General features: G+C 36.3%; 1 protein-coding gene across 1 annotated transcript; it reads right to left on the bottom strand.

Moving 5' to 3' along the window:
• Positions 1 to 3880: 3880 nt before the first annotated feature.
• Positions 3881 to 122626, bottom strand: LOC133516083 (lachesin-like). The gene is made up of 9 exons (XM_061848795.1): positions 122390 to 122626; positions 93808 to 94112; positions 85633 to 85760; positions 79395 to 79580; positions 33419 to 33608; positions 22198 to 22329; positions 20772 to 20900; positions 19341 to 19511; positions 3881 to 4405 (listed from the first exon to the last, which is right to left on the bottom strand). The coding sequence occupies exons 2-9, from the start codon at positions 93929 to 93931 to the stop codon at positions 4059 to 4061; spliced, it is 1407 nt and encodes a 468-aa protein (XP_061704779.1). The 5' UTR covers positions 93932 to 94112; positions 122390 to 122626; the 3' UTR covers positions 3881 to 4058.
• Between the last annotated feature and the right edge of the window lie 96116 nt (positions 122627 to 218742).

The following is a 218742-nucleotide window of genomic DNA, read 5'->3' as shown; positions in this document are numbered from 1 at the left end:
AGGGTCGGCAACCCGTATATAACTCCTCTGGAATTGCAGGCGTACATAGGTTACGGAGACTGCTTAAAAAGTACCAGGAACTGTAAAACTATGGTGCATGCTACTTCAAAAACAACGCGCTCTGCTAGATTTTGATGTGCTAATATGCAGACATTATGTTAAAGATATGGAACCCATATTTTACTTCAGTCGTAATACTTTCAAAACTTAGAATCGAATATCGACTCGTACCAATCATTTATTCAGAACGTATGTACGAAATATTATTAACTTACTTTTAGTTAAGCGTTTGGTACATATTACCATTTGGTTATGGAAATTACTGCATTACCTCAGTGCATGGACACATTAAGAGTGAAATCCATTCATAAAGTGGCCATGCACTTTTGTGACTCTGGATACATCTGTGAAAAAAAACATCGTTGTATTTGAAGTCCATAATTCACAACTGTCTAGCGTGTGAATCCCTCTTGTCTACAATGGAAATGTATACTGCGCCCAGTCGATGATGAAACGCGGGTAGAAATACTTGTATGCAGTGGAATTAAATTCAGTTGCAATAAAATTTCGTATAACTTGAATAACCACAAAACAACCACTAATTAATCTTTCGAAGTTCAAAATAGTCAAGATACAATGTTGTGAGTCTCACAAGAGAGATAAATTGGTTACTACCACCAGCCACTGTACAAATTGGCAAGGTAGACAGTTTGACAAGGTAGGCGAATAGCCAATATAGCCAGGTATTTAGATAACTATCGGGGTTGTTAACTCTAACCAGCAATTTACCTGGTATTTGGCATATCGACTCCTTAATCCAACGCACTTACAACCCCTCTGATGTTGCAGGTGTCCATGGGCGGCGGAAATCGATTACCAGCAGGCGATTTATCTGCTCGTTTGCCTCCTATATAATAAAAGTGGCGCTTCAATAAAAACCTATTTCTTTGACGTTTTTCAACTATCGTTTAATTTTACGTAACAACTAACGTTATAAAGTAGTCCAAAGACCACAGGACACGTCAGAGGAGTTAAAAAGGGTTCATTTTTACCTAAATATTTAAGGCCAGTAAATTAGAACGGAACAAAAGATATAGCGCGCCGCGCGAAGCTTGCGATGGAAGATTTGACAGTCACGCGGTTTTTAATGTTTTACGTCAATAACTCTGTTTGAAATTTTGCTTGTCTAATCCCTCAGATTTATACTACAGTTATACTACGGTATGGTATGGTATATGTATAGAACTGAGAATAAAAAAAATAAGTAAAAAAACTTTTAAAATAACTCGTTTTCGTGATTTTTCCTATCAAGCTAACTTTAATCTTTGAAGGTTAAAGTTAAAGTCTAGGTTCTGTATGAATTTTTTCGTGGAATTTGCTCTCGGAAAATGGGTAAAAATTTAATATAAGAACTTCAATTTTTCCCCTCTTAAGTTAACGTTTGTAGTAGGCCGTTGCTGCCGGTTTCGGGTAACTGCTTGTGAATAACTTGTTTCAGTTATTTATTTTTTACAAGTTATCAATGAACACTCATCGATTAGGAATATTTTTATTTTAAAAGATCATAAAATGATATCAACATCTTAAAGTTAACACTGATAAATAGATTCGCATTCTTAATGTCATTGGTATAACATGATATTTGTATATTAGTTAGTTACGAGTACAATAATGATTGTCCAACTTTATTGTCATTATAATAAAATCAAACGGTAATTGTCATTATGACTACTTTACAAGCGAAACATGTTTTATTGTTTATTATTATAGCTTATTGTATTAAATAGAATGTATAGTAAATTATTAATGTCATAAAGTTGTTTAATTTATTAATTTCATCATACATTTTGCAAGATATGCATTTGATATTAAGTTTGATGAGACAAGTAAGTCCTAAAGTAGTGTTTTTTACCATGAGTAGCAATATTTCTTGCATACAATGAGAGATTAACAACGTTAAATTAAATTTAACCTGATGAATAATATAAGTAGGTCACCCTTTTGAATTGTAAGAACGATACACGTAACACAACATTTTTGGTTTTTATCGGATCTTAAAGTACATTTATTGTTTTCCACTTAACTTTTCATAAATTAGGCTCTAATATTGAACTAACGAAACTTATTATACTAATGATAAAAACAACTGAAAGTGCAGCATTTTCATAGTTCTCGCGTCGAATGATATAGTCCCTAATAAAATAAAATAAAATGACAGTCCGCGTAACCAATATGCCAATCGTTAACGCTCCGTAGCGTAGCGTAGTCATCTCTCTGTAGACATTTTTTTAAAGTTTAGCGCATAAATAGAAAACGGTAAGTACATTTTTTTTTTTTAGCCCAACCACAAGAGACTTAAAGAAACTGTCATAGGGACCATTATTCGACGCGAGACACACACAAGTTGCTCAAAAATATGTCCCACTATGGGACATAAGAGCTATGGGATCCCCTTAACTCTTGGGACATAAGGACTATGGGATTCCCATAGCTCTTATGTCGGCGAATTAAGAGCTATGGGATACATCACATTTATGAGTAAGTTGCGTGGACCCATATTTTTACACTTGACTTTGCCTATCGTAAATTCTTAAAGGTAAGCCATTCTCGACAAGATACTATTTGTAAAGGTTATTGCAACAAGAAAAGTTCACCAGTGGTTAGTTGGTTGGTGATGTTCCTAGGTTCCTACTCGTATTAGTAATCAAAACCATTAAACATTCAGTGTAGAATACAATGTTGGAAGATTCTTTTTTAATTTCGTCATTCGATGACTGTGTCCAAAATTATGCCTCTGTAGTTAGATAATTTAGACGCAAAGTCATCATAGTCATTTTATTACACTGTGAATATACATATACATTATATACTTACGTACTTTCGATTTGTGGTAAATATCGATGTTACGCTTATTTAGTTTAACCATATCAAAAGTGCATATACACGCCTTCTATTTCTACAATAAATTCATCCTCATTATTAATTTCTACATAATTTAGGAAGTCCAAAAGGAACTCCTCTTACTACGATTATTAAACTTAGATATACAAATTTGAATGAGCCGAATTTATATTTTAAATACACTATTCGGAAGACGTAAATTTATTATAATATTATTTTCAGATACTTTAGCTAACCTTTATTACTGCTTAAAAAGTAACACAAATATTAAGAATTCTATTATCATTAGTCATAATAAAATACGCTTAACAAAAATGTATAACTAATGTTAATAAAACTTTATTAAGATCTACATGTAAGGGGAAGAACCAATCCTTGAATAAATTTATTTTTGTCCTATAATTTTATACTTAGGTTTACCTAACAATAAATGTTGTACACATTCTACGTCATATTACAAAAAATACTCCAAGTGGTTCGATATCGATCCGTTAGTCCATTTAGCCATACATAACCCAAATATCAACTACATATATTGTATTTAGTGACTACATTATAATATTATATATACATGCATGTTACGTTCGTTTAAACAAGTAAGTTGGTCTCTATACATCCTTATTCTACACCTATTGTCTTTATAATCGTATTGTCATGTTATGAAAATAGCACTAATTATTATCATATTAACGGTTGACTTATAATATTACAACATGAGTACTCGTAATGTAACATTCAGCTCTTGTAGTCATTTCCAAATAAGATTAAAAAAAAACATTAGACAAATTTATAATGTCGATTTACTAAATTATCACTTTCTTTTATGTTAAAACATTAACTACCTACTACTCAAAATATAATGTCAAACATGTATAAAACCTAACGTTTGACTGATATGATGTCTTAAATGATATATACACCTGCGAACATTATCATCAAAATCCAGTATTAAGGAAATAGTATAAAGGTAAAACAAAAATTCGACCTCGCATTATTTATTGTCTTCATTTACAATCAAGGCATTTAACATTAAGCCTGACCGATAACGTCTAAATAACGATGTTAATGGGCAAACATTCTAACAACCTCAAAATATGTCATACAAAATTCAACAGCCATATTTTATCACTATGCTGCTAAGGTAAAATTAGTTATTTTTATACAAATAGTTTGATAAGTAGCGCAAGCGCGAGTGAGGGCTTCAAACGCGTGGTTTCGCTGTTGTACAGAACGTATGGAGGACCGGAGGGACGAGCTTTCTTCCTCTCTGTCCTCTGCGCGTGTTCGTTGTGCGAGTTGTTGGGTGGGGCGTACGCGTTGGTGTTGTATAAATTGATAGCGTTGCCGAGATCCGCGTGGCGCATATCGTCGACGATGACGTTTTGGTTCTTGTGATGGCGTTTGGGCTGCCTAGTAGTGGTACTCGCCGTTGTTGTTGGCGCCGGTGTTGTCGTTGTAGTAGTAGTTGTTGTCGTAGTTGTTGTAGTCGTACGCTGCGGCGTTTCTGTTGAAAATAGAAAGGTAATGGTAAATATCGGTTCGTAAAATGATCAGCTTAAAATGTAAAATGAAGGGCAAGGAAAATGATTTTCAAATAACTGCAGTCTTACCATGAGCTTGTTACTGACATAACAAGCTGACCTATTCGCTAGCGTGTGCGTAACTTACTTTCAGTGCATCTTGCTCGTACTGATGTATTAGTGCGAGCGATATGTATAGAAAGTAAGATTCGCAGATGTTAGCGAATATGTCAGTGACAAGCTTGTGGTAGTTTTGCAGGCCTATCAAACGACACCCAACATTATAGGTTCTTAGGGGCAACAAGATTTCATCTCTATATCTTTTCTCCCCTATTTGAAGTGTACGTGAGGTACCGTAATTTATTTTCGGCCTGTTTCTCAGCGCGATTGGTAAATATGCAGTGCTAAATATAAATTTTTGTAATACATTTAGCCACCTAAGCTAAGCTTTAGTTAAATGAACAGACAGGCTATAGCTTAGCTGACTATTATTTCTAAAATCCTTTAAAAATATTTCTTTTTATACGTCAACATATTCTGAACCGTGCCTTTAAGAATCTGGGTTTCGTGTTTCGCGTTTGTGGTGAATTTGAGCATGTCGGGTGCATCAAATTAGTATACTATACTTATGTCCGAAGCGTCCTTGAATACGCTAGCTGCGTTTGGTCTCCCCAGTAAGTATATAATTCATAAAGAAAAAATAGAAAAAAATCAACGCTCCTTCATGCGCCACCTGGGCTTCCGTTATAGACAATGGGATACCGACTACGAGTCCAGGTGTATTCGTCACCGCTTATTGAGTCTCCAGAATAGAAGAGCTTTATTAGACATCTCTGTACTGTATGATATACTCTGAGGGCGCATGGACAGTTCTTTTTTTGTTATCGGAGATAAAATTCTCAGTGCCATCAATTAAAACGCGTAATTCTGAGCGTTGCTTGTTTAGTCTACCCAGAGAGTTCATACCAACTATGCTCAAAATTCGCCCATAAATCGTATTCTAAAACTTTATAATAAACAATTTAGTAGTATCGTCTTGTTCGACTGCACGAAATCAACTTTAAAAGATCGTGTTCGATCACTGTTACTGCAATCCAAAAAACGCGACAGTTGACAAAATCTAAAGCTAGGTAAATAAATTATAGGTAAAAAACTTAAGTAAGTCACCTGTTGTATGTAGTTGTAACGTGTTCGAATAGACATTTGTTTTGTTTGTGTGTGTCTTTTAAACATGTATTGTCTTTTCGAACACGTCACAACTACATACAACGGGTGACTTACTTAGGTTTTTTACCTATACACATCTTATCCGTCTCAAGCTATACATTCAATTACAGTCACATGCACACAAACACACACACACACACACACGCACTTAAACAAAATACACCCTTTTAACTCTTTTTTTTGTAATCTCTTGTTTCCACTTACTTAGTTATTGCCTGTTAGTTGTACTTTTGTGGGCATCTGTTATTGGCTATGTTTTCTGTTCACTATGCTATGTATTACTTTTTGTATTGCTGTTGATGCCCCAAATAAAAAAATAAAAAGTGCTAAAATCTATGCATTTATTTATTTAGATATTTTAAATGTAATGATTCCGCATGTCAAAAAGTGTAATTTAAATCCGAAAACAATGCATAAACTACACATTGTTGGACTAAGAACGAGGCCCCTAATGTTTATATTACTCGTACCACGAATCAGCTAGGAACCAATAGGCCAACATTTAGTATGGCCCTGATACGAATTTGAATAAAACCGGCCAAGAGCATGTCGGGCCATGCTCAGTGTAGGGTTCCGTAGTTACTCTTCCGTCACAATAAGCTATACTGGAGCTTAAAGTATAGTAAATTGTTAACCAAGGGATGAAACGGTACCTTTCACCCGATTTAAACAAATAGGCAAATTTCCATAATCAGTACCTAATTAAAGTAAGTCTTTTTACTATGAAGGGAAAACTTTTTGCGATAACTCAAAAACAGCTAAACTTATCATGTCCGCTATAGTTTTCATTTAATGTCTTTCTTAAGCTCTACTTCCACGATTTTTTTCATATTTTTTGGACCTATGGTTCAAAAGTTAGAGGGGGGGGACACATTTTTTTTTTCTTTCGGTGCGATTATCTCCGAATATATTCACTTTATCAAAAAATGTTTCCTAGTTGACTACAGAACCCTAAAAAAGAACGTGAAAATGTCAGTTGTAAGTTCGCCGATACTCGAGCACTACGGTCACTCCGATGTTAATCCAATGACTGAATTTCAGAATTTGATTTATTCAGCTCATATTTGCATAACAGTAAGGCTAGGTTCACACGGCGGCATTTCATTCGATATTTTCTCGCATACGGTTTTATATTATACAAGACGAACGTTCATACGGTGCGAGATCCATTCGGTTTTTTCACGTACCTCTACGGTATTTCGTCTTCCTCACACGTGCAACTGCCTACGCCCGCGCGTAAGCACAAGCGCCACTGGGCATCACATTCGATAAAATGGTTTCGAGAATCTCGCATCGTCGGGGGCAAAACCTCGAACACGAGTACATGTCATGTATAAATTTAAGAAGCATTAGGTTTTTCGATAAAAATATTCTATTTCGATTTGACTAAAATATATATTCAGATGTTCTCGTTCTTTTTTTCGTTTTTTAGGGTTCCGTAACCAAACGGCAAAAAACGGAACCCTTATAGATTCGTCATGTCCGTCTGTCTGTCCGATTATGTCACCGCCACTTTTTTCCGAAACTATAAATAAATATTATAGGACATTATTACACAAATTGACTAAGCGCCACAGTAAGCTCAATAAGGCTTGTGTTGAGGGTACTTAGACAACGATATATATAATATATAAATATTTATAAATACTACGTATACATGTGATTATAGTTAAGAGCCCTTAATCCTTGGAGCGTTCTCCGATTTCACGAAATAACGCTCGATAGATGGCGTTGGCGCTCGGTACGCGAGCGCCGGCAACGCGACGCGCGTTTCAATGCAGACTAGAATAATCTTGATAGTTTTCAATATAATTTCAAGCAACATTAATTTTAGTGTCATATGATATCATATGGGCACTCTTTATTTTATTGTATATGCACAGTAGTTTTTTTTTTTTATGTACACTACTACTAAGTGTACAGACTACAGAGTGTACTATAACCCTTGCTCTTTATTCTGTCTCTTTCACACCAATGGAAAATGAAGAAGTTACTAAATGACTGCAGGTATAAATAAAGTATATTAGTGCGATAGAGAGACAGATAGTGTTTCGTTGTCGTATCGTAAACGATTGGCATGTTGGCCACACACTTGCTTAGTGCCTAGCCAAAATACCAATCGTTTGCGTATAGGTATTAGTGCGATAGAGAGAGAGTAGTGTTTCGTTGTCGTATCGTAAACGATTGGCATGTTGGCTACGCACCCATGATACCTAGCCAAGAAGCCAATCGATTGCGCATATTAGTGCGATAGAGAGACAGATAGTGTTTCCTTGTCGTATCGTAAACGTTTGGCATGTTGGCTACGCACCCATGCTGCCCAGCCAAGATGCCAATCGTTTGTGCATATTAGTACGAGAGAGAGACAGATAGTGTTTCGTTGTCGTATCGATTGGCATGGTGGCTACGCACCCATGCTGCGTAGTCAAGATGCCAATCGTTTGCGCACATTAGTGCTATAGAGTTTCAGTGTTATTTGAAATCACGTTAGGGTTTGTATTATTATTTTTGACCCGAATGAAGTCCATCCAGGTTCTTATGATGAAGTCAGGAGTTGGTCACCAGAACTCCTAATCTACTCATTATAATTCCATCGTGCTTGGGCTCAAAAGATTTGCCCTGACGAACACCATCGATCTAGATGAGGTCCAGGGTCTCATGACGGAGTCAGGAGTTGGTCACCAGAACTCCCCAGAACTCCTAATCTACTCATCATAACTCCATCGAGTTTGGGCTCAATAGATTTACCCTGATGAGCACCATCAATCTAGATGAAGTCCAGGGTCTCATGATGGAGTCAGGAGTAGGTCACTAGAACTCCTAATCTACTCATTATAATTCCATCGTATTCGAGCTCAATAGATTTGCCCTGACGAGTACCATCGATCTAAATGAAGTCCAGGGTCTCATGATGGAGTCAGGAGTTGGTCACCAGAACTCCTAATCTACTCATTATAATTCCATCGTGTTTGGGCTCAAAAGATTTGCCCTGACGAGTACCATCGATCTAGATGAAGTCCAGGGTCTCATGATGGAGTCAGGAGTTGGTCACCATAAGTCCTAATCTACTCATCATAACTCCATCGTGTTTGGGCTCAATAGATTTGCCCTCACGAGCACCCTCAATCTAGATGATGTTCAGGGTCTCATGATGGAGTCAGGAGTTGGTCACTAGAACTCCTAATCTACTCATTATAATTCCATCGTGTTTGGGCTCAAAAGATTTGCCCTGACGAGTACCATCGATCTAGATGAAGTCCAGGGTCTCATGATGGAGTCAGGAGTTGGTCACCAGAACTCCTAATCTACTCATTATAATTCCATCGTGTTTGGGCTCAAAAGATTTGCCCTGACGAGTACCATCGATCTAGATGAAGTCCAGGGTCTCATGATGGAGTCAGGAGTTGGTCACCATAATTCCTAATCTACTCATCATAACTCCATCGTGTTTGGGCTCAATAGATTTGCCCTCACGAGCACCATCAATCTAGATGATGTTCAGGGTCTCATGATGGAGTCAGGAGTTGGTCACTAGAACTCCTAATCTACTCATTATAATTCCATCGTGTTTGGGCTCAAAAGATTTACCCTGACGAGTACCATCGATCTAGATGAAGTCCAGGGTCTCATGACGGAGTCAGGAGTTGGTCACCAGAACTCGTAATCTATTTATCATAACTCCATCGTGTTTGGGCTCAATAGATTTACTCCGACAAGCACCATCAAATTACCATTATGATGAATAGATTAGGAGTTCTGGTGACCAACTACTGAGTCCATCATGAGACCCTCGACTTAATCTAGATCGATGGTACTCGTCAGGGCAAATCTTTTGAGCCCAAACACGATGGAGTTATGATGAATAGACTAGGAGTTCTGGTGATCAACTCCTGAGTCCATCATGAGACCCTGGACCTGATCTAGATTGATGGTGCTCGTCAGGGCAACTCTATTGAGCCCATACACGATGGAGTTATGATGAGTAGATTAGGAGTTCTGGTGACCAACTCCTGACTCCATCATGAGACCCTGGACCTCATCTAGATCGATGGTGCTCGTCAGGGCAAATCTTTTAAGCCCAAACACGTTGGAATTATAATGAGTAGATTAGGAGTTCTAGTGACCAACTCCTGACTCCATCATGAGACCCTGGACTTTATCTAGATTGATGATGCTCGTCAGGGCAAATCTATTGAGCCCAAACACGATGAGGTTATGATGAGTAGTTTAGGAGTTCTGGTGACCAACTCCTGACTCCATCATGAGACCCTGGACCTCATCTAGATCGATGGTGTTCATCAGGGCAAATCTATTGAGCCCAAACACGATGGAGTTATGATGAGTAGATTAGGAGTTCTGGTGACCAACTCCTGACTCCAACATGAGACCCTGGACCTCATCTAGATCGATGGTGCTCATCAGGGCAAATCTTTTCAGCCCAAACACGTTGGAATTATAATGAGTAGATTAGGAGTTCTAGTGACCAACTCCTGACCCCATCATGAGACCCTGGACTTTATCTAGATTGATGATGCTCGTCAGGGCAAATCTATTGAGCCCGAACACGATGAGGTTATGATGAGTAGATTAGGAGTTCTGGTGACCAACTCCTGACTCCATCATGAGACCCTGGGCCTCATCTAGATCGATGGTGTTCATCAGGGCAAATCTATTGAGCCCAAACACGATGGAGTTATGATGAGTAGATTAGGAGTTCTGGTAACCAGCTCCTGACTCCATCATGAGACCCTGGACCTCATCTAGATTGATGGTGCTCGTCAGGGTAACTCTATTGAACCCAAACACGATGGAGTTATGATGAGTAGATTAGGAGTTCTGGTGACCAGCTCCTGACTCCATCATGAGACCCTGGACCTCATCTAGATTGAAGGTGCTCGTCAGGGCAACTCTATTGAGCCCAAACACGATGGAGTTATGATGAGTAGAGTAGGAGTTCTGGTGACCAACTCCTGACTCCATCATGAGACCCTGGACCTCATCTAGATCGATGGTGCTCATCAGGGCAAATCTTTTGAGCCCAAACACGTTGGAATTATAATGAGTAGATTAGGAGTTCTAGTGACCAACTCCTGACTCCATCATGAGACCCTGGACTTTATCTAGATTGATGATGCTCGTCAGGGCAAATCTATTGAGCCCGAACACGATGAGGTTATGATGAGTAGTTTAGGAGTTCTGGTGACCAACTCCTGACTCCATCATGAGACCCTGGGCCTCATCTAGATCGATGGTGTTCATCAGGGCAAATCTATTGAGCCCAAACACGATGGAGTTATGATGAGTAGATTAGGAGTTCTGGTGACCAGCTCCTGACTCCATCATGAGACCCTGGACCTCATCTAGATTGAAGGTGCTCATCAGGGCAACTCTGTTGAGCCCAAACACGATGGAATTATAATGAGTAGATTAGGAGTTCTAGTGACCATCTCCTGACTCCATCATGAGACCCTGGACCTCATCTAGATCGATGGTGTTCGTCAGGGCAAATCTTTTGAGCCCAATCACGATGGGATTATAATTAGTAGATTAGGAGTTCTGGTGACCAACTCCTGACTCCATCATGAGAACTTGGACTTCATCCGGGTCAAAAATAATAATGCAAACCCTAACGTAATTTCAAGTGAAAATGCGTTTTTCAGAAAATCGCAGCCAAATAACACTAGACCTTACTCATAGTGTTGTGTTCCTGCCGGTGAGTAAGGTTGCCAGAGCTCAACGAGGGGCGGGAGGGGGTTAGGGTCGGCAACGCGCATGTAACTCCTCTGGAGTTGCAGGCGTACATATGCGGGCCGTATGCTTGTTTGCCACCGACTTAGTATTAAAAAAAAAGTAACACTGAAAATCCATCAATAAGCGAGTCTGTTAGGCATACTGTAAAAAATGAACTTTTATTAAGATTTTCTAATCGCAGTATATAGCACTTCTCGGAACTCCGTAGCTGATTACGATCGCAACGAATGCCTGACAATCGAGCACAGGTCCGTCCTCTAAGCGCGCTCCGCGCGGACTGAGAGCGGGGCGTCGCTACTGCGTGATTTATACGTGTTTTAAAAAAATATAAATTTACGGCAATGTAGGTCCCATAGTTACGATTTTTTTTTTTATAGGTTAACATAAAGTTACAGTTTGCTATAATATTATTTTTAAAGCAAAATATGCGTATAATTTGCGGAAATAAAATATAATAAAACCCTGTTTTCGCCAAAAAAATGAAGAAAACTCGGAAGGTATTTTATCAGTTTTTTCAAATGAATCTTCGATTGTTAATCATTCCAGCCCCTCGTACGAGATATGTTGAATCAAATTGTAGTCATTCATGTACCAAATGATTCTTGTTTATAGCAAAATTGAGAACCGAAACGCCACATCTCACTGCAAAATTTGGAAAAGACTCCCAAAAAACCTCATTAAAAAGAGGTTTAAAAGAGAAAATGAAAATTTGAACTGTTGGAGCCCCTAGTTTAGGAAACGATTATTTAAGTACGTTATCAGTTTTTGAATAAATACTAATAGTTACGTCGTAATCTTGAATGAAAAAGGAAGCATTTTACAAAATACGCTCGTCTGTAGGAATAAGGACTCTTAAATTAAAGGTTTTCTGAAATCTTGTTTGGTGTGCATAATTTGTGACTATTTTTGTTCCGAAGTTTATGTAAAAATTATGGTTACCCTGTTTTTAATTCCTTAGGCGGTCGTTTTTAAAGCGTCTTAAATAGCCCCCGTCACGTTTAAAACAATACAAGCTTCAAATTTCGTTCAAAACCAGAGCGAAACCCATCGATGTCCATCTGATTCCGACAAATGGGGTGCGCCGTGTGATTTTTAATTTGAATAAAAAAATTGAGAAGTATCTTTATGTTCGCCGGAAAGATAAGCCACCACCATTTATTTTGTTTTTAACTTTTAATTTCAGAGCAGTGTCCATTCGAAGGAAAAAATCGGGTCAAATTCCTGCTTGTACATAATGTGCTCTAACTTTTGATGTAGAATAGGTAACCAAATAGGTCTTTCTCTATTTGATTAGACGTGAAACGAGTATTTTATATAGTATGACAAAAGTTAGCTAAACTACAAACAAAATGGTGGCCATCTAAAATGTTCACGCTTTCGGTCCATTCTTATGATTTTCAACTATTTTCTGTGGCAACCCTATTACACATCAAGAGTTACTTTTTTATATATAATTTCCTTGCCCTTCTTATACTGGTGAATTAATTTCATCATCGTCACTGCTAGGAATATAAAAGAAAAAAATAAACGGTGGTGGTCTAACACTTCTGGTATCATAAAAATTGTCCTCATTTTTTTTTCAATTAAATTAAAATTAATGCGGCACACTTATTATTTCAAATTTGTCGAAATCAGATAGAATGGCCGTAAAGCCCCAATTACGAAGTGTTTAGGAACACCTTAGAAAATAATTACTCATTCTGTGTCAACATGTCGATTGGGCATGTTTATTAAATATGGATGTTGAGGAATCGGTTTCTTATTTTTATTCTGTTTTAAAAAGACTTATTTTAAGTTATATTCCTCATAAATGTGTTAACTCGAATAATGGGTACCCGCCTTGGTTTTCTTGTGCACTTATCAAGCTTCGTAAACAAAAATTATCAGTACATAAACGGTGGAAAAGGTATAGAAATCCCCTTGATAGGGCGGAGTTCGTACTCTTAAGATCCAGGGAGCATAAGATGGCTACTGAGTGTTATAAAACATATATTTCACTAACTGAAGATAAAATATATAGTAATCCATCATATTTTTGGTCTTTTATGAAATCTAAATTTCCAACTAATCATGTACCCGATCAAATGTCATACCTAAACGATACATCCAACGATGGTCTTACTATAAGTAATTACTTCAATGACTTTTTCAACTCGGTTTTTGTGCCTGATCTTTCTGTCGCTCCTGACTGTCTACCTGTACCTGAGGACTCACTTATAGATCTTAGTTGCATTGATGTTACAGAGGATTGTGTTTATGGATTTTTGAAGAGAGTAAACGCTGGGAAGGGTAGTGGTACCGACATGATCCATCCTTATTTCATTATTATGTGTGCCCAAGAGTTAGCTGCACCCCTAACTCTAATTTATAAAAAATCATTGTCAGGTGGTTATTTCCCTGTGGTATGGAAAAGAGCCCTGATTACGCCTATTTATAAGAGCGGGGATGCTCACCTGGTTACAAACTATAGGCCAATTAGTAAATTAAATATTTTCGCAAAAATTTTAGAAAAAATAGTTTATAACAAAATTACAGCTGCTTTTTGTCATCATATCGCGCCCAGTCAACATGGTTTTTGCCAAGGTAGAAGTGTTGACACGAATCTACTTACCTTTTCTGATTTTATTATTAATAGGTTAGCCTCTGGGGGCCAGGTGGATGCCGTGTATACCGATTTTTCGAAGTGTTTCGATAAAATTAACCATAATAATTTGATCAAGAAACTTCTCGACCTCGGTATACACGGTGACCTCCTGAGGTGGATTAAATCTTACCTCTCTAATCGTAGTCAAGCTGTGGCCTTGAAAGGGTACACATCTCGTTTTCTCCCCATCCCCTCTGGAGTACCTCAGGGGTCACACCTTGGTCCTTTATTTTTTATCCTGTATATAAATGATATGGCGGCTTGCTTCCGTAGCTCTGAACACCTTAAATATGCTGATGACACAAAGATTTATAAAGCCGTGTCTTCGGAGGCAGACTGCCTATTATTGCAAAAAGATTTAGATAATTTTGTCCTATATTGCTCTAATAATCATTTGTTTTTAAACACAGAAAAATGTTTTGTTATCAGCTTTAATCGGAAACACAACCCGATAATTTATAATTATAATTTGTCTGGTAATAACATAGCACGAGTATCTTCCATTAAGGACTTAGGTATCACTATGGACTCGCAACTAAACTATAATGAGCATATTGATAATTTATGTAAACGTGCATATAAAAGGTTAGGAATGATTCTTCGTGTAGGACAGCCCTTCAAACGGCCAAATACTTATAAATTATTATTTTATTCTTTAGTTAGGAGTATCCTCGAATTCGGGAGTGTAATTTGGACACCACAATACCAAGTCCATATTGACCGTTTGGAGAGAATTCAAAACATTTTCTTAAAATCTCTAAGTTATAGAACAGGTACTTATTTTGTAAATTCAACGTTGGCGGCGAAACATTTTGGTGTACCTTCTCTTTTTAACCGTAGGATATACTTAGACGTTATGTTTTTGTTTAAAATTCTAAAAAATATTATTAATTGTCCTAATCTACTAAGATTAGTTACTTTCAGTTGTCCGCATCACCCCTTACGCCCTCGATCGCTGTTTCATATTAGTTTTTCGGTCAAAAACTATTCCAGGCATACCTTTTTCAGACGAGTTCCTAGTTACTATAATCAAAATCTATTCGAAGTAGATTGTTTTCAAAATTCGTTGGCTAGTCTAAAAGATATAGTTAAAAGTAAGTTGTTTTAATATATAAGTACAGATATCAGTTATTTTTTCTATCAGATTCAAAAATTTGCATTAAGTAGCTATATAATAGGGCTCGCGGTCGTGTCCGTGATTCGTGAACCCGTAGCCGTGCGCCCGGTTTCGTGTTTCACGGCAACGGTTTTATGGTCCGTTCCGCACGTGACATTCGGCTACGTGAAATTAGGGTACGTGAATCCGTGTAAATCCGTGTAGGCGTGATCACGGCTTCACGTATCTTAAGAACACGCCGGTTCGGTCCGCCCGCGACGTTGAGTGAAGATACGATGCGGTCTCTAAGAGCTACGAATAAAAATGTATCGTGAGTTTTTTATTCAAAGCTCTAATTCCGTTTCATTACTTTTGAATTAAAATTTATTTCCATTAGTAAGGCCTTTTAAATATTAATGAGTAATAAATGAAAAGAACCAAACATTGATTACAATGAATAGCTACTTTAATAAACGGGTTGCTAAAATACGACAATAATACGACAGGAAAACTCATTATTTGTGCGATCATTGCACAAGGTACATAAAGCTGTATCTCCGACTCTCGTGTAGGGTTGCCAGATGGTCGGGATTTGGCGGGATTCTCCCGATTTTTAGCATGTGTTCCCGATTCCCGACGAAGTGAAGACTGTCCCGAAAAACAGCTTCACGTTATAATAAAACAATAATTTCAAGTTCCGAACTGTCGCCGAGCGAACGAGCGAGCGACCCGCGTCAAGGGCGTCTGACTGCGCGCGCGCGGGGCGCGCGTGGCGAGCTGGCGTGAGATTGTTATACTTATACTACGTCGGTGGCAAACAAGCATACGGCCTGCCTGATGGTAAGCAGTCTCCGTAGCCTATGTACACCTGCAACTCCAGAGGAGTTACATGCGCGTTGCCGACCCTAACCCCACCCCCCTCGTTGAGTATTGTGCGGTGAGGGGTGCGGTGCGGGGCGGGAGCGCGTTTGCCTTACCTCTACACAAAAGAAAGGAATAGAATGGGAATGGATCTAATTAAAGCCGAATTAATGATTCGACTCAACTTTGACGAAAACTGCATGACTTTCAAGTCTAGCTTAAATAGCGAAAAAGGCCAAGAAAAGGTAAAATCGGTCAAAAGTAATATAAAATACATGTGGCAAGCTAAGAAATAAATTATTTCCATAAATTTGGTTGATTATTGATACCTAATAAGTATAAGTATGATAGTATAGGTAGATAATGAGAAGACATTTTTTTTTTATTTGTTCAAGATCTCAAAGAATTTATATTATTTTTATATAAAAACGTCTATGGGCAGAGCAGCTGACGTAGTGCCAATAATGTAAATTATCGTTGTTATTAATACAATTACTATAATTTGAACGTTTTTTTTCCCGACTTCAGTCCCAAAATCCCGAAAAATTGATATCTTTTCCCGATAATAGCGCCTTTCGATCTGGCAACCCTACTCTGGTGGCATATCTCCACACCCAACTTCTCTTCATTGTTAATAGTTTAAACACACCATTAGAGTAACACTAATCATACACTAACAATAACAAAAAAAATAATTACGAAACAACAACAAAAATAACTTTAAAATCACGGCTAAATTAAAACTTGAAGACCAACTGTGATGTCAGGAGTAACTAATGACAATGAATGCGGTTCAAAATTCTAAACTGCCCCCTCCAGATTAAATAAAAAATACCACGAATTTGTAAAACAAAACATCGCGGTCACTTCTTTCAACTTCACGAACAAAAGGTAAAGCCCACAGCTACTTATGTATATGGTTTGTTTCATTTTAATAAGTCGCTCGCAAATCTTATTATCTTTGTCTGCACGTGCAACTGCACTTATTATCTACAAAAAAACCCGGTATGTTGGCTTAGCTTGTTAGTCATACAATAAAACACTCTAACAATAATATGTCATTATTACCTTCAATCTAGAAACAAAACAGTACTCTTTAATGTGCCGAAAGTCCGAAACTGATAAGTACTGCAGCTGCGTACTTTTTTTTCCGTGGCCCCGTACATGTGTTTTTGTTGAATTTGTTTACCTGTATTATCTTTATCATACCTACCAAAGATTTGCAGAAATTTACCCTTTTGTTTCTTTGGATTAGGATTGTCTTGTTTATATTTAGGCTACGTTATATTCTTTGACTTTGACAACCAGTAGCACAGCGTTGCTTAAGTTCATAATTATATAATGATACTTACTAGGGAGTTTAACACCTTACATTTATATTAGTGCAATGCAACGAGCAGGTCACTAGTTTTGACTAAAATCAATAGCTGGTTATACAAAAAACAGAATAACCCCATAAATTATTTAGATATAACCATTATATTCAAATCGATGCAAAAATACAATTTAAGTTTAATTCACACGTAAATGTTTGTCCGATGTACGTCCCGTATTCAATATACTAAGTGGTAACTCAATTCAATAATACCTAGTCCTTATTTATTTTTCTCCCGGGCGTGTCGAACCTACGAGACGTGCGATAAGTGCCTATCCAACGGAACCGAGCCCGAAGCTCCGCGCACGAACGCAGGTACGGGCTACGTATCATGGCGTGTCACGGTCACGGCGTGTCACGTGAATCCGCACGCGAACGCAGGTACGAGGTACGTACCTTGCCGTGTTCGTGAAATTCGTGATCTTAGTACCGCCGGGCTTAAGAACCCGTAGCTACGGATCGGCGTGTATCACGGATATCAGGAGCCCTACTATATAACTATATTTATATCAGTTAACATAATTTATAATTTATGAACCTCCAGGTCTTTTTGTTGTATTTTCCTTTTGTTGTGGTACATCGTTTGTATTGCATTGTTGATATGTTTATACGACTGTTTGGTTTCTAAATAAATTAAAAAAAAAAAAAAAAAAAAAAAAAAACAGTTCAAACATGTGTAGGTAATACATACAATGATGAAGTAAGATGCGTTTTATCCATTAAATGAATAAATAATTGAATAATAAATAAATATTATAGGACATTATTACACAAATTGACTAAGTCCCGCAGTAAGCTCAATAAGACTTGTGTTGAGGGTACTTAGACAACGATATATATAATATATAAATATTTATAAATACTTAAATACATAGAAAACACCCATGACTCAGGAACAAATATCCATGCTCATCACACGAATAAATGCCCTTACCAGGATTTGAACCCGGGACCATCAGCTTCGTAGGTAGGGTCACTACCCACTAGGCCAAACCGGTCGTCAAATCCATTAAAAATATAAAACGTTTATTATTGATATAAAATATGCAGTTATTTATTTTTTACTCCAAAAATGGTTCACGGTAGGTATGTAGTTTTGACAATGGTCCCATTTTTGTCCAAATACGGTTCTGATTATGAGATTCATGAAGCATTGAGGAAACTCCCTAAATCTTACATGGAAAGATATATCGATTTCGATAATTCAAAATTAGGCCTATGTTGATTTATGTAAATATCTACGTGATTAAAATCTGTCGGCCCATCTTAAACTATACTGAACTATGTCACAGATTAACATTGAAATCTTGCTCCGGCGGTGTATAACAAATGTATCTCTAGGTTACGCTCGTAGCATTTCACCGTAGGTAGTCCGTAAATGGCCCGTAACATATTGTCTCCTTAGAATTTTGACGTCAATTCTCGTGGCTAATTCTAAATAGACGAAATAAGAAGACTGGATGCCGAATCTGATTTAACAATTTGTAAAGGTTTTCATCGGGGACCAGAACCGGCTACCAACAAAGGGGTATTGGATAGGGTATTTGATAGAAATATTTTTACAGATCTTATCTATATAGTTCAGAAACTATATCATTAACTTACCCACTAGAAAGAGTTACCAAATAAATATAATTAATTTTGAGTAAACGTTTACCATGTCAAAAACACTTAATAGGGAAACTAACTTTTTAAATCTGGATCAAATTATATTGAACTCTGTGGCCATTGCGTCATATTATATTTGCTTCCCTATTGATCAGCCAACCAAATGATAACTCTTATCATCTATCTATATCGTAAAGATAAAATAATAATATCGGAAGGATTAATGAAATGTATCCGGTCCATGGTTTTCATCTCGTTTTGATACAACCTTAAGTAAGCGAGTGAGATGCCTGATGAGACGACTCTGATTGCATTTCGGGAGCACCAATTAATCTGAGCGTCTGTCTCGTGGCTTACCTTTGAGAGTGATGACTCCCTCAGCACGCCCAAACGCGTTAGCAGCAACGCACGAGTATTCGCCGAAGTCGCCCTTTTTGAGCCGCGTAACCGTCAGGTTCATTCGCAGCGCGTACTCGTTTATGATCTCCTCCGATATTATATACTTCGAACTGTTCATTAGCTTGCCACCTTTAAAGAAAAAATAAAAGATTTAAAATATTTTTGGATAGAAAATAAAAACTGTATATAATATACTATGCTAGGTAGGTTGAAAACATTTTTGCAATTTTTTTTAATGAAAGTACGTAACATTGAATAAAGCGAGAAATCTCACGAGTATTGTAACTTTATGCCGTAACAAGAAGCATTAAAACGTATAAACTTTGCTAAAATCCCAGCAGCAAACATTGGAAAGATACTTGTTTGAATAAAGTTTTGTGCTTCAATTTAGAGACGCAACCAGTTTTCCTATACGTTTACTGAAGTGTTCTGTGTTGGCAGATATATAATTCAAAAACTGAATTTATATTGTAGTGCCCATGTATTTGATTAAAAAAAAATATTTTAACTAATGGCAAAATTTAATAAAACATACTTTTACATGTATTATTTGTTTGTCTTTACCCATCACGGAACAATAGTGTTCCGGACATTCCGGAGAGGCGTACGAAGAGCCGAAGCCAACGTAGAGGCACTTTTGAAAATTTAACGAGATGTAAGGGTTTACACCGAGCGGGTGCTGCGATTGCCCGTGCCATGAGACGCACGCAGAGACAGCGACCGCCAAGGTGCTCTGTAGTGTAAGGACTATTGAAAGCTGATGGAATCTAAAATGAATTAGGCTATTGGGTGAAAGCGATGGACTACAATCATACTGGGCTATGGGATAAAAAACCGGACGTCTACCTAATAAAACTTTATGCAATTTTATTTCCGGCAGATGGTGAGTCTACATCAAATAAAAGAAAAACCAACAACTATGATGGCTCAAGGGCAACACCGGTATAAGAGCTAAGGGTAGAGAGGTGTCACTGGGCTTTAAACATATAGGCAACTCGACACTTACGATTCCACATCTGCCCACGAGAACGCAGCTCTTGCGACTCCACTCTGGACAGCGAGCTAATGCAACCCAGAGGCAGAGGATCATGTGCCACTCACCCACCTTTCGGGTGATAGAACTATAGGTGAGCTAATAACAGTGAGTTGGCATGAGATAGGTATTTGAAGTCCCCTTGAATTTGAAGTGAAGATCCTGTGTCGATGATGACACGACAAAAAACACGCGCTTACTACACCGAACGAATAGGCACTGTCGGTACTTACAATCAGTTGTCGATAATTACAATCAGGTTAAGTGAGAATGACATGCGAGTTGAACGTGTTTCTAATATGCAGCCAGTATGAGTTATGATTTTTTACTTAAGAACTGGTTAAATAAGTACTTACCGATTGGTGAGTTGTCCCGCTGCCAAGTGTTGAGCGACTTGGGCGAGGCCTCGACGAGGCACTGCAGCGTCACTTGTTTGTCGGCAGCGCGCATCACAACTGGATGTTCCACTTCCACGCTCGGCTTAACTATCATCAATAAGGAAATAATAAAAATAAACTCAGCAATTACAATCATATACTAGAAATATTTATTTCTAATTGGAAATAACATGTTATTTTCATTTAAAAATAGCACAAATTCACAAAAAAATCGTCAATTGTATACCAAATAATAATAATAAGAAGCAACAAATAAAAAACAAGATAGCCATAAAATTACGTCGAGTTGCATACACTATTTTATCTACATATTGTTAACTTTCTATAATAAATTTATTAAACACAATTACAGCCAACATGGGAGAATCGTTGCTCTCTTGGCGGAACTCGCGGATATGTGGCGGCGTCGCCGAAATATCTTTATCGCTAATTTTAAACGAAATTTTTGCTATAGTTACTTTAAAAACAATAAAACATATTCATTTTATACTTAAAACTAATTAAAAGATAAACTGTACGTCAAATGGCGGTAAGTAAATTAAAACTTTCACGATTGTCACACATTCGTATTTTTTTTATTCAGAGACAAATTAGAGTCGGGGGCGGCGCCTAGTTCCGTCTCGTTGGATACAAACTAACATGCGAAATTTGTCAAAATTGTATGCAATTGACATTTCATTTCGAATAAAAAGGCATCTCGACTGCTTTGGTCTCGGACCGTCTAGAACGCAAAATTACTAGTGTAGTAATACTCGTATTTTGCCTATATCCCTTTTAGTCTACATCGCAAACGATCTAGAACAAAAAATGACCACTTATAGGTAGGTTAGGTTAGTTAGTTATCTTTTAATAGCGCTACCGCGGGGCTCCGTCGACATCGCTAACGTAAAGGTAAATCGACGATACGTAGATAAATAAAGGTCTAAATAATTGTAGTCATTTTGTGTTCTAGACCGTTTGCGATGTAGACTAAAAGGGACAGTCGGAGACCAACCCTCTCGACTGATATTAGAATAGAGTTCAAATCGAATTGCTTTTTTTCAGAGATTTTCGAAATTTGAATGTCATTACCAAATCGATTTTGACGTAGTAATGAATCGGTTACAACATTTTCACAGATAAGAAATCTGTTGTAACAAAACAGGTTATCGTAATGTTGGACATTATTTACGGATTTTGAAGGCATCATAGAAGGTTTATGATGTGTGTAGATAAAGATATTTGTGAACTCGACTGTGCACACACCTAACCTATTGGTTGCGTAATTTTGGTTACGAGGGCTGGTACATATACTGGTTGGGTAACGATATGGGTGACTATTAAGTACATACGTTTAACGTTACCCTCATAACATTCTGAGATTCGATCTAAAATGTTTACTTACAATGCACAGAGACCTCGTAGCGACGACTCTTCGTGGGCGGGACGGAGTTGGCCGCGATGCATAGATATGTGCCTATATCGCTGCGCTGCAGCCCCTTCAGCGTCAGCGTGGACCCCTTGAAGACCTCCATTACTGCACACAACACATTTTTACTTAGACACATTCATTTCTGTTTGGATTTTTGTCACCTTTTTCATACAACGTCGGCGGCATACAAGTACAAGGCCGCTTGATGGTAAGCACTGGCAACTGGATAATGGAACTAATAAATAACAATAAAAATTGTTCATTTCGGACCATAATCCATAGAAATTGGTTAGTAATTTAGCTTCTTGAAAAATCTATGTTAGTCTTATGAACACACACGTCTTATCTACAGGAAATTTAACCTAGCAGGTTGGTATTGAGAGCGATAAATAGTCTTACCCTATTTGTCCCTCCCAATAACCACATCAATCCAGTATTTAGTGAGCGGGCAGTCGAGGCGATCGGCCAACGTCCTTAGCATGCTGTTGCTGCTTCCACGCACTCTCCCAAGCAGTGAGGCAATTCTTTTTTGCCTTATGGCAAAGATGTCGTCTGTTTGCAAAGCCTCGGCGAACATGCCCGATGCGCTGCAGTGTTTAGGCCTCCTCAACAGCATTCTAAGGACGTTGTTGTATTGCACACGCAGTGTATTATAAGCCTTCTGTGTAAATCTCACCCACAGGCTGCACGTGTAAAACGTCTGGCAATAAGCCTTAAAAAGTGTCCGTTTTACTTCCTCGTTACAGCGTGCAAACCTGCGGGCGAGCATATTACCTCGTACTGCCAAAGCTCTCCTCTCTCTTTCCACATCCATATCATCAGTGAGCTCCCTCGTAATCATGATTGATGTAATGTATCCCTCATTAGGGACATAGGGCTCGCAGAAGAATTTTCCATTTGGCGCGATCCTGGGCGGCTATTTCCATAATCATATGCTCGTAATCTTATGCCCTAAATATTTAAATTTATCAACTATTTTGAGAGCCACTCCCCCCAGCATGATCTCAGGCAGGGTCTTACTGTTATACTTACGAGCCTTACATATGACGACCTCGCTTTTGCTCGCGTTGTACCTAAGACCATGCTGTTGCGCGTAGCACTGACACAGTCTAACAAGATGTTTGACAGCACTGATTGACGGTCTCAGCACGACCATGTCGTCCGCGTAACTTATATTGTTGAAACACGTTTCGCCTATGTGACATCATCTCAATCTGTTCGTTAACATAGAGGTTAAACAGCATTGGGGATGATATTCCCCCCTGTCTAACCCCACACTGCAGTCTATACTCGTCCGAGTCAACCCCCGCCCATCTCACCCTATTGACCTGGTTGCTGTACCAATGTTTTCGCAGCGCAATGTACTCTCTGGGTAAACTGGACCTTTCCCGCTTACTCCATAGCTTATAATAAACAACCAGGTCAAAAGCTTTGGACAGGTCCAGAAAGCATGCGTATATCGGCGTTTCTCTGTCCAAGTAGTACTACTTGGGCAGAGACTTGACTTGACAGCCTGCTTAAGGCACAAAATTGCACTCTCTGTCGACAAACCTGACCTAAATCCAAATTGTGCATCTTGCAGACTACTATGTTTGCCTATAATTACCGATGTCCGAGAGGTTACCCGTTTTGTTTTTTGCTAGCGGAATCACTGCCGCCCTCGTAAGCTGTGAAGGAAAATAGGCATGACCTAGGCGCAGCGAAAAGAACATGGCAAGAACACGCGGTAGATGTATACCCGCATGCTTGAGGTGCGCAATGCTGAGACCATCATGGCCTAGCGATTTACTCCTGTTCATGGAATTTATTACATATTTTACTTCCTTAGCTGTAAATTTCAGTGAACTCACGTCCATGTCAGTCTCAACATTGCTCACCTCCTCCCCCGGGCCCGACTTGAGAAGTGGACTTACCGAAAACACCCTACTAAAGTTGTCGGCTATTGTTTTCCTGTCACACTCTCCCGCCACACTCACAGGGACACCCGATTAATAGGCAAAGGATGTCTATTAGTGCTCACAACGCTAGGGGTAATAATTTCTTAGACAATCTTTTACTACAGTAAGGACAGGACAGAGGAATCCTCGATAGGTTGTTCCAGATCGTGAATCCAGACCGTGTCATGAGAATAGGGAATACCTTTTAATACCACACATACCTAGTGCACGAGCATTTAGGCAGCATTTAAGATTGAACGCTTTGCCAATGAAAAGCGATGCGATGAAATTGCCCATCATGGCCTATATAATTATTTTCACCTCAGCAGCTCGAACAAGGGTGATTTGCTGCTTAAAAATAGTGAGAAAAATCGCATTATGCTTACATTACATATCTTACAAAGTATCTTAAAAAAATACAAAAAAAGTTGTCGATTGAACTGTCAAATGATTGCCAGTTTTTCCGTATTATTTTATTGCTACTTTCGTTTTGTTTTATTGCGGTAATTAAACTTAATTGTTAGACTACCTTAATAAAACATAAGTAATGAAGGATTTTTCAAGTTGTATTTTTACCTTCCAAATATGTTCTCACTGCTGATGTGAAAAGTTTTGTATACTACGAGAGATCAAAGTTAGTTGATCTCGTGCGCTTTTGAGTCCCTTACTTCGCTTAAGATTATAAATTAGGTTCACTCGTTACGCTCGTGAATCTATTATAGAATCTTTTACTTGTACGGGACTCAAAAAAAGCACTCGAAGAAATATCATACTTTGCTCTTTTGTTGTACAAATAACTATTTCAATACACATTCTCAGCGCCGATAAAGATACTAAGTAGGTATAAATACTCTAGAAATATTTAATCTTTATATATACGCCATAGCAAACAATACGCTTACCAGTTCACCATTTAATATCAGCTGTCAAATTAAGTTAAATGGAAATAATTTATAACTTTATTACTTAAGGCTTACGACCCCCGCCCCTAAATCTTGAACGTAAACATAAAATACTGCGACTACATAACGCGTACAGTATCAAAAGCGGGCATTGTATGAAATTATGTTTTATTAAGGGGTTATAAAGTCGGGCTGCGACATGTCGTTGGCAACTTGTTACTCCAGTTGGCTGCGATTTACCAAATTACGGGTTATACTGCGCAAACTAATTGTTTTCCGATTGTATCGGAGCGGAATTTTCTGCGTTTAAATACATCAGAAGTTGGCCGGCGCGGGCAGACGACAAAGGCAACCTTTTGAACAAGCCAGCTACCTAATGAACTGCGCCTGTGAGTGGCGGATGATTGAATGAATCGGTGGAAAGTGATAATAAGTTCCAAATGGTACAAGAGAGATCATTTGTCTTTAGAATGTGGTATTATTTTTCTGCCTAGATTTTCATATAGTTTGTTGTTAAGCTCCAAATATTTCGCTCTAAATGTTACATATTTATGTATCAAAATGGTTTTAAAATAAACTATAAAATTCAAATTCAATAAAATACAATTTACTATTTATTTGTAGAACACTTAATCTTCCAACAAGACACTTAGTGTATAAGGGCATGAATATCATACCCTCATAAGACTCTTCAATAGATATCTACATCGCAACCAGCTATAGTAAGTAGATAACTAAAATAAACTAACGCCCTCCCTGAAACTGTCTTAAGATTTGAGTAACGGGTTTAATAATCTACTTGTTACGTTTTATAACTGGCCCGTGCTTTAATTAAGTCGACTTCAGCCTTCAGCGCGTGGTCTCGCCAGAAGCGAAGACACGTAATTAACTAATCACACTAGCTACAACTACACGGCATTAATTACTAACATGTGTGAGGAAAATATTTTCTGACTCGCAACATAAAATTATAGAAATCAAATAAAATGGAACTACAGACGAAAAATAGTGGCATCACCAGTTGACTTGTCACAACAGTGTCATTGTTATCAGATTTTAGTAAATATGATTTTTATTTTATATTTTAAAATAAATACAATAAAATATCGAAGAAAAGAAATACTTAGTATGATCATAAGTTTGGGGAATACGAGTAATGCAAAGTCAAATATTTCAATTACTGAAATGTTATACGATTACAAATTAATATTTTTACCTACAAACATATTTTAAACCCCGAAATCCGCTGTTTTGTTACAACAAACTTCTTATCTGTGAAAATGCTGTTATTGCGTTATTACAATATCGATATCGATTTTGTAATAACATTGAAATTCAGAACTTATCTTTCTAGAGCAGAGCCCAACTGGGGAAGTACCTCCACCTTACAGAAAACCGCAGCCAAATAACACTAGACCCTACTCATAGTGTTGTGTTCCTGCCGGTGAGTAAGGTTGCCAAAGCTCAACAAGGGGCGGGAGGGGGTTAGGGTCGGCAACGCGCATGTAACTCCTCTGGAGTTGCAGGCGTACATAGGCTACGGATACTGCTTACCATCAGGCGGGCCGTATGCTTGTTTGCCACCGACGTAGTATAAAAAAAAAAAAAAATCTCAGAAAAAAAGCAATTTGATTAGACCTCTATTCTAATATCAGTCGAGACGATATTTTATAAGAAATGAAATGTCAGTTGCAAACAATTTTGACAAACTGTAGTATCGAACGATATGACAATCGGCCCCCAACTCTAGTTTGTCTCTGAATTTAAAAAAAATACGGATGCATGACATGCGTGAAAAAAGTTTTTCATTTGCCGCCATTTGACGTACAGTTTAACTTTAACCTAGATTGTTAGTATAAAATTAATTAGTTTTTTCTTTTTACTTAACTATACCTAGCAAAACATTAGTGTAAAATGAGCGATAAATGTATTCGGAGACGCCACCTGATATCCGCGATTTCCGCCAAAGAACCTGTAACCAAAGGCTGTAACCTTTTTCCTTCACCGAAAAGCGACTGGTAAGTATCAAATGATGATGAACGAGAACCTATGACAAAAATACTCTTTTATCGAAAACCTAGAAATCAACTACTTACATTTACTTTTATAAGTTATGGGCACTGAACAAAAGTAATAATAATAATATAAAGCAGTTCGATAGTTATTTATTTGATTTTCGTTAATTTCATGATTTTGTCGTCGTTTTACGCATACGAGGTAGTAGGCATCAAAATTTATAAAATAAAACGTACCTAGCTAACTCGCAAGATAACATAAAACGTGTTTTAAAGGTGATTAGCCAACATTTCAAGATGGCGGATTGTGATCTGATTTAAAGATGTTACGTATCTATGGTTACATGACAAGTCGTTATATATGCCAACGGCAAACGTCAAATGACAAGCAACAAAAGTAAAGGACGCACTTATACGGCAGAAGAAGGTGAATGTGTGGATATTTGCATCAGTACAGTATGTAGTAGCACTGTATCTACACACTACACGGTAATGATTAGTATTTATAGTGAAATAAATATCCTACTCGGTATTATTTTATTCCAAGTACCCTAAGTAAACCATAAGTCCAAGTAAACCATACCCTACATATTTGAGTATCACTAAGATTAATCCAGATTTATATCTAATCTAGAATTAAATAAAACCGGCCATACTCAGTGTAGGGTTCCGCAGTTACCCTTCCGTCACAATAAGCTAAACTGGAGCTATTAGTATAGTAGATTGTTATCCAAGGGATGAAATGGTACCTTTCATCCGAGTTCAACAAATATGCAATTTTGCGTAATCAGTACCTAATTAAAGTAATACACGTATAGCCATGTTTTTTTTCTTTGAACTTACTTGCAACCGGAGACTTTGCATGTCTAAAGATAAATATCTCATAGCGAAAAACAATTAGATTGCTTTTAAACAAACTGCAGTAATTTTAAAATGATTTTTCTCATTATGCATTAAAAGTAAAGTATAGCAATAAGTGCTATACTAGAATATAAAATTAGCGAGATTGCCTCTTACTTTTTAATTTTTTACTCTTTCATTCTAAAACTGCCAATAGGTATTACTCATACAGCGAATTGAGCCAATGCAACTGTTATAGAGAAAGTAAAAATAGAATGAGTAAAATAAGCAATATTTATCTTTAATTTTAGTTTATTTACATGAATAATGCCAAATAACTTTAACAACCCTTTTAATGTCGTAATAACGTTTAACTGTGGATGCTTACGTCTTTTTACTATACTAGAGACTTTTTTCGATAACTCAAAAATAGCGAATTTTTGGACCTAAGGTTCAAAAGTTAGAGAGTTAGAGGGGGTTAAAAAGGGGATGAAAGTTCGTATGGGGTTCAAGTTTTATTTTCAACTAGGAAATTGAAACTTTGTGAAAAAATAAATTATTAAAATACAAGAAGACAGATTTCAGCGTTTTTTCAAATTCATCCCCTAAGATGGTGAAAAAGGGATTGAAAGTTTGTATGGAGATCAAAAAATTTTTTGAGTGCGGGACTTGAAACTCTGTACATGGGCATATTGTTAAAACACAAGAAAAGTAATTTCAGCATTTTTAAAAATTCATCCCCTAAGAGACTTAAAAGGGGTTGAAAGGTCGAATACATTACAAATTCTTTGAAACTTCTTATAAAGGCATAATATAAGATAACAAAATAAGATTATTTGAACGTTATTAAAAATATAACCCCTAAGGGGGTTAAAATAAATATAAATTCATTTATTTACTATCAACTTGGATCAATTTGTATTAGTGACAGTTTTTTCTTAAGGCTAATGTTAGTGCATGCATAATTTTTTACTACCTAGCTAAGAATTGTATATGTGGCATGATAGTTGTGGAGAGAGGCCATCACGGGCTGCGTTGCCAAAGGTGCGCCGTTCGTTTCCCTAGACACCACTCTTTAAATGAAATTGTGCGGCGGGCAATGGTGTCGGCCAATATCCCGTGCGTAATGGAACCACCAGGCTTGTCACGGTCGGACGGTAAAAGACCCGACGGGCTCACCTTAGTCCCCTGGCGGAGGGGGTGGTGTCTTTTATGGGATGCGATATGTGTTAGTACATTTGCTGCATCCCATCTAAGACACACGGTTAAGGCAGCGGGTTCAGCAGCAGAAATTGCCGCCAAAATAAGCGCGCCAAATACTCCGGGTTACATTTTGTGCCCATTTCTGTCGAAACAGCCGGACCCTGGTGCAGCGAGGCGTCCGAATTGTTCAGGGAACTAGGTCGGCGGCTGAGGAAGAGGGGGAACGATACCCGTTCTGGGTCTTGGCTTGTCCAACAGGTCTCCCATCGCCATACAGCGTGGCAACGCTGCGAGTGTGATGGGGACTTTTAGACAAAGCATGTCACAGGACGGGCTTTAGGTTAGTTAAATCATTTTTAGTTTGTTTGTATAGTGGTGCTTGTTGTTTTTTTTTTTTCTTGTAATAGTAGTGATTTATTTAAGTTTTTTTTTGTAATTATTTTTATTTATTATGTGTGTATAAATATATATTATGAAAATTTGTATAATAACCTAGCTCACTATATACAATTATTGTTTCTAAATACATAAAAAGCTGGTTTTCTTAAAGAAAACCAACTGAAACAGAATCCGCCTATCTACTTATTCCTGCGCACATGGATTATGCTGCAGTTATTTATAGACAGGCCACCAACCCTGTCCGCAATCATGGTCAGGATGCTATTGAAGCTGGCCCGTACTCTGTGCACATTTTTTTTTACTTTCGGAGCGATTATCTTCGAACATATACACTTTCTCAAAAAATATTTGTTGAAGACCGCATTTAGTTTTGAAATACCTTTCCAACAATACTCCACACTGTATAGGGCGGAAGCAAAAAAAATTACCCCCACTTGACGTGTACCCTAAAAAAAAATATTTCTAGATTTTATTGTACAACTTTGTCGGCTTTATTGATTTATACCTATATCCATGCCAAATTGCAGCTTTCTAGCACTAACGACCACGGAGCAAAGCTTCAGACAGACAGGCAGACAGACAGACAGTCAGACGGACATGGCGAAGCTATAAGGGTTTCTAGTCAAGTATGGAACCCTAAAAAATTTGTAACGTCTATATCTAGGTGTTCTGGTATTCGCTTACTTAATCCATTATTCAATGACAAATACTTAATAAAAGCGCTACAAGAAACAAAGCAAAAACTTAGCAAAAGCTTCCGTAATACAGCTTTAGAACAAAAGAAATGAGAGTCCCAAAGAAAAGAAAGAAAAACAATAAGAGCCTCTGTTTAACCAAATCGGCAATATTTACTTAGCCGAGCGTGTATAACATGTCCAATTAATACAAGGTACAGCCTCCACCACTCTGTTAACTATTACAACCGCCCTCTGTTTACCGAGCCCTGGCTGTCTTTTGTTTACGCTTAATGGCTTAAATAAAACGGGTCAAATTCGCAGTACTACGCCTACAAAAGGTTTTAAATACCCCTCTAAGGGTTCCCAACTTTGTATCTAGCGCTTCTAATTTTAGAGTATAAATTATACTGAAAGATTATTTGCGATTAAAAGGACAACGGCGTGTGTATGTGTTGAAATGAGTAGTCCTATAATTGCTTTAAACTCTGTCTTTTCACCTACCGCGTCGGATGGATCGTAAGGGTGTATCATTATAACTATAAGAGATAACAACCTTTTGTCAAGCCAACTCTAACTAATCCGTTCATTTAATTTCCTGGCGGGGACCCGAATAGCAACATTATTTTGTTTAAGTAGTAATTGAGTTCTTTGAACAAGGTTTTTCCACGGAAATTAATTTTATCACGACGACGACCTCGAGTGCCACTTTTGAAATGCGTTAAAAGGTCGGCCAATCTCTTAGAAATATTTTAGGAGACAAAAGAAAATAATACGTAAAATTGCCGTAAATTTGACGCAGTTCATGCCTGGCTATGTAGTCACACATCACGTGTAAGTACACATTTATATAAAATTGTTTCCAATCGCTAAGAGTGATATCTTAATAAATCCCATAAAACTCCAATGTTTTAACCATGGCGGCACCTGCGCCCGCTCGAGGCGGGCTTTGAATGCAAAATAAGTCTTGTTTCTTTTTTACCACTTAGTTGGATCTCGCCGATGCGAATAAAATTTAAAGGAAAATTGACGTTTTATGTCTTTCTTTCTTTTATATGCTTTTAAGGCGGACGTCGATTATTGTTATTAATTTGACGCAGGTGTTCTGTCTGCTGTAAGCGTATAGTGCATTAATCACTCCATAGCCGAAGCATTATTATACATTATATTTTACGTTATTTCTGAAACGGTAAGAAAAATAAAGTTTAATTTATCTTTATTGAATAAATGATTTACGTACTACATAAAAACTTTAATACAACCAGCATTCGCTTTTTTGTTCGTGTCACATTGTCTGCAATCTGCGCGTTCAAGCCAAACTATTTTTTGAATTCATCTTGAAGACTCTAGAACAATTTTGCTTCTTTCAGATAGCAAATGACATTTTCATGCGGCGCCACGATATGTTGCTTATTCCAACACATTTTATAGAAATACGTGAACGGCCGCCGCGTCGGGAGCTTTTCACTTCTTCAATCGATATTTTATCGAGATCCCATCAAATCTATATCGTTATGCTTGCGTAAGTGATACAGCAACCAATGAACTTTGATTTTTTTATACTACGGCGATAGCAAGTCCGCCTGATACTAAGCGGCCACCGCAGCCTATGAGCGCTTGCTACTTTAGCGGAATGGTGCGTTGCTGACCTTTCATGCAAACAAGGATTGCAATCTTTTATTTCTGAGTAAAATTTTATAGAATATGAGATCCATTAAAGCAAGAAAACATTTTCAATTTTTAACTTTAATCCCTAATCGGCTATGTCCCATGCGTTCTGGAGCCACCGGGTTTGTCACACACGGATGGCAAGAGACCGGACGGTTTAACGTTGGTTCCTTGGCGGAAGGGGTGTTGTCTCTTGTGGGATGCAACATGTGTAAGTACATATGCTGCATCTCATTTGAGACACACTTGGAAGTTGGCGGGATCGGCGGCAGAAACGGATGCAAGGCTCAAACACGCCAAGTACTCCCCCTTAGAAGTGGCGTACAATTTTGTACCGGTCGCCGTGGAGACTGCTGGACCCTGGGGTAATGAGGCTCTGGAGTTTTTTAGGGAGTTGGGCAGGCGTTTGCGGGAGAAGGGTAATGATCCCCGCTCTGGGTCTTGGCTGGTCCAACAGGTTTCCATCGCCATACAGGGGGAATGCTGCCGGCATAATGGGAACTTTTGGGCCGGGCTTGTTGCAGAGTGGGGATGGGCGTTAGATTATAGGTATGTTTGACGAAGCTTGTTGCGGAAGTTTGTGACGATGCTTATGCGGATTACATTTGTGTTTTGACGAAGCATGTGGCGGATTGCATTTGTATTTGCATGTTAGTATAAATTGATCAATTAAATTGTTTTGTTATACTATTTTTAACTTTTGGAAACAGAAAACAGAGGAAACTAAATGTGTGTATGATCCTGATGACTGGTCTGGCCTAGTGGGTAGTGACCCTGCCTATGAAGCCGATGGTCCTGGGTTCGAATCCCGTGTATTTATGTGATGAGCACAGGTATCTGTTCCTAAGTCATGGATGTTCTCTATGTATTTGTACATTATATATATATCGTTGTTTGACTACCCACAACACAAGCCTTCTTGAGCTTACCGTGGGACTTAGTCAATCTATGTAAGAATGTCCCTATAATATTTCTTTATTTATCATTAAATGAAAGCGAGTGGTTCATTTTGCATACAATATGAAGCAGTGTGTCCATGCAAGTCATCAATCTGTAAGTAATCATGTCAGCTCTAACTTCTCACTTACTAACTTAAAAAAAAAACAACTGCAGGCGTATTTCATTGTAGATGGTTTTAACCACGTGATAAAAATAAGTGTCATATTTTCACACCATGTGACTATCATTATCTCGCTGTCACGAAGATAAATACAAATATCATATCCATGCTGATTTACTTAGAGTTCGTAAGAGCTAGTAATTAAATTCGCCTCCGCCACATGGTGCCGAAGAAAATGTAGACCATTTATGGTTAGTACTCATAATCTCAACCCTAGCCTTTTAGTATTTTTATGTATATGAAAGTATACGCAGTAATCATGCACATGTCATATACATTAAGGTAATATTCGACCTTAACTTTCGACAACTAACCTATAAACGTATATATCTATTATACCTATGCTTTTTGCCTGAAAACGTCACATCTTAGCTGCACCGTATCGGCGTCGCTTCAGTTTAGCATTTTAAAATTGTTAAAAGGTGTTAAAAGTTACCTTTGATCTGCTTTCCATTGTCGTCCCTAAACACAATGTTACGCCCTCCCGTCCGCTTCCACGATATGGTCGGCTCCGGCACCCCGGTGGCCGTGCAGCGCAGCTCCACCGCGCCGCCTTCCAACGCGCTCGCCTCGGAGCCGCCGTCGTCCGTGATGTCCGGGGGAATCACCACAGACAAGTGACCCATCTAAAACAACCAATTGAAAAAGCCGATTGAGCTTTAAATACATGCTGCATATTAATATATGCTCACCTAATGTGGTGGGCCCGATAACAGAAGCAAAGATAAAACAAATGACTATTCTATCTCCTGTTATCTTTTCATGCTCCCAAGTTATTGTTTCGATTTCTTCAACGCCAATGCCACTTAAATTTACGGTCTACAAATACTCTTCAAGTTGATCTTTATGTGTTTCTAAGCCGTAGCGCGTTAGTGTATCATTAGGACGAAAATCACAGCAAATGATTAAATGTTTTTTAGGAACCCGGCTTCTAAGGATGATGGTAAACGGAACCCTAGTACTAATCCTAAGTATCATAATTCATAATTCATTTATTGATTGCTTTTGTGGGTATAAAATAGGTCTTATAACTAGACCACGTTTTGGTGGTGGTAGTACGTTTACCACAAACCCTGTCAGTGCACTGCATTATTATGTACTTAAAAATTAAAAAAGTAGCATGCAATATCTACAACATCTATCATGCAGAAAGTTTACATATGTATAGGCTCTTAAAATTATTTAGACTCATTAAAGTTATAGTATTCATTAATATCATAAAAACAATTGGTAACAAGGAAATATTTAAGCTTTTTTAAAAACAAAGTGTCTGTTTCTATTTTTTATATGTTCTGGTAGCTTATTGTAAATGTTTACACACGTATGATGTGTGCTTGCACTAACAATTGGAATCTAGTGAACGAGCTTACTAGCCTATCTCTATTTCTCAGGTTTTGAGACAAACTACAATTGTCTTTTGCTTGCCTAAATAGCTGTTGATTATTCCTTGCAAATTTACAAAGCTCAAAAATATAAATTGAAGCTAATTTTTAATTCACAAAGTGCAAATGTAAACCTAGCCAGTTTTCCCGATACTTTTTCTAAGTATGCGGGCTTTCCAGTTTTATCCAGAGTCGATCTCAACTCCTAATAGAGAGCATGAGCTAACCGTTGCTATTTGATTATTATTGTAGACATACTCAATGTTTAAAGGTTTTTTTTTTGACGAGGTATAATCTGGATCAACTTTGTCTTAGAAATGTTCAGCATAAGATTATGATCACTAAGCCAATTTGTTATCTGGTCAAAAAATAGTTGTAACTGTATCTCTAAATCTTCCCTATTGCTACACTTAATAAAGGCAGTTATGTCGTCTGCGTAGAGGATGCACTTATGATACAAAACATTAGGTTAGTCATTTATGTATAACAAAAATAAGAAACATCCTAACACGCTACCTTGTGGTATAGAATTATTTGTTATTTGGTCACTAGATCTAACAACACTAGTCATATTCTTTTCGAAATCGTGATACTCAACTTCTACACTTTGCTTACGATTTTTCAAATATGATGAAAACCAATCATGAGCTTGGCCACGAACTCCTAATTGATGTAATTGATTGTTTAAAAGAATTTGGTGTGACACTCTGTCGTATGCCTTGCTCATGTCAAGTAAAACGGCTATCGCGTACTTCTTTTCATTTATTATATTTAATATTTCATTTTGGAATTGGTATAAAGTAAATACAGTCGATCTTTTGTTTCGAAAACCGTTTTGGCTGTCGTGATAGATTATTGAATTTGTCGCAAACATCTGTAAGCCTCTTAGCCATGGCAGACTCAAAAAAGTTTGAGAAAGTTGAAAGTAAATGTATGTTAGGTTACAGAAAAATATGTAAGCCATTTAAGCCTTTCACTTAAATATAATTATTATTTAGCTCTCAATCTGCAATCAAAATTATTATGATGTAGCTTTTCGTTACGTTTTAAGTTCGTCTTATATTAACATTAATAAACCTATTTGCAAAAACTAACCTAACCGGCCACCACCAGCGCAGCATTTTTATCAAAACGTAAATCAGAAGAGTTACAAAGTCGTGATCTCCCGCTACCTTCATAATACCCAATATAACGTTGATAATGTAACGTAATACCGAGAGTCGGGCTCACCTGACTGACCCAACCCTGTTTACGGGACTGTATAGCCGCACGTTGTTTTCTGCTCCTTCCCACATTATTAGGGGTGGTAGGGTAACGCTTTACTACGGTTATGTTATTTTATTTTGATTCAGTCTCGTATTATAAGAAAATTATGGTTTAACTTAACTTTGGGTTTCACAAATATTAGCTGCATAGGTACATATGTACAGTCGGCATTAAAGGTAATGAATCTTGTCTTCAAATACCGGTATAGTTTTTACCCGACTGCCAAAGGGAGGAGGGTAATGTTTTTTCGAGTGTATGTATGTATTTATGTCTGTTTCTTTGTGGCCTCCTGTAGCCTAAACGGGTTGATGGATTTTGATGAATGAGGTATCGTTAGATTCGTCTTGATCACGGGAGTGTCCGAGGATGTTTTTTTTTTTAGGATTCCCTTCCCTCGTTTTTGTTAGGATCGTCAGGTATAAACTGCAAGGAACCACCATGAATCTGGACTTGGTCGTAGAACTTTCAAATGGTATACTTACATAATAAGCTACAAAATTTTCGTTAAATAAAAACAACTAAAAAGTTATAAATAAATAAAAATACTATAAAAAAACGACTGCACACTAAAAAGAGGAAAACAAGCTCCACAAGAATATTGTTGTGGGGCTTGTTTTCCTCTTTTTAGTGTGTAGTCGGGTTTTTTTTTATTTTATTTTTCATTGAAAGTCTTTATTAAGCTTTACTTTCATGGATTGTTCATATTTTTTTGGACCCATGGTTCAAAAGTTACAAGGAATACACTTTTTTCGGAGCGACTTTTTTCTGAAAACTATTCTTGTTTTTATTTTACGACTTTTTCGGATTGATTTATAAATATATATCCAAGCCAAATACCAGCTTTCTAACACTAACGACGACGGAGCAACGCCTCGGACAGACAGACAGACGGACATGGCGAGCGAAACTATAAGGAAACCCTAAAAATAGGCTCATAAAGCTATTTATACATTACAACTATGTATTTGACGTAACACTGCTATACTAAAATATCCACACTAATTAACACTATGGTCTCACAATCACATCTCATCAAATTCAGTCAAAACATTCATTAAATTAAAACACGCCAAAGAAAGTCCTGAGTATTTTAAAAACCCAATATTAATAAATATCGTTGTAGAAATGCAGCGCGGAAACTAAGGCGCTCGCCAAAGTTCACCAAAGCAAATTGTTACAAATTGTAACCATAACTTGGCTTCCACTCAATTAGATACCGGCTGCAAAATACCATAAAGGCATGTAACCAAGCGTATTAGAAGTCGAACGCGACTCGAATACAATATTAATTGAGAACATTAACGAGATAGTTGCGCGGCAATGCGGACAAAGGAAAACATCGTTACAGTGCGCCCGCGGGAAACAACTAACTTAACATTTAATGTCGCCCCGGGTTAACTGAACCAGAATCGCTTCTAAAACCTGTTTTCTCTATATAATGATACTGTCTAAGGCATATAGGTAAAAACAGAACAAAGCGTGTCTCGTACAGAGCCACATTTCGTTTAATAACGCCAGATATACTCGTACCCATAACAACTTATTTTAAGCAAGTAATGGCAGCATTTTCAGCAATAAGTAATATTTTCTTGGATTTGATAATCTTTAAGCGTTTAGCTATGTATTTGCATGTACTCGTACTTACCCTAACTACTCCGTATACGAAAATGGTAGGTAGGTATTTTTGCCAATAGGTACGTGGCAGGAATCCTATAGTTTATAAGACGGTTGTCCCTCTGGCTAATAATGTACGGGCAGGGGTCCGTGAATGTTGCATGAAGACATATTGTTCACATTCCAGGGTGCGCGGCGGACTGACTTTGACAAAATTCCAGGGGCGCGCGGAGCGACAAGCCGGCCGGCCCAAGTATTTGTCAGGCGCAGGTAAACTCGCCATTTGATTTTTACAATGATTTAAATTATACCGTACCGATGTAAACTTAAACATTGCGTCAAACAAATGTGTTTAATACGCATTGTTGTCTCATATTAACCAATAACCGCATAATCAATAAACGTATTAAATTTCGTGTTAAATCATTGCATTTATAGATTACATTTAGTTGGTTTAGAAACAATACAAGCATTGCGTTTGAAATCTCACGATATAAAATTTAAATTAAACTAAGCATCTACGATTTAAAATTAACGTATTAATACAGTTAAGACAATACAGCAGTCACACCTAGTGGTAAATCCACAAAAATCGCTTCAATTATTACATTGATTACTGTAGAAGCACCACTCCAATAATATTACATTATTGTAGAGGCCGGGAAAGGGCAATTCGTCGATGATTTTCGATCGACAAAGAAGACGAATCCACGAATTGCTGTTCCTGCCGAGGCATATACAGGCATATATTATTTCCTCAAAAAATGCGAGGACATAAGATAAAATAATCTTAATTTAAGCATCAACCAGCACTCAAATCGAACCTTCACGTCAAAAACATAAAAAAAACAATTTCCCTCTTTAATAATAATTATTTTAAAAGTTAAAGGCACAACTATTCTGCCATTCAATACCATTCAATATAATTGTGCAATATAAACAGCATTTGCACGCATGAGATCCTTAAAAAAATATATAAGCCCGCGGTTATATTATCTAGCTGTTTGCGTTTTTCTTAGTGGATACATGTTTTAAAAAAGCGGCCAAGTGCGAGTCGGACTCGCGCATGAAGGGTTCCGTACCAAACCTCAATATCATTTTTGAAGACCTATCCGTAGATACCCCACACGTATGGGTTTGATGAAAAAAAAAATATTTTATTTTATGACGTATTAAAAAAAACTACTCGCTAGATCTCGTTCAAACCAATTTTCGGTGGAAGTTTGCATGGTAATGTATATCATATTTTTTTTTTTAGATTTTTCATTCTGTTATTTTAGAAGTTACAGGGGGGGGGGGGACACATTTTTTCACTTTAGAAGTGTCTCTCGCGCAAACTATTCAGTTTAGAAAAAAATTATATTAGGAACCTAAATATCACTTTTAAAGACCTATCCATAGATACCCCTCACGTATGGGTTTGATGAAAAAAATTTTTTTTAAAATATTTTATGACGTATGTATTAAAAAAAAAACTACTTACTAGATCTCGTTCAAACCAATTTTCGGTGGAAGTTTGTATGACAATGTATATCATATATTTTTTTTAGTTTTTTCATTCTCTTATTTTAGAAGTTACGGGGGGGGGGGGCACACATTTTACAACTTTGGAAGTGTCTCTCGCGCAAACTATTCATTTTTAGAAAAAAATGATATTAGAAACCTCAATATCATTTTTGAAGACCTATAGATACCCCACACGTATGGGTTTGATGAAAAAAGATTTTTTGAGTTTCAGTTCTAAGTATGGAGAACCCCCAAAATTTATTGTTTTTTTTCTATTTTTGTGTGAACATCTTAATGCGGTTCATAGAATACATCCACTTACTAAGTTTGAACAGTATAGCTCTTATAGTTTCGGAAAAAAGTGGCTGTGACATAATCGGACAGACAGACGGACATGACAAATCTATAAGGGTTCCGTTTTTTGCAATTTGGCTACGGAACCCTAAAAAGTAGAAATCAATACAGTAATAACTTCCCGTCCGCCAAAACACGACAATAATGGTTTGAATTTTTTAAATTTGAATTAGACTGTAATGAAGAACTTGCCGTACTATTTTTGCTACAATAAGGTGAACATTTCCGAGCATATTGGAGTAACATTTTTTGAAGTGAAAACTTCTTTAGCGGCGCTGTGCACTTTTTGTGATGGGGAAAACATGTTAAACTCGCGTCAGGGGTCACGTGACCGTCACATTGAAAATCGTCAGATGTAATTGGATGTAATATAATCCAGCCAAATAAAATATATAATTGTTAGTGTTATTTCAGAGTAGGTGTCAATACGTAACAACTTTACATAGTCGTATCACATTAGTTGAAATATTTCGCAGAATTTCAGCGATCATCGTGCCGATTTTTAATTATATATATTGTTTATATTCCTGAAAGATTGTTGAAAAACGTGCTGAGTTTTTATTTGTAATGGTTTGAAGTTCCTTGTGTAATAATGTATTGTGTGATCGAGAGCTGTAAGTCATATACGGGAAGAAAAGAAAATACGCAAGAACCGGTAACCTTTCATCGGTGAGTTTCATTCAATTTTGATGATATTAATTTATAGGACCTAACCTTAACATAAAAATCAATATTAGTAGTTTATTTAACTATCCCCGAATTCAATTCTGGATATATTTTTCATGTATTTTCGAAATTTTCTGCGAACTATGAAAGGTTATGTTTTTTCGCATAGTGATGTTGTATTTTTATCGACTTCAGAATAATGACCTAACGATATTCATAGCTTTATTTAGTAGAAAACTATGAAAGACATGAATGATCATTGGTGACCTTTTCTTAGTTAGTTATTTTAACCAGAAGACTCGTACTTTGATTTATTTTTGACAAGGGGAGTCAACAAAACGAGAACGTATAACGAAGAGACTATCAAGATTCCCAACTTCACAAAGATATCACGGCAAGGTATCCATTGGGAAGGCGCATAATGGTTCGGTTCGCTCTTTTTTGTATAACCAGAGCTCTATTCATGTCTTGCTTGAGCTGTTTACCCAAAATATGATACAAAATAAGATAAACCTTTTAAAAAAATAAAAGAATGTTTTCTTTAAATAAAATGAGCTAGCTTAAGGTTTTAAGGCACTTTCCCTCGAGGGCCCATATTTTTTTTCCATCCTCTATATTTTCTAACTCCGGTTTCCAGTTCAGCCCTGCATCAATTCGAATACCAAGCAACTTAACAACATCTATTACGTCTATCGATACTCCGTTTAAGACGACTTCAAGCTTATTGGCTTTTTAACCGACTTCATAAAAGATTTCTTCATTATCAATTCGAACATATATACCTGACGTAACAAATATAAAAAAAAGTTAGGTTAGTTAGGTATAGTTTGCTTCCTCAGAACTCCCTTATTTCTGAACCGATTTGTTTTTTTTTTTTTGTTTGAATGTATACAGTTCCTAGTTGTTCCGTTTTTGTCAAAACCCATTTCTTATGATGGAATCTATGAGGAATCGGCCCATGCGAGCGGCCGTTTCCGGAGGCCCATATTGTATGTTGGCGAGTCACCGCCTGCCCATTATTTTGTGTTTTTTCATATGATCAGGGCAGGTGCCATACTCAATTCCATAGTCCTGGTTAGTATTTTTCTTGCAATCATCGTATTCGGACCGGGGCTTATCCTTGGGTGCACTACTATAGTGTATACAGGCATAATCGTCAGTTGTAATAGTCACATCACACTTAGAGTAAATTGTCTTGACATTTTTTTTTTCAACCATCGTAATATGCATAAATGATGCATATCAAACCATGGTTTACCACAAAATTGTCCGTATTAGTTCAAACACCTTGTTTGAGAGCCTCTGGCCCAATTTGTGTGGTATATTTATTGGCATAAGTATATATTAACATCTAAAACGAGAAAGGTCCAAAAAATTCGATAAGTACGCATCATCAGAACTACTTTGATAAAAGTCCAGCCGAGCGCATGTATAAATAAATAGGACAAATATTTTCTGCCCGGCACATGATATCACATCGAGAATATTGCTTCCGCATTATTTTATATATCTTTATACAAGCCTACTACTTCTGTGCAGTCAAGTACCGGTTCCACACTGGAAGTCGCGCTAGATGTATGGAGACGCGCGCGAGCACGCAAGTCATGCTAGCCAATTAGATTCATTTTAATACAACGCTACATGAACACTAGAAATTACTTAAATAAAATAGAACAAAAAGCGAAACATATTGGCAGCACCAGTTGACATGTCAGATATATTTCGGGGATCTCGGAAAGGACTCCAACGATTTCGATGAAATTTGCTATATGGGGGGGTTTTCGGGGGGCTAAAAAACGATCTAGCTAGGTCTTATCTCTAGGAAAACGCGCATTTTTGCGTTTTTATATGTTTTCCGAGCAAATCTCGGTCTCCCAGATATTCGCATTTGTATGAGATTTTTGTAAACATAATCTTTGTTTTAAAATGCTTCTCTATTAAACTAGTTATTTTTCTATGATCATCAAAATTAGTAAAAAAACGTCAAACTCAGAAGATAACATAAAACGTGCTTTAAGGCGGTTAGCCTAAATGTCTAGTTGGCGGATTGTGATCTGATTTAGTGATGTTAATTGATCTACTGAAAAAACCGGTATCTTTTAATATGTACATAACTTTACATGACATATATCTATATGTAGAATTATCTACTGGTGAAATACTTTTGGTCTAATTTATCTGTTGGTAACAACAGATAAATGGTTGGTTTGAGGTTACATGGAATATCCGTTATATACGTCAACGGCAAACGTCAAATGTCAAACACCAAAATTAAAGGACGCACTTATAAGGCAGAAGGAGATGAATATAAGGATGTTTGTTCACGTGTTACCTGTTGAAGCTCAGTGGCGCCCTAAATAATAAATAAATTTCCAGAATTTCTTGTCGGTCTGTACAACAATGACATGTCTAGTCGCATGTCAAACCCGATGCTGAGTTCCTATTAGGTGCGAGAACTAAATAGGCTATGGATAATACATACAACATCAAAATTTGCTACTGTTGTAAAAATCTATTAAAAATATATGCGAGTAACAAAATATACCACCGATGGTTTTTTGATTTCGAGGTATACGACCAACAAACGGTTAATTCTTGGGATTAGTTGCCAAGCGGACCCCAGACTCCCATGGACCGTGACAACGCGAGGAGGAGGAGGATGATCATAAGTCATAGGTACCTACATATTTTTACATTTCCTTAGAGTGTAAATTCTTTTGCAGGGTACTTGATGATGATGTCACATGAATTTTACAAAGTCCTTTTGCATACTGCAAACCACAAGGATACTTATATGAGATTTACATCAAAACAGCGGAGCACGCTAGCGTTATAACAGATAGTATAAACACAGTGAGTACTTACATATAAATTCAAAGGATTGATGAAGCACTATGTTTGATGTCAGAGAATATAATATATTGCTGATTAGGCTGGAAGATGTGATTGTAAATGGAAAACAAAATACATTTTTTGTATTATTATGAGCCAGGCCACATGTTCACGACGCGGCACCGTCACCGTGAAAAGACGCGACGGCGCAAAAAATTTGGGAATCTTTGAATGCACCATTAAAATCATATTCAGATTAATCCAGATTTAACAAAAATAGAACGTCGTAGTAATAGTACTTGAGACGTAGCTCCTGATCTTTGGAGACCAGAACTATAATACCCAAAAAACCTCAAGCGCCAAAGTATCAAGGCATGATTAATACCAAATAAAATCTATCTATCTATCTACTACTAAGCTAATTGCACCATTGCATTGACTTTACAGCACACTAATTTTTTTTCTTAGATCTTCTTTGGTTAAGTATAAGCACGTTTAATATGGACAGCATAAAATCTTATAATAAATACTGGTTTTATATGGGGGCCCGTTTTCACTCGAGAAAATTATATAAAGTGACTAAGCTACCATATGTTGATCATATGGCTGTTGTTGTTGTTTTTATTGTAATCTAAACAGTGCAGTTAATTGACCAATTGTACACCTTATTATATTGACTTAGGGACTGTAGTTGGCCATGTAACTGTACTGTACTATATCTACTTGCTAAGTTAATTAATAACTATATCTATGTAAACAAAAACGTAAGCAAATATTGTCCTTTATTACTGAATAAAGATATTTATTATTATATTATTATTATATATATAAGCCAAAGGCACTGAACTAAACTGTGAAATTTAGTAAACGGTTCAGCCGTAACATCGAACATATTTATTGTAGGAGTACCTATATTTTTGTCACTTTTTGAGCAAAACACAACAAAATCGATTCCTAAAAATGTACAGTCTTTGTACCCCAGTCTTTAAGCTTATGATATATTATCAACCCTGATTGAACCAACGAACTGACTATTTTGTCAGAAAATGTATGCAACTGACAGATCAAAATAATATCAATCTTTATATAAATGTCCAACCAATTTTTTTATCGTTAACATTCCGTTCACGGCTCCGGTGTCAGGTTTGATTAAAGTAAGTAATCACGGAGCGTTTGCAAGTCACGTTTCTTTTCCTCGTCCACGCCGCGCACCGCGGTCGGCCGTATTGCCGTGTAGGCATCAACAGGTAAGCGAGTCATTTGTTATCCTACAAAAATATTTCACTTGAGTTAGGTCAACACGAAAGACGCAGGGAACTTAACAAGATGGAAAGCAACTCGGACGTGCAAAAATGCTTGCCTATTTGTCTGTTTATTTCAGTCCAGCTTCCAGCTTTGTGTACCATTTTTTTGTATATAATACGTCGGTGGCAAACAAGCATACGGCCCGCCTGATGGTAAGCAGTCTCCGTAGCATATACACACCTGCATCACCAGAGGAGTTACATGCGCGTTGCCGATCCTTACACTCTGCACCCTCGTTGAACTCTGGCAACCTTACTCACAGGCAGGAACACAACACTATGAGTAGGGTCTAGTGTTATTTGGCTGCGGTTTTCTGTAAGGTGGAGGTAATTCCTCAGTTGGGCTCTGCTCTAGATCTGGAATGTCATCCGCCTGCACTGTGTCCTACCACACAGAGCGAGATGATATTCACAATGCCCATACCTCTCTTTTGGACGTAGTTTAAGGACATACGGATTCCAAATTCTGTGCTAACAAACAAAGATTCTCGATTAGAAAACTTTACCCACTGGTTTCATGAAATGTATTTTGTTCGTATGTATGTAGAAGCGGTGGTGGCCGAGTGGATATGACGTCCGACTTGCGGGTTCAAATCCTGGCTTGTACCAATGAGTTTTTCGGAACTTATGTACGAAATATCATTTGATATTTACCACTAGCTTTTCGGTGAAGGAAAACATCGTGAGGAAACCTGCATACATCTGCGAAGAAATTCAAAGGTGTATGTGAAGTCCCCAATCCGAATCTGGTGGGGACTATAGCCTAAGCCCTCTCGCGCATGAGAGGCCTCTCATGCCTCTCAAATATCATAAATTCTATGAGATTACATGAAATACACCTTATTCAAATAAAAGGTCAAATTTTGAAATCGGTTCACATGATAGAGAATTATCCTCGAAAAACCAACATACGTGCATTACATCGCGCAAATTAGTTAGACAATTTGCCGATAGATGGCGCTGTACACAATTATACTTAATATAAGTACTTCTGTTCAAAAGTCTTTCGCCTTTATAGCTACACGATACGTATAATTCAAAGTTTGTACGGAACCCTCGGTGCGCGAGTAAAACGAATTCGCTCTTGACCGGTTTTTTTGCAATATAAACAGATAATATGTGTGTGTGCCCACCTATTACGAATCATTAGCTAGAGCACCTTAGAAAAATCGTATCCATTACAGTACTTATGGGGCTTAAAATCATAACATATAAGGAACCAGCAAGAAAGACCTAACACGTCCCTTACAACTTTATACAATACGAGGGAGCCCCTAACGCAAATGACCTTCGGTCTGAACCCCTTAGTTTTCTAATGTTTTTTTGTAGCTTATCATATTAACAGCAACGGCTATAAGCAATATAGTATACCATATTTACTTCAAAGTTCACTGTCTTCGATATATTAGGCATCAAAGTTGAAGAATTTTAGGCCAAAAAACTGGTTTACTTGGCATAACTTTTGTGTTAATTAGTTTAAAATTAAATCTCTGACCAGTTTTTAGTGACGTCAAAGACGAACCCAAACGTGTAGATTTCGAACAAAGATCAAAGTAACGAAAAAAGTGTTCGTTTAGACAATGTTTAAAAAAAAAATAAGTGTTCATTTCTTTCAAAATCCGGCTGACCAGACTGGAGATAAAATATTGAAGAATCGATAACCGTTTGCCTTATAATATAATTCTATTTATAGTGCAAATGTAGGAGTAACGACTCAAAACTAGTTAAAAATCGATGAAAACCACGGGGAGGCAATTGATTGCTTGTATCTTTTAAATCCAGCAGGCCATCCATACACATTGATCTGGCTGGGACTCAAAACCCCTGTAACTACTCTAACGGATTCGTTTTAGAAAAAAGTTGAAAAAGGCTTTTAAAAAATGACAAAAATAACAACAATTAACAAAAGTACATCTCATCTCTGTCGTAGGGAAAACGCTACTGCTTGCCATTTAAAGCGTTAGTCGATGTGTAAACGATGTTACGTAGGTATGACGCCGCATTACTCACCAAAGCGCTGGGGTTGTTTTTCCTGGTAATGGCGATACGTTTCCGAAGCGCGATGCGTCTAATTATTTTCAGGCTTGCAGTGCTCGTCCCCGACCGACGGAAAGATAAATGATTGAAAAATAACTTTTTATATTTACAAATTCACCTATACTTATTTCATTTCAACATGGCGTTCAGATTAACTTAGATTGTGCATGCTTTTGATTTCATGTTAATATTTTCCTCTATTTGGCGTTCAAGATTCAAGTTTGGCTCACCATAAAAGTCTATTTAAACAAACGTTTGACAAAATTTGATTGCTTTGTGTCAGCAAATCCCAGAAATTGTATTAATGTATTTGCGGTATCATTCGACGTTCTAATATAAACTATATTATGAATGACCAACGAAATCTATAAGAAAGGTAGTAGGTATTAATAAATAATTCTTGAAAGTTAACTTCTATGTAAATTTCTGAAGATTTTAACTAAATATAAATATCAAAGAATATCCTTATAAATAAGATTATCAATAAGTAATATTAAATAATATGTTTTTTTGTTGTTATATTAACTGAATAATAATCTAAGCTAGTAATTATCTAAGCAGTGCAATCGTGCTAAGTGAACTATGATTTAGACACCTGTCTAGAACGAAATAATAAATAAATAAATATTATTATACACAATACAAGCTTAAGCATAATCCTTTGAGTATAATAAATCCCGTTGGTACGGAGCTAAACCTTGCCACAATATTTAGGAAGCGGCTCTGGGTTTTAGGCGGCCGCTTTAAAGCCATGGTTTGGCTTTATGTTATTAAAGTAAAGGCCAGATATTTATGTTAGAGGTACGGTGGGTGCAGTGGGGTAACATTTTACAGCTCCGAGCTGGATTCCTTCGAGCAGTCTGACAAATTCCTCGAGCGCCCGAGTAAAGTGTTTGTTACGGCGGCGTTAGTTGCAACATCAGGAGGCAACTATGTGTCGAAGAATGTGTTTACGGTGCCAAGAATGGAGCTCCTTAGCGTAGGGGATTCATATCGTAGGGGCTGCCTGTTAGCTACTTAGCGGAGAAATGGCTTCATTACACAATTCCAATAATTATTCCAAAAATATAATTATGAATAACTTAATTCTTGCACTCAAACGATCATCAAACATGACTCCGATGTTATTTAATGATATGAGTCCAATATTACAAACTAAATTAGCTACCTATACATACAGAAAGACTTACTACGAATAATCTGTTTAACGGCAAAATGGGTATCGTATTCAAATCAGGAATAAGTACGGAAACGCATTTTTCGTCGTAAAAAAATATAGTTGGTCTACCTTAGTTTAATAAACTCTACAATTTTTTTATTATAAACATGTTGTGCACATTACGCCACTCAACGTTAAAATTAGTTACAATGTTTGTCGCAATTTTATTAAATAAAATTAAATTTATCTAAGAGTGGGTAATTTATTAACAAAATTTGGTGGTTCGGCCACATTTGTCGCAGGCCAGCTGACTACGTAGGAAACATATGCCTTCACCTAGCCCTTGACGGCCCCCGACCCCACGGCAGACCAAAAACGCGATGGCTTCATGTCCTGAAAGCGGATATGAGCGTAAACGGGCTCACACGAGAGGACGCCCAGGATTGCGCAAAGTGGAGGAAAGCAAGCAGGAAAGCGGACCCTGGCAAAGGCCGGGATATCGCTAGGTAGATGAAGAAGAGTAATTCGGCCCGAACTGAAACTCGCGTTTCGCTATACAGGTTGTTCGGTATTTAACGGCCAACCTTCTAACTACCGACAGGGTACTCGTACCTTAGGCTGCTCCAGAAAATGGACTAGTAAAAGTTTCGTGGTTTTCGAGATAATCGAATTGTTCTTTCTTGCTAGCACCTTAATTCTGTCCTATCGGCGGTTAGAAGGTTGTCCATTAATTACCAGACATCCTGTATAAAGTGGAATCGTAGACATTTATTTAACTTTCGTCGCGATTGAATAAAAAAAAATCAAGATGGCTGTCGTTTTTTACAATTTCAACCTTTATCTTTTAAAGGGCTTTTCGGATCCTCATAACAATTTTCATCACAATCAGCCCTAAAATGAAGAAGTTCAAGATGGTAGCCGTTTTGTTCACATCAAATAAATATGTCGATATTTCAGTTGGCAAAGTTTCACTTGACAGGTTGAAGTAATTTTCCTTTCGGCCGTGTATGTAACCGAGTTTTGTAACCAGGTACAAAATAAGAAAATTTACTCTTTTCTCATAACCAGTAACAAAATTTACACACTGTACTGTGTGTATGTTTTTAGGGTTCCGTACTCAAAGGGTCAAACGGGACCCTATTACTGAGACTCCGCTGTCCGTCCGTCCGTCCGTCCGTCCGTCCGTCCGTCTGTCACCAGGCTGTATCTCATGAACCGTGCTAGTTAGCCAGTTGAAATTTCTACAGATTATGTATTTCTGTTGCCGCTATAACAACAAATACTAAAAACAGAATAAAATAAATGTTTCTTTCCAATCTCGAGGTTCTCATCCAATCACCGAAGTTAAGCAGCGTCGGGCGCTAGTACTTGGATGGGTGACCGTTTTTATAGATAATGGTACGGAACCCTTACTGTGCGAGTCCGACTCGCACTTGGCCGATTTTTTTTATATACTGTATCGATGCAAATAAATAATTTCTGATTTCTGATTTCACGCCACTGTTCGGAAATGTAGCAATAGATTGTCTAAAACCAAGCTGGAAAGTAGGCAATAGCTGTAGCACCTGAACCACCACTACTACAATGTTTCATTGTTATCATCATCTGTCATTGATGATCATTGTTATCATCATCTGTCATTGGTGATGGTAAAGGATCACTCGTGCGTCTGTATGTCCGTCTGTCACAGCCTATTTAGCAATAACGCTTCTAAGTTTAGAGTCGGTTTGAAGCAAACAACAGAAAAACGCCTCTTAAAAGTGATAAAAAAAAGTAAAAAAGGCGGGATCGGAAAATACTTAGGTACTGACTTGGATAGTGTAAATTGTGTTTAAATAAAAAATACGAGAAACACGTATCTACGCTATAAAAATTAGTACTTTTAGTGAAGAAAATGTAAATGTTCCTGGCAAAAATATATCACTTTCTTTTACCAATTGTCCTCATGCCAATATAAATATTAATGTCTATTAAAGTACTTATTTTTGTTTCCTCGCAGTAGTCGTGAAAAGCACAATGTAATGCCTCGGCCGGAAATGCTAAAGATGGACTCATATTATTTGAGACTGAGAGACTCAAATTCACTCATCCATCTTTGAGCGGTAACTGGTAACGAGAAAAGATAAAACTTTCTTCTTTTCTAACCTCACAGCGGTTACAAAACATAGTTACCAAAACAGCCGAGAATGTTTGAGTTTGTAACTGGTTATGAAAAATAAGTAAACTTTCTTATTTTGTATCTGGTTACGTCGTACGCGGCCGAAAGGGTAACTTTTATCGAAGTTGTGATAGGTAACCCTACGGATTCATATTAAATGGCCTTTCAGATCAGACCAATTACGAAGAAATTCAAGATGGCGAACTATGTTCATTATTGACCCCCAATTTGTATTAAAAATCCTTTCGTACATCCTCAGATCTCGATTTCCACTTCACTCAAACCAGTGATTTGATTACTAATGTTTGAGATGCCCCCTAAACAGCCTTAGTTTCCCGAGTAATCACCACCATTGACCAGACTACGACATGGACCACTTACCCTATGTACCTACGCTATGGACACGCATACTTTCCTGCAATAAAGTTGACGAGAACAATATGAGCCCTCAACAAATAGTTTTTGGGCCTTCTACGATTTTTTATAACTGTAACTTTTACCGTGTGCATCATGAATTGGACCTAACTCAGTGCTGGTCTTCCATAAGACTTTGTTATACTACTTGCGGACCTAATTTTTCCGTATCACAATACAACAGCTTCCTTTGATTGCCATTTGTACTAAGCAAAAATCCACCCATGTACTTTCAAGATTTTTTTTACAGCGCAATAAGTTAATAATTCAATAATTTACCGAAGAATCCTCAAAGAACTCTGTTGTTTAACAGTTTCGTTTTCAAAGAGGTCGTTCAAAGAATGTTAGCGATTTAAAATTTGCAGTTGTTTAAAAGTCCGGGAGAAAGCGCGAAGCTGAAAAATATAGATAATAAGTGAAATATTCACAAGTATCTTCATGAACGGCTAGCGGCTTCGAGTTCTGCGATGTAAACATTTCGCAAACGGGACTTTAATCCCGGTCATAAAAGTAATCTGCCCATAAAGCTACGCGACGATGGACGACATAAGGGTAGGGATTTACTCTCGAAAAGATCCTGAAGTAATTAAGATAAAATATCAAGAGTTTTTGATTGTAACCGCCGGGAGCAATTCGACTGCTCGCTCGTTTTTCATTCGGTGCTCATATAGAGTTAATCCCCGAGCATGCAATAAAGCTCTTAAATTATTTGTGTTCCCGGCAAAATTACCCATATTGAAAATACCCTCTGGTGCCAACAGATCCGTTACATACTTATGAATAAAGCGTTAAATTTTGTGAGCCTTTGCGAATCTATAAATAATTCTTGTTCAGCCTGATGGGCTTAAGAACTGTTCGCGGTATTGATTAGCAATTACTCTACCGAAATAGTTTTGTTTAAATAATGGACAGGATTTTATCTAACTAACGAGCGAAGCGAAACGAAGTTCTTACATTCAACTATGTTAGAAATTGGCTTTGATAATTTGTTCCGTGATAACTTTGGTATATTTGTTTCAATATCAATAAAATTAGGAAAAAGCGTGGATTAGTTAGTCTAGATATTATATATTTTTAGTTCTAACACGATCAAGTGGTTATCGAGCCTAGATAGCAAGCCCAAACGCGATTTATTGAGGGGTCTTGCTATACTAGGTAGGGTAGGTGGACCGGTTTGCGTGTACGCGATAAATTGGGCGTATTAAATGGCATTGCATCACATCTTGAATTTCTTCATAGCTGATAATATCACGACGAAAATGTATAAGTGCGGACTCAAAAGGCCGCTTACAGAAATCTACAACGTACAAGTTTGCCTGTCAAATATCAAAAGTGCGACCAAAATCGCAATGATGACAAATTTCATTGGACATAGTGCATGCAGAAATAATATGTGATTACGTAAATTATTTTCTGACATAATATTTTGATTACGTATATTATTTTTAATAACCAAATAATAATATAAGGTTCAACAGTAAAGGGACTGATTACCAGTTTGGTAGACGGTATATCGGCCTGCCAGTTATTCGCGATTGGTAGCTTTTACGAATAACTGGCAGGCTGATATATCGTCCGGTGAACTGATAATCAACGGGCCCCTTAAGGCTTCGGATAAAGAACCCTAAAAATCTATTAGTAACGCCACTCGCGTTTTTAAATAAAATGCAGTTTTAGCAATTTGTTAGTTTTACTGCTGAATTCATCGCGATTATTAAAACAGTATTTAAAAAGTTACGAGGTACCTAATGGTTTTGGTTTGTGCATAATTTCAACATGTCGGCGCGTCAACTCGGGGTCGGGAAAAGGGTTAGAATGAAAAAATAAGCTCGTCCATCACCGCCTCTGTCAACAGGGCTCGCCATCAATGCCGCAAAAACAATTAGTAGGTCAATATTTATTTAATCGCCCCAACCGGTCGCCATGAAAGATTACCCCGACATCTGCACAGATAATACTCGCATAACTGGTGAGAAACTGCCCTACCCTTAACTAAAATAGTATTTCTAAGAAATTAGTTAAACTTTTTATTCGGATTAATATATATTACTTATATACAAAAAGTGCTGCGATGAGTAATATTGACCTAGAGCCTTGATACTGACATTTAAAGATGTAGGTATTTATGTAAAAATTGATCGAACTTAAATGACTCAAAATTGTAATTACTACACATCAAAATTTGGTTTTTGAACAGTTGTAAAATCTGACACTAATTCAATTCAATTCAATTCAAAATGTTTTATTTGCAAATATAAGTACGAGTAGTACATACAGTGATGATTATCTTACAATGAGTAGTGTCGCTATATTTGACCAACAGGCATGCAAAAACCATATGTACAAATATGTAGGAACGATTTTAATTTTAAACGTATTATATGTTTAAGATTAAAATCATTCCAAGATATAGGTAGTCTTACATCTAAATTAAATTAATGTATAGAGATATGAATATAAATCAAAATCAAAGAATTAATGACATTTACTATTAAAAAATATATTTTTTTATTTTTCTTATTTATTACTAATAATAATAATAATTAAATTAATAATTAAAAATTAGGACATTATAACATAATACATATAAAACTTAAAATCTAAATCTAAAAATAAATAAAACTAATCTTAAAATAAATAATTAAAAACTATCCCCCTGCGGCATGGTGCCGTAGATGCTGGCAGCATTTCCTCGTTGTATCGCAATACTTATTCTTTGTGCGAGGAAGCTGCCAGATCTTATTTATTACTATTAAAAAGGGAAGGAGATTTACTATTAAAAAGACTATTTTCATTATATTAAGACCTGGCTGTCAAAAAAAATATTTTTTTAAAAGTAAATGAGAATACATAAATCGCAATGTAAAAGTCATATAAAGAAAATAAATAAAACCAAAATTTAAATTAAATTTTCAAATAATCCGAGAGACAATAGTAGCATTTATCAGCTAAGAATGCCATCAATGCTCGTTTAAATTCAATTGTATCCTTATTCCTAATTGTGTCGGGCAGTTTATTATAAATTTTGCTTCCCAAACAAATCACACTCTTTAGTTTAAAGGCAGTATTAGCTAATTCTGTATGAAAGTCGATTTTTACTACTCTTTTACTTCGTGAATGCGTTGCTTTTTTAAAAAGTGTGGGATTTGTTTTAACTAAGACAGCAATTTCATAAATAAAGAGTGAAGGTAGAGTAAGGACTTTTAGACTTTTGAAATGTGGAACGCAGCTACCGAGTGTTTTTAAGCCACATATTGCTCTTATACATCTTTTTTGGGCTTTAAAGACTAATTCTCCATTTGTAGAGTTGCCCCAAAAGATAATTCCATACCTCAAAGTAGACACAACATAACCATGATACGCAGCCATAACTGCATCCCTACTGGCTATCATTGCAAGTCTAGATAGCGCATATGAAAATATATTTAGTTTTCTACAGACTTCTTCTGTATGCGGCTTCCAGGTTAATCGAATGTCTATTTTAATACCTAAGAATTTGGTTGAGTTTACAGTCTCTATTTCAGTTCCTAGGTTGATTGGAAAAGGAATTTTCCGTTGATACAAGTGCATAATTTTTGTTTTGTTGATATTGATTAATAAATTATTATAAGCAAGCCATTCAATAATATTGCATAATGTCATACTAATTTCAGATTCATAATTACTCTCATTATCACATTCAATAATTACAGTGCTATCATCAGCGAATAAGACCATTGAATATTTTATATGGTTAGGGAGATCATTAATGTAAATTAAAAACAAAAGGGGCCCTAGAACACTCCCTTGAGAGACTCCGTAGACTATTTTGCGTGTGTTGGACATATACGATCTTTCTTCTTTAGTTTTAGGACATATTTGGACAAGTTCAATTACCTGGAGGTCACTAAGGTATGATTTAAGCAGATCAAGAACATTGCCACGTATACCGTAAGAGACCAATTTCTTTGCTAGTAATTGATGGTTAACATGGTCAAACGCCTTTGTCATATCCATATAAATTGCACAAATACTTTTTCGCTTGTCCATAGATTCGATTACAGGCTTTATTAAATCAAAGATGGCGATGTTAATTGTCTTTTGCTTTCGGAATCACTGCCATTAATTATATGGCTAAGGGGATGAGCAATAGTGTAACAAACATATTTGATCACTTTGGTGCAAATATCATCGCATCCAATACTGTTTTTATTTTTAAGTGATTTTATTATATTAATTACATCTAGGGCGACGGTTGGTCGCATAAACATAGAATGTGGACAATTTACTTTTGTATCAAATGTTTGTGTAGATGTTTGGTTGTTTCTTTGTATTTGGTCTATAAAATAGCCATTAAATGAATTCGCTATATCGTTTGGGTCACTAATAATTTGTTTATTTAATTTAAGTTTTCTTATTGGTTCCTTAGGGAAGTCTTGTTTAACACTGTTGATTATTTCCCAAGTGGCTTTGGATTCATTAGTTGAGGATTTAATATGATGATTATTTTGTGACCGTCGGGTAAGCGTTATAATTGTTTTTATATCTGGCATTGTAATTCAGATATATGTTTTTATTATTAATATTAGGGTTCAATCTTTACTCCCAAAGAAGTTGTCTCCTCTTTTTGCTACAAAGTTTTATGCCACGAGATATCCATTTTGCTTTTTTGTTAGTTTTTAATTTAATGGTATTCATCGGGAAACACAAATCATAAAAGCATTTAAAGGTTTCTAAAAAAGCGTTATAAGCCTCATTCGCGTTGTAGGTATTATATACTTCTGAAAAGGATAAACTATCGAGGCACTTCTTAAAGAGAATTAGATTTTCAGTGCTGTAGTCGCGGCGTTTTATTTTCCGGGATTTTATTGCGCAAGTTTTTTTCACGGGACACTGTAATAATTGAGCCGTGTGGTCTGATAGTCCTAGATCAATAATGGTGCTCTTACAGCCTTTGATATTATGGGCAAAGTTATCAATGCACGTATTACTTATTATTCTAGTCGGTTCCTTAATCTCTAGAAGGAGGTTATGACTCTGTAATAGGTTTTCAAATTCTAGTGAGTTGTTGTTTCTATTTAATAAGTTGATATTAAAATCTCCGCATACGATGATTTTCTTTCGTTAGTGATTACAAACTTTATATAACAAGTCATCTAATTTAGCGAAAAATATTTTAAGATTAGATTACGGAGTTCTGTAAATACAAATGATAATTATATGATGATGTAACAGTTCAATAGCGCAGCATTCAATAGAGCATTTGATAGAAAATTGCTTAACAATATCCAATTCCTTAAATTCGTGCTGATTTCTCACTAAGATACAGGTACCTCCTCTTCGTTTGTCCCGCGAGAAGCTAGCTGCCAGGGTGAAGTTCGGTATTGTGACTAAGTCTTCCAGTCCTTCCGGGATAAAGTGCTCGGTGATGCAAAAAACATCGATTGGGGTGCGGTGCCCGGCTAGTTCATTCAACTGGACCGTTAAGGCATCTGCTTTATTTAGTAGCCCCGCTATGTTTTGGTGTAAAACGCGGATGGACTTGTACGAAAAAAAGCCGCATCATTATCATTTCCTCTTTGTGGGCTGTTTGTGCACTCTGATAATTTGGAATTATTTGCTTCATCGTTAAGTTCATAAAACTCGGTTTGGTATTTTATAGTTGCGACCAGTTTACTAATATTGTCGTGCATATTTCTTATCCCTCGTTTAATAATTTTTCCTGTGCGCTGTGAAAACATATCTAGAGTAAGGTCCATGTTGGAATCATAAAAGTATGCGTATTTATTTGTGTAGTTATCGAGATTGAGCATACTATTAAATAGCTCGACACGGCAGTTGTAGATTGGTGCTCCACAAATATATGCAGGTACACAAATGATTATATTTGTGTGCGTAATTTTCATTAAAGTATCCCTTATAGATAGTACCAGCTCTGTGTATTTTTTTGTTGTTTCAAAGTCATTTTCACCTATGACGATGACACAAAAGTCATTTAATGTGAAATCAAGCACCTTTTGGTCTAGATTTTGGAGCATTAGCTGAATTCCGCAACCTAGGGTGCGATAATGACAGCAGTTAAATTCGGTATAATATGTGTGCATAATGCTAGCCATATTGAATTTCTCATCAGTACTTAAAATTATGAGCTTATTTCTTATGTCTACTGTTTTCTTATATAATATTTTGTACATCAGCCGTCAGCTGCGAATCTTTTGGTATTATTGGCAATTGGGAAATAGCAGGCTCTGTGACCTGATAAGGTGTGTCTGAATTTTGAGTGGAGTCCAAGGTAGATTCATCCAGGGGTCTGACTTTTCCCATTTTTCCTTTTGGACTCAAACTCCTACGGCGTGAAGCCTTAGTTTTTGTTGTGACTAGCTATTCTAAGGGAGTCGATTTAAAGGGTTAACCCTCCGTAAGTATTTTTTTGTAAGCTTTGGTTTTCTTTTGTTGACTTTGTACGATTTTTTTTAAGGTCTTGCACTTCCATATTCAAATTAGCTATTTCATTATGAGCAGTTGTAAGTTGAGTGGTAAGGTTAATTATTTCCTGTCTAAGCTCTTTTATTTCCGAGCTCTCTAAGGTAGAGATGTTTGGTAGACTTCTAGGTGTGTGACCCCCAAAAGTAGAGTCAAGGTGGTCTGAATTATTGTTCACATTGGACAGATCCTCTAGTAAGCTTTGCTGACTAGGGGATCTTAGCTGCTCCCTAGGTGTGGCAATATGTTGCTGGCTGGGCGTTATAGAAGATGATATTCCTGTTATATTGTCAATTTTGTCTAAGATACGGCATACCTCCAGCGTGTCTTCCAAGCATGGGCTACTAGATGCATTGCATTTTAAGATCGGATCAGCTGTGGATCCATCGTTTGCGTTATTATGGTGATCATTAATAATATCATGCGTAGCTGACTCAGGGCAGGTTTGTTTTTTTCTGCGAGTAATAATATTTCGCTTTGTGGATAGAATCGGGGGGGGGGGGGGGGGGGGGGGGGGTTCTTCACAATATGATCCGCATATTTTTCACATTGTTTTCCGCCCCGACAAGTGTTACATTTCCAATTTTTCTTTTCTTCTGGAGTGATTGGCAGTAATATTGTCTTTGCTCCAGAACTTACACATCCTGTATCATATATTTTTTTACACATGCTGCATAAGTTTTGTACACAAGCAACATTTTTGTTTGGTTGCCATTTCAAATAGTGTTCTTATACGATTTAAGATATTTAATAACTAGTGACACGCAAAACAGCGCCACATGCATATGTGCAGTTAAAAAATAAAAATAATAATAGAAAAAATCAAAAATAATAAAAACTAAAAAAGAAAAAAGAGAAAAATATGCAAAAAGTTATTCAGTTCATAGGAATCGAACTCGGTCACACTGCGTCATACTCTCAACAGGTACCGCACAGCCATCAATGCATAGATGCATTTGACAAATTTAAGGATCGTTAGATGTTATTGTCATAAGACACATTTATAAGTAAGATCCGATGGCGGTCAAAGTTCAAGTCAATTTAAACGTAGAAACGGTCACTTTTATATTTACAATGTTCATATTTCTATTCACTGCGCAGCTTTTATTATTTATGTCACTGTAATTATGTATTTTAGGACGGTTAGTTCTCACTTAAAGCGTTGTTTTGTTAGATTTCAGTCTAAAAGTAAACATTAGCAAGTCTGTAGTTTTTTGTATATTTATAACACTTTTTGGTCATACTGCACTTAGATAACACTTCCACACATTTCACGTTTTGTTATTAACACGTCAGTCTTATTTTTATTTAATTTTGGCATTATTTTCTATTTTTAACAATAAAAGATCGCGGAGCACTTGTTTACATGAGAGCTAGCGCCATCTCTCACTAAATCATACCTATTCGATTTTTTAGGTGTTAAACCTTGCTCCAAATTAAATCTTGCGTTGAGAAATGGGAAATTATTTATTTATATTCAATCGTACATTAATTATTGTGTCTAACTACCTCTACCTAATCATCATCTGTAAAAGATTACCAACTGCATAGCCACTCAGTTTATTTTTAAATTCACTACTTATATTATATCCGTTTGGAGAGGTGCAGCTGAAAGCCGTTTTATAGACTTAGAACGAGCGCAAAGGACATTGGTTAAAGTCATGTATTTTAAAAAGATTAGATTTCCAACTGACCTACTGTACCAAATTGGTGTACTTTTGTCAGTTCGGAAATTATATATCCTACAAACAACCTTAAAAAAGCACAAGATTCTGCCATTAAACCCGAACTATAAAAGAAAAAGAGTAATACCAAACATAGCTATGCTACCTAAAAGTATGAGTACCAAATATTTTTAGTTCTAACACGATCAAGTGGTTATCGAGCCTAGATAGCAAGCCCAAACGCGATTTATTGAGGGGTCTTGCTATACTAGGTAGGGTAGGTGGACCGGTTTGCGTGTACGCGATAAATTGGGCGTATTAAATGGCATTGCATCACATCTTGAATTTCTTCATAGCTGATAATATCACGACGAAAATGTATAAGTGCGGACTCAAAAGGCCGCTTACAGAAATCTACAACGTACAAGTTTGCCTGTCAAATATCAAAAGTGCGACCAAAATCGCAATGATGACAAATTTCATTGGACATAGTGCATGCAGAAATAATATGTGATTACGTAAATTATTTTCTGACATAATATTTTGATTACGTATATTATTTTTAATAACCAAATAATAATATAAGGTTCAACAGTAAAGGGACTGATTACCAGTTTGGTAGACGGTATATCGGCCTGCCAGTTATTCGCGATTGGTAGCTTTTACGAATAACTGGCAGGCTGATATATCGTCCGGTGAACTGATAATCAACGGGCCCCTTAAGGCTTCGGATAAAGAACCCTAAAAATCTATTAGTAACGCCACTCGCGTTTTTAAATAAAATGCAGTTTTAGCAATTTGTTAGTTTTACTGCTGAATTCATCGCGATTATTAAAACAGTATTTAAAAAGTTACGAGGTACCTAATGGTTTTGGTTTGTGCATAATTTCAACATGTCGGCGCGTCAACTCGGGGTCGGGAAAAGGGTTAGAATGAAAAAATAAGCTCGTCCATCACCGCCTCTGTCAACAGGGCTCGCCATCAATGCCGCAAAAACAATTAGTAGGTCAATATTTATTTAATCGCCCCAACCGGTCGCCATGAAAGATTACCCCGACATCTGCACAGATAATACTCGCATAACTGGTGAGAAACTGCCCTACCCTTAACTAAAATAGTATTTCTAAGAAATTAGTTAAACTTTTTATTCGGATTAATATATATTACTTATATACAAAAAGTGCTGCGATGAGTAATATTGACCTAGAGCCTTGATACTGACATTTAAAGATGTAGGTATTTATGTAAAAATTGATCGAACTTAAATGACTCAAAATTGTAATTACTACACATCAAAATTTGGTTTTTGAACAGTTGTAAAATCTGACACTAATTCAATTCAATTCAATTCAAAATGTTTTATTTGCAAATATAAGTACGAGTAGTACATACAGTGATGATTATCTTACAATGAGTAGTGTCGCTATATTTGACCAACAGGCATGCAAAAACCATATGTACAAATATGTAGGAACGATTTTAATTTTAAACGTATTATATGTTTAAGATTAAAATCATTCCAAGATATAGGTAGTCTTACATCTAAATTAAATTAATGTATAGAGATATGAATATAAATCAAAATCAAAGAATTAATGACATTTACTATTAAAAAATATATTTTTTTATTTTTCTTATTTATTACTAATAATAATAATAATTAAATTAATAATTAAAAATTAGGACATTATAACATAATACATATAAAACTTAAAATCTAAATCTAAAAATAAATAAAACTAATCTTAAAATAAATAATTAAAAACTATCCCCCTGCGGCATGGTGCCGTAGATGCTGGCAGCATTTCCTCGTTGTATCGCAATACTTATTCTTTGTGCGAGGAAGCTGCCAGATCTTATTTATTACTATTAAAAAGGGAAGGAGATTTACTATTAAAAAGACTATTTTCATTATATTAAGACCTGGCTGTCAAAAAAAATATTTTTTTAAAAGTAAATGAGAATACATAAATCGCAATGTAAAAGTCATATAAAGAAAATAAATAAAACCAAAATTTAAATTAAATTTTCAAATAATCCGAGAGACAATAGTAGCATTTATCAGCTAAGAATGCCATCAATGCTCGTTTAAATTCAATTGTATCCTTATTCCTAATTGTGTCGGGCAGTTTATTATAAATTTTGCTTCCCAAACAAATCACACTCTTTAGTTTAAAGGCAGTATTAGCTAATTCTGTATGAAAGTCGATTTTTACTACTCTTTTACTTCGTGAATGCGTTGCTTTTTTAAAAAGTGTGGGATTTGTTTTAACTAAGACAGCAATTTCATAAATAAAGAGTGAAGGTAGAGTAAGGACTTTTAGACTTTTGAAATGTGGAACGCAGCTACCGAGTGTTTTTAAGCCACATATTGCTCTTATACATCTTTTTTGGGCTTTAAAGACTAATTCTCCATTTGTAGAGTTGCCCCAAAAGATAATTCCATACCTCAAAGTAGACACAACATAACCATGATACGCAGCCATAACTGCATCCCTACTGGCTATCATTGCAAGTCTAGATAGCGCATATGAAAATATATTTAGTTTTCTACAGACTTCTTCTGTATGCGGCTTCCAGGTTAATCGAATGTCTATTTTAATACCTAAGAATTTGGTTGAGTTTACAGTCTCTATTTCAGTTCCTAGGTTGATTGGAAAAGGAATTTTCCGTTGATACAAGTGCATAATTTTTGTTTTGTTGATATTGATTAATAAATTATTATAAGCAAGCCATTCAATAATATTGCATAATGTCATACTAATTTCAGATTCATAATTACTCTCATTATCACATTCAATAATTACAGTGCTATCATCAGCGAATAAGACCATTGAATATTTTATATGGTTAGGGAGATCATTAATGTAAATTAAAAACAAAAGGGGCCCTAGAACACTCCCTTGAGAGACTCCGTAGACTATTTTGCGTGTGTTGGACATATACGATCTTTCTTCTTTAGTTTTAGGACATATTTGGACAAGTTCAATTACCTGGAGGTCACTAAGGTATGATTTAAGCAGATCAAGAACATTGCCACGTATACCGTAAGAGACCAATTTCTTTGCTAGTAATTGATGGTTAACATGGTCAAACGCCTTTGTCATATCCATATAAATTGCACAAATACTTTTTCGCTTGTCCATAGATTCGATTACAGGCTTTATTAAATCAAAGATGGCGATGTTAATTGTCTTTTGCTTTCGGAATCACTGCCATTAATTATATGGCTAAGGGGATGAGCAATAGTGTAACAAACATATTTGATCACTTTGGTGCAAATATCATCGCATCCAATACTGTTTTTATTTTTAAGTGATTTTATTATATTAATTACATCTAGGGCGACGGTTGGTCGCATAAACATAGAATGTGGACAATTTACTTTTGTATCAAATGTTTGTGTAGATGTTTGGTTGTTTCTTTGTATTTGGTCTATAAAATAGCCATTAAATGAATTCGCTATATCGTTTGGGTCACTAATAATTTGTTTATTTAATTTAAGTTTTCTTATTGGTTCCTTAGGGAAGTCTTGTTTAACACTGTTGATTATTTCCCAAGTGGCTTTGGATTCATTAGTTGAGGATTTAATATGATGATTATTTTGTGACCGTCGGGTAAGCGTTATAATTGTTTTTATATCTGGCATTGTAATTCAGATATATGTTTTTATTATTAATATTAGGGTTCAATCTTTACTCCCAAAGAAGTTGTCTCCTCTTTTTGCTACAAAGTTTTATGCCACGAGATATCCATTTTGCTTTTTTGTTAGTTTTTAATTTAATGGTATTCATCGGGAAACACAAATCATAAAAGCATTTAAAGGTTTCTAAAAAAGCGTTATAAGCCTCATTCGCGTTGTAGGTATTATATACTTCTGAAAAGGATAAACTATCGAGGCACTTCTTAAAGAGAATTAGATTTTCAGTGCTGTAGTCGCGGCGTTTTATTTTCCGGGATTTTATTGCGCAAGTTTTTTTCACGGGACACTGTAATAATTGAGCCGTGTGGTCTGATAGTCCTAGATCAATAATGGTGCTCTTACAGCCTTTGATATTATGGGCAAAGTTATCAATGCACGTATTACTTATTATTCTAGTCGGTTCCTTAATCTCTAGAAGGAGGTTATGACTCTGTAATAGGTTTTCAAATTCTAGTGAGTTGTTGTTTCTATTTAATAAGTTGATATTAAAATCTCCGCATACGATGATTTTCTTTCGTTAGTGATTACAAACTTTATATAACAAGTCATCTAATTTAGCGAAAAATATTTTAAGATTAGATTACGGAGTTCTGTAAATACAAATGATAATTATATGATGATGTAACAGTTCAATAGCGCAGCATTCAATAGAGCATTTGATAGAAAATTGCTTAACAATATCCAATTCCTTAAATTCGTGCTGATTTCTCACTAAGATACAGGTACCTCCTCTTCGTTTGTCCCGCGAGAAGCTAGCTGCCAGGGTGAAGTTCGGTATTGTGACTAAGTCTTCCAGTCCTTCCGGGATAAAGTGCTCGGTGATGCAAAAAACATCGATTGGGGTGCGGTGCCCGGCTAGTTCATTCAACTGGACCGTTAAGGCATCTGCTTTATTTAGTAGCCCCGCTATGTTTTGGTGTAAAACGCGGATGGACTTGTACGAAAAAAAGCCGCATCATTATCATTTCCTCTTTGTGGGCTGTTTGTGCACTCTGATAATTTGGAATTATTTGCTTCATCGTTAAGTTCATAAAACTCGGTTTGGTATTTTATAGTTGCGACCAGTTTACTAATATTGTCGTGCATATTTCTTATCCCTCGTTTAATAATTTTTCCTGTGCGCTGTGAAAACATATCTAGAGTAAGGTCCATGTTGGAATCATAAAAGTATGCGTATTTATTTGTGTAGTTATCGAGATTGAGCATACTATTAAATAGCTCGACACGGCAGTTGTAGATTGGTGCTCCACAAATATATGCAGGTACACAAATGATTATATTTGTGTGCGTAATTTTCATTAAAGTATCCCTTATAGATAGTACCAGCTCTGTGTATTTTTTTGTTGTTTCAAAGTCATTTTCACCTATGACGATGACACAAAAGTCATTTAATGTGAAATCAAGCACCTTTTGGTCTAGATTTTGGAGCATTAGCTGAATTCCGCAACCTAGGGTGCGATAATGACAGCAGTTAAATTCGGTATAATATGTGTGCATAATGCTAGCCATATTGAATTTCTCATCAGTACTTAAAATTATGAGCTTATTTCTTATGTCTACTGTTTTCTTATATAATATTTTGTACATCAGCCGTCAGCTGCGAATCTTTTGGTATTATTGGCAATTGGGAAATAGCAGGCTCTGTGACCTGATAAGGTGTGTCTGAATTTTGAGTGGAGTCCAAGGTAGATTCATCCAGGGGTCTGACTTTTCCCATTTTTCCTTTTGGACTCAAACTCCTACGGCGTGAAGCCTTAGTTTTTGTTGTGACTAGCTATTCTAAGGGAGTCGATTTAAAGGGTTAACCCTCCGTAAGTATTTTTTTGTAAGCTTTGGTTTTCTTTTGTTGACTTTGTACGATTTTTTTTAAGGTCTTGCACTTCCATATTCAAATTAGCTATTTCATTATGAGCAGTTGTAAGTTGAGTGGTAAGGTTAATTATTTCCTGTCTAAGCTCTTTTATTTCCGAGCTCTCTAAGGTAGAGATGTTTGGTAGACTTCTAGGTGTGTGACCCCCAAAAGTAGAGTCAAGGTGGTCTGAATTATTGTTCACATTGGACAGATCCTCTAGTAAGCTTTGCTGACTAGGGGATCTTAGCTGCTCCCTAGGTGTGGCAATATGTTGCTGGCTGGGCGTTATAGAAGATGATATTCCTGTTATATTGTCAATTTTGTCTAAGATACGGCATACCTCCAGCGTGTCTTCCAAGCATGGGCTACTAGATGCATTGCATTTTAAGATCGGATCAGCTGTGGATCCATCGTTTGCGTTATTATGGTGATCATTAATAATATCATGCGTAGCTGACTCAGGGCAGGTTTGTTTTTTTCTGCGAGTAATAATATTTCGCTTTGTGGATAGAATCGGGGGGGGGGGGGGGGGGGGGGTTCTTCACAATATGATCCGCATATTTTTCACATTGTTTTCCGCCCCGACAAGTGTTACATTTCCAATTTTTCTTTTCTTCTGGAGTGATTGGCAGTAATATTGTCTTTGCTCCAGAACTTACACATCCTGTATCATATATTTTTTTACACATGCTGCATAAGTTTTGTACACAAGCAACATTTTTGTTTGGTTGCCATTTCAAATAGTGTTCTTATACGATTTAAGATATTTAATAACTAGTGACACGCAAAACAGCGCCACATGCATATGTGCAGTTAAAAAATAAAAATAATAATAGAAAAAATCAAAAATAATAAAAACTAAAAAAGAAAAAAGAGAAAAATATGCAAAAAGTTATTCAGTTCATAGGAATCGAACTCGGTCACACTGCGTCATACTCTCAACAGGTACCGCACAGCCATCAATGCATAGATGCATTTGACAAATTTAAGGATCGTTAGATGTTATTGTCATAAGACACATTTATAAGTAAGATCCGATGGCGGTCAAAGTTCAAGTCAATTTAAACGTAGAAACGGTCACTTTTATATTTACAATGTTCATATTTCTATTCACTGCGCAGCTTTTATTATTTATGTCACTGTAATTATGTATTTTAGGACGGTTAGTTCTCACTTAAAGCGTTGTTTTGTTAGATTTCAGTCTAAAAGTAAACATTAGCAAGTCTGTAGTTTTTTGTATATTTATAACACTTTTTGGTCATACTGCACTTAGATAACACTTCCACACATTTCACGTTTTGTTATTAACACGTCAGTCTTATTTTTATTTAATTTTGGCATTATTTTCTATTTTTAACAATAAAAGATCGCGGAGCACTTGTTTACATGAGAGCTAGCGCCATCTCTCACTAAATCATACCTATTCGATTTTTTAGGTGTTAAACCTTGCTCCAAATTAAATCTTGCGTTGAGAAATGGGAAATTATTTATTTATATTCAATCGTACATTAATTATTGTGTCTAACTACCTCTACCTAATCATCATCTGTAAAAGATTACCAACTGCATAGCCACTCAGTTTATTTTTAAATTCACTACTTATATTATATCCGTTTGGAGAGGTGCAGCTGAAAGCCGTTTTATAGACTTAGAACGAGCGCAAAGGACATTGGTTAAAGTCATGTATTTTAAAAAGATTAGATTTCCAACTGACCTACTGTACCAAATTGGTGTACTTTTGTCAGTTCGGAAATTATATATCCTACAAACAACCTTAAAAAAGCACAAGATTCTGCCATTAAACCCGAACTATAAAAGAAAAAGAGTAATACCAAACATAGCTATGCTACCTAAAAGTATGAGTACCAAATTTGCTAGCTCACAATACCAAATACAAGCCTCACATCTCTATGATAAAATAAATATACTATTATACATTCACACAAAACCACATCATGAGTGTAAAAATCTCATAATAAACTGGCTAAAAACATAAACATATGATGAGACAGAGAATGTAATTCGATAATCCTTCACAAACACACACACGCACGCACGCACGCACGCACGCACGCACGAACGAACGCACGCACGCACGCACGCAGAAAATGTATTATCGCTTACTTTAGTTACTTAAGTTTAGTTAATAATTCTGTTTATATTGCTTATATGGTTATAATTATCTTAAGATATTTATACTTAAAAATTATCTCATAATTACCTCAACTTACCAAAGGAAGAGAGGTGTCTCCCAACACAAGCATTTATTTTGCTTATATACAGAGAGGCTCCATCCCTTTGATTATAATTTACGTGTTTTTCGTGAATAAAGAAATATTTGTATTTTTTTTTTGTACTATTACCTATATTGTGACGTAGTCTCACAGTACTGTACAAAGTTTTCTGATAGATTCCTAAAATTTGTCTTCTTACTTTAGAAATGTAACACTCGGTACGCAAATAGAAAAAACCGGCCAAGAGCATGTCGGGCTATGCTCAGAGTAGGGTTCCGTAGTTACTCTTCCGTCACAATAAGCTAAACTGGAGCTTAAAGTATGGTAGATTGATAACCAAGGGATGAACTGTGGGTGTACGTCTTTTTACTATGAAGGGGAAACTTTTTGCGATAACTCAAAAACAGCTAAACTGATCATATCCGCTATAGTTTTCATTTAATGTCTTTCTTAAGCTCTACTTCCAAGATTTTTTTCATATTTTTTGGACGTATGGTTCAAAAGTTAGAGGGGGGGACCCATTTTTTTTCCTTTCGGAGCAATTATCTCCAAATATATTCACTTTATCAAGAAATGTTTGTAGAAGACCCCTATTAGTTTTGAAAGACCTTTCCAACGATACCCCACACTGTATGGTTAAACCAAAAAAAAATGTTCACCCCCACTTTACGTGTAGGGGAGGTACCCTAAAAAAAATTCAATTTTTAGTTTTTATTGTACGACTTTGTCGGCTTTATTGATTTATATATCCATGCCAAATTTCAGCTTTCTAACACTAATGACCACGGAGCAAAGCCTCGGACAGACAGACAGACAGACGGACATGGCGAAACTATAAGGGTTCCTAGTTGACTACGGAACCCTAAAAAGGCTTATTACTCCTCGCTGTAATATCCAACCTAAGTCAACACACAGTCTCGACAAGGGAAGGTGAGCAATTTACTAGTTATAGCCTACACTTATTATATTATATTATATTATATTATATTATATTATATTGGGAGCGTGCACGACAATTCACTCCATCTTATAAAACTACTCCAAAACTAAAAACTACTGAACGGATTTTCATACGACTTTCATCTATCAATAGAGTGATTCTTGAGGAAGGCTTAAGTATATAACTTGTTAAGGTTTTGTGTAAATTGTTTGAAATATAACGATGTTGTCGGAAAAAATCACGCTGGCTAGGAGCTTTGATCGAAAACGCTGCCTAATCCGTTTGAGCTATAACAACACAATGTATGGTGGGGTTGTTTCTCATTCATAGGTCTTCAAAAAAGTCCGCGATGTTAAATGTCTATCTTTTAAGGATAACTTACTATACATATTCGTAACTTCTAGAAAAAGATCACGTAATATGTGACATTTGCAAAGCTATTTACATGGATACATTATTAACAATTATCAAAATAAATACGTTAGTTATATTAAGCATTTCATACAGCTTACAATGGTCCCTTACACCATACATTTTAAATGAATATTTCAGGAGTAATCGTAAATCAAAGTTTCATTTCGAGCCATATAATTGTACGAAATGTTAAAGACGCTATCCGCAGTTAGTTCAAATTTTTACCGCCTTATGCGCTGGGATCGCTTTACTTACCCCCACCATGCACTTCGCACGGTCCCAATAGATTCTGTCATTCACGAAGACGCGTGCTGTAACTCGTATTGTTACGTTTTTAAAGGTTAGATTTGACAAATCTGCGCGCCATCGTGGATGACACGCACTATAGTAATACTGAAATAAATTAATTACCGCGCGCTTGTATTGCAAGTAGCATTTTAAGAAGCCACTTTCGTCCTGAATTATTTATATATGTGAAGTGTAAGTATGAAATATTTTGCTTGAGCTGTATATAATGGCTTAAAAGGAATTTAAATGTTTTGTAATTAGTAGGATTCTACGAATATCATGTAAATGAGCGTTTAATTTAACATATAACAATGTTACCCTTGGAATTCTACCAAAACAATAGCAAATTTTCGCAGGCATAGCGGAGAGTATTCGAGCACGTTACAGTTGTCACCGAGGGCATTTGGAAAGTTGTCGCTGTCGCATGAAGATGTCGCGGTGGCATTCCAGCCGCCCCTCTTTGGCAAGCGCGTGCATAGCTCGAATTGACGAAATTCCGGGCCGACCCGTGAACAGCACAACTATTCTATATGGCCCTCAAAGCAATATCCTATAATTCGTTTTTTTAGCTAATGCTAGAGTTTCTAGAAATTTACGACAGAAGTATAAAAACGGGTAGGGCGACAACTTTTATCTATTTTCTATGGCCACAATAATGTACTCGTACATATTTTAAATATCTTTTCACGTCAGCAGCTCGAACAAGGGTAATTTGCTGCTTAAAAACAGTGAGCAAAATCGCATTTTGCCCACCGAGTGAGACAAAATAACATTCAAGTGACCTTTAGATTCGAATGTCATTTCCACGTGCGGTGCGGGGCCTAATACAAGTTCGAAATATTTGGATTCTATTGTCTTTATCCCTTTCACGTCATTAGCAAAAAGAAAGAGACAAAAAAAGTTCATACGTAATTGAACGGTATATTGACGGTTTATAATAGACCCTCGAAATAAGTCAGACTACATCGTTCCAAAACACCCTACGAGTCCTCATTCGTAATAATTAATTAATGAAATAAAAGTTTAAAAATTTAATAAAAACACCATATTTTACGTATTTTATTATACAATTCAAAACAATGAACTTATACAAATTTACGCAATTGTTACGCAGTAAATAATTCTACGTAACTACTTTTAACGATCTCTACTATAGTTGACAAATAGTAGTATCCGCAATTCGGACTGGATCTTACAAAGTTTTTTTTTACAAAAAAAAAGTTGTCGATTGAACTGTCAATTGATGTTCGTTAATTCATTATTTTCGTATTATTTTATTGAAATTTCTTTCGTTTTGTTTTATTGCGGTAATTATAGTTAATTGTTAGAATACCTTCAGAAAACATGAGTGAAATAGTGATCCGTCCGTCTGGATAACATTTTTTTAGGTTGTATTTTTTGATGGCTGACTGACGTGAAAAATTTTGTGTACTACACGAGATCAAAGTTATTTACATCTCGTGCGCTTTTGAGTCCCTTACTACGCTCAAGATTCTAAATTAGAAGAATTATTATAGAATCTTTCGCTTGCACGGGACTCAAAACAAGCACTCGAAGAAATATCAAACTTTGCTCTCTTGTTGTACAAATAACTATTTCGTTAACGAACACTAGTTTGACATAGCCCGTTTCTATCTTAATATTGAGGATAAAATATAATTTCTGTAATATGCGAATTGGATTTTAGACGATTTTATTTATTATGAAACCCTATTCCCGTGCCTCGTTTTCTAGGCACGGAAATTTGAAATTTTCATTTAATATACTATGGGATGTTATATGTCTTTCAGCGTTATTTAGGTCATATAACGTGAATCAATTACAACTGGGCAATATGCTAGTATCTCTGTGAGCTGTAGACCTCGCGAACATAGCTTAAAAGTGAATAAATGTTTAGTCTACTGTTTAGAAGAATTTATAAAACACTTAATTGACAAAAATACATAATTATCGAATTAGATGGTCCAACTTTCATGAAGAAAAAAAGTGTAATAGATTTTATCTTCACAAGGCTCCCTTTATTATATTATGGAATTAAATCAATGTGCCAAATTTGAACTCATTTGCAAATGATTTAGTGGTTGCTGTCCTCGCTTTGGTTTTGTGATTTGCTCTATCATCATTTAATTTCATCATCCTCCTAGCGTTTGTCCCGTACTGTGACGGGGTCCGCTTTCCTACTTTTCTCCTTCCACTTCGCTCTATCCTGGACGTCGTTTTCCGATAACCCACAGGCGTTTAAATCTTTGGCGATGACATTGCGCCAACGCTGCCTTGGTTTGCCCCTCCTGTTTGGGCCTGGTAAGGCAAAACTAAGAGCTTTGTTGCCTACGTATTCTGGCGGCCTTCTTTTGACATGCCCAAACCACCTCAGCCGACTTTCTTGGAGCTTATCGGCGACGTCTCTCACCCCTAGGCTACCACGGATGTGTTCGGTTCGAACCCTATCAATCCTGGAGACGCCTGACATCCACCTCAGCATCTTCATTTCTGCCATATGGATGGCTTGGACATGTCGCTGGGTCACTGGCCATATTTCGCGGCCATAAGTAAGGACCGGTCTTATGATGGTCTTGTACATGAGGCCTTTCATTTTTATCGGCATTTTACTGTCGCAGATCACACCAGTTACCTCTCTCCACTTTAACCAGGTGGCCGCAATCCTGTGTTGAATGTTGATCTCCAGTAATCCGGAATCGTGCACAATGCTCCTAAGATATTTGTATTGGTTGCATTTCTGTACTTCCTGTCCGTCAACCAATATTGGCTCGCAGTCTGAGTCCCCGACATTGCACTCCATGAACTGCGTTTTTTGGACACTCAACATAAGACCGCGTCTCTGCAACTGATGCTTCCACGACAGTAATAATCTTTGTAGCTCTTCTCGGCTCTCGGTACATACTGCCACGTCATCCGCATATATAAATGTTCACCGTGCCTCGTTCTGAGCACTCTCCATGAGAGTATCATCATTCAAATTAAAAAATGCAAAGTAACCTAAAAGAAAAAAAAATCAACCGCCATATTTTAACATACTTATAACTAATAAATAAAACGTATAAAAAGTCCTTAAAGACATTTCCAAGGCAGAATTATTGATGGGTCAATTTATTTTCATACAATTTTGTATGGCAGTATATATATATATATATATATATATATATATATATATATATATATAGCGACCTCTAAATGATATTTAATTGCTCAAAACAGGCCAATTCGAACGTACACTGATGTCATTATCATCTAAAAGATGTCATTCTGTTATCATGCATTTCGCTCGTACTCCGTAAGTACATGTATTGGCGCAAGCGAGACGCATGATAACTAAATAAAATGATTCATATTCGTGCATTCTGCAAACAGCAAACTGTTCAACTGATCTGGGTTTATACAAATATGCGGCCCCTGACTGGTAATTCACCTGCTGGTGACTAACAGCAAAGAGAATTTGAAATAGAGGTGTATTGTCAAAGAAAACTTTGTAGCCACGTAAATATACTGCTATCTTTTGAGACATGACTAAAACTTTAAGAACGCTATTTGACTTTGATCCTTATTCTTTCACTAATATGTGTTCAATTTAGCGCTGTTTATCCTAAAGTACAGGTTATACCTATTTAGAAAGCAGAGTTTCTAATTTAAGGAAATCTATGTAATTTGATGTTTATGATGTTTATGAAATTTGTTAAATATAAAAAACCGGCGCCATTTTACCAAGCACAACCTAAAGGTTATGGCGCCATCGCTCGAAACGATGTCGCTATACCTTTGGCCTTTGATCTATTAGATGGCGCCACTTTTTGATATTTAACAAATTTAACATATATCAGTGAAATAATTAGGATCAAAGTCAATAGCGTTCTAAAAGTTTTAATCATGTTTCGAAAGATAGTAAGAAGTAAATTTATTGTGGCTACAAATTTTTCTTTGACAATCCACCTCTGTTTCAAATTATCTTTACTAGAATGGAAGAGAAAATACTCCCCTTCCAATTTCCTAACCCCCACGGTCAGTTGGTCATACCCTGAATGGTAAAAATATAACCACCTCCATCTTCGGCGGCAATAGGAGGGCCATTTAGAGCTTCACTATGTTTTATCTCTATAGGATTTGGTAATTTAATCCGCTAAACCACATTTTTCTATATCGAATACCTTTCCAAAATATCAACAGGAGATTTATAAATAAGTGTACCTGTAAATTCGTGCCCTGCATTTTGTAGACATGATCTAAAGCAGACATCGCCGACTGCTAAGGCTTGTTCACGTAATAAAGTAGCCACCTAGAACTAAGTCTTCACAGGAATATAGAAACTTTTTGCAATGCTGGTACGTGACATTCCAAAAAATATATAATCAAGTTTAAAAAAGTATAAAATAGATGTCATTGAGTAAATAGAATCAAAATGCCGAGAATAAATGAAAATATTCGTAAATTAATTATTGTCGCCTATTGCAGCGAAAAGGGTGTCTCGATACGACAATTAGCAAAACGATATAAAATATCTAAGGATGGTGTGCGAAAAGTGATCAATAAATTTGGGCAATTTCATATTCTACATGATCTACCAGGTCGCGGTCGAAAAAAAGGCTGCGTGAAGCCTAAATTGGATGCCGCAATAGCTTCCTCGTTCCGCCATAATCCATCGGCCTCTGTTCGAGATATCGCCAAAAAGGTAAAGACATCGGTTGGAAATGTACAAAACGCTAAGAAGAGAAATAATCTTGTGACCAGAAAGAAACAAAAAATCCCGAAAAAAACCCCTGCTCAGATCGAAAGAGCAAAATGTCGTGCCAAAATTTTGAGCAAGTTTCTCAATCAAAATCGCGACCGATGCATTTTAATGGATGACGAAACATATGTAAAAAAAGACATGAGAACTTTACCGGGGCCTCAATTTTATACGTGTGTGGCTGGCCAGGATGTATCGGAAGAGCATAAGTCCATCGCTTTTGAAAAATTCGCCCCCAAAATCCTGGTATGGCAAGCTATTTGCTCATGCGGGCTGAAGAGTTCGAGCTTTTTTACTACTGGCACAATCAACGGAGATGTCTACCGACAGGAGTGTATTCTGAAGCGAATTTTGCCCTTATATAGGAAACATGAACGTCCCCCTATATTTTGGCCTGATTTAGCTTCAGCTCATTACGCTCAAACAACCTTAAATTTGCTCGATAATCAGAATGTTATTTATGTGGCGAAAAACATGAACCCGCCAAATTGCCCAGAACTTCGCCCGATAGAAAGGTATTGGGCGAACATCAAGCGATACCTGCTCAAGAAAGGTGCAGTAGCGGACAGTGATGCTGACTTCAAAAGAATATGGAGCGCAGCCGCTCGTCAGTTCACTAACACGTCAATAACTACACTAATGGCAGGCGTTCGAAAGAAAGTAAAAAAATTCGCCAGTTCTTAAGGATTCCGCAAAAAAATGCATTGTATTTAATTTTTTAAATGTTTTCTTATATAATTACCTGTTTTTGTTATCTGTAGCGTTTGAAGTAAACGATTAATTTACATTTGCATATGGCTACTTTATTACGTGAACAAGCCTTAGTAGTTAATCTATATACCAAAATTATCTAAAATAATGCCACGAGCCGTAACGTAACTTTCTGCCGCGACAGCTATCTTGAAACATTGCTGCCGGGGCTGGGGAAAAATGCTAAAAAACTATTTCCCTCTTTTAGCTATGATATTCATTGTGGTAATTAAAGCAATACATTTACGTTTAAACTTCTGTTCCTAAAATAATATCAATATTCCGATCTACAACTATATAAAAGCCAAAGTTATTTAATTATATAAAATCCAAAGTTATTTAATTAAAGTGCAAGAACTGCTCCAAAAAATTCTGGACATGGACCCCCACACATCGCACTCGTTTTCACCTGTGCAACTGTCCATCTCCTTGAACTTTAACGGCTGAAACGAATGCGCTTAGCTCGCGCGCTCGCTTGATCAAATACGAATATAAAAAATATATACAAAAAATTACAATTCAGGGGATAGATCCAGGGACCACTCTCTCCCTACTTAGCTTAGTCAATCGAAAATTCAAGTGCAAAAAACAACAAAAAAGAATTCATTGCTCGGGGATGGAACCCGTAACCTCGCCATTTCAAAGCTAGCGTATTTCAACTGAGCCACGAATGGATATATGTGACATCGTGAAATTAGGCTACTTATTCTCCAGTAAAACCTAAATATCTAAAAACCAGTGTTCTAAAATATCTGAATTTTTCGCACAAGGAAGAAACTCTTATGATATCGATACGGCTATTTGTTTAGGCGCGACGTACCATGAATCCGCCATTTTCAAAAAATTCCAAAAAATGGATCGACAATTTTTTTTTATCTAATCATAGGATATGCTCACAAAATTTCACGCTAATCAGTTGAGAATTGCGACCTGTAGAGGAGAACATCCGAACATACGAAAGCAGATTGCCCGAGTCAAAACGTAGACCTACGTTACGCTTCGGTCAATTATACGAATTTTAATGAATATATATAGTAAATGTCACATTTTTATTAGTCTGCTGCAAATCTATAAATGCTAACTAATTCTATCGTTAAAGCTTACGATTCGAATATTTAGACTCATTAAAATACCAAAACAATAAAAATTATTCATACATTTATCTGTAAAGTACCACTTTTAAACAAACCTACATGAAGGCTATCCAAATGTTCATACGATATTCCATTATATAACATTAAAATCAACTACTACGATGTTTCTTAAAGTCAGATGATGGCTATTAAACATTAATAACAATCAAACTAAAAAAATATATTTGTTCTTATTTAAATCAGAAAGATCCTTAACTTCATTAGTTACGTTTTTGAATCATCAGTTTTATTTGTATGATGCTTTAAAAACATGTAAATAGGTTCTTAATAATCCTATAAGTTTATTATTTATCTATTGATTAATGATAAAACATAGTTTAAATAGGAATCATTCTTAGAAAACCCAATTCCCGTGCTAGCGAAATCCAATTCCCATGGACAAATAAAGTGCCCGAATCGAATATTCAAACTGAAATATATTTCAAAATTTCATATATATTATATTTGAATACGTGCATCCTGAAAGTAATATTGGCTTTATTTTATATTTCTACAAATTATCACATTACATTTTATTATACTAAATCAATATTTCAAAATTCCATGGAAATTAGATAAAATGCTGGTTTGGTGAAATTGACCCATAATAAACACGGTTGTGACAAAGTGTCTCTCAGTCGTGACATTTCAGCATTTTGGCGGCCAATTTCACTATTTTGATTTATATAATAATTTAAATCTAGCCTAAGTCACTCCCACGACTACGACAAATCTAATGATAGCTCATACGTTGAAATCCGTCAATCTATAAATGCTGTAGAGCGTGACAAAGAACGGGATACACATCATACATACATATAGGCGAAAAACATTTTTAAAGTACATATGGTGCTACTTTCCCGCACGTGTGCGGGAATGAGCACTTTTCGTGCATATGTCGAAACTAAAGAGCCATATGTATTGTAAAACGTTGTACGATACATGTGCGAATAGGTAATTCGCAACTTGTGTCGATTTAAAACACTCCCTTCCGTCGTGTTTTAATTTATCACCACTCGTTGCGAATTTCCTATTTTCTGCACTTGTATCGTAAATAATTATTCCACTACACAACTTTTATATTTTCTTAACGATCTCAGGTGTGTAAAAATACCGTGCGTGATAATGATAAGCTTATATTGCACAATTAGTTTTTTTAATATTGTACAATTATTTTAAATAGACAAGGCAGTATGAGTTGTGCCTTATTTTTTTTTATAATATAGAACGGAAATTGTTTATGAAGTTTTTGATGTGTAGGTCCTTGTGTCCTAGATGTTGATGTGTCGATTCGAGTAAAATGATTTGATTGTTTTACCATAATTCTTGCATGTTTGGGGAAAACCACTATACATGCCTCGGCAAGAATAGCGATTCGTGGAAAAATTTCGGGACAACGCGAGGAAGAAGACTGTAAATGTTGTGTTCTGTAAACTTCTCACTCGTAATATTTCCTCTATTAAAGCAAACGTCCTTTGCATACCTACGAATGTAACTACCACCAGTTCGGCACTGACATAACCGCTATCGATAACGTAACTTACTTTCTATGCATCTCGCTCGTACTCACATATAAGTGCGAGCGAGATGTATAAAAATTAAATTACGTTCTCAATAGTGTCTATGTCAGTTTTGACATTGTCAGTGATTCGTGTTACGGGTAAAGGTTTGCCTAGGTGAGCTGCCGCCAGTTAGATACCGCCGACCGTCGGAAAAGTAATTTTTTATATTGTTGGGTTCACGCAGTATCCGAGCAGTATGAACTTATTTTAATAAATAACTAATAACTGATTATTGCTAACCAATAAAACTTTCGCAAAATAAATAAAAATCAAGAATAGTGAAGTAAAAAATAAACACCAAACGAAGCTCCGGCGACTAGCGACGTGACATCGTTTTGGCGCAGCGCAGTCCAAAATGCAAGCCGGCGACCAGATCGATTGCATAAATTTTAATATTAGCCATGGCATGGCTCGCCAGCATCCTGCTCGCGTACTGGATTGGAAACTGATTATAATTACCATTCATCTGATAAGCTATTCGACGCTCTAATAATCAAATGGGACTGACGCATTACCTTCCGGTATTGTTATCAAACGAGCGAGCGAAACTATTTAATTTTAAAAAAACTTCGAGACTAGGGGCACCTCCCTGAATAAGGTTGTTTCCATCTACAAATCTTAGAGCAGAATTGTATCCCAATAAATTCTTTTGGATTATAAGAACATGTTAAACTACTTTTAGGGGACCTGTAATGACCATATTTTTGTAAATATTGAATTTAAAATATCTTTTGGCACACGTCACGTGACCAAACTCGAAACGTCATTGAAGATTCTGATGACGTCACAACTTTCGGATTGACACTGTTGACAGTTAGGCGATAAATAACAAATGACAAATGTCAGTTGACAGTTCGTATCTTCTACGTGTGATGTGTCAAACCGTAAACTGTGACGTCACACAATTTTCAAAGAGCGTTTTGGGCGCGAAACCGTCTGTCAAAATATATTTTGTTAATTTAACATATTTAAAGCCGTTTTTAGTATAAAAGTTAATAAAGGGGTTAAAAGTATGTATCAGGTACGAATATTTATATGAGTGAGGGACTTGAAACGTCTTTGAAAAATATAATATTAGGGAAAAAATTAAAGTCATGCTTCGTTTTTTAAAACTCATCCTAAGGGAGATGAGAGGCTGTTAAAAGTCTCTAACGAGAAAAAATACCTACTTCTTTAAGGCTGTCTTAAGGACTATTTCCACCAAACGGCCCGCATCGCAACGGAACGGAAAGAATTTTACGGTTTATAAACGATACTGAATCATATTCGCACTGTTTTTAAGTCTTTATTACCAAGCTACGCACAACAACCTCTCCGCGGGCGTCTTCCGCGGCATGTGATCGTCACCGAAAGTATCCTGCGACACGCTATCGGCACCGTTTGCTTGCCGTCGTGTCCGTTCGGAACCTTTCGGCTGTCGTCGCGTACGATCGAGGTCGTGGCCTGGCGAGCCCACCAGTCATCACTCATTCTCGAAAGTGCACGCGCTGCATAGATAATTATGCATCATGGATTTAGAGGAAAAATTGATTTGTTTGGTGCAAAAGCACACGTGTCTTTAAGACATTAATTCCCGTTACTATAGTGATAAAATAAGCAGGCAAAATGCGTGGGAGATTATCAGTAAAGAAATCGGAATTTCAGGTAAGAAATTTTGTTCTTTTCCTGTTTTGTGTTTTCTGTTGATGTTCTTCTTCTTCTTCTAATGCAATAGCCAGTAATGCTACGTCAACTTCAACCATTTTCAAAAATTATAACACGTCAACGTGGTAGGAATGACACTAATTGACTGAGCGCGGATACGCTTGCAAGCAACGGACGTACGGTGCCGATCGTATGCGTCGACATCCTGCCGGCCGCGATCGGCTGTTACCGCCCGACCGTATACGTCGACAAACTGCCGGACACGTTCGGTTGTCGCCGCATCCGTTCGTATTCTTTCCGTTCCGTTGCGATGCGGGCCGTTTGGTGGAAATAGGCCTTTAGTGTCACGCGGACCGTCGGCGCGGAGCGCTAGCTCCGCGCCGAAGTGAACCGCGCAGATTCGTCCGCGCAAGTCGTTTTAGTATCGCGCTGACCGCTTCGGAGTACAGACGCGAACAATGCATTCAATTTGGAGAGTGTTACTAATTATTGCCCTGTATTACACAAGGAAAAAATAATGCGTAAAAGGAGACTACATGTTCACAAAAAATTACCACTATCTAAATTTAAAAAAACCCTGACTGCACTATTAATTGAAAAATATTATTATAAAATAAGTGATTATTTAGATGAAAATTAAATGTTTAAATTTTATTTCTTAAGTATAATTATGTTCCATTTTTTGTGACTATGTTTTAAATGATTATGTAATATTTAATTTACAAATTGTAAATTTTAATATGCTGCATGTTTTACCCTTAAGTATAGTTAGTATTTGTACGCCACTTTTGGCAGAGCATGGTGAGACTACGAAACCTATGTAAGATCGATCATTGTACCTGTGTTTTCACAAATAAATAATCTCTCTCTCTCACCCTTTAATCGAGCAGAGAGCCGTCGCGGGAGAATTTGTTACATTATACGGCGATTTGCGTCTCTGTTTTTGTACAGGGGGTCAGAGGCATCCCACAAACATTTCCTTACACGAGCTTCATCAATTACTCGCCCCGTGTCCACATCGCGAGTCGCCATGATTGTACTATTTTGTACTGCGCGGACGCGTGCGTTCCGCGCGAAACTAAAACGCTCACTGTAGTGCGAGGCGTGCGAGCAGCCATCCGCGCGGACGCCTCCGCGCCATACTAAAACGCTCCTAGCTTTTAATACATATTGCTCAGCGCGGAGCGATCCGCGCCGACGGTCCGCGTGACACTAAAACCAGCCTAAGTGAAAGAAATTTCGTAAAAATACATTGTGCTAGACAAATTTCACTTATTTTCAAATTATGAACCCAAGTTCTGCTATTTTTTAAAACAAACAATATCCACGCGAACAAAATCGAGGGCAAAAGCAAGTATGAAATATATGTATAAGTACTATAGGTATTTTAATTTACTGTGAAACTTAAGTATGTTGTAACTACTCTTAACTAATATAGATATACAGTAAACACGAGTAAAATATGTTTTACCTAACTTGTTTGGTTTAACACGATCTGAAAGATGATTTAGGAATTAAAAAAAAAAATATATGCGACTATCAACAATAACTAGTAGATAAATAAAATAAATATTATAGGACATTATTACACAAATTGACTAAGTCCCACAGTAACAAATATCCATGCTCATCACACGAATAAATGCCCTTACCAGGATTTGAACCCGGGACCCACTAGGCCAAACCAGTCGTCACAGATATAATGTTACATTCGATTGAGACTTTGAGACTGCGCCAGCGTTATTACGGTGTAACATTGCTGCTGACTGCATTACCGCACGATGTGTCACTTTCACTTCTCCAGGCTCAATGTCAAAATCAACACCTATTTTGTCATTTTCTGCATTATACAGCAACGCGACGGTGCATCAGTAATGCTGCTGGTGCTATCAATCCGAATGTAGCCTTGTAATGTATAGCTTACAGAGGCAATATCATCAAGATATTAATATTAAATTTGACGTTCCCTACAGCAATGCTGCAAAGCAACGCTGCAGCAATAATGTTGCTGCAGTCGGAATCCCGAATGTTACCGTTAGAGATCAGTGCTTGAACGTGGTCTATTGTCATAATTATGACAAAATCAATCAAAATATCATAATTTATTAATTAAGATAGTTTTAGATTAGAAATAAACGAAACATTCGCCGTCTTAAGTCAGACTCCACCTGTTCACGACTTCAGAATACCAGCCCGCCAGTCTACCAACTGAGCCATACCGAGACTTGGGTAGCCACTGACAGCGAACATTTCAACCATATCTTTTACATTGTTTATGGAGGTTTATTGTCGACTGGAGTTTGGATAAGACATGAAAATATTAAATTGTCACTTACCTGACTCATCATAGGGTCCGTATTAACTTGACACATGTAGGTGCCAGAGTCCTCCGGATCCACGTTGCTGATGTACAGCTTCCAGGTGTTGTGACCGTTATGGGTGACGGATAACCGTGGGTTCAGCGTCACCATGTGTGTATGTATCGCTAAGATCGTCTTTGTGTCTGACTTTATCCACGCCACCTAAAAAAGTATGATTTAAAGTACAACAGTATTTAAAAAAAAACTAAAGATACTACAATGTTACACCGTACAGTAGGAGACAATATAAACACTTTATGTTTAACCGCCTGTAACTATTTTATTTAGTTTTATATATGATGTGTTTCAAAGGCCATCGCCCATGGTTTCGTAATGATAGGGAATTAAATAGAATGTGAAAGAGTGGTGCAATTGACTCCATAGGTCTGTTAACGTGTGAAACACCAAAAGCTTGTTTCAATTGTAACAATGTTTCAATCATAACCATAACAAATACTATAGTAAGCAAATAAAATATACCATTATTTTAGTCGGTTACATGTGGGGACGATTGAAACGCTCTCCGCGTAATAACTTGTTTGTAATGTTCCCACATTACAAGTTTTACTTCAAGGTCAAATATTATTTGCAAATAACACTCCATCGCTGTTTATTTGCAGATAAAATATTCTATTATTCCCATCCAAAACCCCAAAAGAGTTCAAGTACTTAAAATACACGCGTAAACAAAATTAAACAAAAAACTGTGCACAGGTACTTTACTTTATACTGCAAAATTTTTGAGCGACTTCTCAACACTGCCGTGTCGCTCGCGAGCACTCGAGTGCTATTGATAGAGGACTCAAAAATGGCTGGCCACGTGGGTTTAGTTTTGCGTCATATGCGTAGTTATTGTAGTTTTCGAGAAATTGGACTTGTTTCAATTGTCTACTTCTACCCTACAATACGTAGCTATGGGTTTCATATCAATACAGTACTGTGTAAGTGTGTACCTAGGTGTGTGGCCTCCCTCCAAGGTAAGAAAAAATGTCAAAAATTAGTAAACGGTAACATTTATGTATGTATGAATGTCACTTTATTGCACATAAACAGGTTAACATAAAACAGACAAAAGAAAACGAAAAAAAATGTTATGTACCAAGGCGAACTTATCCCTAAAAGGGATCTCTTCCAGCTAACCTTTGAGAAAATGCGAACGGATCAAACACTAACAGGTGAAAGACAAATCAATATTTACAGTAGCAATATGAGAATTTTGGATACACATAAAAGTAGCACGAGAGCAATCAATAATAATAAAATAAAATAAAAAGTAGACAACCCGTAGTATGAATACGCATACAATAACATATACATAAATCTATATATAAAGATACATATTATAAATAAATATATGCATACATAAACATATTATATATATATAAAGTACTCAGTTCTAATATCAGGAGTCTAATAACCACAACTTTTTCAACTTCTCCTTGAGTGACGCAACAGATTGCGATTTCCTTACATCCACTGGTAGATCGCTCCACAGCTTAACTGCGTAGGCAGTGAAAGATCTAGAGTACACACGCGACTTTTTCGGCATTTAGGTTTACCTTTAACGGTACAGCCTTGGGCTCCGCACGGAGTACCGAGAGTTGTCCTTTAAAGATTTGTAATTTTATCCTGAGAACCGCCTTGACACGTTTTGTATTCAGAAAGTTACTTTAGTTTGAGATAAAACGTATACGTGTGCAGCACGCTTTCAACACAGAAATGGTAGAAAACTTTCAGTCGAGTTTGTTTTGAAGTTTCTGAATATATATTCAATATATATTCGTTTAGTATATTTATACATGGAATCAAGACAATTCTAAATAATTTGAAACGTAATAAATATAAGAGCCCTGGTAGAGAGTACCATTTTGTCGTTGAGTCATTGTGTCCCAGCGCACACAAGTTTTTTGTAGAAATCGCGAAGCACTTGGTTGACGTAACTGGTAACCGAAGAGATATCTCTTCGGTTATATTCGGTACTATATTCACAATAAGCTTGCAATAGTTATTTACGTTACAAGTGCAGAAAATAGGAAATTTGCAACGCGTGGTGATAAATTAAAACACGACCGAAGGGAGTGTTTTAAATCGACACGAGTTGCGAATTACCACGTGTATCGTTCAACCTTTTACATTACATATGGCTCTTTAAAGTTTCGATATATGCACGGAAAGTGCTCATTCCTGCACGAATGCGGGAAAGTAGCACCATATGTACAATAAAAAAAATATATAACAAACACTTACACATTTTTGTCGTTTTATTCGTGGAAACGAGTATTAAGTACTAAATTATACATAGTTTTGTGACAATGCAAAATATTTCATATATGTTTTTAAATTTATAACGTTTGAATCAAATAAATTTATTCTAACTTTCGTACCTTAAATATAACGTTATATCTCTTTTTTATCGAAAATGATGAAACGCAAAACCTCAACAGTTTATAAATAAATACCTACAATTATTGCAATTATCTAAGATTTTCAAAAATACCTATAAAGAATAAAATTATAGCGTTAAAAAATTGTGTATTTTTTTCGTTTTTGGTCATTATTTCGTAGGACATTTAAACTGTACAAATACGATAACGCGGTAATCACAATTATCATACGCCGACGCACATAGGAATAAAATGGTTGGTTGTAGAAATACGAAGAACATAATGTAATTTGAGAGCTATATTGATATTAGTTTCTAATTGAGAGTCAAAGTTGTTGAGCATACAACGTTATTTGCGTTGTCAATCATCGAAAATATTCTAGCATTTATTTCAAACATTGAATAATTAAAAGTTCTATTTTCATAGTAAGTGTATAGTATAAAGTATAAACCATATATGTCATTTAAGGCCCTTAAAACTATAGTGGACGAACGCTTCTCCATACAATCGTAGTCCCCATTTTCCACCCCGGGGATTGACATTCAAGAAAATATTTATGCACAATTTAAATTTCTTCTTCTTTTCCCGACATTTTGCCACGGCTCAAGGGAGGGTCCGTTTGGCGACTAATCCTGAAAATTGGCGTAGACACTAGTTTTTACGAAAGCGACTGCCATCTGACCTTGCAACCCAGAGGGTAAACTAGGCCTTATTGGGATTATTCCGGTTTCCTCACGATGTTTTCCTTCACCGAAAAGCGACTGGTGAATATTAAATGATATTTCGTACATAAGTCCATATTGACCGTTTGGAGAGAATCCACTGGCTAACTCCAACAAACTCATACCTACTTAGATGGGTACCCCGACATTAAAGGAAACGAAGAAGCGGACGAACTTGCTAGAAAGGGCGCAGACACACCCCTGGTCGACCCAGAACCGTTCTGTGGATTCACAAAACAGGATGCATATTCTCTGCTCAGCAACTTAGAAAAACAAGAGCAATTTTGGATTAACACCGCCGTAGATGGTCCGAAGCCCGGTTTGAGAAAGGAGGGAGGTAGACAGAGAAGTGTATGACTGCCATAAGTACACCAACGTCGAGCAACAGGCGGCGGTCAATTAACCTGTCCCTAGGCAATGGCAACCTTGAGGAATTAAAAAGGCTCTAAAATGCTCTCTAAGACGTCTGGCCCACGCGGAGAGGCTATGGCTATTACCTACATGGAAAGTACAAACAAACCAAAGCCTCGAGTTCCCAGGGTCTGCACGTCTGCAAGCGAAACTGGAAGAGTTAGAAGAAGATCTGACTGGCATAAAGTGGGATGTCATAGGTCTAAGCGAAGTCAGGCGTGAAGGGGAGGATACCATAAAACTAAATTCCGGGAATATCCTCTTCCATACAGGTTCTACGACTTCAGCGGTAGGTAGTGTGGGCTTCTTAATAAACAAGAAACTAACCAACAACGTAACGGCACTTGGAAGTGAGGTAAGTGATACAAAAAAATCGGCCAAATGCGAGTCGGACTCGTTATTACGTTACTCGAAATGTTATAGCGGCAACAGAAATACATAATCTGTAGAAATTTCAACTGGCTAACTATCACAGTTCATGAGACACAGCCTGGAGACCGACGGATGGACGGACGGACGGACAGCGGAGTCTCAGTAATAGGGTCCCGTTTGACCCTTTGGGTATGGAACCCTAAAAATCACTTGAGTACAACCTACCGCCGCTATACCTTGCCTTCGTGGCAGTTTTTGATTCCTTAAAGCGTTGCTGAATAGACTACAGATACATCCAGCTGTTGAAAAACTTTTACCGCTCAGCGTCAATGACATTGCAAATACAGGAAAGGGAGTGCGTCAAGGTGACGTAATATCTCTAAAGCTTTTCACAAATGCACTAGAAGACGTATTTAAACACTGCAACTGGGACGGTATAGGTATCAAAATCGATGGAAAGTACTTAAACCACCTACGCTTTGCTGACGACATCGTCCTACTCGCAGATACACCTGAAGATCTCGAACAAATGCTGAACGATCTAAGCCAGGCATCGATGCAAGTTGGTCAAAAAATGAATATGGAGAAAACAAAGTGGATGAGCACTGCTGAAAAGGCAACCATTTCATTGGAAGGCAAAACGATGGAGAGAGTAAGCGATTATGTATATTTGGGTCAGAAAAATAACGCTAGACGGTAACTCCTTGGATGCTGAAATTAGTAGGCGCATTCAATTGGGATGTGGCGCATTTGGCAAGCTGGACGATGTTTTCAGGTCCAAAATCCTGCAGTCACTGAAAATCAGGGTTAACAACCAATGCGTCCTCCCAGTAATGACCTACGTATGCGAGACATGGACGTTGAATGTCGGAAGGGTCCGCCAGTTAAAAGTGGCACAGAGAGCTATGGAGCGCGTGATGCTCGGGATATCCCTGCGAGACAGAATTCGGAATGTGGACATTCGCCAACGCACAAAAGTTACCGACATCGCCAAAAGAATTGCGCAGCTGGAGAGGGAATGGGCCGGCCATATATGTCGCAGGGATGATGACCGATGGGGCCTGCGAGTACTGTTCTGGAGACCTCGTCTGGGAAGCCGAGGTGACGGAACTCCACGAGCCAGATGGTCGGACGATATCAGAAAGACGGCAGGGCCGACCTGGCATAGAAACGCCGCATGCAGAACAACATGGAAATCCATGAAAGAGGCATATGTTCAGCAGTGGACGCATATTTGCTGAGAAGAAGAAGAAGAATTGATTGCTGGAAGTTCGTCAAAGGACAAAAACACACGAAAGCTCTAATCAAAGAGTTGAACAGCAAAACTGCTAAGAAGCTTCTAGGGCTCAAAAGACACAAAGCCTGCGCGGTGACCAGAATATTGACTGGACACTGTAAGTTGAACAAACACATGTTTCAAATTGGAAAGAAACAAGATGCAACATGCAGTTTCTGCCATGAGTCAGAGGAGACTGCAATGCACATTCTCTGTTCCTGTGGACCACTAATGTCAAAAAGAAGTACCCACTTAGGGCAGCACGTATTGCAACCCTATGAGGTACAGAACATTACGCCCCAAAGAATCTGGAATTTCCTGATTGCAAGTCGCACGCTCTTACCGCTTATGGGACTACGTCCGATATTTTTCGAGACTCAATTTAATTATTACAAGAATTAGCTTTTATGGAATTTGTTTTTTGCCTAAATATAACCTAACCCTCATAATAATCAAAAACCCGAAAGAATTCAAACGAGGGGGCATAGCTATAGTTCATACACATCTAATTATATAATAATATTTTCCATAATGTATATATGCAGAGAGAAAAATGGGACTACGTCCGATATTTTTCGAGACTCAATTTAATTATTACAAGAATTAGCTTTTATGGAATTTGTTTTTTGCTTAAACATAACCTAACCCTCATAATAATCAAAAACCCGAAAGAATTCAAACGAAGGGGCATAGCTATAGTTCATACACATCTAATTATATAATAATATTTTCCATAATGTATATATGCAGAGAGAAAAATGGGACTACGTTTGTATGGAGAATCGGGCAACCCCTTTCCTCTGAATACGAGTACATTTAGAATTTAGTCTAACCAGAGTGATAGACTTTATTTCAAGATCGTTTCGGACCTAATAGCATGTATACTTACCCCCTTATTCATAAAAAAACATAATCGTTTGTCCCTTTCCATCATACCAATACGTCGGAAAGGGACAAACGATTATTAGCGGCTTGTTAACTTTAGTAGACGTTTATGAATAAGGGGGTTATTATTTAGCGTGTTGTTTGTCAAAATGATCGAAACTTACTTTATACTTGCCCAGCCTGTTGACAGTACACGTGAAGTATACCTCCCTGCCCTGTGCTACCGTTAAATTTTCCAAGGGTGACAGGAACTCCGGCTCCTTTTCATTATACCCCGATACTTGCAGCTGGCCTGTGAAAAATGAATTTTATTCCGTTATTATTGAAAAGTTTAAAGTGAAAGCCTGAGCTTGAACTTTTGTGATAAGTACCAGTTTTTAGCTCAAAGTACAGTCCTAATTCCTATCCAAAAGATTTCACGGATGTCCGAGTAGCTTACGTAGGTACAAAACATAGTAGTGTAAAAACTCGTCAAGTATCCAGTATTATCTGTTATTATTAGAAAATGGTTGAAGTTAGGATACAACTGTCATCGTATCGTATACCTACACTATTCATAAAATTTTCTATAGGTCTACGGTCTAAGATACACTTCTAACGGCCGTATTCGAAGAATGAAATACGGAAAAGATAAGATAACGATAAGGTCTGGTTTACATAAGTTCTCAATTAGATATCGTTTGTATGTCGTATAATTGACAGAAGCAGCACGATTCGGGCCACCAATGTCACTTTGACGTTAGAAATATCGTAAATAGATCTTACTGAGATCACAGCAGAATCGAAATAAACGTCAATTTTGATATATCGTTTACTTATCGATCTTTTCAATCTCTTTCCAAGATCTTAAGCATCTCTTAATCATTCTTCGAATCGGGCCCTAAGTTTTACTTACATAAGTAGGGACAAAGCTATTTGTTAGGATGAGATAATGTTATTCATCTCTAATTATGTAGTATAGCTGTGTCCCTACTGACGTAAGTAAAACTTACAAGTGTATCTTAGGCCACTTATATCTCAGACGTATGGAAAAAAAAATTGCGCAATGATTTTATAGTAGAAGGTAGCTGATACTTTGATTGAAAACTAGCTTATGTATACCTTTTTTAGGGTTCCGTAGTCAACTACTTATAGTTTCGCCATGTCCGTCTGTCTGTCTGTCTGTCTGTCTGTCCGAGGCTTTGCTCCGTGGTCGTTAGTGATAGAAAGCTGAAATTTGGCATGTATATATAAATCAATAAAACCGACAAAGTCGTACAATAAAATCTAAAAATATAATTTTTTTAGGGTACTTCCCCTACACGTAAAGTGGGGGTGACATTTTTTTTTCGCTTTAACCCTAGAGTGTGGGGTATCGTTGGAAAGGTCTTTCAAAACTAATAGGGGTTTTCAAGAAACATATTTTGATAATGTGAATATATTCGGAGATAATCGCTCCGAAAGAAAAAAAAATTGTGTCCCCCCCCCTCTAACTTTTGAACCATAGGTCCAAAAAATATGAAAAAAATCGTGGAAGTAGAGCTTAAGAAAGACATTAAATGAAAACTATAGCGGACATGATCAGTTTAGCTGTTTTTGAGTTATCGCAAAAAGTTTTCCCTTAATAGTAAAAAGACTTACTTTAATTAGGTACTGATTATGCAAATTTGCCTATTTGTTTAACTCGGGTGAAAGGTACCGTTTCATCCCTTGGTTAACAATTTACTATACTTTAAGCTCCAGTTTAGCTTATTGTGACGGAAGAGTAACTACGGAACCCTACACTGAGCGTGGCCCGACATGCTCTTGGCCGGTTTTTATTTACTTAATATAACACATATTGATATCATGCAACCAAGCATTCAACCAGTCTGTAGCTGACCATGATAAATTCTTACCGACCGCCTTAATTAAATGATAGACCCTTACAGTAGTTGTCTTGGAAGTATGTTTGGTTTGGCAGTTCTGTTCTAACTTCACCTGTTTTTTTTAAAGAAAAATTTAGGTTAAGGTTAGTTTTGTGTATGTTCTCGATTTCTTAAGCACGGCAGGACCCATTTTATTTACTTTATAACTTCATAATTATTCCAATTCGTGCCAAATCTGAAGAAATTAAAGGAGCTCTTTGATTATTTCAGGCACACATATAGTAATTTCGGTATTTTTGTATTAACTCGTGCATTTGCTTTCAGAATGCATCAGTTAGTATAGTGGTAAAATAATGACACTTTAAACTGTGAAATCGGTTATTTTTGTTAACAGTTATTACATTCGTGCTAATTTATAATTCAAATTAAAATTGTTGTATAAACCTACACTAATTTAAAAAGCCATGAAGGTACCTAGTACATTTGGTTCATTTTAAAGCGAAGCGAAAACAGTAAAATCAGCCATATTTTCAGTGTAAAGCAAATACAAACAAGAATCGCAGGTCAGATTGGCCTTTCAGATTGGTTTAAATTGGGTCAGTCTAGCACAAACAGCGTGAGGATATTGCTGACGATACAGGAATGGATATCAATCGATCTAACATTGTTGGATAGGGAACTGGAACCCGAATGTATATACGCCGCTGTAAACTGTAGCGAACTATTGACCTGTGTCGGCTGCTTGCACTTAAAAACATTTGGCCGCTAAATTAAATATTTTTGGCCTCTTTCTGTACTTTAAGATCAAGTTAAGCGCAAATTTATAATCTGTTTTGTTATGACCATCACATCGAGTGCCTTTTGAAACATATTGGAAAGCATCTATAAAGAAACCAATCACGTTAAGGTCAAAAACACTGAAGAATTTCATCGTCTCGGTTATATTTTAATCCGTTCACTCCTACACGACACATTCGACACTTTTAACTAACGGGTCTGGGCCCCGGCGTCCTACACTTCGTTTTCTATAACTAGAAAGCATCACGGGATCACCGAGGCTTTCTATACTAAACGAACCTAAATTCCATCGTAATTTCTTGCGCATGTAGCAACGCAAAAAGTAGCAAGTAGTGTAACAACGCGCCTACCCTATATTCCAATATGATTATTATTCCACAACCGGTTAGTATTGAGGGTACATATAACTCATGTGCAACCAGTTGGGGTGCTACTTGACGTTATAAAAGGCAAGGGTCCAGCTCGGAACGAACAGTTCGTGTTTAACTTTGGACTTGTACAGTTGAATTTAAAAAAGTATTGTTTGATATTGAAGTGAATAAAATAAGTGGTTTTGTACCAAAGTGTATCATTGTCATTTCCTCGGATTTGTCTATTGGAAGGTTACAGTAGGTAAATTAATTACGTATGTATGTAATTATAGTCACCAGTAAGTAGGTAGAAAAGAAGGCGAGGTGTAAACGAATGCTGATCATTTGGAACATCTGACTGCTGGTGCTGGTCACGGTATGCACTTATACTGCCTTGCGAGGCTTTTGGAATTTACATAAATTATTGTCATAATTAATTTTAATGACTATTTACTTTTAGCACTGCTCCACAAAACAAAGAAATCTAAAATAAGTTACCGTTACTACACAGTATTTAATGTTAATTAATATTTAAACTCCGTTGCTTGCACGGTACGCTTTTCCAATAAGCTTTCGACATAGCAGGACGCAGGCTTTAGCGTCTGCCGATGCCGGCTAAGCCCTATGATATACCACCCCCGATTCCGTTTCGGCGTTTGGCATTCCAACGATTAGAAACATACTGAAACCGAGAAAGGTTGGTTAAAAAGGGTCACACTAAATGTCCCATACTGCGACATCAAAACGATTAATGGCACCATGGGGGAATCTGAGGATTTTAGAACACGTAATATTTTCGTTCAATTTAGCTAATGCGTAGGTCAGTTGGAAATTAACGTTTCACTTAAAGCCGAGAGCCACGCGACAGACAAATAAAATTGACGTCGTATTGACTTTCTAATAGGTCGTATCTATACCTAGCTGACATAAAACTAAATTATTGTAAACAATAACTTATGTGTCAGCGGTTATTGAATGTCCCCTTAGTAGCCTAGCTCGGTATTTTAAACTGTTACAATTATCACACTAATATGGAAGTAGGTATGTAGTATTAGTAATATAGGGATATTACTAATCTCGTGGCTACGGCTTAGATCAGCTAAGTATGATCCAAAGAACAATCGCAGCCAAGCGGCGTCGCGTTAGACAAGTGTTTTCCCAGTACGCACTACTCCAATTACATCCGCCACTAATAAATCATTTCATATTTACCTATATACGAAGTAGTAAGCAGTTAGAATTTTACGTATGCTATTTTCGTATATTTCACGGTAATTTTTGACGGATGAATATTTCGCCGTTAAACGCAAGTTTGGCGAACCTAACACAAGTTTAAAATGTACCATACTATTTGTGATAGTAAATAAATCCAAAAATAATAATAATAATAATAGCCACATATTTTTCATTTGTGTAACACGAAACATGTGAGCCACATTTTTCTGAACAACTGTATAATAAAGGGTAGGCAGGTGTATAAATTTAATTACATTTTGCTTTTCGCGTCGCATCAATATCAAATTGAGCTGCGGTCGACAGAGTGTCATTATCCTGCCCGCATTTATTAATTCCCATTTGGGGGTACCCAGCCGCTTGGCCGGCTTGATTTCATTGAAAAATTACCCAAACAGCCACTAAAGGTTTGAATCAGTCAAACGTAAAACCGTAGCGATGAGATATTACCACAACAATATTTCCATTTAATACTCATATCGGCCTCTTTGTACTTATTACACACGCTTCTATCGAAGCATTGCGATTACTTTATGCGTCTCTTTTCGAGCTTTAGCGGCTTATATTTTATAAGTTTTTAGTTTGGACTCGTACATCGCAATAAATAAAAAATCGGACAGGAGCGAGTCGAAATCGCCCACCGAGGGTTCCGTGCTATTTAATACTTGTAACAGAAATACATCATCTGTGAAAATTTCAACTGTCTAGGTTAAAATTTTCACAGATGATCACGGTTCATGAGATACAGCCCTTTTTACCCTTTGGGTACGGAACCCTAAAAATGAAATCAATAAGGCTAACAAGTAAGTTTAAGATTTATTTCTTGTATATCAGTATCTTTACTTTTAAATAGGTATTTCAAATTAGAAATACCGATATGACTAATAATCTAGAGTATATATCTTGATACGTAAGATTTAATAAAATTCATAAGTTCAATAACTTTCGTAACTTTGCCGCAAGAACCTTGATACCTACCTGTCGCTGTTATTTGAAGTGACAGAATTTAATTAGTGTGTTATTTAGCCTAGTGGATTTTCAATCATGGATGATATAATTGGAATAATTGTTTATTATTATTAGGTAGGATTAACTAAATTAAGGAAACCATAAATACATATAATTATATGTCTTTATATTCTTCCTTTTCATACACAGTTTAACACATTAAAAACTATTTAGAAGTTAATTTGTGTTGCAAGGTTGCAGCTGCATTACTTATATCAGTTAGTACAGTCAGCATCAAAAGTAGCGGATCACACAACGCTTCAAAAGTATCTACCATTCTGTAACAGCTTAACAAAAAGGGATGGTTCTATATGTAGAACAATTAAGACTGAAAAAGATATAGTTTTGAACGTGAATTTTAGAGATTTATCTGTATTTGGAAAAGTTATCCGTAATATCAGATACTTTTGACGCGTTGTTTCATCCGCTACTTTTGATGCTGACTGTACTAGACTACTTTTCAAGTGGGCCCTGGTAATCGATTTATTTTTATTATGTTACCATCGTAATAGTAGAAGTAGAATATAACAGATTAAATAAGGATTTATCGCTATGCGCTCTTAAATATTTACTACTGCATACATCCACGATATCCATTGATGTTAATAATTACATTCTGATAGAATCGCATTAAATTCATCACATGATCGAATGCGATCCCTCCAATTAATCCTTTGATTAGCTCAATGTAATCCAATGCGGATTCCACAAACGCGAATTGCTGTGAATTTACTGCGTTTACGAATAGGTTGATTGTCTCAACATTTAGCTTTGTATTTACTTATCTTTTCTTTATTTATGTATTAAGTATACTCATTAGTTACAAGCAATAATCAAATTGTTCGAGGGTCACAATAAAAGCTATGGCGTTTAAATAAACGATTGGTGAGCAAGACGGTGAATTATCACGAGGAGAAAGGAACGGGAGACATCCTTGCCAATAAACCCTATTGAACACATAATATTTACAGTTAGGTATTTAAAAATCTAAGAAAAACTGACATACCTAATAACAACTGAAAACACTATTAAACCGCGTGGCATACCATCCTACAGCTTACCTGATTGTAAGCGGCTTGCAACTCCTGGGGTGTCAATGGTAGTGAGCATATAGCAGTAGGGGTACACTATACAATTTCAAAGTCTTGAGCTACAATCTGCGCTACATTCAAACAAAAACTTCACAAGAAAACTTGAACAAGGGAGAACTGTAAGTTAAACTTTAAATCCCGTATATGAAAAGCTTTAAATGCTTAGACAAGAATAAACTCTGTTAATGAAATTAAAAAGAAAAGGCTTTTGTGTTTTTAGTTTAACTTATATCAGACGTGCTCCACGTCAGAGCTGATGCGCGTCGGAATCTGGAGCAGCAACTTGCATAGAAATAGAAGGCTGTAAGTGAACTTAGTCTATGATTGTTGTAATGCCTTTTGTTTCATACCAGTGCACTGCAGACGTAAGCTTCTTCTCATCGCTAAAGTGCAACAATTTTCTCGGCTCAATACACGTGTGCGGTCGGATTTATCCCCTGGAAACTAGTTACCTACATCAATATTGCAGACTTCTATTTTATTAGGGTCAAAGCAGATCCTTTGATCAAACCTCTGCAGAGTTAAATAAAATATTTTAGCTAGGGAAATTGTAACAGGCTGCATAGATTTCTACATACCTACGACGAATTCTAGTCTACATTAATGTTATTTGTATTAGTTTACTTAGAAGCAGGAAAAGCGAATTAATTAAGCCCTTCAAAGAAAGGAAATGGCCGCACACGGGATATTATGCTTTCCTTCGGATGCGCAATTAGCGCCGAGACATATTTAGTTTGAGGCACTCTCGTCACACATAGGTCGTTAGTATTTCCTATTTGCCGGACCGAACCTCAGAATCATGTCTTATAAATACATTATTATTATTTTGCAATACCTACCTACATTTTTAAGTGATTGTGTATCTTATTTTAGAGTTTTTTCTTCGGAGAAATATATGGTTGAAGGAATAGATAGACCGCTTCTCAGCGATAAGGACGCTTATTGTCATTGTTTAGTTTTAAAGTTTTTATGTTGTTTTTATTTTATTTTGGATAATTCAGTGTCTAGTACCTGGGCGACCGAGCTTTGCTCGGTTATAACTATTTATTGTAATATGGTGGTGATAATCTTAACTACATTTTTTTACTGAATTAAACTTGTCTAAAACAATAAAAATTAAAAAATTATATATATAATATTAAACTTGAACATATAAAAAAAAACAAAAGTTAGTCACCGGGCGAGATTCGAACCCGCAACACTCGTTTAGCCGTCCGCGTCTTAACCCGCTGAACCAGACGGACAGTGGCCGGCGACACGAAATTAGCGACCATATTCTGCGTCGAAAGAAAAACGCATGAAAACTCGAAAACACGCGTTTTCCCAAACATAAGACTAATCTAGATCGATTGTATACCCCCAAAAACCCCCATATACCAAATTTCAGCGACATCGTTAGAGCCGTTTTCGAGATCCCAGAAATATATATATATATATATATATATATATATATATATATATATATATATATATATATATATATATATATATATACAAGAATTGCTCGTTTAAAGGTATAAGATATTGCACTAATTGTAATAAACAAATTTAGAAACGGTTAACTAAGGCAGTTATTTCCTAATTCTTATTCAATCATATTCCTGTTCCCTTGATATTTTATTGATTTGCGTCAGTTTGTTTGTATTTGTAACTTTAGTTAGATCAAAGGTTAGGTCGAGGTATAGGTAATCAAACTTTTTTTTAAATCTGGTCAAATTTCACAATTGTTGTTCAAATAGAAAAATATAAAAATATATAAATATAAACAAATAAGGTTTCATAAATATCTACCATTCTGTAACAGCTTAACAAAAAGTGATGTCTTTAATATAGAGCAACAAAAACTGTAAAAGATATACTTTTGAGCGTGAATTTAAAAAAAATTATCTATATTTGGAAAAGTTATCCGAAATATCAGATACTTTTGGCGCGTTGTTTCATCCGTTACTTTTGATGCTGACTGTACCTATATTAGGTATTTCTTAACATAAAGAGATTCAAATTATACTCACCTGCGACGATGGTCAACAAGGCAAAGGTGGAAACCAGCGGCAGGCTCCCGGTTTCCATGGTGACGGATCTCGCTCGAGCGGAGCACCCCGCCATCATGTCAATAATCCTCACAAAACATTTCATATAAAAACCTACTTCAACTATTCTTCACATCTCGTTATTGTCAGAACAATCTTTGTCTTAAAGATTAATAATATTATATTATCTCTAACGTATCTCAAATATGAGCATGATATATTGTTAACAGTTTATATTCTTTATCACTTATTTATGTCATTTGTCCTGCTTCTGTTTATTATGTATTCTGAAACAAAGAAAGTTTAACATGTTAAAAACATAATGAATTTATGATAAGTATCCAACTAGGTATTCTACTAACTAAATGAATAAAACCATATCATTTTGAGGTCCATTCTAATATTATAAATGAAAAAGTGTGCCTGTCTGTCTGACTATCGGGCGTGAAGACGTAATAGTCTTCACGCTTAAACCTCTGAACCGATTTTGTTAAAATTTGGTATAGAGATAGTTCGAATCCATCCATCAAATAAGTGAAAGAAAGTCCCTGAAATCATCCCTTAGGAGGGTGAAAAGTCGGTCGGAAGTGAGATAATTGGCTACTTGACAGTTTTTTTCAAATAATGTCAAACGATCTTGATTTTCCTGAGGATCAAATGTCTATATGAGACTCATGGCATTTAAGCAACCGAAAGGTCAGAAATGAGAGGTAAAGTCTCGCACTCGACGATTGAAACGCCTCTAACAAAAAGAATAACATGATATGACGTCACATTATATAAGTCTGTCCTAAAAGTATGGAATATCAAGGAAATTGCCATTTTGACCCTTAAATATTGCGTTTATGTGTATAGTTGTTATACAATTTATTTTTCAATGAAATGTACGGAATCGAATGGTACCATTTTTTTTTTGTCAATTTGTAAAGGACAAAAAAATTTTTTTTTAGATTTTGGAGCCTTGTATTTTTTTATAATCTCAGTATTATATTTTAAATTCCACTTTTTTATAATGGATGGCTCATTTTCTATCCATTTAACTAAATTTTGTTATAATATTCAACATGTGTCAAGTACCCAATTGATGCATCATCGCCTGATAATTGATGTAAGCATAATGTTCAAATTAAATGATTGCCACTTACATTTTATCTTGGAATTATAGTTGTCTCTCAAATAAAGAGGTTTGTATGGGGAATCAATAAAAAGTGGATTGGATAAAAATAAGTTACCCAAATTAGTAATTCCACGCAGACGAAATCGCGGGCAAGTGTTGATAGGTACAACCTCACTAATCCGACACTAATGCTGACACAATAGAGACGCATTACTAGGAAATTCGGATTACTGGAAGTTAGAGCGAATCTGCACATTATATTGATGTTTTTTAGTATTTCGTACAAATACATTTTACTAAAATACTAAATTAAAAAAATCGCAACTGTTATCTGGAACTTAATAATTTATAAAGAGAAATAAGTGCGGCAAATTAAGCGTACATATAGTAAATCGAAGTAACGGATTATTGAGATTTCACTGTATTCATATATTAGAGTAAGTAGTAGCTTTTGCGCGCAACTCTATCTGCGTGGAATAATTATGATGATTGATAAAATTAATCCTATATCCTTCTTTTGGCCTTAAACTACTTATATCCATACCAATTTGCATCTAAATCGGTTCAGCTTAAATAGCCAACAGACAGAGAGGCAGAGTTAAATACTTTCGCATTTATAATCTTATACATATGTAGTAGGGATGTTATTATGATTGTACGTATGTTGTTTACGCATTGTCTTTTTAAAATCTTTTTTATATGCAATATTGGGCAAGTAATTTACTCGTACTTAGGTCAAATTCTGATTGTCGAAATTGACGGTTGTTGACTCATGAAGTCGAGCTAATGAAGATTGACCTAGAGCGGCATTCGGATTTAAAAAAATCCAGCTTAATTTTGTTATTGATATGACGACACTGATGGTACTTACACCTGAGGTGCACTGGGAGTAGGAGTCGCAGTCGTGTCGTGTCAAGTATTATAATAATAACAAAGTAAGTTGAAATTTTTAAACTCCAAAAAGACCTCCTATATCCATAGAAAGTGATTCATAGTTATTCGAAATGGTTTTTAAACGACCATAAGTTCATAATCCGACGGATACGTGAACTGTGTTGTAGCATTTCCCATGGGAAGTGGCGAAGCTCGTCATCTAAATGATACTACAGTACAGGTGTGGCCGTCACATGTTTATGGGTAGGTTAAGTACATATACGCATGCAAACACATTGTATGTAGTTTTTTATTGCAGCAGTTTCCGCGGCGCAGCGTGGGCGAACTGAGATAAAACACGAATGATTGCTGCTCTGTCACGATATAACTCCAAGAATTTTGCCGCATTCAGTGAACTCTTTTTGGTGCTTTGCCTCGGCTACGAACCTGTTTCACTTTAGCAAAACAAGAACTATACTTTCCGATTTGTTGTGGTATCAGTATAGTTCTGCTGCATGACTATACGTATCATTAATAAGAAAAAGGCTCAACGGCATGTAAACGAATGAGTTTGAATACTTTGAATGTAATATTTATGCAGATGAAATATACCTATAAAAACATTTCATTGAAACTAATCAATTTTACTAAACGTTGAGCTCTTTTTCTCATTTCATTTCATTCGGATGGAAAGGATTTTATGTTTATTTCCTATTGGCATTGCTTGCGTCGAGTAAAGAGATAAATAATCGACTCAACTTATGCGAGTAAGCACCGTGAAGGCGACGTCTATTGAATACGATGTAAAGCTCCGACGGGAAAAGGTAAAGGAGACGTTAAGTGAGGATAAGTATCGTTCGTGGGCAAGGATATAATAGTTGCGCGGTAGGACTGTTCAATTCCATTGAAACATGCTGCCGTGACTGCAACGGCGTCTTTGGCGTACGAACGACCGCCGCGACAATAAACAATACAAACAACCCTGGCCTGCGTTTGACACCAGCCCGTTCGAAGTGGATTTGAGCGCTCTACAGGGAGTTCGGCAGCATTTAGGGAACGTAATAGCCTTCCGCCGTGACCTGTTTTAGTTGCGACAAATAGAGATTTACGGGATTGCCACCGGGGATTTTCAAAAGGGAGAGTATTCGACGTAATAAAATTGAATGGTGTTTACTTTGTGGCCAATGTGTTTTCCAACATATAGTTGTTTGTGTTTTTTTTTCTACTAACATTACAGCTGTAAGGTAAGTAACAAGGCAAATCGATTAAATGTGGAACTAAATCACATAGGCCTAAATACGAACTTTCGCAGCCACATTCAAGGAACAACAGGAACTAACCGCAAACATATAAGATGCGATAAATTGGCTGTAAAATGACAAAAATATACTATATGTATATATATGTATGATCCCAGATGGTCGAAATAAATGATAATTTAATTTAATTTATATATAATAGAATTTATAATTCAGTTTTCATTTATTCTGCAAGAAGATACCATGAAGGGGATGAGAAGGATGTGATCTTCTATAATGAAATACTCAAGTAGACTTGAGTATTTGATATAAATTCCAGCTTAATACCTCCACGCGTTCCTGAGGAAAAGGGTCTTAATAGACAGACAGACGGACGGACGGACAACAAAGTGATCCTATAAGGGTTCCGTTTTCTCCTTTCGAGGTACGGAACACTAAAAATAATGAATAGTGAATACATTTTTCTCCTTACGCCCATGTGACGGAAGCGGAACGGTCAAGCCATATATTTTGACTAAGGTGAAGAGTTTGTGAAGTTAGGGCTTGTAGAGTTATGATTTTGCTCCTCTTGGCGGAGGTACTGCAGTGCTCCCAGATTTACAGAAGGTAAGCGAACATCTTTCAGTGTACAAAGACGCGTTCAAATAATGTTTTCGCATTAGAATTAATTTGTGATTATACCGATGAGCAAATTGAGCAACCGCTTAACAACAGACGTCTAGAACTCTTGATACCACCGGCACCGGATCAACATTCCGCTGCTTAGTTAATTTTACATCCGTTCACAAAGACGTCATTGCGTTATCTCGCCGGTGGCACTCTGCCGATATGAGTTCCAACCAGCCCTCTCATTGTCATATTTACATTGTCTGTGTTCATTCCCTAATTCCATTTAGTGCGAAGCTAAAGTGGTCACATTCAATAAACGTAATTCATTGCTGATAAAATATACATCTTATTATTTGAGCTTTGAAGGGACAGTACGTATTACCGCATTTGGTAAGGCTCAAAAAGCTGGCCAAGAGTATTTCGGGCTATGCTTACAGTGGGGTTAGCCGTAGCGCTTCTAATTACAGTAAACATCTAAAAACTACAAGAATTAGACGTTGAAATGTTGAAGAGCTAAAAAGAAATTATGTTTAAAAGCTTTTCCAGATTAATAAAATGAAATGTCCAACGCAGCAGCAGCCTACAAGGGAAAGACAAATGATTAGTCTAATGATTCCAAATTGGTTCACTTCTTGAGGATAACATTAGGATTCAGACTGCATCAGCAGTATTGCTGCGGCATTGCAGCAAATGTCGAAATCAATGTCGACAAAATCAGTTAGTAAGTAATGTTGCACACCAAACACCAACCCCAAAGAGCAGTAACGAAACCAAAACCAGACGATACCAGCAGTGGCCTCATGGCGATTATCACCGGACTCTTAAATCTTGCTTCCAAGTACATAGAAACTGCGGAGGTTTCGATGATTTGGGCTTCCACGCTCACTTTCTTTTTATCCCATTGAAAAAAGTTCTTGGATATTGTGATATCACAACGGTTTTAGCATACTTACTTCTGTTTTTTTAAACAAAGACAATACTGTAGAGAAGATTTTGTCAAATATTTTACCTGTTTAATACAACTAGGGTATCATTTACACATACATAAAAGCTTACGGCTTCTCTAAAATAAATAGTGTTTATTAAAACTGTTTAAGTAACGTCGATTTAAAGGTTATTTGGCTATGGACAAGGGTTTTTTAGGGGTCCGTAGTCAACTAGTTAGGAGCAATATAACCAACTAGGTGCCCTTACGTATAGTTTTTCGATGTCCATCTGTCGGTCCGCTAATGCTAGAAAGCTGCAATTTGGTATAGGTACATAAATCTGTCATGCCGAAAACGCAACGTGGCAAAATAGAAACTAGAAAAAACATTTTTTATGGTACCTCCCCTACACGTAAAGTGGGAATGATTGTTTTTTCGCTTCCTGTCTGTCCGTGGTGTGAGGTGTCGTTGGATAGGTTCTTCAAAAATAATAAATGTCTTCAAGAACCATTTTTGGTAAAATGAAAATATTTGGAAATGATCGACCCGAGAGGAAACAAACTTATGTACTTCCCTCTCACTTTTGAATAAAGGCAAAAAAATAGCTTAGTAAAGATTTTATAAAAACTTGCGAGTTTTCGCAAAAGTCTTCCCTTCTTAGTAAAGAAACGTGCAAGTGCTACAAAGGAAGTCCCTTTTATGTAAGTACATGATAGGTACCTACACCTACTACCTACTAGTTAACTAATAACTTCCGTGCAAAGCAGGAATCCTACTTGTTCACTGGGCAAGTAGGCATGGCCCGAAATGCTCTTGGCCAGCCTTTATTCTTCTTCTTCCTCGCGTTGTTCTGGCATTTTGCCACGGCTCATGGGCTTAGGGTCCGCTTGGCAACTAATCCCGAGAATTGGTGTAGGCACTTGTTTTTACGACAGCAACTGCCATCTGACCTTCCAACCCAGAGTGTTCGCGCCCTTTTTCATTCATTATCATTCATATTCATCCATCTCGCTCGCTTTTCTTTCATACTATCTACTCTATTCAACCTCATTTTTATTCTCATATCACCCGCCTTTTTGCCGACCTACTTAAACGCAAAATAAAGAAGCTAAAAATTTAAATACTTGTCAATTGTTGGACAACGTCAATGAAGTGAAAAATCAATATACTTTTTTCCTGATAATATGAATTAAATAATACGATGAAATAATTATAATAAACGAGAGTGATAAACGTGAGTGTGAAGGAGTAAGGAGAGAGAAGAACGAACCAAAAATTAAATACGGCGGCCGCCGTTAACAAATCGGAATCTATACCCAGGTACGGTCGGCCTCATAATTAACATCCTTTTAATTTTATTCTCATTTTTAGTTTTCTCATAGCCATAGTCCCTCTGTATTTCTTGGACTGCGCTTTTCCTCTGGTCCTTCGGCATTCCTCGCGTTAACACAGAGGGTAAACTAGGCCTTATTGTGATTAGTCCGGTTTCCTCACGATATTTTCCTTCACCGAAAAGCGACTGGTAAATATCAAATAATATTTCGTACATAAGTTCCGAAAAATTCATTAGTATTACGAGCCGGGGTTTGAACCTGCGACCTCCAGATTGCAAGTCGCACGCTCTTACCGCTAGGCCAAACTCCAAACAACAAAACACATGATCAAATGTTCCCTGTGCTCAACGATGTGCACTGAGGAAGATCTCCTGAGGGCTACACCCAGAGGGCTAGAAGTGGCAAAGCATTGGCAGACAAGAATTTAATTTAAAAAGTTTGACCCCTTTACACGAATAAGAAGAAGACCGCTAGGCCACCAGCGCTTTTTTTATCGAGCTAAGTTAATATACTTACTTATCAACCCTTCACTTCATCTAAAGTTAAATAATATACAACTTAAGTAGGAAGGTGCACTACTTTGACCGACTGACTGAGCGGCTAACGCGGTCTTGTTTATGTTTGGTAGTCCCAAGTTTCTATATGGATTCAAGTCAGAAAAGTTCCTCGTCGAAACAGGTAACTTTCCGAGGGACACCGAAAGAAATGGGCCGGGATTAAATTGTGCCTGCTGCGCTCGATTTATTCCACAAGTATCAGTTAGCTTTCCGAATATTTATGACTATTTATTTCATCTTATTTGTAATGTTTTCAATTCTAATGGTGTGTAATTGCGTATGCTTACTTGTGGCTTACTAATTCAAAATATTAGTCTTTGGCGATTATTTTAGGTATTTTTTGTTGAAACTCGCACGATCTTACGCTAAACCAATGCCAAGCAAGGTATTGAAAATAAGCCAAAAATATAAGTAGACGGTTGAGAATGTACATAGGTCTTTTTACTCGATTTGTTAATGTTTTGAAGTATTATTTAGCCCGCGTTATTATATAGATGATGCATTTTAAATGTATGTATACATAACCCATACTATTATTTGAAAGTGAAAGTAAAATTCCTAATTTGTCAAAAACTACCACCGGTTCTTACCCTATTTGTATTTAAACCCCAATCCCGAGAAGATACTGGCGTGGCGCAAGAAACTCGGTGGGTTTCTGTATTGCCCTATGGTTGGGTGGTAAGTCCGTCTTTTCATTTATATTTTTATTGTGCAATAAACTATTTTATAAATTAATTGATTAATAGCATCACACAATGGAGATTATAAGTAGGTATTTATTGATATAATAATAAATCTGTTTAGAATTACTGTTGATAAATTGTACTTATACTTTTTACCATCTGCTAATATTTTTAATTTTAAGTCTATATGTATATGTTTAGTCATTTTTAAACGAAGTATAGGTATAGACTACGTATAAATATTAAAAGAACTTAATTTTCATGCGTATTTAAAACCTGGATATAATTTTACTTTGCATTGTTGTAGTCAAATTAATGTAACTATTATAATATTACAGTCGAGTTCATAAATATATGAGCAAATCGAAGGCTTCAAAAATAAATGAGCATAGAAAGGTACATATGCATCTGAGCAGATAAACCAATCAAAAATATGTACAGTACACATATCACCTGTCATATTAATCTGAGCAAGTATCACAATAATATGTAAGCAACTGAAATATGATAAATATGTGTACAAATGTTTTTCAAAATTATTTAATCAAGTTAAAGTACACAAATACCTACGCAAAAGTTTTTACAAATATTTATAAGCATGTAGTGGCACAAAAATATCTGTACTAACGTTTTATAATTTTATGTGAACACGTAGACATTTATAAATATCGGATTAAAACTGAATAAGTAAATCACGTGACTCTCACGGCCTACTTATCAAAATATAAGTATGGCTAGGCTTAAGCTAGTCTCAAGTTAAGAGATTATCAGTTACTCTGTTATTATTTTATTATATTGTATTTGAAGCGCTGGTGGCTTAGCGGTAACAGCATGCGACTTGCAATCCGGAGGTCGCGGGTTCAAACCCCGGCTCGTACCAATGAGTTATATAATTTGATATTTACCAGTCGCTTTTCGGCGAAGGAAAACGGACTAATCCCAACAAGGCCTAGTTTACCCTCTGGGTTGGAAGGTCAGATGGCAGTCGCTTTCGTAAAAACTAGTTCCTACGCCAAATCTTGGGATTAGTTGTCAAGCGGACCCCAGGCTCCCATGAACTGTGGCAAAATTCCCGGTCTAGGCGAGGAAGAAGATTGTATTTTGACATGACGTGTTTGAAATGCTCGGAAATTCTGTACATTTTGTTATGGTATATATATGATCGACAGCTGAAGATTAACATCAAGAACAACTTAACATTTTTAAAATTGTAAGTGGCCAGTTATTAAAGTTGATAACAACCTCTTTTAAGTCGATCATAAATCGAAAGCAGCAAAAATGGGTAAGAAGCCGCAAGCAAATACTTATGACACTCTATGACTTGACACTTAAAATGAAAGAGACAAATATATGATTTGACAGTACGGTGCTCTTTTGGATGATTGTCAAATTGTTAAGTCTTATGTTTGTTAAGATGATGGTAGTTTAGATATTTACGAACTTATGTGTTCACATAAAATAGTAAAACGTTGGTTCAGATATTTTTGTGCCACTACATGCTTATAAATATTTGAAAAATCTTTTGCGTAGGTATTTGTGTACTTTCACCTGGTTAAGTAATTTTGAAAAATATTAATACTTACAGACATTTATCAGTTTTCAGTTGCTTACATATTATTGTGATACTTGCTCAGATTAATATGACAGATGATATGTGTACATATTTTTGATTGGTTAATCTGTTCAGATGCATATGTACTTTTCTATGCTCATTTATTTTTGAAGCCTTGGATTTGCTCATATATTTATGAACTCGACTGTACACAATTATAATATTATACATTCCTCAATACTTACGCTCCGTTGTACATAGTCTCACAAAACTTAACGGATATACTAAGCAAAAAATGGCAATAAAATCTACAGACCGCGTTCAACCATAACACTCCCCAGTTTCTAAATTCGCAATTAAAAAGTTAAATTGTCCGGTTAATTGGGGCCATTGTGGTGGACGACGTTTACTCATTATTCACAATTGCCCTCTTAAATTTAGGTATAAAATTTGCTAAGAACCAGTTTGTAAATCACAATAAGTAATTAGCTTATCTGTCTGCGTCACGCGAAGCCCTGGCCCTGGGGGGAGAGCGGGGAGAAGTCACATCTTACGTTAAGCTCCCGGTGTTAATCTACCCCCTGCTTAATAAACGAACAACTTGGATTAAATAAATTACACTAGTCGAAATCGCGGTTAACTTTCTTTCTGAGGTTTGAGTTCATATGGCGCCTTTAAATCTTTTTTTAAAGAATAAGAATAATAATTATTTATTGCCACACACATACAAGAATACAAAGAAGGTAAAAGAAAAACAATGTTGAATAGGAGAAGTTAAATTAACATAATTTCTTAAGTCTATCTATATTATTTTTGCTGTGTTACAGACTTACTGTCAGAGCGCTGGTTTTCAGTTCACCCGTGACTGTAAGTAATGTGTTAAAAGTTAAAATATAAAACACGTGTTTTGTAAAATTTATTGATAACTTAATCTAAGTTAACTTAGCAAGGGTAAGGCATGAGTAAAAAACTACTAGCTAGGGCAATACATGAAAATAAAGGTACTGGTTATTAGGTGTTTCAGGGGTGCTTAAGTATTCTTCAGAGTAAAATAATTAACATAATTTCTTAAGTCTATCTATATTATATTTGCTGTGTTACAGACTTACTGTCAGAGCGCTGGTTTTCAGTTCACCCGTGACTGTAAGTAATGTGTTAAAAGTTAAAATATAAAACACGTGTTTGTAAAATTTATTGATAACTTAATCTAAGTTAACTTAGCAAGGGTAAGGCATGAGTAAAAAACTACTAGCTAGGGCAATACATGAAAATAAAGGTACTGGTTATTAGGTGTTTCAGGGGTGCTTAAGTATTCTTCAGAGTAAAATAGATGTCAGTTTAGTTTTAAAAGTATTTTGGGATACATGATTTCTTAGAGGTGGAGGCAGATTGTTCCAGATTTTAACTGCTGAGAATTTAACGATCCCAGTGTACCCAACAGTTTTGTGGTGCGATAAGGATAATTTGTTTTGTATTTTACTGCAGTGCTATTTTTGTATTGTACAGTATTCAGATGGTGCTCATCCTTTAAGCAGTTATTTTTTTTTATAAAGGTAGTCGGGTTTCTTGGCTGTTACAGTTTTTTTTTTATATAGGACAGGCTAAGTGCAATACTCTTCGTCCCGCCATTTTAAGTATATACCTAGTTCTCATTAAGATATGGTGATACGAGTATGTGGGCTCTTGTTTAGGGTTCCGTAGTCAACTAGGAACCCTTATAGTTTCGCCATGTTCGTCTGTCTGTCTGTCCGAGGCTTTGCTCCGTGGTTGTTAGTGCTAGAAAGCTGAAATTTGGCATGGATATATAAATCAATAAAGCCGACAAAGTCGTAGAATAAAATCAATTTTTTTTTTAGTGTACCTCTCCTACGTACGTAAAGTGGGGGTGAACATTGTTTTTTGCTTTAACCCTACAGTGTGGGGTTCAAAACTAATAGGGGTCTTCAACAAACATTTCTTGATAAAGTGAATATATTCGGAGATAATTGCTCCGAAAAAAAAATGTGTCCCCCCCCCCTCTAACTTTTGAATCATACATCCAAAAAATATGAAAAAAATCTTGGAAGTAGAGCTTAAGAAAGACATTAAATGAAAACTATAGTGGATATGATCAGTTTATCTGTTTTTGAGTTATCGCAAAAAGTTTCCCCTTCATAGTAAAAAGACGTACACCCACAGTTCATCCCTTGGTTAACAATCTACCATACTTTAAGCTCCAGTTTAGCTTATTGTGACGGAAGAGTAACTACGGAACCCTACTCTGAATATGGCTCGACATGCTCTTGGCCGGTTTTTTTTCTAGGTAAACTGTGTGGAGATTTACTATTATTACAATTCACCTTCTTCGTTGTTTTGCGAAGACGAATTTGCATTTTCAAAAGACAAGACTCAAAAACCGTACTGGACCAGATATTTGTGTTCATCACACAAATAAATGCCCTTACCAGGATTCGAACCCGGGACCATCGGCTTCATAGGCAGGGTCAGTAGGTCACTACCCACTATGCCAGATAGGTCGTCTATGGAAAAATACTTATTTTCATGAAAAATACAAAAGTCCTAGGAACAGAACGACGAAGTTCAATATTTCTCAGCGTAATTATTGGCTAATTATGTTGTAAATATAGTTGTGTTTTTTATATACATTCTTAAGTTTATATTAAATCATGATATACCTAAATGGTCATTTAATCAAATTTATTTTAAGTAAATCTAGCCTACATTTTAATCTTAGGTATTAAGTAACATATAGTAAAGGCCTATATATAATATTTACATAAAAGAGACAACCATAATGATGGTAATATAAATTATAATCATGTTACAGGTTTTACGCTAAAGAACCGGTAAAGGTACTTCAAAAATCGTGTCTACCAAAATTAAATTCAAATACTTTTTACAGAAATAAATTCAGTATTGCAACCTATAAATTGAAGAAGTTAGGATTTCTTTTGAAAATTACATTCATTGAGGCTAGGAACTTTGCTCGTTACCGGCGAATCCTTTACGAATTTAATTATTAAATCTCTTTGTCGCTTTTTGAAAAGAAAGATTGGTCTGTCACTACCAAAGAAAAATTAAAAGAAGGTGAACAAGGGCTTTACGAAAAATAGGAGAGCTCTTTTATAAATAATGTGAAGGGAAAGTCGTGACAGGTATTTTTTTTTAATACTTTTTTTTATGTGGGATTTAAAACAAAATTGTGTACTGTAGCAGTAAAGAAAACCAGGCGGCATAGCCAACGTGCCAATCGTTAACGCTTCATAGCGTATCGTAGTCATCTCTCTGTATCCCTCTTCCATATTAGTGCGACAGTGACAGTTGCGTTTCGTTCGTTACGGAGCGTTAACGATTGGCACGTCGTTGGTACTACGCGGGCAGAGGTTCAATAACACACAATTTCATCGAAAAATATAAACTACACAAAACTATCGATTGCCCGAATCCCGTTCCGCGACAGTGTAAATGTAAATAAGTAAGTAAATATTCTTCATTGCACCACATAAAAAACAAATTCAAACCAGATTTACAATAGTATAAATAAAGGTAGCAACAGGCGGTCTTATCACTGTAAGCGATTTCTAATGTAGTACCGCGACAGTATAGTTTGTGTGTTTGATGCTTATTTAAACCATAATCAGACCGATGACCAGAAAACCCTTCATTTGATTGATCTTTTCGATGAAGTAACCCTATCAAATGTACTATCGATATGGAAGAAAGCTGTACATGGTTAGATAGCTTTAATATTTACCACTTACTGTTTTAAGGTGTTACCCTTTTCCCGTCTCTTTTTCGCGCAATGACTTGGAGTTTACCATAGATTGATCACGTTCTAAAACACTTGATACGGTTAGCTTTTAAAGGTTTTTGATATGGCAAGCTCTTACCCAAAAAATATTTTACTGATTTGATTACCCTTTCGTTCGGATAAGTTAATGATATTGTTTCCGAACAGTACCCCTAGTGTAAATAAATTCGATTTTGAAACGTGACGTACGCGTTTGCGTTTAGTCTCATTTTGTATTGGATTTAGAAAGAGCGCGCCAAGCGGGACGTTTTGGAAACTCAAAATCCTTGGAAACGCAAACGCGTTCGTCACGTTATGATGTCGATAAAATTTACACTAGGGGTACTGATGAATCTAGTATTATTAGAATGTTTAGAATAATAAGTAAATGTTTGTGTATACGTGTCGCATATCATCAAGCCTTAGTGGTCAGGGTTGTCGCACGGAGGCAAAAACCACGTCCGAGGTTTAGGTTTACTTAAATAAAAATACTAGACGTAATATTTAAAATGGTAAAGCCCGTATTTAAGCAAAACAATAGTAGTTTATGTGATCGCGACATAATGCCTAATTATGTATAGTTATGTACTATGATACTTATGATATGGATATAGATAAAGCAGTGTAGGTACACCGCTTTATCTACATCCATATCATAAGCTACCACAAAACAAACTAATTTTATACAAGTCACAAAACTAATCAAAAGATAAACAAAATGTCAAATAGCGGTAAATGAAAACTTTTTTCACGCATGTCACGCGTTCGTAGTTATTTTTAAATTCAGAGACAAACTAGAATCAAGGGCCGACTGCCATATCGTTCCATATCAAGTAACATGCGAGATTCGTCAAAATTGTTCGCAACTGACATTTCATTTCGAATAAAATGTCATCTCGACTGATATTAGAATAGAGGTCAAATCAAACTCCTTTGTTTCTCAGAGATATTCTAAATTTAAATTTCATCAAAATATCAGCTATCGATAAAGTAAAGTAAAAATTACGATTCAACTATACGATGAAGGTTTGTTAATATAGGCCAGTAGCTTATCTTATGATGTTATGATATGGAAGTAGGTAGATAAAACATTTTATGTCGTCCGTTATTTAATTAATAACTAGCTACTCTGAATAAGTGACCCAAATAGAATCTTGGCCTACGACCCAAGGGAACGCATTTTCGCGTTCTATATACGGTTGAACACAACTATTATATTATGTGTAGTTGTATCTCATCTTCCTCGCGTTGTTTCATGTTTGCCACGGCTCATGGGGTTCGCTTGACAACTAATCCCTAGAACGGCGTAGGCACTAGTTTTTACGAAAGCAATTGCCATCTGACCTTCCAACCCAGAGGGTAAACTAGGCCATATTGGGATGTTTTTCTTCACCGAAAAGCGACTGGTAAATATCAAATAATATATCGTACATACATTCCGAAATGAAGTGCTGGTGACCTAGCGGTAAGAGCGTGCGACTTGCAATCCGGCGATCGCGGGTTCAACGATGTTTTTCTTCACCGAAAAGCGACTAGTAAATAGCAAATAATATTTCGTACATACATTCCGAAAAACTGAATGTTTGTACGAGCCGGGTTTTGAAGTGTTTGAACCCGCGACCTCCGGATTGCAAGTTCTTCATGTGTAGTTGTTGTATCTATCCACAAATAACTGTAATTTTTATATGCCTTTTTTATTAGGGTTCCGTAGCCAAATGGCAAAAAACGGAACCCTTATAGATTCGTCATGTCCGTCTGTCTGTCCGATTATGTCACAGCCACTTTTTTCCGAAACTATAAGAGCTATACTGTTCAAACTTAGTAAGTGGATGTATTCTATGAACCGCATTAAGATGTTCACACAAAAATAGAAAAAAAACAATAAATTTTGGGGGTTCCCCATACTTAGAACTGGAAAATCTTTTTTCATCAAACCCATACGTGTGGGGTATCTATGGATAGGTCTTAAAAATGATATTGAGGTTTCTAATATCATTTTTTTTCTAAAATGAATAGTTTGCGTGAGAGACACTTCCAAAGTGGTAAAATGTGCCCCCCCCCCCCTCCCTGTAACTTCTAAAATAACAGAATGAAAAATCTAAAAAAAATATATGATATACATTACCATGCAAACTTCCACCGAAAATTGGTTTGAACGAGATCTAGTGAGTAGTTTTTTTTAATACGTCATAAAATTATTATTTTTTTTTTTATCAAACCCATACGTGTGGGGTATCTATGGATAGGTCTTCAAAAATGATATTTAGGTTCCTAATATCATTTTTTTCTAAACTGAATAGTTTGCGCGAGAGACACTTCTAAAGTGAGAAATGTGTCCCCCTCCCCCCTGTAACTTCTAAAATAACAGAATGAAAAATCTAAAAAAAATATATGATATACATTACCATGCAAACTTCCACCAAAAATTGGTTTGAACGAGATCTAGTGAGTAGTTTTTTTTTTTAATACGTCATAAAATTTAAAGAAAAATATTCATCAAACCCATACGTGTGGGGTATCTATGGATAGGTCTTCAAAAATGATATTTAGGTTCCTAATATCATTTTTTTCTAAACTGAAGAGTTTGCGCGAGAGACACTTCTAAAGTGAAAAATGTGTCCCCCCCCCCCCTGTAACTTCTAAAATAACAGAATGAAAAATCTAAAAAAAAATATATGATATACATTACCATGCAAACTTCCACCAAAAATTGGTTTGAACGAGATCTAGTGAGTAGTTTTTTTTTTTATTAATACGTCATAAAATTTAAAGAAAAAAAATTCATCAAACCCATACGTGTGGGGTATCTATGGATAGGTCTTCAAAAATGATATTTAGGTTCCTAATATCATTTTTTTCTAAACTGAATAGTTTGCGCGAGAGACACTTCCAAAGTGGTAAAATGTGTAAGTGGTAAAATATTGAACAAGATCTAGCAAGTAGATTTTTTTTAATACGTCTTAAATGGTACGGAACCCTTCATGCGCGAGTCCGACTCGCACTTGGCCGCTTTTTTCGTGTATACCTGTTTCTTTCATACTAAACATCTGAAAACGACTAGACAATTAATTAAATTGAGATTTTCGGATTGAAATACTTTTTCAGCACACCACCTCGTAAAGGCTCTCTTTTTTCTTCAAAAATTGATGAGAAAGTTGCATTTTATCCCCAAGAGTGGCAAAGTAATTTGGTTTTTTCCTCATGTTGACTGCTAGAAGTGACATTTAGAATGATTTTGAATGATAAATATTTATTAGCATGCATTTGGATTTAATTTGTAATGTATTTGAGTTAGTATTTTCCTCACGTTGGCGTGGCGAAAAATGTTGTGTTTTTAAACCTTGAAACCCTAGCAACGCTCAAGATTTATCTTTAAATTTTAGAATCATTCGCTTGCTCGGGTATTTTTATTAGCACGAGAGGTTAAACAACAGCTTTGCCCTTTCTTAAAACAAAAGGTTTTTACCATACAGCATACCTAATGCCAAAGAGGAAAACAGAATGAAGTAATTACACTGATTTAAACGTTCACAATTTTTGTTAATCATTATTTTTAACAAAACAGGACTGTATCGCGGAAGTATAAGTTTTTTAATTTACCTCCGACGTTTCGAGGGCTGCGTTGTCCCCGTACCTTCTACCCACACGAGTTATTCGAACTATCCGCACTTGGTCTTGTTTATCAACTTGAACATTTTGCTCACTAGGGATGTTACTCGATCGACGAGCTCAGAGGTCAGCTCAGGTTAAAAGGTCCTTTTTTTTAGTTTTTCGTAAATAACTCGTAAACGGGCCACCGTTACTTATAGCAAAAAATGTTCTTTATACGCAAATAATCTATATAAAATTGCCTACACGAAAGATTCCGTACACTTTTTCTTTTATTAAAAGGGAAATATAATTAAAATCAATTTTATCGTCCATGTTTCGTTATTTTCGTAAATAACTCGTAAATGGCGGCCAGTAGTAAAAAACATTGTTTAAACAAAAAAATGATATAGCAAAAAACATCAATACATAAATAATTTACGTTAAATTTACTAACAAGCAGAACGCTTTTCGCTAGGATTCATATTTAAAAAGATATTAAACCGAAAAAGTAAATTATTGTCTATTTTAAAGTTCCTTCTTAGTTTTTCGTAAATAATTCGTAAACGGTAGCCCATAGCAAAACACGTTCTTACATATCAATAATTTACAAAAAATCTACAAATACCATTTAAATACTGCTCTCTAAAATCAATATTTAAAACAATATTAAAAGGGGAAAGTTAATTACAATCAATTCATAGGTTTTTTTTAGTTTTTCGTAAATAACCCGTAAACGGCGGCAAAAAAAAATGTTACACGTAAATAATTAAACAAAAATAATCCTGATCGATTTCAACGTCATAATGTAGTAACTTTAATTATTGGTATTCTATTACATAATTTTTTAGATTAGTAGAGATATCATCCACAGCGCAGGCTTCGTCAAAAGCATAGATACAAAACAGAATCCGCAACAAACTTCGTCCAATCTACATAAGTAAAAATCCGCCACAGGCTTCGTCATTAATGTAGGTACAACATAAAATCCGCAACAAGCTTTGTCCAAAAACCTAAAACTACCTACGATTCCCCGTTAATCCCCGAGACGACACGTACCCGGCGCAAAAGTTCCAAAAATACTGGCCGCATTACCGCGCTGTACTGTAATGATATTTGCTGGACCAGGTATGAGCCAGAACGGGGACCCAAACCTCGCTCTCTTAACCGCCGCCCCAGATTTTTAATAAAGGTTTTCGCCTCAGAACACCAGGGTCCACCAGTTTCCACCGCAACCGGGACAAAGTCGTAAACTGGTTCCAAGTTCGAGTATTTGGAATGCTTGAGCTTTGCTGCACCCTCCGCCGCAGCCCCTGCTCTCCGCACCGTGTGACTAAGATGCGACGGAGCGAAAGTCCTGACGCACGTCGCATCCCAAATGAGACTACGCCCCTTCGCCCAAGGAACCAGCGTTAACCCATCCGGTCGTTTGCCGTCTGTCCTACTCAAACCCTGAGGCTCTAAAACACAAGGCAGTTGGGCGGATATCAACGCCCGACGAACGATATCATTTATGGAATGATGCCTCGAAAACCTACCAGCACATCTTGCACAACTTAGGCCATGGTGGCCGTTCGCCTCAACCATGGCTCCGCAGATGCACTGGTAGGGGTGGTGGTGTGGATGGTGGTTAAACTAAAATTTTGTACAAAAAAGGTTATTTACTTACAGTTTTTTTGCTAGGATCAATATTGAATAGTAGTCATATTACGCAACTCCTATTATTTTGTATTATGAAGTATATTTTAATATTTACTTTTTTTGAAATTATTTTTTAAATAAACCTACCAAAAAAGGAGGAACTTGTCAATAATAAATACATATTCAATCCACCTAAGTACATTTAGTTTCATTAATGATTAGAGTTACATTATACATTCATATATATTCTTATTAATCATTTATTATAGGTATTTGATGTGTTAGGGTCCACGGGTTGGTCATTTGCAGAAACTCTGAGACAGTGTAACACGCCAGGTCCATTACCATTTGCAGTGAATCAAAGGCATTGCGTGCCCTCCCGCACTCCATACTCATACACTCCGTTTCGTCACCAGATAATGAGTCATACCAGGCCGCAACCTCTTCGCCGCCTGTTCCGGTATTGCGTGCCCTCCCGCACTCCATACTTATACATTCCGACTCGACACCGCATGACATTCGACCAACTTGTGAAGCTAGTAACCAAACACATGGAACCCACGGGATGCGAGAAGGAAGAGGTTGACCTGGCTCATACACTCGAGGCCGCGGGGAGGCACGCGGAGGTGAGCGGCGTTTTCACCCACAACTTAACGAATTTAACCCAAAAAACACATAAAAAATTTAAATTTCGTCGCCAATGCAGTGAATCGAAGGCCGGTTGACAGCTGACTGAATAGCATTTATTATTTAGTTCTACATACAACTTCATAGGTGGCCTGCTTGGTGCGCTAGCTCCCGCGTCACGACATCGCGCGCCGCGTCCGCTGTCGAGCGCCCGGGTTGGTAGGCATATTGCTGCCGGTTTAATAGGTTATTATAGCTGTAATATGATTCATTATCCTATTGCTCATCATTTGCTCGAATATTTTGGAAATAACTGGTATCAGTAATATCGGACGGAAATGTTTAGGTATGTGCATTTCGCCTTTGCCTTTATAAGCCGGCTGTACTTTAATTATCTTTAGGCAATCAGGATACTGTGAATGCACTTATTGAATAAAAACAGGAATAATGAGATTACAACCGGCGGAAAGCAGTCAATCATTTCAGTAGACATGTCATTATTGTCTTTGGATTTTTTGCGTTAAATTTTTTTACATGCGATTACTATTTCATTCAACATGAAAGATTCAAACATATAGGGTGCAAGCGATGAATCTCCTAGGTATTTTTTAGCTTGCATTTGTTATTGTTAATCAATGAAATATTAAAATATATAAGTAAAAACTATATTTTAAGATATATTTATTGCAATGTATATGATATAATTCTTAATAGAATTATGATACTATTAGTAATGGGTACTATAACATCATCTTATTTTATCCTGTAATTAAATTTGCCTTCAACACAAAATAGTTACCGCAGATATTTCAATATTGGTAATGAATACTCGAAACAATTTTAGAAAATAATGGGTTAATTTGAGTGGGGTCACGGCGGAATGTTGGGAATTCGGCAAAGGGATTGAAATCCCTAACTGTAAGCAGTCAGCAAACGAGACAGATTCCTCTATACGCGAAAAGTTTGGGCAAGTACATAAAACTTATAAGATTGTCACAGCTGTGTTTCAAATCACAGGATAATGTTTACTCGGTTTTGTGAATTTATTCTATTTTTAAGCTAAAAATCGAGGAAGCGATAGCAGCTGCATATGAAGCATATGAAGATGTGGAAATTATTTGCTAGAAAATTAACGCGGGCCAATATGGTCACTTCTCTAACTGCTGATTTGAAGGCAAAAAGCGAAACCACTAGTAAGCTGGTTAACTAAACGTCAACTAATTAAACTTGAACATAAAACATCCCTGGTACTCGAAATATTTACAGGAAATAGCTGTGAAATTATTACATCTTAGTGTCTTGTTTCATAAACTGAAATATAACAGTAAATATTTCAGACGACATTGAAAAAGATTGGAAAATGTCTAAAAATAATATTTTACTTTTACCCGATTTTTGAATTATCGTTGTATATACTACTGGAAAACCCATTTCAATTGAAAACGCGACTTCCCTAGTTAAATAGTTTTCCGAAACGCCTTGGTGAAAACTCGTTTTTCACTAGTTAGTTTACCGAAACGCTTTGACGAACACTTTTCATTAAAAACAGGTTTCTACGTTTCATATACAAGTTCCCTACAGAGGAACAAGTGTATTTAATAGTTAAGTACTTACTTTTGTTAATTGAGAAAAACTGTAGGAACAGTAATGTACTTTGTGTTCCGTGATTCAATGGGCCATCACCATCAGCCAAAGTATACATAAGAGATTATAATTTTAAAACAAAGCTCTTAGCGCCAGCATCAAAGTAAAATGAAATCTCCACCTCTAGTTAAACGAGTATATTAATAAAGCTTCATATTTAAACTGTTAGGTATTCGAGATGCTCTGTGTGCTGAAGTATAAATAGATGGTTCGAGCTGATAAGTGTCGCGGGCGAGTGCCACAGGCGGAGCCATCGAAGCTGGCGCGGAGGCAACAGAGGCCAGAGTCGTCTCGATCCCCGGTACTGTTATTGGGACACGTATTGAAAATCTTTATGTTATTATTACGCGACGAGGAATTTTGCGGCGCTAATACCCGTCGCGTTGTACATTTATTGAACTTTTTATTGGAAAATACCGCCCCCTACATGCGGTGTCGCTCGTGAAGGAATTTGACTTATTCGTATTTTATGTCTCGTCTATTTTTTGTTCTACATGAAAAAACTCATTAAAATACCTCGTTCTCAATGTTTAGCTTGGGGATTGAATTAAATAATTCTATTGGAATCCTGACAGTCCGCTTCAGGAATGTTGATTCTTCTTGACTTTCTCAGTTATAAAAACTTCTTTAATTACGAGACAGTTAAGTACGTTACTGCTGGGTAGTGAGTAAATACCGAGTAAATGCTCAGTATTAACTCAATATACCCGTATTTACTCGTGGTATGGTGCATCTAGCTTGAAAGAGTAGTTATATTTGCACTTGCATGAATTTTTCAAAACCTATTATATTAGGTAGGTACATATGTATTTATTGTCAACCATAAAACAGTCACAATTCTTTTTTATTTAAAAAGAGAGTGAGAGTTTAGAGGTTTTTTCTCCATCACATCTCTGCATTGACGCCGGGACATCCAGGAGGAAACCCCTCCCCCCCCCCCCCCCTTTCAAACCGTCAACCATTGCAGTGTCAGAGTGTCACAGTTTGTTAGTGACATTCGGCCCGATTCTCTCTGTCAATATCTTAACTCTATAATCTATGATTGTAATATGATAAGATTCATATACTAGCCGTGTCTTATCCAACCTCGGCATTGGCAGAATCATCAACACCTTGATGGAGCCATAGCACGAAAAATTGATTGATTGATTAACTCTATAATCCTGATGAGAATAATTTACGTAAACGTTTAGATTTTAGAAATATGATTATAATACTAGACGCATGCATAAATAAATAAATAAATAAATATAAATAAAGACTTTATAATACCTTGCTTCCTTATGCTCTTTTGCCTTCCCGGCTGTTCGGTTGTGGAATGCTTTGCTAGTGAATTGAGATCAGCTATGTGTCTCCCCATTTTCAAAAATCAGCTGAAACTATACTTACTTTCTATCTCTGCCTTAAGTTGCCATTTGATATATTGTTTATATGTATATTATAGTATAAGTATATTATATGTTTATATAAAGTTTTGAATGATTCACGGTTAGTTTCACATGAACCGAACAAGATGCATGTAACTGCGTCGAAATATCAGGAGCTCATAAATAATATAAAAGGTAATCACGGTTCATATCTCGTTCGATTTAAGTCTATGTATGTAAAATGTATAATTAATGGTGCAATAAAAATATTTGCTTACAAAAAAAACTGTAAACTTCAAATGAAAAAAACTGATGCGATTGAGAATAAAGTAAGGTTTTTAGAATAATGGCCTAGAATTAAGTAACACACATTTTCTGTTAATTTAGCGAATTTACCTTCGTACGAAAAACTGAACTTTCTACGATGAAAGTTCGTTGCATTTTAGCCGCATATCTACCCTAGTTTTGACGATAACTATGACAGGGATGCTTCGTTTTCGTAAATACTATTAGCAATCTTTGTGATGGGTACAGGGTCACTTGTTCCTAGAGATCTGCTGCTTCGAGGCCACCTCTCTTCAGGCCTCTGTTCAAGAGACAACATACTAAATTAGTTATTTATTATGCATTTCACGAAACTTCGAGGTAATTTTAAGTGTTTCGAAATCAGGCATGTAGGATGTTGCAAATTTTCTTGCTATTTGGAAAAGACCAATTTTCAGTGATCTCTTCTATTTACCGGTGTAAAGTCGAACAGCGTAAAACCAGAATTATTTATTTTCCAATATATGTATAATATATTTTATTTGTTTGTACAGAAAGTACATTTATTGTAAACTATGTGAGGTGTGGAATAAAAAGTATTGTATTGTAATATAATAAGACTTTTTATTGCAGCTTTACATTTCTACCTACTTTGAAAATTGTAACCGTCTTTTCAAAATAACACTTTTACCGTCTAGGCTATCAGAATCGCTGCCAACTTAGCTTGGTCTAACTCTAACTCCCTTACACGTAGCTGACGTACAATCTTTCTTTCGCTCCAACCCTATGGTGTAGGGATAGGTCTTTCAAAAGTATGAAGGATTTTTGACAAACATTTTTTGATAGAATAAATATTTTCGGAAACAGTCGCTCTGAAAGAAAAAGATTTGTCCTTCTGACTTTTAAACTATTACTTGTTGTGTCCCATCAGTCGCAAAAGTACATGGCGACTTAATCAATGAATTTATTCATAATTTTTCCATGCAATTTCGCAGCTCACTGCACCTGATACCTACCTACTTAGCCCCCGTTCAAGGCCGCCTATTGTGACAAACGGGCAACTACGTAAACGGAACCTACACGAGCATGGCCCGACATGCTTTTGGCTGGTTTTTAATAACAAATTCGGATGATTCAAACGGTCTATCCACAAAAAAGTCGAGATCTAAATGCCTACTTAGTCAAATGGTTTAGACTAAGAAAAACGTTTTGCATTGTAGGTAATACAATTTATTAAGGTAACATTAAAACAAAAAAAACGAAGTTTTGTTTCAAAAAGTATTATTTAAATACCGTTTCCAAAGGTATCTTGTATCTGATATCTCAGATACTTCACTATTTCGTATTATAGATACTTTTTACATCTCTGATCTCATCTGATCTCATCATGACATATCTTGTACATCTCTGTTACTTACTCATCTCGCACCGAAAACGATTTTAAAATTAATAAAACAGATTCAATAAGCGTCCAAGAGCATTGTTCTGAGTACTTTAGCAGAGGGGAATAGAATATGAAATACGAAAGCCGTCTCCTATTTAAACGCTCTAAGGGCTCCTTTTGGATTTGTAGTCGAGTAAATAACGTTATTCACGCATCGCGCATTTATTTTGTTGGTTATCATTTTTCATTATCACATCACACATAAACTTCAATCGGCTGACTGGAATAAAAATATTAAATATAAAACTCAAATTTCCACTATGCTTAATCCTCATTAATTGCATCATCTACATATATTATTTGTAATTGTGGGTTCTCATTTTATGCATCCGAATGCTTTTAAATCTTACTTTATTATCGTTTATAGCTTCGCTATCAACAGTTTGCAGAACGCGGGCGGCGGCAAAGGAAATTGTGCTTCGTTGTATCAAACTGCTTCCGACGAACGCACGATACTGGCAATATTTGCATCTGCGCTTCGCCACAACACCGCTTACATCTGAACGTACTTAATGCATACCATAAAGCTTACCTATGTATAGCTTTGCTACGGGTAAATGGAAATGTAATGTAGGTATAGGCAAAGAGCTATTTGTCTATGGTATAGGTAAGCGGTACATCTTCGTAGATGACGTTGCGTATCGTTTGTCTAAAATGGGTACGAGTAATAGACGCTGTTTTATTGCGAAATTAAGTGTAAGTTTCGATCGGGCACCAGAGTAACTAGATGCAAAATAAAGAAACTGATTAGTTTGTTCAAACCACGACAGAAATGTGTCAGAAGATAATTCGAAAACTCGTTTACCTACCATAATTTTGCTAATAGCATATTGTATTGGTACTATTTAACCCCAAAAGACGATAACAGTTCGGGCTTAGTTCTTTACGTTTTTGATTTTATTATTGTCTAACGTGCCCTAGGGCAAAACGGGTAACTACCTACTTATTCTGCTATGATACAGCTGCTATGATATAGCTAAGAAAATGTAAAAGTGAAAAATACCTAGTTTGTTGAGTCGTTATCACAATGAACTCACAATGGTCTTAAGCGCCATCTTAGACGCCATTGGCGCTTACGTCCTGTATGCCAATTTCCGCATTTTGAAAAAATTCCAAAAACTGGATCAACACAAAAATCTATTTATAGCAGCGTGGGTAGGGTTTGCACGACGGATCTGAACTGTACGAGTAATATGGGAAGATCCGCGGATCCAGGATCTAAGCGTGGATCTGTGGAGAATGTACCGCTGGGGCGTTACTGTAATGGTGTTGATGCAGGTGATGTAAATGAGTGACGGATTGAAAGTTCTAATCACTGCAGTAATGCGGCAACAAACGTCACTCCTATTGTCAAGGAGGTTATCAGTTTACCCTCGTACTGCCCACCATACTCAGTGTACACCATTGAAATATAAACTATGTTTAAAAAAAGGGTTGATGCTCCTTTGTTTCACATATTAAGTAAAAAAAAAAAAAAAATTAATACTGTTGCTCAAAAAGTGCTACTTTACGTAGCTGTTTAGCGTGCGGAAAGTTGGATTTCGCGAACTAGTATTAGCTTTTTACTTTTCCACTTGTTCCAATTCATGACTACTTATTGATGAGTGTTAATGTTAGTTTCCTTTAAACGTCGTAATCAACATAAAAACCTATTGTTAATGTAAAAATAATAAATATATGCATATTTCATATTTTATTACTTACCTCTTCATCATTATAACACGATTATTTTTTAATATTGAAAAACCGTTCTTAATAAGTTGCCTGAATGGAACGGAATAGCTGCCGAAACGCCTGTCAGAGCAGAGGCGTTTTTTCTTACTGCAACAATGTTTTAAGTTTCCAAAGGTAACATTCGATATTGTTTTCATACAATTTAAATATACGATGCACAAATTATCGTAAATAACGATACTTAGGTAATAATAGTATAATATTTTATATTTACAATTGTTTCTGTCTTATAAGAACATGCATAAATCGGCTACCTTTTAATGTGAACAAGTGTAAGGTGATAACTTTCTCACGCAAACGTTCGCCACTCCTAACTCAATATAGTTTAGCCGATGCCACCTTGGAAAGAGTTAGTGAAATCCGCGACTTGGCCTTAGTTCTTGTTGATAGATTTGACTTTCACACACATGTCATTAATATTAGTAAGCAGGCGAGTAAAACATTAGGGTTTGTTATGCGGATATGTAAACAGTTTCATGTTGGAGTGGCTAAAGTTTTATATAACGCATATGTGCGCAGTAAATTAGAGTATGGTGCCATTGTTTGGGATCCTTATGAGGACAAGTACTCTCTAATGTTGGAGAGAATACAACGCAAATTTGCTCGTTGGTTATATAAAAAAGCCTATGGGTACTATCCGTATCTCTATCCCTCCATCTTTGTCTCGGGGATGGTCGGGCTGGAGACACTTGAACTAAGGAGGAAGTTCTTACTCCTAGTTCACTATCTCTCGATCGTTCACCATCGAGTCGACAGTCCCGAGGTGTTGGAGAAGATGGGATTGATAGTTCCTAAGAGGATACCCCAGGATGTGGACGGGGCAGTAACACCACGCCGCCGGCCATGCCTGTTGCAGCGGCCTTCTGCTCGCACATGCTACGCGAGGCACGCTCCTACCTCACGCGCTCTATCGAGCCTGCATTCAATGCTCGCTCAGTACGCAGATGCCGACATGTTTGCCAATAGTTTAGCGTACCTATGTAATATTGCTAGACACTTTTTGAATTTGAATTATTGTAATTAATTGGCTGAATTTGTAAATTTGATCTTCCTCGACATTTTATATATGCTAAATATTGTAATTAATTGACTGACTATGTAACTTTTCTTGACATGTTATCTGTTTGTATGTTTTTATTTTCCTGACATCTATTTTTCTAGTGTGTAAGCGAATTGGTGTAGTACTGTAAGCTTGCACTGTGTTAAATAAATAAAATAAAATAAAAAAAAATAAAAAAAGGACTTGTTTTTCTTATTTTTTCGCAACTGTATTAAAAAACGTCGTTCGATACACGTGCGGAAATGTCGAAATGTACTATTTCAGTAAAAACTGAATATGTCCTTTATAAATCACATTGGGCAGGACGAGGAGGTGACATTCGGATGGCGACTGCAGTTGCATTACTGTCAGCGCCCGCGTTAACGCCACAGCAGTAATGCCGCAACAGTAATGCATATCGGCAGCCGAATGTAACGTTGACACCGCCCGCATCAACGGTGCAGCAGCATTTCCACACCGATGCTGCTGCGCTAGCCATCAGAATTTCACATGCATAGGTACATTAGGTACTTTATCAAACGTCATCCAAGCTAATAATTGGGTTATTACGGTGGGTTATTAGGGTCAGGACACATCCTTGATAGATGCGGCAAGAAATGCCGATCGGCCATTGGTCTATACAGTCATCGCATTCGATGTAACCTACTTCCTCTGAATACCTCCTGTGAATGCTGTGACCAAAACAAACAAAAAAATAGACTACAACAGTTTTACTAGTATGCGGCGCGACATTACTTCTGACTGTATTATTGCCACAAATTTTATAAATCCGGGCATCAACATCGATTTAGATATTTGCAGCGCAAACGTCAAAAATGACATTTTATCAGACATTTATATTAAAATTGACATTTTTTGCAGCAATGTCGCGCTGCAATACTGCAGCAGTATCTCTGGTGTAGTCTGAATTTGATACTTTTATAGAACCTTCTAAAACTAAAATTAATATAACTCTTTTCATTAAATTTAAACCAATAAACATTCGTTAAATCACAACATACTGAAATACATTACACTGACTTTGTCGTCTGTCAAATAATATTCGATATATTTTATAGTTTCCAAATGTTATCTTACAATCTTTGTGCTTATAAAGCGTTGCTTTATTTGCGGGAAACAAATAAACTGAAAACTGCGATATGTGGTCCGATCGAATAGGGGAGCTCCCAACAACTAGTTTTAATAGTTGTACATGGGTTTTTAGTTATAATGCATGGTATGTTTTATTACATCTACACATAAAAAAATATAAGAATGCGTAATTAATAAACAAAATCTTCCACTCGCAACTGCTCACCATCGGCATCGTTGAATAAAAGATTATATAGTAAAAGGCACTGAAAAATATTACACTTTCAATACCATTTAAATTGCTGTTAATACGTTTCTGATGTAAGTGTTGAGGATTTTATTTACAGAAAATGTGATCAATTCAATGATGTCATCGCACTCGTAACTGTATAGTTACTTAAATATAATTATTTTACAGTTAATGTATTTATTATCTACTAATTCAATTTAATTTAAAAAGATATACGTTAAGCGTCAGTAAATAGAGAGGCAATTTTTAATCTAAAACGACAGTAGTACGTGTACGAAGATACATTTGGCACCAAAAAAGCGCTCCATTTGTTTTCTGCGGCGAGAACAATTTTATCCATCGACAGCTTATTCATCGCGGCTACAACATTGACAGATCCATTGTTATCTTGAACAAAGGGACACCAGGACGAAATTGAAATGAGTAACTCCCAAAAATCTCAAAATATAGCTTACTTATTCAAGGGATTCATGTTAACGAATCCCTTGAATTCACACATGACCGTATTTACCCAGTGATTTATAAGATCAGACAACTTAGATCTAAATAGGGATCTAATACATGATTTGAACGCAATAAATGGTTACGGGATGCTCAGTAAATGCATCGTGAGATTCCGTAATGACGGATATAGGATGCCGCGTATCGGCTATTGGGGCGGCCAGACATTTCCCGTGTGGATTTATTTATACTTATAATATATATCTGCGATATACATTTTTAAAGGTTTCAAAGCCGTTAATATTCGTTTTCCATATGTCGTTTTAGAAAAAAACTGTCGAATGTATTACACAAAGCATATTCATTATATCTTAACAAAAAGTACTCAACAACCATCAAGATATCATGACTGCAATTTCATTCATGACTTTTATTAATTATTCAAGAAGACGTTAATTAATGTTCAAAAAAGAAATTCTAAGTTGACTGTCTTTAACATATGATAAGTTGAAAACTATACAGCGTAGGTACCTGCTAAGTTTATGTATATACCTAGGTAATTAAAACAGATCAATGAATAACTTTTAGAAGAGCTTTATAGCGAATCAAGCAATAAAATGTAATTTTATTAAAGTTTCAAAGATAAAAACGAACTTTTGTATACATTAACACAACTATTAGGCAAACAACTGTATAACAACAAACTCCGGAGGAAAGTATTGTTGCATCTTACCTGGGAAGCATCGGTCACCGGCCACTGCAGCCGCCCCTGGTTATTATTTAATGCACACGGCAGCGCGGGAGGGAGATGGCGAGAAGAGCTGCTAGTTAACTTTTTAAAGAGAGCGCACGAAATTACGAGCGCAGCGCGAGCCGCGGGTAGCGGCGATTCATTAAAAACGAGCGTGGAGGCTGCGCCCGCCCCCCCGCACCCTGGCCCGCCCGCGCCTGCGCGCTCCACCGCTCCAATCGCTGCCCTGTTGCATCTGACGCGACGCGATGTCAAAACGTAAACGCTATGAATACGTTTTATCATCGCTGAATTTGCCGACAATCGTACAGATAATCTACGCGCCGAGATTATGAAATTTGAAGCGTAACTCCTTACTTTTGTAGTAATGCAAAGTGTACACCAACATGCGGCCACTTCCAGCGTTTGTAGAATTGAAGTGAACACTAGATATTTAATAACAAAAAATGTATATCTTTATCGTTACTTATTAAAAGTGTACACATTATAATCTTTTGGAGATTATAAAACCAGCGTTGTAGTCTTCAACCTAAATAAATTGGAATAACCCGCTGAACCTCCATCAGAGCTTAATCTCAATCCCTTAAATACGATGGTCTGCCTGATATTTATGGTAGGGCTATAAGCACAAGTTAAGCCGGAGACCACTCGCTTTGAATAACAATAATTAAGTTTATTTTCAGGATATCAAACAATCAAACATTTAAAAAGTGTCTTGGATTTTTTCTTTCTTTTAGTAAAGTTCTTTTCTGAATTATAAGCTCGTCTTCGTCCTTTTTGTTCGAAAATATCGAATAAATGCTCTGGAAAACTTCAGATCACGATCACAATTTGAAGGACGTAGTTTAAAAAAAACACTAGTTCCTGTGTCAAATATTAGAATTAGGTTGCCGGACAAACCCCAGGTTCTTGCCGGGACCTGGACAACGCTAGAAATAATATAAGCTTAAAAGTCTTTGAAGCCTTTTTTTCTTATCAATACTATTCAAGTGCGAGCTTGATTCCCACAACGATGGTTCCGTACAAATTTTGAATAGGGTAAAAGCACCAGTAGTCAGCCTTTTTATGAAATTTCTACGTTCAAGATCGTCTAATTTCGCCCACAAATTGACCAATTAGAATTAAGAATGTTTGTAGTGTTCAAGAATTTAATAAGTTTAATTTTTGTGTTTTGCTTTTGGAAATATTTCATTAAATATAATGAAAGGGCCTTTTTGCCAATTTTCAGCCCCTTGTGTACCAATTGACAGCCTTCCCAGTGTCTAGCCATCCTATTTTAGCGCCTGATTCAATTTCTAGGAATTTAACGTATTTCAATCAAATCAATTCATAATATATATATGTATGTCGGAACATGTCTTCATGAATTCACCACGTTCCTGAAGGATTATTCTGAAAGCATATAGAATCGAACGTTCTTGAACCGTTTAGCTAACTATTTTATTCTAAGTATTATTTTGATTTCATTAGAAGTTTATTTTTATGAAATATAGCTTTGCACGGTTTAATGTGATCCTTTTATTTAAATTGAATCCGATTACATCCTAAGAACGATTAGTTATTTTCATCCTTTAGCACTAAAATATAGTAGGCATTAGTATGATTAACGTATCCGAAAGTGTATTTCATGAACTGCTAGCATGCTTATTATGCTGTGAAGTTAATACTTCGAGGTACTGCGCCCCCCGCCTTTAGCCATCTCTCCGTCATGTAAGTATTTAAAGATGCTTGATTTAACGACTTACGTGTCAGCCTCCTCCGGCCAGCCCCAGCTGACTTCTGGGTTAACAACCTTTTTGAAATTACTGCCTCGATCCCAGAAGTGAGCTTGGGGAGGCTGGCTATTATATTTCGTACAAAAAATATAGTTCCCAATAATCAACCGCCTTAAAAATATTACTTTATTATTGATTTTTTTTTTTACATTTTCATCTAAAAAAAGTAACCACATCACTAATTATACTATAGGTAAAAAAGTGCCGTCTGGCATGAGGGGTTGATATGCGCCATTTTTATTAGTATTTCGACAAGACGTTGGCAGCTTTCGCCTGAGATGGAATTGGTCATGGATCTGTTCCTGGCCCGCGGTTTTTTTATTATATGGGAAGCAAACGAGCAGACGGATCGCCTGATGGTAAACAGGCGATTACCGCCGCCCCCTTGGGCGGTTGCCACCAGAGGGGTTGTAAGGAAGGCAACGCACATACAACCCCTCTGGTACTGCGGGTGTATGTAAGATGGGAGTACGCTCTTTTCTTGATGGTTTCAAGGTTCTATCGGTCTGGAAATACCGCAGTTGACAGTTCGTTCCACAGTTTAGCTGGAAGTTTCTGGAGAAACGCACAGTTGAAGACTGCCAACCATCTAAGTGGTGAAAATGGAAATGTTGTGGGCGATTGCGGAAAGAAGCGACAGGGATTAATCCGAACAAGTCGTCGGAGCACTCCCCGTAATTAATGGGATAGAAAATGCAGAATACGCGCTATACGCTAGCAGTCGACAATTCAAGTCGCAGTCCAGAAGGAGAAGCTGGTACTGGCATGCTCCTGCCCATAGATGAGAACGGTATTCCATGAGTGGGCGAACCTGCGCCTTATAAAGTAGGCAGTGGGCCGGTGTGAAATACTATCTCGATCTGTAAAGCACACCGAGCTTTTCAAAAAGCGCGGTCTAAAAGGGTGATTGCTTTTTTACATTTTCCTTCATAAATCAAAATTTATTCACTCTAAACAAAACATTTTGAATGTACCCTTTTCATATGACATACTTTTCATTCTGTTCATTCCGCTACTGTTATACAAAGTCTATAAAAAATGGTTACGGTATAGAAAAAAGTCTAAGAGACAACATTTTTTTGAAAGGATTATAAAGGCATTTTAGACATGTAATTATATGCATATATTAAAGAATAGCGCTATCCGTGATAATTTTGAAAGGTTATTTAAAAACCGACCAAGAACATGTCAGTTTTCAGTGTAAGGTTCCGTAAATAGTTACCCGCAATAGGCTGGCTTGAACGGGGGCTATTAGGTGGTATCCTGTATTATATTATAACAAGCAAAAGTAAGTACCTTTGCAGCCCTTTTACTGAGAAAGGAAGATTTTTGGCCAAAACTCAACAGCTTAAAAGATCAGTTTTTCTATTGTTTTCATTGATATTATTATATATTCTTTACTTGCTTCATATTCTTTGGACCCATGGTTCAAAAGTAAGAGGATGGAAGAGGGGGGACACTTTTTTTGTTTTATTCTTTTTTTTATGATACAGGAGGCAAACGAGCAGACGGATCACGTGATGGTAAGCGATTACCGCCACCCATGGACACCTGCAACACCACAGGGGTTGTAAGTGCGTTGCCGGCCTTTAAGATGGTAGTACGCTCTTTTCTTGAAGGTTTGAAGGTCGTATCGGTCCGGAAATACCACAAGCGACAGTTCATTCCACAGTTTAGCTGTGCGAAGCAGGAAGTTTCTGGAGAAACGCACAGTCAACTGTGGACTGCCAACCATCTAAGTGGTGAGGATGGAAATATTGTCGCGCAGGGCGATGGCGAATAGAAGCGGCAGGGATTAATCCGAACAATTCCTCGGAGCACTCCCCGTTATACATGCGATAGAAAATGCAGAGCGAGGCCACATCTCTACGCAGCGCCAAGGAGTCAAGCCGATTCGAGCAATTCGTATTCGGTCGTTCATATTCGGAGCAGTTATTTCCGAAATCGTTATCTTTATCAAAAAATGGCACTTTAAAACCTATCTAATGACACCCAACATCATAGGTTAAAGACGAAAAAACATCTCCACTTTACGTGTAAGGGAAGTACCCCAAAAAATTTTTACTAGTTGTTATTACACCACTTTGTCAGCATAATTTTTAATTTATTTATATATCCATATCAAATGGCAGCTTTCTAGCACTAACGATCAAGGAATAAAGGAAAGACAGACCAATAGACGTAGCTAAACTATAAGGGTTTCTAGTTGACTAGGTACGGGCTAACAAAGATAAAATTTGATGACATTTGCGAATTGATATTAACGTATCTCATGTCATGATACTAACTATTGTGAAGGTTGGAAACCTTCACAGTCTCTTAATAGATAACTAGCAACGATTATTTGAATTCAGAACTATCGCCCTGCTGAAGGAATAATCTGCAGGCATTTTCATTCTGAAAGTTGCAAGCATCTGTGTTAGTCGACATTATTGTATTTCGTTTATGAAGAAAAAATATATAATAATATTAGAATCTACCTGGAGCGTCTACATTCCCCACCTCAGCTAGTCCGTACCCTTTTACACTATCCAAAATAAAAAGGCCTTGAAGAGTTCCGATAATAAAATAATATTCACGTCGTAATTTAGTCAAAGTATTCCATTACAACAATAAACACACATAACCAGAGTCAAATTCCATAGCGCCCGCGCGCGAGAGTAATCCGCGACCCGAAATCTGACGGCTTTTCTAAATCCACCCCCTTTTAAACGTCAAATCCCGATATTCTTGAAAAGTGAGAATATTACACGAGAATAACTATATAAATCACGGATGTTGTACGTATTCAACGGGACTGGCTTTTCTCTTTAAGGATAAACACATTGCTTCCTCTCTGGTTATTGAATGCGAACAACTGTGTCGTTTCTACAGACTATTCCATATCTATAGTTGTTTCCCTCTTATTCATAAAACTTTACAAGTATATATTGGTTAATCTATCTTTTATTTTTATAAATACCTATATTAGTCAAAGTCAAAATGTCAGTCAAAGTCAAAATTTCAAACGATTATTAGCTAATTGAGACTTGTCGTAATTTTATGAATTTATGTTAGTTTCCTTTGGGGTTTGTAAGGGAAGGTTTGTGAAGTTTGGGTTGGTATCTGTGCTGTGTATGGAAAGTGTATATTGTGACAAACCTAATTCATATAAAAATGTAAAGATTGATAATGATAATTGTTTAATCTAAAAAGTATAAAATCTGTGCTTACCTTGAAGGTTGGTACATGTTAAACATTTTATAAATAAATATTATATGACATTATTAGACAACTTGACTGTCCCACAATAAGCTGAAATTTAAGGCTGATGTTGTGGGTACATCGTCAACGATAAAATTAATTTATACTTATTTGTAAATACTTAAATACATAGAATACACCCATGACTCCGGAACAAATATACGTGCTCATCAGACAAATAAATGCCCTTACCAGGATTTGAACCCGGGACCATCGGCTTCATAGTCAGGGTCACTACCTGCTAGACCAGACAGATCGTCGTTTTTCGCAGCGCTTCATATATTTAGTACATTTTCGTATTTCTATTCGACGGATGGAGTTCAAATCGATAAAACGTTATGTTTATTCATTAATGTAATTTACGAGATAATTTAATCTATAAATTATGTTTGGTGTGTTAAAACCACTTTGAACTAACATTTGAAACCTAATAGTTGGTTAAAAAAATGTATTACTCGACCAAATTAAGAAGGCTCCGTTTCCATGCATATTATTAGGAATCAGTTACCAGCTAACTCAGTCGGATAATATAATGAAAAAGCACGAGTGTTATAATATACTGAAAAAGCACGCGTGTTTAATATCTAGGATTATGAGCCAAAAATCGGTGGAATAAAAACGTCGTTTTGAGCAAGTGTGTTGAAAATAACATTTCATTACAGCTAGAACAATCGACTGCAGACATGTTTGTTATGAACAATATGTATTTAAATAAGTAGTTAAGTACATATTTGCTACATATTAAGTAATATACAGTACATCTACCTAGTTAGTTAGTTTGTTATTGCTACTAATCATTATTGTTAGCTTAATGTTTATCTAAAATCTGCCTATCTAAAGCTGTTAAAACTGTTGGTAAGAAATCGCACTCGCACTATAAATATAGCTCAAAATTAAGTAAGCAATAACTTACTTAACAATCAAATGGTGGAGGGTAGAATAAGTTTTCTGCCAACAAACTGCTATGCAGCCATGATTGGTGTAAGTTCTCTTTTTTATAAATAAATAAACAAAAAAAAACAATGTTAAGTAGTATTGTAGGTTATTGTACCTATAACGGTAGCGAAATGAGTAAGCTTACGGGTGTTCACTCCATAGACGGATAAAAACCCATTTATAGTTAGTTGAAAAATAATTAGTTCTAAGCAAGCTTTGCGTTAACATATTTATAATAAAGATTTACGTTAAATAAGTATTAAGTTTTAAGCGAGCTTAAAATTCATTATTAATAAGTATACCTCGCGTACAACTTATTATTTAGTAAACAAGGCAGCCATGCATGAAGTGAACACTCTAAGCGTACTTATTTTCCTGTGCTACAAACTACATACATACATTTAATCTTTAAGTGAATAAACCGAACTAAAGACATTAAAAGGGGTCGGCCATAAGCACATGTGTGTAAAATCAAAGGTACACTCCTAAATAAGTATCGGGTCGAAACACATTTACATAATCCTTTCACTCCCAATGTATTAACACAATTTACGCATATGTAGGATTGTAGGTATCTAAATACCAATAGATACTGATATATTAGGATGGAAATTGCCAGTATATATTATGAACTAATGAACTAACGAAGGAGCGGGATATAGACGTTTTTAATAGCAACATCACAACTATAAGACGGATTCTAACAGACAAATTACTTGAGTGAGCGAGTCGTATGCGTTGGCATATTATTGTATCGATTAACGTATTAATTTTACTAATAAGTTTTGGGTTTCTTTGTTCAGTATATAATATAATAAGTATTAATATTTAAAAATATTAGTGGTAAAACGTGGTAAAAAAAAAAATCTAGTGCTAACCACCAATTATCTGTTAACCTGTTGCTACCGGTGGGAACCTATAATTGGCTCTTTGTTATTTATATATATAACTATTGTGCAATTTATAGCTGTTGGTTCTCCGAACAATAAATAAATAAATAAATATTCACGTATTAACTATATAATGAGTTGGCGAATCGGCGCCTTAAATTGACTCTCAAATAAATTGTGAAACGTTAGCGACCCGTTTACTGAAGGAAGATATTCTTGTACAAATCACGCCCTTTCCGATACAATTTAGGAATACGGGCCCGGAACTCGTAACCGTAAATTCGCTCCTAAGCGCCTGAATGCCTTAGACTGAGGCTCTGTAGGCTAACGCATATTTAGAGCGACGCGAACTTTATCCAACTCATACAACGAAAATTACTTAATACATATATTTCAGCCTGCATTGTTTTATGCTTACGAGGACGAGTACTTGCACTTACATAATTTCGTAGCCAGGATTATTCACCAGCAACTTGCCATCCTAATCAGCCTTGTAGACCCTGAAGTGCCGTAATACAAGTAAGTACTTATCTGCGCTACTAATAAACACGCGTGCGGTGATATACAGGCTGTGCACGTCTATGTCACGCCCACTAGTCTTGGACACAGCACATATACTTAGTTCGCCGGTTCCTGTCTCTGCAGCCCTGACCACCTGCAATTTGAGCCCTGCCCTGCTGCTGGCGGCACCCGAGCTTGTCTAATCCACTGTTTCTTAACCCACCAATGCAACGTAGCGTTAGCTGACCTTCACAGGGCTTAATTTTGTTATTTTCTCTATTTCATACATTTTTTTGTATAATATTCTTACACAATTAAAACAAAAAATACACCCAACAAGTAGAATATTTTTTTTTTTTACAAATAGTACTATTTGTAAAATGTATGAAATAAAGAAGCCATATGGCTTAGTTTTGTTATATTCTTTATTTCATATGAACGTCAGCTAATGCTACGTTGGTGGGTTAAGAAACAATAGCCACCTCCATAGGTGTACACGTATAAAAAAAAAACAGTTTGTTCTTCTTGAGAATTTGACATATTAAGCTAAGTCAGTACCTTGAAGGAATAAAACGTAAAGTTTTTAGGTAATAACTTTTTCTCTAGCCAAAAATTTCTCTATAAATCCTAAGATTCTATCTACCAAAAAATACCAGACTTCTCATTCTAACTTGCGAGCCTCCTAAGGTCGATTTCAGATAACCTGTTCTTACTGGAGACAGAAGGAATAAGAATCACAATAGCTATCTATAAACCCAATAGTTATATTTTAAAAAAAATACGTGACTTCGATATTTCGTGAGAATCATTCTGTGTTCCAATGTTCCAACAAGGACAAATTATTCAATAAAGAATAGTTGAGCAAATTTGCGCCTCAACGACACTCTATTATCCAATCAAATTCGTGAAGATTATTGCCGAGATTAGATACTTGAACTGTGAGTGTAGTGAAACTGGTCCAGATAACAGAGGGGTGTAAAAAGGACATTGAAAAGGGACCAATAAAATATGCAGATTTGACTGCGGCCGTATTTTTCTCGGTGTAATCTGCATTATTCAGGCTTTGTCACGAACTTCGACAGTTTAACAGCGTTTATCTCTCGCCTTGCAAATTGAGCTACGACTTTAAGACAAACGGGAGTCACTTTCATTAGCATAATGGACCTCGGCTGATTCTTTGTTGGTGAGCCGAGGATGGATTCCAGCTGACATTACGCTAGAAATAGACTTTCCGGGCTTACCGTATTGGTCTCGTTCGTAACTTCCAAGCTTTCATTTGTTAATAGTCCTTGTACTTACGTACCAGTAATTTGAGTTGAATATTTGAAACGACGATGTATGCTTATGCATAGAGGTTCGCTGGTGACTAATGCGAATTAAATTTGTAAGAACCGAAACTGCCTATTTATTATAATAATGTCCATTAATCATAAAATTTATTTTTACAACAAGCTATGAAAATTTACCTTTTAGTATATCCCCTTAATTTATTTATACCTACATGGATGACGATAAAATATATGACATCTCATAGCGTATTATCAACACATAAACATAATAAATATGAACAACAATGGGGCAATTTCCATTATACGTGCAGTAAGTAGTCATCGCGATCCGTCTATAGCCTGTTATAGCGCAAGGAGCGGGTCCACTAGACCAAAACTAATCGCTGATAGAGTGGTACGCGCTTGCCAACGATTGAACTATTGATTCGCTTCTTACTAGGCGTTTTACCTACTAGTATAAATAGCAGAAGTTACAATATCGATGGGTGCTTTGGTATCGTGATTGTGTAAAGAAAGCCTTGTTAACCTTGGTTAAATATTCTTATCAATATGGAGCAGAATTTTATAGTGTACCGACTGAATAGAAAGTATCAACTGATTGTTAAAATGATTGACACGGTCATAAGCTAAGCTAAAAATATTCTCGCTGACATTGGGGACGTTTTACATCTCCAAATTTAATGTATTATTAACCATAGATACTCTACTCTAGGTACATCTCTGTTATATTGTAGTAGCCAGGTATCTATTGACTGTTGTGTTTATAAATGTTGTTATGTATGTTTCATGTCACTATATAATGCCATTGTAAATGTTGTATTTACAAGTAAAACAGCCCTTGAGGCTTTTACCAAAATTTTATTTGAGATTTTATTTAATATTAAAAGTAATCTTCGAATATATATATATATATATATGCTCCTGATCGTTTTCGGCCACGGCGACTGCTTCAACTCCTTTTTTGGCGTTCATGCGCTGGCACGCGTGCCTGACGTAGCCGATCTTGTTGGCAAAGACCCGTGCGCACAACGGGCACGAGAGAACACCATCAACATAATTATAGCTGATCACCGCTGGTGGTCGGGCTTTCAGCTCATCCCTCTTGTGTTCGACGACGGGATTCAAAAATATCAGTATGTTTTCTGACCAAAGATCTCCGATTCGTAAATGATCTGTAAAAGTGACATAGAAAAAATATATGACTCATTTGATGAAAGGTCGCTAGGTTGTCAAAATACCCGCCTGGTGTTGAGTAATCGCTGATGGAGCGCGCCTGCCGTCTTCAGCCGATTTATGTCGTCTGCGAGTGGCTTTCCGCTGCACATGGATGGTTAAGTGTCTGCATCTATGTAAGGACGTATTCATAATACTCGTATGTATGGATTGTCTACATTCAACAGACGGAATATACAGTCATATACAGTAATACGTATAATAACTAAAACCATTTACTCAAACCCATTAATGTTTACGTCAGAAATACGAGAATGGTACCTACTTGTATTTTATTTAAATACGGACACTTTTTGCGATAGATCTTTTAAATTATATTTTTTGTCATTATTTTAAAACCCCCTTTTATTGTTTGTTTATCTAAATCGCACAAAAATAGACGTTAAACTTCATAATGAAGTTTGAATTCCCGCGTGGTTACAAATAAACAATACATGCACGCGCGTTGTCAATAACAACGGCCATTATTGAAATAATTTTATTAACAGTTCTTAAAGCGCATGAGCGTTGTTAAGACAGTAAGAGCTAATTATGTACAGTTACATACACTATTTTATCAACATATATATGTATTATGAACTCTCTATAATGTGCTCAGGAACCACAAGTTACGACCGGCATTGCGGCATCGTTGCTGTGTCGTGGATATCAGGTAGCGTCTCCCAAATATCGCTCGCTCATAATACACTGATTGATCAATCGATAATTGATCTCTCATTTTACACAAAAATGGTGCGATAGTTTTCCAAACTTTTTTGCTACAAGGTAAACTGAACTTCAGTAGCGGTAAACGAAAACATTTTTCATACATGTCATACAACTGTAATTTTTTTTATTCAGTGACAAACTAAAGTTGGCTCCAACTTCTATTTTGTTTGATTTTAACTAACATGTGGATTTGTCCATTTTTTTTACAATTAACATACCTATCATATCGAATAAAACGTTGTCTTGACTGATATTAGAATGATATAGATCAAATCAAATTCCATTTTCTTCTGTTCAGAGATGTTCAAAATTTGAAAGCCATTTTAAAAACAAGACAGAAAGTACCCACACGAGCATACGGCAATTGGTCCAATTCAATACTCACAAAGGTAATATTTACAATTTAAAAAACCGGACAAGTGCGTGTGGGGTCACTCATTATGGAAGGTTCCGTACCTTTATACTACATATATGAATAAGCCATGAAAGTAAAAGGGTGTACATTTGTGGCACTTACGTCATTAGAACAAAAAGAAGAGTTCTTTAGAAAAACTCATTAATGGCTCTACCGATCATGTACAAAAACATTTCCGTGGAAAAAATATTAAGCTATATTTTCTATTTCTTCCCAAATTTTTTGTACACCCGGCTTAAAGGTGGGTAGAGGAGAAGACATTTTTTTTGGATTTGCGAAGGGATTCTTTTCAAAAGTTCTCAAAAAACTTTTGTAGAACACTCCATGTTGTTTTTAACAACATACCAAATGATGTGCACGATGATTTTTAAAGATTTAACAGACGGGCGCACCGGACCGCGACCTTGGTGCAGCAAAATATCTCTTTCTCGCTCTTATAGCTTCTTCCTTAACTGTGGATCGTGACGTACGGTGGATCAGCTTCCACTTGATTGAACCTCGCTCTGGCTGTGACATACACACAGACAGACTATTAGGGTCCCTTTTTTGCCATTCTGGCTACGAACCCGATCCCGGGTATGTCCTTAAACTACGTCCAAAAGAGAGGTATGGGCACTGTGAATGTCATTTCGCTTAGTATGGTAGGGCACAGCACGGCGGATGTCATTCCAGGTCCAGAGCAGAGCCCAACTGGGGAAGTACCTCGCCACCTTACAAAAAAACCGCAGCCAAATAACACTAGACCCTACTCATAGGGTTGTGTTCCTGCCGGTGTTGCTCTGGAGTTGTAGGCGTTCATAAGCTACGCTAACCGCTTACCATCAGGCGGGCGTATGCTTGTTTGTCATCGACGTAGTATTTAAAAAAAACGAATCCCTAAAATATGGTAATTTTATTGATTATTGCGTAAAATGAAACTATTACATAAATATTAAGACTGATTGATCTATATTACTGTATTTTGTTCTTTGTTTTTTAAAAGTAGGCAACAATAATGTAAGTACCTATGTAGCTATTTAGCCTGCAAAATTTTGTTTACAAACACATTTTTTCCTTAATGGCGACACTTAATTTCGTCAAACTTTTGAAAAACGCTACGGCACGCTACCCATAGCTTTAAAGGCATGCTCGTGCATCTGCCTCATCAATCTTGACATTGTTATTGCAAAACATTCAAATAGAATATTATTGTAGTGATAATAGATCTATACAGTATTTACTAGTTAGGAAACGCATTGAATGGCATGGTTAAATCTAATTAGTATTCCGTTTAATAGATTCAGAATTCATATTCAATTATGCGACAAATGCTATAATTTAGTTTGCCGGCTATCCTTCCTCGTATATAAGCTATACGCATTGTGTTGGTTTGTGTACATGCTTAATGCTTGTATAATTTAACCTAGATAAAACATGTGCTGTGATTAAAAACTGTGCTTAATTGGTGGTTCAATTTTAAGTAGTGCTGCAGTAGTGAAGCGTTCGGAAAATTGTGTGAATAGTTCTTAATAACTACGGCATTAATAACAACGACATCAACTAGTTGGTACTCCCTAAATGACAAAATTATGATAGTAGCTTTAATAGTATATTTTCATCACACTTGCTCGAAAAATATCTTATTTCATGGAGGTGTACTGAAGGACAAAGGCCTATTTGGTTCCCGGGGGAGTTGTGGATAGTGAAAAAAAGCTATAACTCCCTAGGGAGTTATAGGTTTTTTATTTTTTATTATGTCACTTATTCATGCAAGCCAAGTAGTATAAATGAGTTTTACTTTTAAAATATTGACGTTTATAATTTAATATTTTTGATTATGTTTAAAATTATTTAATTTGATTAATTTAACAGCCGTTCAAAATATTTTTACATAATTTTCAATCATGGCTGAATGCCAAATATGAATCACTCAAGTTTTTATTACTCTACTTCATATGAAGAAATAAAATTAGCAATTAACTAAAGAAATAAATGATTTATAGAACAATTGTCAAGGTATAAGTTACAAAATTAAAAATATTAAACAAATCTGTTTTAATCCAATGTCTGTAGGTAGCTTATCCTTACAATAAAAAATAACATGTGGAAAGCAAAACTTCCATGGGAATAGCAATTTTCAGTCCAGCTATCAATATATGAAAAGTGAACTTTCCAAATAGCAGACATGAAAAATGAATTTAAATAATTTAAATATGTGTTAAAGTAAGTTAGTATAATATAATAATTTGGCAATTTAAACAAAACGTTGATAGCCATCCCCTGAACCCTTCTGTCAAGTCATGGCTTCATTACACTGCCCGGAGCAATATTTGTATTCAAACTACCCAGATCAAATACTTCCGCTTGTTTTCAGATATGAACGTGAGTAAGTATTTATTAAAAATAAATGAGGGATTGACTGATTTCAAATTTATAGTTCATTAAAATTAAAAACATATATATTTCACGTCAGCAGCTCGAACAAGGGTAATTTGCTGCCTAAAAACAGTGAGCAAAATACATTCAAGTGACCTTTATATTCGAATGTCATTTCAACGTGCGGGGCCTAATTAATACAAGTTCGAAATATTCCGATTCTATTGTTTTTGTCCCTTTCACGTCAATAGCGAAAAGAAAGAGACAAGAAGTGAAAAACGTAATTCAAAGGTATATTGACGGTTTATAATAGACACCCGAAATAAGTCAGACCCCATCGTTCCAAAACACCCTACGAGTCTTCATTCGTAATAATTAATTAATGAAATAAAAGTTTAAAATTCAATAAATACACCATATTTTACGTATTTAATTCTACAATCAATACAATGAACTTAAAAAAATTACGCAATTGTTACGCAGAGTAAATAATTCTTAACTTTTAACGATCTATAGTTGACAAATAGGTATCCAGCAATTCGGACCATATCTTACCAAGTTCTTTTTTTACAATTGAACTGTCAATTGATGTTCGTTATTTCATTATTGTTTTATTGAAATTTCTTACGTTTTATTTTATTGCGGTAATTAAACTTAACTGTTAGAATACCTTAAGAAAAAATAAGTGAAATAGTGACGAAGACGGATTAAATTTTTTCAGGTTGTATTTTTACCTTCCAAATACGTTCTCACTGCTGTAGTGAAAAGTTTTGTGTACTACACGAGATCAAAGTTATTTACATCTCGTGCGCTTTTGAGTCCCTTACTTCGCTCAAGATTCTAAATTAGATTCACTCGTTATTACGCCCATGAATCTATTATAGAATCTTTCGCTTGCACGGGACTCAAAATAAGCACTCGAAAAAATACTAAACTTTGCTCTCTTGTTGTACAAATAACTATTTATTTCAAGCACCATAATGAGTTATTGACCCATAATTACACAATTAAAATAGTATTTACATAAAACAAACGCAAACATGAAACAAATAGCATTAAAATTTAAAACATTAAGGCAACCGCGTTTAACACTTTGACAGCCGGACCACATAATGTATAAGTAAAATAAGTAACATACGTTAACCACCTCTTTTTAAAGTTTACAATTCTTTCAAAATCAGTTATAATATTCGACTTTTCGTAAATATCTGTGGATAACGTGAGCGTAGCAAATTAGAGACATCACCACGACATCACAATGATAACTTGGGATCCATATCTGTATATTTATTTAACAATCGATTTTCGGCGAAGGAAAACATCGTAAGGAATCTGGGCTAATCCCAATAAGGCTTAGTTTCCCGTTTGCGTGGGCTGGTCGCTTTCATTAAAAGCACGCCAATTCTTGATATTAGGTTACTAAAGCGGACCCTAAGCTTTGAGCCGAAATGATTTTTAGTATTTAAGATTCTTATTGTTGTATGTTGATTATATTAGTCTGTAAAGTATGTATAAGTTGCCCGAAAATAAATAGATTTTATTTAAGATGCATCAGGGATGATAGTGGGTGTAATATTAATGGCTGATAATGTTCAATAGTTAAAAACTTCGCCAAAAAATATTCCCTTTCGGACAAGAACATAAAGACTAGCCATTATTATGCTTTTACAGTTCCCTATTAAATGCTCTATAAAAGAAAGATTTAGCGAAGAGGCTAAAACGTTGAATCTCAGATTTGTAGCAAAAAATGTGACAAGTCATCAAATCTACATATTTTATTAGCTTCTCCCTCGCCGACCAACTTCGACCCTCTGTCGTCGTGCCCGTTTTTTTTAGGGATGCTCAGAAATATTACTGTTTCCATGTCGATATTGCATTTCACAAGTTTGAGCTTGTTGTTCCCGATAGTCGTGGATTTATTGAAACACGAGTGAACATTAACTTAATCTCGTTTTCATTATAAGTTTGAAAATGTATTGCTAGATTTGTATTTTTTGTGTATACCTACTAGTTTTTTCACGCCATTTCATTCGCGTAAAACTTACCCAGTAATAGCAATATACGCCTTATGGAATGATTGCGGAACATCATACAATGAAACATTAACAGTGTCATCATAATGGTGACATTAAAATACACAATAACATCTAAATATAATAGCCAATACCTGGGTAAACTTACAATTTAAAAAAATAACTACAATTTAGAGATGCACAGTTAACCATAGAAGGCTAATAAGAAATCAAATTTGGGGATGTAAAAGATCTTCAGTGTCAGAAAAAAATAGTATTAAGATTTAGACGCGTAAAGGCATTCCAAGCATCTAAAGTAAGTAATGTAAATGTGGTATGTATTTTTATGCTTATAATATTTTCTTCTTTTCGATTTCAAATGCTCCGCCTACTTTGCCCTAAGGTTGACTGGAAGAGAAAGCGTCATTGCATTAAGTTCGTACGTCCGTCGTATATTAAGTTTTTATTTTGTGCAATAAATGTAAAATAAATAAAATTTATGATATGAAATAAGATTAAATAAAGCGTCAGAAGACTGTTAAGTGTTACGTCTATTATCAACTAATACTGCAGAATATTTCTAACTAGTATGTATCTAATAAGTCAGTATCATAAAAATAGAACATAGTAGCTAAGACAAAACAAACATACCCAAAATGAAGTGAATAGAAATTGCAAATAATGTAAACAAAGCAATTAACCTTCATGACTTCGTAATCTTGCAATTTTAAAGGAAACCATGACCTTTCCTTTTTAACTTAAAATATAAGTTGTTTATGAATATTTCCATGAGCTTCGAAAGAAATTTTAGTAATATGTCGAATGCTAACAAAATCTGTCATATTTGTTTACATTATTTGCAATTTCTATTGAACTCCACTTTATTCATAAACGTAAAATAAAGCAGCCCGTAACAACAGTGCCTTAGGCTCGTGCCACACGCAAGCTTCTCCAGGGCTTTACTAGCAAGACGTGCGTATCCTGTAAGGTCTTGTTGAGTTCCACAAACTACATTCACAAATTATTTTCCCACGACGCCGCATAAGTTAGTCAATTAAATTCCACATTTATCAACTTCATTTTAATCTGACTCAAACTTAATTGGTGTGAATTTGTTTAAAGTTCTGTATCGCTCAAATTTTACAAAACTAAATTACATCCATCGATTGATTCCTTAGTATAATATCGACACTGTGTGACAGTCGGACAGCCCGGTCCAATATTGCAGGACTATCAAGTAGGTATCAACGCCGGCCGGCGCGACTGCGGCGACACTTCATAAAGAACACTTTTCTACTCAAGCCCTTTATTTATGGCGCCCTTTCACATCTAACGCTTCGTTTTATTGTCTGATTATAAGAATCGTTGTGAGATTGAATTCAGCATAAGTACGATGTGGGCTTTTTATTGCACTGGTACGGCTGTAGTTATTATTGTAAGTACATTATTTTATATAAGGTTCAGAGAGCGGAGTTTTTGAAAAATCATACTGCTTTTTAAAATAAAAATACTGCTGCCTACAATTTAATTAGCAATTTTTAGGATTTTCTCTAGGGACTTATTTAATTCGAATCCTGATATTTTGACTTTTGCTCGATAGAAAAAAATCACGAACATAGGTCTAAAGTGCACTTTTCTTCAATTTATGCTCATAATCGGAAGTATGAAAATTGCTTCTAAAAATGCGCAAATTTCATTCTGAGGTAACTCAGCGGTTACTTTTTACCTTACTTACAACAAATTAAAATTCAATAACATGATATCCGCGGTATCCATCTCGCTCACGCTTATGCTCAGTGAGAGAGTGAGAGAAGAACACGAACGTACGGGGCCTTAACTAGATGTTGCTAATAATTACATAAGTATTTAATCAATTCGACTAGAATTAGAACTAAGTATCAGTAATTCTAGTATGTATATTACAGGTGCCGCAGTGTGTCACGCGGCCTATCTACATTAATAATAATAAATAAACTGTATCAGGTTGTGAGTTACATATCGTAAACCTACAAATACAAATGATAAATCTTTCACTGCGCAATTCTTGCCGTAGTGCTACGCCGTAGTCCGTAGCGCTAAGGCAAGAACCGCGTGTCCGTCCTTCGTAGGTGAATGCAGAGATAAGGTACTCTACGTAGCGCTTTGCAGCTACAGAAGCTGGGATACGCTCAACTTTAGGGCATAATATATATATGTCTATTGGACCGAAATATATATGGAATATAGTTCCAAAAAATAAAGCCTATCATATAAATATACCTACTCGAATTTTAGTGAAGTCACAGAGTTTGACATACCACTGACTTTGTGATGACTGATGACAAGGACGCGTATTCTGACTGTATATAATAACAATTTGATCTGTATTTGTTACGGAAATGATCTCTCAGTGTCAAACAGAAACTAATCCATAACAAATCTAGATTATATTCATAACCTGTTGGACTTCCGGTTCGAGCGCCATTTTGATAGTTAGCCTCATGATTAATCCCTTTGTTTTTGCTCATTAATAGTTATAGTTTAAAGTGCAGGTAATATCGATAGCTTATTATACAGTAAACTGATGTGGTAGTGTACAGTGAATGGATAATTAATCTTGAAACACGTTTAACCACCATATTTAAAATCCATCTATCGCTTTACAAGAGCTAACTAAATCACCGTATATTGTCTCGTGCTAACCGTACAATTTTAATCGTATTGAAAACTCCTAATACCTTGATACTGTGGAAATAGTCCCACTGGACTAAAGATATAATTTAAAAAAAATAAATGAATCATCACCTGTTAGTTATTAGTATTACAATTAAAATACGCCTCCAGGACAGTTGGCACTTTACACGACATGCTTACAGTATCTATGTTTTCTACTTTACAGTGTGGTGTCACGGTTAATGCCACCAAACTTTTATGTAATCTTGTTTGATTTATAACTGTAAACAATTTGTGATTAATTGAGAATAGTTTAATGATGCTTTCACAAATGTTTCTTGTAGATATTTATTTGTCCCTGCTAACTTGCTGAAGGCATAATTTTGAAGGCATAATCTTCAGGAATAAATTAATAACTCATTAAACACAAGTTTTTATTGTATATTATTGCTTGAAGTTTGCTTTTATTATGATCCATCGCAGGCACTCAAACTGTTAAAAATTATCAAACATTTTGTTACCCTACATTTTTCACACAAATTCCGTTGATCACGGTTGGGAGCAGGTAAGCCCTTGCAAGCTCTTAATCTAACTTGACTTCACGTTTTGTGCACAAAATTGCCTATATTTTTACCTTTATAACTAAGGTTCCCATGCGAAAAAGTTATAGCTAACCATCAACAGGTTAAAATGTTAAACCTTAGTAAAAACACGTTTCACTATAAAATAAAAGGTTACTTATCTCGGAATATGGAATGCTCGATTTAAGAGAGGAGTGTTTTCTGAAACTGAATCGCAAACGGCACATTTGCGAATTAGAAACCCAGAATCCTTCTCCGTTACAAGTGCAGGGTTTTTTAACATATTGTATTATTCAAATCCGGCGTGGCGGGTTCTTTTTGCGGAGTGGCGGTGGCGGTACATCGCTCCGCACTCCGGGACGTGACCGACGAGCCCGGGTACCCGACGCCGACCCTCGCCCCGCCTCGTATGCTGGAAGAGACTTCGTTAACAAATACACCTTACCCAAATTCAGATAACAGTTAATAATACTGATGATTAGGAGAAATACCCTTTAACAACCCGCATTTTAGACAAATCTGCCTTTCTTCATGTAAGGCAAAAACCTAAGGATTTTTTTTGCTAGCTTTATTGCTGTTTAGTACAAAAATGTACACCTGTAAATATAGTAATTTTGAGTAATTACTCTTAAAGGTACAGTAGGTACACTAAATATGTATACCTACTTCATTTATAATACGAGCATTATGCACATTATGATTCATACCGTTCATGGAAAGCAAACACAGTTCTTCGAATAGCTTGTTAGTTGCAAAAGTTATAATAAATTGTAGGTAGACGAGAAAATAATAAAACAATTTACGAATATGGAACGTTCCGAAAACTTCCACATACTTTAGCTCCAGGGCTGAATGTTTTATTCCAGCGGGAGTAGCCAGTGAAATGCTCCGAATGGCTCGGGGCCGAATTACTTGCAAAAATTGTATGGTCGACTCTTTTGTGACATGAAAATAAAAGGCCATTGATACAATATCACTTAGAACCAGTTTAACCGTGAGCTTATAGGCCTTAAGATGGGGCTAACGCAAAGTTGTAGATTTTATATTAAATTGTTTCACTTTTTAATCAAGAACTAATGCCATGAAAGAACTCGCAACGGAATTTAATTTATGTATGCAAGGGCATTCTTCAAGCAAAACCTTATAGACAGAGTCGACCGTCCAGTGGCGCCCTCATTAGGGGGAATGTTTCTAATAAACCAATCCATTTCTGTATAATCCAGAATATTAATGTTGTAGTCGTACTGATCCTTGTTGTATAATTTATATTGCTTATTTATTCGTTTATCACCTAAACCGCAAGTGGTGTTCAGTAATAACTTAATATAAAACTATATTACATAGATCCAAAATTTGGGAATTAATAGAACAACAACATTAATATACACTGAAAAAAAAAGATCTATCGAGTAAACATTAATGTGATTTTCATTAAGATTAACAAACTTTATACAATATCAACAAATACTTAAACAGTAAAATACAAAACAGTCTGTTTGAACATTTCTAAGTATTGAAAAAACTCACTACATTTTAGCTACACAAAACAGTGAAATTTACTGTCTTTTCGGAACAGAAAAATTTAGTGTTTTGTTCGATAGGCTCATATGTAACTGTTTAAAACATTTTTTAAACGTTAATGCAATTTCAATTGTTTTTTTCTCAGTGTATTGAATTACACATAATAGAATTGGTTTATTGGAAAACAGAATCCCCCTAATGAGGCCGCCACTGGACGATCGACTCAGTCTTAAGTTTAAAGTTCGCTTGATTAAAAAAATCGGCCAAGATCATGTCGGGCCATGCTCGGTGTAGGGTTCCGTAGTTACCATTCTGTCAAAATAGACTAAACGAGGGCTATTAGTAATTAAGTATCATGTACATTACAAGCATAACGGAGTACCTTCGCAGCGCTTTGTACGTCTTTTTAATAAGAAGCGAAGACTTTTTGCAATAACTCTTAGTTTAATTTTTATTTAATTAATATACAACTGAAATCAAATGGAAATTAACGTTATCCTTTAGCAGATAATTAGTAAGGTACGTATTAAAATTCCTTCGCCACGCATCAAGTTCCAATTCCCTCTGGTATGTTTTCGCAGTGTCCCTACGTTCATAAGTTTATGTATTGCACAGCCAAAATTTTACAGTAACATACCAAAGGGTACCCTCTTATTGCACAATGTGCTTGGTTGACTTGGTTTAATATTCGTATACCCTGACAAGAGGTATGCAAGCAAAGTTGGTGAGCAAGGTCGGGCGCGCTAACAGGCATGAGGCACCCTACCCTGCAACTCTTTAAAAATTGGTCATTACCACATTTCCACGTATCTCCCGTTCCCGTTGTTGCCACCTCGCAGTACGCTGCAAGAGCAATGCTCCTGAAGTAGTTTGTATATGTTTAAGGACTTGTACAGAAAACTTGCATATTTTGAAAAAAAAAATAGTATTCTGATCGACTGAAAATGAGAAGATGAGTACTATGCAATGGTTAGATTGTCAGTTAAACTACACAGAATTACTTGAAGTTTCCCAGCAGCGAGATAAATAGGTAGGTTCATTTCTGCAAGGGTCTACTCACATACAGATCAAATAATATGCAATATCAATGGTATTAGGGAGTATTAAAAGGAACACAATGCCCAATAAAGGGCACCTGTGGTCTCATAAAAAACTTGGGAATATAGCGCGAAAGCGCCCGCCCCATCTCATCTCGAAATAAAATTCTGTTCATATCCATTCAATATTTTTACTTATACTTTTTAGGTTTTGATAAAAAACGATAATTTAACTGAGAGTGTCAGTTGAGTTTCATCAGATCGTGTGATAAAACGTAGTTATTGTATTGTAATATATGTATTAGCAGAGAGTTGTTAAGTGACAAAATATGATTTGATGGAGTGACAGTAGATACTCGCGAAACTATTTTAATAATATTTGATAATTCTGCTCATTTTGATGCGTTGGTATGAACAGACAACTATAGGTACCACCATATCTGATTTGTAATTGGCACTAACTGGCTTCATTGTATTTATGAGCACAACGAATTATATACCTAGTCTGTTTATTCTACATTTAATTAGGCCAATAATTGTCGTTAATGGGAGTTTTCAGAAAATAGTGTACCCAATTAGTGTGAGTTGTTAAGAAAAGTGTGAGTTGCTGTCCGTTTTGTAACGATAATTAAGTATTAAATTTCAATAAAAACTTGGTTTTTGCGTTTGCGTTGCGTTTGCGTAATGAAGACATTACAATGTAAAAAAAGGCAAAAAGGTTATTTCCTTAAAGATTTTATGCTTGATTGTCGTTACAAAACTGACAGCGATTAACTTTTATTAACAACTCACGCTAATATATATACACTATTTTTTGTAATTGTAATTTTCTGAAAACTTCTAATAATTAAGGGGTTATAATTACTTACTTACATTAAACACATTGAGTAAACTAATCGATTCATCAGGCTCAAATTGTCAATTTTTAGTGATCCGTACAAAACTTTCTTATTTTAGGCAGAAATTGAGGAGGCTGCGAAGGGTAAGCTGAAAGCTTTTTTTTGTCGTTAGACTGAGTTTGAATTCATTCTACGATTTAATAAAAAAATGCATATTAAATTGCAAGTTTTCATACAAAAATGTATGTCCTTGCGATTTTCGCATAATTTAAATTTAGAGGAATCTAATCAGAGAATAATCTAGTAAACAGAGCAGAGAGACGACGGAAAAATCATCAAGTTAAACTTATCTTTAATAGTTCTTCGACTGCAGCCTTATCTTAGGTTACTTAAGGACTACCTAAATACTTAGCTAGTCTTAATTTCACGAGGTCGTCCTATTTTTTTTAAATACTCTCCTTCTGACGCCAGTCGGGTAAATATAGTTATTTGAATGGCAACAAATTTAAATTTTGAACGGGGTGTTTTAAAAAAGTTTAGTCATTTAGTAAATTAGTTACTGGCATTTATCTGTAAATATTAGAGTTACGCTTGTAAAGCTTAGTTAATAGTTAGTAAAGCTTGATAATATAATTTAATATTTATTTAAGGCCCTGCATCGAAAAATAACGGGATCTTTGAAGCGTGGCAGTGGCTAGCCCCGGAAACAAACAGACGTGATTTTCGGATATATGTATCTTGACTATATGATAAGAGGTATGATACTAGTCGAAACAAAAAGGCTTAAAATTTTCTCGATAGAATATAAATCCAAAGTTACATCTACATTTTTAGTGTTTACCTCAGTGCAACTAGAAAACACATCTTCATCCAGCATAATCCACTTTAAAGTAAAGGTTTTCATCTCGTCTTAAACATCATTCAACTAAATATTAACTTATTATCTTATACAAACGGATTTATTCTCGATTTTGATTTTATGAATTCAACAGAAAACGCCCATTTTACGCAGTTCGGCTTCTCTTTCTGTCATGCGTCAAAGTCATAAATGCGTCCTTTATGCCAGTAATGTTAGATGGCCGTGGTGCCTCAAAGAGGTAAGACCTATGTCAAATCGCGCAGCGCTCCAAATTACGTAAAATCGACATATCCAATAAACGTTGAGTCGTAGCTCTATTAACTAGTAACGGAATCCGAGGTCTACTACGAATGGAGCTATCTTTACAGGTTTATACGTTACGCATGTGTGCGTGTTTGCTTAGCTACGTCAAAGTCTAATACTCTTTGAACAATTACAACGGGTAAGGAAATTTCGACAGCTTCTGTAATGTATCGGTAGCTGTGTGGTCGTGTAGACACCAAAGAAAAAATGCGAGTCATCTATAGACCCATCGAATCTAATCGTAACTTTTTGTTTTATTTTTTTGTTCCTATATAATATCTATATTGCTTATTTTCTATTTTATTGTAAAAGTAAATCTTGTCTGTCTTATACAGAAATCAAGTTATTCTTTTAAATATGTGTATTAAAAGCATATTTTAATGACACGAATAATTTTATTTTATTCATACCAATTTTTGTATAGCCTAGGTAATCTTTATGTAAAACAAATATACTTATTATATAAAAAAAAAACTAAAAAATTCAACACGTTTATTAGAAAAAAAAACTCGTTTGCACGGGCCGGGGTTTGAACCAGCGACCTCTGATTTGTAATCCGCATGCCTTAAGAACAATTCACATAATTTATTTAACAGGATACTGTCAAAACGTCAATGACTAATATGACTTTTCAGCAAAGAGTAAAGTAAGTATGCTTTTCAGTTTGATTTTACTTGACAAGGAGCAATAAGAAAAACGTACCGAATCGTCCCTTTCTTAAAATTGCCGTTCAAAGAGAGAGATGGGCATTGTGATAAGAGAGGTATGGGCATTGTGAATTTCATCTCGCTTTGTGTGGTAGGGCACAGTTAGTGGATGTCATTCCAGATCTAGAGCAGAGCCCAACTGGGGAAGTATTGTGTTCCTGCCGGTGAGTAAGGTTGCCAGAGCTCAACGAGGGGGGGGGGGAGTTTAGGGTCGGCAACGCGCATGTAACTCTTCAGCTCGTGTGTGGTGCTATCTATTTTTTTTTATATGGGTACGCTGACAGCTGTCGTTTCAATACGATTTTGCTAGATTTGGCCTTTTTCAGGTTAAAAATTATATAGAGATAACACCTGTCGCCCTACCCATCGAGTTTGAAAAATACTATAATGTTAACATATACAGGATGGTTTTTGATAATGTACATCTTAGAACTTAAACTGTTTTTAATTTCTTTTTTTTTCAGATTTTAAAATTATACCGCTCTACTTTTATACCTTAATAATATATCTTAGTCTTGACAAAGACGATTAAAGTTTTATACTTAGCAAAATCGCTTACTAACAATGTCTTTACAAAATTGCTTTCCTGTAAGTTTAGGCAACTGCTATAGCCATTTAACAGCAGTATCAGTTCATTACACTTGGTTCGGTGCTTCAACCTCTTGTCTGTCTGATAATTAAAGTAGTTCCTAATAGAGCGCGTTGTGCAATTATGGATATCCCGATCAAACTTTTCATTTTAGAGGAACGCGATTCTGTGTTGATAATGTTAGTCTATACTTTATTTGTCCATGCTCTTGAAACCATTAGCCAACCAATTAGCTTATGGCGGGCATTGAAGGGTCGTTCTTTGAAATCAGATTATTAAATATAATTTCAATATAAGCCCATCAATCGAATAGGCATACATTTTGGTCAATTTATTACCTATCAGGGGAATAATAAAATCGATAAAAAGAATGTAAAAGCGACGAGGGAATGAAAAAAACCGATAAGGGAATGACAAGGAATGACATAATGACAATGAATTTCGGAACAATTCGTTCCAAAATAATACACTGAATCATAGAACACCCTTAGCAACTTAATGTTATTTTTAAGATCTATAGAACGAAGTAACACACGTTGATTTTAGTTGAAACCCCAGTCCAAAGGCATGGAATGAGAACCAGGGGAAAAGAAATAAGTATGTCTTTGATCAACTGTTATGATTACGATAATTTTTACTTAATCCATGAAAGTAAATAATCATTTACTTGACATATGATTTAACATTGTACATGCCCATGAAGAATACATTTTATATCAAAACACACGGGAATGAAAATCACAGTGAACCAAAGCCAGGGGAACGATATTATGAAATCGTTTATTTCAGGTGAAAGACCCATAATTACATCACAAACAATCGAAAATACAATACAAATTAACTTAAATTAAAAACAGTCAAAATAACAATTGTGTTACCTGTAAGAATAGCATATATTTTTAAGAAAATAAGTAAACTAAATATCAATATACTTAGTAATTTACCTCTAGTTTTATGTCAACCTAATATCCTAAGAGCATTTATTAGAAACATATTAAGAAGTTCTAAATGTCACGGAACGTGTAGTGTGACTTCCTCGGATTTTATGATATTTTATTTTTCTTTGAAAGTGTTTTTGGGAGAATTTTATATCAAATGTTAACATTTACACCTATTCCACAATACGGTTTAAAAATTGTATGGATATATAACGACTTTATAACAATTTTAATAACATACATCTTGTGATCAGTTTTCGTGTCACCGGCGCGCGTGGTAATATAAACATGCAGTACTCGGTAGAAAGTTACCTTTACGTCTGGCAGCCGTTTTAACGCTTTTTTTTAGAACAGCAATACTGTGTTGTTGTCAGATTTGCAAATGGCTGAAGGGAGAAGTGTTACCGAATTTTTTTTATTTGTGTTAATTAAAAAAAAGGTCGACCTTAACGCGTCACCGCCGTGTTTGAGTTTTAAAAGTCAGTACTCATTTCACGTTATTGTTTGTAACATAAGATATACCTAATACATTCGAGATTGAGCTAATTATTTAATATTTGCAAAGTCAAAGGTAATTTTTAGGTAATACCGAACATGTTTCAAATTGTCACGACAGTGGCCTCAAAATTCTGTCCCCGCCACGGACTATTGAATCCACGTTCGTGTCATATAGACACGTGGTCGTGACATTCTCAATTCGTTTGATTAATTTAGAGGCATATTCACTCTTTAGAAATGGATTTTATTAGCTACGTTCATTTGTTATTATTGCCCAACTGCTCAAAGCAGAAAATTGGTTTCCGCGTGTATGTGGATGTATGATGTGTATCCGATTCTTTGTCACGCTCTACAGCGCTAGTATGACGAATTTCAACGTATGAGCTGTCATTCGATGTGTCGTAGTCATGGGAGTAACTTAGGCTATATTAAAAATATTGTATAATTCAAAATAGTGGAGTTGGCCGCCAAAATGCCGAAACGTCACGACTGAGGGACACTTTGTGACAACCGTGATTATGTACTCATTTTATTTACCTTTCCTGAGGGTATTAAGCTTGACCATATGCATCAAAAAATGCTTTTTATACGTAACAATATGTGAAAAATAAAAATCTTTTATGAAAAAATATTTTTCTGGACACAATTTAAGAATCACCCTGATTGTTTGAGTAATTGTTTAAAAGTTATTAGTTGAATATTATTTATTTATTTATTTATTTAAACTTTATTGCACACATAAAGAAAAATGTACAAATGGCGAACTTAATGCCAAAAGGCATTCTCTACCAGTCAACCATTGGGTCAAACAGAGACATTTGTGTATGTTGGTGCAGGAAAAAATAATAACAAATAATAAGGAAAAAATTAAACGTGAAGTCAAATAATATTAAAAATATATAAATAGTTAAATACTACTACTTATATAACGTATAAAAGATAGACTATTACATATTTCAGCGTAATAAAAATACTTACTTCACTTTTTTTGGTAGTTTTCGTTGTTACCATATTACTTACTTTTTTCTTTTTTATATGTAGGTAGTTACCACTGACAACTGTGATTCACTATCATCCGTAAAATTGGTCGTCGGAAAACGGCACCCTGTATTTCCTGCCTCAACAATATATTACTAAATAAAATATGATAACTAACAATGTAAGATTACATTGTAAGTTATCACATCGAATTTAAAAAGATAGGTAGTGTTATACTTACAATTAACTGTACTATTAACATCTTCCAAAAATCAACAATAAAAATTGGCTATATTGTAGTCTCAGATTTATTACAATTTACAACAATATATTTTTTTATTTTCTAGTAGGAAGTAATAACGCCATCTTTTTTATTTTCTAAGAATTAAGTTTCTGACCGACCGCGTATAATCGTAGTTAACTTTTTTAACGCTAGATGGAGCTTTCACCTTCACGTGCGCCGCGGACTCCGCGGAGCGCTTCCATGTGTGCGTGCTAGCGGGGAGTGAGGAAGCTAGCGGGCGTGGCTTACGAACCGGTATTCACGGCTTTAGTAGGCCCTTAATGGAATACCATTATTATTGTTGAATAGACCATTACAAACTTTGATTATGGCTGATAATATCTGACTAGTCCAATTAATAAAACCGGTGACAATTTATTATATATTGTATTGTTACTAATATAAATATACATTAGATAATTAAATAGTTTTAACCTTGCAAGTTGTGATTTGCATGCGACACTTATCGTGAGAGTCACAATGGCGGGTGTACCTAAAAAAAAAACTTACCATATTTTTGTACCTATCTAATTTGTACTATTTAGTACCTCCATTAAAAAAATGTACCTCACGCAATTGCAATCCCGCGAATGATAAATATTGATAAATTATAATATGAGCCAATTTATTTGTGGTTTCCAAATTTTACTCATTTTACATTTTGCTTGCTATTACACTTTTATAAGCTATAATTATTCACCTTTTTTTATTTTTTTTATTTAGAAACAAACAGTCTAACGCTTCGGTCAGTTAAAATATGCACATACGTTTTACAAAGCAATATTTAAGTTTAACTATTACATGTTTTTCTATCGTCTTAGTACAACGAAACAACCAATTGTGGCTTTCCATGAAAAAAGGGTCCTTATGCTTTTTTCTAGAAACGGAGATATGAACGTTTTTGTAAAATACTTCAAAATAATTATTTTTTTCTTTTCTACGTAATAATAAAATGTAGCATTAGACGTGTCATTTTAGTTTTACTCGTATATGTTAAGTATTTCTATGTTAAAATTGTCGTCAAAGTTTAATGACAAAGGGTCCTTAATCCTTGCACTTAATGCAATATTACCCTAAGCTACATACTCAATCATCAGCTATGTACCTATTAATTTCCAACGGGAACATAGTTAAAATGGGTTTTAAACTTGTTATGAGCAGGAAAGTTTATCACTCTTTCTTTTTAACCCATAATCGTTAAGAGTACATTTGGATTACGATTGGAGAAGCGTTTTTGCTGCAGTATTTCAGTAGTAGAATATGGGCGATATACTAGATTTGTTTTTTAAGTGCAAGTGGATTCAATATTAAATATCAAAAGTATCAAAACTACATATTTGTTACGTTTGGGTTTGAAACCGGGTCGTGGAGGCCTAGAGCGCACCGCGCCTATAAGGAGTTAGCAAAGCGCCTTATAGAGGCTTCGCGCCTTCGGGTGACCAGGGGGCAGGCCTGTATTTCGCTCAGCGGATAGGGCTCGAATCATATTCTTCTACTGACTCCGGTCCTGGGCAGTTTGGGTAACCTCCTCCCACCCCATCCCCAATACACCCAGCTCTTGCTTCATCGAACGGCGCCAAGTAAATTTAGGGCGATCATGTTTCCGTTTGCTAGGCATCTTCCAGGTCAGGGCCACTTTGGATAGGTGGATGTCAGGTTTCCTGAGGATATGCCCACTCCAACGCCGTTTCAACGTCTGGATCTCCTAGTGTACGGGTGCTCGTTCGGTAATTATCCATAAGTGAGCGTTTGCGATCCAGTTAGGCCAAAAGATATCAAACCATAGTCTAAATAATTGAATTTCAAAAGATCCATTTCATGTTAGTAAGTACTTATTATGTAAATATTAGTAAGTACAAACTAAATGACGTGTCATGTGATGAGATGTGTGTTTAGTGAGTAAGCATAATAATCTATTTCTGACCTTGCTTGTTTGGTACATGTGGTTTAAAGTTCGCCGGCGGAGTTCACAAGTTGTACCCCATCTCCGAAACTAAGATGAACCCCGAGGCGATACCAAGTTTCGGCACGTCTATTGAGACTAGAATGGATGTTTGATGAATACGGAATGTGATCTTGGTAACATGTAACCAGCTTGTTGCGAAGTTTCCATTGGACTTACTTAGTGTGACAGATCGCTCTACTCGCCGAATATTTTATTTTAGCCCGAATGTAGCGTGCTCGAAAAAAGGCAAAGACGCTTTTGGTTTAATAAGATATATATTATTATACAAGCAAAGTAAAATAGTGCATTACAATACAAGTGTGAAAATAGGAAATTCGCAACGAATGGCAATAAATTAAATCATGACCGAAGGGAGGGTTTTAAATCGACACGAGTTGCGAATTACCTTTTCGCTCGTGTATTGTACAACGTTTTACAGTACATAAGGCCCTTAAAATTTTCGACATTCACACGTATAGTGCTAATTTACCGCACTAAGGCGGTAAATTAGTGCCATATTTACTGTAAAAATATATTTTAGATGAGCTCAAAGGGATCAGTAACAAAGCTGCCTATTTTAACTAGATTTAAATTGATAAATTATGGTACAAATTTGTGATGGTATTTTATTTACACGAGCCAAATTACACAGTATGTAAATCGAATAAAAAAAAAAGATATATAATTAACGCATGTAATCATAAATTAAGAAGTTTTTTTTTTGGATTACACTTAATTATGATACCGTAATTAAACATTACGAGACATGACATGACTACCAACAAGCGTTGACAGTTACTTTAAAAAGCTCCGTATTTCGTAACTTGTGTATTGCTTTACATTGCCGGCCGAATTATTTTGTAAGGTTAATATTTACATTGTATTTCTAAGCAAAATTTATCTCAATATACTTCTTGGGTCCCGGGCTAACCACCGTTCACCCATATTGAATTTATACACTGTAATAATACAATGTTTTGAATCGCTTATTCGCCAGTTCGTGTTTCGCCCGAGACATTGAATTTTTCGATATTTCGTTATTTAAAAAACTTTGTCGTATCGTTAGCAGACTCTGCTTAATACAAAATGAATCATAATTGTCATTAAAAACGATAAAGAATTTGATCGGCTCCGTTGCACGCACGGGGCAACGCACGCAAGCGAGTGCTCACATTTTACTATTTACCGGGCCCGAGCCCCATCGGCTATCACCTACTTCCGCGGTTAGTGGAGTGTAGGGAAGACTTTTTCATAATGCCACAAATGAAAATGCAATTGCTGAAGTCTAGATTGATATTTTATGGTATGGTATTTACTTATATATATATATATATATATATATATATATATATATATATATATATATATATATATTGTTACGGGCTGACAAGGGCATAAATCAAGGCACAATAAATGTTAAAACTACGTTTATTAACCTCTATGTACAATGAAACTTAACTATCCTAAAACTAGTTGGACGCCAGGAGCGTTTAGTCTGATGGTCGACTGGGTGCCGCTGCCTACCCACTGCCTGTCCTTTTAGCTAGCCCAATCTTCAAATAACAATATTTGCTGTGCACCAAAAGGGCGTTTCGTTAAGCCCTTAGTGTAGTTGAAACGGCACACACAATATAAACAAAATATAATCACTCCAGCTAGTTGGATTTCCAGATTGCACATTTAAACAATTTCGGTATAATGAATATTCCATATCACATTTCACAAGAACAGCGGAGGATGTTTACCCGAGTCGCCGTCACGAGCTCAAGTGTCCGTTCAATTTAATTTTTGTTGATTTCTCGTCATGACCGCAACCAAAATTCTAAATCTAAACATTAATGCACAAAATAAACAAATAAACATGGAAAAAGTTCGCCCGCTGCGGGGATTGAACCGGGTGCCCCAAGCTTGTTAGTCAAGCCCTCACACCACTGGACCAACTGAGCAGATGGCAAGCAGGCCCAAATAGGTGACCATTTGTAGCGAATAAAATCGATGCACCTTAATACAATTATAGAAGGCACATTATTGCTTACCCCTCACTTAACATTATTGCTTAACACTAGATACTAACATCACAATATATATATGGTATACCTTATTATTGTGGAGCATTTGGTTTTTCTTTGGATTTTTGTAAAAGATAATTTTAATAAGAAGCGTTGGTGGCCCAGCGGTAAGAGCGTGCGATTTTCAATCCAGAGGTCACGAGTTCAAACCCCAGCTCGCACCAATGAGTTTTTAGGAACTTATGTACGAAATATCATATGATATTTACCATTCGCTTTTCGGTGAAGCAAAACGTGGCAGTCGCTTACGTAAAAACTAGTGCCTACGCCAATTCTTGGGATTAGTTGCCAAGCGGTCCCAAGGCTCTAAAATAAGCCGTGGCATAAAGCCAGGATAACGCGAGGTAGATGATGATGACTTAGATTTTTAATATAATTTAACAGTGGACGGGAAACTTCGTGGAATGATAATATATGTATGTATGTATGTATAAACTCTTTATTGTACAAAAGACAAAATATAAATATGGCACAGGATAAGTAGTACAAAGACGAACTTATCCCTTTAAGGGATTTCTTCCAGTTAACCTTTGAGTAGATGAGAATTGATGAAGAATGGTAAACAAATATAGCACTGAGTACAATAGACTAGCGGAAAATCAATAAAATTACAAAAGAGGGCGAGAAAAAAAAATACAATTAAATGAAATAAAAAATAATAATAATAATATTAAAATTTGCTTTATTTATCAAAGATCTTAGATTAGGTTTTTTACACTATGGATAATATAAGTAAAATACAAAACACAAAAAAGCGGCCAAGTGCGAGTCGGACTCGCCCATGAAGGGTTCCGTACCATTTATGACGTAATAAAAAAAACTACTTACTAGATCTGGTTCAAACCAATTTTCGGTGGAAGTTTGCATGGTAATGTACTTATATCATATATTTTTTTTAGATTTTTCATTCTGTTATTTTAGAAGTTACGGGGGGGGGGGGGGGGGGACACATTTTTTCACTTTGGAAGTGTCTCTCGCGCAAACTATTCAGTTTAGAAAAAAATGATATTAGAAACCTAAATATCATTTTTGAAGACCTATCCCTAGATACCCCACACGTATGGGTTTGATGAAAAAAAATTTTTTTTTTTTTTTAATTTTTATGACGTATTAAAAAAAAACTACTTACTAGATCTCGTTCGAACCAATTTTCGGTGGAAGATTGCATGGCAATGTATATCATATATTTTTTTTTGATTTTTCATTCTGTTATTTTAGAAGTTACGGGGGGGGGGGGGGACACACTTTTTACCACTTTGGAAGTGTCTCTCGCGCAAACTATTCAGTTTAGAAAAAAATTATATTAGAAACCTCAATATCATTTTTAAAGACCTATCCATAGATACCCCACACGTATGGGTTTGATGAAAAAAGATTTTTTGAGTTTCAGTTCTATGTATGGGGAACCCCCAAAATTTATTGTTTTTATTTTTATGTAAACATCATAATGCGGTTCATAGAATACATCTACTTACCAAGTTTGAACAGTATAGCTTTTATAGTTTCGGAAAAAAGTGGCTGTGACAGAATCGGACATGACGAATCTATAAGGGTTCCGTTTTTTGCCATTTGGCTACGGAACCCTAAAAACGTGTTAAAATTATTATTTTGTTAAACGGGATCCATAAAAGGGACGAATGATTTTTTTTTAATTAGCGGATTGTAATTTTGAAAAAAAACGCTGTCTCATTGACAACCGCCAAAATGCCAGACGCCGTTTACGTTTACGTTGACTTGGTAGTGATAATTAGGTATACTCGTACTTTACGTTGCTCTAAGCGTGAAAACTTAGCGTAGGCAGACTTTACCTCTTTCCTGCAATGGATACAAATCACATTTATATTTTACATCAACGATGTCGCAGGCAAAAGCTGCCGAAACGGCGAGGAATCGTTTAAAAGAAAGGAAAACAAAATAACTCCCTATAAAAAGTAAAGGACCAAATGAAATCATTATTTAATACACAACAAGTTTATTCTCCGCTGAACGGGTACGGCTTGTAATGAAAATAGTTGCAGGACCGCGTCCACTGCCCAGTGCAAACGAGCACCAACGAAATATTTAATTAGTTTTACACGCAAACTTTCCATGTTCACATGTTATGTCAACTGAAAGATATAAATGTCAGCATGCTCTCGTTGGCTGTTAAACACACTATTTTATTTATGTAACGTATCAAACATCATGATGAAACAAATCACCTTGTTCTACAAATTTTGATTTGATCTTCTACTCGGTTGCACTTACATATTTTCTTATTTTTTTGCTCGTACGCCCTTTAACTCTTTAGGACTACATAGCTACAAAACCCAATAAAATACATTAAATCACAATGGTTTCCATTAAATCTACTCGCTCTCGGTATCGATACTCGTATTTGCAGAAACACGCAGCCGATTGAGGATAAACAGTAGGCAAGGGAAAACGTTCTAGATACGAACCAACACTGTTAGCTATTCCGACGACACAAATGGAGCTCATCGGTTAGCGCCCGAATCTGCCGAATAAAAATGTAACATGAACAAAATTATTTGGATATTTTTTTATTGAACCGATTGATAAGTCACCTATTGGCATTTCTAGGTACGAGTATTGTCTATAATCAAAGTAAAATTTTAGTCCTAGTGGGATTATAGAAATAGTTTCCTAAACGAATTCGTCAAATTCGGTAGTGGATGATCTTGAAGTATAAAGTCGCCTACTTAGTATTTTAGCTTCTCAGTTACTATAGTAGGTATTATCTCATGACTAAGTACATTAATATACGTTTAAATAAAACACATATCAAAACTAATACTGTTTTGGAATACACATTGAAATGATCCTTTGTTCACATATCATCGGTTATACGAATTCGTAATTAGAAGTATGCAGATAACTACATACACAATGTGTGTTGAATGCCGTTATTCATTACTTTGATTCAGCTAATGTAGGTTTAAAACTAACTTGTCCTCTAATTGTCAATTTGAAACTTGAAGGCAATTCGTAATATGTGGAAAATTAAATTACTTAGAACCCCAGAAACTTAAAATAAGTTTGGTACTAAGTTGTTTCAAATATCTGCTCCTATTCGAATGAGTACCCAAATGTAGAAGTCTGACTCTCAGTCTAAATCTGTGGTAAAAGTGTGTTACCAGGAAATTAAAAAAAAAAAAACACTGCATTCCCTCCAAAGCTGGACGCGCCGCAACTAACATCCTTTTGAAGTTGGAATAAAAAATTCATATATTGTTTACAACTTTATTTGAAATGGAATACTACGTATCGACAAAAATGTTTGCGATAGAGAACTGGTGAGCAGTACGGAATGTTCACTGAATATGCAAAAAAACGGTTTAGTTTTCAGTTCAGTCTAAACTCGTTAACTCTGTTCAAATAGATAGTTCGGACTTAGTTTTTAGGTACAAATAGATACTTACTTACCTAGGTCTAACTCTGAAACTGAGTCGGAACTGATAGACTCAGTTTCCTTACGTACATATGTAGTGCATAATTATTTTCCATCGTAATTCCACGGAAACTTACGAACGTGTCTTGCTATTTCAGTCAGTCTCGGTACAAAAGCTACTGACATTGACTGAACTAGCATGACAAATACGAACGTTTCCGAGAAAACACGATGGAAAACAATGCACTACTGTACACGTTACCTTCTTTACTTTCATATGGAATAGAATTGAGAACATTTACATAAACTAGTAATAAAATGTTGTATTTGTCCGAATGTCCGTATTTCAAAAACGTGTAAATAACTCTTATTTTTTTTATCTTAAGAGCAATAACTACGTATAATAATTCAAAGTAACTAGATCATAGTCCGATACACGTTTCTTATTCTATAAATGGCTCTTAAACCATGAACGGTTTAAATGGATATGCAAGGGGCCGGTCAAAGACATTTTAGAAAAAGGTCACTTCTGTGGACAATACAATGAAATTTAACGACTCTGGTACATACATATCCGGTTTTTCATTTTTGAGTCTCAAGTACTGAAAAAATGTATCCGGCCTGTAAAGGTGCCGCGTAAACATTAGCTTTAGGTTTCCTTAACTTTGCGATGTCTACAGGAAAGACGCGAACGAATTTGCAAAAAAAATGTCTATGACCCGCCCATAGGTATATTAACAACTCATCTACTGACCCAAACCGTTATTGTAGATTCACCATAGTATTTATTAAACACGATGGGTACGATGAGACATGTCATTATGCAAATATAGGTTTCTGACAGTGCATATTTAAAACGATATTTTACGCTTCTCGATTAAATCTGCAATATGGCCTTTGCAGATTCATATTCTTAATTATACATACCTTCACAATTGTGCACGACTGAAACAATTTGACACGATGGCCGAACCGATTCGGTCAATAATTTTACATAATGAAGCTCAATAAGATTAAAATCGGATCCCTTAGTTTGACATAATTATTGAAAGTCATAATGCAATGATAGTCAGATTAACATTAGTCATAACTCTGAAACCGTTAACTTTTCAGGATTTTCGTAAGGTTATCCTATAGATAGGTTAGGTTAGGTTAAGATTGTTTCATGCCAATCCTGAAAAGTTACGCGTTTCTGATAAAAAACAAATTATGACTAAAAAAATGAGGACAAACAATACACTTTGACTTAAAACTTTACCTATGGGAGAAAATAGAGACCCGATTAAAATGTATCCTTATATTTTTTTATAATATTTCTTATTTAATTTGGTGATTTGTGTTCATTATTATGAAATATTCTAAGCTATGTCGATATGTATTTTTGTCCTTTTGCGTTTCAAGTATTTTGTTAAAGAAAACATTGGTCTGAAATGTCAATTTTAGGGAATGAAAAAAAATCGAATTCGTGTTTCAAAAACATTATAACAAAAAAAAATTAAGATCATCTAAGTTTGTTTTTTATTTTTGTTCCTAAAAGGCCTTATTACCTTTATTCCCTTCGGGTAATGCCCATATGAAGCTTGTTTAAACATATTTTTGTTTTTACACAAATTGAAATGTAATTACAACATAAAAGCTTCGGTGATAAAAAAATTTGACAACACATGCGATCTAAAGTTGATATAAACAGGGCCGGAGAGATGCGTCGCTGCAACGCAGAACTTTCCAGATATATCGGCGACACTCGCAAACAAAGCGCACTGCCACAATACCTGCCGCCGTGAAGGCTCGCATGCAACCACCAACATACATTTACACCCAACAGAAACACTAATACCTGATCTAAAGATCCGTTTTCGAATAACACGCAATCTTCAAATTTTGAACGTTAAGTTTTGCAAACGCAAAGTTACCATTGTCAAGTTTTGCTATATGCAAGCACCGTTCGCGCCGCTCCATGAGATAACCACACATCATAAAAGAGCGCCCTCCTGAACTTTGCTTTAATTCATGTTTCCCGCATTTGGGAATTCCGGTGTTTGTGTCTAAACGATAACGGAAACATTACACTGCTAAATGGTAAAATAGTAATATTAACTCAGCCCTATTGTAACTGTGATATAGGTTTCTTGGGAAATAGACTGCAGCAGTTTCAGTCACCACACAAAGCATATATAAGCTTCTATTAGTGCCCTCAGATCACCATCAGGCAAAACTTATGCTACCGTCGTAGTGTGAAAACAATTTGGTCATAATATTGATTTTAAATTGGCAAAAACTCGTAAGAACAAAGAACGTAGCTTAAACATGACACTTCTTTACTAACAAAAAAATCAAATGACATTAATGTCTCTAAATAACTCAATAGGTGCAAATGGCCTAAAAGGAAACAAATTTCATTTTTTATTACGGAGTAGGTCGTAGCCTATTTTCACAGTTATAATAATTCCTGACGCATTAGTTAGGAACTATTGTCTAACTTCAGCCCATTGTCGGACGCGAGAGTGAACGTTCGACAGTTACAGCGGAATTCAATAGCAGCGTAAGTAATAAAAGTGGTGGCCTATTGACAGCTCAGTCTGTCGCAGTTGAGACTTCATTTCGGTTGGTAAATTTGTGGACCGTCGGTGCGAAATTGCGAGCTTATTGCGTCCACCGCTTGTTTGTCTGGCCGGTCAAAGCTTTGTAAATTGCAAGGTGCAATAATAAAAATAAATCAAATTAGTCATTACGCGAATTACGCCTTTTCGCTGCACCTTAAGATATTTTTAAGCCCTTTTGATTCACGTCACTAACCTAACCTAACCTAACACTATCAGTAAGAATGATATTAATAATAATAAAAAATCGTTCCATTCCAATTTTCATATTATTTCATTTCGTTCCAATCGCTGCACTGTCAATAGCCATTGCTTAAAAGTATGTAACATGTAGGTAATTATTAATTATGGTGTCTGCGTTATCTTTTGTCGATCCTTGATATAAAGCCCTATCATTCTTTATATTTTCACTACGAATATGGGTAGGTACAACAATTTGGTAGTGATAAAATTACGTACATACAAAACACTATTTTACATTTAATTTTAATAAAAACCAAATGTACAACATTTAAAAGTTATACGTAATACGGTAGATACTCGTACTTGATGATAAACCGACGGCCCGATTCGAACTTATACGTCAAATATTAGGTCTAGATACAATATGTATCGGATATGTCAGTGTCAAAAGTAACGGTTCTTCAAACAAAATTTCACTTTTGGCAGTGATATATTTGATCCATATCGTATACCTAGACCTAATATTTGACGTATCTTAAAGTTCGAATCGGGTCTCGAGCAACTATTTTACTGGTGAAACTCTCTCTACGGTACTCTGAAATTTAAACACTCAAGTAGTGGTATGTAAATAGTATAAGAGATAGAAGATATACGTGCACTAACATTGCAAATGTATTTCAATGTAATGTGTACGTGAAATTTTGGTGTGGGACTGAGCCCGAGGCGCTAAGTAATATTTGTTCAAGTGCAGAGCTCCGATAAACTTGCCGCCAAGTCGGGGCCTCTATTCTGTCATCTCCTTGGGTATCTGTTAATAGTATTTGTTCGTTTATGTATTCTTGTCTGTAAAGCAGTAACGTAGCATCAATAGGCTTATTGCCCCCGCCAAGACGAGCAAAGCGAAGTTCGTCGTTTTTGGAACCCTACTTGGTTTAGGATTATACCAGATAAAACCCTCGGGATATGATTTCAATAGTAAACTTATTAAGCATACAACTTTTCAATTGCATAGCTTAAATACTTAAAATTTTATTTATATATTAAAAAACCCCGATTTCGTCACTGACTATACACTCACTGATGATCATCAAAACTCTAAGAGTACTTACTGAACTGAAGTCCTTGGAAGCTGTAATTTGGTATGTAAGATTAGTGCACAAACAACAACAACATTCAAAAACATGAAATTTTTACCCCCTAAAGCATCTACTTAAATGTTAACGCAGGCTATGAAGGCATGTTAGCAATTAATATTATCTTTTGTTTTAGCAAAGAGATAGGTATAGGCTGAAAAACACCGCTGTGCAGTCACCAGACTCGCGGCAAAAGTATCGAGCCCATCGTCGCACTTTGAGTTTACTCGTAAATGTAAACAATAGTTATAGATGTTATATTATTACAGTTCTTAAAAGTTGTATACTTATTGCTACTGTGCTGTAATTAATGCTTGTAAGGTGGTTGACTGCTATGTCAAATCAAGTCCCTTTTTTCGAACAGTCAATACGATCAGCAACTAAGACGTCATGTTCATTTTTTTCCTCAATAAATTTAGTGTTAGTCATGGTAGATGTAAAATTTATTTATATATTTTTTTTGCACAATACAGTCAACAACCCTATTGGACTTACACCCTATTGTCCATATTGAGCTTGTGTGTCTTTGTTTTGTTTATTCGTTTCTGTATTTATTTATTTTTTTTGCGACTGTATATGACTTTTTATTTTTAAAAGGGGGTTGGTGTTTTGTATGGTGAATCAATAACCGCTGAACCGATTTAGTTGAAATTTGGTATGTAGATAGTTTTTGTTGTGGGGAAGGATATAGAATATTTTTTAACCCCAAGATGGGCTGGAAAAGTGCGTTGGGGGGGGGGGCTTGAAGTTTGTAGTGGGGATCAGTAAAAAGCAGATTGTATAAAAGATGCAAGATATTTCAGGATTTTTAATAGTAAATCACCCCCAACTCTTTAAATTAGGGGACGGAAGATTGTCATAAGCAGCTTACAAAAAGAAGTGAAATCCCACCAAAAACATTTTCATGTAAAATTTTGCCAAGACGAAACAGAAAAGAAGTCAAAAAGTTATCAGATCTCTTTCTCTTATAGAGCCAAGTTACTAACTCTACAAGCCCTAACTTCACAAACTCTACACCTCAGTCAAAATATGTGGCTTGGACATTTCGTTACTACAAGAACTATTTTATGATAAAATTAATTAAAAATAATGAATAGTGAATAAATTTTTCACCTTACGCCCATGTGTCGGTATGATATAGAGTTTGTGAAGTTACAGCTTGTAGAGTAAGAAGCTTGTGAGTGAAGAAGAAAATTTATATTTCATGAAATTAATATCGGTAAATGCGAAGAAAAATTGATTAAAATTTATACCATAAATTGTTCCCGCTAAAAAGGCAGCCTATTCTTGTGAGGTCATAATAGCAGTGCAGTAACAAAGAAACGTCAAATGTGCAGTGCAAACTTTTCGCTGTTGTTACACTTGTTTCTGCTAGTGGCGTCACTCACAAGAAAAAAATTGTAGTCGGCGTTTCCAATTATATATTTTTTATTATACACTGTGGGCCCATATAACCCGACAGATTTGCACCACGCATTTCTCAGGAGCAAAAAAATTTATATAACTTGTGGTCGAATTCGGCAACAAAAAAAAAGAGTGTTTTCTACATATGACACGTTATTTCTTTCAACATTTTGGCAAAAAAAAATTGCCACAAATAACCAAAGTTGTTTTTAATATTAAATAAACTTTGCGAGTTTCCTTTAAAACTTTAATGTCTATCAGTACTGTCAGTAGGTATGCCTAACTAAATAACATAGTCGCAGAGTCGCAGCCAAAAGTCGTTTTTCACTGAGTTATTACAGAAACACAATTTCACAAGAATTCTCATTATCACAAGACCGATATCAGAAAATTTTGTATGAAATTTTACTCTAAAGGCGGTCATGAATACACCTTTAAAATCTGTCAGGTTATATGGGCCCACGGTGTATAAAGAACATACTTTCATAATTTAATTAGGATAGATGAAACTTCCCTATTATGTCCGTAATGACATGCATTGTCTTGCGAAGCGAGTTACGTTTTTACGAGAGTACACTAAGAAAACCATCAGGTGGGCAGATGTAAAACAAGTTTACATTACAGATTAATAATACGAGTAGCTAAAGATTTTTTAGCTAAAATCCAAAGTTGATGAATATTATTTGTAAACGTTAGTTCACCAGATTTTATTTAAACCAATTTTATAAATAAAATTTATAAAGTAAAACATAAACAAGCCTAGTATTTCCTGAGGTTTGCTAAACATTGGAAAACGAATTGCATGTATTCTCCAGAAACTATATTGAGGTCATCTATGATTGCTATATTCAAGCCGTTATTTAACCAATTTCAATGGCAACTCATTTGCAGCAAAGTAGAGGTTTAGCTAGGATGGAATTATGGGATAAAAATTTGATTGATTTGAACACTGGGCAAACTTCTGTCATGTTAATCATTATTTATTTATTTTTACCCGACTAGGTCAGAAGGAGGGTAATATTTTTCGAGCGTAGGTATGTATGACCATTTCTTTGGCCTGCCCTACAGCCCAAACGGCTGAACGATTTCTGACATATGAGGTGTTGTTGCATTTACCAGAATTGTGGTAGTGACAAAGGCTATATAAATTTTGAATCGAAATGGTGCCCTCCAATGAAAAAGTGGGGGGGAGGGTTCTCACCATACCAATATGGGAATCAAATGAAAGCTTGTGAATAGACCATTTCAAAAATATATGTAACCAATCGGATTTTTTGTTTCTACGATAATAATTTAAAATCCAAAATCCCCTTATACCAAAACCACAAACATTCACCTAACCAGAACCGAATATCATATTAAGTAGAGTCAGCCGATCGGTTTTCGAAACCATACTTTAGCAAAACATACAGGGCTTAATACGAAGTATTCTTAAGTTCCCGATCGGTCTGGAGCACAAGTTAAATGTAGTGTAAACAGCGCTAGTTATCGTGACACAGCGCGCCAGTAAATCTTCCAGTTCTCCGCTCGCGCTGTTTCTCATGTCAACTACCGTCACTGCACTATGCCCTCTGGCACGGACAACCCGATTTCTTCAGCTTTAATTCGCTTAGCTCACCAGTGCAGTAACTAATCGTACTGCAATTTAGCCTGTTCACCAAACGTTTGCGTTGCTAGATTTTAGTTTACTTTAGCTCAAATTTACAGAGCGTATTTACGTCTGGCCTTACTTCGCGAGCTAAATAGGTCATGCTAATCAACTTTTACTATGTAAGTGACCCCGCAATCTTAAGAGATTAAAAAGGTTATTTCTCAAATAGAGTCCTAAAATTCTGAACAGTGTACTTAGCCAACATGCCAATCGTTAATGCTCAGTAACGTAGCGTAGTCATCTCTCTCCGTGACTCTTCCATATTAGTGCGACAGTGACAGTTGCATTTCGTTCGCTACAGAGCGTAAACGATTGGCACGTTGGCTGCGCACCCAGTTAACCCTATCTACAGTTTGAAAGCTAGACCTTAGTATCCAAGTGCAAATCTTCACGAGCAGCGCGTCTGAGAGCGTTATTAATTGATCGCGCCGTTTTTTGGCTAACGATGTGTTACGAGCACGATTGCCCTTTACTATAAAATAATAAGTGAGAAAAACTACTAATATATAAATATAAATATTATATGAACATACTTACAACGACTCTTTAAGCTCTAGATGGCTTGTGTTGTGGATACTCAGACAACGATAAATATTATATACAAAAACATCCATGACTCAGGAACCTGTGCTCATCACACAAATAAATGCCCTTACCTGGATTCGAACCTAGGACCATCGGCTTCATAGGCAGGGTCACTACCCACTAGGCCAGACCGGTCGTCCAAATATTTAGATGAACAAGAAATCAGAGCTTAAACAACTTGCCAAAAAGTTCCAAATCTAGAGCTCATTAAATAGGAATCACGATACTTTTTGTTTATCAAGTTTTGCCCTAATGCGAAGAGGATTATAAGTAAGTACTACCTACATTAAATACGTATAGTTTGGCCATCAGTGGGTGGTACCTACTAAAGACCTGATCTCTATTGGTGCTTATTATTCGCTGGTATGCGCAAATAGACTCTGCAGTTTTTTTCTTAGGCCAATTTAGTATTACTCCAAAAATACCGGATGTGTAAAGCCTATATTATTATTTTTTGCCTTTCTGTTACTGAAACCATATTGTCGCGAACGTTTTGCGAACCGGCTTATATTTGCCAACGTCATGGAGTAGATGGCGCAAGTAGTCACGTTTAAGTTAAATAACCGCTTCTAAGTAATTGGGATTTTTTGGCTGAAGTTGAGAGGGTAGATGAGAACGACAGTAGGAAAAAGGAGGTTGTGTGCGAACAAATCTACGGCTTAGTGATATTTGCTTTTAGATCAAGTCAAGGACGTTCTTATGGTGTTATTAGAATAATGATGTGTCTCTTGTAGATTGTGACCAACGTTATCAGTCAGAGTGAACAGTGATCCAGTGAGGCTAATATGAACTTAAGGTAAACTTTGTGTGAGGAAAGGGGTCGCTATAAGGGGAGGTTTGGAGGCGACTATTAAGCTCAAGAAACCAGGTGGATAATCATGTGAAACTCATTTACATGTATGTAATAAAGTCGGACACCAGCACAACTCATATCGTCATCTCACTAACGTCCAGACCTCGTATAGGTATGTAGTATGTTTACATATCGCTTTCCAGTATCCGTAAAAGCATTAGCTCATTCGATAGGTTAATAAGTATGGTGAGCTTGACGACACATATGCTAGTTATAGTTATTTTGACATTGAGCCGCATTCTTCCGATTTTCTCACTTATATTTATGAATTATTTTAATAAAAATGAGGGCGCATAGTCGGTATAGCACACGAGGTAAATTCAAATTTACTTTTTGATATCTAAATGATGTAACGTTGTTATCATTCGCCCGTACGTTCCATATACAAACGTAAGGTGCTACGGGCTACGACGTAGCGTAAGTACAGAGCTACGCATGGGACGTTCCTGTCAGGCGTATTCAAATTTTAGTTATTCGATCTGTTTTCGATCATCCATCCTGCATCAAAAGTGACATTTATGGTTGAAGATATGTCACTTTTGACACTGACTGATCAGTATCATATCGGATAAAATAAAAATTCTCGTAATTAAAATTCAGACACGCCTGTAAGTTACAGAATCCCCGAAGATATAATTGTGCCGACTCGTAAATATACAATACCTACTACAGGTACAGACTAATTACAGTTACACTATAACTATTTTCCATGACTTTGTTTGTAATGCTGCAATCAGATTATTGCATGAGTGCTGCGTAATCGATACTAATGATTGTTCTTCGCTCATAAATGCTTTAATATTAGCCGGTAGCAGCTGTAGCGGTTTTAACTTCTCGTCGGATACCGTGCGATAGAGCCTGGCCTGTTACTGCAATCGCTTACCAATTCCAGGTACGTTGGACGAACAGTCTAACAAATAGGCATACACATGCGCTCTCTGATCACGCATCTCGAGGTCACCATTACATTGGTACCCTTAAGCATTCTACATACTTGCGCGCGGCAAGCAATGGGCACACGCGCCTCGAGTTTACTCGAGAAAAGTTAATCTATGAACAAATATCGAAGCTGTCTCTATAATAAAACTAAAAGCCAATATAAATTTGTAATTTTAATGTAGCTTCATAAGTTAGGTTATGCTTGTGGATAAATATTTTACACTCGTACTTATCTTTAGGCATATTATTTGTGTTTAGTATTAACGGTAGTAATCGGTAGTAAATAGCTTAACAGTCTCTTGACGTGAAATATGTATTTCATACAATTTTTTATTTTTTTTATTCTTTGACATTTGGAGAACCTTTACACCTCCAAATCTTATTATTGTGTATTATTATTTTTCTCAGACCGTGGGGACCTTATACATCTCCAAACTTAATGTATTAACCGTGGAGACTATACGTCTCTGTCATATTGTATAATATACTTGACTTGGTACATACTAGTTATGTACAGAATGTAGCATTAGTTTATGAGACTGCTAGTTTAACAGTCCAGACGCGGTTTATTTATTTAGTATAAATTTTATTTTGACACTTGGAGAGACTTTACACCTCCAAATTTTATTAGTATTAGTACTCTGACATTGGGGACCCTTTACATCTCCAGATTTAATGTGTTTTTAACCATAGAGACTATACATCTCTATTGTATTGTATTAATTATTTATTTTAAGATTATTATAATGTAATGTTTACCCAGGTATTGGCTGTTGTATTTATAAATGTTGTTATGTATTTTTCATGTCACTATATGATGTTACTATAAATGTTGTATTGACTTGTAAAAGAGCCCTTGAGGCCTACTTGCAGAATAAATTTTTGAATTTTGAATTTTTAATTTTTAATCCATGTAAATTATATAAATAAACGTAAAACGAATGGTCTGTGGTTGACCAGGGGCCTATTTCTCGAACGGTATTAGACTCATATTATTAGGGATTTGCCATGGTAACCCATACGTTTTGACATGTCGTGGACTATAATATTAGTCTGACACCGTTCGAGAAATGGGCCCTAAGCAAGCCCTAATCCACAAAATACGTAGATAGGTAAGTATATTGCATTTTAAAAGGCGATAAATTCTGCCGTCAAAACATGCCGTCCATGTCGAATTAACTCCACTTTTAAAAGTAGTTTGAAAACGTTTACAATGCATTAAAAGCTCAACAGCGTAACATTTCCAATTGTGGACGTGCAGCGCGGAAAAGGCTCGAGATTGGTACATAATATTGCAATCTCCGTCTGCAAACACTCGGTATGCGTTAGGAAGCAATACTTGCCGGCGCCCGCGGTGCGCGGTTAAGCCGGCTGAGAGTCTGTCTATTATTGGTATTGGTCGCGCGAGCCTGGGAGAGTCGACTACAGTGCTATCTAGAGTTACATAAAATACCGTTTACGGAAGCATATTAAATGAGATTACAGCGTTAGTTTATAAATTTAGCAACGAAAAATTCTCATTTTTTTACATCAGCATCATATTTGTTTTTAAAAGGCACGCGAGAGTACAAGGCGGTACGAGTAATAAGTTTCTTTTAAATTATTCAATTATGCTATAATAATGCCAAAGCTTACCGTGGGGCTTAGTCAATTTGTGTAAAAATGTCCTATAATATTTATTTATTTATTTATATCATCGTGCGTATCGCTCGCGCCAATAGTTACTTGTACAAACTAGTACGATAGCGCGTGAATGATAACAAAATGACATTATTATATCAAAATGTTAGATCGAAATGGCCTCCTGGTTTCTATTTGACTCTTGTTAACAATTTTGTCCATAATCACCATTATTGCATAATGTGCAAACTACTGTCTCTTTACTGGATCTCATTCTGAATACCTTTCTCTGTAATTGTTTATACTACGTACCAACACGAACACAAAATCGCTCTGTAGGTATCTATCATTTATTTTTCGATAAAATGAGTGACGTTCACCGTCGCATTACTGTCACCACGATGACGTTCCATTCGTCATTCATTTTATCAAGGAAATGTACAAATACAGCAGCGCCCGTCAAACCCGCAGCATTTGCCGTCCGTACGCCGCCATTAGTGTTTATCTTGTTTTGATACGACCTTGAAGTACGCTGACACTAATTGAAATGCAATGGAAGTCGTATGTGAGATGCGCAACAATCACCAATCGTACCGATCGCCAAGGTCGTGTCAAAACCATAATAATTTGTGATTTTAAACTAAATCAGAATCGGCCCCGATGACCGTGTCAACTTATCGCTGCCACTGCCCCGTCTTAGCTGGATCGTAATCTTAAGATCCGTAATGACTTAGCGCATGCTTTATTGGAAAGCTCGCTTCTAATAGCAGCGCTCGGTAGCCGATTGGAATGGCATCCCTGCGAATACCAATGCCCTCTTTTGTATTTAACCACGTGATACCGCCTAGTTTCCGCGTGCGTGGACATCTATCATATAGTTTAATTATTTACACTTAGTCTTTAAAGACATTACGAGTGGTGAATTACGATGAATGAGAAAGCGTTTTAGCTTTTAATAATATAATTTAAATTAATACATTTTCTCGTAATTTTGTATATACCTAACTTTTTTCTTCGTTATTAATCAGTATTCATAAAGTGTTTACTTAAGCGTGTCCCTCAGGTTGTGTTTAATTTAAGCAAGATAGTCAATGTATTAAATTACTTAAATCATTCTGTTTCACATAGAATAATTCCCAGTCAATCTAACTTCGGAATACAAGCGGTCGCTGGGTTTCCTGCGAGTCAAGCCATTGCGGAGCTCCGTGTTAAGGATATGGGTGTGTAATTAATTAAAAATATTGTCTTGTATGTTAACTGCAAAACATGAGTCATAAAAATACTCTTTATAAGGAGAGGAGTAACTAAAACCCTAAAACTTGTTGCTAAATTGTTCGATCTTATTTCAAGAGAAAAGTAATTTATATGTGAGATATTCGATCATTCTGGATTCGAGCGTATAAAATTATAAGTCCATCCAAGAAGTATACTTTTATTTTCCAGGATACATCAACATTTTATTGTGCGCCGTCGATCCATCTTCCCGTTAACACCCGCGGCTAAATTCGTATGAGTCTGGCGCTCTATTAAACTTAGTGCAGAGATGCAGCTGTGCGTAGCTCTTCGCAGGGGTTGTGCTATAATACCCCCTCATTTGCCCATTAATTACCCGCCACTTACCCGCCACGCCGGTCTGTTGTGTCGCAGCATACCGGTAATTTCGGATTAATTTCCAATACATATTTTAATGAATGCACATTTATTAAACGTTTATTCCAAAATAACAATGATTTAAACAACCCTCATTATCAGAAAGACAAAATGTTATTTTTTAACCTTTTTCAGCATTTCTAAAGGAGGAAGTTCTCAAAGCGGTTGTATGATTTTTTAATTTTATGTAATTAATTTCTTAACTAAGGCTTTTATAATATTTTTACATTAAAATAAAACAAAAAAATACATTCAACTTATAAAAAGAATAAAGAGTAAAAATGTTATGAATAACCTAACCCAGGGTGCTGCCCAGCTGCGGGGTCAGAAGAGCAACGACCGGGCTATCCGTGCCGTGTTTAAGACCAAAGCCTTCTGCATCTGACCCTTGATTCAGCCACCTATGATTCATTGCTATGCAGACGACAGTACTGATGCCTATTACACAGGCCATGCCAACATCCCTCGTTCCGTTGTGCTGGAGAGTTGTGAAAAGCTTATGTCGGACATTGAGAGCACTCTATTCAGAGTTTCGGTGTGGGGTCGGGAGAATCTAGTCCGATTCAACCCCACGAAGACACAAGTTTGCGCGTTTACCGCTAAGAAAATCCCATTTATTGTGGCTTCGCATTTCCAAGGCACAGCCCTTACCATGTCAGGGAGTATTGGGATCCTCGGTGTCGACATCTCCAGTGAAGTCCAATTCCGTAGCCACCTGGAAGGGAAGGCTGCGCTGGCATCCAAAAAACTCGGTGTGCATTGAGCAAGCGAGGCGATACTTTACTCTGGGGCAAAGACTGCTGCTATATAAATCGCAATCAGACCCCATATGGAGTATTGCTGTCACCTTTGGACCCTTTGACTCAGTCCAAAGGCGCGCTGTGCGAATCGTAGACGATCCCAAACTCACAAGTCCTTTAAGTCTAAAGAGAGACTTTGCCTCCTTGTGTGTGTTCTACCGCTTGTACAATGGGCTGTGCTCTGAGGAATTGTTTGACATGATGCCAACGGCCGCTTTCTATCACCGCACCGCTCGCCGTCGGCAGGGTGTTCATCCTCACACCTTACTACGTGTTAAACATAAATTTCAAACAAACGTTAATTTATATCGATATGCTTGTAACGTTATGGTTTTTATTTCATCTCAACCTATTTCTACATAACGATATGTGTTTAAAAAAGAGGTTTCAAACACAGACGAAATATACTGTTACGATACCGGATTTTATTCATAACATTATAAAGCCGTAGATTAGTACATACAGCACCGTACTAAAAAGGCATGTCTCTTAATACAGCCAGATACCCAAAAAAAGTTAAAGACAGAAATCTTAGATAAATCTTAAATTATAGGTAAAATGTATTATAACTTTGTCTTAAAATTGTACTGACATACATAGGTATATCCCCCACTTATAATTAAGTAGCCCACAGTGATAGATACGAGTACAGCTTTACAGGGTCTATTGGATCACGTTCTCGACAGAAATCAATTATCACACCTCCTTATCGTAAGTCTACATCTTGAAACCCACTCGTAGTTAATTAGGTGCGAGTATTCATTTCCCTTGTTCCCGTTCAATTGACCCGGGTACACAGTATGCGACGGGGTCGGAACACCCCGCCGCAAAGCGTCATTTCTCAAATAAATCGTTTATAATCAAGTGTTGACGTCATCAACAACTGTCTGCGGGCCGACGTGTAATTTCCCGCGCGTCAATTATCAGGGAGCCTCCTCCGAGGCTCGACTTTCGAGACGTTTGTTATCGCCACATTTCAACCTCTCTTAACATAATAATTTTACTGTAACTGTCAGTTTACAGGAAAACCGTTTACCTATTACCTGAATGGGAAACTATGTAATAAGTTAATAACATCATTTTGCCAACATTTGAAAGTAATTTAAGACTCCGTGGGTTTAGGTTCTTCTATCAATCTCACTGAGCGTGCGGCTAACGGCGGTGCACGCCCAGGAGTTTTTGAATTGGTATTCTTAATAAGTTTTAGCAACAAAAAGTCATGGATGTGTTCATATTTTTTTATTTATACAGCAATTTTCATATTTTAGCTGTTGTACAAAAATTGTTACCTACAATATTTTAAGGTGCGTTTTAGATGTACCTATGCTTATGATATGATTTTTTTTCTATAGAGTGAAAGTCAAGAAAGGTGGAAAGGTGACAAGCGTTTGCGCGACGAAAACGAAACGCGTTGTATCTCGTTATCACTGTTTAGTGACAGTTGCGTTTTCAACAATTTTATAAAAGGAGATTGCGTTCCATGTAAGAAAGCCAGGCCAGATTTGAACGGAAACCTACGATAAGGAGGTAGGGCACATCATGTTACGCCAAGTTATTTAAAAAATGTATCACGGGAATTCAAACGTTAATAATTGAGATTACCTCCATGATTTTGAGGTTATTTTCTGTGCTGTAGCTGGTTAATGAAATGCCGCTGACGTTAACATTATTTTAGAATATAAACCTCTATCAATTATATTTATTATGGCTGACGAGTAGTTATTGTAGAATATATATTGTCAAAGGTTAAGTATTCATGCAATTATATATGTCCCACCACGCAAAACATCCCACCATTGTCCTGGCGCAGACGCACAAGGAGGCCCGACCCCAAATGAAGTTTGGAAAAGGGCAGGATGATGATGATGATTGCTGCAATTATATCACCATTATCTAACTAAATAGCCAAATGACCCAAATCAACGAAAACATTTACTCTAACCTAAAACATACAGGCGTAGTCCATACAAAAGTATGCACAATTGTGCAAGGTTTTCGGCTGAGCAAGCAGAGAGTAAGCTTTTAAAGGCGACTCCTGTCTAAATGCTCTAAGCATCAAACAAAATGGTGATAAAATAGTAAAAATAGAGATACTGCTCCTAAAAATACGTGTTGCGACTCAATGGATTCAGAATGGTATGAAGAAAAATGTATTCGAAGCATTTATTAGCACAAAAAGTTAAAAAATAATAATAAATATGGTATTTTGTTTTTTGCCAATATCTCATAATATTTAAATTAAGAAATTAAACCAAAACATTCCTAACGAGGAGAAAATTTCCAATATTATTTTTCTAAGTCTAGGAACTCTGGCTCTATTAAGTATACATAGTTTTAATTTAACGCCGTTTTTTCGGAATGCGCACGCGGCGTCAAAAAACATGTACGTAACAACTTGTCGGCAAGCACCATGCAGACACTGAGAGTGTGGTGTCATGTCAACTTACTGTTACCGTACTTCCTATAAATTGTGTAAATTATCAGGTGTGCCTTCTTTATTAACACAATTTCAATAAAACACAGGAAGGAAGGAAGAAAATTCAGGAGGTAATTCTCATAGTTAAATATAAGGTAATGCATTTTTCGGTTCCCATAAGATACGTCTTCCAAATGAGAAAATAAAAATAATAAATAACTTAGACGTAATATTTTCATTTAGGTATAGCGTCATACAATAAGTGATATAGCTAAGGGATTCTAAAATATTTGTATTATCAGGGTTGTTTCACGGATGTATTTTATTGGGTGGATATTCATTAAGAACAAGCGGATAGTTACAAACGTCCACTTGGCATTACTTGATTTTCGCAAACGATTTTTTGTCAGAAACTTATTCATCAAATATTATTGTTTGATGGAGATTTTTTCACTTCAAATATGTATGAGATACGCCACAGTCATATAATCTACACCATACTCGTACTAATACCTATACCATACTCATACTATACACATCATCATACTCATATCATACGAGTATATAAGTGTCTCGTACAATGACAAGTGCCAAGCACTGGGACAAATGTAGGCTGGTGATGCTGATAATGGTAATGATAATATAATGTGATGTAAGTATCTATTATTTTTACATAACGATTTATTTCAGAAGTACTAGAATAGGTTCTACTTATATTATAACATCTTCTGACATCTTAAAAAACCCATTCTCTGAATTTAACCAAATATTAGGTTTGGTAGCAACTACAAAGTGGACGCGACTTCATCAGCCGGGCTTTGAGCAGATCGAATAGAATTAGTACACAGGCGTCCTCGAGCTCTCATTATCGGTTTACGACCCCTACTCTCGAGCGCCTCTCAGGAGACACTGACACCAACAAATCTGTAACCTCTTATCTTTCAATCCGCTCCCAAAGGAACTTAACCCGAATGATTTCCGAGTCATTAAGTCACTAAGCAAGATAGACAACATCTGACTCAGATGATTATCGCAGAAGCTGGCTTACAGATTAACCGATCCCGCAGCTACACCGAATTGGAGTTATCAGCTGCGTACACCGAGAAATCGTGCTATCTCTCCGCAGTACAGGCTTACCCTTACTCTAATCAAACTAAACAAATCCCACTAATCGCATTTCTATTTCTCTATATACAGGGAGTTTCGTGAGCGTGGGATTATGCCGAATCCAGACAAGACCGGAGTTATGGTATCGTTACCGCGAATGGCTCTAAATGAAGTTGCTTTTAAGATTACAACTAAATACATACCCAAGTAAGTTCGGGCCGTCACAACAACAACAAAATCGACTCTGCCTTCAACATTGCATTTTATTACAATGTTAGGTTTTGAATAAGGATACATTATGGCGTTTTAAAACATTTAAAAGTGGTTTGGGTAAGAGTAACAGGGTCGGTGTTCAAAAAATATCTACAAGGAAAGTACTAATCCTATTTTTTTAAGAAAAGAAAAAAAAGAAAATAGTATTATGTATAGTATGCAACCGTCGTATAAGAAGGGTCAAAAAAGGTGAGTGGCTTGCGTTACAATGTGAGCCGGAGCCGCAGGCGTAGGCGAACATTGTATAGGAATACGCCACGAGCATTTTCTGACCTACTTATGCAACGTTGCATACAATACTTTTTCTACGAGTCAACAAAAATAATACTTTAAACTAGTAGAAACATAGGTAAACAAACCAAGAGTATACAGCTAACATACGAGAGCATCGCATATATTATATGTAGCTAGGCAGAATGATGGCAGGTGAACTAAAATGTTAACGGAATGGTGGCCGCTTTCGGATGAAAGAAGGCCCTGGCGTCCGTTGGCTCGTTGGGTAGACAACATTCGGAAGATTGCGGGTCATTTCTGGATGTGATTAGCTCAGGACCGGGACAAGTGGCGTACGGCAAGAGAGGCCTATGCTCAGCAGTGGGTGATCAAGGGCTGAAAATAATGATGATGATGACATTCTTACGCGCCCGGTCCACCCTCGTACTTGTTTCTTGCTAAATTTAAATTATTGGACTTTTTTTAACTCGATTTTGGCCACACTAGCATATGGAGACTAACAAGTAACGCTAAACGGTCTTCGGTCAGTTTTATGGGTGATATGATATGGGCCATGCTACTGGTATCACATGCGTGTTTCTGACTTATGAAACAATTGTTTCTACTATGCAACCAAATGAATATTTTGTAAGTTGGCAGCAATGCACTTACTTGAAACTGTATACATTTTGATTTTGTTAGTTTGGTAGCCATTAATCGCAGTAACGTTATAGCGATTTTAAGTACAAGTGCTGTTATGAGGAATATACCATATAGACTTTTCTTCGAACCTTTTATGTAAGTATGTTTTTAAATTCTTGTTCATGAATGTATAAATGACAGATAACAGTAGAGGAGTAGAAAAAATATGTTTGTATTACAGGAAAACTTATAAAAAGTCTAACGTGAGTCGATTATAAAAACCCAGCTAAGGGCGTGTCGGACCAAGCATTATAGAGGATTCCGTACTTTTATACAATTCAAAAACCTTAAGGGCGTATCGTTTAAGAAGCTTTTAATAAGGGCGTTTTAATAAGAAGGAAAATAAGCGTTATGAAAAAAAAACATGGCTCAAGCCATATTCAAAATACTTTTTGTGGAAAGTATTTATTAAGCTTTATTTTAATTTTTTTATTTGCACGCCCGATTCAAAAGTCGATTATTTCCATGAATGTTCACTCAGTCAAGAAACACTCAGTAAGCTTAATGTAATTTTTATAGACCTTTTCCATTAGCACATTGTTTCCGAATAAAATGGCTGTGACATTCGGAAATACAGACAGACGGACATAACGAAACTATAAGGGTTCCGTTTTTGCCATTTTGCTTTGCTACGGGACCATAAAAACGGAACTCTTCATGCGCGAGTCCGACTCACTCACACAGGTATACGTAACTGGCCAACTGTGAGTCTCACAGTTGGAAAATTACATAAATAACTTTTATTATAAACCACGTTTCTATTGCTCGGCTGCGCCATTAGGTAAGCAATAAGAGCATCAGTCCCGACGGCCAGACTATTTATCTTACGAGGTATGTTATCAGTGCACTGTTGCAGCTGGCTGCATTCTTCAGAGCGATTAATTGTGCAGCCACCCTCCATTTATAACGCCATCTTGATTGGGTAAGTACCGTTTATTACGCAATATATGAAAAAATTTATTAGTTGTGTAATGAAAAATTCTATTTTTTTTTTTCATTAAATAACTAACAAATTCAAAATTGAAATATGTACGACAAAAATAGTATTGAAAAAGTCCTTTAAATTATCATTAACCGTTTTTGTGTCTACCTAATCTGTGAAATTTGTGGAAGGTAAGTTAAATACAACAATAATAATGCTAGCAAATTTCCTAAACAAACCTCAAAATTGTTACACTAAAGTTAAATGAAGGTAGTTAAATTTTATTCAATTAGTAGATTGTTAATCTACTCGGAGTTTGTGAGAGGTTCCACACATTAATTATCTCGCGCTGGCATCTTGCAAAACGGACACGGGTTTAACAAATATCGGAAGCTCCCAAACAAGGCTTCCTTAAGTTAGAGAGCACTTAGTCAGCCCCAACTTGGAACAAAAGAGATTATTTCACGGAACACACGGTCTACTTTTATTATAAGCTCTGAAGAACCTCTTTTTTTTTGTTTCATTGGTAAATTAAACAATATCAAATTAACCATTCAATCTCATACGATAAGACCTACTTTTTATCAAATAAGTACTATAAAGTACCTTCACAGTATTTTGGTAGGTAACTGGCAACGATTATGTATTTGAATTCAGAACTATCGCCCTGCTGGATGAATCTGCAGACGAGCATTCGGGGGTGGCAGTCATTAAGGGTAGTTGATCTTGTAATCTAGCTAAATGTTATATAAAAAAATCTGAAATCTCCGTCTGCCTTAATATTCTCCACCACAACCAGGACCCTTTCCTTTTACAGTACTGACAATAAGTTTGTGCAATCATACATTACTAGCTGTTGCTCGCGACTTCGTACGTGTGAATTTGTATGTTGTTGGTTATATATTCTTCATGAGCGTAGAATATTATGCAGCAAAATATTGCAGTAAGGACGGTAAATCATTTGTTACTAATACATACTATTGTATGTATTGTACAACGCATGAGATTTGTCTGTCCCATCCCAACCAACGAAGTTTCTAGATCCTAACTAAAAAAAAAGCACTCGATGTAATCTTTTCTTGTTTTTTTCATATTGTGTCTTTTCAATACATTTTAAGTTCACTATTTACAAGAAAAATCGTTTCGGAAATATGATACTTATATATATTATGTACCTACTTGTCACTATTTAGGCTAAATAAAAGCAAGCCAAAACTCAATTCGACGACGTATTTTTACGTGGTAATAAGTAAGGTATTTAAATTAAATATATTGAAAACTGTATCTCTCATACTTACTCATAGAATTGTGGAGTAACCAGCATTTCCACATTTCCATGTTCACTGCTCTTGAGTATAGATACTAATAAGATTTACAGATGTAAAGCTCTACAACTATTAAAATAAAATGTTTAACTTTTAAATTACTTTTAGTTTTCACTTGGCTGTGTGAACGTAACAAAGTACTAGGTATCGTATAATTTTTATTGTCTAAACGTCACGAGAGTAGAACACTTGCAGTTACAGTTACGAGTTCGTCGTTCGTCTTGAAACTCGAACCGCGGATCTCAAACTTTCCTCTCGAGACATGAAACTTGACTCCGATGATAAGATTAAAATATTACATCGGCTTCAGAAACTCCAAGCGATGTTACTCCTTTGACTTATTAACTAGTAGGAATTCGTCTGTAACCCGTTTTAGAACAACCTGAGATAATAAATTGCCTCAATATTTTTGAAGATGATTTGCTGCCTAAGTAATATTTACCTATATCTGTTAACTAATCAATTTTGAACCAAAACCTTGCTATGTTTGCTGCACTTGCACATTGTTGCTATAGTATTGTTTAACTATAAAGAAGCACTAACGTAACTTTATATATGTAGAATGCCATACATTGTAACAACTCTCGAAACAACAAGAGACAAAGTCTGAGACATGAAGACCCGAGGCGAATACTTGCTCTCAGCATTCAATTGTTTATCCTAACGTAGCTATTGGACTTACAGCTTCATTATGGCGAATACACCACGAACCGCTCGTCAATTATTAAATAGGGTGAGTAACTAATTTGGCTGTAAAATGCAGCACCAGGCAAAGAAGCGTACTTACAGCAGGCGGCGGGGGAGGCAGGGCGGAGGCCTGGGGCGTTCATCTAATGAGCATCCTGCCTCTCACAATGTACCGAGATGATATTCCGCGGTGCCCCGACGACTATTATTATATTCCGCCAAGCGACCCGCCCCGGGCGGCCCGCGCCGTGCAAGCCTTTTAAAATAAATGTGTGCGTCTATATTTGTAGCCTTTAAGCTAACCTCTAATTTCTAATAACGTGATGTTTATCCTAGGTACACATGACCTGGTTACATAGGCATAGGTACTCGTTATTGCAATAAAACATATACATCATCATCATCTTCCTCGCGTGGTAAGTCGGGTAAAAGCCGGGACACTTTTTGCCCCGGCCCATGGGAGTCGCTGGGATCCGCTTGACAAAGAATTGGGAAAACACTTGTTTTTACGAAAGCAACTGCTATCTTACCTTCCAACCCAGTTGGGAAACTAGGCATTATTGGGATTAGTCTGGTTTCCTCGCGATGTTTTCCTTCACCGAAAAGCGACTGGTAAATATCAAATGATACATCATCGTACATACATTCCAAAAAACTCATCGGTATGAGCCGGGGCTTGAACCCATAACCTTTGGAATGAAAGTCGCACCCTCGCTCTTACAATTAAAATAAAATATGTAAATACATAATATAAATATTATATGAAAAGCAGAGCAAGCCCCTACGCAAAAAGATATACAATTGTCACGGAAATTGAATAAATTTCAGACATATAAGTAACCCAAATTAAAGTTTAACGATTTAAATCATTATATAGAGTCAATCTACCTATGTAAAAATGGATTATACCCACTAAATGTCTCTGTAGTTTCAGTACCAACATGTAGGTAGGTATGTGAAACATACGTATGCAGAATAAAACCAAAAAAACCGTAATTTGTAAAATAATGCTTAACGCGACTGTAAATAATAAGTAGATTAATGCAGTTTTACCCATTGTGAATTCATTTTCAAAGGGGAAACTTGTATCTCGCATTCTTTTCCGCGAAAGGCAACGCGTGTCAACTGGCAGACATTTATTAAACGTCGCTCGAAGTTGCAGTAATGTTTGAACAGAAAGAGTTAGTTGGCCATTTGCGATTTGTTCCTTTTAGTCTGACCAAGTGAAGTTTAAATTTTTTACCGACTTCCAAAAAGGAGGAGGTTATTAATCCGACCGTTTTTTTGTACGAGTATGTATGGATTGGATTCATCAGAAATCCATGGAACTCCTCAAATCTTGAGGCATACATGTAGTGATTTTAGTATTTTCATAAACAAACCAAACATTTACATCTAAAACAGTGCCATTTGATGAAGTGGAACTGTTGATGATGACCAGAACGGAACTCTTTACGAAAACATATTTCACTTTAGGCGATTTTTCCTCTTTGTTATGATTGTTAGGCAAGTCAGTTCTGAAGGAACATTTTTGTTAAAGTTTAGTTCGGATGATGGGTTCCATGAGGTCTAACTCCTTAAGGCCCACTTGCACCAACCCACTTGCCCGGGGTTAAGCGGTTAAACTATTAACTCAGTGTCAAATTGTACGGGTAATCATGGTAACTCCAGGTTTAACCGGTTAACCCCGGGTTAGTGTGATGGTGCAAGTGGGCCTAAGTGTTGATGGCCAGACAGGAACTAGTGATGCATCACTTATAAGAAAAACTTAAAACTAAAAATGCAAAAATAAAAATAAACCTTTAAAGAAAGTAAAACCTACTTCAAAAAGGATAAAATAAAGCATTAGGTATCCCGTTTTATATACGCTAGCAACTAATACGTTTGAAGTCGGTGTTAATCATTATCACAATAAATAATACAAGAACTCAAAGTTTTCAAATTTAAGTTTTAAGTTTCTATTGTACTTTTATTCACATTTTATTATCGTTATTGCTAAATTGTGTTATTTAAATAAAGACTGTATAGTTTTATTTATTTATTTGGATACTAGTTATATGCTAAGACTCGCTTTGTAGACGTAGAGAGAGCTCAGCGTAGACTTCTCAAAATTATGTATTAAAATATGATGAAAAAGAAGATGTGGTTCGCAACTGACAAGCTATATCAAATGTCTAAGTTGCTTACTGTCAGTAAATTATATATATTAACCGCTGTTCTAAGAAAGCATAAAACCACAACTTATAATCGCAACCTTTTGACAAGACGGAGGAAAGCTATTGCTATGCACCTATCTAAAACGTACACCACTTTTGCTAGTAGACAGTTAAATAAATAAATAATATTAAATAAATTAATATTATAGGACATTATTACACTAATTGACTAAGTCCCACATTAAGCTCAATAAGGCTTGTGTTGTGGGTACTTAGACAACGATATATATAATAAGTATATAAATATGTATAAATACTTAAATACATCGAATACACCCATGACTCAGGAACAAATATCCGTGCTCATCACACAAATAAATGCCCTTACCAGAATTTGAACCCGGGACCATCGGCTTCATAGGCAGTGTCACTACCCACTAGACCAGGCAGGTCGTCAACAGTATAACAAACGTTTATCGAACCTATATAATACTTTAAACAAAGCACTAGATATACCCAAACCTACAATATGATGTAAAAAATAGAATAACAAAGTGGTTGGTAGATAAAAATTACGATCAGGTGGAAGAATTACTATTATATGTAGCCTAGCCAAGCCACACAAACAAACACATAGTCACACACACATGACACACACACTCACGAACACGCACACTCACTCACACACACATATACTCGAATAATAACTAAGAAACATAGTTTTAAGAATAGTATAATACTAAATAGATTGTACTTAGCTATCGAAGAGCGTGCCGCCTAGCACAGGTTATTTTGGAAATAACTTACAAGGAAACACCAGCCACTGTAATATTTGTCATGGTTTTGAAAGAAATAAAGAATTTTGAATTTGAAATATGCCGTATTTGCAACGAGGCGGGAATCTTTTTGATGACGTATTGCGCTGAAGTAGATAGCCTGTGTCGCTATCTCTCGGCAGTTTTGGGGTCTCAATACCATGCCCAATAACATGCTAAAAGTTGGTAGTGGTTACCGGCGCTGAAGTTTATTCCCACATAGGGAGGGCTCTACAAAAAATCCTGGCTTTGGAAATTTATCTTTCAAAATAAAACTGAGAACACTGCGATGAATTTAGTTGCCTATTGTAAAATACATATTAAATACTATTTAAACACTTAATGCAAAAAATACACTTTTTCTACATAGAAAACCGGACTTTATTTGAAAGCCCCTTCGCAAGCCTTATTGAAAAACTCTAATAACGTGTCCAAAGTCAAATCCATTGACTTGTCAAAGGCACTCCTTTCCGCTCCAATAGACGGTCAGTTATAAAATTACAATGGCACGTCACTCAGCTTTAAAAACCGATGACAGTTGGTATCCATTAGGTGGTGCCAAAGTTTCAACGAGGAAGCCAATAGAACGGTGGAAATAAAAAAGTTCGCCCGAGTTTGTCCGGAGTGTCAGACGAACTTAGACAATCGGGGGCGGAGGCGCTGCCTCGAATCCTTCCCGGTTATATCTACACCTGAACACTCCGCGCTGTCACCAGACCGACGCCGCACTTTCTTCAAGAAATCAATTTTATTCAAAATGAAATTCGGTTTAGAATCTAAACTCAAGGTATCTGAACTGTGGATACCTTGTCTTCAACAATTTATTTTACAGTACATATGGTGCTACTTTCCCGCACGCGTACGGGAATGAGGACTTTCCGTGCATACGTCGAAACTTTAAAGAGCCATATGTTCTGTAAATAAACATAGACATAGACTAAAAATAGGAAATTCGAAACGAGTGGCGATAAATTAAAACACGACCGAAGGGAGTGTTTTAAATCGACACGAGTTGCGAATTACCTATTCGCACATGTATCGTACAATGTTTTACAGTACATATGGCACTTCTAATGTTTGACACAGTAACGTAATATGCTAATTTTCGCACTAGTGCGATAAAGTAGCACCATATGTACTGTAAATAACTATTTTGATTTTGATCTATTTAACAGAAATTTTACACCTTAAGTATGTATATGCTCTGCCATTTCATGTGATGTTGAATAAAAATTTATTTGTTCCCTTTTAGGGTAGTCTATGTTTATTTGTTCCCTTTTAGGGTAGATATGACGATAATGAAAAATGAATAAGTAGATAAAAATTACATAAAATAATAATATTTCGCTGCTTAGTTTTCATTAAGTAATTACATGTTTGATAAAATAGGTAAAGGTGACAGTCCATTTCCAACTGCAGCTGCACTACCGTTGCGACATTACTGGTGCGACATTACTGCAGCGGCCGACTGCTGCTGTTTGCGGCGTGCAGTCGCGGCAGCGTTCGTCAGTTGATTGCCAAAGTCAATGAATAATGTCACTGTCAGACGTATAAATAAAATTACTAATTTACTTATTTGTATTTTTTACGAGAAGAAGTAAGTGACGATGACGATAATGCTACATGGTACACGAAAACGAAAAACAGTTTGCCTTTCTACAAAAGTCACATTCAGTCGAAGGCAGCTACGCAATATTATTAAAAAAACAGATATTGTTGGTGATCGTTTGTTTGCCGATTAAATGAATAACAATTTAACTTCAAATTGAAGAAATACAACCAAATTACTCGAATTAAATGAATGCAGAGGAGAAATATTTCTTCACTTAAGGTAAGTTAACATTTTGAAATTATCTTCCCCATCCTCTTGACTAAATGCGTGACCACCGCACACAGCAACCCGACGAGAGCGGGACTCATGTTGCTCGTGATGGATACGGTATGCGCACTTGATCCACTTGCATCACGTGATGCAGCCAAATCCACCCGGTGGTGTCTGCACGTTTTTGGTGGCCTAGTACCGCCTGGATGTAGAAGTCTGCGATAAACGTCCCCTCAAAAAGCTAGGTAGGCTCTTTTATCCCGGGTTTACTTTATTTTTGCAAAGGGATTCGTGGGTTTCGGAGATGGCGATGCGACAAAATAAATTCTCCAATGCAGTCGTTCAGTGTTAGCAAAATATTACAGATTTATCTTTCTGAGTTTTCATATTAAACCAATCTTTCATTAGTTACCTAAAAGTAAAGAATAAACGAATAAATTGATTTGTAAGAGCTATAATTACGCAATTTACACTTAATATTGTCCAGTTTCCTATTTCAAACTAAAGCACAAATTTAAATCTTATAATCGCTCTTATGTTGCAGGTGTCCATGGGTGACGGCACTCGTGGTCGTGGCAGATACAGTGTATGACTAGACCATATAAAACTTGATGGGCGAGACAAGAAATCCTTTATGAAGAAAGCTATTTACGTTAGCCAAGGGGCTGATAGAAAGAATATTTAATAAATTAATTGGAATAATAAATATTTTCCTCGTGATGGTGTGATAAAATAAATTCGTGTTGCGCTCTGTAGCAAAGTTTGTTTAACCCTCATGCCTTGAAGTCCCCGCAACTGTCAATACAATTTTATTTTAAAACCGCTGTCGCTTCTCTTGTGGTACAATTTTGTAATTTTTCTTACGTTTGAGTATCCATATGCTACCATGAGGTGTTAAACAACAACTTTGCCTTTTGTATTTCTAGGTAATACAACTGAATTATTGCTTCTTTTATCTCAAAAATGGCTTTGAAATGACAAAGTGAGAAAGTGTCACGATATTATACACCGTGGGCTGGTAAAACCTGATAGTTTTAAAGTTGTATTCTTAATCGCATTTAGAGGCTAAAATATCATACAAATTTTCTGTAATCGGTCTTCTTTCAGAGATAATGGCAATTCTTGCGAAAATTTGTTTCTGCTATAACTTTGTGAAAAACGCCTTTTTCGCTGCGGCGCTGCCTCTATGTGACTTGGTTTAGTCATACCTTCTGACAAACATTACTCAACTAAAAAGAACACTCGCAATTTTGATCTATAGATGAATTAAGAAAACTTTACTTCTTCGTTGTAATGTTTTTTTTTTCGCCAAGATGTAGAAAGAAATAACGTGCTGTGTGCAGAAAATGGCTTTTAAATCGGCTAAAAAAAAACAGAACATTTTTTTTCCGAATTTTACTAAACATTTTTTGATCCTCAGGAATGCGTGGTTAAGATCTGTCGGATTTTACCAACCCACGGTGTATATAATATGATATTACGACACTTTCACATTTTATCACGCCAAATTCACTGTGCCACGGTACTGTCAGCGAGAATTCAGTAATTAATCCTGTTAAATATAAGCGTCACTGAAACTCCTAAGCACGCCTTTAACTCCAGAAGTGATACATGCGCGTTGCCGACCCTTTAAAAACCTGTACACTTCTTTTTTCAAGAACCCCTACTGTAGACCTTCAGAAAAACCTCAGCAGGGAGCTCATACTAAAGCCGGAGCGCCCGCGGGAGGAAATTCCTCTTAAGCCGCACAGTGCGCGACCATTGTTGCCACTAAAAAATGTAATCTACTGTGGTTTCGTAGTATCCTAACACAAATATAGAGGATACAGAGTAAGCTATTTCATTCAAAACATTTTCTCAGTCAAAATTTGGAAAAAGAGAGAAAGAGGAAAGAGAGAGGAAATTGCATACGACCACTCCGTTCAGTATTAGAATCATCATAGAAATATTATGTTGTCACATTTTTATGCTATGTGTACATGATTGTACGATAATGGTTAGCATACCTACATCGATCTTATTCTAACACATAAGTGCGTCCTGTAATTTAGTAGTAGTAGTAGTAAAACTTTTTATTGTACAAAAATGAACACAAAACAGGAAAAAAACACTCATCATTAATACAAAGGCGAACTAGTTTTCCAGTTTTTTCACTATTATTAGTTACCTGATAAATTCATTAAATAAACAGTTCTTTCCTTTTTTCGTAGTTTTCCGAGAACAGCTATAAGCTCGAAAGGGCAAGAACGATAGAGAGCCAAATATACGATTTTCAAATTAAGATTTTCAAGGTAGGCAAAATGAATTTATCAGGAAACATTAAACAAAAACAATAAGAGCAACGCCAAGATACAGAGGAACTACCGCGAAACACAGAAACTATCGGGGTTGTTTATGCACGGGTGTAATAAACTCCTTATATTGTAGTGGTTATATCCTCTTTGCTTAGAGCTACTAATATCTGTGACCAAAGACATTTCTGTAAAGATTTGACGTGCGGTTTGCAGTTGCGGTCGTATGTACACGAAACACTAAAAATCACCATGCTACGTGCAGTCGGTCTTGTCATCATTTTACTATGGAATTTGACAATAACACTGACGTATTCAGGCCGCTGCAGTAATGTCGGAGCAGTAGTGCAGCTGCGGTCGGAAATACGTTAAAATTACCATATTACGTGCAGTCGGTACCGTCATTGATTTTACTATGGAAATTGACAATAACACCGACACGATGAGGCCGCTGCAGTAATGTCGGAGCAGTAGTGCAGCTGCGGTCAGAAATGGACTGTCACCTTAAGTATAACGCAACTTATTTACCTAGTAAGTACTTATATACCGTAAATATGTTGCACGCCGCGTGGCTCATTTTGTGGTTTTATTTATGCGTTAATGGGTACCATCGTACATTAATGATGGAAGTAATTAAAGCACCGTATCTACATACTCAAAGATAAAACGTGTAAATTCGTATAGTTATTTCATTACCCTTTACCTTTATATTCAGACAAGCACCGATTTCTATGGGCTTATATTCAAGAAATAACTGTGGTCTAAATGTAACAATATGCAGTACAGGAATCCAAATCTATACTTAACAGTATCATGATTATAAATAATAATTCTAATCCTTCTAAGACCCTGAGTACATATTCCAAAATCTATTTTGAACTTTTATTATGTAACTAATGGTTCCAAATTCAAAAACAAAACAATTGCTTCTGGGTATCAGGAGGTTAACTTTTTCGCCGCCACGTCAATGAAGCAAAGCAATGTACCACATTCTGACAAATACATACATTTCATTTTATTCTCAAAATAATATTGAGTACATATACGTTGAATTTACTACAATAAATAATTGTATTTAATCGGTTCCGAAGGTTGTATTCAATTGGTATTTAAGGGGCTGATTTTCGTATTTCGAGCGCTCGATTTCCTACATCGAAAATCTGTGAAAAATGGCGAGCGATAGAAATTGGGAACCTAGTGGTATTGTACCAACCACTCGTTTTCAATTATATTAGTAGAATTTAAATGCCTAGTTGCGGAGATAGTTTTAAAGGAAGAACACGAAATCGATCGATGGAGTTAATTGACACTGTGACTAGCTCAAATTATTTCTAATTTCGCCTCTATTTCTTTCTATAGTGCCAGACCCATCTTATGTTTAAGGCGATTACAGGGATGCTTAATCCTTAAGACCTTCTTGTTGACACTTGATTGTAGGTAGATATTGTCGAGTGCCTGGCAGCAAACAGATCGCCGGTAGCTTTCACGCCGAGAGGCGCTAAGCGCAACCATTTCATGAAGTAATCCGCGCTACGAGGGGCATTAGTGCGCCTCCCTTCCCGCAAACCCACTCAATGCAATGCTGTGTCTTTATTAAACTATCTGCTATTATTTTTATGTCTTTCCCATACACGGAACAATGGTGTTCCAACCAAACATTTGGGAGGCATGCGCGGAGCCGAAGCCCACACATAGAGGTAATTTAATTAAATGTAAGGGGTACAACGAACAGATGCTGCCATTGAAAAAAATACAATTTAGATTACTATATCAAATCTTTAAAAACTATTTTATTTAAAAACAAATTTTATTTATAAATGGCTTCATTCGACAAAAAACTATTCAGGCATATAAATTTTCAAATATTTAACCTAAGTATGTGTACAATCTAATGAAAGCAATATTTTTGTTTTGAAATCTTAAAGGAATTGTAATATAACCTAAAAGTAACAACTCTTTGTTTTTCTCGGCTGTTTGTACTAGGTTTACCTCAATAAAATGAATAAAATACTGTTGCGCGCATCGTGAATCATTTTAATCCTTTTATCTCCAACTTTTAACCAGCAGTAAAACAAAAAGCAGTTAGTAGAGCGTGTCCACCGCGCTTACAAAGCAGGTGCTAGGAGGCGCTGGTGGTCTAGAGGATAATACCTCTTTAGAGAGGGGATTATGCCGCAGAACGATTTTGCTTATCACCGCCTGCCGTCTCCGTTTCGGCGCCTAGCTAGTTTGTTACCGGCATTACAACGCGTCGTGCTCCCTGATAACTCTGGTAAATTACATTATACCTAAAATGCTAATATTTATTATGATGAAATGTGATGTTAAATGCTGCACCACACCGCATATGTATACATCATGCCTTCAGCTATGTTCGTAGCATACACATCTATATGGTTCCTATATACGTAAATTGAATAATGGATTCCTTTTTTGTGAATTATTATGATCAACATGACAACCTAATAATAACATTTGGGATTGTTAACAGTAACAGGTTGACATAGACTAATTATAATGATACCTCCAAATACATTGACCAGGTTCTTTAGAACTCCTTAGCACAAGCGGTTAAACAACAACTTTGCCCCCCGCAAAACAAATAACTATTAGTTACGAGCATTAGACTTTAACCATGTATTTATAACACACCAAGTATAGTATCTATCTAAAAATCTTCTGTCTTTCCTATTATCCTGACTAGAATCTACACTCCTGCTTTTTTCATGTCTATTAACGGGTGATAACAAAAAAATAAGAATTATTTTCTGTAGACTTATAAACAAAACTATGTACTTACATAAACAAAAAATGCCGTTAATAAAGTTGTTGCTAGTTCTTTTGAGATTCTTCATTTTCAAATGTTATATTTTTTCAAACATTTGTTTTTATTAGAATGGAATCGAAATAAGAAACTCTGCGAAATATTATTGTACATTTTAAAAATTCTAACTTAAACATGGGAAAAGGGACACAGTGGGTCGTTTTAGTACAGAAAAATGTACTAGTTTCTTCTAGTAAGTTTTTCTGTACAAATAGAATTCTTGCATCCTTGACTATAAATCGCAAAAGTGGTAGTGGCTGGCCAGCGAATATAATAACGAAGGTAAGCCTGAATTTACTCCTAAGCACTTTTAATTATATGAATTCCATGAGCCGACGAGATGCCGCCAAAATTGTTAAGTGTTACCAACCGTTCATTTGTCGTAAAAAAATAGGTCTGGAATGCTGCTAGAAGGTAAGAGCCCCGGAAATCGGAATACACTGATCAGTAAAAATCGACCATTATCTCTCAGTGTCGCTAGATGACTCGAAATTACAAAGGGAAATCATTCAGTGAGGATGATGAAAGTTATTTTCAGACAGAAGTTTTTGTGGCAAAAACGAGTGTTTGAAAAATTTAACATCGATAAATCAGTCACAGAAATAATTAAGAGATGTAAAATCTACTTGCTGTTAATTACAGAGAAATTTCAAGAATGAAATTTAATTACAAATCTTTACATAATTTCTTTATTACATTTATTTTGTACTTAAAAATAAAAACATAAAGCTTAGTAAGTATACAGCGTTACAAGAATAGAAACCCATCAATATATTAAAGAAGATATCGAACGTGTTGTGTATTTTGCGGTAGCTACCTTCACTTCATAAAATATCGGCATAATAGGTAACGTTAAGGTAACATCGATAACAGACATATCGATATTTCATTTTGTCACAAAAACTTCTATGTCTGGTTATTTTCCTTTTAGCAAAACTGATGTACCTGGAAATGGTTGATACTATACCAGCAATAATTCTATTATACCAGGTAATTCTATTACACAAGTATTATCGAATAATTGTTAATAAAGACGCCACAAGTAATTTTTGAATCAGTGAAGCAACGATGCATACAATACTTTTTCTACGACCAAGCACTTATTTTTCAATATTTTTCATGTCATCATTTCATTTTTCGTATAGATGTGGTGATTTTGAAGGCAGCAAATTTTTTGTGACTTTTTGGGCCATGGGTGATATTTCTTCAGACGTAGACACTAAGTTTTCGTCTTAATCCATTTTAACTCAAAAGACACACTGTTTTTTTAAACCCAAATTTAAGTTTTTATTCGACAACCACAATAACCACATTCAAGAAGTAGCGAAGAATGGAGGGTACGGTTGGGAAAATAAATGAATGAAATTAAAAAAAAACATGTCTATGGTTCACTTATTTGTCAGAGATGACATTTAAAATTCATACAATATTTTTAAGTGGTCATTACACGAAGTATTGAAAAGTGCCAAAAAGATACTGCGTGTATGCATAAATGTGGCATAAATGCGTGTTTGAATAGACTAAAGACTTGACAAATAAAAGTACGGGAGTAGAAAAAAAGTTTTATGAGTATTTTTTCGTAGCTCTGAAATAATTCGCATTTTTTGTTATCACCCGTTATTTATGTCATAAGAAAAGCACCTTACCTTATTTTAATAAAATCACAATCAAATTTCTACCGTCACTTAGAGCAGATTCCCTATTAATGAATAATGATAATTAAATACCTCTGTCGAAATGAAATATCCAATAAAATAATATTTCACACTTATTTGTCCAACATAAATTCCTCTGACGGGAAACCCTCCAGCCAAATATCTAAAGTAAATAAGTAAACAGAAATGTTGTCATAGGATTCTGTGGAAATACCTTAAGTAGCGCCTCGGTGACGTCTCCTTCACGGCCATTACATCTGGTAACCTTTAGGAGGGCTTTGCCGCAAAAGCTTTTTACCTAAAAACCTCTTTAGAGATGTCCAAAACAGACAACGTGTTGATGTACAAATCAGACAGGATCTTACTCGTAGAACACTTTGTACTCAGAAAATTGCTTAAGAATATTAAGTTGTTTATAGTATTTGCTTGTAAATAAAAAGAAGTTTGTAACGCAGTTATACTTTGGTACCATACTGACGACAAAAAACGATTATCCACCATGATTTTTTTCAACTAATTTCTCTATCTTTAATTAAAAAAAATCGACTTCACAAAAGAGTTTAAATTACTTCCAACCAACAGTTAAACAACCATAGTGCATCTCATTATAGCTCAAGAAAATTAATAAAATTAGGAGAAATAATTCTTGTAGTTTTGAAAATTGGCCTTCAGAGTCTCCAGAGATAAACATATTAAAAATCTTCGAAGGTGGGGGTTGTGCTGAGGGGGTAGGGGGATTGAAGGTACCTTTTTTCAGATTTTTGCTCATATCTTGAATATCTGTACAAATAGCATTATAATTACTTCGAACAAAAGTTTTGATACAAAATTTCCTACAAATTTGGTTTGTTTATTTTTACTCTATGATTAGTACTTAGGACCTACAGGGTGTTTAAGTTAACGAAGAGACAAAAAAATAGTCTATTTAAGAAAACGTCGTTTTTTTGTAATTATTCTCATTACTCACTTGTTGACCAAATATAAAAAAACCGGCTAAGAGCATGTCGGGCCCTGCTCAGTGTCGGGTTCCGTAGTTACCCGTTCGTCAACATACACTTTTTGGAACAACTCAAAAACGGCTTGACCGATCAGGTTCGCTATAGTTTTTTCTTAAATGTTTTTACTAAGCTTTACTTTCACGATTTTTTTCATATTTTTTGGACCGCATTGGACATCATCAGAAGGCCTACCGCGAACCACGTTCGACGTGTTGCCTCTCTGTCGCACTTGTAAATTCGTACGTAAGTGTGACAGGGAGGCAACACGTCGAACGTGGTTCGCGGTAAGCCTTCAGAACTCGACTTTGATAAAAAATGAGTTAAAACCTAACTTGCTGAACAAACTTAGAAGTAGACATGTCGCAGTCAAATTATAAGATTCGACCTTTTACAAACGGCGTCATCATTTTACAAACGTGAAACCTTATGCAAATTGCAGAAGGCATATTGGTAGTGAGCTCAACAGTGTCAACGTAAACGTGATGGTTGTCTAAGGGTGACCATGGTTTGGTGTTACATCAATTTATATTACGTTTTATACCACACCACCATCCTCAAGGCCAACAAAATTTCAAGGTCACCTAAAACCGAATCAGAGTAACCCACTATCCACCCACGTGGTCTTGCTGTCCTGCCCCTAGAGGAATTGCGAAATCGGAGGTGCGGAGGGAGGAGGAGGAGCGGAGCCGGGTGTAGTGACCGTGTGCTCCGTCACGCAAGGGCAAAAGGCTACTCTTCCGCAGCGCTGGAGCCACCCAGATCCAACAGCCTCCCCCGCTCCCCGCGCCCCTAACAAGTCCGACAAACTCCAGATTTTATTGACACCCCAGTGTTTTTCATAGTTTACATATGCAGCGCCACGCGTGGTAAAATAAAGAACTAATTCGACCAAAAAGACCGCGATAAATTGCAAACGGCGATGTATAATGTCGTAAGGTCTTTTACAAAATGCAGACTTTTTACAATTTGCCTTCAGCTATTTTACAAACGGCGTCATTATTTATTAAACGTGAAACGGTATGTCTCATATCCTATTATATTGTCTGTTGAGTAATACAAAAACAATTAACCTCCTTCTTTTTTATAGATAGAAATGATCGACATGAAAACACATCCTACCTATTTTATAAATATAAACATTGTTTATTTTGTTAAGACTGGGTTGACCGACCAATGGCGCCCTCATTAGTGGAATTCTGTTTTCTAATAAACCAATTAACTTCTGTATCTGATTGTTGTCCTACTGATTCCCCAACTTTTAGTCTTTGTCACATGGTTTTATTTCATTGCTTATTATTTACAAACGGCAAAATGGTGGCCACATTTTGCCATTTAGATGATTAAGTCAAAAGTATGTAATATAAAACTACATATATCAAATAGATAAAAAATTGGGGAATAAGTATGACAAAAATAATAAAATACTGATTTATACACACCTTGGCCAGAGTTGATCATCGTTGATTTTTTCATTGGGATATTATTTTATTTTACCGTTTTTTAAGTCATTTTTTAAAGGTTTTTTTTATTCAGTCTTCTGGTTCTGAAGCATAGTTATCCTAAATGTATCGTTATATAGTAGATTGTTAACCAAGGGATGAAAGGCACCCATTTCTGCCGAGGTAGTTTGACAGGATGCCTGGTCTGTGTTGACGCACGAAAGCGGCGCGCGGTGAGAGCGCCAATAGTCCGAGACTGACGAGTAAACACTTTACTTTTCATTTTGAATACGAAGAAAGTAAAATACATATGCATTTAAAAAAAGCGGCCAAGTGCGAGTCGGACTCGCCCATGAATGATACCGTACCATTTATGACGTATTAAAAAAACTACTTTTAGATCTCGTTCAAACCAATTTTCGGTGGAAGTTTGCATGGTAATTGTATATCATATATTTTTTTAGATTTTTCATTCTGTTATTTTAGAAGTTACAGGTAACACATATTTTTCCACTTTAGAAGTGTATCTCGCGCAAACTATTCAGTTTAGAAAAAAATGATACTAGAAACCTAAATATCATTTTTGAAGACCTATCCATAGATACCCCACATGTATGGGTATGATGATGAAAAATTTTTTTTTAAATTTTATGACGTATTAAAAAAACTACTTACTAGATCTCGTTCAAACCAATTTTCGGTGGAAGTTTGCATGGTAATGTACATCATATATTTTTTTTAGGTTTATCATTCTTTTATTTTAGAAGTTACAGGGGGGGGGGACACACATTTTACCACTTTGGAAGTGTCTCTCGCGCAAACTATTCAGTTTAGAAAAAAATGATACTAGAAACCTAAATATCATTTTTGAAGACCTATCCATAGATTATTATTATTATATCGTATGGCTTTTCCTGGCTGAAGATTTACAATGTTATTTACAAAAAAAAGAAATATACATATAATTATAGTTTTAAACCTAAATCCCTTGCATCTGCTGTGAGGGCAATCAGGTCTTGCATGCCTCCGGCAAACCGCCTCTTAGGACATTTCTCTACGATGTGAGCGATTGTTTGGATAGGCTCCCCACAGTCACAGGCTGGTGTCGGCGAAATTCCCCATCTGTGGAGGTTGTGATTGCAGCGTGTACCTTCCCATACCTACCAAAATGTACCTCACCTTAAGCTGATACCACCCTTAAATTCTACTCCCATAATTTTACCCCTACACCCCAAACTACCCCATCTAATAATCCCCAGACCTAATAAAATACTGAACCTAATCGTAAACAATCCCACCTTTAAAATTACTCAATTTTACCCCAACAATAATTTGGCCAAGTGATCGTCTAGTTAAGGTTAGGATACCTCGAAGTGAACCGCGGAACCCTAATTCTTTAATGAGTAACAACTAAATCTTGGACTCTGATTCTACCTAATTATTTAATACCTAGATGTTAAGAAACAGATATTTACTGTACTACATATTTTATTATGATGATAGGAAATGATTTAAAGGATATTATCTTAGGATTCCACCTCCAGCAAAACACCGTAATACTAAGTTATTCTGAAACATTTTTATATTAAGTAAAACGCCTTATGAGTAGAAAGAAAATATAGATATAATAAACTAAAAGTTATGAGCAATGTCACGGATAAGAATATAGGCTCCGCCCACACGCGCGAGTCGTTGACGTCGGGTGTAGCCTTAAGTTACAGATACAGAAACTTCAATGTGATTTTTGAAGTTATTTAAAATATGCTTATATTAAGTAATTAGAAAAGTATTGCAGCATTTAAGATAATATAAAAATAGTATTGCAGCATGTAAGATAATATAAATATAAAAATATTTTTGGTAAAATCCTGCTACTCCTATTAAGTCTTCGGGGTAACATTGAAGCAGCACTCCTGGGTTAAGCCCATTTACACACTTTTATATTAAGATTAAATATTAATACCTATCAATCCTATCATCTTCTAAACGAGGTGTGAATTATTCACACGTGCTGCCTCTAATGCTAGATGCAGGTCTGAAGACTCTTACTCCGGTTAGCAATATCAATCGGGCCACCTACTCCTATCTTATTAGCCAGACGGGCTATGACCAACGCTTCGAAACCTATGCAATCCTAGGGGCTGACGAAGAGAAGCGATAAGTATTCGTCAGACACCATTTACTTATCTTTTTTCATATCCAAAAACTAAGGCTACTAAGCCATTACCTAATCCCCATAGCTAAAGGAAAGCTGAATTCCCATGCCTTTCAAATGTATAAACGAAGTACAAGTTTAGCTCATTATTGTACTTTATGAGATCGAAATATCAAGGTGAGCATTATTCCACTCAAAGATTCCAATGGACTGCGCTCGCCTGCCAAAGGGTCTCTAAAACAAACCATTCCTTAAATCCAGAATAGCCTGTGTTCCTAAACCCAACTTGATATTTAGGAATTGAATTTATAAATACCTTAGAACCTGATTGCAATACTCAGTACTTCGTCTCTACACCCAAAAAACCCAGAAATGAAAATAAATAGATAAAAGATTTTACAGGTAACCTTCAATTTTCCACTCAGGATAAGTAACAGTCTGGAAGATTTAGGTAATTAGACTCCATTACCAATATTTCACTTAATATTAGCAATTAGTACAAGATATAAAACCATAGCTTCACGTCATTAGAACCTTTAAAAGAGAAATATACACCAACCAATCAACTTTATAGACCAAACCTAAGACAGACCCTATAACAGTGTGTGTGACTCTACCCTATTCCTGCCCTTAGTCCCTAATCTAGTATGTCCAGAACACAGATCGTACTTACCATTGATCTAGTGATTTGGAACATACACAAGTGTATCCCTAAGTCTAAGCTGTAAGCATTCGGCCGACAAAACCGAGGTATAGCAAACCCTAGTGTCTGTGTGATTGGCCCCCTCCTCATCGCCACGTGGGCACGGTGGATGAGAATAGACCGCCCTAGCATGTATATAAAAACATCGGCAACCTAGCCCACACCCGCACTAGCAACATGGGAAACGCTGCCATGACTAAGACTTTGTTTGTGTTTGGTATCAATCACGACAGAAGTTTTCCCTGCAACCAGCACAAGCACGAACCAGAGTACCGAAAAATATAAATATATTTAATACGAGACCTCGCCTCAATTACTGCAGACTTCAGTGAGTAGGGATTACTCCCAATGGCACGCACGTGATGCCCTCACATTCATCTAACAGCTGGACTTTGAGATTAGGGAGAGTTTGTTCGCCTCTTATGTTGGTAAAGAAGAGACGCCAAGTCCTCTCAACTTGGAGCAAAAGACTTCTAAACAGCTGCAATTTGTCACCGTTAGGGAGAAGCTGCTTAGATGGACAAACTGTTAGTCCAAACAGTGATCTGGCTTTATAAAATAACAAACTAACCTCATATAAAGGTAGTAAAATAACAAAGTTAGATTTTACTAACAAAAAACTCACAATATAATAACACAGATAAGGAAGTAAAGAATCTCCACCATAGCCTAAGTTTAGCATTACGACAACATTGTCCCCGCAATGCCAAACATAGATACAATCTTACAAGTTTAAATTCACCAGGATAATTCCCAGCAAACACAAACAAATAGAAAGAATAGTAGAGAAACTTGACTTACTCAAAGCCAGAGATACTGCTAGTCCGATGGTCGAAGAATGAATCCCCCCCTACCGTACTTTCCGGCCCTTTTATACTCTTTAATAGCGACATATTAGCGACTGGCGACAAAATAGCGACATAACAGCGACTGGCGACAATATAGCGACATAATAGCGACACAATGACGACACATTGGCGACTATCGACACAATAGCGACACAATGACGACACATTGGCGACTAGCGACAATATAGCGACACAATAGCGACACAATGACGACACATTGGCGACACATGAAGATTTATGACGTAGTTCTAGCTTTGATGTACCAGGGCATCAAAATCAGAGAAGAGGTTGTTCGCTTCGCGGCACGTAACGACATACGATTCATGAAGAAAGGTCATAAGTTACATCTTATTTACCAATCCATACTCCCTATACAATAACGTTCATATTAATGCCAATTATCAACTGTGTCTCTTTCGCATACACGGCTCAGAGAAAGACGGAGATAATTTCAATGACGTTTACGCACACTACCTTGTTCACGCACACAATGTCATTTACGCTCACAATGACAGCATTTGCTTAATAGTCAGTTTAAGTAGACCAAAACAATCGATAAAAAAGGGATCGTTCCAAAACCTGTCTTCTTCTTCCTCCTGCCCTTATCCCACGTTATGTGGGGTCGGCACAACACGTTCTTCTCTTCCATTCTCCTCTATCTTTCGTCACCTCAGCACTCACTCCTTTCTTTCTCATATCCTCTTTCACACAATCCATCCATCGTTTTTTGGGTCTACCATCCGCTCTCCGTCCATCAACATTCATTCCTAACATTCTTTTTCCTATATGGCATTCATCCCTCCTCATTAAATGCCCATACCACGCTAACCTACCACTCCTTATCTTCTCCGCTACCGGTGCTACTTTCAAATTTCCCCTTATATACTCATTCTTAATTCGATCCTTTCTCGTCACTCCACACATCCATCTCAACATTCTCATTTCCGCTGCGTGCACTCTTCTTTCATCCGTCACTTTTGTCGCCCAGCATTCTGATCCATACATTACAACAGGTCTCACGATCGTCCTGTAGATTTTCCCCTTAAGTTTAAGGGGCATTCGTGGATCGCAAGTTGTTCCAGAGACCTGTCGCCATTTCATCCATCCCGCATTTATTCTATTTTTCAAGTCACGGTCGATGTTGCCGTCACTTTGGATCAATGACCCAAGGTACCGGAAATCGGAGCAGACTGGTAGGGATACACCGTCTAAGGCAATATGGGAAAAACTGGATAGACCACCGAAATCGCAGAACATATGCTCCGTTTTGGTTCTGCTTATTTTCAGTCCCACACTTTCCAGCTTTTCTTGCCATTTTCCCAGTCTGCTCTGGACCTCAAGTGCATTTTCTCCGACAAGAACAATGTCGTCAGCAAACAGCATACACCAGGGTGCTTCCTCCTGTATGTTCGATGTCAGAGCATCCATAACCAGGAGGAACAAATACGGACTTAAAGCTGACCCCTGGTGTAAACCTACCGCCACATTGAACTTGTCGGTTACTCCAGCTTCAGACCTGACGTGAGTACTGGCTCTATCATACATGGACTGAATAAGCCGCACATACTTCTCTGGCATTCCTTTTTCTCTCATAGCCCACCACAGAACCTTACGGGGGACTCTATCGTATGCCTTTTCCAGGTCCACGAACACCATGTGTAAGTTCTTTTGCGCAAGTCTATATTTTTCGCACAATTGGCGAAGTGCAAATATGGCGTCCGTAGTTCCCCGGCCCGGCATAAACCCAAATTGGTTCTGTGTTACCTCACTTTCTTCTCTCATTCGTCTCGCTACTACTTTTTCCCATATCTTCATACTATGTGACATGAGCTTTATTCCCCGATAATTGTTGCAATCTTGTACATCACCCTTATTCTTAAAGATGGGCACCAGCGAACTGTTGCACCATTCATCAGGGATCGCCTCTTCTTGCAACAACTTATTAAAGAATAAAGTCAGCCACTTCCATCCATCCGCTTTCAGAAACTTCCATACTTCCACAGGTATACCATCTGGCCCAACCGCTTTCCCATTCTTCATACCTTGCACTGCCAACCTTACTTCTTCTACAGAGATCTCTTTCACCATACCTATGTTACATCTATCCTTTTCTAGCACTCCACTCCAATCATTCTCTTCGTTCATAAGTTTATTGAAGTAGTTCTTCCAGCGTTCTTTTATGCTTTTGTCATCCGTCAAAATCTTTCCTGCTTCGTCTCTCATACATTTCATATGATTTATATCTCTTGCATTCTTCTCTCGTTCTCTTGCTATTCTGTAAAGGTCTTTTTGGCCTTGGGGGCTCTCCAGGAAATCGTACAATTTATCTTGTACCTTGGCCCTTGCGATTGCTATTGCTTTCTTAGCCTTCTTCTTACTTGTTAAATAAGCTGACCTCTTGATTTCTTTCTCTCTATCGTTCCCCTCTTCCACCTTTTTCCATTCTTTAAAAGCATTCTTCTTTTCTTTCAGAATCGTTCGCACATCTTCGTTCCACCACCATGTATCCCTATCAATCTTTCCTTTCCCTTTTGTTTCCCCAAAAACATCCCTTGCCACACTTCGTAAACATACCGCCATTTCATTCCAGCAATCATTCGCTCTCATCCCTGTCATGTCGCCCATTCCTACCATTTTATCGACTATTCTTTTTCTAAAATTTTCAGCTAACTCCCTATCACTCAATCTATGCCATTTTGTTCTAGGTGGGGGCTTCGAGTTCTTTTGCAAATGTTGTACTTTAAGATTTAAGTCTAGAATCAGTAACCTATGCTGGGAAACTAGGCTCTCACTGGGTATTACTTTGCAGTCCTTAGCCGAATGTATTTTACTCCTTCTTAAAAGAAAGTAATCAATTTGGGTAGAGTGGTGGCCACTACGGTATGTGATAAGGTGTTGTTCTTTCTTTTGATAGTAGGTGTTCACTATGGCTAAGTCAAAAGCTAAGGCTGCTTCCAGTAGAGCCTCTCCCGCTTGATTCCTGACTCCGTAACCACGGCCCCCATGCACTCTTTCATATCCGTCATTCATTCTTCCCACATGTCCATTAAAATCTCCTCCAATGTACATCTCCTCACATTCTGGTATTCCCATAATTACCACATCTAAATCCTCCCAGAATTTCTTTTTCAAACTATCATCACATCCAGTCTGCGGTGCATATACACTAATAACATTCAGAATCAAGTTTTCTATCAACAATTTAACGATAATTACTCTATCATTCACTCTCTTTACTTCCATCACCTTGTTTTTAAGCTCCTTATCTAACACTACACCTACCCCATTTCTTTTTCCATCACTGCCGCAATAGTAAAACTTATACCCCGCCCCAATTTCTCTTGCTTTCTGTCCCTTCCACTTCGTCTCCTGCAGACATGCTACGTTTATTCGTCTCCTTTCCAAAACATCCGCTAACTCTCTTCCTCTTCCAGTCATCGTACCTATATTCCAACTTGCAATCCTCAGTCTTATTTCCCGGACTAGCTTCTTACGCTGCCCCCGTCCCTGGTGCAGCAACCCTCGTCCATTTCTCACAGCCGCCGGGTGCTGCGCCTGCGCGTCGCCTGCGGGGTACGCCCTAGCATTATCGCATATTCTATCATCTGTCGTGCTCATGTTGTATAAGATTTGGCATATCTTTTTACGATCGGCCGCCTGCCTGACATCAACCCTCCTTGGGAATTCTTTGCTTCGATAAGGATAGATAGATTGGGAAAGGGAAAAGGGGAAAAGGAAGGATAAGGGTAAGGATTTAGGATACTAGCGCCACGGAGACAGAGGGATGTGTGACACTAGCAGCTAGAGCAGTCCGGGGCCGCGTACCCGTAGTGATTCCAACCAGTTACCGGACAGATATAGTGGTGGATCCACCCTCTGGATTCCAAAACCTGTCAAACATGAATATGCTAACACCATTATTTAATTTTAGGTATTATAGTTTTGTTTTCTGAAAATAACGCCTGTATTGAAATATTTTATGTTTATTATTAAGTAAGTCAATGTTTTTTGTACCAATACTTATACATTTTACATGCATGTAAGACTACAAATATTCTTTTCAAAAAAAAATAATACCAGGTAACAACTAGCGGTCTTAATATTATTTATTATTTTCGCGTATTGATATAAACCAAAATAATGAATATTTACTGTATGTTACGTATTTAATTGTCATCACAAGTGATGAAATATGGAAACGTGTCCTTCAAGTCGTAATTGTCTGAATACGCAGTGAAATTATGAATGAAAAATGCAAATGAAGAAGACTTGTTTTTACAAGGTATTACGTTATTTTTTATGTATTTTAATATAAAATCGAGGCTAATATAATAGGCATATGGCTAGTCACAAGCGCCCATCCATAGATACCCCACACGTATGGGTTTTATGATGAAAATTTTTTTTTTTTTTTTAATTTTATGACGTATTAAAAAAACCAGTGATCGGAACCGGTTTTTTGCAAAAACATCGAAATAACCATATATTTCGGTTTATTTTATACTCTAAATGTAGGACTCAGTTGTGTTTTCAGATAACGACTTCGTATTATTAGATTGCCTAATTAGAAATGAAGTAATTAACAAAGAACGAAAAAATACCGTTTTCGTTCCCATACAAAAAATACCGGTTTCCGATCCCTGAAAAAAACTACTTACTAGATCTCGTTCAAACCAATTTTCGGTGGAAGTTTGCATGATAATGAAGCAAAGGAGTTTAAATTGCAAATAAATTTTGGAAAAGTTTTTCAATAATTAAAAAAGTTATCAGTATAGAGTTAATCATATCTTTTTCTTATAATATTTATGATAATTTTAATGTTATGTAACTTAGGATAACCCACAGGACGGCGTGCAGTCGACCGACCCAAACAGGGCACTCTTTAGAGCACGATATTCACCAATTCCTTCGAGGTGGCCCAGCCAACGGAGACGATGTCATTTGGTCTCACCTATTATATTCGGTTCGGCTATGAGTACTTCTACCTGCTTATTTCGATATTTTTCTGAATCTTCCAACTGCCATCGTCTCTTTTAACGGGTCCCAGAATCTTTATCAATACCTTACATTCTGTGACTAGAAGGATGTTTTCCTCTTTGAGTGTTAGTGTCCTAGCCTCACATCGATACATCAGTATGGGGCGGATCACGGTTTTATAGATTCGTGGCTTAGTCTGTCTACTAAGCAGCTAGAACACCAACACCTTATGGAGCGCAGTACTATAGCGTAAGGAATTTTGAATACGGATATTAATTTCGTCTTGTCTTGTATCGATATCAGTGACACTGCACCTGAGGTATTTAAAATTAGACACTCCGTTGAAGGTGTTTTCTCCCACAAATAGGTTCTCTGTCCGGGTTCGACTATTCCTGTATCAGCTGTACCGCTTCAGGTGGAAATATACCGTTTTACCGTGGTTGATTCTGAGACCCACTATTGCTGTTTCTTGCTCCAAGACCAGACCTTTGCCGATACTTCCACCTCTTCTCGACTTTCCACTAACAAGGCTATGTCATCCGCGTATCCACTCAGCCTATGTCTTCCATTTTGTTCGACTCCAGAGTGATTTGGTTTTTTCGGTGGTAGACTTCGGAGATACCTAAGGGAGGAGAGGGACTGGTATTTTTTTCCATTTTTTTTTTATACTACGTCGGTGGCAAACAAGCATACGGCCCGCCTGATGGTAAGCAGTTTCCGTAGCATATGTACGCCTGCAACTCCAGAGGAGTTACATGCGCGTTGCCGACCTTAAACCCCCCTCCCCCTCGTGTGTGTGTGTGTGTGTTTTCTTCATGAATCATTTTTTTTCTCTGTGAAAAAGAAAAAAAAAGTTTTGTGATGTCCATTGTCCAATTTGAGCTCTTTCAAATGACTTGACCTAGTAACTAGACTTTGAAATTTTTCCCGCTCTTCATATTGGACATATTCCATAGTTAATAAAAATAAAATAAAAAGGAACACTTTCAATGTGTCTGCCTGTCTGGGTTAGTGCTTTATATATATATATATGCCAAATTTCAAATCAATAGCTTAATTACCTAGTTCTCTAGATATTTAGCAATGTGACAGATGGACAGACAGACAGAGTAACACCATTAGGTAGGGTTCCTTTTATACCTTTTTGGTACGGAACCTAAAAATCATCCTGGGGACCTAGGTACAGACACAAGTTAGAGAACATGACGTGATAAACAAACATAGGTATATAGTGCTCGTTGTCATCGTTTAGCTAAAAGCTGCTGGCCATTGTCTCTTTGGAGCCTTCCCAAATACCGCTTTGAATGACCAATATGAAGACAAAAAGCCACTAGATATTGATGGTTCCCGTATTGAAAGAGACCATTAAGAATATGACAACTTACATACACTGTTGTTTAATATGTGTAAGTGCAATCCAAACAAAGCTCTTGAAACAAGACACAGTTACCCGCGGAAAAGAGGCATTGTTATAATACTAGTATGTAGCATGTAGCACAAGCAACGTCCGCATGTATGCAAGTTATGAATATTTGAATATGTTATAATAAAAGATCCTGGCCAATTCGAACGTATACTGACATGTTGTTATTTAGTCATCGTGCGTCTCGCTTGCGCCAATACATGTAATGACAAGTACGAGCGAAATGCAATACAGGGTGACTGGTAATTCGTCGTATTCCTTCAAGGGGGTTATTCTACAGCTTATTTTGAGTGATTTAAGTCCAGTCAACCAGGGGTCAAAACTCATTGGTTTTCTAGTTATTCAAGATTTTAGATTTTTTTTAATAAATAGCCGCTTTTTGACCTAAAACTAGATTTTTTTTAAACTACGTATTTTTCAATTAAAAAAAAAGATTTTCCGAATAGCCAATGAATCACTGATTACGTAAAATAATAAAAAAAAGTACAAAATATATCAAAATTTTGCAACTAAAAGCATCTGAAGTCAGAAGTTTTTGTATTTTTTTTTTCAAATGAGGCCAAAAATGATATTGAGGTTTCTAATATAATTTTTTTCTAAAATGAATAGTTTGCGCGAGAGACACTTCCAAAGTGTTAAAATGTGTCCCCCCCCCCCGTAACTTCAAAAATAACAGAATTAAAAAACTAAAAAAAATATATGATATACATTGTCATGCAAACTTCCACCGAAAATTGGTTTGAACGAGATCTAGTAAGTAGTTTTTTTTTTAATGTCATAAAATTTTTTTAAAAAAATTTTTTCATCAAACCTATACGTGTGGGGTATCTATGGATAGGTCTTCAAAAATGATATTTAGGTTTCTAATACCATTTTTTTCTAAACTGAATAGTTTGCGCGAGAGACACTTCCAAAGTGAAAAAATGTGTGTGCCCCCCCCCCCCCCTGTAACTTCTAAAATAACAGAATGAAAAATCTAAAAAAAATATATGATATACATTACCATGCAAACTTCCACCGAAAATTGGTTTGAACGAGATCTAGTGAGTAGTTTTTTTTTAATACCTACGTCATAAAATTTTAAAAATTTTTTTTCATCTAACCCATACTTGTGGGGTATCTATAGATAGGTCTTCAAAAATGATATTTAGGTTCCTAATATCATTATTTTCTAAACTGAATAGTTTGCGCGAGAGACACTTCCAAAGTGGTAAAATGTGTGTCCAAAGTGGTAAAATGTTGAACAACATCTAGTAAGTAGATTTTTGTAATACGTCTTAAATGGTACGGAACCCTTCATGCGCGAGTCCGACTCGCACTTGGCCGCTTTTTATTTCTTTCTTTCAGAACGATTATTTCCGAAAATAATAACTTTATTAAAAAAAGGTTTTTGGAGACCGTTACTCGTTTTGAAAGACCTTATCCGACCATACGCCGCACTACAGGGTCAAAGCAAAAAAATTCAAAGAAAAAACATTTTGTATAGGAGGTATCCTAATTTTTTTGAATAGTTTTTATTTTACCCGTTCTTAGTAATGCATAATTTATGTATCCATGCTAAATTACAGCTATCTAGCACTAAAGATCACGGAGCAAACCCTCGGACAGACGGACATGGCGAAACTATAAGAGTTTCTAGGTCACTACGAAACCCTAAACAATGCACTGCATAACATGTTAAAACTAATCGAGAACGAGTGAAAAAAATTAAGACATCTTAAAAATGTTGTGACGGTACTGAATCCTCGGGGTGCGAGTCCGACGTCTTTTTTTCCAAACCAGGGGGCCCCGCGAACTATTGTGCTAAGGGCCCCGCGCTTTCTTAATCCGTCCCTGGTTGTAGCCACTGGTTTTAGGTAACACATATAATATGTATACCACGTGATCGCACAATAGATTAAAAATGCCTTTTGCTTTCGCTGAATTCAATCTACAGGCGTAACTCAAGTGTCGACAATCGGATTATAGATTTTCTTAGAAATAATTCATAAAATCCATCTCGGGTGGAGATGTAATCTACATTTCGATTGTCGTCTTCTTCATTACTTTCGTATTCTGAGCAGTAGATTTGTTGGAGGTTAGGATTCGAAGCTTAATTGAGGTCCATTCAACTGCGTTATTGGTAAGCGGTCACTAGCCGCTGGGCGGGCGCGTCTGCATTCAACTACAGTCATTTCTGAAGGCATGTAATTACTTTTTTTCATAGGCCGCCTTGTGGCGATAACGAATGGATTATATTTGGGCTTATGATTTAATAAAATCATTTCTCAAATTATTCCAAATAAATAACGAAGTAGTTATCTATGAGGTATACGAGGGCTAGTCCAAAAGTTATTAGCTGCTCCAGCTGCACTCATGCAATTTATCTATTATTTATACCATTGTAAGTAATTTCAATGCTAATTGTGGCCAGGCCATGAAAATATTTGAACTTAGAAAATCATTTTTTTAAATGTATAGCTAAGCTGTTTTGTGTGGAGTTAGTCATAGATGATTTTTGTCGCAATGAAACGAAATTCCTATTGAAATCTTTGAAAATCGAACTTAAATTAACCCGAGATTAATTATTCAGTTTCTTCTGCTGTTCTCCGTGTTTAATTGAAAAAACTTGAAGATTTTATTAATTCATAAGCACACAAGTCAAAAATACAGAAATGATAATAATACAATCATTAATAAATACCTAAAAACGAAGAAATAAATAAGCAATTAATTCCACTAAATAAACAGTTTAATATGTAAAAGCATATTTTTAGAATATCTGAAATTTCTACTTTTGATGTAAGTGATGAATTATTGTTGACACTCATATATTTACTCCATTTCATAAAACAACGGGCCAGATTTATTAGCAGTGCCTAAAAAAAACTAATATAGATTTTCGTATATTTTGTAGCACACATGAAGCTCAATTGCTGATCATCATGAAGTAAAAAATAATGTAAAAAAAAGCCGCATTTTACAAGCATTTTTTGAAAATAGATTTACACGGCCTCAATAAGTAGATACGGCAAGAGATCTTACAAAAACATATATAGTTATTTATTTAGTTAGTGCTTCTGGGCATTCTCCGCAAATCGACAGCCATTGTGCCTATTTTGCGTGAAATCGAGGTAGCGCTCCTCTAACCACCCCAGCTCCTCCACGAAGCCTAACAAGGCCTTCAGGTAGCTAACTGCCTCCTTTAGTGTGCCCGGAGTCCCTAGGTATTTGCTCCTGTATACTTCTACCTGTTTGCAGTCTAGGAGAATGTGTTTTATTGTTTTCTCTTCTTCCATGCACGCTCTGCACATGGGGCTGTCTGTTATACCCATATTGTGTAGGTGTTTGTTTTGTGTGTTGTATCCTATAATTAATCCTACTATTTTACGTAGTTGGTGTTTTTATAGCATTGCAAGCTTCTACTATTCCTATACATTCAGCTTGGAATACCGTGTTATGTTCACCCAGAGGTTTTGAGATGCGTATGTTCACGTCCTCCGAGAAGACACCGCATCCTGTCCCTTCATTAGTTTTGAGCCATCTGTAAATATTCTTAGGTTTGATTGATTTAGTCCTTCTCTCGGGTCTTCTGTTAATGACATGGCGTAATCTTTCCAGAAAATCATAGTTTTTGGTGTTTTGTCTATAGGCGCTTCCAGCATTGGCAGTTTTGAGATAATATTTTCATAGATCTTCTTGTGTGCTAAGCTGAAAGATGTCCATAGGTTTAGATTTTTCAATGGAAGAGCCGTGGCAGCCGCTTTCTTTCTGTATATATATGTGTAATGGCAGGAGTCCTAACATTATTTCTAGCGCCGCAGTCGGAGTAGTTTTCATACAGCCCGTCGCAGCCACACATGCTAATCTTTGTGTTTTGTTTAGTTTGTCTAATGCCGTGGTTAGCTGAGTGTGATGCTACCATACAACCGCGCCGTAGTTATTCATTGGCATTATTACCATTTTGTACAACCACCGCATGATGTGAGGAGCAAGTCCCCATCTCTTGCCCACCATCCTCCGGCATTGCTCAAAGGCTATTGTTGCTTTGTTTAGTTTATTTTCTAGGTGCTTGTTCCAGCTCAGTATATCATCCAGGATTATGCCTAGGTATTTTCCATCCTTTGAAAGGGTCAGTCTTGTGCCAAAAAGGGTTGGCATTTCGTATGCACCCAGTTTTCGTTTGTGTGTGAAGAGAATTGTGTCGGTCTTTTTTGGGTTTACCGATAGGTCATTCTCCTTGCAACATTTCTCTACTATTTTCAATGCTGTCCGTGTGAGATCACACAATTTGCTTATTACTGGGCCGCTGATTAGTATTACTAAGTCATCTGCGTACCCTATAGTTATAAAGTGATTGTTGTTTAGTTTTGTTATCAAATCGTTTACCACCAGGTTCCAAAGCAATGGTGAGAGTACTCCTCCCTGGGGCATCCTGTCATGACTAGCGCCTGGTGATTTTGATTTTCGGATAGTCTTATTATTGTCTGTCTTAGCATATTCATTATCCATTCGGTTATGAGCGGATTGGTTCTATGTCTTTGTAATACTTGTTGAATGCTGCTAAAGTTGGTTATATTTAGATTTTTTAGTAGTAAATTATATTTACTTTTTGTATTTAGATAGCTGCTCCGGATTGCTATTAGTAGATCCGGAGCAGGTAAGAATTAACTTTCTAACCAACCCTCGTAAAGGAATAAAGATTTTACATAAAAAGTACATTAAATAATATTTAATTTATTAAAGGTAATTGCCATTAAAATGATTAATATATTTTTATCATAGTGATACCTAACTTCAACAACCATCACAAACAAAACAATCAGTCGCGCAAATATATATGCCTTTTGATGTTAAGTCAACCGCAAACGCTTGTGGCAAAGGTAAGACGAATGGGAGCGTGAAACGGGCGAGTTAGCGGTCTCGAGATAGACTATTGAGGTTCACAATGGGGCCAATCACGCAGCCCTAAGACCTCAAGAGGCACGTCCTCGCACTTCCGAGTTGGGACTTCGTTGGATTCGGCCACAAAAATACGATATCAATTCCCGGTATGATAGATCCATAATAATGTAGTTAATCTCGGGGGAACGTGCTGTGACTTAAACAGTGACCCAATAAGATAGCAATATTGAATTAATTAAGATATGATTCATTAGTAAAGAATGCGGAGTGAAGAAGGGCTGGCCTAGTTTTAAGCTATATAGCTCATAGATATATTATCACACATAGAGGATAGACTATATTATCTAGGATGACCTGGAGAGGTAAAGTTACATACCATATAAATGTAGTACATACCATATAGATACATAGTGCAATTGACTTTTGTTTAGCAATTAAATCAAGTACTAATGACAATGATTGAATAGTAGCAATAGCAATGTAGGCTGTAGGTACTTACGTAATTTTCATAGCGTCTATTTTTTCGCTCCTCCTGGATAACAAAGTACTTACAAAGGAGGGTGGGCTAATTGGCCCTTATGACCAATAAGGAAACGCGAAATGTTACAGAACAGGCTATAAAACTTTTACTATGGCAGGTACTCCCAAACATTTTTGTGAAAAAAGTTATCGCCGCATAAAAGTATAGTACTTTTCAAACTCAAAGGGTAGGCTGACACATGTCAAAAAGCAACTATAACGCTGTAACAAAGCAACTTAGAATTTTTAATATGATTCTCGATTAAATCTGCAAAGGCCATTAAATCGGGTTATTCCCACTAGTTACCACCAAGTTGTTACCAGTGGTAACTACTGGTTTTTTTTTCCCAGTAGTTACCACCAAAATTTGGTTAGCGTTCAATACTAATAAAAACAGTATAAATATATAGTTCTTTAATGAATAATTAATTAAAAGTATAATTAATCATAAGTTAATTAGTTATTCGTTTAATTATAAGTCGATTACTATTTCAGAAAACTGCTCAAAAAATCGCTCTTTGACTGATTTGTTCATTCGTATAATTTTGACGTTATTTATTGAAAAGGACCTTATTGTCGATAGTGCTTACGCCATTATCAACGATGATCCTACCTATATATAAAATAAATACAACGCTGCGCTACGCAGTATGGCGTAAGCGCCCTTGACAAAAGATCCAGGTTTCATAGGAAACGTCACAATCAATTTAATTTACAATTAACAAGATAAATGCTCTCGTGCTCTCGAGGTTAATGGCAAAAAGGAAAAAAAAACATATAATGTAATAATTCCAAATAAAACAAAATTAAATATTTGTTATACGTAAAAATAAATAAATAAAATTTTAACAAACAATATCGATTAAATTGCTATTGGCGTGTAAGATAGGATTGCTATCATCATCGCGCGAGCGCGGGCGGACCGGGCCGTCGCGCAGACCAGCGTAACGTGACAGAGACATTGATAAATAGAGCGCACCAGAGATACGCGTTTATACTGGTTGACCTGAGCGGTCAACACGTCCACCGAGCTCGCCTAGTAGTTGGCGATAACATTCCTACAACATATATGGGGTTATATTACGTGCATACATACGTGTTAAGTTTTAGTCGCTACGGCGGCCTATCCTACGCGCCGATAGCAATTCAATCCATATTGTTACAATTTTATTTATTTATTTATTTTTACGTATAATCAATATTTTAATTTTGTTTTATTTGGAATTATTACATTTTAGATTTTTTTCCTTTTTGCCATCAACCTAGAGATCATGAAAGCATTTATGTTTTTAATTGTAAATTTAATTAATTGTGACGTTACCTATGAAATCTGGATCTTGTCAAGGACGCTTACGCCATACTGCGTAGCGCAGCGTTGTATTTATATTGGAGCATCGTTGATAATGGCGTAAGTGCCATCTACAATATAGTCCCTTTCAATAAATAACATTAAATTTACGAACGAATAAACAAATCAGTCAAAGACCGATTTTTTTATCACTTTTAAGGCAGTTTACTAAAACAGTAATCGACTTATAATTAAACGAATAATTAATTGTTGATTAAATCACTTTATATTTATACTGTTTTTATTAGTATTGAATGCTAACCAAATTTTGGTGGTAACTACTGGGAAAAAAAATCCCACCTTTTACCAGTGGTAACTAGTGGGATTTTTTTCCCAATAGTTACCAGTGGTAAAAGGTGGGGAAAAAAATCCCAGTACAACTGGTCACTGGTAACAACTTGGTGGTAACTAGTGGGAATAACCCATTAAATCGATTCTATTAGTCATAATTTATAGTTTTAAGTAAACATACCTTCACAATTTGGACGCAACTGAAACGATTCGACACGACGGAATCGATTCGGTTGATGAGTAGAGTCAAACTCTATTGCAATCGAATTCCGTTTTCCATCATAAATATAATTATAATATGGACATTCTTACACAAATTGACTAAGTCCTACGGTAAGCCAAGAAGGCTTGTGGTGTGGGTACTCAGACAAAGATATATATAATATACAAATACTTAAATATATACAAAACATCCATGAGTTCCATGACTCAGGAACAAATATCTGTACTCATCAAATCATCACACAAATAAATGCCCTTACGGGGATTCGAACCCCGGACCATCGGCTTCATAGGCATAATGAAACTCAATTTTATTTTTATAACATATTAATATATATATTGGTAATTTGTGTCTAATATAAGCGGTGGTAGCCGAGTGGATATGACGTCCGACTTTCAATTTGGAGGTCGCGGGTTCAAATCCTGGCTCGTAGAAATGAGTTTATCGGAACTTATGTACGAAATGTCATTTGATATTTACCACTAGCTTTTCGGTGAAGGAAAACATCGTGAGGAAACCTGCACACATCTGCGAAGAAATTCAAAGGTGTATGTGAAGTCGCTAATCCGCATTGGGCTAGAGTGGGGACTATAACCCCAGGCCCTATCGCGCATGAGAGGAGGCCTGTGCCCAGCAGTGGGACGTATATAGGCTGAATTATTATTATTATTATGTCTGTCTCTTACAAATTCTCGGGACCGTGGGGCCCCGGACATTTGGAAGGCGTGCGTGGGGCCGAAACCATACACGTAGAGTCCCCTTGTAATAATAAGACAATTTACTCTAAATGTTATGTGACACCAACCGACGATTATCCCTGTTTGCACCATAATAGTGCACCCAAGGACAAGCCCCGGTTAGTGTAGGACTATTGTAAAAAAAAAGAGTACAAAAAGAAACCGGGCTATTGGGTTGAGTTCCAAGTGGACTAGTAACCGGGACTATGGAGGCTATGGCACCTGCCCTAATCATATGTTTTTAAAAAACACGACAAAATGGACAGGCGGTAATGAGATATTCTAAGCTACGAAGATATGTATTTTTTTGTCCTATTGGGATTCAAGATAGCGTCTTGTTATGTGCAGCTGGGCACTTAGCACAGCTAATAATTTACTGATAGTAGTCATTTTTAATTGGTATAACGATATTTGGTTGTTTTCTTATGCATGTTTATATAATAAAATTTTTAAAAACCGTTGTACACAAGTATAATGCAACAACAATAAAAATAATCTATTGGTTCCAGGCCAGTGTTGATACAAATCTGCCCATCCTCCTTTAATTTAATGTTTATAGCGAACACTATCATATCACTAAAGTCAGTAACCGATAGGATAAGTGAGTAAACGGCGGGGTAACGAAATCAGCGTAATCGAATAGCCCTCGACTCATAACCATATCGAGTTAGGGATATCGATTAGATCTATTCGATACACGAGAGCGGAACCGATAGCCAAATAAACTAGCGAGCCGCATCGATTACCTGTCACCGGCAGCCATGGAGTGGACGCTGGACTCACCGACTCACTACCCCGCCAGGGGATGCTAACGCGTTTGCTCTCTATTTATCTACTTATGGACGTATGCGGTATAGGTAGGTACATAATCTTTGGTCATTTATTCAGTTTTAAGTAAAGCATATGCAGAGCACAAACCTAGTTCCTAAATGGGGCAATATGCATGCATCTTTGTAACTTTTTAACTTCACTTTTAGTAGTGTTAGGACAATTAGCCATCCAATTTGTAACCTTATAAAGTAATAAAATTAGGTATAGTCGCTATCAGAATAGAAAACTTGTGCTCGAAAGTTTTCTCGGCTTTTAATAAATGGCCCATTCACCGCATACTTTCCTTTGCATGAAGGGGGACTACTTTATCGTTTTAACTCGTGACACCAGAAAATTAAAAGTGCGGCGTCATGCTAGGGCTATCTTAGGAAATAGGGTGACTGTGCTCTTGCAGAACTTAATTAATTGGTGGCCGGGACACGTCTCTCAATCGATGTGGAAACTTTACTGCCGTTTAACTTTTTTGCGATTCCAGAAGGGTCTTGGCAATTCCTTATTTGCTGCAACTTTATTGGACATAAGTGAAGCGTCATCTTTGCCTTGAGGTTGATTGGTAGAAAATCCTTAAGACATTCATTCAGCTGCCTTTTGAATTTTAAGGTTTTCTTTAGGCAGTACTCCCTTATTCATAAAACATTACAAGTGTCAATTAGTTAAATATTTTATCCCTTTCTTACAAACACATATGCTTAAATCTTAAATTAAATAAATAAACTCAATCAAGTAGTCCTAGTACCTACTTAAACATATTGGTTAGATTGATGATTTTTCTCAGTCATTCTATAGCTATATTGTAGGCCTCAGCGACCGAAACCATGAATTTTCGCTGAAAGTACATGAGGGTAGAGCTTGGTCTTCGATTGATCCATACCGATCGCGAAACCGTGTGGATATGTGAGATTTTAACAACAAGCAAACTCTGATGTGTGACATATGAAACGAAAGGTCATTTAATATATCACACGCCATATACATAGTTAGTGTGTCAAACATATTTTTTGAAGTGAAAACTTCTTTAACGGCGCTGTGCACTTTTTGTGATGGGGAAAAAATGTTAAACTCGCGACAGGTCACGTGACCGACAGATTCATCAGATTGAACATTCGTAAGACGGACACGTGACCTGATAGAAAAACTGTTACAATGTCATTGAAGCCAGTAGACCGCCGGCGCGGCGTAGGAGAGGAAGTCCCCCTCTCTTTTTACCGCGCGGCGAAAATGTATGCATAAATGATAGTACTTTTATACTGATAATTAAAGCTATTCGTGCAAAATTATTCCCTAACCGTTCCAAAATATCAAAAATGCACAACGTTAATTTTCAAGTTTTCACTTCTGTCGGCACTCCCGGAGTGTAACCCGTTGTTTTTTTTTTTAAATGTTAATTGGAATACCGACTTACATATGTGATACTGTATGTGTACCAAATATTAACTGAATTAGTCCAGTAGTTCCGAAACAAGTTAGGGGGCCAGTATAGTTTAGAAGACTTTATTAGAATTCGGTAGTCTAGTCCTAGGAACCTTTATAAATAGTTTCGCCGTGTCCGTTTGTCTGTCCGTCCGTGGATTTGCTCCGTGTTCGTTAGTGCTAGAAAGCTGCAATTTGGTATAGATACATAATTCAATCATGGCACCGAAACAGTAAAATAAAAACTGCAAAATATTTTTTAGGGTATCCTGTACATTTTTTGTTTTATCATTAAGGGTGTCGTTGAATCGGCCTTTACAAAACAAATAGAGGTCTCCGACAACCATTTTTGATAAAGTAAATAATTTCGGATATAATCACTCAGAAAGCAAAAAAATAGGCGTATATAACTGTTGAAGAACAAAACATGAAAAAATTTGTAAAGGTAAAACTTAGTAAATAAAATCAATTAAAACTATAGCGAACATGATCGGTTAAGCCGTCTTGTAGTTGTCCCAAAAAAGTCTTCCTTATTAATACAAAGACGTATAATAAGGGAGCAGCGTTATTCTGGCGGCCGGATAACTACGGAACCCTACACTGAGCATAGCCCAACTTGCTCTTGCCCGGTTATTTATTCATATAGATGGATATTCTTTTTTATTTTTAAGTCTGCATAAAAATAACATTTATTATAAATTCTGGTACCATCAGGTTCAAATTTACATGGACAATTGTACTACTGTACCTTCCTAACACTAACACTCATTTAAACAAATGTTAGGTAGTACAACTATAATTATATTCCATCAAATCTACTAAGAAATGTCACTGTCACAATGACATCTGTCAACGTCAGTATGACCGACCAGATGTCACCAACCTTTTTGGAATCATAAAAAATATTATTACGAACATAATAAAACCGTTTTTGTATGGAATACAGAAATTACGTCAAAATATGTGACCAAAACCCGGTTTCGGTCACTCCATTTTCTATACCTTTAATGAAACGCTGCCAACTACATAAATAAAGAGTTTTTGTTAAATGTGTCGCCTATATTTCGACTCTTATAGATATTTGTTATGTACAAAAGTAAATATTTATTCACTATACGTCCAAATTACGCACTTAATCTTTAAGCACTTTAAATTTATACAGTACAAGCCTTGCTCAGTATTTTTAAAACATGCTGGGTACGGTGACAGGTGTCATCTCCATACAATTTATAATCTTAAAATGCCAAATCTCGCAAAATTGTATTTAGATGACATCTGTTCTGTTCTGATTACCTTTTCTGTTTGAAAAATACTATAAGTAACAGAAGTCAGATGCCGAATGAAGTGACAACTTAACTTGACAAGTGAGTGTCATGGCCGCCATAAATCTATCATGGTAACCATAACGGCGTATTACACTATCCTGTAGTTGTCGTTTACGAATTTACGTTTTAAGGTATAGTAATAATACTAATAATACACACATCTTAAGACGATAATGTTATTGTATTAAAACGGAATACCAAATGTGGTTTAGACCTGAAGTATTGCCATCTCAAAACGAACATTTCTACCTCAAAACAGTTTAAATTCAATACTAATTAATGGGACTGCTTTTTCAATAAGTCCGATTATTTGAACTAAGCATTTAAATGTAGTATTTCAAATTAGTAGTAAATTATTTACTTACGTGCATTCTTTCGCCAATAATATATTTACTATTTATGGAATGTTTCATTTTACTGGCAACACAGAGATTTGATGGAATTTAATTATGAATCAGGGTATATCACTCTTCCGTATACATGCGACAGTGACAGTTGCGTTTCTTTCGCTACCGAGCATTAGGCAACGATTGGCGCGCCCGGATCGAAGTTTTACCGAGTCCGCCAGCCGCTTCTAGGATAGATTAAAAGATTATTTTACCTTCGACGTTTGACTGAAAACTTAGGAACTTTTGACCAAAAATACTTCAGTCCAAGGCCGAAATTGTAATTTTTTCGGGTTTGTCCGAAAGCTTTGGTCAAAGTTGGGATAAAGTAGTCATTCAGGGAAGAGACTGCATATCGACCTTTGACTATAACATGTAGTAGTAATAGTAGTAGTAAACTCTTTATTGTACGAAAACATAATAAAAGTTACTTGCAATTAGGAAAAGCTAAGTACAAAGGCGAACTTATCTCTTTAAGGGATTCCAGTTATCCGTTGAGTAGATAAGTAAAAAATAGAGGATATAAATACATACAAAATGTATAAGATAAATATATTACACAAAAAAGTAATAGGAAAATTACGCTAAAAAAATTGAAAAAAGTGGAAAATAATAAGTACCTAATTATACTCTAGGAACACTAGGAAAGGAAAATTATTCAGGAGTTAGATAATCACAGCTTATTCAACCTCCCCTTGAGCGACGTAGCCGATTGTACCTATGTGCTTGTCTGAGCGAAATAGGCAGCGCATTCCACAGTTTGACTGCACGCACTGCGAACGATTTGTTGTATCCACGATTTCTATGGGGGGGGGGGGGTATGGCAAGTGATAAATTCGTTCTAGAGCGCAGTACATGTATACATGACGGCCTTAGTATCTGGACTAACCATAAATATGCGGGTTGTTTAGGGAATTACTGACTTTTAAACAAATTTATACTTTCGACTTTCATAGAAGTTAATATATAATTCCCTGTATTTTTTTATCTATCTCGCGCATTCGATCTGGTTGACCATGGACTGATAGCATCTAAATTGGAGCACTACGGGGTACGTGGTACAGTCTCAGATATAATAAAGTCTTTTTTAGCTGACCGTAGGCAAGTAACAGACGTATACGGTGACCGCTCTGAGGTAGGATCTATCGGGGACAGATCCGTGCCCCAGGGCTCGAACGTCGGAAATACAGTGTTTGCTCTGCTCGTGAACGATCTGCCATTTCCCAGCACTATTGCTAAATTTATAATGTACGCGGCCGACATCTGTGCAATCGTTCACGGCTGCAATCGTGAGGAACTGCAGACTAACACACAGGACGTCATTTTTAAATTGCTCTACTGGTTTGAGAGTAACGGAATGCAAGTGAATGTGGCCAAAACAAACTTAATTCATTTTTCACTCAGTGGAAAAGCGCTAACAAATATGAGTGTTAATGTCAATGGCAACCGGGTTGAGTCTGTGTCTCATGCTCGCTATGCTCGTGTGGGCTTCACTTTCGATAGGGGTTTGCAGTGTGGTGAGCACATTGACGCGTTATGTGCAAAATTAAACTCCGCCTACTACGCTCTATCTCGCTTAAGACGAACACTATCACTGAGGAACCTTATCACGCTATACTATGCTTACTTCCATTCTCACCTAAGTAGCGGAATAGACATGTGGGGCCTAGCGGTTGATATTAGAGACCGGCCATTCATCGTTCAAAAAAAAGTTGTTCGGCTAATATGCGGTGTTCCTCCGGATGAGCCGGCCAAACAACTTTTTATCGATCTAAAAATATTAACAGTGCCTTCTCTCTATGTATTTCAGGTTGGAGGTTGGTAGGTATGTGAGAGGAAGCCCGCATGAGTTCCCGACTGCAAAGAGTCATTCTGCAAGGAGGAAACCATGGGCTGGCTATCCCCGCGCATAGGCTTCAGAAAACCGATAAGTCTCTTGGTGTAATGGATGTTAAAATTTATAATAAAATACCTGAGTCAATCAAAACCGTTTCGACAGATTGTGCCTTTGTTCGCAAGCTCAAAATTTATTGCACAAACATGGCCTACTACTCGGTAAATGAGTTCCTGGAGGATTAATATGTCCAAGTGCTCATATCGAACATCTGCATTAATGGAATTGTAACTATTATTATTTTTATTTTTATTTTATTTTTTAATTATAAGTCGTTTCTGTGATTGTAATTTGAATTAATATCTTCTGTTATTGTTTTTAATTTCTTTATATAATTTGTTGACATTATTAATTTATAGTTAAGTGCATTTAAATGATTTATTGACATGTTTATCTAATTTTTATCATCATTTTGTTATTAATTATTATAATGTAACTGACAGTGTATGATTAATACCAATAAAAATTCTATCTATCTATCTTTACTCATTATTAAAAGGTCCGTCACCTATTCAGAATAACAGTGGGACTAATTTAAGGTTTCCGTACCCTGAGGACTGAAAGGGACTCCATTGTAATAATTCGCTGTCCGTTTCTATGTTCACGCAGTTTAACCATTAAAACCATTAACTTTTAGGAAGCATAAAAAAGTTAATTGTTCATTCAAATAACTGAATCTAAACCCTTACTTGAATCGATTTCATAAAACCCTTTTGTAAATGTTTTGTAAGCGAAAAAAACCGTTCCTTTTAAACTTTAGTCACTCAACATTACTCATCAACGACGTTTTGCAAAACTTGTAAACTTACACTTATATATTATATATACATATATACTCGTCTCAGCAATTTCAATAAGACTGATAATGACACTTAATCAATATCCCGAGGACAGCCATTGAAACAAAACAATGGTTGCCAATTACTGTTATTATATTAATGTTTATTACCTCAGAACCCCGTCATTTCTCAACCGATTTGAATTTTTTTTGTTTGAAAGTTACACCACTACTTACAGATTAGTCCCATTTTTATCAATAATCTGACCATCATCCATAAGGAATCGAGGGAACTCCTGAAATCTTATAGGCATACCTGTACACGTATTGTGTTTATACGTATTGTATTGTGTATTAGTATTGGTCTGTGGCAGTTGCCTGTGGAAGTTGCAATTCTGGCAAGCCAAATTTGTCAGAGAAAAAGACTCGAAATTCAAAATGAGTATGGGAGATCGATCCCCCGCGCCTACATATCTACAATACCTATGCCGCTTTTTAGGGTTCCGTAGTCAACTAGGAACCCTTATAGTTTCTCCATGTCCGTCTGTCTGTCTGTCTGTCCGAGGCTTTGCTCCGTGGTCGTTAGTGCTAGAAAGCTGAAATTCGGCATGGATATATAAATCAATAAAGCCGACAAAGTCGTACAATAAAATCTAAAAATTTAATTTTTTTTGAGGATACCTCCCCTACACGTAAAGTGGGGGTGATTTGTTTTTTTTTTCTTCAACCCTACAGTGTGGGGCATCGTTGGAAAGGTCTTTCAAAACTAATAGGGGTCTTCAACAAACATTTTTTGATAAAGTGAATATATTCGGAGATAATCGCTCACAAAGAAAAAAAAAATGTGTCCCCCCCTCTAACTTTTGAACCATAGGTCCAAAAAATATGAAAAAAATCGTGGAAGTAGAGTTTAAGAAAGACATTAAATGAAAACTATAGCGGACATGATCAGTTTAGCTGTTTTTGAGTTATGGCAAAAAGTTTCCCCTTCATAGTAAAAAGACTTACTTTCATTAATAGGTACTGATTATGCAAATTTGCCTATTTGTTTTTTTTTTATACTACGTCGGTGGCAAACAAGCATACGGCCCGCCTGATGGTAAGCAGTCTCCGTAGCCTATGTACGCCTGCAACTCCAGACTGACTCGCGTGAAAGGTACCGTTTTATCCCTTGGTTAACAATTTACTATACTTTAAGCTCCAGTTTAGCTTATTGTGACGGAAGAGTAACTACGGAACCCTACACTGAATAGAATAGAATAGAAAGGTGTTTATTTCTCTAGTTTATTATGTTACATTGTGTTATGTTGGCCGATGGTGTGTTCGGCCTGTGGGTATGTCAGCTACTTACAATCTACCTATGTTTGTCTGAAAGATCTTTATAAGTGTCATGTTTGTGCTGTGTGCTTGTTAGTGTGTGCGTACAGAATAAATTTATATAAAGGGTCTAGCCGCAATCCTATAGTGAAACTGCCCCTGGCTGAAATGTATACCTTTCTTAGAAGCGTTAATTGGTCTTATTATAAGATATCATTTTACAATATTTCAAGCCTGGAATCCCCTTGGTTTGGATAAAAAAACAAAAATATATACAATCCTTTTAAATTTTTCTAAGCTAAACTAATGATTAGATTTCTTTGAAATTCGGATTATACATGGCACTAATAGCAATACATTTTCAAAAAAAAAATCAAGGTTCTAACTTATTTACAAAGGCCTAAAAAAATTTTTTTTTTGTTTAAATTTTTTTTTTAATTATTTACAAGAGGGCGACAACCTCAATTTTTAGGTATTTAATGCACAATACAATATTGTATGAAATATATTTTTTTCATAAAAATCCATTTGTGGCAACAAGGTAAAAATGTCTTACTAATGCAGGCAGGCAGTTTTTATTTTATTCTATTATAGTTTAAAATTTGATTTGATTTTGTCATTTTAAAGGACACTTGGACTTGGGAGGATATCTTTTTTTGTACTGTTCTTGAGAACG

This window comes from Cydia pomonella, chromosome 3, assembly GCF_033807575.1.
Source record: "Cydia pomonella isolate Wapato2018A chromosome 3, ilCydPomo1, whole genome shotgun sequence".
Taxonomy (NCBI): domain Eukaryota; kingdom Metazoa; phylum Arthropoda; class Insecta; order Lepidoptera; family Tortricidae; genus Cydia; species Cydia pomonella.
This window is presented reverse-complemented; position numbering and strand designations above follow the sequence as displayed.

Excerpts from the sequence above, each read along its gene's own strand:
- LOC133516083 (XM_061848795.1), bottom strand. The coding sequence starts at position 93,931 with ATGAAATGTTTTGTGAGGATTATTGACATGATGGCGGGGTGCTCCGCT. Across the intron at positions 85,761-93,807 it reads CTTGTTGACCATCGTCGCAG|GCCAGCTGCAAGTATCGGGG; the intron begins GTGAGTATAATT and ends CATTTTTCACAG. Across the intron at positions 33,609-79,394 it reads CGGACCCTATGATGAGTCAG|ATGGGTCACTTGTCTGTGGT; the intron begins GTAAGTGACAAT and ends TGGTTGTTTTAG.